This window comes from Ictidomys tridecemlineatus, chromosome 1 (genome assembly GCF_052094955.1).
Source record: "Ictidomys tridecemlineatus isolate mIctTri1 chromosome 1, mIctTri1.hap1, whole genome shotgun sequence".
Lineage (NCBI taxonomy): Eukaryota > Metazoa > Chordata > Mammalia > Rodentia > Sciuridae > Ictidomys > Ictidomys tridecemlineatus.
This window is the reverse complement of record NC_135477.1, coordinates 30,778,400-31,034,949: the sequence shown is the minus strand read 5'-3', so window position 1 is coordinate 31,034,949 and position 256,550 is coordinate 30,778,400. Positions and strand designations below refer to the sequence as shown.

The 256,550-nt window shown below is 43.0% G+C and overlaps 1 protein-coding gene across 50 annotated transcripts; it reads right to left on the bottom strand.

The window, feature by feature from the left end:
• Window positions 1-16,578: 16,578 nt before the first annotated feature.
• Window positions 16,579-247,650, bottom strand: Sorbs1 (sorbin and SH3 domain containing 1). 50 transcript variants are annotated; one of them, XM_078035284.1, is made up of 35 exons: window positions 247,492-247,650; window positions 183,342-183,430; window positions 133,966-134,020; window positions 128,906-128,971; window positions 125,630-125,725; window positions 123,162-123,290; window positions 113,768-113,794; window positions 113,541-113,653; window positions 107,454-107,831; window positions 103,555-103,699; window positions 99,413-99,442; window positions 93,852-94,024; window positions 92,291-92,354; window positions 90,209-90,283; window positions 89,823-89,885; window positions 80,806-80,853; window positions 80,553-80,682; window positions 78,589-78,703; window positions 72,923-73,006; window positions 68,770-68,835; window positions 68,112-68,213; window positions 64,228-64,277; window positions 55,188-55,360; window positions 53,236-54,675; window positions 52,504-52,589; window positions 48,597-48,764; window positions 44,315-44,361; window positions 40,780-40,894; window positions 40,494-40,619; window positions 38,801-38,995; window positions 36,564-37,334; window positions 25,796-25,855; window positions 25,031-25,089; window positions 22,706-22,818; window positions 16,579-19,958 (listed from the first exon to the last, which is right to left on the bottom strand). In XM_078035284.1, the coding sequence occupies exons 3-35, from the start codon at window positions 133,973-133,975 to the stop codon at window positions 19,891-19,893; spliced, it is 5,385 nt and encodes a 1,794-aa protein (XP_077891410.1). In that variant the 5' UTR covers window positions 133,976-134,020; window positions 183,342-183,430; window positions 247,492-247,650; the 3' UTR covers window positions 16,579-19,890. The 50 variants fall into 50 exon arrangements, with proteins under 50 accessions (XP_077891410.1, XP_077891312.1, XP_077891341.1 ...); XM_078035186.1 differs by lacking the exon at window positions 247,492-247,650 and adding an exon at window positions 234,430-234,557 and having other exon boundaries at window positions 25,031-25,221; XM_078035215.1 differs by lacking the exon at window positions 25,796-25,855 and having other exon boundaries at window positions 25,031-25,221.
• Window positions 247,651-256,550: the final 8,900 nt, after the last annotated feature.

Here is a 256,550-nt window from a genome sequence, read left to right as displayed (position 1 = left end):
GGACTCTGGTGCTAAAGAACGCCAGTGTGGAACTTTTCTAATGCTAATGAGACCATCACATGGGCCTTTCACCTGGCTGGAGTTCGGCATAGGCTCCGACCTTCCCAACAGTTCAGACCTAAGTCTGGGACTGCTAAGTGCCCAGAAAGGAGTACCAAGTACCTTGAGTACCAAGGCCTGGGTCGGCCTGCCGGGAGCTTCCTAACCCAGATTCACAATTACCTCCCGCTGGACAAATCAGACTGTGTCTCATGCTGTCCCCCTACCTCTCCACCTCACTCTGAGTAAAACCCAAATACTTAAAATGCCTATAGGGCCGCCTCCAGATTGGCCCCAACTCCCTCTGACCTCATCTCCTACTGTTCTCCCCTGGATGGCTACACTGGCCTGCCTTCCCCTCAGGGCCTTGCCTCAGGGTGTGAGTATGGAACATTCTCCTCCCAGCATCCCCAGGCTTTGTTCAAATGTCATCTGAGGGCATCTCTGATCGCCATTTAAAATGTCTGCTTAGAATGCCCTGTTACATTTCCTTTGTATTGTCCCAGGCTGGTGTGTTTTACTTTTTTATTTGTTCCACCCACACCCCTAAGCCTTACTTCTATGAGGGCAGGGATTTGTGTATATGTTGATCACTGCTGTATCCCAGTGCCTCCAATAGTACCTGGCACATAGTACTTTATAGATGTAATACACTGACCCTCTTTAGGACTACTGACCCCTTCTGGGGCCCATTTTCCTGGCACCCATTCATTCTGTCACCTGCATACATGTGTGATGAGTTTGTTAAGTCTGGTCCCCTTATGGTCCTGGCCTTCCTTCTGAGGAGACTTAACCATAAAGGGTTCTTCTTATCTGGTTGTGTTACAACACAAATGCTTGTGTTTGGGAATGAATTACTCACTTTTAGAAATCAAAACAGATTTACATATCTAAATAGATATATAAATATTCCTCTCAACCCTTTACATTCTGAATGATTGATTGATTGATGATTGATTTGTATTTATTTATTTTGGTGCTGGGGATTGAACCCAGGGCCACACACATACTAGGCAAGCACACTACCACCACTGAGTTACATCTCCAGCCTTTTGATATTCTTTCTTGAATCAGTAAAAAGAACAGTTTTAACCAGTCATCTGTTTTTATGAACACCAAAAATACATCCCCTTAGATTATGATTCTGTTGATGAGAAAACTCACTTGTGTTTTTAATAACCTGGGGATTTAAGAGGAATGACCAAAGTAGTCTTGATTGGTTTGTGTCCTAGTGGGGGGGGACCCTAAGGGCAGGGACTATCTGTTATTCACCCCAGGTGTCCTGCTAGCATGAACCTGATCAATATTGTCTATAGTGTTTATTTCATACAATATTATATGTGGTTATAGAGCACTAGTACGTTAGAAAAATGTCTGTGAGGACTGAATCCTCAATGCCTAGTTGTTAAATGTTCTGTTATAATCTGACTACAAAGCAAGAGCTATAAAATATCCAATCCTTTGACCTAATCATTGCTTGTCTAGGCACTGATTCCAAGGATATAATTTAAAAGAAGGAAAAAAAAACATATGTATGCAGATATTTATAGCTGCATTATTTATAATGACCAAAAAAAAAAAAAAAAAAGGAACAGATTCAACCAGAAACAGAAACATGGCTAAATATGGTATGGCCATATGAGGAAATAGTATGCAGCATGAAAATGTAACCATGAAGTCTTTGAGGAGTCAGGGAAGTGTGTTTTTAAAATATGTTAAGAGAAGTCTGGAGGTATAATTTAAAGCACTTGCCCAGAATACACAAGGCCCTAGGTTCCATACCTTGCACTGCTTCCCCCCAAAAAGTTTAAAATATATACAAAATTATTCATATAGCATGTGTAAAAATAAAAGCTATATATTAATAATTATATATTAATAAAAATTAAGAGAAAGTACAAAAACTTTGTATTAGGAGATGGAATTAGGAAGGAATTTTTAAACTAATTTCCTGTAATTATATGGCCAAGTTTTCAAAACAAAAAATCAATAAAATGGTCTTAGCTCCTTTGATGGAGAATAATTGCTAGTCTTTCTCAAAATAGGGATCTTATCATCCATCTTTTTGATCTCCCTTTTCCTTTCCAGACTCTGAGTTGGGGACACAGAATATGCTCAGAAGACACCCGGTGCAGAATTAATAGCTCTTGCCCTAAAACTCAAGCAGTTTTACCTTAAACATTGCTATTTATTTACTCAAGCTTTCAGTTCCCTCAGACCCAGAGTCCTTAACTGCTCAGTACTAGTTGATGGCCTTAAGCAACCTCCTGAACTTCAGTTTTCCTAATTGTTATTACAATGCACATTCCATAAAGTTTGTTGACCTAAACAGCCTCGTCAAACCTCTGAATATTGGGGAAGAGAGTAGGGAGAATGCAGGAGAAATGGAGGCAAGGGGCAGAAATGGCCAGAGAGGTAGCGCTCCAGGGTGGACATTGGATCTCTTTAGTTTTACTGATTGGGAGGGGGAGCTACTGCTGCTAGGGCTCCCCCAGTCTGGCCTCTGCAGAACTGGCAACTCCCACATCTGGGATGCTATTGCCAGGACTGTCCAGAGCTTTTGTGTGGAGGCTGCTTCCTAGAACAACAACTTCACTTCCTAAAGGCAGTGAGTGCAGGGTTATGCTAGGCTTGACATGGTCATTCACTATCCAGGACAGGATCTGGACTTGCCCAGGTAACTCAGCCAAGACCACGCTGGTTGTGACCTAGCTAGGACGGACTACAAAGCTCCCATTCCTGGAGATTGCTGCCAAGTCCCCACCTGTGGAGGTGAACCCTCCAGGAGGTAAAAGAGGACATGTGACTTGGAACGAGGCATCTATTCTGAGTTCTGAGTCCAGTTGGGCTCTGCCCAGCTAACCAAAGATCTGCTGGTCTCACTACACCTGAGTGCACAGTGCTAGGAGGCTCCCAAGTCCCCAAATCTGCACAACTGCTCACCTGGGTATGCAGTTCAAGTGACACCTGAGCAACTTTCTTCTCTTTTCTGTAAAAAGAACCAAGTCTGAGCCTCCCAGAACATACTTTTGGTCTACCTGGTCCTATCCCATGCATGTCAATTCTATCCCAGGGTCTGCCTGTCTTTTGCTGGGGCCCACGTGCTACTTGTTCCAGCGCTGATCCAGGCTAGCTGGCTCCAGGCCTAGCAGGAAGAGGTACCCACAACCTGCCAGAGACTAAGCAGGAATTGGGCTCCCATTTTGTCTTTTCTCCTGCTTCCTTATCCAGCCTCAAGAAAAATCATGAAGTGGCCACTCAAGATTGGACACCTCTCAGATTTCAGCTGCATAGAGCATGCTCCATGCATTTCTGGCCCTAGGACACCTGGGCATCAGACCTAGTTGGCATTCCCTCAGGGCTGGTGAGGGCATGACTGTCAGGTCAGAGGCTAGACCTGCACCTAGTAGAGAAAGAATTGAGGGACAAGTCCAAGGTCCCCAACGATGTCGCCCATCTGCCCCTTGGCTCCCATCCCACCTGAACAGGTGACACCAGTACTCTCAAGGGCAGAGAAAGGCATGAGCTGTTGCCATTTCTTAAATATTCCTGAATATCAAAAGGAAAAGATGAAATTCCATAATAGTGTCATAGATAAAGTTATTCATATTAAATGTTTATAGGGAAGAAGACCAAAAGACAATGTAATAATAGTGCTGTTCACAGGATGATTAATGAATTGATTTTAAAGATGTATGTTTTCTGTTAATGGGACCTGAATTTAAATTTCTGAATTTATGTGTCTGTGGTTTTTATATACAGCTTCATCTAAATACACTTCAAAAGTCTCAATTTGAGACTTTAACTCACATGGCGTTATCCCCTTTCTCTCCCAAAAAAGGAGAGATGATTTGGAGTCAGGGTTATTCAAAAGGCCCTAACTCAATATGCAGATAATAAATATTGTCCTCATTCACTAAACAGTGTCTGTGAGTTACAAGAGTTTCTACGAGGTAGTTTACACGTCCTTGCACTTTATTGAAATAAGAGTCCAATGAAGTATCACCAAGGAGGCGGCTGAGGTGCCGCTGGGATTTCCCTTGTCCCAACTGCTACGAACAGCCTTCTGTACCTAATCCTTTCTGCATCTATCTCTCTGCTGCCACAGCAGCCGTGCCCCAGGGCACACCTTCCTCCAGTGGCCTGTATAGGGTAACTGATCCAGGTGGGGAGAAACCTGGCCCTTTGGGCCTAACATGGGACAACTCTGATGGGACATTTTAGCTCCAGTGCTCCCTGTGAAATAGGTCAAGGCAGTTGGGACAACACAGCAGCTCTTTATATCCCTCTCTCCAATCCATCCTCCGGCTGCTCCCAGATATAGAGTCCAAGGACCTTCCTTAATAAAACAGCCGGCACAATCAACTGCCCCTGGGACCAGGGAACTCAGCCTGCAACAGGACCAGAGGGGCTAAGAGACTTCCCTAGATTCATTCAGTAACAGAAAACCAGCAAAATCTGTGGAGAGGCAGGGGAAGAGCTGTGAGATCTGGAGGAAGAGAAGAGCAGAAAGTTATTCAGAGATTCCTGGGATCCCAGAAGACCCGTCAGGCCCACAATTCACGGAGGTCCAAAGGGTCAGATCCCTGGTCCACTGGCAGAGACACAGCCCAAGTGTCAGCAACTCAACCAGAGTAGATCCCTTTGCAGATGGCCTTTAGGACTTCCTCCTTGGAGGGGGTGGAATTTGAGATAAACTTTAAAAGTATGACAGAAAGGCCATACCAAGCAGCAGGGGAAGAATGAACAAGGAGTCGGAAAGGCAGGGAATTCTGGTAGACTAATATTATGGAATAATGGTTGGACTGGAAAATTTGGTGGGAGGGCTCTGAATGCCAGTGATCTGGTGTGGAATGCAGTGGGAGCCGACAGAGGCTTCCCCTTTGTCCCATCTCATTCCACCATCCTCCCTCCTCCCTTCCTCCCTCCCTCTGTCTCTTGACTCCATCCTCCCCTGACAAATCCATTTCCTCTCAGTGTTGGCCTGGTCTGGCCATAGCTGATACTGAAGCTCACTATTTATAGCATTTGAGGACAGACAGAGTGGCAGGACTCGTTCCCATGACGCCAGGGCTCCTCAAGGATGGCTTCCTCTCTGCTGGGTCCCCACCCCCATTGGGTCCATCTTCTCTCCTCTCATCTCCCAAACTCTGCCTCATTGTGCTCATCCTTGGGTAGCACCAGGATGCTGCTCAGTGGGAATGGAGTCAGAGGCCTGCTGACTGTGGCAATGCTGACCCAGGCCCATTAGGTCACATGCCAGGCTGGGAGAGGGCTGAGCCATCCTCTCCTACCTCCAGACCTAGCCACCTTGCTCCTGACCTCAACTCCCATCCAGTGGCCACCGGGGGTAATTTAATCTCAGAAGGTAAGAAGAAGGGATACAAACCACAGAGATCTGAAAAGGATAGTAAACATGATGATGGGTAAATGACAGTGAAGGCATCTACCATCCTAGCCAAACTGTGGCTCCTATTTAAGGCCTTGAAAACATGGCTTAAAAAAAAAAAGTTTTGCCATTTGTCAGCTGTGAGAATTTGCAAGTCATTTAGACCACTAGGCTAGGGCTGTTTCCTCCTTGTCTGTTAGTCAGCAACTATTTATTGAATACTTCTCATTTGCTAAGCACCACTCTATGCATTAGAAAATCATCAGCAAAGAAAACAGACAAAAATTCCCTCCTTCATGGAGCTTACATTTTTTAGTGTATTAGACAAATAAATAAGCACACTTTTTGTGTAGGTGTGTTTACATAGGAGCATAGGTATTCAGGAAGGAATGTGCATGTATATGTGTATTCACATGCATATGGTTTTCTGCCTTAAAGGCCTAGAAGAAAAGATACTCTAAAGCATCAAGTATATCCAGGGCCCAGATGTTGGTTTCTAAGTAAAAAGGAACTAGAACTCCTTTGAGAAACCCAAGCCTGCAGCAGGATTGGTACAAGGTACGCCTGGCTATTTAAAATCAAGAAAGTGCTCCAAAAAGGTGAGGAGGGGCTAGGGGTGGAGCACAATGAAAGAAAGGGAGGGAGGAAGATAAGGAAAAAAACGATCAGAAGCATGTTAAAGGAAACAGAAACCTGTTTAAAGAGGCTCCCACTGGCCAGTTGTGGGATAAGTAGAGCACTAAAATCATCCGGAATTATAATCTGTTGGGGAAAATAAAAACAAGAATTCACAAGTACACACAGGTATGTACATGGGTGGGTTGGTGGATGAATGAGAAGAGTTCTTGCTTACAGGAGAATTCTGAATGCTCACTGATAAATGTAGGAGGAATGCAGGAGTTTCAAAAATGTTTTGCAGGCTGGGGGTGTGGCTCAATGGTAGAGCACTTGCCTAACACATGTGAGGCACTGGGTTTAATCCTCAGCACCACATAAAAATAAATAAGATAAAGGTATTATACTCATATACAACTAAAAAAAATTAAAGTGTTTGCAATCATCATGGTAAAGATTCATTCAGGCATGAATCATCATTGGATGCAAAATCTAGGATGAGAATATGATGAGGACAGGATACTTTTATGCTATTAAGGTATCTCTCTACAGATTGCTTATTGAGTGAAAACAAAAAATAACAATTATTTCTTAAGTCTGTTTGAGGGTACTGTAACCAAAATTCACAGACTAGCCAGCTTATAAAATAGAAACTTGTCTCTCATAGTTCATGAGGCCATGAGGTTTGAGGTCCACATCTGGGCACTGACAGATTTAGTGCCTAGTGAAGGCCCACTTTTTCACTGATGACACCTTCTTGCTGCAGCATCCTCTGGTGAAAAGGGCAAACAAATTTCCTTGGGGGCTTTTTTATAAAGGCATTAATCCCATTGTAAGAATGGAGCCCTTGTGATCTAATCACTTTCCAAAGTGGGTAACCACTTCTTGGGAGTTAGGTTTCAGGATATGAATTTGGGGTAGCAGGGGGATACAAACGTTCTGCCTTAGCTATTCCTGCTGCCAGAACAGGATACCTGAGACAGGCTCATGTATGAAGAACATAAATGTATTGCTCACAGTTCTGGAAGCTGGGAAGTTCAGGATAAGGTACCAACAGGTTGTATGACTGGTGAGGGTTGCTCTCTGTGCCTTGTTGCTGTGCCCTCTGGAGGGAAGGAATGTCATGTCCTCACTGGCAGAAGGGCAAGAGAACCAAACTTTGTGTGAAGTCTCTCTTATTTTTAAGATCCTTAATTTCAAGAGGGAAGAGTCCTTTGTGGCTTAATCACCTCTTAAAGATCTCATCTCTTAATATCATCACATTGACAATTAAGTTCCAACACCTGAACTTGGGAGGGGACATACTCAAATCATGGCACAGACCATAATGCATACATGGAAAAATCCAGCACCTTCCTAGGGGATCAAAATTAACATTACCAGTGAGGGGCAAATACATTGTGTGACTCAGATAGGATACCTTGAGAGTGATACAACTTTTTTTTTGAGGGGGGGGGGAGGCGGGGGGGGCGGGCATAACTGGGGATTGAATTCAGTGAGGATTTCCTATGAGCTACATCCCCAGTCCTTTTTATTTTATTTTGAGACAGGGTCTCACTAAGTTGCTATCTCCTATCTCATTGTCCCCAGTCACTGGGATGACAGGCATGCACCACCATGACTGGTATAACTCAACAAAACATATATAACATTCCTGCCAGGAATGCATAATTTGAATCCAGTGATAAGGAAACTTCAAACAAACCTTATTAAATAAATCTGAATGGGCACAGGGAGGACCGTATTCTTCAAAAACTCATTATCATAAGATAAAGAAAAGCTTTGGAAATGTTTCCAACTAAAAAAAAAGAGACAGATAATCCATATATAATACTAATGTTAGACTCAATCCTGTATTAGAAGGGAAATTCTGTAAAGGACATTGTTGGGTCAGTTGAAAGAACTGATACAGAGGGTAGATTTAAGAATCATAATAAACCTTAAATTTACTGGTCAATAACTGGATGGTGGTCATGTGAGAGAATCACTATCCTTGGGATAGTGATATTTAGGGATAAAGTATTTAGAGATAAAGGGCCACAATGTATGTGACTAATTCTCAAATGGTTGAGAAAAAAAATTTTTATGAGTAGAGTGTGTATATAAGGGTCAGGGAGGGGACAAGGAGCAAGTGAGATAAAATGTGAAGGATAAAAATGAGCACGGTGGTACATGCCTGTAATCCCAATGATTCGAGAGGCTGATAAAGGAGGATCACAGCCTAAGCAATTTAAATCCTGTGAATCAGGTAAAGGATACATGGGTATTCCTTATACCATCTTTCTTCTAGCAAATGTTCTGTAATCTTGAATTTATTTCCAAGTAAAATATATATTTTTTTAAATATGGTATCCTAGTGCTCTGTTTTTTGGAGAAAAATAAAGCAGTGTTTCAAATGTCAATCATAAAAGTGGCCAGGGAAGCCTTCCCCAGGAGAGTGAGTTAAGATGTGAGCAAGGTGCCTGAGTGATCTATGAACCCATCTGGGCTGTGGGATTCCAGGCAGGGAAACAGCAAGTTCAGAGATGGACACCAGCTCAGCATGGTCACTGGCAAGGAGACCAGGGGAGCCTCAGTGAGTGGGCTGGAGCTGAGTGAGTGAGGGGAAGAGTAAAAGAAGATGAAGTCAGAGAAGTAACAGGAGCCTGACTGGGCAGCCCGTGGCGGGGGCATTTGAGAACTAGGAGAAGGAGGGCAGGCCAGGAGGGCCTTGTGCAGACGATTAACACCATGTGATGTCTGTCTCCACACTGATACCTCTGTGGAAAACAGAAGGGAGAGGAAGCAAGTGGCAGAAGCAGGGAAGCAGGGAGCAGGCTGCTGCGTAATAATCCAGGTGAGGGATGATCACTAGCTGGGACCCAGGGTGGGGGCAGAGGAGTCTGAGCAGGGCTTGGATTCTGGCTGTATTTTAAAGCATTTGCTAATGGCTAGGAGGAGGGGCACAGGAAGGGTATTGAGATGACTTGGATTTGGGGGCCTGAACAGCAGTTACAAGGCAAAATTGCCTTTAACTGAACAGAGAGAGGCTGTAGAAGAAAATGATCCTGATAATAATATGTTGGGGAGTTTAGTTTTAGAGATATGTAGGTTTCAGGCACCCATTAGCTATTTCAGTGGAGATGGGGAACAAACAGTTATAGACAGGAGCCAGAGACCCAGGCAAGAGAGAGCATCCAGGGAGATTTAAAGACACCAGAGTGGATAAGGGAACCAAGAAGTGGCTAGAGTGGAGTCCAAAGATCATCGAACCTGGGAAATGAGGAATGACAAAGGAGACTGGGAGGTGGGATTAGAACCAAGAGAGGGCGGCATCCAAGAAGATGTGAAGGGGTCTTCGGGTGTGTTGAGTGCTGCTGAAAGTCCAGGCAGTCAAGAATGGAGACTCCACCATGGGATTTAATGCCACGAAGGTCATGGCGGGTCCTGAAGAGAATCCTGATTGGAGTGGGATCATGAGAAAACAGGAGTGGAGGAGGAGCAGGCAGCCAGGGGACGGGAGCTCTTCTAGGAGTTCTGCAGCGAAGGGACCAAGGTCAATGAGTCAGTAGCTGGAGGAGAAGCAGGACCCAGAGAGGTTTATCTTTAACTTAAGAGGGGAGCCAGGCCATCTCCGCAGGGTCATGGCAAGGTGGCTGTCATTGTGCAGGAGTCTGTCATTGTTTCCAGATAAGCGGGTACTATTGTTACTCCTCTCTCTGGCCTGACCCTGCTCTGGGTTGACCCTTTCATGGCCCCTGGATTAAAGCTTAACTTCCCATCTATCATGTGCCTTCATGTAGCTCTTTTTCAAAGCTCTTTTCCCGTCCCAGATTCCTGCCTTGCCTTTGTCTCCTCTGGCCCTTTCTCTCCCATAATTTGCTGATGGTGATGTTCAGCTCTTCACCAACTGCTCTGACTCACCCCTCTTGAGCACGGCTCTCAGTGCCTTATGTTCAAGAATCCCTGGTGAATTCTTTGGAAAGTTTCAAAAATACTCAAATTTACCTACAAATGAACTCCCAAGTGGAAGGTGACCGGGGCACCTCTAAACCCCACATTTTGTGAATAGGAAGCATTTTATGATAGGAGACTTCAGGAGGTTGAGGGAAGGTATAAGGTGATAGATTCTCAGAAACAAAGAGAAAAGGACAAACCCAAGGTGAAGTGCAAGGAAAAGCTGACAGGTCTTGTCAAACCTGGGTGACTAATAAGTGAGTGTCCAAATACTTAAATACAGCATCCCATTTGATCTGGCATTTCTACTCCTGACTTTATCTAGATTTTTTTTTTAAGTGTAGCCATTCATAGTACTAAGAGTACGTAAAAGCTGGTTCACTATGGAATGTTCCATGACAGTGTATTACAAAACATCCCAAGTGTCAATAATCGAGGGCTGCTAAATATACCATGGCACATTTAAACTATGAAATGTCATGTGATCATCAAAATGATGCAGAGATCAGTGCATATTGTCAAAAAATGGTTACGATAGAGTAAGTGAAAAAAGCAGGCTGTCCACATACAGTCCCTCCTCCTCCTCTTTCTCTCTCTCCTATAAAGGATATATCACCATAGTAGTGAATAGGCATGTTTTCTGTTTGTTTTACTTCTTAAAGTTTAGATAATAACTTTATACCTTTAATTAAAAAATGGAAACAGGTAATTGGTTAAGGGGTGACATATAAAAGGAGGGGAATAGATAAGACTGCCCAAGTAACAGATTAGAGAAGTTCCAGAGCATCCATGTTTCAGGGCTGAGAAGATAATCAGAAGCCAGGAAATGGAAAAAGAAAATGTGGTACATATACACAATGGAAATATTACTCCACCTTCAAGAAGAATGAAATTATGGCATTTGCAGGTAAATGGATGGAACTAGAGTATATGATGGTAGGTGAAATAAGCCAATCCCCGCCCCCCCCAAAAAAAAATCCAAATGTTTTCTCTGAGAAGCTGATGCTGATCTATAGTGAGTGGGGCAGGTAGGGAAGACTGAAGGAATTTTGGGTTGTGCAGAAAGGAGTAAGGGGAAGGGTGGGGCTGTGCTGATGGGAAGGACAGCAGAATGAGACAGACAGTATTACCCTATATACATGTGGGATTACACTACTGGTGTGACTCTGCACAGAGGAATGACATGTTGTGCTCCATTTGTATACAGTGTGTCAAAATGCGTTCTACTGTCATGTATACAAATTAGCACACATTTTTAAAAGAAAGAAGCCAGGAAAGAACTCAAAGAAACAGCAAGGAGAAAAGCAGTAAGCTCTCACAGAAGTCAAAGGAAAGGAGAACCCCAGCTTATGAGGCTCATGGCTGGTTGGTTACTCCAAAGTTATCTCTCCAACCATCTCTCCAATCCTTATCCACCTCCACGAAGCAGTTGCTTGGCAGCTAGGGGGTTACCACATGGTCCCCTCTAGCCAATAAGATGCTGAGGTGCTTTGGAAAAGACTTTTGTCCCCTGATGAGGGAAGCATGCAAAGAGGAAACCTCTGTCCCACGTGGCTCCCTGCCTCCTGCCTCCACGTGCAGTTGTAGAAGGATGCCATACTCAGAGCTGCGATGGTAGCCAGAGTGTCATCATGAAAAGCCAACAGAATCAGAAAAACCAAGCAGAGTCCTAACTTCTTTTCTGAGAGATAATGAGACACATTAGTGTCACACAAGCTGTCATGTGTTGAGACATTTGTTAGTGTAGCCAAAATCATTTTTTTTTACCTGATAAAGAAAATAGGAGTGCAAAGTTCTTGGTGATCTTTGCGATTTTGGGACCTATAGCAACACATAGGTAAGCCAAAGTGCAGGTGATCAAGGGTGAGGAAGCAGAGGCCCAGGGCTGAGCAACCCTCACAAGGCTCTTGTGTAGGGTCAAGATGACAAGGAATCAGCATGAAGATTTCTTCTGTTCCAATGCTACTGCCTTGGTTCTGGCATAACAGTGACTAAGAAGGGATATGGACCTTCCACTGAGCTTTCAATGTTGAAGCCTGTGGTAGATGTTCATCAAACGGTTAGCAGTTATCATTATTCCACGAGATCAGGCTTGTATGTCGTCATCTTTTGGTAAACTTTAGATAATCCAGAGGTATATGCTGGTCTATGAATTTTTCCAGCTGTCTGTCCCATGGAGGCAGCAGAGTGTGATCAATGGAGACGACACTGGCTTTGAAGTCAGACTGAATCCACATACTTGTGGGTATATCCTTGGGCTGAATTCCTGAGTCTGATTTGTCACCTGTACATGTAGATAAGAATGGTTACCTCACAGAGTTGCTATGAGAAGTAGATAATGCATGGAAAAGTGTGGGTACACAGTGGGCATTGGAAGGACTACAGAGCTCAGGGGTGGAACTGCAAGTGGCCTTCCAAATGTCCTTCTTCCTCCTTCCTAACTGAACCTCATTTTGATCAGCCATATTCCCCTCTTACTCGAGGAAGCCCAAGTTTAAATGGAATTTCTAATGTCTCACAACATAGTAAGGATCAAAGACCGTATTTGAACTCAGGTCAGACTCTCAGCCCATGGCCCTGTCTAATAATTCCTTTGAGGAGGAATTAGCACACTGACCCAACTCAGCAAGACACCTGGGACGCAGAAGTCCTAAGCTGTGGTCTGCTTCTCGCCAAGTGGTCCAGGAGTAGGACAGCACTCACAAAGGTTTTTTTGTGACCTCACCTCAGAATTCACATAGCATCACTTCTGCCATATTCTATCCACAGACCAGATAAAATGGGGGAAAGGGACCACACAAGGTGTGAATACCAGAAAGTGAGGGTCGCCAGAGACATTCCTGGAAGCTGAAGCATCTTATGATTATTATGAAAATAGTTTGGATATTATGAATCTCTGGACTTGATTGCAAACCGTGCTTTGAGTTCCTTGGTCTATGTAATTTAGGCCACTACTGCAGGTGACTCTCAGATCCACTTCCCCTTTTCATATTTGTCTATCAAAAAAATTTAGAAACAAGCAAGTCAGAAGGAGCCAGACACTCTCAAGTCAACCTGGTTATTTCACATCTGACAATGACAGAGTGGGGCCCCTGGAAGAGCAGCAGACTCATGCACCAGGACAGACTCAAAGTGTCAAGGAGTCATCCAGAACTTTTGCGTCATGGCTTTTTGGGTCCTTGGGTTTATCTTAAATTTTCATGAATAGAGTAGTCATCCTGTTATCTGTGGATTTGCTTTCTGTTGTTTCAGTTGCCGTGGTAAGAAGTGTGAGTACAAGATATCCAGAGAGATGACCTTTATATCTATCACATTTATTACAGTACATTGTTATAATTGTTGTTATATTAGTTATTATTTAATCTCTTATACCTAATTTATCAATTAAGCTTTCTATTTCTATAGGGAAAAAAACAGTAGACATAGAGATCAGAGCTATCTGTGGTTTGGGGCATCCTCTGTCTTAGAATGTGTCCCTCACAGAGTAAGGGATGGCCAATGTATTTTCAATCTGAAACTTTTCTCATCTAATTTATCTATGAATTACCTGAATCAAGAGATGATTTCTTTTATTTGCTCTAAAAGCCCCTGGCTAAGTGTTCCTGAGCCAGGATTCATTTCTACACGCTAAGGTTTGGCAAAGCCACCCATATACAACTCATCCAAACATTTTTATTTCCTCCAGAAGAGTTGTGATATTTTTAGCATGTGATACAGTCCTGCGGTGCCCTCGTGGTCACTGTTGGCCCCCTCCACAGGATGGACGTCATCCTCCAGTTTGTTCTTCTCAAGACCTTGACTGAGGGGCCTTCCGCACACAGCCTGCATTCGGCTACACTGAAGTTCATGTTGGGACAGCACAATGATGTTTCATTTTCTCAAGTTTGCTGTAATAACTCTCCAAGTCCAGTGCTTCCTGCTCCCCTCTTTTTATACTAGTCACCCCTCCCTGGATTTTCATTCTGTGAAGTTTGGGTAGAGCTGCCAATCCCACTTCACCTCCTTTGACCACAGTGATGAGTGCAGGGAAGCAAAAAAACTCAGGTTGGACCTGCCAGGGTCTGGAATTGTGTTCAGGGAATGCCAAATAGGAAAGCCTCTTGCCTCTAGAATCAAGTCAGAGAACTGAAAGAAATGAGGCCAGAGCCGCCTGCAGCCGTGTTTCCCATTGCTGTACTCAGTAGGTGAAAATGTAGCCAAACAAGACCAACAGAGCCAAGAATAAGATAAATACAGATAAAGAAAGTTGGAGTCTCTGGACTCGCTCCTGCCTGAGGCGAGTTCCAACTCCTTTTGGTATGTCTCAACAAATGCCTGAGTGTCAGCCTTCTACCACTTAATCATGGAAAAGGCCCCACTACAATCCACTCTTTGGGCCATAATTATATTAGGAGGAATCTGCTCCCTGAAGGAGCAAGTGTTGAGAGAAAATATCAGAAGGCTGAGAAAGCAGCAGAGGATCTGGAAAGAGGATTGTGAAGGGGCTGACCAGAGCCAGAAAACCAAAGAGAAGCATTTCACAGAAGCTGACAGTGGAGTAGTTTTAATTGGGTGGTGGGAAACACTCCTGTGGACTTGGCAGGAGAATAAATTGGTACTTTTAGGAAGGCGATTTGACAGTTTCTTAGGATTTGAAACGTCCCTGCTCTCTGAGCCAACCATTCTACACAAAGCAGCATTGTTTATTGTGGTAAAAAGCTGGCAATAACCTAACACATTTGCATCATCAATAAGGGACTGGGTTAAATAAATTTTGGAACTATGTCCAAGATCTATTAAGGGGAAAATTTGTATAAGACCATGTAAAGCATTTATTTAGAGTCTTGTGTTTAGTATATGCAAAAAGGCAAGCTCAGAGGATCACACGGCAGACAGTCGGCAGCAATCTATGCAGGAGGAGGAATATAATTACAAAACTCTCACTATCAATTTATTAGCCCAATTCAGTTGGAAGTTAATTTGTTATGTTTCTGCTGCCATAAGAACATGGTTTGTTTCCTTCTTTTGCTGTTTGTAGAACATATCGAGTCCTAGGTCTTCTGGCCTCAGGGATTCATTCACTCATTTATTTGACCAGAAAAGGACCAAGTGTCCTGGTGCAAAACAAAATCACTACCCTCAGATCTTACAGGATTTAAAAAAAAATTATTTTATTCATTTTAGTTGTTGATGGACTTTTGTTTTCTATTTATATGTGGTGCCGAGAATCGATCCCAGTGCCTCTCACATTCAAGGCAAGCGCTCTACCACTGAGCCACAACCCCAGCCCGCAGGGATTTTTCTGTGAAGACAAATATTAGATGGTGGTTAAGTGTTATAAAGGAACATAGAAAAAGAAAAGGAGGATAGAATGCTGGAGGTGCGGACAATAGGCTCCAGTTGTATACAAAGTTGTCAGAGAAAGCCTTATTGACAAGGGAACATAAAGACCTAGAGGAAGGAAGGAAGCCAAGTGGCTGTTAAGTAAGGGATCTCCCAGGCACAGGGAAAAGCAAGCACAAAGCCCTGGAACTGACGCATGCTCGAGGGGCTTGAGACCTTCAGGAGAGCTGAGGGCTGGAACAAACCATGGGAAACTAGCAGATGAGGTCAGGGACAGTGGGGGGAGGGGCAGTATGCCTAGGAGCTTGAGCCCGTTGATCTACTCTGAGAGATCCTCAGAGGGTTTTTGGATCACCTGTAGAATGATCCCACCCTGGTTGCTCTGTCAAGGGTAGAAGCCCGGAGAACAGACAGAAAGTTATGGCAATGCTCTAGTTGAGAGAAAATGACTTGAAGTATAATGGTAGAAATGGCTGAGTTCTAACTGCAGTTTGAAGATACCCTGATGGATTTGCTGAAAGCGATGAGGGCAGGAGGGAAAGGTTAGCAGTGCCTGTGACCAGGGCCCAGGAAGACAACGCCTCTCCCAGGGCTGTCTGAGGCTCAAGTCCAGCACTTAGGACTAGTGCTGTGAGTTGGACAAGGTGGGAAAGGAAGGACAGTGTCGGGGGGAGAGGGTGGAGGTTTGGGTTTTCTCTTAGGGGAGAGCCCTATGTGCAACAGAACCCACCCTGGAACAAGGTGGAGGTGGTCATGGTATGACATGGTAGGGAGACCAGACACTTAGTGCCTTCACACACTTGGTTTTGGGAAAAAACCAAGAAACCCATTATAGTAAGAAATGACTCATGAGCCAGACTTAATTGATTTAGAAAAAGTAAATACTATGTTTTCCCATGTCTTGAGGAGTGAATCAAGATCCATTATGCATATTTTATAATGTTTCACTTTTGCTTTAAAAGATATGTGCATTATTTTTGTTATCAGAACAACATACTTTAGGAAGAAAGGTAAAATAGTCAACAGTTATAAATTTAGAGAAGGCCATGGAGTTACTGAGAAAAAAGTAAGGTAAGAAATGATGTCCTCCAGCAGGGTAGAAGCCAGGTGGCCATTAATTAAAAACAGACAGGATGAGGGTGTGGCTCAGTGGTAGAGCCCTTGCCTAGCACTTGCAGGGGAGTGGGGGAGTGGACATGAGGACAGGAGTGTGAGGGAGAAGCAGGGAATAGAAGCTTGACAGAGGCAGGAACCAACGAATGGCAAGAACAAACATATTCCACACAATTCTGAATAAAGTTTATTAAATAGTATGTACAGCAAAGGTAGTAATTCAGCACATCTATTTATCAAATCAATCCACTGCAATAAAGAAAAATAAATGAACAGAAAAATCTGTGTCTGCATAGTACATGCTCTCAGTGTGTCATTTAAATGGCAATACTTTAAATTAATCAGTTATATATAATGTCAGTTATTTTTCTTTCAGAATATAATTTTTTTGTAGTAACCTGTTCTAGCAATAGGACTTAATACTACTGCAGAAAAATAGGACTGCAAAACAAAAAAACAAAAACTGAGATTATAGTTACCTTCTCTTCCCAAAAGAATGATTTTATTATAAATTTTAACAGTTTGCAATGGCTATTTTTGTGCTAAAAGTCTGCAGGTGAGTTATTTGGAATTCCTTCATTTAAATAAAAATGGGAAAACTTCATGACTTCCTTATTGTCCTCCCCATTCATTCAAATTTTTAAAATTATTTTCTATACAGGTAGGTACATGGCCTATACAAAGTTAAATATACATATTTACAGTCCCACTTTTCACGCACGTGATTTTTTTTTCTTTTACTGATCCCAGAGAGACTGCAAAAGATAAGTAGTTTGGGACTTGCCTTTACCTGGAAGCACTGCTAATATATCAAAATGTGTCGCGAGGCATGCCGCCAGTTAGTCGCACTTGCTATTAATAAACCTGTATAAACATTTCAGCATAAAAATAGGTACTTTATATTACTAAATGTTTGAAGACAAAAGGGTAATGGGAAACTTTCACTCCCTTGTTTTCTCATACATAGGAAACTGAAGTGATACGAATTTGAACATATGATTTTATTAAAGTCGGGCACAGTAGTGAGGCATTTGGGAATTTCTGGAGATATACAAATGCGTGAGGCTGGCATCATATGCAAATGTAGCTTTACAAATTGGTTTTATTTTCTAGCTGTATTTAAAGAGGTGTTCAAAGTTACCTACTTAATCAAGAAGCACCCCTCAAAAACCTCTTAATAAGATTGTGTTGTTAATGGTTTGCATCTAAGGAAGAACAGGAGGCGCATGAGCCAGTACGGGGATTACATTCCAAAGTGGGTGAAATGCAGTGCGCAAGCGCACCGTGCTTTTGTATCCTTATTGTAGCCCCCAGAGAGAGGCAAAAAAAATAGTGCCCTCCCTGGTGAAGCAGACCTTCCACAAACAATAGGTCTTACTCTCACTGGGTCCTAAAGAAAATCCAGAACGCTTTCTACCCAGAAACCCTCCTCCCCTACAGTTCCACAACCTTTTCCCTTGGGGTAAAGGCTTTGCTCTGTCCTAGTTAAAAACAAATGTCTCTGGAAAGAGGTAACACCCTCTTCTCATCAGTCATTTACACTTTAGTGTGAATGAAGCAGTGGTTGTTTCTTTCCTGCAAGCCTCCTTTAGAGGATAGGGAGAAAGTGAGGGTATTGTGTGGCTGACTGGTGGGCCCTAGGAGGCTGGTGGGATTCTAAGAAGGGTATCTGGGAGAGCAACTGGGGAAGAGATACTAAAGACAAATTTTGCCTACTTTTTTTTTTTTTTTAAGACTCCAGAATTGGGGACAATAGTCTTGGTGTATTTCTGAGATAGATGCAGAGAACCAGGCATTCTAGTACACACCCTTGCCACTTAGACTTGCTACTCCTATTTATGACCTTGGAAATGTATTTGTGGGGAGTATGAAAATTTGGAGACTCTGGAAAAAGTTCCACGTATTTCTAGCCATAAGCTACCATCAGACAAAGGTTCTCCCAGCATCCTAGCTATTCAACGGAGAGTTAATGGAGACAGAAATATGACAATGCTTTCTAGGATCTCTCCAGGAGAAATACATCTCTTCCTCTCGCACCCTTCTTAGCACTTATCACAGTCTCTCTTAAGTTCCTTTCTCTGTGTCTATCTCCCCAATTGCTTCTGAGTTCCTGGTGGGCAAGGAATGGGGCACTTCTATCTTTGTGTCACTAAGAGATCTAACACAGAAGCTAAAAAATTCCCATAATACAACATGGACAGAGTTGCGACTAAGTACCCCTAAACAAATGTCCTTGTCAGGACATTTGGAGGGCTTCCTCCTCAGATCCAGTACCCTCAAAGGACAGAGCTCCTGGTTGTCCGAGTAGTGACAGAATCACTGCTTCACACTAAGGCTACTGTACCTACGCCTTTATCAAGAACAGAAGCCTCACTGGGTGCATGAGAATTCCAAACTGTGGGTGACTACGCTAGGAGTGGTCTTTGAACTTGTACCAGGAGATAAAACTGGCCTTCTAGGCCTGGAGCAGTCTTATGTATGTTTCAGCAGTCAGCATATGTCACATGTGTTAAATGAACCATTACATCCCACTTTGGATTAAGCCTACCAGTCCCAAACTGTCCCAGCCAAATACAAGCCAGAAAGGTTAGCAATGGTGCTCTGATAAATACAGCTGCAGCTGCAGATGCCTAGTGATGACTGTTTATAACAGCCACTGATATGGGAAAAGAACACACTGCAAATGACCCCTGGGGCTGCAGGGCTTCTCGACTTAATCACTTAGAAATACAAATGTAATCTATCTGCTTGGCCATCTGCTCCCCAATTCTCAGGACAAACCTCATGAGCTTTTTCATCTGGAAGAAGGGCAGTCCATGACAAAGCTGCACAGCCGGCTGATGGCACAAGGTACCTGTTTTGCCTCTACTTCCTCAACTGTACCTCTGCAGGTCCAGGGAGGATTTGGTTTGGGGCCAATTGGGGGCCACCACCATTGTCAAGAGACAGCTCAGCAGCCCAGACTGACCTCTAGAGCACTGGGGCTCAGTTGGCCCCAGGGCAGCCAGACATGGAAGCTGGGGTAGTCAGTGGATGCTCAGGCTTGGAACCTTTGGAACCTGGCTGGAAACCTATTTGCCTGGGGCCCCTTTAGGCTCAAGAACCCCTTCAAGATGGAATTTAAGATTGGGGCAGCAGGGAGCATCTGTGGCTAACTCTGCTCTTGGACTGTGTTCCAGGTCAGATTATCCAAGAGGCAGAAGGGAGTTTGAAGGCTGGAGCAGCTTCCAGAAGCAGCTAAGTGAATATAGAGTTGCCTCAATTCTTTCTGTTCAGCACACAGTTCAGCCCTGATATATATAATAAGTTTAGACAGGTTTGGGTTTTAAACACAACATTTCTCTGTTCCTGTCTTTTAGTTCTTACTTTATCCACTGCATTGATTTTCATAGTGATTTGACATTTAAATAAAGAGACTGGTTCACGAATTATGCTTCATCCTCCAATAAAAATAATCTCTGTGTTTTTCAGTCTTCTTATAGATATAAAGGTTTTACATAGTTGCCTGGGAAAGTACCAAACTGCCTTGTCCTTCTTGAAGTACCTGCAAAACAAACACATACACAAAATGAGAAGATCCACTCACTGTGTTCAGAGAGAGCACTGTAGAGATTTCTGGTTGAATATCACTTTTAAAATCCGGCAGCTTCTAAAGCACTGTATGATTTCCAAACCAAGTTCCCCCATCTTATCTCATTTTGGCTGCAAAATGATGCTAGCTGTTAAGAAAGGTAGGCATGTCTACTATTCCTGTTTTTCAGACGAAGAAACCCAGACTCAAAGAACTCAAATAACACTTGAGGACCCTTAGCTTAGTAAGTGCCAGAGGCGTAATCTGAATTCAGGTCTCCTGACTCCCAGCCATTTTTCTTCCTGACATTTCTTCTTTTGGAGAAATCAGCATAAGACAAGACACGACAAGAATTTCTGAACGGCAGGATTTCTAACAGCCCACTGACTACGATGATGACTACACATCAAAAGGAAATTCCACTCAAACCCTATGACCTGGCTCCCTGTCACCTTGTTAGGGTCCCACTGAACCAGGAACATTGAGTCCTCTGGGAACAAAGCCCTTCCTGGGTTGCTCCTAATCTGGATTTGCTGGTCCCTCATCAAGCCCCTCCCCTGGGAGTCCCTCTACAGCAGGGGTGGCTGATATAGGTTGTGTCATCATTTTCCTCTCATTAGAAAGCATCACAGTTTAACACTGCACCCTTTTGTCAGCTGGCTTGGATTTGGCTCCAGAATCCTGCTGAACACAGCACCTCAAGCAACCACGATGAATGAATTGGGATCATTGCCAAGTGAAGCTTCTAAACTAAAAGAATGTGTCAAGGCTCATGACCCACGAAACATCTAGTTGCACCCCTAGGGAGGCTGGACAAGAAGGGTAAAAAGAACTGAGATGGTAAGACCAGAGCTGATAACCACTCACTTGTACTTGTACTCGTATACTGGTTAGCACCTTTCCTTATGGATGAGAAAAAAAAATGAGTTCTGACAGGCTACTGCTTGTATTCTGAATACTAAGGCTACTTTTCAAAGTGATTGAAGCATGTGAGAAAGATATCCAAAGTATTTCCTTTGCCCAGTGACTGGGAATGCCTCCATTGGTGAATAGGTGCCTTTACATTAAAATACTCAGCCAGACTCAGTAGTGCATGCCTGTAATCCCAGTGACTTGGGAGGTTGAGGCAGGAGGATTGTAAATTCAAAGACAGCCTCAGCAACTTAGCAAGAGCCTGTCTCAAAAAACAAGAAGGGACAAGGATTTGGCCCAGTGGTTAAGCACCCCTGGGTTCAATTTACAGCATCAAAATTAAAATTTAAAAAAAAAAAGGAAATACTCATGAAGGAGTTTAAGAGCTAATATACACTAGAGCTGCACTCTCTAAGATAACAGCCAGAGTGGCAACTGAGCAGCTGAAATATGGCTAGGTGGAAATCTGCTCAGCTGTGAGTGGAAAACATACACTGGGTTCTTAACTGAACACTTGGTATGAAAACAAGTAAAATATCTCACTAGTCATCTTTATGTTGTTTACATGTTCAAATTATAATATTTTGAATGTATTTGGTTTATAAATTATATTGGGATTAATTTGGTTGGTTTCATTTGACTTTTTTCAATGTGGCTTCTAGAAAATTTGGTATTTCCTGCACAGCTCGCCTGGTGTTTCTGTTGGACTCAGTGCATCGAGCTGGCCACTGCTTCTTGGATCTTACTTTCTCCTGAATAGAATGACTTAAAGTAGTGAGGGCTTTGGCCTTCCTGGGGTCTCAGAAGGATGGGGTCACTTTCTAAGAAGCTGGTAGGGCCAAGGCAAACCTTCCTGACTTCCCACTGATGCTGAAGTCTTACTGTTCTCACCACTCCAGCCTTGACATTGCTAGAGCAAAGCTTTTCCAGAGAGATCAGGGAAAAGTTGGTCTTTAGAGAGAAGAAGAAAATTAAGGCACAGAGTAAGTCAGTGGCTTCTAGCACTAAATTCAGGTAAGCAGCAGTAAGAATGTGGGTCTGAGGAGAGTTTGGGTGGTCTGAGTTCCCATCATTTGCTACCTGGGTGAACTGGGATAGTAACTTAACCTCTTTGGCCCTCACTTTTTGAATCTGTTAAATGAAGAAAATTCTTGTTTACAGGGCCGTTCGTTGATATATCATCAATAAAAGCACATCAAGCACAGCTTCTGGCTTGTAACAGAATCTGAGCAGTGTTGATCTTTTTCTCCCCTTCTCATATAGGCAAATTCTTTGCTGTTGTCAAAACACAGGGGATGAAACCTAGAGTCTCCCACATGCTAGACCAACTAAGTCAATGCTCTAACATGGAGCTACACCTGCTATAACTAAGCAGGTTGCTTTGATCAAAGTTATTAGAAGCCTAGAGTAGATTAAGAAGATCTGTGTAAAACCCACACATAAGCTTGAATTTCTCATGGTAGACAAGTCAAAATTTTCTTATTTTGTTTCATAAAGAGCTTTAAAAATAAAATTTCCAAATGAAAATAGACATGCACAACAGAAATATAAAGGAGACCCAATTAATAACAGCAATGAATTTGACAATTCCCTTCCCATGTGTCAGAATTTGGCATGCTTGGTTTTAGATCCAACATTAGTAACATCCACACAGTCTTAAGAGTAAAGAGACCAGTAGCTCAGCATCCCATTTATGGGGCAGGAGCTGAGCAGGCCCTTCTTTCTGTGCAGAGAAGACAGCTTCCTGCATGGCTCATCCCTCCTAGTTCTTTCTTCAACTAGAAATAAAAACTTAATGAGATTCTTACCAACAAACCACCCATCATCGCATTTCTCCATGACATCAACAATATCTCCATCCCGGAGTTCCAACTCATCATCATTCTGTGGTACATAGCTATATAATGCTTGGTAGCTAAATCTATAAATGAAAGAAAAAAAAATCAATAAAAAGTGACTCAAATATCACTAGGATTAAATGACAAGCTTTTAAACCCCATTTCTATCAAATTAACATTTAAGTAACATTTCCTAATCATCAGTAGGGATTAATTGACTATTTCTCTAATAATGGCATTTGGAGAAATGCATTCAACATAGAAATTAATAACTGAGACTGAGAGGGAGAGGAACTCCTGGTAAGCAAGTCATGATCAGGCCTCTTATTTAGTTTAATTCTATTACTACAGTCAAGCTTTTCTGTCTAGAGCCCCTTCCACCTCCTACCCTGGTCTTTAAAGTAAAACAAGGCTTTTTCTTAAACTGGGATAATATACATAGACTATCATGGAAAATCAGAAGTTACTTAACCCCAGAGACAGTACATTCTGGCTATTGGAGAACATAAGGCCATTGTAAAAACAATGAGGAGTTAAGAGATGCAGATAGATTTCTAGCTGATAAATTAACACATTTTTTCAGGTTTCCGTACTTGTCTGCTATTTCCTACCTAACTTGGATTCTTATGTCTGGTTGTCCAAATCTCTTAATTTCCACCATGGCCACTTTGGGCTATAACTCCTGATGTCTACTTTCTGTTTTCAGATGGTAGAGCCTGGCTGGGGAAAAGTCAGCACCCTTGCTGCTTAGGCTCCCAACTCAACTTAAATTTTTATGGGCCTCACGGAGCTCGGGTCCTTGTCCCTCAAGCCCTCGCTCCATCGCCCCTGCCAATTCTGGTGCCCCACTCTCTACCAAGCACTCCTTACTCCACCTCCACTTCCTCAGATGAAAGCTTGCTGTGAGGATTCCTTGATCTTTCCTCACATTTGAGACTATGTCTCTGTTCACCTTCTGCTCTGTTGGTGTGCAAGGGGCCTTTCTCCCAGCCAGGTTGAATCCCCTTCCTTGGGCTCTTGCTTTACTTAGATCTTCTCACATCTCTCAATTCTGGCAGCTCCTTCTCCTCCAATATAAAGATGCTTCAGTCTCTGCCATGTCCCTGTTTCCTTAATCTATAAGCCCCATCTCCCCCACTGCCACACATGCACTTCTATTCACCATCAAATTCATTCATCAGCGCTTTCTAATGGACCACAGGCTAGCAATTCCCTACTAACCTAGCTATATTAGAGGTCATGAGTAGTTTTTCATTTACCAACGGGAACACCTGTTTGTCATAACCTACTCCTGGCCTTTTGGGGCCAGGTGGCTGGACTGCTGCTGCCAGCTCTGGTCTGTGAAAATGAGTACTCCTAGACCCTCATCTGTATCTCCTGCTGCCCCTTCTCAGTCCCCTTTGCTGGCTACTCCCTTTTACCCTGGTATCTCCATGGGTAATCTTCCACACTTAAGAGGATTACAAAGAGCCCATTCCTTCTCCACTGCATTAGTATCCTCTCATTAGCATCTCTGTCTCTTGACTCTAAAACCTACCCCTCAGAGTGATCTACCCCAAACAAAATATGATCGGTATGTTCCTTAATACAGTAATCTTCTGACACTTTCTAGTGCTAGTAGAATAAAATCCAAACTTATTTACACTACTGAAATCTACTATCTGACGTCACCCCACTTCTTGAGCTTAATCCCCATTTCCCCTGAGTCACACACTGCAGTCACCTTCTTGAAGTCAGACCTTCTTGAAGTTCTCCAAGCCCCACCCACTCAATGCCTTTGCCTATATGGTCCCCTCAGCTGGGAAGACGTTTTCCTCCCTATTCTAGTTTTCACAATCCAATTATCTCTCAATGTTTGGTTCAACTCACCCTTGCTCTGTGAACAGAATTTTCCCCTATGTGCATAAAACAAGAGATACTCAATACAGTTTTTAAACTAATAAATGAATGAGTCAATAAAACCTATTCATTCATTTATGCTCAGAATTAACTGTTCTTTACATTCCCTACAACACTAGAATCGAGACAGGTGAGCCCAACCCTCATTTGCCCTTGTACTGAAAGTCTACCTCTCTCTGTGATCTCTTTTATAATCCTGCAACCTGTTTTTCACAGTGTTTGATAGGAAACATGGCCTTCACTAGAAATTTGCAGAGGACCAGGGAGTGATTTGCTCATACCCAACTCCCCAACCCCACGCCCGCCATGGCTGTTCTCACAGTCAGTCAATGATCCACTCTCTAAGGCCTAAGTCCACCAAGAACGTGAGCACCAAAGGTTCCCAAGTGTACTTACAAATCTGGTGAGGTTTGACTCCTGTCTGGGGTGACTCTTCGCTGCTGGGCTTGAGGTTGCTGAGAAATGATTAAAGATGATTTATTGTCAGAAGGGGATACCTTGTGATGAAAGTCAAGGGGATGAGAGACAGTGCTGCAGTAATGAACAGATTTCTCGGCAATGTTTATGATCTCATTGCAAACTGCTTCCTGTGAGGTGGCCCCGAGATATCCAGAAACCCCCGTAAAACAGTCAATGTGGGGACAAAAAAAAAAAAAAAAAAAAAGAAAGAGAGGAAGAGATGTAACATTCCAGACGTAGTACATAAGTCCAGGGAAAAAACAGAGTTGAAGATCCAGGTTAAAAAAATAGATTTCCAGTAGTGGAGTGCAGGAGGGATCCAGGCGTAAGCATGGAAAAACAGGTAAGATACAGAAGAATTTGGGATTTAGTATGAATATTAAAAAAAAAAAGGCAGAAGCATAAAAGCCTGTAATTAGTGAGCAACTGTTACAAATGGAATAATCTCAGGGAAGAAATACAAGTATGTATCCCCAGTCATGCACTAATTCATTAATTTAATCCCACACGTAGGCAGAGTGGAAAAATATTCTTTAAATTCCTCTGCTTTTTTGAGGGAAAGAGGGTGGCCTAGCTACTGGCAGTATAATAGCCATTGTCTTCTAAATAATGGCTCTGTGAGTTAACCAGGCATTACCTCAGACTCTAGTCAGTAAGGATTCTCTTTAGAAAAGCTACAGTCTAATTCAACAGGCATCTTACCACATAGCTCTTTTCAGATTCTGTGAGATCAGGTCCTGCTCTCAATGAATGATGAGAAGGCTGTGATCACCAAGCAAATCATAAGGGAGACATTTTAGCAGATGTCACATTGGCGAGGAGTCAAAATAAAAGTGTGAGCAAATACACATACCACACCATTACACTCAGATGACACCGGACACTCGCAGCCTATGGCCACTGAGTTTCCATGACAACACGGTGGATGCACAGGAGAAAATGCAAATGTACAGAGTTAGAAGCAAGCATCCAGGCAATGGGATGGGAAATCCGAAACATGGCTGCAGTGTGGTGACAGGGAACAACACAGGGTCCCCAGGTGGGCAGGAGAGAGACGGGAAAGGCTGTCTTCAGAAACAGACTTGTCTCCCATGCATACTGGTCCCTTTGCCCTCAGCTAACAAACATCTTGGGAATGGCTGCTGTACCACCCAGCCAGTTTCAATTTTTTTGTTAAGTAGGATCCTCTGACAGCAGGCCCACAAAACTATCAGGTCTGCCATGCATGGGTACTTAAAAAAACTGAAAAAGAATAATACTTGTCAAACACTCCTGGGTATTATCTGAAGTGTCAAACAAGACCACTCCCCTGGAAAAATCTGCATATGACATACTCCAGTGAGGTATGAAGCAAGTTCAGATATCTCCTAGGCCAGAGTTTACTTCCAGAAATAGGATTGTGTGTCCTGACACAGACGTAGAGATGAAACAGTCACTCATCACTCACCGGTACTAGATGTTGATATGGTAACAGGTGCAATTCAGGCCACACAGACCCACCTTTTAATCAGGGCTCCCATCATGGAGGCCAGGCCTTCTTTGAAAGACTATTTGGAATCACTTCCCTCAAAAAGGATTGAATTGCAAGCTCTAAGAAGTCTTTCTGAACAGATATTGAAAAGCCATCTTTGGAGAAATTCTCCATGTAAGCTGCAATAATTGCAACAAGCCACAGCAACTCCAGTGCCTTGTAGAAGGGCACTTAGACATTTTTTTGTGTAGGATCCACTTGTTTCATAGAGGCCAAGAGAAAGCGGGGACCTCTTCTGAGATCATATAGTGAGTGAGTGTATACTTGTCTCATGGCTCCTCTACTGTCTGCTTGGTCTCTTCCATCCTCAGACCATCTCCACCTTAACAATTATGTCAGAGAGCATAGTTGCTAATGTGTCCCACACAATCCCTGGGGATAGGTAGGTGAGGGCTGATCATCCCCTCTTCTTTAAAAACCCTAAAAACTGATGCTCAGAGAGGTTTCTGTGCATTCCTCAATGTCATTCAGCTGGAGAGAGTTGAGGCTGCTTGTTTGCTCTTTCCACGCACAGAACCACCCCCTCCTGTTCATCTCCACTGCAAATGTTCTCATTCTTTAGCACACCCGGCACCACCAATTTCCATCCCAGGCATCCTTTCCATTCTCTCATCCTTTTGGGAAGCCTCTTCAAGTTTTCTAAACCCCTTCCAAACCTCAATCACTCAAACCAGTGCCCTTAGATTCTGGCAGGAGTGAAGGAAAAGACAGAACTAAGAGGCCATTCCATGCTCTCTACATTGTCTCAGGACCTTCAGGCCTTTGCCAGGTGCCCGAGACTGACCTTGTGCCGTTCTACTTACTTCCCACCTCGATTCTGGATCAAGACTTCCATGTAACAAAGGAGAGAAAGGGACATTTCCAAGTACTTGCTCTGTGGGCTTTCAGAAGAATGAAACTAACTTTGGGGCACCTCAAGTGGGTGACAGTGACAGTCAGGTTTGGACTTGATGAAAGGACAAGTTTCTAAAAGTAAGTGCTGTCCAACAACCGAAGTGGCTGCCTAAGAGGAAGTGAGTTGCCTGCCATAGCAGCTGTTGGAACTGAGACCTCCATTGACTACTACTATGCAGGGCTCAAGCGTGGGCGGGTATCGCCTGGGATGCTGCGTAGTGCAAATTCTTGGTGCTTATGGCATATGTTATGAGACTCAGCATATCTATTGGTGGTGCAGAGGGTGCTGGTTCTCAGCCTAACTTTGGGAGGCAAGGTTGTAGCAGACTTCAACTACCTCACGCTGAGATTATCTAATTGGAGTATGGCAAGACTGGTCTGGGTCAGACCTCATGAGAACTTTTGTTCTCATTAAAAAAAAAAAAATTCCACACTCCAGCTGGTGGCCTGATGACCTCAGGTCAAAGCAATACAAAGACAGGATGTGAACAATCTCGAGGCATGATCTCCACAGCTTACGAAAGCTCCCCAGCATCCTTCAATCAACCTAACGCCAAAGCTGTGCCAGGAACTGATCACCTAGCAAACAATTTGGTGCTTAAAAGAAGATTAGTGAATCGAAAATGGTACAAAAGACCTGATATTTGATAAGCACATATAGATTCATTACCTCATCTAACTCTGGTACTAACCTTTTGACTTGGGGAGAGAAGAAGAGAAAATTTTAAGGCTCAGTGCAGATTGAAACCTTAAAAAGGTGACAAAACTACTGAGCATAAGAGCTGAGCCCCCTGAAATCTCATCCCATTCATCATCTCCCTCTTGGGTCATGATGGGATTGCTGGTGTGACCCTGAGAGCAGCACTTAATTTCTACCTCTTCTGGAAATAGGGTCTATAATTTCTCTTCTTGAATGTTTTTTTTTTTTAACTCTAGGTGCTCAAAGGAACCTTCTGTAAAAAGGAATAGTGTACAATTAAAGATAGCATCCAATCATTAACCTAAGGATCCACAGTACCTGAGGGATATTGATCGCTCAATTAATACCTTCTTTGGTCCCAGGCCACACTCAAAGCAGAAGATAAACATCATCATAGCCTCCACGTCTGTACAGGACAAACTTAACCCCATTAGTGAGAGGTAGGGATGACCAAGTTCCTCACTTAGTGTTTGTTGAGTACATGAAGGAAGAAGGCAAGATAAACATTTACTCTATTAGCTCAGAGACAAGTTCTTCCTATTTAGATTTAAATAAAACATCTCAAGTAGCTGGAATGTAAACCTGAATTTTTTAGGGGGGAGGGAAGTATAGCACGGGGTGGACCCTCAGTGGAGATGGAACCCATTTAACGGGTATCACAGAGAGCAGCTTTTACTTGGAAGGCTGTTTACCCTTGGGGTTTCCCCGCCTCTGGGTATATGTTTTCTCATTTACTGTTCCTATTTTCTTATCACTTGACAGTCTCACTCGAAGCCTGTGCTGTCCAGTGTGGTGACCATTAGCCACACCTGGCTGTTGAGCACTTGGGTTGTGGCAAATAAAGAGTGAAATGTGTTGTAAGTGTAAAAACACAAACTAGACTTCAGAAGCGGAGTACAAAATAAAGAATGCAAAATATGTCATTAAATAGCTTCTTAAACATTTAGGTTAAATAAAATCTATTATTAAAACTAATTTCACCTGTTCCATTTTACTATGGCTACTAGAAATTTTCAATTATGTATGTGGCTCACATTACCCTTCTTTGGATAGTGTGGTTCTGAACCCTCTCAAGGTCCTCAGCATTTGCCTTTATTTGAGCCTAAGAGTAGACACAGTTTCTCACCAGGACCTCATCCAGGGTTAAGAATAAAGGGAGTGTTAGCTCATGCTATGTACATTTTGGACTCTGGAGATACATTCCTATTTTCATGTGTTTGGAAAAACAGCAACTAGTCCAACACACTGCGCTCCCTCTTCCTCCCATCAGTGCTAAGCAGGTGAGGGCTGCTCATACCAAAACCGCTTTCTTCTGTATTTGCATCCAAGTTGCCCCTTCTGCCCCCCAGTATTTGTTTTAGTCTCTCCAAGTGACCTTGCACGTGACCTTGCTCTGTTGCCCTGCTGTCCTATTCTCAGTTCCCAGAAGTCCATCAGATATTTGATCTCGGCCTCCCTGGGGCTGTTAATCCCCTCTGGATCCACAAAGCACCTGGTGCTACTGAGGAGCAGTAATCATCCTCTTCCAGCTTTGAGTGGGTGCCAAGCCTTGAAGCTCAAAATAAATTACACAGAGACTACAGAGCAGCAGGAAGGCCTGAGATGTGGACAGGATAGACACTCACTCTCTCCATGGCCCCAGATCCTTTCCAGAAATACCACGGGTCTCCGCAGCTCTCCTAACATCTTTCAGAGATGCCATTCCTTTTGTCGTCTTGAAAGTCATGCCCCTGCCTTCTCAAACTGCACCCATCTTTCTCATGACCTACACTGGCCTCCCTGTGGGACCATGAGAAAATCTGACTTCCATACTAGTCTCTGACACCAACTAGCTAGCTTTTGAGCAAAATGCTTAATTCTTTAGACTTCCAAGTTCTGAAATAAACAAGAGGGTTGGGCATGATTTACATAGATGTCTTTTTGGCTCTTAACAGCCTCTGAATTAATAACTAGGATGAGTAGGGCTGGCTTGGCTTAAGGGAGGCAGCCCTCCACTCACTGCCTAGAAGACTAGATGGAGGAGGACTTCTGATTTCAGCCTCCTGATAGGGATGGAGAGCTCACTTCTGAGGGGTTGCCCAGGGATAGTGATAGAAATTTTGCAGTTCCTGGAACACCATGGGCATACTCTGCCAGCCAAGTGGGAAGACCTGAATGACTCAGTTCCAAAGTGGCCTCAAAACAGCCTGTGACTCCACCGAATTCTCCTATTGTGTTGACCAAGGAAAAAACTACACCTTAACTACAAGACTGGTTTAAGCTGTTGGTTTAAGCCCTCACCTGCTTAAACATCTACGTTTAACCTCCTTGCAGATCACTCCAGGGACAATACATTAACTTTGTTGTAACTTGAATCTGATTACAACACCAAACTTGAATGCTCAGCCAGTGCTCACTGTTCTCCTGGTAGATGGTAGTCTCTAATTTCTGTTATAAAATAGGGCAGTAATGGCAGCTGTGTGTTAAAGTGGGCAGAAGCCAAGCAGAGCATAGCGGCACATGTGGGAGACTGAGGCAGGATAAGTCTAAGTTCAAGGCCAGCCTGGGCAACTTAGTGAGATTCTATCTCAAAATTAAAAAAAAAGAAAAGTGGGCAGGGGGCAGCGCCTGGAGAAGTGGCTCTGTGGTAAAGTCCCCCTAGGTTCAATTCTAAGTACCTCCCAGCCCCAAAGTATGAAGAACCTAAAAGCTTCCCTTATGCCTTTGTCCTCAACATGGGAGAGAATTAAGAGAAGCACTAATATGTGGAGTGCAAATTCTCAGTTTTCCGAATTCTTAATTTATGTATCCCAGAGTGAAATGATTCTCCCATCTTCCACTTTGTCTCTTTCCCCTCTTCCTCCTCCCTCAAGGGTGGGATAAGGAGGTTAAAGTAAACACCTTGGGTCTCCTTTCCTTACTTCCTTAGCATCACAGTATAGGGGCTGTGCCAGATGCTTTTACCTCCTTTGTGTCTCAGAATTCTCAGAGCAACTTGAGAAATCCGTCAATATTTATGTTTCACAAATGAGAAAACAAATAGCTGACAGATCGGGTTGGAAATTTGAAGAACCAGGCTTCCAACACCCATTTCTGTGACTCGAAATTCCATGTGTTCCTCTAAACCTTGATCTTCCAGGGTGCTCTGCCAGAGGGCAGTTTCAGGACAAATGGAGAGTTGTGCTGATGGACCTTGACTGGTCCAGTACTGGACAGCAGCAACTTGGATTTCTCCTCACAGTTTGAGGGATGGAGCTGCAATTTCAGGTCTTGGTTCCCCACCCTTGAATGCTGGCAGAACACCTGCTGATGTTTTGTAAGAACTGTAGCCTGGGCCTCTCCCCATCCCACCAGCTCTTCACACTCTGGTTTGTTTAGAGATTTCCCTTCTGAGTGAGTCAAAGGAAAATGCCTCCCACTTTTGAGCATCTTAACATTTCTCATTTCCTTTATGTTCTTGTAGGATGCATCACAAGTTTCCCCTCAATTCTCCAAGCAGGCCTTTGTCTTTGTTCCTATCTTTCTGGAAACTAAGCTCGATTCCACATCCTGAAGGATGTTCCTGCTGAAGTCACCAAAGACCTCTTTTGGTCTTCAGCTGAATGGCTTCCCTCCTCTCCTTTCCCTAGGTTGCTGCAATAGTCTGCTCTTGTATGTCTCAAACAGAAGCTTTGAGGACACGAGCATTCCTGAAAATTTTCATTTTATACTTCACGCCCTCAGATTTTATTATTTGATTGGCTTCTTTCCCTTTAGGAATCAATTTTATAACAAAAAGTTTTGTAACTCAGGCCTCTGTTTTCTCATCTCATTGTGAATGTTGAATGGATTGGGAGCTCTTAACCTGGCGGTCCACAGACAAGTTGGGCGTTCCCAGGTGGACTCAGGTGGAAGCCCCTGGGAACTTTCCACAGAACTGTGTGTGCCAGCCTCCTCCCCACTGTACTGGCCTGGAATCCTCAGAGGTTCTAAGATGCAGAAAAAAATGACAAATCACTGAGATAGATGATCTTCAAAGATTTTTTTTTTTTCAACTCAGAATTCCTATGAGGCTTGCTTACGAACTGCAGAAACTCTCAAAAACCAAGGCTAGCTATTTGTCAGCAATGGTGCTTCTGCTGTGGGGAACCTTGGTAAATATTTGATATGCTTGTAATGGAGACTTCCAAGATGATCTTCCCCTTTACTTTCTTGACTGATGGTTCTAAATCCTGTTGGCCAAAATTATTGGCCAACAAAATCCAATAACTTGGTTGATGATTCTGAACTCCTGGGTATTGTATATGTGTTGTTTGATTTTTTGGTTTGTTTGTTTTTATCCAACTAACTAAGTTGCTTGACCTATAATTTCAACCACACAGGAGGCTGAAGATAGGAGGATAGCAAGCCTCAACAATTTAGCAAGTCCCTCAAAAACTTACTGAGACTCTGTTTCTCAAAAAATAAATTAATTAATTAAAAGGGCTGGGATGTAACTCAGTGATAATGTACCCCTAGGTTCAATCCCCAATACCAAACAAAACCACAGTGCTCTCTCTTCCTGAAAGTCTGCAGGTTTATAATAAACCCCTAACTTGGAATTTTGTATGTGTTCTTTTCTTATCTCAATTGAAATTCATATAGGATTTTCACCTCGTCACAAAACAGCAAAGCCAAAAGGAACTTCAGTTCTCTCATCTGAATCTTTTGTTTAGGAACAAGGAAATTGCCAGGAAGAGAAATGACTCATTCAAAGACACTCAGCAGGCTAATGGCAGAGCTGGAGTGACCCTGATTTTCAATCTAGTGCTCTTCCCAACCCATCTTAAAGACCCTTGCACTTCATTTACCAGCTTCTGCTGTCCTGAAAACATGAGCAGCCAGCCCAGTGTGAAAACAGTAAGGAGTGAAGTCGAACCATCTTACTGGAAGAGTTTATGAATCTGCAGCGTTGGGGTGAGCAGCAGAGCAGTAACTGTGTGGCAAAGTTCCCCAGGACCACAAGGAAGATGACTCGAGCATGCACTGTGGGGAGGTGCTGCTGGTGAACATCAGAGGTGCCAGTGCCCTCGAAGCTCTGGTCCCAGGCTTTCTCCCAGATGGCCCTTGTACTTCCCTACACGGGGAACACACACTCTCCACGCACAACTTTTCATTCCTAGGTCTGGGCCTTTGCTCAGGCATTTGCCTTGGATGACACCCTTGTGTTGTACCTATGGGGAAACTGCCTACTCTCTGAGATCAGATCAAATGTTCTTTTTCTCATGAAGTCTTTCCAGACAACCCTCTTGCCCCTCCTGCTGCTTAAAATCTCTCCTCATCTTGATTTTTCAGAGTAGACTATCTGGGACTCTCTTTCTTGTTCGCCTTATAATTATTTGTGCACAGATCTTACTCTTTGAGGCCACATCATAAACTCTTAGTTGTGGTCCGCCAAGTTTTGTCTTTTCTTTCAATCAATGGATATTTACTGAGCACCTTCTAGACATCAGGGGCCACAGTCCCTGACTTTTGGGCTTTAATACTGTATAGGGACACAAACAAACAAAGGGGCAAGTATAAGAGTTGAAGAGTGCTCACATAGGTCAGTGCAGGGGCCGGGGCAGTACAAAGTCAGAGCCCTGGGACCAGTCATGCCGGTGTTGGGGGAGGTCATCAGGGACAGCTTCCAGGAAGAAATCATATCTAAATGAAACATGAAGGACAGGTGGGAAGGATCTAGGCAAACAGGCTGGAGGCTGAGAAGGATGAGGCTTGTCATCTCAATGGCCAGATTACATGGGGCCTTCTGAGGCCAGGAAGGAGGAGGGACTTCTCTGAGAGCAATGGGAAAGCCCCGATGATGTCCATCCCTCTCAATCTCTGGAAGTACTTAGCCCAGTGCCTGGAACACACTAGAAGCTTGAAATAAAGAGCAAATATGATGACATTTCAGACTATCTTTTCCTTTAAGTCTCTCAGGCAAAATTTTCCTGATTTATTAGTCAGGTACTCAACCTAGGTCCCCAATATTTAGAATAGAATGGAACTTGTGGTTTAGCAAGGTGAATGGTGGCTAGCAATTTTCTTGACTTACAACCTGGTCTGGAATGCATTTATCCAAACAAGTGACACGGCCTGAGGTCACATCATCCTCATGGGAACAGTTGTCAGGTAAGCCTTTTCCATCTTTAGCTTGTCTGTCACACAAAGACAGCCCAAGGGGCAGGAGTCCCTGGTGAAGGACCCCATTTCCAGGGTTGCCACAGGACAGAAGGTGAGAGCAGCTGAGAGAGAGAGGTGTGCGTGGGCAACTGCTCTTTCCACAGAGTGCAAGCCCAGGGCCTATACTCAGGCACCCACACAGAGGGCCTGTGCCAGGAGAACAGGAGGAAGATGAGAGGAAGTGGTACTTTTGGGGTCTGAAGGACCACCAGGGAAAGAAAACCAATTTTCAACAAGCCTGGCTCTCCATCAGCATAATCTCCACTCCTGTCCATTAGGAAGCAGGAAGTGAATACCCAGAACCTCACCGGAGCTCCGGCACTGTGCGCACTTCCTGTACACACTGCATCCTGGAATTGGGCCGTCATGATGACTCAGTACTGATGACAGGAGCGTCCAGGCACCTTAGATCAACATGCACGTTGCTCCTGTGTCTAAGACATTTAATTCTCTTCAAATGGCCACCTCACCACCCCTCAACCAGGCACACATTTTTCTTTTTTGCACACACATTCCAGGGACACCTGTTCAGGGATCAGGACAAACCTCTGCTAGGTACTGTTTTTATCCCACATTCCAACGCTGGGGGATGGGGGAAACCATATGTGGCAAAGGCAGTGGGTGCCTTGAGCACCTGCCAAGCATCCAAGTTACATTCACCGCTTCATACTACCTCGGAGGGACTGTTTCCATTCCTGCTTTTGCACATGGGAAAAGTGTAGCTTTGGTGAATGGCAGGTAAGTAAGTGGCTTGACAGAAAGAGGCTAAGCTGATTCTTACAAACTATGTGCTTTCCCTCAGTGATTCCCACTCCCCCCACACCAGGCCTGTGGGCACACACGCATCAGGCCGGGTCTGGCCTAGTATATCTCAGGTATCTGTGCTCCTGCTACTGTCCTGTTAACCTGGCTGTGCCCATGAGTCTCACTGAACACAGGCTTCTCAAGAGCAGGGATGAATGACATCTGGACCCTTCCTAGAAGCTGGCACCAGCAGGCCTTGAATCAATGCTCTGGACAAAACTTCAAAGGGAAACTGAGATGCAGGTCTGAGGGTTGAGCAGTTTACTGTGGGCATCGCATACAACAGATATCTATATAAGCGATTTACATCTTCAGGAAGCCATCCAGTTCTAAAGAGGTTCTAGAATGTTCTCAGTTCTAGATGCAGTTATAGATCCTCCAAGATAGTAACTCTACAGCTTCCCTTGACAAAGGGACAGCCATGTTCCCAGGCTCTGTGTTTAGCACTCACATGCATTATTTTCAAGGAATCTTTTCAACTACTCTATGAGGTAGGTGTTACCTTCCTTTTACAAAGGAGGAAACTTGAGTCTCCGAGAGGGTAAGTGATTCCTATCATTACATGGTAACAGGGAGCTGGTACTCAAACATGGCTACTTTGGAGAAGTTGCTCGAAGTCTTTGACTTCCTGGGTAGGAAATGACATAGCCAAAATTAGAATTGTAATCAGTCTGGTTGCCAAGTTCATTTCCCATCAAGAAATTGTCAGCCCTCAAAACATCCTAAGGCCACTTTGGTGTCTAAACTCTGAAATCCTTATAGTTGACTCAGAGAGATAATGAGAAAGTTACTAAAGAACCTTGTATGTCCCCTCAGTGACCCCAAGCCCAGCAAGGGGGCCCTGCATGCTCCACCCCAGAACCAAAATGCCTTTGTTCATGTGAACAAGGCCGTGTGCTCTCACACAAACACAAGACAGGACGGAGACCCGACAAAACCGAGCACTAGCAGCGCACCATGGGTTATGGAAACAAAGTGCAGCTCACAAAAACCAAACCGCCACATACCACACCAAAGCCTGGTGTTCTCAGCTGTTAGTCAGAGCAAACCAAGGACAAGCTCCAAAGAACAAATGAGACCTGAGGAAGGCCCTCCTTCTTACAGGCTTTCATACCAGGCCAGTGGGTGCCCTATTCGAGGATACTTCTGAATCACCTCAAGAGGCCAGAGTACCACCTGACCTTTCCCTCCAACCGTTCCCAGCCCTGACACCATGACTGGTGTCACCTGTATTCCCTTGGCCATCTCTTTGCTCCTAAGGCAAGCAAATGGGTCTCACAGACATCTACTTGGCCTTAGTCGATGGGCCAAGGGTGAGATGTGCAGCCCACCCTGCCAAGCAAGATGCCAAGGGCACCCCCGTCATGCTGCAGGCCTACCTGGCTCATACCACTCTGAGCAGCTTTCCTCTCAGCCTCGCCACCTCTACGCAGCTCTGTCTGCCCAGCCTCCCTTCCTGGAAAAGGGCTACCCAGAGGCTTGCTGGGCCGGCTCTCCTCAGGGGTGTTGAGATCTGAGAGTCTCTGTTCAGTACTCAGGCACCTGACCACATCTGAAGGTTTCAAGCAGCTCTTCTTAGAGATCTTGGGTCCACCAGGGCATCTCTCACCTGCCTGGCTCTCTGCTCTCCTTTCATATTGTCCGTTCTCTTCTCTCCAGGGCTGCCTCTTGCTCTGGCTGCTAAAGGCACCGCTAAGCTCCGAGATGACCCTATCAGAGCCCCCAAGTAGTGGCTGGGAGAAGCTATCTTGGCAGATGCCCGATGGTGACATGTAGACACCACCATCTCCATTGATGTGAAGGGGGGCCTGGGCACTGGCGACTAGCGAGTAGGCTTTGTTGGGAGGAGGCAGGGCCAGAGGGGGGCCCACTGAGTGTGGAGTGGAGCGATCCAGCCAACTTGACTGGGGGAGGCTGAGAGGCAGGGAGGGACGGGCCCTCACCGACAAGGCGAGGTGGTCTGTGTCATAGATAGAAGCCTCTGGCAGAGGAGGCAAGGGTGGGGTCAGGGCCAGAGACCGCCTGCTCGGGACCCCTACAGTCAACGAGATCCACTCGGAGGTGATGGCGTGCATCTCGGGGGATAGGGCCCGGCGGGGGTGGGGCAGAGATGAGGGGGCTGGCATGATGAGCTTGCTGTGACTGGGATACTTGAAAAGAAAAGGAGAGAGAAGAAAACAAAAGAAAGAAGCAAAAGGTACAAATGTCAGCATAAAGAGAATGGAGGAAAATAATCACTAGGTACATAAAGAGGAATGAAATGGAGAGGATGAGCAGGACACTCTGGTGCCCCCAAAGGAAATCACCTGGTGAGATTTGAGAGAAACTGGGGTGCAGGATGGGAGTGTGCAGGGCTGTGTGTAGGTGGGGTGGAAGGGAGAGGCAAGTAAGTGGTAGAGACGGGAGAGGTTCCCATCAGGCAGTTTCGGGTGGCACCAGCCTGCTCTGCAGAACTGGGTTAAAACACACACACTGGAAGCTACCCCATCCCAGCCGCCCCGTCATCTGCAACCAGAGCTCTGACCCAGAACTGTGGGGAAAAGGTGGCCCACCCCTGTCCTGGCTCTTCCTTCTCCCTAGGGAGCTCAGCAGAGTCTTTCTGAAAGGAGCATGGGTAGTGGGATCATTTTGTTTTATGGTCACTTTTGACTACAGTCAAGTGGAAAAGCCCGGCTGAGTTCTCCACATTCTCATAGAGCAGAACACTCTGCTTCAGTCTCACACTGTCCCATAGGAGATGGCAGGATGCGCATCTCACTGTGCAGGAAGCCCATCTGATGCCTTGTACCATAAGCCCTCGGCTGGGGCCAGTGACAGAGGAGGAAATGTTTGGAGGGCTAGAGGAAAAAGAGGCAACACTGAAGCATCAGGTGGGTCCCCCAGTCCTCCGGCCATCGTCCCTACAACTTACACAGGTATGGTCAGTTTGTTCCACAGGACGTCACTCCACATGCCTCTCTTGAACTCAAAGCTATGATTTTTTTTTCTTGCTTTGGAAAGAGGACATGGGTTTGGAATACTTCATATTGTTAAACAAGTATGTTCATATTTAGTGTTCAGAGCAGCAAACATCTTACTGTGCCCATCTTACTTCCTTCCAGGCTGGTGTAGACCAACAACCTGTAAGTTCCTTTTCCAACCTGGTGCCAGGGAATTCTTGCATTATTGCAGACCTGGTTTACATGTCTGAGGATGAGACAAACTTTGCTTCTCTCAAACTTTGTCTTCTGCAAGCCAATCTTGACTGACAGGATAACTGAGAGAACCACCCCAGGCCACGGGATTAATGATCTACTAGTTATGATTTCCATACCACCAGCTTCAATTCCCAGGATCGACCAACTGATAAAGTCTCTCATTTTCCCTACTCACCTTTTCCCCTCAGAATTATCTTTAGCCCTTCCTTTTCCCCCGAGATAATATTTCTCCTACGACACGCTGGGGAAATGCCACTTATATGCACAAAACCAAACTCCATTCTATAGTCTACATGGCCAGAGACAGTTCGTAAATCACAGTGCCCGAGAGTCCTCCTGCAGGGGCCATGTGCCATAGGCACCATAGAGCATAGAAACACATTTTGAGAAGGAAACCCAGTCACGAGAAGAGTAGATACCTGTGGGCTCGCAGTGGCACTGCGACTTGGGGAGGAGGAGTAAGGCAGGTCGATGTAATCCACGGGGTTTTTCACCAGCGGCCGTTTGATCACATCCACGTAGGTAATGGGAAAGATGCCTTGTCGGGATGTCCCCGGAATCCTCCCTTCATACCAGTTCTCATCCACTTGTCGAAGCAGTGTGATCCTCTCACCCTACAAGACACAGAAAGATGAGGGTCCTAGTCACGCCTCGCCACATCTGAGGCCCCTGCCTGCACTGTCCTGCATCATTTAGCACATCCTTTGCTCAGGAGAAATGGCCCCTGCTGGACCTGATGGAGTTAACGTCACTGGCCAGGGATGCCAACAGCAGTGGAGCTATTTGATTGCTAGGAAGTTAAACTAGATCTTCAAGTCTTTACCAAAATAAAAGGAGATCAGATTCATGCTCCCAAGCTGGAAGGCAAACATGGTGTTTTTGACTCATTTGAAGCAAAATGAACAGGGACTCGATTTTTCTCTCCCTTTTTATAAATTTATTTTCCATGTATTATTGCAGAAAAAATTATCACACAAATAAATACCAAGAAGAAAAGAATCATCACCCATTATACCTGAAGTTGGGGAGTAATTGTTATTAATATTTTGTTTTATATGATTTTCCAGATTTAACTCTATGCATGTGAAGTAGACTTGTCCATATTTTTTCCCATGAAAATCAAATTTTCGCTGTATTCCCCTTTTTCTATTTGCGTTTGTTATACTTAACTATACACAGTGAGCTTCCTTGTTTCTAAAGAAACATAATTCTACATTTTTAATAGTGTTGCACACCCTAATGGACCAATTCAGGGTCTTCTTTTGTATACATAAAACAATTTAATTACTGACCCCCTACTATGGGCAAATAAGTTGCCTCCAGAGATTTTCCTGTATAAGTTTTTAACTGTATAAGACAGTTCATCTGTTTATGAGCCATCTGCTCAGTTCCCTATATCCCCAAGAAAATTTGTAACTTTAATAACTTTAGCAATCAGAGAATTTTGAAATGTAGGAGTATTTCAATTTCTGGGAAAGAGAGTTCTTTGCACGGAATAATTATGTTCATAATAAGCACGTTGAGCTCCTTGAAGGCAACTAACGGCATCTCCTATTTACTGAGCCCTGACCAGATGCTACATGTCTCACTGGTGGTTTCACAAATGTTGTTTCATTTAAGCCTCTTACAACCACTCCCAGAGAGGGCCGTTTATCTTCTTCTTTTTCTTTGTTCCATGAGGCAACAAACTGCACAGCTGATAACCTGTGAATTTTGGCTTCAAAGCTTTTCAAACCCTTCTGGTACCAGTGGACTTCTTTTCCCCACTAGGCCTGTGTACGTATCATAAATCTCATCACCAACACAGTGTGCAACACAGCATTAGGTGCCAACTAGATGTTTTAAACAGTTTATTAAAAAAAGAGTCTAAAGTTCTAGAAATACTGTTAGTGAACTCAATGTGGTTAAATCCCAACTAGAGTATATTTTAAAAATACCTCATCTCAGAAAATTCTCAGTCCTTAGTGCCATTTTTGATCAGCATGCATCTCTTTAGGGTACAAATTGGCACACCACAGCAATGTCACAATGTCACATTCCAATGTCACATTCCTGTCTTAGATGGAACCATCTAAGACAGCCCCAACACGTGGGGCGGGAAGGATGGCTTACCTTCCTGAAGGACATTTCTACTTGTGTATCACCATTGAAGTTAAACTTGGCAATAGCTTCTCCATATTCCAGAACCTGCACAGGCGTCAACTTTTTGGGCTGAGCCTTCTCAGCAGGAGGAAGAAGCTGAGAAAGGAAAAGAGGCAAAAGAGACAGGGGGGAAAAAAGAGAAGGAAGAAGGGAAGCAAGAGTAGGAGAAGGGAACAAAACACAGGGACACTGTAAGCAAATGGTGATTCGCACGACTGGGCTTTTCCTTAGGAAGACTAGAGAGGGGCTGTTGTACCTCAATGTAGGTGCGTGGGAAGATTCCCACCCGGCCGTGGTGTTCACCCTCGTACCAGTTCTGGTCAATCTGCTTATAAATGTAAACAATGTCTCCCTTCTGCAGAGGAAGCTCCCTGCCAACAGAGGTTAGGTCATTTTAGCAGAGTTTCAAACGTGCGAGATTAAGACACTTCAGTTTGTTAGCAAAAAGAGACTTCAAGAAGAGCCAAAGGGGACACATTACAGAAGAGGGGGCTCCATATTTGGAAGTGAGAAATGCTCTATTCAGGAAATTATGTCACACTGGGCGTTTTTCCAGTCTTGTGGGGGATGCGTGTTAACATTCAAACTGACTCGCACTTGAAAGTGCTCGGGGGGCCTTATTAGTTTGCTGTGGTTTTCTTCATACATTTCTTTGTGAGCGCTGTCTAAAAGTTTAGAATACTGACAGCACCACATTGCAATGCAGCCGGAAGTCTTAACTGATGTTTATTCCATTATTCCAAAAATGTCTCCTCCTGAATCTCCTTGCCACCTCCACTGCCTTCTCCATCCTAGCAAGGCATGCCCGTGTGGCTTTAAGTCATCCTCAATTCATTTATCACATACTGATACCCTTCTATCATTTCATCCATTTAGTCGTCTACCCACCCACTTGTTTTACCATCCATCTTTCTATCATACCGTAGAAACGCTCTGAAGTTAGGTAGATCTGGGTTTAAATCCCTGTCTATGATTTACTAGCTTTGGGACTCTAGAAGATCTATTTAATCTTCCTGAGTCACTGTTCCTTTATCTGATGATAATGGCTCACTCAGAGTTGAAGAATGCAGACATAGACTGCAAATGAAACACCATGCACAGCGCCCGCTCTAAAGCTAACATCCATTGAATGTTCATTCCCTGTCTTTTCAACATGAGAAAAGAGATCTTGAAAAGAAAAGTGGATTTACTGTAAGCACTCTTGATGCAATTTTCCACTTTTCCATATCCATCCCTTTGCTTGACTCTATGATAATGATAGTCACATCCAACCAGGGCTTCTTTTTAAATACAATGAGACAAAAAGTAAAATTCTGAACAAAATGAAAACTTAAGAGGATAACAAAAATTGTAATGTGATATTCTTTGAATTAATAAAAAAAATCTAGATCTTTTTTCATGTGCATCAAACCAACAGGAAGAAAGGTCTCTGTAACATGGAAGGGGTGTGACTGTTTTGCAGTGTGCCCAGAAGTCCCATAGTAAGTGAGAGCTAAACAACAGGCACATCGGGAAAACTTTACACAAAGTCGGCTCTGTGCTGAATAAAAGCACAAGGCAGCCTCTGTGGGTCTTACAGTGGGGAGAGAGGATCCCGACCCTGAAGAGGCATGTGAAGGGAGTCTGAGGCATTTGTTTCCTGTGAGGAGGAAGGCCTCTGGCTACATTTTTGCCCCAGCCCTCCTTAGGGTGTCTTGAATTCCCACTCCTTTTAATCCCAAGTGCGGGCACCAAGATGCGACAAGATCCTCAGCATATCCGCCCTGCTGGAGGTGTGCAAGCTCTGAAATCCGCTACCCTGAGTATCTCGTAGCTATGAAGGCAGTGTAAGGGCTGAAATGGCCCTACTGTTAAGCAAAGGAGGAGGTCAACTTGTATGAGAGATGTGGCCAAGGTGAGATCTGTAGCTGTGGCCAGAGAAGATACACCACAGCATCCGGGGGCTGCCATTCTTCCTGAACTACGGATCACTCCTCCAGTTCCAAAAGAACCAGGTGGCCAGGTCTGGTGGTAAGAAGGTTTGGGAAATAGTAACATGATACCAGTCTGGAATGTCATTGCGTACATGAGCACAGCACAGGTGAAATCCAGTGGGGAAAGAAATCTGGTTAATTTTGTTGATCCAGTGTTCCCTCGGCACACTTTTTTGAATAAGCACTATAAGGAAAGATAAAACCAAGGGATTGGAGAGCTTAAAAAATAAGACTTTCCATGGACTTGGCTCATCCATTTTTTTTTTCCTAAGTCCTATCGACATTTTTTAGAGGTGGCATGTGATAAAAACACTGAGTCAGGAAAAGGGAGCCAGCTTTCCAGCATTGGCAATGTTTTAAATGTTGGCAATTTCCATGGATGTCAGCCTTCTCACCTCTTCTATTTCATAGGGTTGCTCAAAGAAAAAAAATGTTTTAAATTATGCTATATGCATTTACGAATATTTCATAATGAATTCCACTTTTATATAAAATCATAATGGAAAGTGTATTCATATTGTGTGTGTGTGTGTGTGTGTGTGTGTTGGGTACAGTGTGAGTATTAACTTCTGCTATACTGTGCAAAATGTTTTACAAGTATCATTGTGACATCTTTTTATCCTCATCTTACAGAGGAGGAAACTAAGGGTGGCAGGGATGGATAAATGTAGAGTCACAGAGATGTAAATGGCATAGTCAGGATTTGAACTCAGGACTTCCTGACCCAGAAACATAATATCTTTATAATACATTACACAGCCGCCTTTCAGCGGATGGGCTAAAGAACTGAAAAATATACCAGGCTCATGCTTAGGCACTAGAGTCTGTGGCCTGGTCATTCGTATTGCATTGGAGGATATCAGAACCACAGCTGAGCAGCCTCCACACAGTGTTTACTATGGTCCACAGAAGAGACCTCTCCCTCTCATCACCAGGGAGAGGCCTCCCATTGGCAGGGCAGGGGTTGCTGCTGGAAATGATATTTTTGGCTGCCAATGAAAAGTCATGGCCTGTTTCAATCTATAATCAAATATAAAGCTGAAAGTTTCCTTTTGGAACCCAGTCTTTGGTAGCATTTCCCAAATGGTTTTCCATGGGAAACAGAAAAGTTTCCTGTTCTCCTAAATTTAGAAAGCACTAGACTAAATAAGTTTAATTAAGTTTCTTCCTTGAAAGATTTCTAGTTATTAATATGCTAATAGAAAAGCATCTTCTCAGGTGGGGAGAGGTCTAAATTCAGCACACAGTGGGGCCTTCACTCATTTCTGTAACAGGTCCTTCTTTTGAGAAACATCTTACGGAGCCAGTACTTTGAGGCGCACACTCAGATGTGTCTCCTGTGGATCCCCATAGGCCTTTATTTTGGGGGGATGTTATTGTAAAACTACTAAAGTTTGACTCCTAGAGGCTGGTTCTGGTTCCTTCCATAGCAGGGCTGGGGTCAGCTCAAGCTACCACTTCATCAAGCAAACAGAGCTCCTATAGAAGAGGAGGCCAGGTGGTACAGTGCAGAGCCCAGCTCGGGTGCCAGGTTGCCTGGGTTGCAATCCTGACTCTATCACTTAACCTTCACCTTACAGGACTTCAGCTTCCTCATTTGTTCAGTGGGGATAATAGTACCCATCCACAGGATTTAATCCCCATTCATATGGGTGAATGAGTTAACATATGCAGTATATTTTAAGTAGAGCCTGGCATGTAAATTACTATTTTAAAAAAATAATTGTTAATCATTTCTCCAACACTATTCTATAGGCAAACTTCTGTGTTTCCAAGAGGCAGCTAAGAAGACAAATAAATAGAATCAGTGGCACTTACTTTAGTGTCTGCGCTTTAAAGTCAAATTTGGCTCTGGCAGGTCTCATCTAAACATAAGAAACAATAGCAAGTTAAAATAATTATTCACGTGCAATAAAAAGGATGCATTTTCATATGTTTCTAGAAAGCAAAGCAGAAAATTTTTGCCTAACCAGTTCATTCTGATATAGAAATGGGAGCCAAATTCCTGTGTCTGACCTTGGCAGAACACTAGATGAACACTGAGTCCACTGTATCCTGCATGAGGGTCAGATTTAGGGAAGAAATGGTTTGAAAAGCCTCCAAAGCTTAAGTACTGGACCCCAAAACATGCTGATTGTGGCTATGGGGGGAAAATATTTCAGGGAGAAATCCCAAGACATTTCTTTTTTTGCATTTTTACTCCAGGGGATATTTCTATTTGCCTAACCTAAATTATAATCTGCAAGGGGATGAAGCTCTGATTCACTTCTTATGGCATCTTCAACTCTCTATATTTCTCATGGTCTGTGAGATCATCCCAAAACCAGCCAGAGCAAGCCCTGAGCTCATCCTCTCTCTGCAGACTTCCCCTTCTGCTGGGGTAGCGCTCTCCTCCCAGAGGACCATGCCTGGAAGTGAGCCCCTGCCCCTTCTCCACTTTCTCATCAAGTTTGTCAGTAAGTCACGCCTGCCCGCCCTTGGTCCACAACCCCCTTGCTCAGATCTGACCTCTGCTTCCCACTGGCACAAAGCTTCCTTTGACTTCACCTTCCCTTCCCTCTAATCTACTGTCACCCAGGAGCACAAATAGCATTCCTCAAATTCTTCCCCATGACTTTCTTGCTTTGATGTTGGCTTTGGCTCTCAAACTGTCCCTCAGATCACATCTCAATTCTTGACATGGGTCACTCCTCCCCACTCTTACCTAACTGCTTTTATCTCTATTACACGCTTCCTGTTTCAGTCTGGCAAATCTATCTGCAACATCTCTACTAAGCTCCCAGATCTGCCTGTAATTTCTTCACCTCCAATTCTAGCAAGAATTTCATCTTTATTATCATTCTTATTTGTATATCTTTCTTCCTCATCTTTAAAAGTAGTTATTTCTTTTTTATTAAGATGATGGGGAATAGAAATCATGTATGTAAACAAGCTATTTCTAGCTTCCAGTGCAATTCTGTGTTCCAGCCATGAGCAGCTCTAACCTCTCTAAACTTGCCAACTGTCATGACCTACTGATCTCGGGGAGCGATGTGATGAAAGTGAAAGTGCATGTCCTCTTCAATATTAGAAGGTGTGAAAAGAGCAGAAGGAAAAAAAGAAAAACGGAACAGTAGGTGGGAAAAGAAATAGTATGTATGTATGTATGTATGCATTTATGCAGCACTAGGGATTGAACACAGGGGTGCTCTAGCACTCCATTATATTCTTGGCTCTTTTTATATTTTTTATTTTGAGACGGGGTCTGGCAAAGTTGTCTATGCTTGTCTGGAACTTGTAATCCTCCAGCTTCTGCCCCTCAAGTAGCTGGGATTATAGATGTGTGCCATCATGCCTTGTCAAGAAAATGGCATTTAAAAGCTTCATCAAGCTTAGTTTTTTTTTTTTTGAGGGGGGCAGTGGTACCGAAGATTGAACTCAGAGCCACATCCCAGCCCTATTTTGTATTTTATTTAGAGACAGGTCTCACTGAGTTGCTTAGAGCCTTGCTTTTGCTGAGGCTGGCTTTGAACTCTCAATTCCCCTGCCTCAGCCTCTGTAGCCGCTGGGATTACAGGCATATGCCAACACATCTAGCTTCAGTTTAGGATTTTAATACTTTACTGATATGCCCATAATTTTATGTACCTTGAGGCAGGGCCTTGCAGAGATCTTCTTAAGGGTGGTGAATTCTCCACAGGAATGTTTTAATTTTGAATTTTCATGTTGATGTTTCTATCTATCTATACACATTCATTATTCGAGGCCAACTGAATAACCACCTTATAATCAAGTTAATGCTACACAATTTTAATGCCTATGTTTGTGCCTATAGCCTATGTTCGTGCCTATAGGTAACCAAAGAGTATAATTTAACAACTGGGCATGAATAAGAAAAGAATGGATGTGGGATTAATGATAAATGACAAGGTCATCAGAAGACCCAATGACCAAATCTGTAAAGATAAAAATTTCAGTGATTCCAGAAGAAAAAAGTGGGGGAAGGGGAGGTCCCCATGTCACCCAGTTGTAGAGCTGTGAGAACATTAAAAAAAATTATACCAAAGCAGTATGTAATCATGTTTGAATGGTAAATAAGTTTTGTCAAAATGATATCACGGAACAATTAAACTAATAAAGTTGTACAGGTGTGTGGTCTATAATTTAATTTATAAATTGGATTAGGTTAATAAAGAGGGCTGGTGACTTTTTTTTTTCATTAAAGGTTATTCATACGTTATTTAAGGTTGAGAAACGCTGATGCCACTGAACTCCTAAGAAGTGTATGGGAGTCACGATGGCTACACAAAGCAGCGGCTTCCTCTTTACTCTCCTGTAGCTCCAGAGACCACACCCATCTTAATCTCTCTGGTTCTCACAGCATTGTGTAACTTACTACAAGGAAAGATAACTGTGTATGAGGGAGGGTCTTTCACTCCCAGCTCCCCAGGAGCACAGACTGAGTCCTGTTCATGCCTCCAGCGGGTTCTCACACAGAATTACTCCCACCCAAGATCTACTGAGTAAGAACAAAGTGCATCCACACAACACGCCACGCCTGGGACTTGTTGGGTTCTACTTTCTCGTGTCTATCAGTCACCTTCCAAGGAGATGATTCTCAAAATGTGGCTCCTAAATGGACGTCATCAATATTTCCTAGGAACTTGCAAGTTCTCGGACCCCACCCGAGAATCAGAAACTCTGCAGGTGAGGCCCAGGAATTTTATCAAGTTTCCAGGGGGTTCTGATGCACAAATTTGAGAACTATTGCTCTCGTAGGGAGGTGGGGCCCCTGAGGGGGAATGCCTGCCTCGGTCCATGGTCGTCTACCTGAGCTGTACTTCATTTACATGGGTCACAGGGGTATCTTTGCATGTTCCCATTTGCATCCTCATCCACAGGCAGGAAGGCCTGCACAGGAGGGTCAACCCATCACCAGAGCCTTCATAACAGGGCTGTTCCAAGGGGGATCCAGAAGACTGAGGGCTAAGGGACTTCCCTTCCCAGGCAATTGAGTAACATTTTCTTTTTCTCCACACTTTAAAGTCTCCTTCCCCTCCCAGCTTTCCTTCTTTAAATCTGATTGCCAGATGCCTTCAATTTCTTAAAAAAAAAAAAAAGACAAACATCTGTCACTCAAAAGACAGAAAAGATAAAAGCATTAATATTAATCTACTATACTGATAGATTATAAAACTACATATTGCGGATCCCATTCCCCCACCCTCCACCCCAAGTCCCAGACACAAATGCTTCCCCCAAACAAGACTATCTTCAGCAGGGCTACTTAAGGGTTAAGTGGCACAGCATAATCTCTTACGCAAGAGGCAGCATTTGGCCAGCACAAGAATTCCAACATATTGACCTTGGTGTAGGAGGCCAAGACCCAGATAAAGTCACTTCAAAGTTTTGTTCTTTGTTCCTATGATAATATTAAGTTTTTGTAATCTTAGAAATGTCAAAATTAAGAGAACAAATGAAACGTCTCTCAGAGAGCTCTCTGACTCTCCATGGGTTTATCCTAACTGCAAAAATCTTCACATTTTAAAAGTCTTCAGTGAGGTGCCACAGCGCCACTGAACAAGCCTTACAATTAATACATCTGCACACAAGCTGCAGTATTGTTCTCTGAGATTTTCATAGCAATGTTACTAAGTTGGGGGGAGGGCTTTTGTAAATGGCACAGTATTGATAACTTTTGTGATATAAGTTGCATTAACCATCTCTTTAAAGAAGATTCTTGCAATTGTTCACACCATAGCTACCAATGCACGTGGCCTCAGGTACAAGGTCTCCAAGCAATATACACAGGCAACACAGAATCATGATACAATGCAGCATGGAGAGGACTGGACTTATGAAGGCAGCCGAGGCTCTAAGCATGCATTAGGGGTGTGCGTCAGCGGATCCCGGTCCCACAGCCAGGCATGCTTGAGCATACAGAGCACAGAATGTAATGGGGCTCATGTCCATTCACCAGCCACAAGAGCCAAAGCAAGGCTAAGGGAAGCCAGGATGACAGATGCTGTTTGGAGAACTAAATTGACCTACATAGGGCAATGCTGAAGGGAGGCAAATATTGCTTTGGGTCAAGCAGCAGTTTGAGGCAACCAAAACAGACCTCTGACCCAGATTTCCTTTTTGCAGTATCGTCTATATTGAGGAGGTCCCCAAAGCGCTCATTAGTGATAAATTGATGGTGCGTCGGGATGACGCCCGTGTGGCGTCGAGCTGCAATATCGGCCTCTTCTTGCTCGCGCTTAAGTCGTCTCTGGTCCGCTAAAAGTTTCTGCCATGAAATTGCATAAAATAGGCAGTGAATCATCTGGTCCAGGGCATTAGAAAACTGCCAACAAAAGCAACTAAGGAAGAAGGTGTTGCGTGAACCATGAGGAGACTTTAAGGGTCAGATGGCTATAACTCTATGTTCCCATAGTAACCACCCTTCACATTCAGCAGGAAGGAGAGCGCACTGCCTAGGAGAAATCTGGGGAGAGCTGGGATCCAGGGAGGATCGATTCTATAAGATCACACTCTCAGCCAAGTCTCCTGCCTTCTGGCAGCAAAGGCCAGGTGACCCAGGGGGGCACATCCAGGGCACTGCAAGGATGCTGGGCAGCCATCGGGAAAAGTCAGGCCCACCATCCTTTGGAGTTAGATGTTCGTGGGTGCACTTCAGGACCCAGTTTATTTCTATTTTTAAAGACCTTTTAAAATAATCAAACAATGTTGCTTTTTTACCACCTCACTTGGGCACATCCCACAGTAGTTCCCAAGGCAGAACCAGGGCTGGCTGATGACTCCTGTGCACGTTAGGCCTATTAAATCTGCCCTAGGATTTCATTACCTTGTAACCAGGTAATTCTGCTGCTTCCTCTTTCGGTTACTCCTATATGTTCTCCACAGAGTGGCACTGCCCACTTCATAAAATAAGGCACCCCTTCTAAGCCAGCCCACTCCTCTCTGGGCACAATTTTTAGGAGCCCTTAGAATATGTATTAAAGGCTATGTGATTGACAGCCCCAGTTTTTCTTTTAAGAAAAGTCTAACTTTTTCTTTTTTGTAGTTGTAGATGGACAGCATGCCTTTATTTTTATGTGATGCTGAGACTTGAACCCAGTGCCTCACACGTGCTAGGCTCTGCCACTGAGCTATAGCCCCAGCCCCCCAGTTACATTCTTATAGAACTATTTCTTCATTAGATTAAAATAAAGCTGAGTTTAAGGGAATGATGTAGACTGTAAATATCAAAAATAAGCTAAGAATAATGGTACCTGGGGTTAAAAGAAACAATTTTTTTTCTATACTAGGAAAATAGTCATCTCGTTCTATTTTTTGTTTGTTTTTCAGTCCTGGAGATTGAACCCAGAAATGTTCCACCACTGAGATACGTCCCTAGCTCTTTTTAATTTTTTTTTTAAATTTAAGAAACAGTATCATAGCCAGGCATAGTCACACATGCCTGTAATCCCAGCAGCTTGGGAGGCTGAGGCAGGAGAATTGAGAGTTCAAAGCCAGCCTCATCAACGGAGAGGTGCTAAATAACTCAGTGAGACCCTGTCTCTAAATAAAATACAAAATAGGACTGGGGATGTAGCTCTGTGGTCGAGTGCCCCTGAGTTCAATCCCCAGTACCCCCCCCCCCCAAAAAAAAAGGAGAATAAAGGGTATCAATCACAAAGTTGCCCAAGCTGGCCTCAAACTGGAAATCTTCCTATCTCAGCCTCCCTAGTTGTTGGGATTACATGGATGGACTCCAGGACCCAGTTTATTTCTAGTTTTAAAGACCTTTTAAAATAATCAAGCAAAGTTGCTTTTTACCAAATGCCCTCATTGTCTATTGAAATGGTCCAACAGAAAAGACTTTTAATTGTGTCTCCTAAAGCACAACAATCTTACATTTCTAGGATTAATGTCCCTTATAGGAAAGCATTAATTAGAATGGATAATTCTCAGCATGCTCAATAAAACATTAGTTTTCTTCCAGCAGGCGATTAAATACCTCATATGACATCTATCTCCAAAGGATGGTGGGCCTGACTTTTCTACCGGGTCTACAAATAACAACTCATCAAACAGCTGTGGCATTTCCAGTATTCAGTAAATGGCTATAAAGATTAAATGAGAAAAGAAAGTGCTTTGCAAAGCGCAGTACCATGAAAAGAGCACTGGCCCAGGAAACTGGAGCTTTGATTCCTAGTTCTGCCTCTGGTATAAGTTAACTTGCCAGGTGGTCCTGGGTAAGCCCCTCCTTGCTGTGGTCCTCTCCAGAACAAAACAAGGGAGTTGGCTACGTGACCATACTGACGATTACAGGATGGACATTTTCTGCACTGCCATTATCATCAATGTTAATAATAAAGCATTTGCATGAAGTGGTGCAGACTGACACCCCCACAGCTGGGAGGTGTCTGTTGTTCCTGCAGTGGGCACAGACTCGTGCTCGAGGCTGCCACACACCCTTGTCGAAACCTCTGGTACTGTACCTCTGGCTCTGTGGATGAGGTTAAATAACATCAGAGGAAGCAAACATCAGATGGAGTGAAGCTCTCACTCAACCCAGAGCTTAAATGTGACCTCAGTAGATCTGTCAGGCCCGTGGTTTAACCACAGAAGCCAAAAAAACATGGGTAAAGACACAAACTATTCCAGGGTCTGTAGGTCAGCATCATTCAGGAAGCAAGCTGCTCACATTCTGTAAGCAACTTATAGTTAAATCAAGTAAGTAAAATATGCCCCCCTGTGTAGCAGGAACAAATTCTACCACAAAACCTTCCGCATTGTATACTAGAGTCCCATTACTAGAATGGAATGTCACCTTTCCTCATCACAGCAGTCCAGACCTACGCTTATCTTGTATCTCAGGGGCAGGAAATACTTAACAAAGAGCCATAGAAATCAATCTGTTGTGCATCCTGATGAACACTCATCGTTAGTGAGTTTTGCATTTCCTGATTATAAACAATTCTTTACATCAAATACTTCCCCTTGTCTCCTCCCAGGGGCTGGTACTGAATGCCTAGAGGATGGGGAGAGGAATGGTAGTTTCTTTTTGTCTTTAGTCTCACCTGTCTGGTAGCCATGATTATGATCGTACCTTTCTCCTCAAAGACAAACTTACCCTAAATCCTTAAGGAACTCCACCTAAACACTAGAGCTGCTCAAGACAGCAACAGAAAAAGGGGAAGGGATAGAGTTGTAAACACACAAACACCCCCGGCCCCCGCCCGCCACTATTTCAAACACATCTTGCATCTTTTAACTCATTACAGAAAGTAGGTATTGACCCCTTTTCCTGAGAATGTAAAGCCCACAAAGTGTGCAACATAATGCTTTATCATGGCAGAGGCTTAGGATTTTGCCCACTGGGCTGATACACAGAACTACCTCCCCCTACATCCCCCTACATCCCGGGAAGAATGGGCTCTTTCCTACTACTGCACAGAGATTTCAGTCACTCCAAGTAAATATCCACACACTGAAGTTCTTGGCTGGGGCTTACTAGAACTTCTTGGGGCATCTTCCCCGCCCCCCCCCCCCCAGTTAAAGGCAACTTCCTCAAAGTTGATTTTCATTATTATTTTTCATGTTCCTCTTTTTCCTACTGCATCCTTTTCAATTTGAACAGTGCTTTGTGACAACAGAGGGATAGGCAGAGGGAGAAACGTGGGTGGACTTCCTCTGAGAACATCAAGGCAGGCATTGGGAGGAGGGCAGAAGAGTGAACTCCGGCTCCCAGCTCAGGAGGCACTGAGAGAAGCTGTGAGCAGAGGCTGCTCTGTGCCTCCCATGCAGCAGTGATAGCTGGACCAGGTACTTTTAACTGAGTGCCCGTGGGGAAACTGATCCCACTTTTTGGAAAAGCAGGTTAAAAAGGACTGATGGAACCTATAAAAAGTCATTTGCAAAAACCCCAATCTTTGCTTCCATCCACTGGACCACATTACCTCTGATAGGTGTCTAGAATGCTACTTCCTTCATGATTTTCACTGCACAAGTGCTAGGAGATTTAAAAAGATGAGATTTACCTCTTTATCATCATGACGCCTTCGAATAAATTCTTCTGTAGATTCCAAGTAATCAGCTGGTATAAAATGTCTCGGTGATTCAGAATCTTCAAAACAACAAAGTCGTGTTAAAAAACAGGCAAATGTTTAGTGTGAAACCAGGTCAAGAAAAGATTTCACCTTTCTTTTATTATAAACAAAAGTCCTCATTGATTCACGATCAGTAACCAAATTCTGAAGGAAACAACCTAAACCCACCTCTCCCTCGTGCTTTTTAGGTTTACTTGCAAGCTAGTTTAATATGAAGAAAACTAACCAGAAGGCAAACGGTGAACAAAAGGAGAAGGCATTCTTTGACTGTCCCTACAAAGAGGCATCGTGCAGGCTCTACGGGGACAAACCGTACACTTACACACACAGGGCCACGGAGAGAGGCTGCCTCTCCAAAAACCACAGGTGGGCTGGGATTGGTGCAAACAGCAAGGGGCTTGAGAGTTCAAATGGGCACATTTCTCAGATGAGCTAATCGGCCAATTTTTCTTTCGAAACACGGTTTGGTGGTTAGTCTAAATGACATGGGAGATCTGTTTTTAAAGAAGTGCAGCCACTACAAGCCATGGTTAATTGCCAAGCAAAACAAACAGAAGCAAAGGACAGAGAAGGAAATGAGCACCAGGGACACACGGGAGGAAGGGGCAGAGCAAGCCATGTGGAGACAAGGAGGTGAGACTGGTCAAACACATAAAATGCCACCTCCACGGGATGGTGCCAGTTCACTTTGTGGGTTGTTGTTCCTGTCCAGGCCGTGGTCTGAGTATGGCACAGAGTTCCCATTATTAATGGCCCTCGGGCCGTCCTCCAGGATCATGGGTCTCTCCTGAGGGGGCTCTGAGCTGCGGCTAAGCCTGGCCATGGCGTGTCGGGAAGACAGGCGGGTGGGAACCAAGGGCTTCCCCCCAGAGGAGGGCTGATCCTGATGGGGCTGACCAGGGAGGTCTGGCTTCTGGCCCACCGGGGAAGGCTGTCTGGGATGGTGCTGAAGGGGCTTTTTCAACCGAAAAGGGAGGGGGCTCATCAGGTAGATGTTTCTGAGCAGGGTGCTCCTGTCCCCTCTGGACTCCGGGCGCCAGTCAGCCTGCCTGGAGGACTGCTGCTGCTCATGCTTCCGGATGGTGGTGAAGCGGGTGTACGAGGCGGGGCAAGTGCCCTTGCACTTGTTGAGACGATGTTTAGGGAAATCTCCATGAACACTGCCCTCTCTGCTGTCACTGGAGACATTTGAACAGCGGTCTATCTCATCTGAGCAGGTGGAGAGGGGCTCAGAAGGCACGAGGCCCCTGAAGCCCAAGGTGTGGTCTGCCATATTGCTACATGTCGGGGAGGCATAGACCCCACTGGAGTTCATTCCGTCCACCTCCTTGGGACGGAGCTTGGTTGATTCCAGGAGGGACTCAGCTGAGCGGGCTGAGATCAGTCCACTCCTGGACAGCACAGGCGTCGGGGACTTGCTCAGCCTGCCAGACAGGTCCAGGGATGGCATGGACCGAGACCGCTGAATGAGCTGCTCAAAAGCAGTGATGCGGGAGGAGACAGTATGCTTGGGGATGTGTTCTGAGCCCTCTTGGCTGGACCCCAGCTCGCCCCTGGATAACTCCAGGCTGCTTTTTTCAAAGTGGGAGGCAAGATCCCGCACACTCGAGGAGGAGATGGATCCCAGGGAGAGGCCAGCTCGGTTGATCTGGTGCATGTCCCGATAGAACATGGTGAAGTGCAGCCCAGCCTTTTTGGAGAGAGGGCAGGGCTTCCTGGCACTGGTGCTGTACTCCTGGAGGCTCATGGTGCTGCTGGACTTGCTGTCATAATCCCGCCGGGAGCGCATGAGCAGGTTCTCGATGCTTCCCCCTACCTGGAGGGGGAGGCCTCTTTTGGAATCATTCAAAGAAACACAAAGGTTCTCACAGCTCTGCGCCTTCTCTGAGGGCAACAGGATACTCTTCTGTTCCTGCAAAAGAGCGCTGGGAGCAGAGAGCCTGGGTTTGAATTTGGAAGGAAGGATCTCTGAAATGCAGGCTTTCGCAGCTGACAGGGGCTTCTTGTGCTTACACCCAGGGCCTAAAGCACTGCTAGTATTAAATGTTCGGCTATGAACTGAAGATGAAGAAATCATGTGAGCATTCCCACCTTTACGATCCACTGGTAAGCATGCAGAATAAAATAAACAGACCCATTAGGTTAAAGCTGAAAGCTGCTACAAAAGAAAAAAAAAAAAAACCAAACAAACCAAAAAAAGGAGGTAACATGCTCGTTTGTCATATGGGCTTTTAAAAAATTTCCAGTCGATGTCCGGAAGCAAAATAATCTGTGCTGCAAAGCAGGTGCAAAGATGCAACGAAAGAAATGGCCACCCTGCCAGTTAGGAAAGGCTGAAGCTCAGCTAATTTCTAAGAAAAGGGGATTAGAACAAAAAGGACAGAAATGCTTCAGAGAGAGCAAGGTCAGGGTTCAGAGGGAGGGAAACCATTAATACCAGAAAGAAAAATGGCCGGCGAGAAAACAGGGGAGGGGATACAAGAGGGCTCCGAGGCCTGGATATGGATCTGTAGAGGGCAGAGTTGGTTCCAGTTACAGGAGATTCGCCTGCTGCCAACACTCAGGGAACAGGTGTGAAGGGGAGACAGAGCTGCGGACATCACCCTGTTAATTACCTTTAGTGGAAGCTGAGCTGGAGGGTCTCTTGAGCCCACTCAGGCCCTGAAGAGGGATGTCGCCACCTTCCAAGACACTTTTATAAATCTGTCTCTCGTTCTCCAAGCTAGTAAGGTCCCCAGGAGCCCCATCTGATTCCCTCTTCACTGCATGGAAGTTGGAAGAATATATACTATGAAAAAGGTAATTGTAAAAGAAAGAAGGTGGGGGGGAGATAAGAACAGGAGTTAGCATTTGTAATATTTTTCTCAAAAGCAAATTACCAGCTCAGGGCAAGAGACACAATTCCTGGCATCCTTATCAAGCACTGTGCTTTCTAAAGAGCATTGGGATTTAGACACAGATGTCTACAGACAAAGACAGGTCTGTGGGGCTTAGACACTCAGGAATCTTGTCCAAATAACAAAGCCCTCCAACCGAGATGACTGTGTTTGTGCTTTAAAAGAATAACTCTGCAAAACACTGCCTGTGGAGGAAAGGTGAGGGGTGGGGGGCCAGGAGAAGGATGGAGGAGGGCTGAGGATGGAAGGCTGGGAGAGGATGGGAGAAAAAGTAGGAGAGAGGGCTGGGGACCCAGTGCTACACACAAGATCATATAGTTAAGGACATTAATGGAGGGGCATGGCCCAACATGTGGCCAGCAAATGTCAGCTACTAAAAGCCCATTACTTGGATTTTTTTTTTTTTTAGGTTATTCTGCATGAGCACATGGGCTGATGGAACATTAAAATCAGCAGTGAAAGGAGGAGAGGCCAGCTATCTGGGTACCTAGGAAAATCAGTGACCATGAAAAATGATATACTGGGATTCTATATGCTAATATTTGCTCTTGTTATCACAGGCAGGTGCTTTCTTCTTCTTCTTCCCCGCAAGACACAGGGCCTCACTATGTTGCACAGGCTAACTCTGAACTCCTGCCTAAGCTTCCCAAAAGCTGGAACTATAAGCACAACACAACCACACCCTGCTTCGTAGCCTAATTTTGTACTTAAAGTTTTTGCCCAGAACCTTACGATATGTGCATACGTCTTTGGCCATTTATGTCCTTCATTTATTTTTATCTTATTAAACTCCAGGTATTTTTCATGATACCACAAATTATTTTTGGAATGAGATGGGCACAAAAATATAAAAATACATACTTGCTGATACCCTCCTTTTTCCTAATCATCTCACTTTTTTTATGGCCTCACTAACTGAAACATTGTCGCTGACACATGTATACACACACACACACACACACACACACACACACACACACACACACACACCACTCACTCTTATTAAGGAAACAAATGGCTTCCACCAGGCTGGGTTTTTTTGTTGGTTTGTTTTTGTTTTATGGTACCAGGGGCACTTAACAATTGAGCCACATCCCCATCCCTTTTTAAATTTTATTTAGAGACAGGGCCTTTCTAAATTGCTTAGGGCCTCACTAAATTGCTGAGGCTGGCTTTGAACTTGTGATCCTCCTGTCTCAGCTTCCAGAGTTGCTGAGATTACAGGCAAGTGCCACTGTTCCCAGCACCACAGGGCTGCTTTTAATCCTACTGAAATTAGATTCCTATTATCTTTATGAATTTGTCAGTTCTGAAGACTCACAGCTTGATGGAATTCTTTTATCCAATATTTTATTATGGAATTTATCAAATATATAGAAAAACTAAAGGTTAAAGAGTTATAAAAGTGAACACGGGTATTCTCCTGTTTAGATTCTCCAGGGAACACAAGCTGAATTCGCTCTGTCACGTATCTATCCATCCATCTTTCCTCTGTCTACCCATCAATGATGAGATTTTCCATATTCCATACAGCTAGCCTTCCTTCTGTGTATGACCCCAGTCTCCAAGTCCCTGTAATCACAGATAACAATGGCAATTAATCTACATGCCACCTGGTGAGATGCCCTATGTGGGAGGCATGGTGCTAAGTGCCTAGTGATCATTTTCTCTCTAATCCTCACACACAAACCTACTTCTGCCATTTTTTTTTTCAGATGAAGAAATGAAGCACTGAGAGATTGGGTAACTGTCAGCGCAGGCAGGTTAGCGGGATGGCAGAGCTGGAACCTGAACCACACTGTTAGGTGTATTATATTTTGAGTTGCTGTTTTAGATGGATGTCTCCCCACCACTGAGGAGGCAGTGGCTTACACACTGCAGGAGCCAGAGGGAGGTCAAGGCAGCTCAAGCGCCACTATGTCACTACCATCCAGTGTCACCGGCCAGGTGTACACCCCCAGGACAAGCAGCATCAGAACACAAGAGTCTGAAATGGAAGCGGCAGAGACTGTCTGGAAGAGTAATGTCCCCACCCTAGAATGGCTCAGGACCCCTGAGCAACACCAGTGCTTCCAGCACTGAAAATGTCCCTCCCAACTGCTGCCCACACTGGTTAAGAGCTGCTCAAACCCAATTTCAAGGGAACACCAAGTGGGGCAGGCATCAGGGTCCCTCCTCATTCTCCTGGCCTGGGTGAAGGATTAAATGCTTTCTCCTTCTCTTCAGCCAAGATAAAACATTACAGGGATTCTAAGAGAAAAGGAACTTGACTCTCAGGGCTGAAAACATGCAAATGTAGTAAGTCTACAGAGCAGCCTCCGGGGTTCACCTCTCACTGGGAGAAACCTTGGAGAGGGACAGGATGGGACCAGGCTCTTTCCCCAACTGTGTCCTTATTGCAGGAGCTGACTGGTCTATAGATTCCATGAGCAGACTCAATAAATATTTATTGAATGAATAAAATTTCACATTTTCTGAAACTAAAACTGGCATATGTGATCTGATGAAGGACATGTCTGATGTATGAAATTACGAATTGAGAAATTCTTTTCCAAGTATAAGAATGATATTAAATTGACTTTAGGGATCTTGTCTCCGGACGTCAGTGACCTGAAACCATCACCATGGAGAAAAGAGTTGTACTGCAGGGAATTAGCACAAGCCAGGCTCAGGCTGGTTGTCCTTAGTGGTGTTTCTCACCCTGCCTACAGGCAGCACTCCTACAGAAAAATGCACATTTTCCCAGGCTCAGGGAGCAGGTCTGGGGCCAAGGAGCTGCCAGCCTTGCAGCCTTGCAGCCTCTGGCCTACCTGATTCTGTCTGCAAGGGAAGCTCACAGATGTCCATCCTCCACCCCAAGGTTCTGAGAAGAACCTCAATTCCTGCTAGATTGCTAAGGAACACTGAAGGTGACCTGCAAGGCAGTGGCACTATATTCTAATTTCTTAAAATGCAAGGCCAGTTAAACTAGACTTAACTTTAAATTTACTTAGTTAAAACTGAACCTGACCCTTTTCTAAATTTTCTTTTTCCAGCCCACCTGCTTCTTTTCCATTGTATTTTCTGATTTTGTCTTTTAGTTTGAACTGTTTCCCCTTTTTTGAATAACCTCAGCTACAAAATGATTCAAGGGTAGCTGTCCTTTACCCCTGCCAACCAATAGATGTGGTATCTGAGATATATTTTGTGAGAGGACACAGCCTAAAGCCCTTTATACATCCTTCACCATTGAAGACTGACTTTGATAGCAGCTTCCGTCCTGCTGCCCCTATGGTCTTTTGAATCACCTCAGCCTTGGTCAGAACTTCCAAACCACCTTCCTGACCTCCTGTTAACTTCATTCTGTCATGACTCAGCCACAACCGACTGTTGAATCTTACACCTCTCCCTACCTTACCAGACAGCAGAACTCACCCCGGCCCAGCCCACTCCCTGGCTGCATTCCACCCCATATCACCATTTCTTCCTGCTTCCCACAGAACCACAAACCAGCACTCAGGAAACCTCTCAGAATGGAGTTGCTTACAGCCAATTGTTTTCTTTCTGATATCAAAGCTGACAAAACAATACTTTTTCCAGATGTGTAACATTTTGCACTAAGGCAGGGTTATTTAGAAAATAGTCTATAAGAGCTCTGGAACAATGTTTTTAAGTGTATCATCCCCATCAGCTCTCCTAATGTTGGAAAGACAGACATCATTTGTTTCACTGTCCAAAAAAGAAAACTGAAGACCAGAGTGGTGAAGGCATTTTCCCAAGTCACAGAGTTGCTGGGTCCTCATTATATCCAGGTAGATCAGAGAAGATGAGAGAAGGAACCTGGGACTCAAAGCTTGATTGGACTCAAAGGTACAATAAGGATTAGCAGTTACTGTTGTTAGTCTAAAAAAACAAAAACAAACAAACAAAAACAGGGTGAGAAGTTCAGCTCTGAGCAGCTCAAGTTGAGCCAGATCTGGGTTCAGTCACTGCAAGCCAATAGGAGACAGGCAGAGAATTCAGCCTCTGGCTAACATTCGGAACTGGCTGCTGGGTTTCAAGAGGATTCAACAAAAACACAGCTACTGCAAGAATAAAGTGATTATCCTAGGCCAACTTTTCCAACTGTGCGAATAGGCAGGCTCTGGAGGCAGTGGCCCAGGTCTTGGAAGGCCAGATTCCAGTCTGACTCCAATAAGGAAGGTGGAGCAGCTAAGCCAAGCTCCTGTTGTCTAGACACTTGAAAGCAGGATGTTTCTCTCGGCTTTGATGTCATTCATCTGCAATACTAACAGGTATGGGGAGATTGCCCAAGACCTCGCCTGTAAATCTGTTATCTACACAGACCTTTCTTTTGGAAACAGACACATATTCAACTGCTTTCTAGACAGGAATCTTAAGACTGACACATCCCAAGCCAAATCCAGCTCTGTTCTGCCACTTCCCATTAACGAAGCCAGAAAACCACATGAATCAATTCCCTTCTCCCTCCCTTTGCCACTCAAATCTAATCAATAACCAGGCCCTGCTTTCCCTGGGTTCTTGACACAGCCAACAGTAATCTCCTCACTCTATCTCCTGGTTAGCATCTCACCATCTCTCACCTATAACCCTGTGACACACATACCATCACCACTCCAGCCTGACTCCCTCCAATCATCTGTGCATATCACTGCTAGTGATATTTCTAGAAAATATTTCCTGCTGTCGCACTACTTATTGATCCATTCAGCAAATATTTACTGAGCACGTCCTCTGTTTCGATCACTCTCCTAGGTAGAAGACATTCAGTAGGAGCTCACATTTGAACACATTTACTGTTCAAAACAATTTGGTGATTTCAGGAAGGAAAAAACAAAAAGTAACTGTGGTTAACTATAGAGGAGAGGGGTATCTAGACAATCCACTCTAAGTTTCAAGTTATAGACTTTTGTAATGCATGACACAATTATTTTTATATTTATAATATAATGTCACATTTTCTTGACCTTTCCTCCTCCACAAAACAAGGGGTGCTCATTTCCTCTTGGGTCGTATCATTGCATCTATCTATCATACTGACTTCACAGTCTGTTTCCCATGTTACACCTGAACCCCTCAGAAGCAATTTATTTTATTAGTCTTTGCATGCCTGATACCTAGTGTGCACTGGTGGAATAAGTGATTCTGAAAGTAAATGCCTACATGCACACGGATTTCTGATAGACTTTCAGGTACCAGGGGAATCTCTAATACATCATATAGTTCTTCAGGTTATGTCTGTTCTTAAGTCAGATTAAGGGGACTCTGGTATCCTGTATATCTAGAAAACAGTGACTTGTTCTTGAGTGCCACCATCTGGTCAAATAGAGTAAAGCTCTCTTGGTTAGGCAAAGAAGACATCAGGGCTAATCAATACTGAAATATCAAGCAATGATGAAAATGAGTAGTTCCCACTAATTGATACATCTGACAATGCTAGAGAAATGAAAGAAAAATCAGACATTACTGTGATGGTAACCATAAGAATATTTTTTTAGGGCTAGGACTGGTCATTATATCAGGATCAGGACTATGGCTAATTTTCTTCCTCTGTTCCTAGTTCCTTTCATATCATGTGATATATAATCAATTCTAATTAACAAAATTCTAAACTGTAGTCTGTCCAAGACACAAAAGTAGGTTTCAAAAGCATCACTTCCCCAGTGGCCACAAAGCTGGGAACCTGAGCCATCTGGAATTGCTTTCTTCATTCCTTGGGTTAGATAAAGTTTGAATACATCATCCCTACCCATCCAGCAAAAGGGAACAGAATCAGTGTGCAGGTTGCCTCCGTGCCAATCAAGCTGGATTTGGGTTGAGATTTGCAGACCCGTCCATCTATCCAGCAAGCATTTATTGCACATTTCTCTTTGTGTCAGGCTGGTTCTCACCAATAACAAATATGGAAAAGTGTGCTGGGTGCTGTGGCACATGCCTGTAATACCTGTGACTCTGGAGCCTCAGGAGGATAGAAAGTTTGAGACCAGCCTCAGTAACTTAGCAAAGCCCTGTTTCAAAATAAAAAATAAATAAATAAAAAGGACAGGATAGAGTGACAAAGTGCTTTGGGGTTCAAGCCCCAAATAAAAGACAGAGGGGAAAAGAAAAAAAGAAAAAAAGCTTATGCATTTAAACAAACCAGGAGAAAAGCAAGCCTCATACTGAAAATTCCTCAAACAGTAGAAGAATGAGGAAGAAACTATCTATTACTGTCAAGTATTTCACAAGAGCTGACCATGACTGGAAAACAGAGGTCTTTAGAAACCTATTTCAATGATTCAAAATAAGTTAATAAATTAACACATCAAATATCTTTATGGATGCTCAGAATGCCTGGAAATGATTTGCTCTGTTAAAAACTGTATTAGTCCCCTTCAGTCCTACACAGGGTTGCTTAAATTATCTGATGGCTCAAAAAACAAAGAACCTTGCTATGTCTTCTGCGAGTTTATTACCAAACTGGAGTCAGTAATGATGCAGGTGAGACTTTACGGCTGACACGGGTTCCCTATCCCAGAACTTCACTGTTCCTGCTATGGACAGTGCGCTCCTTGTTCCAGCTGAGGAACTGTGGGCATTACACTACCTCAACATGCCATTTCCTCACCTATGCAATGAGGATTTTGATCCTGGAATGTTGAGAGGAATAAACAAGATAAGGTACATAAAATGTTAAGCATAAGGCCTGGCAGGTAGTAAATGCTCAGTAAGCAGCTTTCCTCCTCCATGACCCTCCACCATGATGTCCTGCCTCATTGCCTCAGGCCCACGACAAAGGAGTTGATTGACCTTGGACTGAACCTTTAAAACCAAGAACCCAAAATAAACTTTTCCTCCTCTAAGTTATTCTCATTAGGTATTTTGGTCACAGCAACAAAATGCTGACTAACTCAGGACAACATCTTCATTCCTATGAATAGGAATATAGCATAGAGCCTTATCCCAGAAGAGTTAAGGAATCAACTCATCTGATCACTGAGCTCAGAAGCAGCCTTTTCTTCCTTGTGTCCTTGAGTGAGATTGGGGTGAAGAGGCAGAAGGGGAGACCAGGCAGCAGGGTTAACACAGGGCAAGCCTGAACCAGTGAGGGCAGGGAGAGGCCTGGTTGAAGATTCCAATCAGGCACTGTGCAGTCAGCAAGGCCAAAGTGACAAGCTAGTAACAAAAGGACAGACTTGGGGGTCCTAGGAGAATCTGTGGAGAGCTGTGGCCTGGAGGAAGCCCTTTACCCGCAGGTCACCAAAGGTCACCTGGTGGCCTTCACCTCTGGAAGCACATCTCCTGGGATCTAGGAGACCTGTGAATTGTCACCCTTACAGCTGAAGGCAGAGCTTCACTGGAAGCTCTTCAACAAATTAAGCCTCAGAACCGAGAGGAGAGGGAGAAAGGGGAGGAGGTCCCAATGCCATGTCTCAGCCCGGACACTTCTGTGTCATACTGGTGGTTTGGTCACTACCCCACAGTGGGTACAAGAGAGTATACCCTGCCTTCTGAAGCCAAGGTGGGAACTCTCCACGAAGGCACGTAACTTTCCTTCCAGCTGCTGTCTTAATACACTTCTCAATTTTTTCTTATATTCTGGGATATATTAATCGTGAAGTACACATATTTATAGAAGAAAAATTAACATAATGGATCCAAGTTATTCTTGTCAGAGCTTTTGAGCACTATTCTAAAAGGATTAAATTTTTTCCATCTTCCCACTGAAACATCCAAGTCCCAGCCAACTTTCAAATGAAACTCCTCTTGCCTAGTACCTGCATTGGCATGGTAGGCAGGACACACTCGAATGACTATGATACTTATAAAAAAATAGTCTATAAACAGCAATTTTGCTCATTGTGGTTTTACCAACCCAAATGGAACAGGTAACGGTTGTGCTGTGCTGTTCCTTCTTATTATATTCCAAAGAACAGGCTGCAGATATAATGGTGTAAAGACAAGGAAGTGCTCCTACCAGAACCAGCTCCTTTCCCCAATTTATTGGGTGTGTCAGGCACCAATGGAGATGGAGGGCCTTGTCCTTAAGGCCCTTATGCATCATTAACTCTTATATTTATAAAATATAATTCAGGTATATGGCAGCAAAAATAAGGGCCACACAAGGTACTATCATGAGACTGGACATAGGAGGCTCAGTACCTATTAACAATCTAGAATGTTTGCCATTTACCATTTACCACCTATCTAACAGAGTGGGGGTAATAGCTGGACTGATAACTGCATGACTGAGTTCAGAGGAGGACAATCTGGTAGAGGACTCATAATGGTTTGGGGGAGACGGACAGGAGGCTGATGGTTACCCGATGAAGAACTGAGTAGAGGATGCAGAGTTCTAAGAATCTATTGGGGGGGGGGTCCCACATGATGTGAGACTCAAGTTTAAGCTGGCCCCCCTCGTGGCTCCAAGTTCCTCATGGAAGATCTAGACTGAGGACCCAACCTCACGAGCTATCCCACCAGGATCACTCCCTTGCAGCCACCTACCCCTTCCCAAGAATTTATAAAGGAGAACGGATTCTAAACAAAGACAAATAACTTCACATTCTCTACGTTCAGACATCAGCATGAAGAAAAGCTTATTAAAGGCAGTATGAGTCATCACGGAATTAACTAGAAAGAGAAGGAGGGAACAAAAGAATAACTTGAACGCTACAATTAGATCTCTCTACTGGCCACCAAACTGTACGTCATTGAAGCCATTAGATGGACACAAATATAACACACTGGGTCCAAAACATGAGGAGTGACTACTTACTATCCAGGAGGCTCTGGGGAGATGTCCAGAGAGGGGCTGACTGCTGAGCTCTGCAAATGAAAAAAAAAAAAAAGAATAATAATCTGTAGGTGATTTATTTTGACTCAGATTTCAAGCTAAGGGAAAAAGAGAGAAGCCACTTTCCTTTCCTCATTTAGACAAAAATCTCTAGGAGCCAAGGGGCCTGGATGCAAAGGTTTCTGGTGCTGGTGAAGGGTGGTGCTCTTCTTGGAGAGGAAGCTTTCAGGGCACAGGGCTTCTCCATGCTCTGGACTTTTCCTTCCAGTTGATACAGCCACAGCTCTCTGGGTGAGTCAGGAGATGGCCTCCTGACTTAATTGTCTTCAGTTGCAGGTCCACCAGGCAATGGTCCTCCTCTGGGCCAATATGCAACAGCACACCCTTCACCAGCATTTCCCCAGCCCTCAGACTCCCCTGCTGTGCTCACTGCAGATCCCTTCATGCGCCCAAGGTACCACACCCAGAGAGAGGGTAATGCAACACTTTAGATACAGAATGCACACACAAAAAAAATGCATTTTGAAAGACCACACTGTATTCAGATAATTTGTTTATGGCTGCAGATTGAAAAGTGTGGAAATGGGGAGAAATATAATTTCACAAAAAAACTACTAATGACCATTTCAGGGAATGCTTCATGAAACTACAGGCCACCACACAAAAGAAGAAAATCACCAAGAGCTACATGCAGAGAGAAAGCAACGTAAGTGTGTAGGTTAGGGTCTCTTTTGTTGTCTTGGAGAGAAAAATGTGAAGGGCTCAATATATTTATTTTCCAATAAACCAATGTAAAAATTAATACTCCTATTTCTAATAATAACCATTTTAAAGAAAACAAGCTATCTGGAGAAGAGACGTTTAGGGACAGGAGAGAAAGAGAAAGAAAAGGGAGAGACTGTGGAAGAGGGAAAGGAGACGGCACAGAGTAGCAGGCCTTCATGGAGGCTCACTCACCCTGCCCTCTGCCTGCCAAAACACCCACCTTTCATCTTTGAGGGCATATCTGCCCAGGATGAGGACATTACTCTTCAGAGAAAGCAGCAACTCTTACCTCCACATTCACCCTCCAGCCCTCTGGCTACCCTGGTCTCACTGACCTTCCTCTCTCCATCTTGAATCTCCTACCTCTCGCCATCTGTTCCATTCTGTTCTTCCACCTTGGAAGACCTTGCCCTGGTCTCCATCGCTGTGACATCCTCAGGGAACATCCCACTCCCTTCCTTCCTTCTATGATTACATCTTCTCAATCAGTGCTGCACTTCCGCAGGATTCCCTCATTGTTGCCAAATATCTAACTCCCAACAACTACTCAGCCAGCGCCCTTCAAAGTCTTGACTAATTTCTTAGTTATCAATTCCACCGACCTTTCCTGGGAGTCCATGTTTTGGGACTCTCTGAAGCACTTGGGTCATTCTCATACTTCCTTTATGGGTGTCTGTCTCTCTCTCTTCTCCTAGTTCTTTGTCCCTCACACCAATTAGGTAAAATATCCCACTGCAATTTCCTGGGTGATCTCTCTCCCATCTCCCAGCCCTCTATGTTGGTGCCACCACTGTCAGGACTCTCATCGCTGCCTGCCTGGAGTACTGCCACAACTTACTCACCTCTGAGACTCCAGTGTCCTCTCCCTCAATTCATCCTCTCTAGAGCAATGCCATTAGTCTCCCTAAAATACTTCCAGAAGTACATCACTGATTTGAGGGCAAAATTCATCGTCTCCTTAGCCATATTCTCTGCACCTCTGCAATCCAAGGTCAAGACTCTTTCCCAAACCTACCTCCTACTATTTTTACCCTAAAATTCTCATTCCAAAAGACCTTGTCCTATCCCTTAATTATTGTGCTTCTGTGATCTTTCCAATGCATTCCCAGTGCTTCTAATGGACATCCTCTATTTGCCATGTGCTTAAGTTCCACTCACCCTTTCGGATCTTGGCTAACTCCTCTGAGAAGTCTTCCTGATTTCCCATAAGACTTCTCTCTCGGGGCCCTCAGAGCCCATGCCGTTCATTTATCTCTTAGCAGACACCACTGTCTTTTACTTACGAATGTAACTGAACTGTCAAGTTCCTGAAGGCAAAGGCTCTCTTCTTGTGTTGGAGTAGGCCTCCACCAGCAACGTCCCACACATATTCACACCAATAACAGGCATCAGTCAACTGAACCAGTGTAAAGATGATTCACAGAGGCACCAGACACTTCTTTAAGTTCTGAGTGCTGGAAACACGCTCTGCCCTCAGGAAGGTAGCAGTTAGATCAGGGGCTCTCTAACTGCCTCCCATCCTTGCATGGCTTACGGAAGCTCACGTTATTTTGGACTACTTTGAAAAGTGCCTCCTGATTCATTCTTGGCCAACTTATCACAGACCTCCCATCCTGCATCCTAGCCCACATCAGGACTTACCTGACACCACAGTTCTTATTCCAGAACTTGCTATGGTCTGCACCCCACTGGAAGTTTCAATCCAACAGTAACTACACCAGGTTCTTCCTTGCCCAGCTTCCCCCAATCCCAGTCACCCATCTGCCTCAATTGTGTGCATGGTGACTCACTTCTTATATCTCTTTCAAGTTTTAAGGGAGGGCCTGGGCCTAAATACTGGCTATGCTGCTTCCTCATCTTTCTGTGTCTCTAACTGCCCTGCCTATCCTGCAGCTCACTGACTTTGGACACTGGATGCTCTTACCAGGGGTTGAACCCACAGTGGCTGCTACCAAAATCCCCTATTTACTCCACCCTTTTTCTGGTTTGAGTTTCCAACATCCACATCACTGTTCACACCCCTCGTGTTGGTGATCCAACCCTTTGTGTCCTAGTTCTGCTTCCATATGACATGGATCTGTTAGTGCTTTCCACTTTTCCTGCCATAGTCCAGGGACCTTCCTGGCTTCTTTGGCAGTGTCCACATTCCTTTAAACTTTCTCTAAAGTTAGCTTTTCCTCTAAGACTTGCCTTAATTTTGCCAGGGAGTCCTGGGGACAGTTCTGCATAAATTTGGTTTGTCCTCAGAAACCCATTTACCTTGTACTGGCTCTCTTTCCCTTACTTCTTTCTTTTCTTTTATTTCTTTCTTTCTTTCTTTCTTTTCTTTTCTTTTTTTTTTTTTTGAGACAGGTTGTCACTAAGTTGCTAAGGCTGGCTCTGAACTTCTGTTCCTCCTACCTTAGCCTCCCAAGCCATGGGTTTACAGGCATGCACCACCACACCTGGCTCTCTCCCCTACCTTTTAATAAATGACATTTTGACAAAGCTCCCTTTAAAAATATTGATGCAGGTTCGGTCTCCAACACTTGTTTATGGCTAGGCTGTCTGACTTCTGAAGTGCACTTTTTCATTGAGAACTTAATGAGCTTTAAAATAAAAATACTACAGCTTTGACAGGGACTTAAACAGAAAAGGCACTCAAATGACTTCTGCTATGTTTTTGAAAATGACCTCTGAGGTTGGTATCTCCCAGGACAACAAAAAAAGACAAGGAACTTGCCTGAAAAAAAAAAAAACTCCCTGAAAATTCAGAGAAGCTAAACAGAGGCAAAGAAAAGGAACTTAAAAGGGTCACCCTCTAAAAAGCAAAGAAAAAGAACGGTAAGGCTGTGGCGGGGTGCGGGGGCAAGTTTAAATCACCAGCCACTCTGCGCATATTTGAAAAATGCCCTTTAAGGGAGATGCCAAGCTCAAAAGGAATCCAAACAAAAATTGGCAGTGGGGGGGGGGGGTCTCAAACAGGAGTCAGAAAGCCATGCAGCTTAAAATAACCAGCACCACCGTCTGTCACCTCAACTACATCAGAAACCATAGAGCAGAGAGGAAAACAAAGCAGAGTTTGAAAAGGAACCGACAGCATGAGAAAAACCGGGAAATACCTGTGGCGGGTCTGCACTGGGTGTTCTATTTATCGTCTCCATTTTTTCTAAATCTGCCTCTAACTCTGTTTGGCAGAGGTTGAGATCTTTTTCTAGATTAGTCTGGTTCAAGAAAGAAAAGATGGGAAAGAATGTTTTAGTTTAGACAAAAGGGGACAGAATGGAAGGTTAAGTTTGAAAATGAAGTTTTTAGTGTTATACTTTAATAAGGCCCAGATGGCATGAGTTAATCATAAGAGCTCATTAGAAATTAAAGACATGAAAACAGAGAATGCAACATTAGGCATGTACAACAGAAATCCTAAAGTATCAGAGCTTCAAAAGTCTATTCTACTTGCTAACGAGAACTACCAATACCACAAAAAAAAAAAAAACCTACCTTTAAGAAAAAGCCTACTTTCTATATTTTCAGACTAAGTGACTGTGGCACATACCGTATGTCAGAAGAATAAGTAATTGTTTTTAAAAAACCTCTAAACATTAGTATATGTCTTAGAGACTTTGTTAAATAGTTTTATCACCAAGTTAAAAAAAAAGAGTTACCAAGTTAAACCAAAAAAAAAAATGATTTAAGAAAAGAAAACAAACCCACAACACTCACACTAACCAAGGCTAGAGAGCACACACACAGTCCACGGAGGAGGCACAGCGGAATTACCTTTCTATCCTCTCTAGGAAGGATAGAGCAGTCTCCAGGAGTATAATCCCATATCTTTTTGGGAGGCTGACGGGAAGCAGAGGAGGAAATGAAGAAATGAGCATAAAGACATAAAGACAAACATGGAGGCTGGCTCAAACAAAGAGGGGCACACTAGGAAAACTGTACCAACATAGAAAGGCCAACTCAAAGCAAAGGGCTGGGGACTCTGCCTGAGGACTTGAGACTGCCTGCCCCCAGGGAGGACCTGGAACCACTAACTAGGAAGTGTGTTTCTAACGACTGTGTCTCCAGAGCAAATCAGCATTAGCTTCTAAGTATTGAAAACTTACAAAAAGGAAAGGGAAAAACCAAAAAAGCATTAACACAAATTTGAACCAAATCAGAAACTTTCAAATCCCCCCTTGTTCTTTCCAAACTAAGACTAACACTGGATATTATACATTTTTGAAACATTCTTCCCTACTGTAAAAAAAAATTCATTATATGTTAACAAATATGTGAATCTAGATGTTTGACTAATGGAGGGTAAACTGAACTATATGTGCTTCCTGTAGTTTGTAGCAATAAAACCCACATACAAAACAGGCAGAAATGGTACTCAAGACAAATTCATAGTGGTGGTTTTTAATTCTCCTTTTATAGTTTAATTAGACTTTAAAGATACTATTGTCAGTAAAGACACAGCTTCCATCCTCCTTAGAGAACAGAGTTTAAACTTGGTAAGGTTATTTTTGTTTTCTACTTAACCCTTCATGTTAGAATTAAAAGCTGCATCCCTAAGATGGAAATCTTCTGGGTGGTTGTTGTAGATTTAACAATGAAAGGGTTTGGAGCACAGGATGGTCAGAAGTTCCAAAGCAACATCCCCAGCCCATTTTCCTTCCTTCCTTCCTTTCTTTCTTTCTTCTTCTTTTTTTTTTTTTTGTTTGTTTTTGAGACAGGGTCTCACTAAGTTGCTAAGGCTGGCTTTGAACTTCTGTTCCTCCTGCCTCAGCCTCCCTCTAACTCTGGGGCCTCTCTCCTGCCCCATGGACTTTCTTGTGCTGCCTACTTATACTTGAAATCTCTTAGACAAGGATCTCTGAGGAGATGAGAAACATCTCATTACTGAGCTCCCACAATTTTATGCAACTTTCATTATAAACAATCTTTGGAAACATTCCAACTGGTTTGTGTTGAGAAATGTGGCCTTGAGTTGTGGATGAAAATCATGTCAATTTCTGTAGAAGTTAGAGGAGAAAGAAGAAGGAAAAGCTGATATTCAGGTTCTCTGTAATGAATCTGCAAAAGAAAAGTGATCCAAAATACATTCACCACTGATGGCAACAGATCAGTAATGTCATCTCTGTATATGTGTATTCTGCATTTTGTAAAGTTAAATAATATTAACAATAGTGTTTATCTTTAGCACTTAATACATTTGGACTGTTTATCTGGAAAGTAGACTTTTTATAGTTACATGTTATCTCTACTTATTTCTTTATCATAAAAAAAAACAAAACAGTAAACAAAAAACCAAGATAGTATTTACAAATTAAATTGGTTTTAAAATAACCATCCCCAAAATGATCCCTGTAATCTTGAATTATTTGCTGCTGTGTGACAACTTGTTGAGCTAAAAGTTGTTATAGTCCGAATCTTGCTAAATTCATTTTAAGTAGCTTTAAGTGAAGTAGTTGAGGAAGAGTTCAAGGTAAAAGTCTAGTGCCAAATTTCTGGTGGACTTAACTTAGGGGAAGTGAACTCATGCTGGTGCAAACAACAATTTAAAAAAAAAAAGGTAGGAATGGTAATTTATGTGATTTGCTAGGAGTTTCTATTTCATCTGCTTCTGAATGTTTAGAAAAATTTCCAAAGCAACTCCCAAGATTTACACCATTTTATGTCTCTTACTCCTTTGAGGTCCATAGTGGCTGAGGTAGAAAGACAAAGAAAAAATTTCTCCCTGTCATACTGTCTTCCCAAATTTGTTGGTTCAACTTGATAATAAGCCCACTTTTAGGTGCCTCAAGCCACAAGGAACTGTTTCTCTCAATGCTGTTCCTCAGGATATGGGCATTGATTAAGTTATTCTGGCAAGTCTTCAAAAGTGTTATTATCTCTTAGAGTAAGACCTACACAGAAGGGAGCAGTCTCATTAGGATTAGGAGGTTGGTGCAAGGAATGTGTGTGGCTTCAGAGAAGAGGCCATTTTGAAAAGTATCTCTAAGTCTAAATAATTAAGGGTGTGTAAAGCAATAGGATAGGAATTCAAGTTATAGGAAGGTCCCAATAAACAAATGGACTGTGTTCTCAGTATTGGTTTGAGATGGTTGTACAGTTCTCAGATCAGTTTCCCTTAGAGTCCATGTTAACTTACCAAACTATTCCCAGCTTATTGAATGTATGCTGGGAAAGCAATGATGCCTATTGTCAACAAATATTGTGTGTAACGATAGATTGTTTACAATGATTTAGAAACACAAACCAATCACAATTAACTAGGGGACAAAAGTCATGATTTTTCCTAAAAGCTAACATTTCAGTTAAAAACTAGTTCAATTATTTGACAGAGAAGATGGCTAGAAATTTTTGGCTTCTGAAAGGAATTTCAAAAACAGTCGCATGGAATCTTTATTAAACATAATGTAAATAGTTTTTGCTTTCCTGAATCAAAGTAACATATTATTGTTACATATATCAATTGTGGTGTTTTTTGGGGGGAAGAGGAAGAACTATCTGAGTATCAGAAGAAGCTTTTTTGTGCAATCATTGAGCAGGTTTTAAGAAAAAGAAGAAAAGCAAAAGGGTCAGGATACTGTTATACATTTGAATGTGGAAAAGATTTCTTGAGTACACTTGATGTTTAAATGGTGGCAGAGAAAAAAAGGGAGAGAGAGGAGAAGAAATGAGGTGTCCCCTCCTCAAAGCTTTGGGGAGGGGAGAGGAAAGGAGGGTCAGTTTAGGCTGGATGCTTCCCTCTCCACTGCTCCTAGGTGGCCCTCTTCATGGAGGGTGGCTAAGCAGCCACTGGGAGGGACTAGAAGAACAGAACACCTGTCCTACAAGCAGGATGTTGCAAGCCAGGTGCTCCCATCTCATGAATCTGAACTTCCAAAGAAAGCTCAGCATTGCTAAATCAAATTGTCAATCCCAGAGTACCAGTTTAACTTCTTTCTAATAAGAAAGACACAACAGAATGTAATCTTTTACTGAACGATTAAGTTAATTCCTGGCTGCAAATAAAACTATCATCCCAATCCACCTTTATTCAAAAGCTGGATTCCAGGCTTAAATCTCATACAAAACCTAATAAAATGTTTTCTTATGCTATCTCCTCCACCCACAAATTCTTTTTGAATTTGTAATAATTAAGGTTTTATAGTAGAGTTTTAAAGGCAATGTCTAGTCATCTCGAGTGGAAGGATGAGCTCGATTATCCCTTCTGTCTGATATTCCTTTGTGTGCAGGGCTAAGAAAATCCTTCTTTAAGTATCGAGGTCAATTTGTACAAAAGCCAATTCAGAGTTGTCATAGGGGAAGCTGCAAGATATTAGTCTGAACCCTACATTTGCTAGAATTTCTAACCTCCATTCCAAATGTTGGAAAATATTATTCTAACTTATAAAAATTGTTTCTTAAAAGTTGCCTATCATGGGGCTGCATTTATAGCTAAACCCACAGAGGAAAAAAATAACTTTTTTTTTTTGGTGGTCCATTCAGGCACTTGCCTCACCTAGGTGCTTTTAAAAATATTACTTGAGGCAGCAATCATGCTGGCCGTCCTGTGACGTAACACATTTCCCTGTTGGTCTTCAGCATGTCAAACAGACTTTGGGCAAGGCAATGAACCAATGGCAGAAAGAACGCCATCCACAAAGCTTGTGATAGTTGGTGTCAATGGGGAGTCCCAGAAGAAGCAATGGTTTAGTTGTGCTCTTTGGGATATTCTGGTCAGATATTCTTCCAGAGCTCACTGTCCTCTCTTGGTGAAGTAAAGTAAGGAAAACTTACAGGTTGTAATAAGACAAGACAATCCCACTATCGACAACCTACTTGACTGCTCCCCACTTTCTGAATTCCTCACTCATGGATCTGATCCTTTAGCAGCAACAATGCATCAACAGCATTATTTAAAAAGGTGTAGAACCACTGAAGCTATTAAACTTACCGGTTTCCCAAACTCCAACTCCGAAAAGAATTTATACCAAGGCTCATTCTTTAAATCTATCTCTTCTGGGCTTATATCCCGACTCTATAGGGGTTGGTGATAGGGAAATGGAAGAAAGAGAAGGATAACATTATGCAAAGATTACATAGGAACAGGCCAGTAGAGATGCAGTGGTTTCCAGGGATTTCCAGCAGCTGCATTCAACAGCAGCAATGGTCCATTTTTTACTGACATCAGCAAAATCAGGGAGCTAAAACAGGAGGGAGAGGACGTGTTTATGAAAACAGGGAAATTGAGGTAGGAAGCAGCATGTGACTCATTCTCAGTCCTACGGCAGAGGCAAATGGACTAGAGATGGCAAACTCTGCACCACACTGCAGCTCCTCACAAGAAATCTGAATGTGGGCACAGCAGTATTCCTCAATAATTCTTGATACTGTGGGAGAAAAAGAAAGCCCCTATTTCCTCTTGCAAAGAACTATTAGTTATGAACAAATAAATTGGTGAGCACACCAAACATTGAGCATTTATGCCAGTTGAGTAGAGCAAACAGTTTTTACAGGCTAGTACAGTTTTAGTGCTTATTTGCAAGGTTGCCTTGAGGTTTTCAAAATAAACGAAAATACTGACACTTTATAAAAGCCAATTGGTTAATACTGCATCTTTAATGGCACATGAACAGGTGAGAAACCATGTCCTGTACACAGCAAAGTGGAAGATGACATAAGTAAGAACAGAGAACACAAGTGAAAAAACATTTTAAACAAGCATCTGTGGGAGATGAGTACAGACAGAATATATTTTGTGTTCTAACAAATAAATGTTAAAGAACCAGAAAAAAATTAAGTGAGGGAAAAGCCAGACAAGACAGATAACAGAACAGGGGGAAGAAAACTTCTGGGTTATGTTACAAAAAATAAAATTTCTCATTTCATAACATAGACTGGTAACCTGATTTTTTTGGCTTTAATGTTTAATCAAATATGTACAAAGTGCTGGAACCTTACTCAGGGGAGTAACATAAACTTCTGAAAATAATCAGTTGGAAAATGAATATATAGAAAGAATCGGGTTTCCTCCTTCATACACTGGAGATGCATTCACATCAGACAAAAATATTTGAGGTTCATGGCTGAATTAAACTCATATACGTATGTTTTTCAAAAAAACATTCATGATAATAAATAAGAGTACGATGATTTTCTACAATTGAAAATATAAAATGTACGTATTTTCTATAGGGGTTGAAAACACCATACAAGAAACAACAACCTCCGGGCTACGAGCTTAAGAGAGCTATCATGCACCATGGACAGGTCTTCAACTACCATGACAAAGCAGTGCTTCCTGGATGTGCTTTCCTCAACAAATCAGTTATCAGCCCTTTTGCAGCTTGTAGAAAAGGCTGCAAACTGTCTTGGTGATCTTTACCAGCCTCTTCTTCCAAGATCCCTAGGAGAATCTGCACCATTACTACACTTCCGTTTGTAGGTAAAGGAAGATATGAATATATGGCACAATGCCTTTCTTTAAATGAAATTAAACTAAGTTGAAATCACAGGGAAATAAATACTGAAACACAAGGTCTGACCCTTGTATACAGATAAACCTCCTACTGTTGTCTGTAGGGACCTAGGGCTCCAGTCTTGAAGGGGAAGGCCAGCCCTTCCTGTAGTAAATGGATTCTGTATATATTTAGTGAAATGAGGCATAGTGCCTAAAAAGACACAACCATTTAGGAATAACAGTTTAGACATTGAGACATGCTAGATCCTAATATAATGGGTATTCATGAAACCTATTTGGTGTTTATTATTTTTGCAAATCCTACTTTATAAACTGCTCTCTGGGAGGTTAGGATTTTTTTGTTTTTCAATAAAATGTACCAATTCTTTCAGGAAACTGTCTGAAAGTTTTGGTATTCACAGTCCTGAAAGAATTAACCCACTATATTCCTGAATGCTGTCTGCAGATTGCTGTACAGATGAGGTTAATGCTGGGTTGAGAACAGAATCAGAAGGCAGGTCAAACAACTTGGGTCCTAATCCTGCAGTTCCAAACCTCTGTCATGAGAGCTGCCCAGAGGTAGAGGTACAAAGTTGATACCATACAGCATGAACATCTGCATTTTTTCAAGTATAACTCAGCTGTAGATCCAAGTAAGGAACACATTAGTAGAAAACATCCTTCATGGTGCAGAGAAGGAACCTTGTTCCATCAGGCAGAGCACACTCCATAATGCCAGGCTCTGTTCTTTGCTGGCTGTATTTTCCCAGCTTGATAAAATTCTTGGAAAGGATGAGTGGCTTGCCAGGAAAATGCCAACTATTCAAAGATAGATTTGCTGCTTGAACAGGAGCCAGAGACCAGCTTAAAATTTTAATTAAATAAATCATCTGGACATGATATGTTCATTTGCACAGCCCTTGATAATATTCATAGTTCTGTGTCTATATTATGCCATTTGACCATCTTGCTCAGTATTTCACTAAAGCTGACAGGCTACATAATATTTCTATCTACAGATGAAAACACTGAAGAAGGTCAAATGATTTGCCCAAAGACACAGCAGAGCCAGAACTGGAGCCCAGAACTTACATCTTCCAATTTCTGGTCCAGCATTCTGTTTGCTATACTACATTCCACATCTCATACTCTGAATGAGAGGGGGCAGATCCACTGAGTTTGCAGATAAGACCAAGCAGGGCTAGTAACTAACTTGAAATGCCAAAATAAGGGTGAACTGGGAAGAAATCAAGCTGGGGAAATCCCCTTGTTTTATGCTGCAAATATGTCATGTCTGTAACTATTATTTGAAATGTATGTCCTTGTATTTTATACCTGTGACAGCAGGGACCACAACATTTAACCTGAAGTTTAGCATGTAAGAATGGTTCTATGTATCTGTTAAATTGAGCTCGTGCTCTGTAAGGGACTTCAGAGGAAAGTATAAAGGAACAAAGCCTGGAAAAGGTCATTTGTGACAAAACAGGGACCAACAAGTAGATTTCCAATTCCAAGTCCAGAAGGGAAGAAATGGACTTTTATTATATGAGAGAATGGCCAAGTATACTTAGACCTTCATGAGTCTATCAAATAGGTGAAGAGGTCACCAAGGTTGTAAATCCATGGGGCATTTTGAAGGTAGCAGTGTTTCATGGGTCTTGGTGGTGTGGATATTCCAGGGCAAGATGAGCTGTGGCTGATAAAGTCTACCACTCATTACTCTTGCTGTCAATGTATCACTAAGCCTTGAGATCATCATTTAAACTGCTAGTTAAACAAACATGAGAGTTTTAATGGGGTAAAAATGAGAATGCACATCTTAAAACAAGCCTAGATCTTACATCTGTTACTAGTTTGTATACGTACTGGCAATTAACAACAACAAGAACAAAAAAGTGTATGTTGGGGGGCTCAAATTCTGGTAAGCCAAATACTGGATTCCAAAAGGCAAGACTTACACACTGAAACTCACATTCCAGCTTCTCTGTTCATGAGATAAAAATAACAGGAAAAAAAATTTAACCATAAAGGACTAATTCAAATATCATGAAGGGCTGATTATCAAATGAGTAAGATTCAATTGAAATTCCTCTCTAAATGGAAACCTTCTCTTGGGAAGAATACAGCAATACTGGGTGAAAGGTGCTGGAATTAAATGACTGGACAGGCAGTTCCTCCCTGGTCTGTCGGTGGTGCCCACATGCCCTGGTGGACCAGTCTCAGGCCTGGTGCAACAGAGTTCCTACATGCAAACACCCAGATGGTCCTTTGGGTCTCACCAGTCCCCAGAGGGCCTCTAGAGGGCACTGTGTACCACCTTCCAAGACTAGTTAAAAAAAAAAAAAAAATCAACATACTCCCTTCTCAGATGTGGAAGCTGGAGAGGAAAACGAAAAGAAAGGTGAGGAGGGAGGACGGGGAATTCATGAAAATCAAAGGGATATCAGTTGAGGAAAGGGACCAGGGTGTGGAAAGAGGAAAGAGAGTGGGAAGTAAGGGCTGGAGAGTGATACTGGCCAAATCTTATTGTTACATTGTGTCCATGTAGGAATAAGTAACAATAAATTCCATCATTCTATACAACTATGATGCACAAATAAAAAAGGTGGAAAGAGAAAAAAATCAATAATAAAACAAAAAAAAACAATGAGCCCAAGAACCATGGTATGGGAGATACGTGTACCACTGTGATATCAACGAAGGAAACAAAATTATGTTGTTGTTTTCCTGGTTCTGAATAGTGATTAAATTACTAAGTCAGAGGAAGTGGAAACAAAGAAGAAATTAAGAAAAAAGGGCACACCTTCAGTAAGAGCAATAACAGCCTCTAAATGGTCACTTGGCAAATGACCAAAGGCCTGCAAAGTCCCTGAAATCTTTTAAATGTGTGATTATATGACTGTGGTTCACTACGTTATTACATACTACATTAAGATAACATTAAGTGTTAGGAATATACCTGAAGAGCACGCTTTTCTGGGTGGAAGGGAACCTTCTGTGTTTATTATGAACGAGGCACCTTCTAACAGGAAGAGAACCTTCAGTGAAGAGGGGAACCATAGGCAAGAGCCTCTGCTTGTCTCTACATCTCCTGCTTAAAATACCTGCAGTGCATGGTAAATGCTGAAGAATGACAACTCTAAAAGCACTTCTGTGAACTGTTGACCTCTTTTCCTAATTAAAATTACTTAATGCTCTATGCTTTTGAAGATGTCACATTTTTATTGCAGTAAAAGTCAACCTGACTGTTCCTTAAAAACATGTAGAGCAGGAGAGGTAGAGGGAAATCATTTGAACCTGCATTTCAGGGGGCCTGCTTATGGTATGGTAACAGTATTTAATAAAAACCAACCTCCAGCATAATCATTCCATTCTGTTGCCACAGCCAGAGGGCTGCAATGTTTATGGAGCTTTGGAGAATCCCTTTAACCACACAGAATTTCGAACCAGCTTTTTTTAATGAAGGATGAATAAAAGGAAGCATGATTGGCAGATATGAAACCAGTCAGCTTATAAAAATTCTTCCCATTTCACAGAAGAGGCCATTTTTCCAGGGTGGTCTGGAAACAGATCATTTTCTCAATCATAATTGCTTTGCGATGTGAACTTTAGAACCAGATTGCATATGAAATTAGTCCTCACTATTGCAGTTACCAATAAAGGAAGACTTAAAAGATATATTCTAATAGCCTGGGGCTTTTGCCTCTAGTTATAACATCTTATCAATTATTTGGCTTTTAATGATATACTGGTAAATCCTACAAAATTTATCCTTGTTCACATAAAAGTCACTTTTTAAAAAAACCCTGACTTATTCCAGTTAATGATAAGCCTGATACATTAATGGTTAGACATTTTTTTAAAAGACAGCAGCAAAATCAATCTGTATGTTAGTAGAAAAATTTAAATTAGTTAAAACCATGCACAAAATGGAGCAACGGAGCCACAATAAGAGGATTCTTTAAAAGGAGACTCTCAGGACTTATTTTATGAACACCTGCAACAATGGAAAGGGTAAAAATAATTCATTTTTTTTCACTGTCTTCTAAACAAAGAAAGTCTATCTCAAGGGGGAATGAATATAATCCAGCTGAACAATGCATCTGGATTAAAGAACATGGGCAGAGAGAGAGACAAAAGAACTTTAACATGCACATTACCATCTTTTCGTTGGTCAGAACAGAAGACTTGCCCGGCTGATATTCGTAAATGCTTTTGGGCTCTGCACGATATTTCCTCGTATCCACTTTCTTATCTGGGGGCTCCCAGTCGTTTCTGCAGACAGAAAATCCTATTTCAGCTATTGTCATGAAACCTGGCATCAGCTTTCAACACAGACTGACTTTGGTTAGCTACAGTCTAATCAAGGAATTTTTATATCCAAAGCATAAAATTAGAGTAAGGGTGAATAATTCAGTTGTGCTGGTTCATTTCTCAAAACAGCCAGTTAAATCTCTGTGTTGGTTTCACAAAGGGCGTGAGCCATCCTGTGCTGAAAATGAAGCACAATCAATTGGAGAGACGAAGAGAAGGAGAGAGGAGAAAGAAATGGTAAAGGTGACCTGGAAAAACCTTTCACCTCGCTCTGCTCTCATGAGTTTATCATTCCCCAAACATGCCTGCATCTCCCACTCATGCCAGTGCAGAGAGAGAACATAGGTCCTGGAGCTACTTGACTATGGCTCAAATACTTTTGATAAGACCTGGTAACTAGATGATCTTAGCCAAGTACTTTACCTCTTGGAACCTCAGTTTCCTCATCTGAAAAATAGGGGTCGTTGTAAGGGTTCAATGAGACAATACATGTAAATCAGAAAGCACAGTGCCAGACCTACAGGAATTACTAGATAAACATTACCTGTTACTATGACTATGTTCTTCCCTAATCCATACCCCACCCTACTACCTGCCAATCTCAGTCTTTGGTGCATATTCTTAACCTGGTATCCAGTAATGGGTTTCAGAAGATACACAAATTCTTGGAAACTGTGTGCAAGATTTTTATGCAGGTGTATTACTACTTTGCAGTGTGGTTGCATTTTGTTTTTTGTGTAAGGCTGAAAACTTCTTGATGGCAGGACAACATCTATAACATCTGATATAATCTGCATAAAATGTAGCCAGTAAGTGCCTGATGAATGCATCTCTAAAGGATTTATGGACATATCTAGCCTACCTTTCAAACTGATTACCTAACTCCTCAGGTGGATGCCACTTAGGTATGTGTGGGGCTTTGTTTTTGAGGATGGAAAGGTGAGCCGAAGTGAGACTGAATGTGCATTTGAGGGAAAAATCATTTGAATTGACCAGAGCCTTTTTTATGTAGAGACTGGTAGAAGTTTGGGCTGGAAACTGCATTGGACATATGTCCAGATGGCATGAAATGGTTGTTCCACAGGGCACTTTTAGAGATAAGAACTAAATAAAAGAAAACGGCGGCCAGGTGTGGAGACACACTGTAATTCCAGCTACTTGGGAAGCTGAGGCAGGAGGATTGTAAGTTTGAGGACAGCCTCTGCAACTTAGTGAGATCCTTTCTCAAATAATAAAAAGGGCTGGAGATGTGGCTCAGTGATAAAGCATCCTTGGGTTCAATTCCCCACACTGGGGGGAAAAAATCGGATTGTTTAGCACAGGCATTAAGGGATGACTAATGTCACCTCTTAATAACTCCAAACCTTACATCTTGATGATACACCACATATAAATAAATAGACATGAAAAGTGTGGCTTCATTTTATTCTCTGCTATGAATATATAAACAGGGTTAATATGGACATAGAATATGAAAACCTGTGACAAATCTTGCAGTAAGACTTTTCTTATGAAAAGGTGATGATATTTGTAGTTGACATTAATTAAGTCCACACAACAAGCCAGGCACTACTAGGAATATTTATGTGCACTATCTCAGTTTATCCTTGCAACACTGAGCACAAAGCAGTCAAGGTTTTTATCCCCATTTTACAGATAAGGACATTGAGACTCAGAATAAGTCACTGCTGGTAGGTAACAGTAGGGGATTCAAATTAAATCCATCCTAAGAAAGGAGGCGCCTGGGTCTCAGGAAGTGCTGACAAGGCACTTGGCTGGTCAAGGTGAACACTCGAGAGGCACCACTTACCGTTCTGGGCTTGACTTTAGTGAGGAAGAGCGGGTAGGGAGGGGTAGCGTGGCTGACCTCTTAACTACCTTCTCACCATCAATGTAGTTCATCTCACTTTTTGAGCGAGGCACGGAAAGGGGAGATTTTGCTAGAGAAAGCAAGTGCATACAGACGACTTTATAAACCAATGAAAACGGAAACCAGAAGATGTCTTCCCTCATCCACCACCCCCCCTCCTTGTCCCCCGCAACCAGGAAACTCAGTCACTTACTGTCTTCAGAAAAGGAGTATCGGGGAGAGTACAGATCAGAATCATCATCTGGTGAACAAAAAAAGAAATGATCAGGACAAATGGGCTACTAAGGAACTGGACTGCACATTCCCCACTTCCACAGCCTGCACCGAATCCAGACACACCAGGGAACCCAGCAGAGAAAGGAGTCAAGCACAGGGAAGCTACACCACAGCAGACCACACTGAGGAGAGGAAGGTTTGCAGAGGCCACCCAACCCCGGAGGACCTGCAGTCCCGACAGGACGTGAATGACCAATGCTTGGCAGATGACCGCTGCCTATCACTGGGAAATGCATGGGGACAAATAGCCAAAGGTCTTCTTCAAGAGACACCTCCTGCCAAAGCTGGAATACAGATGCCCGAATCTGGCCAAGTGGGAATCAGGGGCTGAGATGCATCCCAGTGCTCCTGCTCAGTCACTGGTTCTGCCTGCCAAGAGCCATGGGGTCCTGACAGGTCTTCTTCAGGGGCCCTGGGGCTGCTATTGCATGGGAAGGGGAGGCCCAGAAGGTGTGGTTGCTGGCTCCCCACCTCAGCTTTGAAAGGTTTCACATTTTAAACTTCCATATGTAACATCACTAACAGAGGTTCTGCAGCAAAGAGTTGACAAAAATCCATATCATAATTTGTTTTGTTTCCACCTCAACCTCATTCCACGAGGAGATTTCTCTCCTTCCTTGGGGCACAACACACCCATGGTTGATGTGGTTACATGGCCTGCTCTGCAAAGGAACTGCCTGAGCTAAGTGTCTAAACAGTGACTCCGGAACAAGTCAAACCCATAAGAGTTTCTGTGGTACGAGATGGCTTTCTAAGGGCGTGGCACGCTTCACTAAATAAGCTTAACACTGGGGCTCTAAAATGTGCTGAATAGAGAGATGAGATCTGAACCCATTAAATGGCTGTATTTTTTTAAACTTAAAAATCAGGCCACAGGGACATTATTTTCTGGAGGGTACTGGGGATTGAACCCAGGGGTGCTTAATCACTGATTCACATCCCCAGCCCTTTTTTGTATTTTATTTAGAGAGAGGATGGCGCTGAATTGCTAAGTGTCTCACTAAGTTGCTGGGGCTGGCTTTGAACTTGTGGTCCTCCTGCCTCAACCTCCCAAGTTGCTGGGATTACAGGTGTGCACCATCATGCCTGGCCCAGACCACAGGCATATTTTTGGGAACAGATTTCTAAATTGGATCTGTCCTGAAAATGCAGGTTATTCAGTCACTACATCCCCATGACGATACTTCCAAAGCATTACTCCTAAGAGTTGCTCTCAAACAGTCATCCTCCTTTTCTAATATCTTGCTAATCTGAATTCAGAATTTATGCATATGGAATGAAGACCCAATTTCTTCCCTCAAAATTCATAACTTTAGTGAAGGGCATGACCTAACCAGCAAAGGCAAGCCAATCTAATGTGCTATGTTAATGACAAAGTGTTAATCAAGTCCTTGTTTCTACAAAAATCATTTTAAGTTTCAGAGCAGAAACTATCAGAATTTTTTATGAAATGTAAATAAAGCTAGCATTGCTATTATTTTGAGTCAAGCAACATTGAAAGACAGCTTCTCTAACCATCTTGTGCCCTCCTTTCTCCCCATTTATATCTGTCCCTGGTCCTCAGTCAAAATAATAGACAACAATCAGGTACCAAGGCATATTTTCATCTCTTTCCACCCTTTTATCTTTAAGGATAAGAATCAACATCAAGGTTGAACAGGGCTTCAGCTTCTTTACCAACACAACCAAGCCATTCACTATTATAAATTGAGTGCACAAGTTTATTTGTTCACTTCTAAAAATAGGGCAGGGGAAGGATAAAATGTATTTTTGGAGAGACCATACTGAAGAATTTTGTGTTCCCAGTTTTTTCATTTTTTTGTTTTTTAATAGGACTTCTGCCATGACATCAAACAAAACGAAAAATCAGCTTGGCTCACAAGGACTTGATTAGGAAAAACAGTGCCTGTCCAAAACAAAAATTAGCTTAGTGAGAAACCAAAACATTACTCTTTCAAGTCTGGCCTAGTGTTTTTAGCTCAAAACCTTGTGCCTCTCTGAATCACAGAAAAATTAGAATCCATCATGAGATGGTGAGGTGAAAGTTAATTTATAATTATTACCTGGTTCATAAGGCTAGAAACAATTCTTGGGGGGAGGGATGTCATTGAAATACTTAAAAATGATTTTTTTAAGCCTGAACTTTTTAAAGAAAAATGTTTCTCTCTAGATTCTTCTAATGTGGAATTCTAGGAGGCTTATTAGAAGACAATGAGAAGAGCCAGGTACAGTGGTGAACACTTGAATTCCCAGCAACTCAGGAGGCTGAGGCAGGAGGCCAGCCTTAGCAACTTAGGGAGACCATATCTCAAAATAAAAGGCCTGGAGATGCAGCTCAGTGGTAGAGCACCCCTAGTTCAATCCCAAATATTGCGGGTGGGGGGACACAGAAGTTGAACTCATTTGAACCACAGATGAAAACTAAGTCAAAATGAGTTATTTATCGAAATGTAATTGCTTAATAAATATAAAACTGTCAGAAGAAGAGTATAATAGAGTAAATCTTTTATAATAGTAAACCTTGTGTGAAGAGAAGCCCTCTAAGAGATAACACCAAAAACACAAACAACAGAAAGAACAAGGTTAGATAAAACAGACATCATCAAAATTAATATTTGATGTTTGTCTTGAAAATCTAAGAGAAAAAAAATTTACCCCAACTTAGGAATAAAAATAATAATAGTAGCTCCCAGTATTGTCCAGTAATAGCTGAAAATTGACTGATATCCTCTCATTTAAACTTTGTAAAAACTCCAGTAGGAAATAAACACATCATATTTCAAACAAGGTCCAAGCAGGGTAGAAAAAATTTGCACAATGAGAAAAATACAAAGGAGGAATGGATTCAAGGTCTCTCTTCCTCATGTCACCTATTAACTTGTTATCAGGATGTTGCTTCGTTCTACGTTTCACACCTTCATGTGCCCCGATCCTGGGAAAGATGAAGACCTCGAGTGTTTCAGTATTGTTTTTGTTGTGGAAGACGCAAAGGAAAGTGCTGTCCTGAAACTCAAGTACACCATTGGCCAGACCCATCTCCAGCCCTCGAAGCCTCTGCTCCACTTTTCCACATTACCCCGTCCTGAGTGATGCTTGAGCAACATTTCTGAGTTACCCCACCACACCCTCAGTCTTTTTGCTGCTGATCTCTGGGGACAATGGTAACACTGAGTCTTTTAGTTGTAGGTGAATACAACACCTTTATTTTGCTTATTTATTTTTATGTGGTGCTGAGGATCAACCCAGTGCTTCATGCATGCAAGGCAAGTGCTCTACCACTAAGCGACAACTCCAGCCCCCGAGTCACTCTTGCTATAGTGTCTTCCATGTGCTGGTTTTTTAAACCTTCTCTGGTGAGTCTGCACTGGGAAAGACAGGTAGACAGTTAGAAACACCAAGGAATGGGAAAGTATAAGAAGTATCTGTCTGTACTCTGTGTTAGAGCTAGCCCAGGGGTGGGAGAGTACTGTGTGTGTGTATGTGTGTGTGTTTGTGTATATAACCATATCTAAAACCCACCAAGTAAAGTGTTTCTCGAGTTGTCGATGAACTAGTGTTAGAAAGCCTGCCTTATTTTCTTCAGGATTCTTGAAAACAAGGCCACAGTGAAGTCCGCTGAGCTGGAATCTTATAATCGCGGCTCATTGTGGAGCCATATTTTATTTGTGCCCCTCTTGCTCTAAGCAGAAGACATCAAACCTTGGCAGCAACACTCACAACTTCCTACACCACTGATTCCAGGAAGCCTGAGCACTATGCAGGATTACAGGGGGTGAACAACTCACTTCAGGGACCTGAAGGCCCCTGCTGGGCTCTGATGTTCATGCACCAATGATTCTCCCCCGGGGATCTGGCAGTCTGTTCTTGGTAGCACAATTTAGGGACAGTTACCCTCCTAAAACTGCCAGGAGCCACATAATTGCCTTTTCAACCACACTGACTTTAAATGAGCTCCTAAATGACTTCCCCCCCCCCCCGGGTTTTTGTTCATTTGTTTTTGTTGAATTTATTAAAGTCTTAAAGACAACAGGAGAAAGTACTGGTTGAAATTGATGTTCTATGAACATAATGTAACTGACCAAAATGGGCTGATGGAAAAAAAAGCAGCATTTGTATAACTACTGCCTATGTCATTACATTTCTATTTTATATACCTATTAGGTCTTTAAACCTAAAATTGCCTTTATAGTATGAATGGCTCATCTTTAACACAGTAATTTTCCCTTAGTCAACATAATTCTTTCTCAGACTTTACCCCACATACTTAGGAAGAGCAAGGATTAAAGGGTAAAGATAGACATGTACAAACATCCCTCAGACAAAAGCAGTTAAGGAAAAGAGGAACGTACACGGATTTGGGTACAGAGTCTGTGATATGAAAGGAAGAATAAGCAAAGGAGGCAAGAAGGTTCAAAGAAGCCAGGACGTCTGGGAGCTTGGGGAGAGACTTGCCAAGTTGTCTATGATTTGATTAAAGGCAATCAAATTTGAAGGGGTAAGAAAAGGGCCAGCACAGGGTGCAGAGTAGCTGCAGAAGACATATTCAGAAAAAAAAAGACATAATTCTATGGAAGATAGGAGGCAAAGCAGGAAAGGTGTTAGAGGGAAAAGTCTGGGAGGCCTATTGGGTTAGAAAAGGACTCACCTCACCGTTCTCACCTCCTATCAGATCCTTGGGTCCTGAAGTTAGAAAGGGAATATAACTCCTTCACTTCTGAACTATTCTGCAGGCCAAAGACTTCTGCACTTGCTAGGCAAAAACCTTCAGAGCAGCTCTTGTAAGGAGATCAAAGGTGACCACTGAGAGCGGCTCCGCCCCTCTTCTGGGCAGTACTAGCCAGAGTTTGGGGCAGGAGGCACAAATCCTGGCCAACCATACTCCCAATAGAACGATTTGCTTGAATACAAGCAAAATAAGGCTATTATTGGAAATCCTGCAAGGCCAGTAGAGGATTATTTTAACTGATGTGCCTAAGAAAACCAGCCTCCTTAAATCCTTGCTTAGTGCAATCTTGTCTAGGAACAAGGAAAAGGCACAACGAGAGAGAACACTAGAACATCACCACTAGGAGTGCCTGTTTTTGAGTCAAAGCACCAGGACATTGCAGTGGCCACCACCAGCCTGAAGTGCTGTGAGAGGTATCCACAAGCCAGGGGGAAGGCTAGTCTCTGGGACTTCACCTCTGGTGACAGATTCCACCCTGTCAGAGTGGGTCAACTGTTCCTCAGAAGCCATGCACCACAAAGTAACCTATCCATTACTTGGTTTTGGTAAAGATTCCTAGGTATCCTTATATCCTCTGTCTTCCTGACATCAAATGTACCAAGTGAGCAAACATCATTTGCCATCTTCAGGGTAGAAAGTCTAACTCTTTTGAATCTGCATTCCTCACTCTAATTAATCCTGCCTGCATCTAAATTTCTACAACTGCATCTAGGCAAGTATCTTCATCCCTTTTGCACTCTGGGGAAGAGTGGTGCTCCTCCATTGCAGTGGTTCTCAATGCTGGCTGATTGGGACTCCCAAACACCTGGACAGCTTTCCTAAATATATCTCCCAGACACCATCCCAGGAGACACTGGCTCAGGATCCTGAGGCAGCTCTGACTTGGGGGAAGCTGGATACCCTCAGTGAGGCATCAGAGAGCCCCTGGAAAGGAGGGGCCATTCAAGGGAGTACAGGAGTGCAGCATAGTCAGTAAAAGCCCATGTTTAGGGGCCTCTTAGACCTACCTGGGTTTGGATCCTGGCTCTGCCACTTACTATGTTATATTGCATATATTAGTTAACCTCTCTGAGTCTCATGGGGTCACTGGGGGGGGTCGAAAATCAGATAACAATAGTGATTCACTCAGCATACAGTCTAATACTGCATAGCATAAGGACTCAGTAAGTGACAGTCCCATGGTCATCGCAGTGGTGGTCATGTTACTACCCTTTACAGGATTAGTGGTGAGATATGGAGGTACTGGCTACCATACTGCTGGCCCTAAGAGAAGGAGGTGGGGAAGGGGAAAGGGCTACATTTGTGAAGCTGCTTCTCTACAGCTCTTTCTTCCCTTACCTGCTTCATGAAGCAAAGTGTAAGCACATGCAACACACAGAAGCCTCAAAGATTGTAAAATGATTGAAGGGACGGTTCCTTGCTGGGATTGACAGTGGTTTGTTTTTTAAAGTATATCTTAAACCTCATTGATCAAGATATAATCATTCTGTTATCTTCTAAAAGTCTGGCCAGACATTCACTTGTTGACTGTTAAATGCGGGGGGGGGTTGCTAAGCTAGCATACAAACTCACACGGCCCCTTGCTATTTAGGAGAGTCAGTCTTGAGCTTTTAGAAGTGTCTTTTTATACTATATCAACAATTAAAATTTAGACAGAGGCAACAACCCTCAGGCTAGGCTCTGGTAGGTTTACTACAGATAATCTTAGTTCCAAATTCTGAATTAAAACAATACCAGCAACAAGTTTTTCCCTAAGAGACCAGTTCTGGACCATCAAGTGCTCACATTCTTCAGTAAAGCTGTTTCTTTCTTAAGGCATGTTAAAATCTCTGGGCAGACCCTCCATTAAGTGCTAACTGTCTTTAATGCCTTTCTTTGAAAGGCATAAATCTTTCCTATGTCAAGAAGGAAGTGCACAGAACCCAGGGCCACCTTTTGGGAGCAGCACCACGGACAGGGCTGGGGTACTCTGATGGAACCCACAGATAACATCTAAGCCACCAGCCATAGATTCAGAAATCCAGAGGATCTTAGTCCAACAGTTTAAAAAAAAAATGATCTAGTTTAAACATTTTCCTCATTTGTAAAACGTCTTTATCTAATGGAACACATCAGTGATCTGTGCCTGGATATGTCATCTAGGCAGAGATGGGGGCGTGAGATAGCATCTATCCTATTTTAGAAAGGTCTCCAGGGAAGATGACTTCTTAGAAACTTGTGTTAAAGTCTAATCATCTTTGTTATTTGGATGTCTTAATGTTCAACCTAATTCTTTTAATTTTCCCTTTTTTGGTCTTTGAAAATAAAAAGTATAATAAGGTTCATGTCTAAATATATGTGGCAAGTTACTTACTATTTATGCCTTGAAGAAAGAAAAAAAAAAAAAACCCCGCTTTCCTCTTGTGCCAGATTTGATGTACACCAAAAGGCAAATGTTAACATAAATCAGGGTTGAAGGGCGCGGTGGCTGATGACATGGGAGCTCTGGGGTGAGGCCATGACATCCCGTCCCAAGGCTGAGGAAGCCATGGGCACTGCCTGTGATAGGCCTAATCAGTCCTCCAGTCCAGCAGGAGACACTGTTCCTCTCCACAGGACTTCTCCAAGGGGCCCTCCTCCATCTGTGCCCATGGGACACTGTGTCCTCAGCATGCTCTGCACTTGTCACCTTACCTACAGGGAGCCCCATCTCATAAGTGGGTTGAGCTCACAAGTATAAATAAAGCACAAATTCGGAACTGTAATTAGTCACATTTATTCTAAACAACGCCTTGCCCAACTCAGTCAATTGTTTCTTCAGCAATGCTTTCAGCTAGAATCAGAACTCCCAAGACAGAAAGACTAACTTATCTATGCCAAATAGTGAGGAGGTTACGGATCAAAATTTTAAGTCATCAGCTTTGAGTTCTGGGGTTTACTCAATAGACTTTTCCTTCAAAATAGGCCCCAGGCATGATACGTACGATATTTCATGTCCCAACATGTCATCTCATATATGATAAGTGATCAGTAAGAGTCCAGTGAATGACCAGATGAATGACTTTACAAATGGTGAGAAGGGCTGGGCTGATCAGAGCAGAGCAGCTTTGAGATGGTAGCACCAGAGTTCTAAAATAAGCACTCTGGTTCCACAGTGCAAAGCTTTCACTCATTATATTCTCCAGGCATTACTGAGGACCTGTTGTGTGCCAACAAGATTTCTGCAGCCTCCAGACACATGCTCTTGCAACTGCCCCTACAATGGGCACAGTGTGCTAAGTCCCCCTTTCCAAATCCCTGCCAGGGCACTTGATGTATTCATGGCATTATCATTGGTTGCCAGTATAGCGCATGGCACAGAGCAAGTGCTCTGAACAACTAGAATGAAGTTCAGAGCATTAAACCTACATCTCCTCCTAGAAGAGTATTTAACAAAGTTTCCTCTTCCAGACTCTGTCCCTCCTTTTTCCGGGTCACTCATCCAAAGATCAGACCATGCCAGCTACTATGATAACTCTTCAGATATTGCCCCTAACTCACCTTTTAGAAGCTTCTTTGACAAGAGGACTTTTTGCCCAAGTAAGTACACTCCGAGACACCAATGTGGCTGTGCTCCCCAGCAAGACAAATTCCTAGCAGCTTTTGTGAATTGTTTTCCAGCTTGCCCAAATCCTTATATTCAAGAGATCTCATCTCTTACCATGACTGAATCTTATATTTCGAAACCACATCAAGAACTCCCTCCCAAAGGGAGGTCAATGGCAAGAGGAGCCCAGTGACAAGTTAGTTGAATGTATAGGATGCTGAAAGAGGTGATGTGTTTGTTTTTGTGAGCCAGCAGGTCCACTTCCTGCCCGTCCACCACAATGACTCAGCTTCACCAAATCACTGCCCAGCCACCAGCACCAGATGACCACCCCCAACACCAGGTCCTGAGACATTGGTATAGGCAGCTTTTCCCAGAGCCCCACATGTTCCAAACATTATAACTGAGCTATGATGGCTACTCATTAATCATGCAAACCCTAAGGGAATAGAATTAAAGTACCATCTGGATATACTCTGGTTATAGAGTCAGCGAGGAATGAGACAATACCACAAAACACAAGGTTAGAGGGAAGCAAATGAATGGGAGACAGCCCTAAGCCACCAGGAAAAACCCCAAGGTGAAAAAAAAAAATAATAACAGCACCAGTACAAAGAGAGGCACACGGTTTTCCTTGAATTACCTTCAGATTTAGGACTAGGAGTAGAAGCAGGAAACTGGTAGGTAGGAGTGTAAGGATTGTCCTCTGTAGCAGAGAAAAGCAGTGGATTTTGAAACTATCCACCATGAAGTGGAGGCACTGACAAATTCCCACTTGAATGACTGATTACCTAGTTTAGTGTTATTAAAGCACACCAGCGTCACACTTAAAAATAGATTAATGAATTAGAAAGGACTTAGTTATTTTAATACAGCATATCATGCAAATGAGTGAAATAAAATTTTCACCAACCAAAAAAAAAATGACTATAAAAACAAAATCTAAAAGCCAAATCTTATGCCTAAAATAGAACTCTAAGAACTAATTAAAGGCTAAAACAACAGATACGCCATCTAAATTTATGGTACCTTCAGAATTTTGCTGGATTTCAGGAAGTTCAGGGAATTTGTACGTAGGGAAATAAGGGTTTTCTTCAGGAGTGTCTAGGCAGAGGAGCAGGTTTGGGAGAGAGAATAGAGGAAGATACAAATGGAGACAATGAACGAGGAGGAATCCACATACAATTTAGGCTCCTTGAATTCTGGAACATGGTAAACGTCACTAGTCACATGAAAGAAATTCAAACTGCTTTAAAAATCCAGTCCTTTTGCCTGAATTATTAAGACACATCAAAAGACACAATATCATTACTTCCCTTGGTCAAAGAATTACATCAAAACAGGCTCCAGTGTGCAGAAAGCACTTAGCGCAAAGCTTCAAGCTCTCACTCTTATGGGCAAGAAATATTAATTTTATGATAATGAGTAGTATGCAATGGAAACACTATCCTAGAATGATTTTTTTTTTAAGCGTGTATGGTAGACATTAGAATCAAGGCAAACAAGTGGAGTCTCAATTTTTCAAATACCCCTGTCTACCATTAGGACAGGTAGTTGTGTTATCACCTGTAATTTAGTTAATAACTACATGAGAACACCAACACTGCCTGTGAGGCAAAACTACTTTGCACATATGCAAGCACTCGTCCCTGCATTTAGCCTTTCATAGCTGGATGTGAATATGTGAGAGAGTCACAGATGGCCAGAGGCAGTGGAGAGTAACTTTAGGAAGTGACCAGTGGAAATGACCCCATCGGATCACAGAGACCCAGCATTTAGCATGGCCACTATGAATAAGCTCATCCACCCAACCACAGCCGATTTAGTCTTGATTCAGAAAAGCTAAGTACTGTTTCTAAATATTTAGAAACACTTTGAAGAGGGGCATACCTGGTTCATTTTGAACCCAGCAAGAACTTACTAACAGTAATGTTAATTGACATCTGCAGCTAATTAGAGAACTTGGATATTTGTAGCTTACACAGGAATACTGACTAGAACACTCTTTCTTTGCCTTCATGTACCATCCATGCCAGGCGGTCAGACTGGATTTGGGAACAGGGAAGGACAGGATGCTCTGCCCACAGGAGGACTGATACCCTGCCCATGGTGCAGCTACATCCCTGCCTATCAGTTGATTGGTGGCACAGGCGGCAATGGGAGCTGGTGGGGTTGTGACCTGCCCGAGCACTGGCCTGGGGTTCTCCCACCATGCTGGGTCACTGGCTGACAGCCCAGTGGGCCTTTAATTGGGAAGCACCTGTTTCAGCTTGAGCAGGCTCTGGTGTGTCAGCTCTTGACTGATTCTCAGGGCTACCTGCCAAGGGCTGGCTGGCAGCTAGGGGTGCTTATTTTTCACATTAACATAACCTTAGAGGTGCGCTATGCATCATTATACCTTCACAAGGCCAAACACTTTCTCATGTGGATCCTGCAACATTTCTCAGAGGAAGGAAGGCAGGATAAACACAGAGAGGCACGTGACTGGCCCAAGGTCACATGAGTGTTTAGGGGAGTGAAACTAGAAGAGTTTTTTTTTTAATTTTTTAAGTTTATTTTTTAGTTGTTGATGGACACAATACCTTTATATAATTTATTTATTTTTATGGGATGCTGAGGATTGAACTCAGTGCCTCACACATACAAGACCAGTGCTCTACCACTGAGCCACAGCTGCAGCCCCGAGAACAGTTTTCTTAACTCAGTTCTTAACTCAGATTTCTCAACTTTCTCTACTCATGAGGCAGTCACGGGCTGACACAGGACATACCTAAAGCTGGAAGCAGGTGAGAGATGGAGTTGCTCGCATCTTAGGCAGATAGGTGCTGGAGCTCAGGCAGAGTGCTAGGCTCAGCCTGCTGCATTCCACACAGTTGGGAGGGAGGACTTGTGAGCTGACCTCAAATTATAAAGCTGAGGTGGGCATACAGGTGCACCCTCCCTCCTGTGCTCTCAAGGAGCATGGCTGGATTCAGGCAGATCAGTACCTAATGGAATCCAACTGCAGGACCCAATCTCCTGGAGTCTAAGCAAACTAACTTTAGGATGATACTCAAGAGTCAATATGGGGGCACACAGCACAGCACAGCTTCTACAAATGAAAACCAGTACCTCTGTTTAGTTTGTGGATCTGCTTAAACATGGTCTTGTACCAGTCTTTTGATCTCTCAGTATTCTGGAGAAAAACAAAGGCAAAGAATAAGATAAAATGGAAATTGCACATTTCAGAACTTTTATGATTACAAAATCAAAATCAGACAGGAAGTGACATCTTAAGTCAAAACTATTGAAAAAGAACTAGGAGATTCAGACAGACATGAATAAGCTCATCCACCCAATCATAGCAGATTTAGTCTTGATTCAGAAAAGAAGTACTAAGCATCTCAATATTTAGAAACATTTTGAAGATATAGAAACATTTTGCAGAGTGATAGTTGGCCAAAAGAATGCAGATTTTGATAAAGGTATACAAAGACTTAAAATATGTCCATTCTTAATTTTTTTAAAAAAATTTTAAAATCCTTACAGAGAATTTATTTCCAAACACAAACTATGGGAACCTGAAGTAAATCCTAGAAATCTGATGCAAAGAACACTTGCTTATTATGCCATGGCATATAATATATATATATATAATCCATTCCAGATTATTCTGCAGAAATGCATATAAAGTCACCTTGCATAGGGCCAGATTCAGAATGAATACACTAACACATAACCCATTATAGCATTCAATGCCAGAGTTTTCACCCTCACCACAAAGCTGGGTTTTGTTTGTTTGTTTATTGTAGCTATAGCTGCTTTTGGTAATAGTTCTCTTTCTAAATTACTTACTACTTAGGACAAGAGCAGCATTCTTTTGAGGCTTAGCCCACGGCTATGTCTACCTACTTTCTCCAAAAGAAAGCAAAAAGAAACTAGTCCCTTTTCCAATTGGAAATCACAGGGAAGCATTGTAGTCAGTGGCCTAGTGAACACATGGAGAGGAATGGAATTCACCTGAATCCAGTTTCAAAAGGCAGGTTTCCCTGAATTCCTTAGGCTGACAGGAGGACTAGCATGCCTGACCAGTGGACAGGGCTGCTACTAGACCCCACCTTCTCCTGGAGGCCTTGGTGGGCTGAATCCTTCCAGTGGCTATATCAGAGTTTCCTCCTCCATTTGTATGTGTGGAGGTAGTTCCTACCCAGGGGGATCTTCTTCCTGAACCCCAAAACTGGGGCTCTGGACCTCACACTCTCCAGGGTGCTCTAACCCTGGAGCAAGAATTTCTGAACAGACTCCATGGAACAATAATAAAGGAAGATTGCCTGTGGCATTCACCCCTGGAACACTCACTCACAAGCCCAAAGCCTCTCTGAGGGTCTGCTGCAGAGAAATTTCTTCAACTTTGTCCCACTCAGACATTCCTCCTTTTCATTTGACCACAAAACCCTTTCTTTTTCCATGAAACTTATAAACATCCCACGCCACTTTGGGAAAAATTGCTGAACACCAAGTTTGGAACACAGCTTATCGTGGGTCTGGCACTTGGGGTCTGGTGCCAGTGTGAGCACCCTCCCCTCCAGGCCTGTGTAACCCATAGACGGGTTCACATGCAATCAGGGCTGTGCTTTTATCACAGTTTAGTTAAGCTGAAACCCATGAAGGACTTTTAGGTCAATACTCATACCCGAAGTGGGATGCCCACTTCATCCGTGGACACATTGCTCAGGTCTTGTGCACTCTTCACCACCCGCCTACTGTCATCCTTTGCTCTTTTTTCAGCAGCCCTGACAGGCGAGGTGGGTTTTTCCTGGGCTGGTGCAGAGTCCTGCTCACCCACACTTCTTTCTGAGACAGGATCTGGAAATAAAAAGCAATCATTAGCTGAAGCTCTTCTGGTAGCTCCAAAGCAAAAACTCACAAACCATCCAGCTAAAACAAAGTGTGTTTGCTAATTCTCAACTGGAACTAGTTCCACTTAGGGCAGGGGTCAGCAAACTATGGCTCATGGGCCAGTCATCTGTTTTTCTAAGTAAAATTTTATTGGAATACAATCAGATGAGTTCATTTACACTTTATTTATGGTATTTTAACACTACCACTGCTGAGTTGAATAGCTATGGCTTCAAAGTCTAAAATAGTTATTATTTGGTGTTTAAAAAAAAAAGTTTGCCAACAGTGTGTTTTGCAGAGGTTTGCATATTATGCTCTGGGCATCCAAGTAGTTCTGACTAGTCCAGAAATTAAGGGAGCAGATAGGACTATAAGGAGGTGGCTAAACATTACGGGAAAGTTCTTATTTCATTGTGGGAAAGTCACTTTTTTGTGCCTTAGTTTTCTTATCCAAAAAATGGTGATAACACTTCCATTGGCAACCTCACAGCCAGGTTGTAAGAGAACTTATCAAGATAACTTAAACCACAGAACTCAGAGAGCTGTAAACTGCTACATGTTCATTATGGTTTATTTAATTTGGTTCAAGACTGGAAATTATGGAGACCTAATAAACATGCCAGGTCCTGTGTACAGATTTATACAATTATTTATGATAGTTGTTATTCCAAGTCCTGTCATTCATTAGAGAGGCACTGACTAAGCACCTGCCAGGTGCTGTGCATAGTGGACTGACAGTGAATATCTCAGAATCTTGGCCCACAGGGAGCTTACATTCTAATGGGCAGAAAAAGCAAGCGCAGCAGTGAAAAGGCAGGATGATGAGGTCTGATACATGAGCCAGCATCCAACATGTCTAAGGAGAAGCCAAGCAGATAAACAGGAAGCGGAAGGTGTTCCTGCCCAATTGAACGACATAAGCAAATGCATGGGTGCCTCTGAACTACTATGAGCTGATTATGTGCCGCGCATTGCACTAAACTCTTTATTTTATCTGCCCAACAACCCTGAAAAGAAATTATTGTCATTCCTCCTTTTTTTAAAATGGTTAAGGGGACCAAAGCACATAGAAGTTAAAGTACCCAACCTGAAGTGACACATCCAGCACGTGGCTAAGCTGGGATTTGACCTAGTATCTGCCTAGCAGTCCTCTCTGAATCATATCTTGTTTTGTATCCCTCCAAAATGGCACCAAGGTTTCCAGTCTGGGAGCCTAGCCTAACCCACACTGAGACATTAGGAAAGGAAACTGGGTTGGAGAAGGGAGGGAAAGATGGCTGCTTCCATTTTCAGAATACATTTGAGAAGACAGTGAGATACTCAGGTAGAACTGCCCTAAAGACCCCTTGGAGAAACACAGAGGAAGCCCAGGTGAGATGCCCTGGTAGGAATGCAATTTTAGAGCAAACTCACAAGGCTAATATCAAGGAGATGGCAGAGTTCAGTGTGGAAGGAAGTGACAGCATAGCCAAAGAGCTGAAGTTTTGCACTGAGGGATGCCAAAGGTACAGGAGGAAAAGCAAAAGAATCCTCAAAAGGATGTTGGAGTCATCAGAAGAACAGGAGATAAACCAGAAAACACAACAAGGTGCCATGAAACCAGAGAAGACAGAATTCCAAGATGTGGGTTAAACACGAAAAAAAAAAAAAAACCATAAATTGAAGCAGAGGAGGAGGAGGCATTAGATTAGGCAAGAGGAAAGTCACAGGAACACTCTGGGGTAGCCATTTCAGGAGGACAGTGTGGGTAGGTGCCACACTGCCGAGAAAGGAACAAGTGTATGAGCAGGCTGTAGGGAGGGAATTCAGCATGGAGGAAGGAATGAGCCAGATGGTAATTGGAGAGGTCAAAAGACTGGAAGCAAAAAGGTGTAAACCAGGGGACCCTGAAGTCCTGTGGATACAGTCCATAAGATGAGAATGAAGGGCATGCAGATCTGCCTGGCAAGCAGTAAGTGCTCAGGAATCTGCTCCTTGATTGACAGAGAGGTGCCAAGTGCTGTCTGGCGGCTACCCCATGGTGAAATGGAAGGACCTAATGGTCCCTGCAAAGTAGTGAAATTCAGAGATGTCTGTGTGGAGGGGAGGCTGGAGAAGTAGGGGAATGGTAAAATCCACATGCTCAGGTTGAGGATTTTCAATCAACTCAACAGGATCAGTCTGCCATGATTTCAAATGGATTTCTGAAACTCTTGCTGCATTTGTAAAGGCAAAATGATTCCTAAATATTCTGTGTGAGAAGAATCAGTTTAGTGAGTGCTTCAGAAAACCTGATCCATGGCACCATCACCGTATTAAGGCCAGACTGGCTTTATGAGAAGAGTTCTCATGCTCCCAGGAAATTCCAACATGGGGACAAGGGGTTAGCAGGAAGCCTGGAAGTGCAGGAGGATTCTGAGTTACCCAAGTCTACCCTTAACATGGCTCTCTGAGAGTTCCCCTCCTACCTGGAAAGGGCTTTCCCTGAGTGAGATCAAGAGGGCGCAGGAGAATTAATTCCAAGCTCTGTTTTACCCAGTGCTTAGGGGCCTTCATCATGCTATGACAATGAGGGCTACAGACATGCTGTTCTCAAGGGTTTCTAGATCCTTTGAAAATTTTTTTTTTAAACTGTAGAGCAGGTGCTCAATAATCACTTAACTGCAAAACAGGCTAGCAGTCCATGGAGTTGTAAGAATCCTTTTAATCTATAAAAATTAGCTCTGAATTATTTTACTTAAGAAACTTGTGGTCACGTGATTCATGATTGAGTGGATTTTGATATATGGAGGGCTAAACTGCAAAAAGTGGTACTTTTTAAAAATAAAATGAAAATCCAAAATGACAAGTGTCCCATGCAGGTGACAGGGCCACTTTGACATCCCCGTTGCAATGAGGGCTTGCTGTTACTTCTCACTAAGCAAACACTAATTCTTCACAAGATATCCTGGGGCATTTCCTTCTCATTTTATACTGTGCTTTAACAAGGAAGGTCTTGGGCCCCTAAATGATGATGACGCTGACAGTCTCAGATGGGGCCTCTATTTATGGGAGGTGGGATAGATTTTCTTCCTACTCAAAGTTTTGTGACTGAAGATGACAACGATGCTCACACTTCCCTAGGGGAAGGAGGGTGGCTTCCATGTCCTGTGTCAACCTCACTATCCCAGTCACAATCATATTTTCCTTTCTCCCCAGGGTGGGCCTGAGCCATGTAGATTCTATTCACATTTGACTCTTCCTGAGCCCACAGGGGCTCAATTAGACTCTGATAAAACAGAAGACTGGTGACCCTGAGTCCCGCCCCCACAGGTGAGGAGCAGAACCTTATTTTCTCTAAGGCACAGGGTCTACAGAGTGTCAGCACTGCTGGCCTCTGTAAAAAGGAATTAACATTTAGTGAGCACTTGCTTTAGGCCCCAGTCTATCAAACATCATTAATGAATCTGTCCCAGAGTTCAAGGAGGGAGACAGCATCAGGTTTGTTTAGCACCCAGGAGCCAGGCTGAGCCGGCCAGCATGGTGGAGAAACCCTTTCTGGTTGTGAGGCATTCTCCCCATTCCTGTCACATCAGCTCCTCTAGGCAGGGACAAAGATTGTCACCCCCACTTCCCACATGAGGACACTTCAGCTCAAAGAGGTGAAGTCCCTTACCCAGATACAAACAGCCCCAAGAAGGGACCAAATTTGAGTCTCATAATATGGCCGGATGCCCTTTTCATCTATTCCTTCAAACTCCCACAGTAGGAAGAAGCTCACAGGAGCCACATTTTTTTCTCCCCCAAAGCCACTATGTTCTCTGCAATCCAGGCTGGAGCCAGGGGAATGAAGTGGCAGCAAAAGGAGGGGAAGTGAAGGGGACCTTGAGCTCAACCACAGCCTGTCCTGGCCCCGTGGCCAAGCCCTGATAAAGCTGAGAGGGTGTGAGAACCCCAGGTCCTCCCCACCCAGCTCTGCATGAGTCACAAGGACAGCAGTGGGATAAAGTCACACAGAAATCATGCAGCAGCTGCTCAGAAAATGGTGGCTTCCATGATCCACCAGATCAAGGGTTCTTAACTCTGGAGTTCATGAGTACTTAAAACTCCATGGAACTCACATGCACATGCTTGCATGTGTGGCTTTTTCTGGAAAATGAATCTGTTGCCTTCGTTAGGTTCTCTCAAGGAGTGGCCATGACCAAAGAAAGGTGAAAAATTATCACATGACACCATTAGCAGCCCATAGGCTGCACAGTTTTCTTGATGCACCTCCAGAGCCTGCCTCCTGCCTCTGCTCTACTCAAAGCAGGCACTCAATAGAATGAATAATGAATCAATGGCAGTGCCCACTGATAACAGTAAGCCCTTTGCAAGTGCCAAAGCTCAATGCTCAGCTGTTTTATAAGTGGAATCTCCTTTGATCTTCACAACAACCTGGGAGATACTTCTTTCTCCATTCACAGAGGAGAGACATCAGATAATGGACCTGTGGTGACACCATGAGTAAGTGGTAGAACCAGGATTCAAAGCAGAACAGCTACAAGGAATCCAGCAGGAAATGGCTAAGCACTCCTATTCCTGGGTTTCCTCCTAACTTCAGCCTACAAGTTTGCTCCTTCCCCACCCAACACTGTCCCATCCTGCACAGTTTCTCAGGAAGTGATCCCTGATTACCTGATTATATCTGCTGTCACTCCCCATTACAGGCTTTAATAATCCACTTGCCACCCAGTGTGGTCACCAGAGGGCAGCATCAGTACCACTGAGGAGCTGGTGAAAAATGCAAATTCTCACGCATACCCATTAAATCTGAACTTTTGCAGGCCAAGTGCAGAAGACTGAGTTTTGACAATCTCTCCAGATATTCCTTAAAATCAGTTTAAGTTCAAAAAGCAGTTTCAGACCCTGTTGGCCCGGTGGTTCTTACTTGGACCCATCACTCTTGGGTCAACTATTGGCATTTGGCTTTGCAACCCAAACAGTACAAGACCTGCCCACATTTCCTAAACCCTGACCTGTCACATCTAAGAGAAAGAGAGAACAACCAAAAGGTGGCCTCTTCAGAGACCTGCCATGAACCCTGTCATCTGAAGCAGAACCCCTTATGCTACCTACCCAGAACATCCTGTTCTTACCATCAAGCTACTCATTGCAGTTCCATGGGACATGTTTACTAGTTTGATTCACTTTTCTGTCTGCCAAGCCTGCAAGCTCCAGGGGGCAGAATCTAAGCCTGTTGTTATCATCCCTGAAACAAAGATTCCAGCAACGAATATAGTCCCCAACTCTTAGGGTCGCTCAGAAGATTGTGCTGATCCAACATTGGGTGGTGACTGAAAGATGGCTTTAACAGGCACAGTGGTTAATATGTAAATAAATATATTTGTCACCTACCTGAAAGGCTACTGAGTCGTTTTTGCTGTTCTGTGATAAAAGAAAAGAATGCACAGTGTGAGATTTATACAGTACATGGTAAGACCAAGAGATCCTGGTATAACTAGTTAGGATCCCAAACTCAGCACCCTCATTGTCCTTTAGATGCTAAAATACACAGGTCAGCTGAAGACAGGGGAGTTGACATGGATTTTATTATACAGGCATGATGTCTCCCAACTCCTCACTCTCCAGATTTGCACCAGAATTCAAGACGGTCCATTTTCTAGCAGTTTACATCTTGTCTCAAGATGATCTCAGCCAGGTGTGTTGGCACATGCCTATAATCCCAGCTACTCAGGAGGCTGAAGCTGATTCCAAGTTCAAGGCCAATCTGGGCAACTTAATGAGATCCTGTCTCAAAATAAAATAAAAGGGACTGGGGGTACAGCTCAGTGATAGAATACTTGCCCAGGATGCATAAGGCCCTGGGTTTGATCCCCAATACTGGGGTGGGGGAAATAATCTTATCATTAAAGGGGACCTTTCACTCCCTCTGGTTTCAAGTGCACAGGACCTTATCTGATCCTAGCCTTGGTACCTTTGAAGGAAAGGTGATTAGAATCATAACCATGGAAGCTGTCATCTCCCAAGAGCTTGCTCAAAGCCAGACCCTGGTTTTAAGTGTTTTCAGGCATAACATTTGCAATCTTGGCAACAACCTTAGCTGTTAGACATAACTATTTTTCTCACTGTACATCTGAGCGACTGTAGCAAGGAGGCTGGTCCAGAGTATGGGAGAAATTCTAAGAAAAATCAGCATTGGCCAAGAGAGTTCAGATAAGGGGCCCAAACTACACCGAAAATCATCTGGATCTAGAAGCTAGACTTTAAACTCCCAATCCAGGTTCTCTGCATCGCTAGTCGCTCTCCTTAATACTGAAGGTCTATTGATTTCTCAGCCTTCGGGGTGACCACGTGGAGGAGAGGCCAACATCTCATTTGGAAAGTTCTGAGTGTACTTGCTATGTGATAAGCACAAAAGTGACCTTTACCTTCCATGGCTGCTAAATATAAAGCAGCCACACAGTTAAAAATAGAACACTTGCCAGCCCATGGGTGCTGTCATCATGCCCTGTGGCCACATTTCCATCTATCCTCCCACTAGAATCAGTTGGGGTAAGAAGCGAAGAAAGCAGAATGCGAGCTCTTGGACAGTACAAGTAGCAGCTGTTCACCTTCAACATGTGGATAGGGTTCACACCAGCTGGACAAGCAGAAGCCCAGTGGCGCTCTAGACCCAGCTCTGCCAGCAACCTGTCAGGTGACAATGGCCAATTACGTCGCCTCTCAGCCTATTTCCTCACTTGTGACATCAAGGTTCTCTGTGTTATCTAAAGGGATGTATGGTTATCCAACTCCATTCCACAAGTCACTGGTAGGGTCCTTCCCAGCCAGTAGAAGCCAATGTATACAATTTAAAATACTGTTGTTCCCATTGCTGAGGAGTGAAATGGCCTTTCTTTTATTTTATGTCACACATACTAGTGGATGTTTTTCAGGGCTGTTATTTAGCAAAATTAGAAGTTAGCAACTCTAGGGGAATCCCTAGACAATTTCCTATGTCCACAGATGTACCTGGGAACCTCTGAATTCCTGATCTCCAGCATGGTCCACATCCAGTACTGCTGGGATGCCCACCAAGCTTTCTGAAAATGTAGACTCTTATCCTCTCACCCCTTCCCAATAGCTCCTGAATCTGAATCATCAAGTTAACAAGATTCATCAGATTAACAAGACTGAGCAGCCCTGAGCAAGGGAACCCATACACCTCTTCAGTCCTAAAAGTATCTGGATTCAAATCTTCCTTCCCGGCCTCGTGGTAAGTGATTTACCCTTAAATACATGAGGTACGCAAACTCAGGCAAAAGGAGAAAAGGGATGCTTGCTCATAACCATCAGTGCCAAGCCAGAGGATCGGTGTCCCTTGTTTGTTCTTAATAGGGAGGTTGGCTTGAAGAAACAAGATTATTATCGTACCATGCCCTGTGACAATCTAGGCAGGGGGGGAATAAAGAGGAAATTTTCAGCATGACTAAAGCAGAAGTCCAGAACTGGAGTAAAGTTATCATTCCCTTGGGACACTCTGCAATAGTTAAGAAATTGTTTTCACGGGTGAGGCAAAGCAGAGCTATTAGGTTGGGTAAATTCCCAAACAGTGCCAAGAACACTTGACCTAAACCCTATTTATGATGAGGGACACGGGGCCAAGCCGGCCAGGCTCTTCCATTCCTCTCAGCTCTTCCTGTCCTACCTACTTAGTGAATGCATGGTTTTGTTCTTTATGAAGGTGCCATTGAATTCCAAAAAACTAACGTCATTACTGCATCTTTTTTTCTGAAGGAGGTATGTCTCAGGCTGCACATTTCTGATGTTTAAACCCAAGGGCAGATCTTGACCAAAAGAGAAAGCAAGAACTAAAAGTATTTGGGTGAACAAGAGGAATTCACTTGTTCAAGGAAGAGACAAAGAGGAACTATAGGCATTTCTGTGCCCAAAGATGTCTCACTGGGTGTCACTGGAGGGACTTGGCAGGAGCAGCTGACATTATACTTGGCACTTCCCAAAAACCATGTTGCCTGGGGAATAAATACCATTTTTAAAGAAACTGCCTTTCCTTCTGGGAATTAACTTGCTTCTACTTGACTAGATTTTTTTAAAAAAATGACTCATAAAGAAGTTCATAGAGAACTAAAATTTCACTTTGTCCTGCATTATGGACACTTTCTGAGCAGAGAGCTACTGCCAGTAAGGGCATGGCACACTAGGGAGAATGGGCTTATACAAAGCTTAGTGTGGGGGCTGGGACCCTTATTTTTTCCTGAAGAACACAGATCCATGGGAGAAAATTGATTTGGGAGCCACACAGTGCAGATAAATAAATAAATAAATAAATAAATAAATAGCCCCACTAAAATGACTATTTAAGATCTGAGTGGGAATATTTGAAGTGAAAGAAAATGTTACATATATCTACTTTTCAAGTTAGAAGCAGGAAACAGAAACCTCTATTTAGTATGGAAAACAATTAAAAATAGACTCCAGTTCCATTTTCATCCAAGTTAGAGGAAGCGGGTGGGAAAGGGAGGAAACTATGAAGTAGGCGAAGAAGGAGTCAAGAAAAGGAAGCTTTGGATCTGAGCTTTGAGCTCTGAACAGAACAAGTAAACCTCCACTGTTCTTTGAAATTCATACTAAAAAGGCTTTTCTGCACTGGGAGACAGCCTGAAAACTTTCCATTTCATGCTGCAAAGAACTTTTGTAAAAGGGAAAGCTTACTCCTCTCTATGGAATTCCCAAAAAAGGAAAACTTGGGATTTAGAATCATCCTCTGGAATTTCAAAGCAGAAGGGTCAATATGTATCATTACTATCTCAAAGCTCTTTGAGTTTTGCCAATCCCAAGCCCCTTCAGAGACATAGCAGAACCAATCAAAGCAGCCAGAGAAACTATAGAAACTGAACCTGAAAACCCTCCGCATTCCTGCCTGGGCCACGTGGAGTAAGGTAAGCAGCCACACAAACCTCAGTCCTTGAGGGTTTCACAACCTTATGCAATAACTGCTGTGAGAAGGGGGCCAGAGAGTCACTAAGAAAACGTGTTGTGTTAGATGCATAAAAACATGTTTCATATTTTAGAAAATTCTACCCAGCATATTTGCTTGTTAAATTTAGTACTCAACATTTTGCTTTCTAGAAATCTATCTTGATAAAGAACTAAATCATTTCTGACACGACTTAAAAAGAGGTTATCATCATACCTACATTTTCTAAGTAAAGCCTCATTAGAAATCACATGATGAAGAATTAAGAGACACAAACGTTCCTATTTGGGGGGGTTACAACTTGGTTTCTGAAGAAAACCAGGAGCACCTGTGGTGCAGAAAAGGTACCTGCACTAGCCTGGCTTACATATGCAAATAGGTGATCTCTGTCAGCCTGCTGGGATGGATCTTATAGGTCATGTGGGTAAAATGAGGCAGAAGCCCAGAATAAAGTTTGTGAAAATCTCTGCGCAGTGATAGAAGTCTTGCCCCAGATACCACGGGACAGCCATGCTGACTGCAGTGAGTTAGTAGGGGTGCACTGTGAGGCTCCCCTTACCTCGATTGTGCTGCAAGAGCACAATGGTGGGGTTGACGATGGTTGTCGAGGGGTAGGCGGATGATGGCTTGCTGGCTGGTGTAGAGGCTTGGGAATCAGCTCCAGTATTGGAAGAAGCAACTTCATTTAGTAGAGGACTGGAACCCTGAAAAGAAAATGAATATTGTCACTAATTGTATGTACAAGAAACCTAGAGTTAATGCTTTTTTAAAAAGGGAGAAATGTAAAATTTTACAAAGACCTTAATTTTATAAAAAGAAATGGAATCAGTGAGACATATCATCATTAAATCCAGTTAGAAGCCTCGTCTGGAATGCATATTCTCTTTGCTGGTATTAGTAAGGGAAGAGAAAGGGAAAGGGAGTGTTGCTGACAGTCTCAGCAGCATCAGTCATTATTTTCACCTGGTAAGAGTTGTGGGTCAATCCAGTTACTGAAAAAGCAAATTCAAATTCAAGGTAGAGTGACATGCAAAACCCATGCAATTCCAAATGCGATCCAAGAATGAGAGCTGGCTCAATCGGGAAGAATCAGGGAGGTTTAGTACACTGTGTAGAGAAATGTGAGACGAGCTGAGGACAAGAAATCACTGACGTAAGAACAGGAAAGAGTTAAGAAACGGTTCTCTGGGAAAGCTGCAGGTGGCATCAGAATCACTGAGCAATTTTACTAAAACTGGCTTCTGAGATCTGAATATTATCCTATCCTGCTGTGACATTTTTCCACTCTAACATTAGAGTGACAGAAATCCCTGAAGTAAAGACTTGAGAGAATCCTGACTTTAAAAATTTTGAGATCTCTACCAGAAATACTAATAAAATTATTAACGCCAACATTATAATCTGTATGAGGGGATAATGCCAGTCTTTAAAAAAAAGTAGGACCCTCAAATGTAGTGACGATATTCAGACAGTTTCCTTCCTTGTATCTATACATTTTGCAAAGTTTCTATTTTAAAATTAACCAACCTTAAAACTAAGATGACATTCTTAAATGTATTAAGAACAAGATTTTGATTGTTACTTTTATACATGGACTTTTGTTGTTGTTGTTGTTGTTGTTTTGCTGTACTGGGGATTGAACTCATGACCTCACATATACTGGGAAAACATTCTACCACTGAGCTTAGCCCCTGGCCCTGATTGTTACTTTTAAAGCAATTACTATGCTCAGAGATCAACTACTGTGTATGTACCTATGGGACAAGGGTCACAGCTCTTCCACCTGCCACCATCCAGAACAATGCCCCGCAAATAACAGGTGCTCAGTGAATGCCAAGTGAATTACAGAAGCCACCATCCACTACCAAGTGTGTGACTGAACTAATGTTTGTGTCGCGAGGACATATGCTTATCAGAAGAGAAAAATGTGTGTATCAGCACCCAGGACAGCTCCTGGCACCCAGTAGGGGCTTTGCACACATTGTCTCAGTCAGTCTCTCCCTCCTGAAAATTTCCTATGTAGCCAATGAGTGGCTGCTCAATTTTCTGTGTGAATAAAATCTTTTTCCAAGACCCAAGGAGCGCACAGTATGATCTTGTACACAAGTGCCTCATCTTGACTCCTCCATTTATAAAGTAGAAAATAACTACACTTATCCAAATTTATCTCCACAGTGATTTAATAAAGATAAATGACTTAGAAATGCTGCCAGAGTGTACCCAAGGAACACAAAATATCAGGCCCAGAGCTCTTTAAAGTATGAAAGCCTAATGTGATGTCTTCATGGGTAGATTGTGCAAACATTTTGTAGATTTTGATCCATGTCTTATTTCTGAAACATCACAAAACAGCTATTGACTAAAATAAACTAAATGAATTAAACTAATTTTTATTTCTCCCTCTAATTTTCCAAATGGCTGCAAATGATCAACTCATGGCTTGGACACCATCCTCAAAGGTCCTTCCTCTACTTGACAACTCCTATTCAGAGGAGGAATCCCAATAATTTCCTTCTTCACCTCTTACTCTGTTACCTGGGGCCAAATCAAAAGTTCTCAGGCCAACTCCTGGGAAGTCTACTCCAGGCTGATTTATCAGGTTTGAGATACTGAGGACACTGTCCCAACTAATCTGCCCTGGCACACCTAAAACAAACGCAATATGAAAACCTAGAGCTACACAAATGATAAATTATAAGGCACAAAACAAAGCTACTTACAATGGTATATGAGTGCACTAAAAATAAGGCTCACTTTACTTGCTACTCTAGAGAAAGATATTCTGCACCAAAGGAAGGTGCCTACATGCTTCCAAACCAGAAGTTTTAAATTCACCCAGAAGTTCAGCCTGAGAGCCAGGGGGAGGGAATAATTCATCACTTTCCTCCCAGAGGGCTGAGCTGCAAAGCCCAAAGCCAGAAATATATTCAAACCCACAGGTCACACCAGGCCTGGGCCTGGCCTAGCTCCACTATGCTGCATCTGGAGAGTCAAGAACAGCCTCCCACCCAGGATGTAACAATTCCCAGCTTTGGTGCTTCTGCTGCCTTATTATAATTTCTCTAATAAGTCAAACAAGAAGTTTCCTTCCTGCTTTCTGCCTGACTGGCTCCAGCTTAACATGCTACCTGGGCCAATTTGATATGCACATCTCTTCAAGGGGATATTTGATGAGTTCCATCAACCAAACATGTGACTCACCAGTTCACTGCATCTCAAAATATGGTGCATGGACTCCCAATATCAAAAACCCTGGGGTGCTTGTGACCAAGTGAGAGTCCTGGGCTCCTCCCTAGCCCCACAAGATCAGAAACTCTACGAGTATAACTAGACCTCCCTGGCCCTCACATGATCCCACCCAAACTAACTTTGAGAACTGATACACTGATATCCCAAAAATCCCATTGGGAGAGAGTAAGCAGTCTGACTTTTTTCACAGGTATACCTATGGTAGTTAGCAGAATGCCTAAAACACGGTAGGAACTCAAAGATTAATTATTCATTAACTGGTTACTGGCGCCTCATTTGCTAGGGCAAGTCCTCAGCAATGTAACTAACACTAATTGGGTACTTCCTCTGTGCCAAGGACCATAATAGGAGAAACTTTTACTGCTTGATCCCACTGAACCCCACAGCACCATAAGTAGACTCATGTATCTTCATATTACAACTCACGCTGAGATTCTTTCAGACCTTCTCTATTCCCAGGCTCCTGAGGAAAAACAAGACCCAAGTACTTTGGTTCAGTTTTTTTTCCCCTAAAACAATTGGGCTTTCCCACCTCCCCCTACTGGAAGGGACCTGAGGTGTCAAGGACATTTAACTTTCTGTGAACACTGGTGCATCCCTAAGGCCTTCCTCATAGAAGTCCCAGGAATTGTCTAATTTTGAAAAAGTTCTAATACTTGTTCAAGTCTTCCATTTCCTCAATTAAATCCAACTCTCTCCTTTTTTTTTTTAATCCCAATCTCTGCCCCTTCTGTTATGAAAGCATATTTGCTTACTCACAAGCCCAACCAGAGTGAATGTCTTCCACCCCCAGAACCTCCTTGCTCCCTGGGACCCTGCCCTGTAGCCCCACACCTGCCCTTGGCTGGTCCCCAGGGTTCTGCAGCTTTCCTGGCTCTCAACACTACATCTGCCTGGCCCAGGAAGAGCCAAGCACAGAAAGGCCACAGATGTTTCCTCGGAGGGAGGACAAAGTTCCTTCAGGAAGATGTGCATTGCCAACAGGACAGAGGAGAGGAGACACTTGAGAGCCCCGTGAAGAGCCCCAGGCGACCCAGGTCACACACAGGAAGCATGCACTCTAGGGACAGCCATCAGGGGGGTCCAGTCATCACGCAGGCGCAGCAGCAGCCAATGCTTTCTTGAGAATTTAGTAGCTGGGTGAGAAAGGGGGCTCACGGCCGGAGCAGACATTAGGAAGGCGACGGGAGGCAAGTGCAGCAAGCTTACGGTACTGGAGGCGGCTCCCGAGAGGTTGGGCTCCGAGGCTCTGCGGAGGTCCTCCAGAGCGGGAGGGACCAGCGGAGGTGGTGGTGACAAGGATGGTGGTGTCTGGCTAACAGGGGGGAGGGGGCCGCGAGCACTGGCTGGCTGGCTGTGCTGGGGCCGCCTCTGCAGATGAGGGGGGATGAAATCATCTAGAGTCGGGAAGGTCAGAGGTAACGCGGCAGGGGCGGTGGCCGGGGCAGCGGTGGCTGGGGCAGCGGAGCCGAGCGGCCCCAGGGACGCTGGCGGTCTGGCAGTGCCTTCTTGCCCTCTGTCAGTATTAACCAGGTAGAGAGGGACAACTATTACCTCGGGCTGGGCTGGGCTGGAGGAAGTGGCATCCTGTAGGAAATAAGGGGGTCGTTACGTCAAGGGGTCCGGCAGGGAGGAAGGAATTCCATATTTAAACAGTCGAGAGTGGACATGCAGTGATGTACCCTGAGAAATATTTAATCGGTGCCCTTTCCTCAGAGTACATGAGACAGTTGGTGCTAGCCAGCTGGCCTCCTGATACTCCATGACACAGAGGGAGCCCCGTCCAAGTTGACTTTCCATCCATCTATTTTTGAATCCTTTTAACACTTTATGAGAGAGAAAGAGCCAGAACAACAGAACAAGCAGCAGGCTGTGTTTAACCCCACAAAACCACTGTCGAGCCTGAAAGCTTGGGAGCAGATATGATTTCACTGGCACCTTGTCATAAAATAGAAACACTCCGTTATCCCACCAGATTATCAGTCTACGGAGTCCACGATCCAGCATACTTACATATTTACAAAAAAGAGAGGGAGACAGAGAGAGATCTGTGCTGAGATGTTTAGAGAGAAGGATTTGGGGTTCAAGCTGCAGCAATATTAATAAGGAAAAGGAGGATGGAGCAGCCCAAAGAACAAATGCACTGCTCACATCAGTTTCAAGAGACAGTGAAGAAGACACACAAACATTCCTAAGTTCTTGCCTTGGCTGGATAACACGGCTGCAAAAGGTAGGGTTCTCTGCTCTTCTGGTTTTCGGGATCAGAGGTAACCTGGGGGCCTAGCACAGATGGTCTCACTGCATCTGGGAACGAAGCCTGAGTCCTCATGGAAGGACTCTCGCCACGATTACCGGCATCTTTATGGATGTCAAAGAACAGCTTGGGAGGGTCAGGAGAAGGAGCAGGGGGTGGTTCTCCTGTGCCGGCTGTGCGGGGCACAAGGCTGGGGGCTGGTGCTCGGGTGCCTGAAGCCTCCAAGGGAGTGTCTTTGGCTGGGTCACGTGCAACAGGAGAGTTTTCCAATGCGGCCCGGCAAATGTTATTGGATAAACTGGGTACATATAAGCTGCTGACCTTTTTATTCCCGACAGCCTCATGATGTGGGTTAGAGCTCACATTCTTACTATAAACTAACCTGGTGGCTGCATAGTGGTGCTGGGGTCGGGATGAAGCACTGGGGGATGTGGAACCCAGAAGCAAAGGACCAGGACACGCCACATATTTGGGAACCAATCTAGCTGTCAGAGGGCCAGAGACAGGCTGGGGAGGTGAGGGGTTCTGCTGGCTGGGGGTGCTGGGTGGGATGTAAGGCTTTGGTGAGCTCATATAGAGGGAATCCTTGTAGGTACTGTGGATGGTGGGGGGCTGCCATGCAAAGCGGTTCTCTTGAGGGAGAGGAGGATGTGAGGGAGAGAGAACCTTTGGTAGTATTTTCAAGGCATGATAAAAACACAGGGAAAAAAAGAAAGAGGAGGGGAGATGGAAAGGATGACCATTAGAAACAACAGCATAACGTGACCTAAAGACAAAAATCCCTGGACATGTTTTTAGACAACTTCAGGTTAGTCTCCTCCTTATGCTCACAGTTCTCCTCTGGACAAAGCCAAGGACTGGCTCATACTCACCTGGAATGCTGGCCTGGCTCACATCCAGAGAGGCCGAGCTCAGCACACAACAGGCTAAACACACTCAACACCAGTCCTTGGTTGGCTGCATCTTTGTCAACCTCCTGACTCAAGGAGGGTTGCCCAAAGAACCAAATGTCAATGGAGGAAGCCATACAGCCCCCTTCTGTCTCTAGCCTTCCTTTCTTTAGACTTTTCTCTTGAAGCCTTTATCTTTAAAAGTTTATGTTTGTTAGACACTTGTGAGTGCCTTTTATTCTTTTCCCTTAGCAAAAGGAGAATTGGAAGAACAGTCCTTATTTGTGTTCCCAGGAGGGAGATGTCTTCATTGAGGCATTGGGAGTTGGTCCTCCATTCCCTAAGGATAACAAATTAAAGCCCACCAAGAAGAGAATGCTGAGGACTGTGAATCCACATGGGCTCTTAGAGGAAACAATCTAATGGAACTAATTATTAGAAGGGACTGGGGGTGTAACTCTGTGGTAGAACACTTGTCTAGTGTGGACAAAGCCCTGGGTTCAATCCCCAGCAACACACACACACATACCAGAAGGAAGACGAGCATGATATTCAAAGCACATAGTCTCCCTTTTGTGATGTGCTCAGAAAAGGACACCAAAGTAATTGGCCTATGGGACTGAATTATGTCTGGTTTGTCAAATTCAAGCCCTAGTCAGCCCACTATAATGCATAATCCTAGAGGTGAGGGATCAACCTCAGAATCATGGCTTAAGCCCAGGTCTCTGGTTATAGTTTCAGAGACACAGAGATTTAGTTCACATCCCATCCCTCTCCACTCAACACCACTCCTCTCTAAGTCTCAGGGAACAGATGGCCAGGAAGCAGGGTGATTCTCCAGACTAACCTTCCAACCTGTGACTCAATGGGGAACGAGGCCATGAGATGAAGAAAGCTCATGTCCCTAGTCTATCTTCAGTGGTCCCCATCTTTACAGATATTCCAGCACTAGAAGAAAACCATCCTCCAAATTGCACAGGTGAGGGATATTAGAGCTTGGCCAATATCTGATAAATGAGTTGTGACTCAAAACTAGGAGAATACAAGGGCATGGGTCTGTTTTGGGTTTGTTTTAAATTTTATTTTTACATCTTATAGAGTACATGGAAGGGGAAGGGATGCTAGAAAGGGTGAATGGGTGAGAAATCTTTTAAAATTTTTGAGTTTAGATTCGAATATAAATTCCAAAAGAGTAAACAACCTATCCCTTAAACTCAATTTTCAAATTAAAAATAATCTGGGCCGAGAAGCACCTATTTGAATATTCGTAGCTAACTTTACAGTGTCTGTTGTGTCCACCGCATGCTCATGCCAGTGGTAGGGGAGTTGGGTATTTATGCCAGCTGAAAATATAAAATGAACAGCTCCTCTCTGGTATACAGCAAGAGCAAAAACTTTTGGATGCATTCACTTAGCTCCGTGAACTTGGATGGTTTGGAGCATGTCTACAGACCAGATGATGCTCTCCAGAAACAAAGTACTTGGACTAGCACGCACCAAAGGGACTGCTGGGTGAGCTGAGGAAGTTTGTCAGGAAGTAAGCAAGAGGCTATTTGGGTTTGGGTTCAGATTTACTTTTACTTTGAGTGTCTCACATGTGATTTCTTCTCTTCCAAAGATAGGAATTACTTTTTCAATGAGTTTTAACTTAATTCAGCTGTGACCATAAATGGTGCCAAAGCTTCATTACATCAGGCACAAGCCCTCCAGGGTTGTGACCCTGTAGAGGATGCTTCCCCAGAGTGTGGACAATGCACTCAGAGCCAAAGGACTTCCTGTCCTGGAGCTTCTTTTAACCCTAAAGAAGGAGGGTAAGAGACACAGTGACTTTACTCAAAGGAACTACTTTTCATTTTACTGTAAACATTGTAGGAATCACACAGGCAGTTTGCATTCCTGCCCAAGTGGCTACTAATGAAATTCCACTTATTTTTTACAAGGCAGGTCAGTAGAAAAAAAAATGAGGCTTCTTGAAGACTTTGGTATGTTTATAGTTTTTATAGTTCCCCAAACTGCTGTTCCCCACCTCCACTGGGGACCACCATGATGAGGATGTCACTGAGGGGGACCCTTGCTTCCCTATTCCTGGATCTGGAGGAGGAGTGCAGCAAATGCAGGTTGGAAGGACACAGGATTCCCATCTGTGGTCTTCTAGGCTCAACTCCACTCTCATGCTGCTGTTGCAGGCCCACAGGGATGTGAGAATTCTCTTCACTAAATCCAAGCCTGGGAAGTGCCCAGCCTAGCTTTCTTGAATCCAGTGCATACTTATATCTCTGGCAATGGCTATGGAGTTAAGAAATTATTCATAAAATAAACCTAAAACGTTATGCATGACCTAAGTGGACAATTTTATACTGAATATGCAGAATAAAGCCTCTATATCAGCCTTTACCATCAGCATTCCCCATGTTCTTTTTAAGAAGTCCTAGTGACCAATAGAAAATACACTAATTGTGGAGCTCTCATAAATGCTCAACCTTATGAACTCCTTGAAGGCAATGTTTAACAGCGTGATCTGAATATAACAGAGATATGTAATAAAGCCATCTTAAATAAATATATTTTAAAGGATTTTCTCTTTATTTCCCATGTTTTTAAAAATGATTGCTTAAGAAGAGGTATTTACAAAGTCAAAATAAATGACTGAGTTACCCTTTGGTCTAAGCACTGATGGAAAATGACGATGTGCTTCCAGATTTGCTCTGAATTATCAGTACTATCTGTATCCATTCTTATTTTTTGGTACCAGGGATTGAACCCAAAAGTGCTTAACCACTGAGCCACATCCCCAGCCCTTTTTTATATATTTTTTCTGAGACAGGCTCTCTCTGAGTTGCTTAGGGCCTCACCAAATTGCTGAGACTGGCTTCAAACCTGTGATCCTCCTGCCTCAGCCTCCCAAACTGCTGGGATTACATGTGTAAGCCACCATGCTCAGCTGATTGATGTATCCATTCTAAAGGGAGCTGAGAATGAAGCATGTCTGCCATAGGCACCATATGTATATACTCAGAAAGTTTTCAGAAATGGGAAAACCAGGGCAAGACATTTACCAAACAACTGACCTCCCAAGTCCCTGTATCTAATGAGGACTTCAGGAGGCCAGGCACACCTGCAGCTCTTGAGTTCTAACCAGGAACCCTGAATGACATGCTGTACTTGAGAGTCACATTATGACAAGTAACAGAAAGCTTCATGGTGCTGCTCAGTACCTAAGGTAGACAAGTGACCAACAGTAGGCCCAGGCTGACAGAGGTCTGCAGACAAGGAGGAGGACATCACCTCTGATTTGGTTTCATTACAGGGGCTAGGGCAATTTTACATCCTCTGGCAGAAGTCAAAGGATCACCAGAGAAAGGAGAGGAAACTAGCAAAGACCTATGGAAGTTCCAGGCTCCTTCTGAGCTCTGGGAGGCATCTTCAGAGGGAAGATGCAGAATCTTTTGAGCAGTGGCACTTCCTTTAAGAGAAAAGACTACTCCATCTATGGAAGTGGCTCCTGTATGTAAAACCATTCTTCACAGATCACCTGAATAATTACAACAAGAGTCATCCTTTTCATCAAAATGGCAAAGTATCAATAGGAAGGGAAAGAGGAAAGACAGGGAAAATCACATAGGTGCAATGACCTAAACAAAATTATCCCAACTCTGAGTTGTACTCTTTGGGGGGTTTCCTGTTGTAGGGTAGAGCTTTTGTGTCTCCACAGCTAGCTGATCTGGATCTATAAGAACACAGCTGGTGGAATTCTTAAGGCCCCAACTCTAGAGAATGAAATAAACACAAGAGGTATTCTTCTCTTGACTATTACACTCGAAAGATAATTTAAAAACAAGCACAGACCTTTTTCCTTCTTATTCAAGGCTAAATGGATTCCATCTTTCAGGACATTTTCACATACATATCAAACTTAGAAAATTTCAGACCCGTTTCCAATACCCTAGTTCAGAACAACCTCATCCCAATACCTCTGCTCCTCTTGGCCCCAATTCTCCTACCTCTGGTCTTTGCAGAGCTTTTCCAGAATTGGCTAAAGACCTTGAACCCTATTCCATGGTCCAGCTGAACAAGCAGAAAGTCACACACACGAGGCTACAAGACTGGAGAACCACTGGCTAGCTCCCGCCCTTCCCGAGGGCATGTGCCTACCTGGGGCTTGTCGGCAGGAAGGCTGGGGTGCACACTTCTGTAGCCCTTGGCAGCAAGTGAAGAGGGCTGGGCGTTCCCATTGGCATCGGCATTGGAAGAGAGCCTCCACTCATCTGCGAGATGGGGGGGAGAAACAAACTGTCACTCAGGGAACACACCCAGTTCCCCTCTAGCTCAGGGGTCCCTGGTGGAAGGCAGAGACAATAGGGGTACAAGAGAAAGCATACCTGCTGAAGAATTCTCTGGCTCCAGACCTGTGTGTGGGGCAGAAAGGATGAAAGCAAGAAGAAAAGGGGAAAAACAGAAATGGTTACATTTGCGGGAAACCAGCATGAGCTACATAGAAGGGCGAACATCCAGCACCCCATTGTCCGACACAAAGTGCCCTCAGTCACGATGGCCTGATTACCATAGGAACCCACTCTAAACCATGATGTGCTCACAGGCGCTGACCTTTGAAAACACAAGGCTCACATTCACAGGAATGAAGAAACAATTGTTCCTTGACATTCTTATTTTACAGACAGAAAGGCAACAGAACTCTCTACTGTCCAGTTACTAATTCTCGCTCCCCTTCCTCAGGCCTGCTGTGGGCACAGAATGACCACTCCTCACTAGAAGATTGGGCTGACTGACAGGCTCTGCCCAGGAAATGGCCAGGCTCATTTTCCAGGGGTGGTATTGCTGGGTAGAACATGATTTACGCCCAGAGGTAGCTGCTGTGAGAGAACCTTTTTTCTGTCCCTGCCTGCTTTTCTTTGGATTAAATAAGCCACATTAACATTTAAAACCCAATCACCTTTCCTGAGTGTTCATCCTGCTATAAGGTTGTGGCCCTTCAGCCTTCCTGGCCACTGCCTGATGCATTTCAGAATCCATAAACCTCTCTCTGGTTGAGCCACCCACTCCACAAGGCAATAGTGTGCAGTAACTACATGTTCAGCTGGGATATGGGCTGAACCCCATATTCTGGCTCTGCCACCTATGGGTTCTGTGACTCTGAGCAAGTTGTGAGACTCAATTTGCCCCTCCAAATAATGGGGATAATGATATGCCCATTATTTTGATTAATCAAAAAAAGCACATGAAATGCTTAGCACAGCACCTGGTGAAACTCAGTAAATGTTTGCTATTTATCATCACCTTCTGCATCACTTCTTGTCTTCAGATACTCTATCTTCCAGCTAGCCCAGGGCTCTATAAACCCTCTCTCTAAAGGGCCAGATAATAAACTTTTTAGGTTTTGTGGGTCATATAGTCTCAGTCACAGCCACAGTTTGAGCATCTCTGATTTAAAAATCTGAAATGCTCCAAAATCTGAAACTTCTTGAGTGCCAATGTGATGCCACAAGTGGAAAATTCATATGATGGGATGCAGTCAAAACAGAGGAGCACTAAAAAATAGTGTATAAAATCCCCCTCAGGCTGTATGTATATGGCATATTGGAAACACACATGAATTTCATGTTTAGACTTGGGTCCTGTATCACCCCTAAGATAGCTCATTATTCATATGCAAATACTCCAGAATGTGACATTCGAAATACTTCTGGTCCCAAGCATTTCATATAAAGGACTCGACCTGTACCTGACTCTGCTATCAAAGCACAGCACAAGGAGAACCACAGACACCCATGAATGAACGAGCATGGCTGTGACCCAATACACCACTGTTTACGGACAATAAAATTTGAATTTCATGCAATCATCAATGTGGCACACAATATTATTCTTCTTTTGAATTTTCTTTCATCCATTTAAAAATGCAAACACCATTCTTAACTCATAGGCTACAAAAACATGTGTGGGCTGGATTTTATTCATGGTCACAGTTTGCCCACCTTTAACTTTCCTCTTCTCCCTGGCTGCATCTTTATGTGTCCCTATGTAGAGATAAAGAGGGGACTAATACTGTAGCTCTCGCAGCCCAAGCTTCCATTTCCACGTGGGTCCCTTAGTGACCAGAGATGGACTTTCCAGATATGAAGTGGAGAGATACAAACATTTACTGAATACCTTTTAAGTGCCAGACACTGTGATACTTTTACACTTATTTACTATTTAATTTAGTGTACATGCCAACTCTGGAAGGTAGATAATCACCTTACTTTGTAGATGAGATAACAAAGACTAGACAAATGATTTGCCCAAAGCTTCACAGTCTCACATAGGAAGGGACAAAGCAGTCAGCACAGGTCTCCAGAATTCAAGTGCAGTATCCTGCTCCCACCCACAGACACCAGCCTCACCATGAGACACAAAGAGGCAGCTACATTCCAGGATCTCTGGATCCTTAGCAACCCTATGAGGAGCACCTGAAGTAAGGATTATGTTTTATATATGAGGAAGTAAGGAGTATGTTTTATATATGGTGTCAGAGCAAGACAAGGCAAGGGTAAAGGTTTTAAGTGATTTGTATCCATTAACAGCAGAGATCTACCTGCATCAGAAGCAGGGGTAAGATTTGTTAAAATACAGATTACTAGGACCCATTTCCAGCCTTTCTGATTTCAATGGGTGAGAGAGGTAAGACCCAAGAATTTGCATTTTTAACAAATTCCCAGGGATGATGATGAGGCTGGTGGTCCACAGCCTACAAAAACCAATGACACAAGGTTCACTCAAAACTATCCTGAAATCTACCTTTTTTCTCTCTGCCTTCAAAATGACTTGGTTTTGTATACTCTTTATATGTACATTTTATTGTTTGTTTGGTACTAGGGATTGAACCCAGGGATATTCTACTTCTGAGCAACATTCGCAGTCCTTTTTATTTTTAGACAGGGCCTTACTAAGTTGCTGAGGCAGGCCTTGAACTTGCAATCCTTCTACCTCAGCCTCCTGAATAGCTGAGATTGTAGGTGTGTGCCACCATGCCGGGCTTAATTATATTTCACAAATTGCCTATTACATTTCTGCCACTCCCTGTGGATTCATAGCTATTTGTCTTCTCTGCCGCAACCACAAAGTCAGGAAATTTACAGGACTTGTGTTTTGCTCACATTACTATAACATACTGGCTTCTGTGACTGGGATAAATTTGTTAACTCCACCAAATTTCACTTTCCTCATGTACAAAACATAATCCTTAATTCAGGTGCTCCTCATAGGGTTGCTAAGGATCCAGAGATCAGATATGTGAATATGAAGGGTTCACATTTAACATTTACTGCTGCCACCAAATAGGTGCTTGGCCCAAAGAAATTCTTCTATTCGGCAGGCCCTCCAACATAGGTGACACACTGTGACAATGGCCCTCTATCCTTCCTCACTTTATCATTTTTACCATCCCAACTTCTTTCTAAATTGTTTTTTCTTTCTTTCTTTCTTTTCCTCTGCTGGGGATGGAACCCAGAGTCCTGAGGATGTTAAACAAGTACTCTGCCACTGAGCTACATCCCCAGGCCTAAATTACTATATCCTTATCTACTTTTGTCAGGTCATTTTTTTAATACATTAAGTTTATGTATACGCTAAGTATCAACAGGTTCTGGTTGAGGGGCTACTCAATGAAGGATGTAAATTTTGTATATGGGTTTGGGAATATAATATTTCACCTACTTTTTGGTTCCCAATTGGGTTGGTTCTCTTCAAGTGACACTCGCAAACAGATTTGTCATGGAAAGTTAAAGTATGATTGTCCATCCAAACCTCTAGGTGTCACAAAAGCCCTGTTTTATTCCTGTACATCCTTGCAGCAGATGATGAGCCTCATCTGTGAAATAGAAACAGACTCTCTTTTGAGTCATGAGGACTAAATGAAAGTATAGGGCATGAAGCATGTGCTTTATAAATAGCTTCATGAACATAATATCTTTGGGGATCCTACCCTTTTTTCCTTCTCATTCCAAATCTTTGAAACTGCTCCTTTTTACCCTGGCCTCAAATAGCAGTTCCCAGGACTTCTTAGGCGATTCTCTCTCCCTTGTTGAAGGAGAGGAGCATTTGTGATGTTTCATTCTCCCTCACCTGTTACCTCGTCTTGCAGAAAGCAGCCCAGGGCCAATTGTGCCTGAGTGCAGCAGGATGAAATTTTCCACACATAATCATCAATTATTAACTCCTCATTAAAGAAAGTGTCAAAATGCTGTTTTCAATAAATGTTACCTCAGAGCTCCCGAGGTAGTACAGAGGCTTCGGAGTTAGGTCCTAGATAAGATTTGAAACATAATTTATTTTGCTTTATCTTTTCTTCCACTGGTCTTTATTTACAGTCTTTTCTGGTCTGTGGCTATGAGCCTCCTGATATTTTCTTTTATCTTATTCTGTGCTAATTTCATTTTGACGAGTGTGTGTGTGTGTGTGTGTGTGTGTGTGTGTGTGTATGCCCACGTGTAATTTTTTTTTTTTGGATTATTAGTTCTTGGAATCCTAGAATAATTTTAATGAGACCGTTTGGATGTGTTCTGGCCAAATACTCAAGAGGTAAATGACAGGTGTTAAATATGGGTCTAAGGATGTTCCTTGCCTTATTTTCTTTTATTCATGATATACAATAGAGAATTTTATTTACCCCAAAAAGAGGTTCGGGCTTTACCCTCTACTTCTGAGAGGTTATCTCACACTAAGCCTCTGGAATCTCACAACTGAGGAACATCTTTGTTTATCTGAGGGCTTTGAGCCACACCAGTAATGTGATTTGGGGCGGGGCCTTAGAGTCAACAGCAGCTCCACCTTCTAATGAGGTGGGGACTGAAATCTACCAGGGGGGCAGTAGAGTACGCCAGTGTGAACTCTGGACACAAAGGCCTGGGTGAACTTTCTGATTGGCAATATCCCACAGCATACTGTCATACATTGATGCTGGGACATAACCTGTAACTGCCCCACACTCTACACTATATATTTCTCTTGACTGATTTTAATCTCTGCCCTATCCCTGTAACAAACTGTAACTGTGAGTATAATAGTTGCAGTGAGTTACCTGAGTCCTTCTAGCATCTTCACTGAACCTGATGGTCATTTGGGGAATCCCTTGAATTTGCAGTTGAGTGTCAGAAGTGAGGGTGCTCTCTCATGGAAACTTTCCCCTCCAATTCTGTTGGCTTAATTCTCACACTTTTACTCATAAAAACCCACTCTGGTTTAATGGGGGTGGGGTTATCTTTAACTACTTCAATGTCCATTTTCTTATGATATTTTTCTGCTACTGCCTATCTGGAGAGCAAATGTGAGCATCAAATCAGTGGAAATGAGTTGATTGTTAGGTCCCAAAATCTTCATGTCCAAAACTAATTTTGTAGTGAAGAATCAGGCAGTAGGATTGGGGCCAACTGACATAGAATTTACAAATGCTAAGAGCTGAACTGGACCTTAGCATTTGATTCAGAACTGACCTATCAAGCCAAAAGATCTTCAAGCTACACTAGACAGGAGCCTGGCATTGCACCTAACACCACCTCAAGCTCCCTACTTCCCTTGAACAAAAACCCTACAACCTGGGACATGGGTGGAGTCACTCTGAACTGATAGGCCCAATGCACAGATCTGTCCAGGCAATGAGTTCAGGAAGCAAGGATAAAGTAATGAAGCTTCTTCCAGGGGCACAGAGTCAGTACTAGAATTATAGCCATTCTTTTTAGATGGTTCTGATCCAAAAACCAATGTCCATGATCAGAGATGAGGAAACTGGCCAGGAAGCCTTGGTCAGGGACCTGGAATCCAACTACCACTCAAAAACAAGAATCTAAAGAGTGGGCTTAAACTGAGCACCTACGAGGGCTCTACCTGTCCTGACTCCACCTCAGAGGATACCTCCATGCTTGGAAGCAAAGGATATCTCCATGCTTGGAAGAAGATGACTCCCAAATTCATACCTTGTACTCCCAAATTTCCATATTCCCATTAGAAATGTTCTCTTAGAAGCCCTTTCCTTGCCAGGAAATTCAACATGTCTAAAAACGAATTTCAACATTCCTTTCAACTCCTTCACAAATCCCCCATGTCCATGAGAGTCACACCTGCCCTAGAAAACCAAGGAAGACACCCCCTAGCTAGCACCAAGTCCTCCTTGAACCCACCTCTCCTTGAACCCTGTTTTTATTATCCTCCTGAGTACATTTTTACCCTGCTCTTCATCCCTGCTGCCAACACCTGGCCCAAGCCCTCATAGCCTCAAAATGAAATTATTTCAATTCCTCAACAGTCTCCTGACCTATGGTAACTCGAATGGTTACCATTAAAGAACAATTTGCCATGGGCTGGGCACTGTGCTGAATGCTTGATATGAAACAGCTCGTTGAATCCCAACAACTCTATTATGATCATCCTCGCTTCAGAGATGAGAAAACCAAAGCCCTCTAAGGTTGACTGATTGGCTCATATCACAAAGACAGTAAGCAGCAGAGTTGAGCTTGACCAAGGGATCCATGTTCCAGGGCTATACCCCCTCTCTCAGGATGAGGGAGTTGGAGCAAGTACTGAAAATAGGCTGTACCTCTAAAATGTGGCTCCTGGGGGGACACGTCAAGACTGGAGCTTGTAGCCCAAGTAAATAATCAGCAACTTAGAGACCTTGGGATGTAAGAAGGTGGTAAATCCAGGGAGCAAAGCAAATAGGAGGCAGACAGAGCAGCTGGGGGACATATACTGGCCTTGGTGATAAGGGAGGGAGCTGGATGCCGTCTGACATCAGGTATCCAAAGGCATTGGGAATAGGAAGCAGGCCCAATCCTTGGCAAGAGCCACTCACTGCCTCACACTTGGTCTCCCAGTCCAGGCTGGACATGGCTGTCTGAAAATACTGATTAAGTGTTTTCATGAGGCCAGTCAAGACCCAGGGGCTCCCAGGCTCCAAGACAGACTGGTGTGAGCTGGCAAGTTGTCACACTGAGGTTCAAAAGGAGGGAGTAGGCAGGAATGAGAGGAGGGCAGGCAGCCATGAGGACACAGCCAAAATCCAGAGCCTGCAGGATGCCAGCCCCTGCACAGTATGGTATGAGGACGAGATCCCCATTCTTAAATGTCCCATCTCTATGGTCATATCCTCTTTTAACCTCACTCCCCAGCGTCTGCACATTCCAGCCTGCTTTGTACTTTTAATAAGGATGTGTGGTTTTTTTGTTTCCTCTACTCAAACCCAGCTTGTTCCTTTCAATACAAACTGCCTAAGAGTACAATCTTAAATTTATACCCAGTCAATAGGATTCTATTTGTGCTGGGTTAATTTCCGAATTCTCCAAGGTCATGGTGTATTTTGGAACTAGAAAGGCTTGGAAAGCATCTTGCCCAAGTTCCTCATACTTTATATGGGCTTCAAAATCACTGTGAATTACCCACAGCCAGAAAGCAGGGTAGCTGGCCACAAGCCCCACCTGACGCTTCTGTTGAAATAAACTGCCTTTTATCCTTGCTAAGCACCCAGAATTACTCTTTCCTTTTTTTTCTCTCTTCTCTCTTCTTTCTATTTCTAATCACAATTCCCATGATGTGCTTAGGATCTGGCACACACATGATGCTGAATGAACATATGCTCATTTGGATTCAGTGATCTCAACTTATCAGGCGAAAAATACTAAGATGAATTTGCTGTAAGGTGCACATGACTTATAGCTCTCTCTCTCAATTCTTCCAAGTAGCATTTTAAAATAATTTGGTAAAGATTTGGTGGAATCTTTTTTCACCAAAATTAGCTGGTATAAATTCATAAGCTTCAGAATGTTCTAGGACAAGAAAGCACTTCCTAAACCCCTACAGTCCACACACAGTTCTGTAGCACAAGCCTGCACTTGGTGGAGAGGAAGGAGTGTGCTTTACATTGGTGCCACACTGTAACCACTAGAGGGAGCTCAAGGCTCCCTCTCCTCCACCACTTCCACTCAAGGGCTGAGGATGGGCCAGGTTAAGGATCATCCTGCAGGACCTGGGGCTGCAGGGATGGCTTTTCTTTTTGGATCCTTTGGTACTCTCTTACCCACATGCCCTCCAGCTTGGAAGCTGCATCTTCCTATTCAGGCCCAGAGAGGATGATTTGAACCTTAAAAGAAATATTTTTACCTCTTCTTCTTGCCCCTATATTTCCTAGAGAAGAGAGTAGCAAACTGCTTTGGGTCAGGAATTAGATATCAGCACAGGACCAAAAAGCCACTATCACTTTTTAGTGCCCTTCCCTGGGCCTATAGAGAAAGAATCCCTCTACAGGTACCAACATTACTATTAAGGTCTTGTGCTCCAACCCTGGCCTGGCCTATCTTCAAGTATCTGCCTCAGCACCTGTTATAGGTGGCTAGAACAGGAAGAAAGTCAGTTTTCAGGACACTGGGCACTAACCATTTCCATCCTGCATAATTCCACCTTATCACAACACGTGCGTCCTGTTGTATCAAAAGGGCTCGCATCTCCTACTTCCTTTCCTCTCTGGTTCCAAAGGAGTGGTGGTCAGTTCCTCATTTCAATTTCTCCTTATGTCATTCAAGAAAAAAGAAAACTTCCATCCCCTAGCAGCAGCTCTCAAATGTAGGTCCCTGGGTCAGCAGCATCAGCTGACCTAAGAACTTGTCACTTCACACGGATAAGCAAGAATCTAAAACTCTGAAGTGGGGCCCAACAACCTGTGCTTTAACCCCAGATAATTCTGATAGAGAGCATGAGAACCACAGCCCTACAGAGTAGAGAGGAGCTGCCCCAACCCAAACTTACTGCCCATGGAACCACAAAGTCAGCATTTGCTGATCCCAGAATACTTGGGCTGTGAGAAGCCCTGATCCGAGGCACCCAGTTAATCCTAATCTAATAATAGCAGCTAACAAACTAACGGTTTATTCCATGCCATCAGGCTGGTGTAAGCACTTCACATCCTTCTCGTCCATCCTTCCTGTGTGGCAGGTATAACAATCCACCACATGCCACAGACAAGATCATTAGGGATGAAAAGAGAAAGAGTAACTTGGCCAAGGTGCACAGACACCAGGTGGCAGAAGTAGGATGTGAACGCAGATCAGCAGGATTACAAAGTCCCAGGTCTAAACCTCAACACCACGAAACAGACACTCAGGTTTCCCATGTTGTAAATCAAGGTGGGCAGGGGACTTCACACAGGCTTCTTTGGTCTCCCTTGGCTCCTAGTCTGCACTAGTCTTTGAATTGCTCTCCTCATCCTGCTCCCTTGGCTGCCCGGGCCCACTCTAGGCCTGAGCCCTGTTGCCTCTGCTTTCCAGGGAGTGAGGTCATTCAGCCACCTGTACTTCCCAGTCTCCCCTGGCTCCTTCTACGGCCCAGCCATTCCCAATCAGGTCACAGCCAACTTTTCAGAAGCGGGGATGAGCTCAGAGAGGCCTAACCTATGGCCTGTCTTAGCATGTGCTCCCCAAGCCCTAAGGCACCTCTGTCCACGTGATTGCAATCTACAGAGCACTGGTCCATGTAATAGGACAATTTATTCAGTCAAAGCTATGATAAAGTGGAGATTACTGTTGTGATTTCACACAAAACACACAACTACCTGTCAGTCCAGGGCTTGGACCAATAGCCATCACAGAAGGGACAAGGAGTTGACTGTCCCAGGAACCACTGAAAAACTCAGGAGGTGGTTGATGAATTCACACTCCCTGAGAAAAACCAGGATGACTCTTGCCCTTCCCACGGGGCTCTGCACATCTGACCCCAGTCTTATAGGGAGCGCACCTGGCTTACTTTCATGTTGTGGGGTTTCCTGAGGGCTCACAGGGCTACTGCTTGGGATTTCCCTGTAGGATGATGAGGCCCGGAGAGTCACTGCTCCCTTCCCAGTGCAGATTTTTGTAGGATCCATGTCTGAAAAGAAAATAGCCAAAAGTGAACATTAAATCCAAGACTCCTGGAGAATTAAAATAACAGTCAGTTAGCAAATTGTTACAACCAGGGAATGAGATGAACCTGGTTAAAACTATGCAAAGTCTCAAACATTTGTGGCTAATGAAATTAATCTGAAGGTGGTAGAGAGGGATAAATCACATTCTCAGGGGGTTATGGCTCATCATGAGATTAGGGGGAAATGGAGGCAGTCAGCTCTGAGTAAGAGTATGAGTTACCATATCAGCTCAAAACATTTTGAAATGAAAGCAGGTTTATTCCTTTTATTAAATGAAGTTTAGGATGGTGAGTGGATTTCTAGCCAATTAGTAAGGCACAATTCAAAAAAGCATTTATGAAAGATCTCTCAAGCTTCCAGAGCACCCTTCTTACAAAAGAGCAAGCTGGCAACATAGAGAAGTTCGAGAGATGTTTTCAGGAGAATCACTGCTCTCTGAAGTTCTCCAACAGGAAAAAAAGGAAGAACAAGTCTCTTCAAATCTCTAAGTCAAGACTCTGAAATGAGTCTGGAGGACACACAGCTCATGGGTGGCGACCTCTATTCCAAACACAAAGAAGAACACTCACAGTAAAGGAGATGACTGGAGACTCAGCCCCCCAGTGGACAGTATCCTCAGAACCTCTGCTGAGTCTTCACAGGGTCTTCAACCTCCCCTTACAGTTTCATGAGGGCCTAATAACAGACCCAGGACACTTTGTTTCTTTGAGAAGGATATCAAAATACAGTAGTCACCCTAACCCAAGGGGGCAAGACCCTCAGTGACCATCTGAAACCACGGATAGCACTGATCCCTAGATATGCTGTTTATATATATATATATATATACACACACACACACACACACACACTCATGGCTATGATAAAGCCCCATAGATTAAACTCAGGAAGAGATTAACAATAACTAATAATGAAATGGAGCAATTGTAAACTTATAATTTAATAAAACTTATTTAAAACTTGTGAATTGTTTATCTCTGGAATTTTCCATTTAATACCTTTAGACCATGGTTGATCACAGGTGACTGAAACCACAGAAAGTGAAACTGCAGTTCAGGGGGACCACTGTAAGCTTCAAAAGATCTGGATGCCTATCCTCCAGGAAAATCAGTAATGAGGAGACAGGAAACGGGTGCAGACCATGCAATTCTAGAAGGCACATGTGCTAAATGTTTCTTTTTGTGCAGCTGAGCTAAGCTAAACTCCATGCTTATTTTTTTTTTCCTCCAAATTGCTCACAGCCTCTATCACTGACCTAAAATCGCCGCGCTTAGGATTATAGGCTAAAGCTCAGGGTGTGCATTTGCACAGGAAGTGGGCTCACTGTCCAACTCATCCTCATTCCTATGCAAGGATAGAGAAGCAATTCTTCTTTTCTCCTTGCTTTCCATTCCAACAGCCCTTTCCCAACAACTCAGAATGGTCATCGGTGCTATAGAAGAGGACAGATCTGCCCTCTGTGTCCACTAAAAGCAAAGCACAGAAGCCACAATGCACGGCGGAGCAGGAGGTGGCCTTGGAGAGGCTCTGACCTTTCTACCTGTCAAGAGGGTAAGTGACTGATGTCACAAAACTATTAGGAAAAATGTTTATGGTCATTTCAAAAAACCGAGGGGCAAACTGGCAAATCCAGCCAGAACTGCCCAACTTCTGGAAGTGCTACTGGATAAGATGCAGCCTTGGCCTTACTTGTCCCACTTGGTACAGAAGGAAGCTGTGAGTCAGAGCTGACATCTGAACTGACATTTTAACTGTGCCTTGCCTCCTCCCCACCCAACAGGCAGGAAATAACTGCAGGTAAAGATAGGGAGGGGCAGGGTGCTCTGGAAAACAGCCCAGAGCATCACCAAAGCAAGTTAAGGTTTGGCATCTACAGCAGCTGCTTCCAAGTCAGCCCAAGTCAGAGGCTCCCCTGTGTGAGGCCAGGTTAATTCTCCAGGAAAGTAGATTTTTTACTGAAGCACAGGAAGTTGTAAACCTCTAGGGAGAGCTAACAAGTCCACGCAAACCAAATGCCCTGCCCCCAACTGACCCTTCTCCTAATGGAGGGAGGGCAAGGCCATTGTTTGCAATTTTCCTTCTTGCTTCTTGTTGTCTCCCAGACACACACACACACACACACACACACACACACACACACACACACACACACACACACACGAAGAAAGGAAACAAACAGGAAGAGAGGCAGAATGCCTCATGAACATGCAAGGATTAAGCCTCAAAGTATGTGTTAGAAGAAGAAAGGAGCCATGCGTGATCTAACAATTAGAAAGAAAGGAACCAACCCAAGATGAGATACCTGGAGGGAGCACTAGGCCTGAAGCATTTTTCACTGTCTTCACAGGAATTATTTTAACAGCAGAAATAGAGCGTGTGCGTAAAGGGTCGGCAGTTGCTGAAAACACAAAAGGGTAAATGGTGCATCCAGAAGGAACATTTGGGAAACACTCAGGCAGTTGAGGAACTAAGCAGGGACAATAGGAGGAAGTCGCCTACACAAGAAGAACAATACAAAGAGCAGTAGATGCAGTAATCAAAAATAACCTGCTTTCTCTCTCTAGAGTTCTGGGCCAAGTCACAGAAGCCTGCCTCCAACCATCACCCAAATACAGTTGGTCAGTGTTTACCAGTGCCTCCTGCCACACCGGGAGCTTGCCAAGGCTCTGGACAAAGAGTTGTACAGAGACACAGATGGCCTGGCAAATGGAGGAAGGGGAGTGCAATCAGGGTCCAGGGGCCCCTTGAGAGACTGCCGGGTGATCTGCTCTGTAGCAAGGGCTCTGGGGAGAGGGCTGTGGACCAAAGGCTCCAGATAAGTCGAGCAAAGAAAGGAATAAGTTTGTGAGTTGCCTGGTCACTTCAATCACCATAACTGCTTCCCCAAATCATAACTTGTGGGGTCCTGGGCTCACTCTAACAATCATTACCCTCTGGCCCCAAGCAAATCGGAACCCCCATCTGTTTGGAAACAGATGGTCTTGCTTAAACCTACCCTTCACTGGGAAAGAGTTGCCAAATATCCAAGTGCATGCTGAAGACTAGGCAGACTCAGGCACAACCCAAGGTCCCAATGCCCAGCTGAGCTAAAGCAGAGTAGGATCACAGTCTGGGATGCAAGGAGGACTGTGGTCCTCGAGGCCAGTGTACTTTCACTTATCTATCTGCAGTGTCTCTGGGCTCCCTGCCTGCCCAGGCTCTGATCTCAATGGTGAGTACATCCCCAAGCCTCTGGCGAGGCTTTATTTATGGCAGCAAATAAAGAAAGGTCAGAGCTCTTGTGCTCTGATGCCAAAGTTGCTCCAACAAATGATGCCCAGAGGTCTCAGGGCCCCAGAGTCACAGGATAACAAAGGGGTAGTACTGCTTGGGTATAAGACAGTCACTGCTGAATCAAACATCATGCTGGTGAAACCAAGAACAGGAGGGAGGGGGGGAGGCACCTTGGCAGTGGACAGTGTACCTCCCAACCCATCACCTGACACTTCATATGCCATATGGCCACCAATAACTAAGTAAATAATGACAATTCTGCACACAGTAAGATACAAATGAACTTTCACAGTCATCCTATTGACTATGCCTCATGATCACCTGGGAGACTGGCTGGGTGGGAGATCTGTTACTATTTTCAGAGGAAGAAGCCAACCACTCAGTTCTCAAGTGCAGAGGCTGAGACTGGAGCTCAGCTGTCCTGGTTCCTGGTTCTGTGACCTCCAGAGGCTCCCCTGACAAAACACCTGCCTCTTTGTTTCCAGTTAAAGATGAGTCTTACTAGGAAGAGAGTAGAACCCACCTCCACCTTCCACCCTCCTCCCACCTCCTTAAGTCACTTGTTTAAATGAATTCACAGGGACAGAGTGGAGGGACCCACAGACTTTAAAAAATAATGAGATCCCCACCCCCACCACGCTCCTCACTGGATGCTTAACACTCCCTTGCAGCCACTCCACATGTATTGCCCCCAATGTCCCCTAAGTGCAGCTGCACCAAGATTGTTCAAGACCCCAAGAACACAGTAGATACAGTCCCACACCAAGAGTGGCCAGGCAGGGAGGCAGGGAGAACAGGACAACAGCAGGACACCTCCTGCCCCTAAGGAGCCTACCTCCAAACCACCTGGGCCCAGAGTCCCCAACTCCTCCTGCTCTCTCTGCCTTCTCTCCCTCGTGGCTTCCCTCTGGGTTCATACCTGGCCTTGTCTCAGAAGGAAATCTTGGCTGCACCAGATGGGAATTACAAAGGCCAAACATGACACACTCTCTGGCATTATTCTTTGGGAGATCTTGCCTTTTGGCTTAAATGGCCCACACCAGGGTTTTTTCCCCCGCTTCCCCTTTGATTCCATAAAATGTAGCTGAATGAGCAGTCAGAGAATCACTGGAGCCCCGGAAGGGAAGCAGGAATAAATACTACAGGCCATCAAAATCCCTCATTTAGAGAGAAGAGAAATCATACTCTTAAAGATAAAAGACCGCCCAAGACATCTCTGTTTGTGAAGGGAGAACTAGTCCTTGAACCGTTTCTCATTACTCCAACTTAAGCTTCCTGTCACCCCATACTGCAAAAATGGTGTCAGGAACCAGATGCAGTAGCACATGCCTGTAATCCCAGAGATTTGGGAGGCTGAGGCAGGAGAATCAGAAGTTTAAGCATAGCCTCAGCAACTTAGTGAGACCCTGTCTCAAAATAAAAAATAAAAAGGGCTGGGGATGGAGCTCACTGGTTAAGTGCCTCTGGGTTCATTCCCTGATACCAAAGGGGGAGGGGGCGTGCCAGGAATCCACTGCTAGGCTGTTTAGACAGACACATTAAAGAATTCAAGGTAAAAGTCTCTGAGCAAATAGGACCTCAAAGGTCATCTTATCTATTATTCACTTCACAATTAAATCTCTTTTCTAAAAAGAGGTTTTAATGTTTTACTAGTGTGTTATATACAATAGTGGGGTTCATTTAGACATATTGATATGTGCTTATTAAATAATTTGTTCTGATTCAATCCCCAGTACTTCTCCTTTCCCTCCCCTTGCCCATGATTCTCAACTTCAGTATTTAAAAACTAAAAATATGAAGTCTCAGGATATAGCTCAGTGGTAGAGGGCTTGCCTAGCACACAAGGGGCCCTTGGTTCTATCTTAAGCAGAACAAAAAAAAAAAAAATCTGAAAATATGACAGAATGTGCAGGAAACTAATTGCACTGAAATAATTTCTTTTAATGATCTAGGCTCTTGCCTCCCAGGCTGTGAAAGTGTCCCTATTTACCAGCAAAGGTGAAATGTAAGATTTCAGGGTGATGAATGCCAGATGCATAAGGCATGGCAGATGCCTTGGTCTATATATTTGACCCATTCTTCATAGCATCCTTGTGAACTAGGGACAGTTTTCAATATACCATCTCAGAGCCTTCGACCAGTGAGAATCAAGAACCCATGTCATTATAGGGAACTGGTCCCTAGTTCACCGCCTGATTGGCCAGTGAAGTTACTCCCAGGGAAGTGGAGTGGCCCAACCCACATACCACACACCTTCTAGAAATGCTTTTCAGTACCACCCCAGGCTTCTCTTCAGGAGCCTTACCTTTGTCTTGCCCATTGCTGCCAGGTGCCAAGCCGTTCACAACAGCTTTAGAAGTACCATCACATTCTGAAAGAAAGAAAAAGAACATGAGATTTGTGACCATATCACCCAGCATTTACTGAGTCCCATGTGGTACAAGGTGCTGGAGAAAGAGTCAAGAGACAGCAGAGGGGTCCTGTCCCTAAGTCCCTGATACAGCTCTATCTACCATCACACATCCCATCAGTTTTCTCAGGGTTGAGATAGACCCCCTAGGGCATCCTGGGAGACTTCCAAGAATGTTGTGTGGCCTGAACCAGGCAGGATACAAAATCTATGTAGAGATGGGAAGTATGTTGTGGGTGATATGTGTAAATTCTCTTGCTTCCTTTTCTTTTTCTTTTTGTTTTTTTTGCCATGTTGTTTTGTTTTAATTTTTGTTTTTGGTATATTTGGTCCTAAGGATTGAACCCAGGGGTGCTTCAACACTAAGTTACAGCCTTAGCCCTTTTTATTTTGAGGCAGGGTCTCACTAAGTTACCCAGGTTGGGGGGCTGGGGTTGTGGCTCAAGTGGTAGAGTGCTCGCCTAGCAAGTGTGAGGCACTGGGTTCAATCCTCAGCACTTCATAAAAATAAAATAAAGATATTATGTCCAGGTTGACCTCAAACTTATGATCTTCTGCCTCAGCCTTCCCTTCAGGCATATGCCACCATGTCCAACTATGGCTTCTTTTCTGACATTTAAAAAAATCTTTTGGGGCTGGGGTTGTGGCTCAGTGGTAGAGCACTTGTCTAGCATGTGTGAGGCACTGGGTTCGATTCTCAGCACCACCTATAAACAAATAAATAAAGTTCCACCAATAACTAATAAAAAATATTAAAAAATTAAATTAAATTAAAATAAGAAATTAAAAAATCCATCTAACTCCTCTAAAATGGAACCTCCTATCTGACAAGGCCTGTCTACCTGCTCAAAGGCCAGCTCAAAGGCACCCTTGTGCATCCACAGTGCACCATGTCAGACAATCAGATGGAATCCTCGGGCTCCCTGACATCTTCCCTCACCCGTCCCGTGTCGAGCTTGTCAAAGTCATGCCATCCTTTCCATAGTTTGCCTTTAGACACTTCCCCTCCTCATCACCCCAGTTCAGGTCCTGTGCTACTGTCCCAGAGATGCCATGACCTCCTGACATCCTGCCTGCCTTCTTTCTGTCCCCTCTCTACTCCAACCCTTATCTGCATCCGGAGAGCACTTTCTAGACTCTGACCTAACCACCACCTTGCATTAAGGAGCCCGGGGGTGCAGGACAGATGGAAACAAAATGGGACTCTGCAACATGATTCTCTTGGCTGTTTTCCTTTAAATGTACTATATTTGACCTCAGATTTGAAAATTAAAATTGGAGAGTTTAGCCTGGGAATTCACTCATGTAGAATATTATTTCCACTGGGAAATATATGTATTCCAAGTTCCCAAAAGTACAGAAATGATTGTTTGGGATATATAAAGTTTTAGTAAATAGGGTGACCTGCATCTAGGCAATACAAGGTTATATTCAAATTAACAAACCAACATTCTTGATTAAAAACCAACCACCCAGCCCACAAGCCTCAGGGGCCACCAGGCCAAGGACAGAGCATATCCAAAGGACAGAGCATAAGCAAATTGTCCTGAATTGAAGTCCCTCGGGACCACCTGTCCAAGCCCTTCCCAGCTGTATTTCACTCCTCTCCCTGCCTACTCTGCTGAACTAAACTGAGTGTATTGGAGACTTTCAGACTTCTAATCCTTGGTTCCTTTGAGGTACTGGCTAGGAATGTGGTTTCCTTACCTTGGGGAAAGCCTATGCATCCTAAAGTCTCACCTTGAATATCACACCTCCTCTGTGTCAGCTGTGACTTTCATTAGTTCTGCTCAGCTGCAGACAACACTGAGACCTTCCCTGCCCACCAGAAGCCTGGGTCTCGCCCAGTTCTTTATCCCAAAGATAGATAGTGGCAGGGCAGGGAAAATAGGCAGGAGTGCTTGGAGGAGTGCACCCCAAACATCAAAGAGCTAACCAAGCTACAAACATAATCATAACTATAATTCTTTAAGCATCTATCTGCCTGGGTTTGAGGATCTAGGTTCAGCATTCCATAATCAGCATTTCACTTTATCCTTTTGACCCAGCCCTTTGCAGTTAAGAGTTGGGAACTTCTATAGATAAGAATACTGATGCACCGAGAGAATGTCAGGCCTACCCAAGATCATTAAGCTGGGAGTTGAACAGCCCCAGATCATAGCTCATCTTCTTCCTCCCTAACTAAAATAATTTGGTTTCCTGATTTATTTTATACCATATTTCCCCAAATGCTGGGCTTGAAGCCCACTCCCAAACTCCAGTAACAATGTCTGGCTAAGATTTCCACCCTACCAAGGTTCTTAACAATCAGCCTCCTGAAAGGTTGGACACCCGATAAACTACACAAACAGGCTAGCCTGGCTACAGCCTGCACCACACATGAGCAGGGACCCTGGCCCTCTCTACCAGTGCCCTGGACTTCGTCCATGCCAGCCCCAAGGCTGCATCTTGTTCCTCACCCACATATGCCTGCAGATAAAGGGTCATTCCTTTGGATGCCAAATCTCCCTTGAGCCCTCATTTCTGAATAGGTAGAAAAATAGCTTTGGTGAGAAGGCAGAAACCTAAGTACAGAAAACATCACAAGTTCCATCATTCAACCATCTTTATCCCTTTCTATGTACCTGCCCTGGTTCCCCTTGATCACAGCTGTTTGGGATTGTTGGCTTTGCCTTGGGCCTCCCCAGGCTTGCAGAGAGTGGCCATGAGCTACCACCAAACCCAGGCACACGTTCTTCCTTTCCCTTTTTCTCCCTTGATTAAACATAATAATCAACCTAGAAAAAACTTTGAAAAAGGGTTTAAGAAGCAATAAAGCCAAACTGGGTGCCAAAGTAAAACCTGTCAGCCTACTTACTCAGGAAGCTGAGGCAGGTAGAACATAAGTTCAATATTAGCCTCTGCAACTTAGGGAGACCCTGTCTCAAAATAAAAGAAAATAAAAAGGGCTAGAAATGTAGCTCACTGGTAGAGTGACTCTGGGTATCCCTAGTTTCTGACACCCCCCAACCCCTACAACCTACCCCCAAAGCAACAAACTCAAGCCTCTGCAGCAGCATGTCCAACAGGCTGCATTTGCCTCCACATCACTCCATACTAGTTAAGTGATCCCAGTTATTAGCCCCTGGGGGCTCTATTTCCCCATCTACTTAAAAGAGGCAGTAAGCCAGGCCCACATTTGGTTTCCAGGAAGATGAGGCAAGATCATGCAGGTAAAGGATTTCTGTCAGATCCTGGCAGCTCAGTCCAAAGGTCAACTGAAAAGAACACATCTTTCATGCTGCTCTTTCTCTCAAAGATGCAAACAAATGTTTTCCTGGCAGTTAGGGTCTTCCCCCTGATCACTGTTAACAGTAGCCCACTATCCCATCAGACAATACATGGTGCATTTTCTCATTCCTTTCCTTTATGAGGGTGATGTTTTGTTTCTTTCAAATTAAGATAGAAAGTCCTAAGACTGAGATTATAGGGTCACAGGACACAGGGCTTCCTAGGAAATGCCTCCTTTTAGCCCCTCTGTCAGTGAGACTCTGGGGAAGTCCCTTGGGCACTGCCACATCTCACCCTCCCTCCAGGCCCTCCCTTCCTCCTCCTTTGCCTCCCCTAATAGATATCTGTAGCAGGATGCCAGTTGAGGCGAATCCTGAGATTGGAAGAGTAAGAAACTTTAGACTGTAGAGCAAAACTTTCGCAGGAGGGGAAGCTTATTTTAAATGACAATAAATGCAAATGAAGAACAAAAAATGAGTTACATACAGCACCTTAGTCCAATTGGAGGGGGGAAAGGTACACAGTGTCTTCCTACACAGCAAACACACTCAGGAATGGGGGACAAGTCAAGTTCTTCTCTTTGCAGGGAAAAACTCTGGGCTGCTAATAGCATGAACTCCAAGGATAGAGCACTAGCCATGTCTGGGCATGGTGCTCAGTATTTGAAGAGCATTGCTTCACTAAATCCTCTCAAAATCCCAACAGGTTGGTGTTTTACCGTGGCCATTTTATAGAATGCAAAAAAGCATCTACCACAGGCCCACAGTCACCTCGAAAATACATGATGAATGAGGTGGGGGTGTGGCCCTGAGCTTTTCCCCCAGACCACACCTCACACTGTCCTGCACAGTTCAGGACTTGGCTAAAAGAGCACGGATGCCAAAGAACAAAAAGAGGCTAGTTTTTAATCTACAGAGTTAAAATCCTTGAAATAAAGCAAGATTAGGGGACCCCTTGAATGAGATATTCACCCAGTTACCCTGCCATCCCCACCTGCAGGTCCTGGGAGGCTCCAGAATATGCTCCAGAGCCATAGTAGGACCAAATTTCTGATGGAACTTTCTCTGCCTCCAATTCTAGGCTGGAACCCTGGCAATTCTTGGCTGCACAATCAACAGGAATCTCTTTCCTTCTCTGTCTTCCTTAACCCTGTACTTTCCATACTAGCCCAGGACTAAAAATACTCAAAATTATTCATCTGTTTAGTTCTTGATTTTTTACTATCAACAGCACCCGCAAAAGGGTGCACATTGTTCTGCCAGCGGAAATAAAGGAAGTTTCAGATTAGCTCTCACTCTGGGGTAATTATGGTCAATCTGGGTACTTTTGCTGCGATCTCTCAGATTAAGAAATGCCACTGAGGTGTACAAGTCTGTCAACATTTATCAGATTATATACTTAAAATACTGCACTGTGTTGTCTACCGATTATGTCTCACTAAAAAGAAAGGGGGCTGTTGTAAAGATCAGAACATAGTACATGCAAAGTGCACAGTACAGTTCTGACACCAGAGATACTCAGAAAAATATTAACCATGTATGTGGTGATTTATGACAGAGTGTGGGTGCTTACTCACGTTTTGAAAAATAAAATGCTGTGGGGCCCTCAGAGTATATGGGAAATCTGGGTAAACTGCCCGGTTTTGTAGACTTCACAAAAGAAAGGCAGAGTTTTAAATGACTTACCAGAGCTCATGGTGGTGGCAGGACAAGGCTTCTGCAACTGGGGCTCTGAAATGCTCTGCAGAAAAACAAACACCACACAATGGGCTGGATGAATGGCAGGTTCAAGACAAATCCTATGGCTAGCATTAAAAATGCAAGCACTGTAGCCCTTGATAAAACAGAGCTGAACCAGGAGTCGCCTGGCCAAGCGTCGTCAGGCTCACAACTGGCCACATACTTTGTGGCCTTGGGCACATCATTCAACCCGTAATGAAATGTATCCGTTTTAATTGTACCATTAAAGTTTTGACAAATACACGTCTTAAAATCACCACTCAAATATACAGATAGCATTTCCATCATCTCAAAAAAGTTCCCTGTGCTTCTCTACAATGGGTATATCATCCCAACACCCTAGGAACCACGGCTCTGCTTTCTGTCCTCATTAACTTCTCTCAATGGTGTTTTATAGTTTTTGAAACACAGGTATGGTGTGTATTATGAATAGTGAGTTCTAACTGAACACACGTGTAGGTCACACAGTCAGGAAAGTGAGTCCTCAGGGTATGCAGAACCTTGACACTGAAAGTGTTGTCCCAAGACCATCAGTACTGGTATTAGCTGGGAGCTAAAAACGCAGAAACCCATGAGGCTGGGGATGTGGCTCAAGCGGTAGCGCGCTCGCCTGGCATGCGTGCGGCCCGGGTTCGATCCTCAGCACCACATACCAACAAAGATGTTGTGTCCGCCGAGAACTAAAAAATAAATATTAAAAATTCTCTCTCTCTCTCTCTCTCTCTCTCTCTCTCTCTCTCTCTCTCTCTCCCTCTCTCCCCCTCTCTCATTCTCTCTTAAAAAAAAAAATTTAAAAAATAAATAAATAAATAAAAAACCGCAGAAACCCAGACTCCACTTTTTCTACGTAACTGAATCAGAATCTGCATTCTAACCAGAATACAAGCTAGTCCCTTTGCACTAGAAAATATACCAGAAAAGGCAGAGAGAAAAATCCTTGGTTCACAAATTATGTAATAGGAATGTCAAAATAGGGTAAAGGGTCCACATGAGGAGACATGCTTAGTTCCCCTTTTTAACAAGCTGGATTTGGGCACTGGTTTCCCTTCTCAGTTGCTTTGCTTACTATCCTTACACTGACAGAGTAGAACTGTGGAGGTGAAAAGAAAAATCATTCTAAGTCCTTCTCTGTAGCCCAGACCAGCACTAACTTTGCCTGTCACTGTCGAATACACGTGAGACTATCCATGACCTTCAACATCCCCTTAAATTGTTCTCTAAGCTGTGGAAACATTTGTTTTCAGTCAAAGAGCACAAACTTGCTGTGTTCAGTACATACTCCCATTTTCTAATCCTACCTTAACAATATCTCAGATTGCCTCCCAGGACCCAAAGGGCTATTTGTGATTATCAGCAAATGTTTTTTAATTTTCACAATCATTTCATTATGTTAAGGCTTTACTCAATTTTAAAGCATATTGAATGTTTGATTCAACTGTGAAACTATCTTAACAGAAACTATTTCTATTCCTTTGCAGTTCTATCTTTAAATGCATAAATAACATTTACACAGTTATAAACATATTTGAACAGCTTTGTGTTTTATTTATCTTTATTTATTTATGTCTTCTAGTACTGGGGATGGAACAAGGGTCTCAAACATGTTAGAAAAGCACTCTACCATTGAGCTACATCCCCAGCTCCTTCATTTTTTTTTTCAGAGAGAGAGAGAGAATTTTTTTAATATTTATTTTTTTAGTTTTTGGTGGACACAACATCTTTATTTTATTTTTATGTGGTGCTGAGGATCGAAACCAGCGCCCCGCGCATGCCAGGTGAGCGCGCTACTGCTTGAGCCACATCCCCAGCCCCTCCTTCATTTTTAAAAACAGCTATTTCATGAACATTTTTCTGGGTTTCTACACAGTCAGTATATTCATCACTTTTATGGCTGTATACTATTTCACTTTAATAGTATTCCACAGTCCATTTACCAATTTCCTCTGCACAGTCTCATTTAATTCATCTTAATTTTAAAAGTGAGTACAAAGCACACAGCCACTTAGGCTGGGGAAGAAATGAATAGAGATAATGGAGCTATCACACGAACCAAGCAAAAAAAGAGGCCTCAACTTGCACTGAAAAGTAGTCACTGTCACTTGGCGGTATCCTTTTGTACATTTTATGCTTCTCAGTACAGAAACTATTAACTTCTAAGTGTCAGCCCCACTCTTACTTATAAACTGATCTAAAGTAGACACGGTCAGGAATATTATTCAAACATTTAACCATCACTTAGCCACAGCTGTCCACCAACCGGAGTAGACTTTAGTTGTTGAGAGCCACAGCCGAAGGGGCCCCAGCAAACTTCCAGCTGCCAGCTGATTGGCTCCTCTGCGGTGATGCTCATTGGGCTGTTTCCCCGCCCTTTCAGACCACGGAGCTGCTCATTGGGGGACTCTTTTGGCTCCGCCCATGCGACCCAGCCAATTGGCCTCAAGAGCAGTAGGAGTGGGGGGTTGAGAGGCTTGTGGGAAGCTGGTGGTGGCAGTTGGGCTCTGAGGGAATTCCTAAAGAGCTCGGTGGTGCTGTGTGTGTGTGTGTGTGTGTGTGTGTGTGTGTGTGTGTGTGTGTGTGTGTGTTCTAAAAATAAAGTTCTTTCCTGCTTGATAAGTGGCTCGCGAATTGTGCCCAGCCAGACTGCAGCATTCAGTTGCAGCCCTCTCTGGGAGGACTCTCCTCGAGGCTGGTGTTAACCATTCAGTGGCTGGATGGAGAGAGGTAGAAGGATAGAAGCAGAGTGGACCCAGGATAGTATGAAATAAACCATTTCAATATTTCAAGACCTCGTGTGACTCTAGCAGGCATGAATGACATATGGGTGAGTACCAGGTCTTCACTTTTAAGGTAGTGGGTTCTGATGCATGCTCTCACTTGGTGACAGTTTGAAACTACACAGGTAACATAAAGAAGTAGGGGGGCAATTTAAAACACAATCAAAACTGCAGCAAAGGTGGCAGTGGTAGCATGCCAAGGATGATGCCCAGGGTCCAAGCCTCACTAATGGTGACAATGGCAGCTACATCCTACTCAGATTCCTCCAGGGCCTGACTGTGGCTCTGACCCAGCCTCCTTGAATTGCTGCACAGTTCTGATTACAGTTTTCCAGGCTTCAATAACCCCATGAATCTGTAACCAGAATGTTGCCAATAAAACCCTTTTTAGCTGTAGCCCACAAGAATTGAGTTCTGGCTATTTGCAATCTAAGAACCTTGACCAGTACCAGACAGAAAGGAGGAGTCCCAAAGGATTCACCTAATAGGAAACTATTCCTTTCTTCCAAAGTGAGGAGAGCCAGATCTGAATGCCGGGACCCAGCGATGGCTTTGTCTCTACAACCCGAAGAGCTCACAGTCCTGGCATTGAGGTGCATCAGGAGGCTGCACAAACTGAACCTGACCAGAACCCTGGAACCTCTGAGGGTCCCATCTAGCCCTGCTGTTTCTTTAGAGGCAGTGCCACCTATTACAATCAGATGTGGACTCCAGAGCTTATTTTACATAAAAAACTTTCACACCTAACATTTCTTTAAAAACCAAGCTGTAAAGAGCTTATTTGGTTGAGTATGTGGTGCAAATCTTTGGAATGTCTCCCACGAGTCCCCTCCAAAGGAATCAGGCACCTTGGGGTAAAAGCCAAAGGGAAGAAAAGGGTCATCTAGTGACAAAAACCAGACACTGGCAGGTAGACAGTTTTTCCCAGTGGGAAACCTAAGCAATGTCACAGGGTGAGTGGGCCAGTAAGAGCTGAGCAGCCATCCCGTGCGCTGGGCTGTGGGCCCTACCTGACTTTGTCAAAGCATCATAGCATCAACACAACATTCCACCGAAAGAACAAGATGTGAAATATCTACAATTGTTAAGAAAGCATCCAGATAATTAATGGTCCTGCAAAGTCCCTCTCTAAGATGTTTTGATAACAAAGAATGAATAATTGCTAAAAAGCAAAAACTATACTCATGCTTCCAGCTGAAAAAGGATCAAATTACTGAACACAGATTGTTTAATAGGGACTGAAAGGAGGTCCTTATAAGGCTAGTTTGGGGAATGTGACTAAGGAGAGACTGAATTTGTACAGCAGAGTTTCTTGGAGGAGAAGGAGTCCCCAGTTAACCTGTCACATGGTCCTTCCAGCTTCTCCTATACACTAGGGTGTTTGGCCTCCATAGCTCCTTCCTGTCCCCAATACTAGTTTGTAAATTTCCAGAAGGGAATGACTGTGTCTGTCCTCAGCACTGAGTATGCAGTAGGTGCTCAACCACTGACTTTGTCCTTGCTTCTATTTAGCCTTGAGAACCTAACTTTGGAGTCTTACTTGCAGAAGAGTCAAGACCCTCCTTACTGCGTAAGAGGGAGGCAGGTCCTCGCTCAGACAAAACCTCAGTTAGACTCTGTCTTTGAAATCCAATCTGGGACTTGATTTTATATATTTTCAGCTATTTCCAATGGCTTGTGAAGAATAGAGACAGCTCACAAAGCCCCAGAATAACGCTCCGCTCGGCCTTATTTCTTTGTACTTTGCTGATCTACCAGCTCAAGAGCCACATTTCTCCAATTTTTCGACAGCTCCTTCTCTTCTCAAGCTCTATTAATGTCACTTCTCTTCAAATGTACTCTCTACAGTATTAGAATGGGTGCAGAAGTCTCTTCAGAAAGCCAGAAAGGATAAACACTGAGTCGCTGACACTTCCTTTCAAGAGGAAGAAACTAGGATAAACTTGACCCTGACATTAACTTTGGTCTGGAATCCCAGGAATGGCTGGGGGCTCAGAACACCCCAACCTGAAGGTTTCTGTGAAAAGACCAATGTTTCTGGAGAGGGAGCAATAGGAAAACACATCAGAAAGGCCATCCCTGTCACATCCTCCCATTTCCTCTGGGAGTCTCTCCAACTTGGTTTCCGTTCTAACCAATTATCTGAAATGGCCTTCACAAAGGTTTCCAGTGCACACACATGGCCAAGTCCAACCGTTTCTGAACTAGTCAGACCTCACTGAAATACCCACTGCAATTAACTCCTTCCTCCTCCCCCAAGACACTTTCTAGTACTGATTCCAGTGTCACCGTGAGCTAATTTACATTGGGGCATGAGGAGCCTCCTTTTAGAGCAAGGATCTCTGTATTTCTTCTAGGAGTTTAAGAGTCTGAGAGGGTCACAAGCTGGTCCTAGTTCCTTTCAAAGTACATGCTCACTTCCTTGAGGGTTTCATCTGGACTACTAAACCAAGAAGGATCCATGCAGTTTCCTTTACCCTGTCCTAGAGTTTTCCAACTACACTGGAAGGAGTCCATGAGGTCTGTCCCATAGACCATGAAGTGGGCACCTACCCACCCACTCCCCACCCTCTATATCAACTCCAGGCAATTGTGATTTTATCAATTTCATTCATTTACACCTCCTGAGTTTTCCCTGGGTAAACACATTCTGTGGCAACTAGTTTTAAAAAGGAAAAAATGATCATAAACCAAACATTTAATCTACCTTCTTATTATCTGGGTTCAGAAACTGAGATTCAGAAAAACAGTCTCCCTTCTTTAATAGGTCCTGCTTTTGGGTCCTTCTATTAAGTTCTCTACACTTCCCTCCTACCCCTCTTCTATTTCCTCGACCAGCCTCAACCCTATAACCAGTAATGAATGCCAGATGACAATCAGCCCTCCATACTTAATAGACCAAATGTGTCACTGCCTCCTTTAGAATCTTTCAATGGTGGGCTGTGGTTGTGGCTCAGCGGTAGAGCACTCACCTAGCATGTGGGAGGCCCTGGGTTCGATCTTCAGCACCACATAAAAATAAATAAACAAAGGTATTGTGTCCATCTACAACTAAAAAATAATTTTTTTTAAAAAAAGTCTTTCAATGGTACCCACAAGACAATGTAAAATCCAGATAACCAGCTATAAAGCCCAGCTGAGTCCATTGTTCATCTTTTCCCATCCTCTCTGCCCTGCCTCTGCTGCCACATCCCCAGTGCCCACCAGACAGTGAACACCTGGTAGGCAGGGATGGTTTTTATTCACCTCTGCACCCTAATATCTGGTATGGTGTCTCATTTAGAGCAAGCTCCCCTTGATGCTAGTGAAGATCTGTCCCTCAAGAGTATCTGTGTGAGGAGGAGATCAAGATGGCTTAATAGATAAGGTCACTTTCTTGGATGCTCCATGGCAGGAAACCAAAAAATCGGATGGGCAGCTTCTCGACAGGGTGGGTTAAAAAAGAAAAAAGTGGGGTGGGGGACTTTACTGGGAATTAACACTGGACATTTGAAGCAGATCAGGGACTCAGGGGGTTGAATATAATAAAATAAGGAAGAAATCCCCAGCTCCACCATTACAGCTGCCACTGGAGGCACCAGCCAAAACAGTCCCTCCATAAGCAAGTTGAAGGGACAGGGAATTAAAGGAATCTGCATTTTTTTTTAGGAGGACTGAGGTGTGTCTGGTACAAAGAGAAAAGAGATCAAAAACACTGCCCAACTAAACTGAAAGGTGTGCTGCTCAATATCCTTGTGTGGGGAAGAAGCACACCTCTCCCGACTGCCCACATAGGACAGAGGAAGGATCCATTTTGCAGCTGGGGTGTGGGGTCTGGCAGATGGGTGAGCCAATTCCTGGTAAACCCAAGTTTGGCCCAAAATATAGGCCTGGAAAACTGACAATGCTCAACAGAGAGTGTGCAGAAGTGACCAGGAGAAAAATCAAACATGGAGAGGGGTTTACACAGGGTAATACAGGTCATGGAACCCCCCCCCCAACACACACACACACACACACACACACCAATCTAGCCACTTGCAGGACTGACAGCCTGGCTGGGAATTTGTAGGAATTCAAAGAACTGGGGCAGGAGAGATTGAATTTGGAGACTGAACCCAAGAGACCAGGAAATAGGCAGGTAACAGAGGGGACTAAGAATTGGCTCCTCCATTGTGAAATCCAGGGGAAATCCCGGGGTTCAGTCTTTCAGTATGGACCAGCAACTGCTAGGCCCTGGATGTGCACTGATTTAAAATCTTTAGACCAATTACCATTCAATGACAAGAACATGGAGCCTACCTAAGCCTAAAACCCACCTCCAAGAGCTCCTCCAATGGGATTTACTCTTAACACTCCAGCAACCCCACCCAGAGGGTAGAAGAGTCATCACATTCCAGCCCACCCCACCTAATATTGCTGAAAAGGGAAGCTGAGAATCTTTTGAACTCCAACAGAAACAATTCTTCAACTTTTCAATGAGATTTTTTTAAAATTTTTTTTCTTTTTTCTTTCCTCTAATTGTGACCTAAATACTTCATGGACATTTAAACATATTCATATTTGGGATTTTTTCCTCATTTCTAGCACTTTTGAAGCTGGTTATTTTTCATGGATCAATTTTTTGAGGACTAAAATGTTTTATTAGTATATTTTGTTTTGTGTTTTTTAAAATTTTTTTAATTTTCATTTTATATATTTTTTCTCCTACTTATCTGTTTCCATTGATTCTCTATCTTTTCTATTAATAGCCAAATCTCTATTGTTCTCTCTTTCACTCTTCCTTTTTTACTTCTATTTCCTCTCCTCCTCCCCCATCATAATTATTACAACTCCAGTTCTCTCCCTGTTCACCATTCTCATTGTAAACCCTTTTGCAAACTTACTGTTTTTACTGCAGGCAATAACTGATCACATAATTTCCGCTTAATGTGACAATTAACAATGCTGATGCCATAGCAGGAACTATTTGGTTTAATGCTGTATATTGTTTGCATCAGTTGTTGTTATTATTGTCTCCCCCTAAATGGTGAGGTACTAGAAACCATCAAGGATACTATAAGTCCACAGGGTAGAAAATCTACTGCCTCTGATCCATACTGTTAGATGGGTAGACATGAAAAGTCAATAACATGAAAAGTCAATGGAACAAATTGCCTTAAACAAACCAAGATACTTCAACAACAGAATCCATCAATACCACTGTGGAAGAAATATCAGAGAAAGAGTTTAGAATGTTCATAGTTAAACTGAACTGCAAGGTAAAGATGTAAGGAGTGAAATCTGAGAGAAAATACAGGAAGTGAAAGATCACTTCAACAAAGAGATAGAAATTCTGAAAAAAATCAAGCAAAAAACCTCAAAATTAAAGGATTAATAAACCAAATTAAAAAGTCAATGGAAAGCATCACTAGCAGACTAGACCATTTGAAACATAGTTTCAGGCAATGAAGACAAAATATATAATCTTGAAAACAAAGGTGATCATGGAAAAAAGATGTTAAAAGACCATGAACAGAACTTCCAAGAAATACAGGATAATGTGAAAATACCAAATATAAGATTTATCAGGATAGATGAAGGCTTGGAGATACAAACCAAAGGAATGCATAATCTTCTCAATGAAATAATATCAGAAAATTTCCAAAACTTGAAGAATGAAATGGAAAATCAAATATAGGAGGCTTACAGGACCCTGAATATACAAAATTACAACAGACCCACACAAAGCATATTATTATAAAAATGTCTTACATACAGAATAAGGACAGAATTTTAAAGGCTGCCAGAGAAAAATGACAGGTCATTAGAGGGAAATCAATCTGGATCTCAGTTGATCTCTCAACCTAGACCCTCAAAGCTAGGAGTTCTTGGAATAACACAATCTCTGAAAGAAAATGGATGCCAGTCAAGAATACTATACCCAGCAAAGTTAAGCTTCAAAATTGATGATGAAATATAAGCCTTCCATGATAAACAAAAGTTGAAAGAATTCACAACTAGAAAGCCTGCACTACAAAACATACTCAATAAAATATTTCATGAAGAAGAAATGAAAAATAAACGTGAAAACCAGAAAATGGAGGAACTATACTAGAAGAATAGTTAAAGGAGAAACTAACTCAAATTAAAAACCAGAAATAAACCAAAATTATGGGGAATAAAAATCATTTGTCAACAATAACATTGAATGTAAATGGCCTAAACTCATCAATCAAAAGATATAGACTGGCAGACTGGATTAAAAAACAAGACCCAACAATATTCTGTCTCTAAGAGACTTACTTCATAGGCAAAGACATCCACAGACTGAAGGTAAAAGGATGTGAAAAAAACATATCATTCACATGGATCTTGTAACAAGCAGGGGTTTCTATCCTCACAGCAGATGAAGTGGATTTCAAGCCAAAGCTAATGAGAAGGAACAAAGAAGGTCATTTCAAGCTGCTTAAGGGAATTATACATCAACAAGATATAACAATTGTAAATATTTATGCCCCAAACAATGGAGCATCTACATACATCAAACAAATCCTTCTCAATTTCAAGAACCAAATAGACCACAACACAATAATATTGGGTGACTTCAACATGCCTCTTTCATCACTACATATATTTCAAACAAAAACTAAATAAAGAAGCTATAGAACTAAAAAAAAACAATTCATAATTTCAACTTAACAGACATATATAAAATATTTAATCCACCAATGACTGAATACACTTTTTTCTCAGCAGCACATGGATCCTTCTCTAAAATAGACCATATCTTAAGTCACAATCGACTCTTAGCAAATACAAAACAAAAAAATAGAGATAACACCTTGCATTCTATCTGATCATAAGGGAATGAAATTAGAAATCAATGATAAAATAAAAAATAGAAGCTACTCTAACATCTGAGGACTAACTAATATACTATTGAATGACAAATGGATAGCAGAACAAATGAAGAGTATCTGAGCACACTTCTCCTCTTCCCTTGCCAACACCCTCCATTCCACACCTAACAAAGCATCCTACTCTTGCCAATTATTCCATTCTCCTGGCCCCTTGCACCCACTATTTTGTTCCATCATCTCATCCATGGACCACCAGCACGGCCTAATAAGCCTCAAATTGCCCTATATCCCACGTACTGCCATGTTCTGACTTCAGCAACAAAGAGTTCCTGGGTTAAATTTCAATGAGAAAAAAAATCCATGGGCCCTGGAAGCTCAGAGGGGTTGGCTAGGCAATGAAACTCTTAGGAAAAAATAATGTATCTACAAACAAAGGCTTGATGATACAATTCAAATAGCATTTCTTTGTTGGTAGGGGATGGGGTAATAGGGATTGAACCCAGGGGTGTTTTTATCATTGAGCTATGCCCCAAAACCTTTTTAAAATTTTTTATCAGACCTCACTGATTTGCTGAGATTGGCTTTGAACTTGCAATTCTCTTGCCTCAGCCTCCTAAATTACTGGAATTATGGTGTACACCACTGCACCCAGTCTAAAATAGCATTTCTTTGGCTTACTTATTTAGGGCAGTGCTTAGCAGACCAATATGATCAGATTCAACTGCTATCTTTGAAGCCATCACAAGGCTATAGAATAAGAGGAGTCCCGTTTAAATGTAATATAATCAGATGACCCTTCTGCTAGCAATTTGGAATAAGTGTGATCAGAATACAGAAAAAAAAACAGGGAATAAATTTTGCATAAGAGAGAATCAAGGGATGAATAAGTAAGAAAATTCCCAAATGTTCAAGAAAATACTTCCTAAAATCTCCTCAACTATCACACTTAGGGAAATAATGATCTAAAATTCAAGTCAAAATTCCTTAACATGACATAAAGCCCTGTAAAGGAAATTGTATAGATCCTTCTGGATTTAGTAGTCTAGATGAAACCCTCAAGGAAATCAGCATGTAGTTGGGAAGGAATGAGGACCAGCTCATGGCCCTCTCTGGCCCCTAAACTCCTAGAAGAAATACAGAGGCCCCTGTTCTAAAAGGAAGCTCCTCATGCTCCAAGATCTCATTCCAATTCCTTTTCCATTCTTATCTCCCTTACTCCATAAGCCCTAAACTCCATGTGTCTCGGACTTGCCATTCCTCACCCCCCTGAACTTCAAGGCCAGTCCTGAAAGCCAGATACACTAGACCAACAAAAACTAAAGTTTTTTTTTTTTCTTATTTTGTTTGGCCCTATTAAAAGCCATGGAGATGAGGAACTCATTTTAATAAGACCCATTTATGATCACAGAATTCAGAAATCCCATGCCCAAGCTTCCACTAAAACCATCACACTCTCATTCCAGGCCCACATCAGAGAAGGGTCAGATGCAAAACTAGAACTAGTAAATCTGCAACTACGTTTTACCTATAATACTTAAGTGAAACCTTTAAATAAACATACACTATTGATTTCTGCCAACGAAACTGCCAATAAGCAAAATAGAGCCAAAGAATAGTTGCAAGTCTTATAAAAATGCAATGTCGTATATGCCTCAAAGATTACAGTTCAGGAGATAATTCATAACCATATATTACATTGTCTATTAAAATGCATGCTTGCAGCAAACCTAAAAGAAACGGTTAATATCCTTATTAACTTATTACACTAAGTTCACAGAAAAAAAAATTAAAGGGATTAAGAAATAACTCCCAGAAGAGAAAAATGTGAACAACAAACAAATCTATGAGAAAATGTTCACTTAACCTCACTAGTTTTTAAAAAGTATTAAAATAATGATTAATCATTTATTATACTTCTTAACATTAGTCCAAAAATTTTTAAAAAATAAACACTCATGGTTGGCAAATGCAGACACTGTTTTGTTTTCATACACAGCCAATGATACTGTAACTTGCTACCACTATTTTCAGCAATACGCAGCAAAGAACTGAACACCTCATTCCCTTGTGCTTTAAGGGAATCTAGCCTAAAGAAAGAACTTCATGTAACACTAAAATTATGCCTGAGATGTTTTCCACACCTTTATTTAAAATAGTGAAAAAGTGAAAACATTCTAGTGTTTAGTAACAGGGGGACCAATTACCTGTCCACATAGCCCCTGGGTGAACTATTGAACAGTTATGAGAATAATGCTTCTGTGTACCATACAACATGAGGAAAGGCTCTTATCAAAATATTAGATGAATACAGCAGGGTATAGATCTGTATAGCATTTGTTATTATAATTAGGTTAAAGCAAATACATGCGAATATTTGAAAGAAAATATGTCCAAATTGTAATAGTAACCATAGTATCAGGAGTTATAGGTAACTTTTTTCTTTATAACTATATAACATGTGTGTGTGTGTGTGTGTGTGTGTGTGTGTGTATAGTTATATATAGCTATAGCTATATAGTTATATGGTTAAGTATCATCTATCTGAAATGCTTGAGAACAGAAGTTATTTTGGATTTCAGACTTTTTTCAGATTTTAGAATATTTGCATGTAAATAATGCAAGCTCTTGGGGATGGGACACAAGATGAACATGAAATTCATTTATGTTTTACATATGCCTTATATGCATAGCATAAAGATAACTTTATGGGTTATTTTTAGTGTGCCTGCATCTTGAGTGCAATCTGTCACAGGAAGTCAGGTGTGGAATTTTCTACTGTGGTATCCAACTCAAAAAGTTTGGGAATTTAGAGCACTTCAAATTTTGGACTTTCAAATTAGGGATGTTCAACCAGTAGTGCATTTATTTTTTTTTTTAATGAAAAGTTGTTGTTTCTAGTCCCTATTTGGTATCAGATACATGATTGTTTAATCTTTAGAAATTTCAAGAGAATATTCTAAGAGACCAGCTAAAACAAATACCACTAACAATCTTGTCGTTTAGAATGGCAGCTCTACATGATGCATTCTTCCCCAGGACTAATAGCAACTACCCCAAATGTAAATTTGAAACTTCACTGAAAGTATACTAAACCTGCCCAAAAGTCAACATGAAACACTGAAAACATTAACTTTTCCAACATTAATCAAGTGATTGCTTATGTTTAATGAAGACAGTTCCTTATGAGGACAAGGAGGGAAATGACGAAAATGTTCAGCCAATTTTCCAAAAGAGGCAACTGCACCAAAACATTTTATTTTAGAAGAGTTAGGAGGGGCTGCCAGGTGACAACACACATAGTACCTTCGTTGCTCCTAAACCTGCACCCTGTCAATTCCCTGTTTCTCACCCAACTCCATGGCATTCCAGAGCCCCGAGCTCTGGCTCAAGTTCTTACTATGTACAACTCTGGGCACACAAAGTTTCTTAAACATGTACTCTTACCCAAGACCATCCTCTAAATGTGAAAACTGGCCCATTTGTGTTTCCCAAATATGGTCATGTCTACAGAACCAAAACAAGACTGTCTAATTGTGGTATCCACTTAAACAATCCAGATCATTCCCAAATTTATGAGATAAAAGCAAAACATTTTAACAGTTTAAATTGTGAATACATAACCTCAAAATAAAAGCAAGCCTGGATAGAGATGCCATGTTTCTTCTGAAGTGATGATATACAATGTCTACCTTTCAAGAAAGTATGAACGAGAAAACATTTTGAATTCTCAGGAGAGTCAAGGTTGGGCCTTAGGCCACACTGTAGATAAATGAGACTAAGAGGGTACTGTGTGTGAGTGGGAAAAAAAAATCTAAATGGGCTTTGAAAAGGGGCCCGTTAGAACTTGAGAAAGGGGGAAAAAAAAGGTTGGGTTTGGCATGGCAGGAGAGGTGTCCTTCTCACCCAACCCACACATGGTTCCCACTCCACTTTTCTTTTAAGCCATAAAATTCTGAAGGCTACACATTCACCACATCCTATATTATACAGACATCTGCAATCCAGGCCTGTTCCAGCTCAGGAATGAGGGCACAGAGGCTCCATTCAGTAAAATGACTGAGTCTTTTGCATACATAACTTAAATACTTCAATTCATAATACTGGCTTATTCAAAAATTGCTTGTTTTCCCTAAGTTTTGTCACTTTACTGAAAGTATACCAAACCTTCCCAAAAGTCAACATGAAACACTGAAAACATTAACTTTTCCAAGAAAACCTCTTTTCTCCGTGATATTTGTTTAACAGCTAAGGTGAAATGTATAATACCCAGAAACCCAGAATCAGTTAATTCCTGACCTCAGGCTGTGGAGGTCGAGGATCCTGAGTGCCTAACTGTAATGAACCTGACGCTCAGCTCCTACTACTCACACAGCATTACGGTAACTACTTTTTTCTAATCTCTTCATTTTTTTGCACTAATTTTAGGCAATATTTTTGACATATCAGGTATAAAATATGCATCCAAGAATTTGAAAATACAATGCAAATTTCCGAAATGGGTTTTCTTCAAACTAAGATGAAACCACTAATATATTCCAATATAGTACCTAGCTCACAGCAAATAATTAATGAAAGATTTTTTTTTCTAAATCTGTTGTCTCTCAAGTAAGACTGCCTGAATATAGGTTGGCATCTAAAATATACTTACATACTAATATATAAAAATTAATGTATTTGTAATCCCAGTAACTCAGGAGTCTGAGACAGAAGGATCACAAGTTCAACACCAGCCTCAGCAAAACAGCAAGGCCCTAAGGAACTTAGTGAGACCCTGTCTCAAAATAAAAACTAAAAAGGGTTGGGGGATGTAGTTCAGTGGTAAAGCACCCATGAGTTAAATTCCAAGTTCAAAAATCATATATAATATATGAATATAAACATATATATTAATATATGTTTATACACACACACACACGTGTCTACACTGCAGGCACAGAAGAACCCTGACTCAGCTGGCATCTAGTCTACACTTCTGACTGTTGTTGCTACATGTGCCTTGTGACAGCTGGAAAACAAATCAGGGTCAGAAGAATAAGATTTGCATCCAAACTTGGACAGAGCCGTGCAAATTAGAAGTGCCTTGCTTGTCAGCTTTAGTTGACTCACTTATAAAATGGTATTAATAATGCCTAATTTAATAAATTGTTCTTAAGATTAAATTTAAAATTTTATGTGAAACATTATAGATTGTGTTGTAAAGGGAATATATTCTAACAAACAAGGAATTAGTATAATCTTTTTTAGTCTTTTGTATTATATTAACAAATTATATAATCATTCTTTATCTGCTTATAAAGCTGATGTTACCAGTACTTACTGGTGCCAAAAAATCTGATTTTTCAAACTACAGTAGGATTCAAGCACCAAGAAATTGGTCTCCAGTTCCTTCCTATGCAAAGTTGGGGGATGAAAGCAACTCTTGGTAAACACATCATGTATTTTAAAACATCAGAGTTGTTCTCTCTTAAGGTCTCAAGAAGCCAAACCATCATATAAACTACTGCTTTTTCAAGCAAAGTCTCTGTGCTCATGCTACAGAACAGACAGGTGAACCATCTCTTCATTTCCTAAAAGATGACTGAGAATAAACCCCTTTACATTATGTCATTTCTGATCCTCAGAATATCTACTAAGGTTTCTACACCTGTTGTGCAAATGGAGAAATAGTGCCTCTGTAAAAATTACAAGACTCAGTGAAGAGTATTGTAGGAGCAAGAGGGAAAACTAGAATACAGATCCTGGTTCTGGCTCCACCATGTCCAAAAAAAAAAAAATGGTCCTTGCATGAGATATCATGTTCCTGCACAAAGACTCTTTGGAGAATACAACAACCTACAACTCCTATCATCTTAGGAGTTTTTATCCAATTGTGGTAATAAGATAATCACATTTATCAATGAATATAAGAGACAGTGCCTACCTTGGAAGACCTTATATCCTAGTTGGGGAGAGACACTGATACCCTGGAAACCATACAAATAGCGTAGAAGAGTGTCTGGGCTGCCCTTCACTGTAGGGAGATGCTGAATGTGAGAATGCAAGGCTTCAGAATTTCCTGGAGAATGGAATGACCTGGACACATGCCGACCAAAGCACTCTTTTCTGCATGCTTAATATAACCCTGTAGTTCTTGTGATCTCAACTCCTTTATATAGCGTGTTCCTTAGGAGAAGTTAATACTGAATAAGATCTCACACAGTATTTTCCAGCAGACTCTAGGACGAAGGACATCCACCAACACCCCCACCACAAATACCTTTAAATAAAAGTAGAGAAACTTGAAAATATACATAATTTGGTAAGTGTTTTGGTTTTTGCAATGCTGGGTCCTGAGCACAGGGCCTCATGCATGGCAGGCCAGCGTTCCACAACTGAGCTATACCCCCAGCCCTAGAATAAATATAACTTGGATTTGAGTTGCTACTCTGCCACTTACTAGGTGTATGATCTGCAGTCAACCTTGCTAAGCCTCAGTTTCTCATCTATAAAATAGGAATGACGGTAACCATCAATTACATAGTGACACCACAAGAATTAAAGGAGATCAGGCACACCCTCCTGTGCCTACAACAGTGTTAGTGTTTTCATAGCAACTGTCAGCATGTTTATCAGCAATAGTATCCAAGGAGGTTCAAACTACTTTCTCCATGGCTGATTTCTCTAAAGAGGTTCTTTATTATTGCAGGAAAACTAATCTTTTCAGGCAATTAAAAGAGCTGTCTCCGGGGCTGGGGTGCAGCTCAGTGGTATAGTGTGTGCTTAGCATGCACAAGGCCCTGAGTTCAATCTCTATCAATCCTACTACTACCAGTACTACTACTACTACTACTACTACTACTACTAATACTACTAATAATAATAATAATAATAATAATAATAATAAAAGAACAGCCTCAGTCAGCTCTCCTTTCAAGAAATGTCAACATCTGCTTCCTTTATGAGGTCATATGGCCTGCCTTTTCCCAACGGCACAATCCCCTGCTGTTAAGTTAACTTCCTGTAAGAAGCAAAGTAACTATTCTTTCTCCCAAGAGTTCATTCTCATGAATGTTACAGACTAGGTATCACTTGATTTACAGACAAACTTATTGTCTTCCATGTCTTCTGGCACTAACAAGCTGCTCTCACAAGCACCTAAGCTAGAGCTCTCACACAACAGTGTCTAGCGCATAGCACAGAACAGAACAGCCTTGTGGATGGAAAGGTGCACTGCAGAGTATATAGAAACAATGCTGGGTAGATGGTATACCCAAACCGACCCTGAACACGAGGCAAAGACATTCTATCAAGCCAGAGCTCCAGGTAAGTTTGGCAGTGGAGAAGTGTCCTAAGTCGAGATTTTAACTTGGCTGAAGCATACAGAGTACCCTAAAAAGCTGGGGGATCCGGGACAGGCAGGGCATGTGGGTGGCTGTGCCCTGAAGCCAGGCCATAGGAAAGGCCACCAATACCCAGAACTTTTTTTTATCAGACACACACACACACACACACACACACACACACACACACACAAAAATCCTTCAACCACATATACTCTCTGCCCAGGAGAGATGCTCCCAGCAACTTGGATGTGAAAAGCTCCAAATAAGCCTTGATTACAGCAACCACAGGTGACAATTTCTACATTTGTCTTTTCTTGCTTATTTGGAGCAAAAACTGCTGCTCAGAGAGACTTTGATCCTCTGTGCGCACTCCCTAAATCTCATGCTGCCACTTCTGCCTACAGTGCAGCTTTTTTTTTTTTTCTGCTCAATTGCCTTCGTGGCTGACAAGATAAAATTACCAGAAAATAAAAGGTGTCAAAAATCCTTTAGAACCCAGAGGCTCACAAACTAAATAGAAAAACTACACTACCAACCGCTAAAATACAATAAAATGTGACAGAGTTAGAGATATTTAAAAGATCATTTCTAAACTAATAAATGTTAAGGAGAATGGTTTTCAGCCCAAATGACCCTGTCTTCACATTCACAACCCATGGAAAATCAACAGTAGGTGCTGGGAGAGAAGCACTGCGTCTGTTCCAGTCAGCGTATCATCAGGGGCGCAGGTTGAAGGCTTCGTTAAGAGAATAATTAAATACTTCATACCAATTCTAATCAGTCAAGAGTTCTAGTGACTCTGCCACTGATGGAAACCTCAGGGTCCCCATGTGCAAAACAGGGACAAAACAACACTAACTTCTTTGACACGAGGATTGACAGGGCCATTTGCCCATGCAACACAGTGCTTGGCACACAGGAAGAACACCCTCAACAGGCCATAGATTAATATTATTTCCCATTTGTCCCATTCTAACCCTGAAATTGGAGTAGAGTCAGAGGTGGGTGGAAATCTTGGTTAATAACAGACTCTGGTTAGTCACTCTTTTACTATAATAACACTTTACTGGGTTCTGCATGAAGGAGACAAGGACACTGCCAGCAATGAAGGCTTTTTGCTTTAGACAGAGAACATTCAACACAAACCTTGCAGTGACCCTCCCAGGACCCCAAACTGTATAGAAGTTTACAGGTTACAAGATAGCAGTGCTCTTGGCCATCAGTGACACAGGCTGACCATTGAGTTTATTAGGAAAGGAAAAGAAGAAAAGAAAGCCAAGCAATATGGTCTGTCTTTAAGAAGGTTTCATGTGGCCAAAGGACTCACAGCATCACAGAATTTGTTTCCAAATGATATGAGCCCTAAAGTCTTTATCAATCCACTGAGATGAGAAAAAGCAACGTCCAGGCACACATCTTCCCTAAAACATAAAGAATGCCCACCCTGCCGAGCAAGCCCTCCCCACAGAGTGGGGCAGCCAAATCAGCAGCAGATGTTCTTCCTACTTTTTAGACGCTAAACTCCCTGAAGATGTGTTCAACTATAGGATGTTTCTTAAGTCACAAGAGCATTAAAATGCCATTCTAAGTTGTTTCTAAAATTTCATCATGACATCTCCTTCTCCTCTAAAAAAGCAAAAAAAAAAAAAAAAAGTCAAGATGAAGATTTGCAAACTCAAGCTTCATTACATTTATATATAAGTCCAAATGCCTCTGAAAATAAAATGCTTTAGCAAGTATTAACTTAGGGAATGAAAGGCTTTTTCCTTTCTGTAGATAATAAATAAACCATTCACTTAAAGCAAGTCCACAAAAATGCTTCTGAACTCATTAATTCATTCAATCAAAGTTTGCTAAAAGTGTGGCATTGCAAAATGGATCTCACCGTTTAAATGCACCGTGTATCTTGCAATCTGGAAATCAAACTACCAGAAAGTCTAACAGAGGGGCATTTTTAAAAGACTGTAGATGTGGGAAAGGATAAAGATCCCATACAAGAATCCCCATTCCCCCTTTTTAAAAGTCTGCAACAAAAATCCTTCAGAAAAAAAAATGTAACTTTAGAACCCTTGGGTTGGTTCCCAATCTGCTTAAAGGGAGCTTTAGTATTTGTGGAGTTTGGTGAATATATCACACTTCTGGAGGAAATCCAGCTTAAAAAGCATATAATTGTAGACTTTTTCCAGATCTGTTTAATAATAAAAGTATAAAAATAAATTTTTCTTCTGTAAAAATGTAAAGTCTAAGTAAACACATTAGATCACAAGGGGAAAAAAGCTAAAATATATTATTAAAACTTACTAAATACAGAAATGAAAAATACTTGAACTCTCAGAATGGTAATGAAGCATTTCAAATTCCCATCTGCTAATATCACAGCTCTAAGAACTAACCAGCAAGCTCAAATGCAGAGCATCAGGTGCAGCCAGGCCTTGGGTAGCATGAAATCCAGGATGACAATGAAAGTTTGCCAAGGGTTGCTAAACTGTCCCCCCAGTGAAGAAGAACAGAAAATCCCAGTGACTCCAAAAGTTGCATGTATGTGTGACTTGAAATATATTCCTAGTTCACGGATAAAGTCCAAAGTTGTGCCAAAGTCCAAAAAGACAGAAAAAGAGAAGCAGGTGGGCACAGGAACATGCCCTAGATGCTGACCACCTGAAAACTGACTGGAAAGGCCCTTTCCTGGAGTCCCCCAGCCGTCAGCATTTACTTATTTAACAAGAATAAGTGCTGAATCCTTCTAACTCCTTCGAACGGGGGAAACCCTTCCTTGGTCACTCAGTTCAGCAACCTCATTAAATTCAGAGTGAAGCCAGCTGCCAGGAAGGCAAAGGGCAACCCAGCAGTGGCTCTGGAAATTCCTCGCTAAAAAAAAATAAACTGAGTGCCTGGGTCATGGGAACTCATACATCACAGTGTTGGAAGGAGAGCTGTAGGCGACTGTCAGAAAGATAAGAAAATCATCCTAGAGTGGTGCTCTTCCCATCTGAAGACACTTTGCAGGGCTGGGACTGCCCAGAAGCTGAATAACCCAGTGCTGCCTGACCAAGAAATAAAGTGGTTTCTCTGCAGGACATGTCAGATTCACATTCCAGTCCCCCTCAACCCTTGCCTTCAGGGAGGGTTACCAGATGGAGGGAGATAAGGCAGAGGGACAAGGAGTCCCCAGGACTAGCTAAACAGTAGACAGTTTCCCAGTCCAAACACTACTTCAATGGGAGGGGAAAAGGTCACAAGAATCATTCAAATTATATAGATTCAACTACATATAAAATTATTCACTAAGTACAGGTATAAATGTTTTATTGAAATCATTTCATTCTGTTATCACTGAAATCTATACAAATGACAATAAGGAACTGTATTTAAACAGATATGTGAAATCATTTTTAAATTCAAAGAAATTTTAAGATAAGCAAAGTGATTGTTTTTCCCATACCCTGATTTTTTTTTGTTGTTCCTTAAAGATAATCATGACTTTCATATCTTTAGAGAGAGTACCGCCAGACTCAAATTATCTTTGGCTTTGATTTCATTCCTTGAAAAGCCAAAAATGCTATTCCATGTAAGTATGTGACTAGAAGCCCCTAAGAAAACCATCATTGTCTTTTCCAGAGAATTGGATATTGATGTTACTTTTACTCCAAAATAAGTTATATCCATTTATTGAATTAAATATTAGTTATGGTTCTTGATGTAAATGGGATTCTTTTATTCCTTCTCCTCCAAATTTGTTATTTTTTTCCAAATGTATTATTTTATAAATTCCCAAATGGTTTAAGCAATGATTTTTCTCAAATATAAGTTTTCTTCTTATGGATACTGAAAAAATATTTCAAATTGCTACTTGCTTTGCTGATCTTAGACAATTATGATGAATTACAGAATTCAGAAAAAAAGAGCAGGAACAATTTTTAATTATTTTCACTTGTATCTTCCACTAAATTTTTAACTTGTACTTCAAAAATAGATTATATTGTACAAATTAAAAACACTGTTCACGGGGCTGGGGATGTGGCTCAAGCGGTAGCGCGCTCGCCTGGCATGCGTGCGGCCCGGGTTCGATCCTCAGCACCACATACCAACAAAGATGTTGTGTCCGCCGAGAACTAAAAAATAAATATTAAAAATTCTCTCTCTCTCTCTCTCTCTCTCTCTCTTAAAAAAAAAAAAAACACTGTTCACAGTGCCTTGAAGTCTCAAATCTCCCTCTCATATTTTGGTAAAAAAAATAATAATAATAAACCCCCAAATAAATCAGCTTCATTCCGAAATTTTCATTGTAAAATTGAATTCTCTGGATTTAAAAAGATTTTCAAATCAGATAACAATTTAATCTTTTCAAAATGTTCCTATTTTACCAGAGGCTGTACATTGATTTCCTTAAGGAAGCACTTAATTAAAACACATACTATAGGTTCTGCTCCCAGATTTGTTGGTTCAGAAGGTCCAAGGTGCCCTGGAATATTCTTTTCTTGCAGACAAAGTTTTTTTTTGTTTTTTTGCAGCACTAGGGTTTGAACCCAAGACCCTGAACATGATAGGCAATAGGCAAGTGCTCTACCACTGAAATACAACTCCAGCCCCACATAGACTAGAAATACCAGTCAATATGACCAACTTTTTTAAAAAAAAAATATTAGTTTTAGATGGACACAATACCTTTATTTTGTTGTGGCTCACACGTGTCAGGCAAATACTCTACCACTGAGCCCCAGCCCTAGCCCATTACAACCAACTTCTTATAGCACCAAGCATTAAATGCATGGGCTCAACCCCAACCTATCACACAAAGCTGGAAATGTTTATGAATTTGTTCCGTCAATTTAAATATAATTTATAATCCGTACTGATTGTGTCAGAATTTCATTTAAGCAGGGAGACAGTTTTTCCCTTTCTTCCTGCAAAATGTTCACAGTGAATAAAACAATGTGTGAATGCAATTCCACTCGCAGCGCCTGCCAGTCACGACTGCTGTCCCATCTGCACATAGTCTGGCATGTGGTTTCCAAATGAAAAAATTTACTAGACGCATACTCCTCTATTAACTTAAATATGCTGAAGCTGAATGTTTGGAAAAGCAAAGAATTCAAATGGAATAGACCCTAAACTTAACACCATTTCATATCATAATCCATAAGATAAATAAAATCTTAAAAATGTTGATGCCATCTAATGAGCAAATGTTTACTTTTTAATTAGACAGGTTTGATTTCTAGTACTCCATTCTTACTTTATCCTATCATATTATTATAAGGGGAAAGTTGTATTTTTATCAAATATAGTCCTATTAACGATTTGGCAAAAGAAAATAATTCCTTATAAAAATACAACTAGAAAAGCCATTAAAATTTAAAAATTCAGCCAGGCACGGTGGCGCATGCCTGTAAACCCAGTAGCTCAGGAGTCTAAAGCAGGAGGATAGCAAGTTCAAAGCCAGCCTCAGCAAAAATGAGGTGCTAAGCAACTCACTGAGACCCTGTCTCTATATAAAATACAAAATAGGCCTGGGGATGTATCTCAGTGGTCAAGTGCCCCTAAATTCAACCCCGGGTGCCTCCAAAAAATTAAAAAATTCAAAGTGGTTGTTCAAATATTTAACATTTTTTTATCTCAAGAGTAAAGCCTAAAAAAGAAGTTGTTTTTAAAAGCATTTTTGAAACTACTAAAGAAACACAAGCACACAGCTAAACACTTGAAAATTTGAAAAAAAAAAAACACTAATGGCACTACCCTAACATAACCTCATATGTTTTTGCTGAATTTCCTTGTAATCTTTCTTTGTATTATCTGGTTATGATCATAGTGTTATGTATAGTATTACTTCATAAGTATTTTCCCCAGGGCTATACAAGTTTGAAATAAGGTTCTAATTCCGCAGCTTTTCTATTAAAAAAAAAAAAAAAAAAAAGTGTTCCAGGCTTTAGAAATCTCTAAGACAAAGTTTCCACAAATACCACTCGTGGTCTGATGAACCTGCTCCTGACAGAGATAACCAATTTCAAGGTAACATGGACTACAACACCACTCTGCAACATGTCAACTTCTTTTCTTTGGGGTGGAGATGGTACCCTCTCAAGTTGTGCTTCCCATTTCTTTTCAAGTATTCAAATCAGATGGATTTTCTGTCTTGCTAGAGGGGAATCCGATTATCGTATCTCCTTTAATCCCAATAACCTTTTTAGATAGGTACTGTGACCAAAAATTTAGAAAAGAAGTAGTGATTGAGTGTCACACTCCCAGTGAGTGATAAAATTGTGAGGTAAAACTCAACCTATGTGACCTTCAACCAAAACTCTTAAGTCCTTCCTCATACTACAGAGCTGTGCCTTGCATTACATTTCCCTTTCTTCCACTCCCCTCTTATTTTAAAATATCTTTCCATTGCATTCACTTTTATGTTGATTCAGAGAATGTACTTAACAGATCATTCAATGAATTCACCCAGTGCTAATGGAGGGGCTGCCTGGTGCACACACTGGGCTCCACAGTATCACTGCCCTGAAAGGCTTAAAATCCAAGGCACAGAGGCTGCTTAACAGCTAGATAGTGATTTTTGTTTTTAAAGCCAAGTGATGCCTGGACATTGTCCATTCCCAAATGCTGAAAGAGTGACAGTAAACAGAAGCTTGTACTGATGCCTCTGAGCAGCTATAAATGACCCCTGCCATCCAAGAAATAAACTAATCCTAGTTAGGGATTCTTCACATCGGTCACTTTGAGCCTTTCCCGGCATAAATTCCAAAGCTGGAATTTGGGGACTAAAACAAATGGAGGCATTGTAAGTAAGGCTTCAGTTTAAAATGAAATGAAGTTTGGGAAATTTTGGAAAGAAATTTTTAAAACCTTTCCTTAGTTTCACCAGCACCCCCACACACACACACACACCCCACGGTAGTCCCAAGCAGCTGTTTGAGTCCAGCTGTTTACTCCCCTGACTTGGCGTTTGTCAACTCAAGGGGCAGAGATTTCCCAAGTTCCAGTAAACACTCGGCTCTTTTTAGCCCTGACAGAAGTGCTGAAGGAGGCTGGCAAGGTGCTTCTAGCTGAGCTTGTGCCACAGTCTTAATGGAGAGGTGATATTCTGCAGAGCCTAGCAAAGCAGTGACGGGCAATCGAGGTAGAAGAACCAGAAGGAAATGGGCCCACCTAGGTGACCCTTGGTCATAAATGGCCCCTTCTCCTTCCATTGCTAACCATTGGCAATTCTGCATGTCTTTTAATGATAGAGGTCTTTTGCATCTCTCTATTCACATCTTCATCTTCCCTCAGAAACATAGTGTTTAAAAATGTAGGCTCAAATCCAAATATCAGTTCTACCATTTATTAGCTCTGCAGCCTTGGGCAAATTACCTCAGTTCTTTTCTTCTATAAAATGGGATAAACACAGCCTCCATCTCCTGTAGCAGTTACAAGGCATGGTTGGGAGGATATAGGTAAAGCACAAACATAGAAGCACCTGGCACAGAGCTGATCGTGGGCAATCGACTGAGAAATGATAACTGTTAAGGCACTTGCTTTAGCCCATTCTTTGTCCTATGTATGTGACACTTTCTATGCACTTATTTGGCCCCAAACCAAGCATCACTCTGTAGGTGGGTCCCAGTACTCTGTGCATTCTGTATTCAGGCCCTTTCTCTGCTTCATCATACTCTATATACACATAATGAGGAGTGGGCAGTTATCTAGCCATGAGGGCCTTTGAAATGCCCAGGAATAAGAAACTCACACTTACTTGGAGTTGTCTTATACCTTACATAGTGGAAAGTATTCAAGATAAAACATTGCTGAGTGGGTTTTATTATAAAGGACCTTAGAAATGGTCTACTTTGACATCTTCACTACAGTCCAAGTGGGAAAGGAAAAGCTTGCCCACAAGGTCAGAGTGAATGTGGGACCTGGTCAGTACCAAAACAAGGGCTTCCACCTGCCAATCCAGGGCTATTTCTACTAAAGGACACAGCCCTGAGTCAAGACACAGCAAACTGGCTTCACCTTTCCATGGAGCAGACGGTAGGGAGAATGTCATGTTTAAGAGGAGCAAAATTCTTTATTCAATGCAAATATTTTTTCTGAATTTTAACATGGTGTCTTAGTGTAATAAAGGGACAATAAATATGTTGCTTATTTGATTTTATATAAAAAGGCAAGTGATCCTAGAAAATAGAACATCACTTTGGGAATTTCTTCTAGATACATCCTCAAAGAATTAACAGAATGTTATAGATAATGAAATATACTGTTTAATCAGGAAGTTCAACTTTTAGAGAATGAGAAATATCATGAAACGAAATGAAATATGCTAGAATTCTTTACAATGCTTCTCTTCCAAAAGGCTAAAGGTATCTGGAAAATACCACCGTGGTCATTCATGACAATTCCAGGTTGTACCACATATCCCAAACTTGCAAGACAGCCCCGGGTTCAAATTTTCCATCTCTTTGTAGCATTAACAAAATCCTCCCTAAACTCAAAATTTTCATAAATTTGTAACTAATTGAATCAAGTCAGTAAGCATAAAAATAAAAATAACTTAAGACATATAACATTTTGAAAAACCACAAAAGGCAGACTCACAGGCTTATCACAGAAGCCTGTGCACATGACACAGAACTGATTATGTCTACAGCCACACATGTGACGTGTACTTGCAAGAGCCTCCACCGTGAAGCCAATGCGACAGCAGAGGCAGCTTGAACAACAATGTCAATTCTGTAGCCAGAATCTTGAATTCCCCATATTCATGAGAAAGAAGCAAATGGTGAGAAAGGTGCATATCACAGATTTCTCCTTTAAAAAAAAAACCTTTCTCAGTCTATTCTGAGGTCAGAAAATACTGAATTCAAACTCCTACACTCTCTATATTATCATCAGCGCAAACCATCTCAAACTGCCTTTTTAAAGTCAAAAATAGTCAAATATCACATGGAAATATCACATCATTCAAACTAAGGTACAGCATGATGAAGGAACTTGGGCCCTTGGTCTTGGAAGACAGCCTCAAATATGGTTTCAAGTAAATCATCTTCCTTATAAGGATAGTCTTCAATCAGTCGTAGGGTAGAAAAAGGGGTTGGGGATGTGCAGTAATATAACTCTGCTGAGTAGAACTTCTCGTTTTCTAAACATTCCTATTAAAATTTTACCATAGAATAATTTATGAGTTGTCTGAGGCAGGTTGTGGAGGGGAAAAAAAATATCTGACATTTAAGACCATTTAAAAACATCTCTCTTATAAAAAGAGCCGGAGGTGTGGCAAGTTTGGGCCTTGCTCAAGCCTGGGGAGAGCTGGAGTCTTCAGCAGTTTAGGGCAGGAAGCTGGCCCAGCCTCAAAGCTGCAAGGCCCAGGCTGGCTCTCCACGCACCCTGAGGCGCCACTGGGCAGAGGCCACATCGCTGTTCCTATCTGGGGCCTCAGCCCTCTGTTTGCCCTTCAAGGTTCCCTGCTGCCTGAGGAAACATGCGAAATTTTTCCATGAAGGACCTGCTGGGAGGAAGCAACAGGAAATAAAGGCTTACTACAGGGACACCCCGCTAACCAAGAGGTGGGGGTCCATCTGAGAATCAGTTTTCCAAGCAACTTGTTATTTTTACCAGATGTTCTCAAAGGCAGGTCTTGTGCGCAGTATTTGAGAGGTGTCTTTATTTTTGGCATAGAAAGTACTTAATCCTAAGAAGTATCATAACCACGCATTAAAGGCCAATCCAAATTCAAATTGACACAGGGGAAAGAAATCCTTACAGGAACATGATTTTTAAATTTTATTAGGACTTAAAAGAGAAATTAAGAATTCACATGCATACTCTGAAATTTCCTGGAGGAAGTAAGAAATCATTCCTGAGGAAATTCAGCCTTGACCATCTTCAAACAAAGGTCTTAGGCTAAAGAGACTTTGCTGGACCCTCATGGCCCAGACATAAAATCTGATGCCAGAGGCACCCTCAGATCTCATCAGGATGGCTTCTGCCAACTTCTTGTCCACCCACCAGCCCATCTCCATTTGGCTAAGGCACTCATGAATAGAGCACCCTTTCATTCTACTCCCACTGCCAAGCCCTCTCAGGCTCCGCCACATGTCTGAAAAATTTTCCCTCTCTTCCAGTCCCTATAAGCTATGGCTTCCGTCTCCTCAAAAAAGATATTCTAGGATGGGCAGACCCCAGAAATGGATGGATAACAGATTTCCACATCACCAATCCACCAAGCCATGGAACTGCACGTGTACAATCTTTATCTCTTCCCTGTGTATGTAATCTGCATACTTTTGTTGTTAATTAACACATTTACCTACAGTGCTATTCTCCTGTCTGCTGATTGCCCGGTGTAACATATCTAGCTCAGAACAGGAGATTCTAGAAAGCAGTGTTTTCAGCCTCATCACCGAGAAAGACTGAGGAAGAGAGGGCTCTCAGCCTCAGAAAAGTGCTACCGGACGGGTAGCAGTGTCTAGTCTCCTTGTGTCTCAGCTTTGATGCAAAGGTAATCAGCTTTCCCTCTTAGAGCTTTCTTTCCTCTTCTGCAAAGTGTGCAATAACAACATCCACCCCTTGGGGTTATGATGATGACTGAATGTGGTCTACGTAAAACTCAACATACAGAGAGGAACTGAGTCCTGCGTCACTAGGGATGCTTTTCCCAAGCCCCACCCACACCCCCTAAAAATAGTTCCTTTATTAAAACCTCCTTAAATTACCTGACTTGAATGTGCCATATGTTTCCTGTCAGGCATCCAAAATGCTCAGTAAGTGACATTTTCCTTCTTTCCTACTTTACCCCTAATGTACCATTTTCTACTCCTCCCCCCAAATTTTTATTTTTTTCTGTTTTTTAAAGAATATAACTCTTTACTCTTCAATGTTTGGTTACTTCCATAGTGTCTCAATAAGTTTGGCTTACTTATAACTTGACTTGTACTTAAAGTTTCTGAATTTCTCACTGATTTACAAGGTCATAAAATCTCCAAGCTCAAAGCTCTCTTAGATGCCCTTAGATTAGCTGGGCCAGCATTTCCCAAGTATGTTCCACAAAACCCTATTCCCAGAAAAATCTGCAGGTGGGAGGCAGAAAATGTATTCCAGAGTCTAGCAAGTTTGCAACTTCCACAGAAATTCAAAGACCCTCAATAACATGCTTAGGTATCTGAAAAGTCTTGCCATAAAGAATTCTGTTTACACTGGGCTCACTGGTGCATGCCTGTAGTCCCAACTGCTGGGGAGGCTAACAGGATCACCTGAGCTCAAGAGTTCAAGGCCAGCCTGGGCAATGTAGAGAGGCCTTGTCTCAGGCACACACAATCCTGTTTAAATTACTAACGCAGCATTTCCTGGACTTATTTGGCCATAGAAGTTCTCACTCATCCATACCCACAGGGTATCCACGAAGAACCTGCAGAAAAGATTTCTACAAAAATACCCTTGGAAAGAGAGAGAAAGAAGGAAAAACTCACTTTCCCAAGGTCAGTCCGATTATAAATTTTGAATCTGGTTTGAACCCCCAGGTTGCTGGGGACCCCCAGACCCCTTCTCTTGTCAGAAGTTCTCAAACTTCAGCACACAGTAGAATCACCTGCAGCACTAGTTAAAAAGCCTAAAGCTGAGCCCACCCCAAGTCTTTCTAATTCAATGAGTTTGATGTGCATTTCTAGTAGTTCAGGAAGTGCCACAGTCAGGAAGCACACTCCGAGAAGCACTGAACTAGACCCATCTTCAGCAGGACAGAGGATGGATCACACTTTGCCCTAAGAAGTGAAGACCTGGTGGGGAAGCCAAGGCACAACTGTGAAACTGCCGAAATGACAACAGGCTCAATCAACAACAGTTCTACATACAACACTGTATCTAACACCAGTCAAATGGTCCAGAGTCCAATGAAGCACAGAGCTGACCAGTGGGAACTCAGCTAGAACTTAAAGGATAGGGAGGCCTGAGGTAGAAAATGAGGAATGGGAAGAGCTTTCCAAGTGGAAACAATGGCTCCTATTATCCAGGTTTCTGTTTACAGAATCCCAGCCTTTGGAGTTAGAAGGGACCCGGCTGCACTTTGGAGAACTCTCTGGTTCTCATATTTGTATATGGGTGTGCTGGCTATTTCAAAAATCCATTGCAAAATCCTTAGTGCTAAATAGAATAGCTACTCCCCAAATAAATGATTTAGAGCTGGCAAAGGTCTTCTGCTCCCTTTCTACCTGTAGTTTTCCTTTTCCTGCTGATTTCCTTGGCCTGGTGACCCAGAGACCATCTCTAACATGAACTAAAGAACCAGGCTAGCTGGCCACTGCAAGCCAACTGGCCCATGATTTTCTTGGGAAGAGGGGGGTAAAAAGAGTCAACGGTCTCCTGTTAAGCGCCATTTTATGGAACTTTGATGAAATGAAGTCATTTCTAGATGTTCTCTCAGTGCCCCCACCCTACTCCTTCATAACAACCACCACCAAGAGTTTATGTGGGAAAAGGATTTCATGAGTGGGCTGTGGCAAAATTCCTGAAAGGAATTACCAAGTCTTCGGTCACCAAAGATCACCACTTTTGGGATTCAGACTAACTCAAGCCAAAATCCCCTGTGTTGGTGTTGGCTAGCTGTTTGACCTGAGGCAAGTCACTTAAGTTTCTGGGACTTTGGTTCTCCATATACTTCAGATGGACTCACCTCAGAGGGCCTTCTGAGGATGACAGAATAGAATGGAAGTTCTCTGTGGTTATTCAGGGGCTACCACAAATCATGCCCCCAATTCCAATTTTGTAATGTTGTTACTAGCGACTGCTTTCAAAGAAATATAGTGAAGACTTCAGAGGAGTAGGAGATGGTAAACCTCCCTCGACTTCCCTCACTTGCAGGCAACCATTAAACATTCAGTTAACTCAAATAAAGTGGGACCCGAGCGACAACAATTGAGATGTAAACTGCCCTCACAGTTAAAGAAGAGAAAGCAAATGGTAAATCACAGGGCATGAGTCAGAAGAGTGGACATGAACTTCTGATTGACTAAATCAGAGTATGTATACTTTCCAAGCTAAGGTTCAATTTATACCTGAAGGCCTAGTGACATCATTCAATAAATAAGGAATCATACACATGAGCTGTATAGTTGCGTACATGTAAACATTTAAATATTGCAAAGTTCTAAATTATTATGTATGAGGAAAAATTGGATAATTTGTCAAAAATGACCACCATTAACAATACATTTTATGCACTAAAAGGAGTTTGAACCCTTGAGAATAATGACCTAAAACACCATCTTCTCTTTTCTCCTCTTTTCTCCTCCATGCTGGGAAATGGAAGCCAGGCAGATAACATGGGATCTGAGTAAAACAAGGAGATAGATAAAACCCACACACTCAAAAACTGTGTTATGGCTTCTAAAAGCCACTGACAGTGGTTCAAAAACATGTAGAGTTAATTTCATGTTAGGATGCATGTTTTCACATCATATCAAACAGTTACACTGGTAAGTACAAACCTGTCAACTGGTCCAGCACTGCATGTTTTACATAGACCAGTCATTTTATCTTGGTGTTTTTTGGTATTAGAGATTGAACCCAGAGTCGATTTACCATTGATTTCCATTCCCAGTCCATTTTATTTTTTTATTTAAAAAAATAAATAAAAATCTCACTAAATTGCCAAAGGTCTCACTAAGTTGCTAAGGCTGGCTTTGAACTTATAATCTTCCTGCCTCAGCTGCCAAATAACTCAGATTATGGGTATGTGCCCCTGTACCCAACTAAAATAGTTTTTTTAATCATAACATACATAATAAATATAACCTTACAAATGAGGAAACTGAGGCACAGAGAAATTAAATAACTAGCCAAGACCATATAATTAAACAGTAAAAGGAGAAACCAGGATTTAAATCCAGGACCCTGGGCTCTAGAGTTCTGCTATGAGATACATTATCATTCCTGAAGCAGATGCACAAGATTATTCATTTCTTACCATAATTTTATGGGCAAAAGATAAAAACAGCCTAAAGGCCATTAATAGGCAATTACATGTTATGACACATATACTCAATGGAAAACTAGCTAGCTGTAAGAGAGAATGTAGAAGCTCAATATGTAATGTGGAATGATCTCCAGGATTACAAATAATCAAAAAAAGCAAAGTTCAAAATACTGTGGATAGTATGACATCATTTGTGTGCAGAAGATAAACACATATTCCTAAATGCTAGGAGAAGTCTCCAGGATAGTATACAAGAAAATAGTACCCAGGATTGTTTCTGAAATCAGATCCAGATATGGAAGATTTACTTTTCACTGCAAATGTTTTCCTAATTTTTAAATTTTGCTCATGATAATGTATCATCAATCTACTTGAAGCAAATTTAAAAACAAATTTAAAATGTTTTCTAATCTAATTCACAGTGGAATGGGTAGGTAGAATAAAAATGATCAGGAAGAATCTCTCTATGAAAAAAAATCCTCTATTCTTCCCACAGAAAGAAGTTAAAAAAATTCCCTGCAATTTTTCATCATAGAGATTCTGAACATTTGGATCAAAAAAATTAATTACAAAAATTTAAAAAATATGCTACCCACTTTCTTCAAATAAGACAGTTGTTTATTTTAAATGAAGTGAACAGACAGCAGGAAAGACTTCCCTGTGTAGATTTCAGGAAGAGGCGCATCAATATTTGTGCATGGGGTGTGTATGAGAAAATGCCAGAAATCTAAAAAATAAAGACGGCAGGTAATAAAGAAACACAACCACCATGTGGCTAAAATAGAAATGGGTATGTCACCTCCATGCTACTAAAGAGAGGCTCTCATGTCCTACAAAACATGCACGGCATCTTGCCTTGCCAAATTTAAACAGGGATATTATTTTTAAGCTACTATAATTAGTTCCCATTTGTCTATGAATCAGCCGTTATGAGGCAATAGTATCTAAGCCCCATCAGATGAAACATGAAGCCACATCATGTCTGTTTATTATTCTGAAAAGAAATAGAGGGTGCCAAGTTTCCTGCAACACCCAATTCAAACACTGAAATTTGGAGGACAGAATGTCCTGTTGTCCACGTTTGAAGATAGGAATATATTTTCATCTAATACACCAGCCCCAGGTTTAGCTGGCAACAGGAAGGAATTGAATTCCAGAGCTCAAAAATAGGACTTAAGTACCAAAGCACCTTTCATTGCTCATATATGATAATATTTATATTTTAACCCCTCACACTGCTGTATTTTTAAAAAGTACATGTTTGTGAACGCAAAATCCTCTAAAGATATCTGCCTACATGATAAGAGATCGGCAAGTATTCTAAAACCATTTTTATATTTCCCTAATTCAGTTTCTCACAAGCAATGATGGGTTTCAACCCTAAATATAAAAGTCGGGGAGAAGGAAGCTTCCTGTTTAGCCTGGGCTTCCCCAAAAGGAAACAGTTCTTCTAAAGGACTCTGAAATCAGGTATCGACGTGCAATAGACTCTTTTGGTTTCTAAAGGAAGTCCAGCCAGAGAGCAGACTGTCAGAATCTGGAAGAGATTTAGACTGGCTATCTTAAGAAGTCTCTGAGACCCCACTGAGGGCACAAACTCAAAGCCATAATTGGCAGAGAATGTCAACAGCGGTAGGACAGGGGTGGCAGCACAGGTAAACGAGGGCAGCAGGGGAGGTAGTCCAGAAGAGATGGACACACTCCTAACCTGCCTCCAGATGCATGGGATTAAAGGGTGAATATTTTCATGCATGCCCACCTACGCCCACAAATGCACCTGTAGCTACTTTTACAGCAAGTACCGGCGCTCTGGTCCCAGTTCCCACATTCACTAGCTACATTCCCTTCAGCAAACCACTTTAACCCATCAGAATGTCATTTTCCACCCTCAAATGTAAAAACAACAACAACAAATAGGGGATGGGGAGTTGGGGAGTGATGCCTGCCTGGTGTCAAACCTCTCAGGAATTCTAAAAAGAACCAAAATAAAATACATGTTTTCTCAGTTTTGAAGTCTTAGCAAACACTGATAGAACATCCTCATGCCAGGTATGAAGTGCTTTATAATTTATCCTTTTAGCCATCCTCTGACAAAGGTACTATTATCATCCCTATTTCACGGATAAGAAAACTAAGGCCCAGAGAGGTTCACTAACTTGCCAGGCTTATAGAACTAGTAGGTGGCATCTGAACCTCAGCAGTTCAACTCCAGAGTATAGGCCACCATGCATTATGTTATGCAGCCTCTCATCATCATCATTATATTAATATTGTGCTATGACTACTCATTTTAATTCCAATTTCATAAATGAGGGAAATGAGGCTCACAGGCAGTAAGTAGCAGACAGTCAGGATTTGAAACTGAGTCTACGTAACTCTCAACCTGCACTCAAAACTCTAAGTTCATAAACTTCAGTCTACAAATATTTACTCTGCACCTCTGCATCTACTGTGCTCCAGGCTCTGTGTTCTAAAATACTTTTTTCGGGGGTGGGGGTAGATAAGGTGGCAGTTGTTCCCCCAGGAGCTGAAGGGGTTTTGCATCAACCCCAGGGCACAGTTCCAGGCTCAAACAGCAGGTGCCCAGCGATAGCTAATGCCAATAAGGGTGATGATGACAGAAATACTTTACGTGCTGGGCTATAGCTTCCAAAGGGAATTAGAGTACTCAATCTGAAGGGGAATAAGCCCTACTGGACAGAATGCTAACCTTCTAAAGCAATGTGAGCACTGCTTTAGAAGGTTAACATTCCAACAGGACATTTCTGGTACTCTGTTCATTCCTACCAACCTTTCAACTCCCGAGGTAATTAAGGTGACCAACTCAACCTGGCTCTTCCTGGACTGTCCCAGCAGATGCCCCTTAGATAGTTACCCCCAAAGGGCAAGCATTAGGTTTGCTGCTCTGACCTCCCTCCACAGTGGTTCCAGCCAGTGCCTTGCAAATAAAAGGCATGCAATCTGTCTTAGTTGATTAGGTGTATGGAGCCAAATTTTATTATTTTCCAAGTACACTCACTTGCACTATGTAAGTGTTGCCAAGCAGCAGTCTCTGCACTGCTGAAAGGACTATGTGAGAATCATTTTAATTAGCACTTTCATTGTTTGTATGCAAATGTACATTCCTAAAGTGGGTTCTTTAAAAAGCTTCCCTTAAATCAAACATCCCTCACTGTTTTTCTCCTTAAATCCTTTTCCATAGAGAATAAAGAGATAAATTTCAATCCAGCCCGGGTCTTAATGATCCTGAATCTGTAATGATGGAATTGAGGTGCTTTTCTCCACAGGAAAGGCAAGTCTCAAATGAGGAAATGGGAGGCACTTACAGGCACCAGAGCAGTGCTCCTCTTTGGATTTAGTCATCCCAAAATAGAATGAGTGACTCTCAGAGAGCCCCACACAGAGCTGCAGAACCACAGACTACAGACCTGAGGGTCTTCAGAGTCATCAAGGACTTTCTATTCCACACACCCCTCTTCCCCAAATGTTCTATTTCCCAGCAGGTGGCTGTTCTCTCTGCCAGCCCATCCCTGACCTGTTCTTTCCTTTGGTCTCTGACCTAGGGGCTGGGTGGCCTTGGCCTTGTGCCTCAGTTCAGGGAGGGGCCCCAATGCTCCAGACATTCAACCCTAGCAGAAATACGGGTGATTCCAGCTGAGCCCTGCCCTGGGTGGGAGTCCTGCAGAGATGGTCTCCTGGGGAATAAGGATGGTGGGGGTGGGGGGAGCTCTGGGTGATAAGCAAGGCTCAGTCCAGTCATGCACCAGTACCTTGGTCCTGCATGGTTATGCCAGGCAACCCAGAAAGCCAGTCATAAAAGTAGACAGAACCGGATGGCATAAAGCACAGTTCTTGGAAGGGCAAGAGGTTATCTGGACTTGAAGAAAAACTCTGTGGTCCAATGAGGGTGGGGAAGTCAGAGCCTGGAAAGTTCTTTAAAAGGCTGCAAAGCATTCCGAGCATTGGAATGTTCTGTTTGCATGTCTGGGCCACAAGAAGGAAAACAGAGTCAAAGATGAACAAAGGACAATAACATTTATTGGCCAGAAGACTGTTCAAAAGGCTAAGATCTGGGATGCGTTGAAACATGTGAGAAATATGAAAACCCTTTGCGGGGACAGGGTTTTGGGGTTTTATTCTGTTGCTATTGTCTTAAGGGTATGATCAGAGCAAGAGGAAAAGCAGGTAGCAGGCCTGGGGGGGGGGATGATACTATAAGAGAAACCAGTACTCACTGTTCCCACCTCCTCCATCTAAGAGAATGATTTCTCTGGAAAGGGCAACTCTGATAAAAGGGGACTGAAACAGAAGACAGGTGCAGAGTTAGAAGGAACGCCACTGCAGCTTTGAGTCCTGTCGAGTTTTCAGGCTCAAATGAAGCACATGGATGAACAGCTAAAGGAACATGTGACTGTCACTGATGGGTGGCTGTCGGTAATCCTCCAAAACCTGCTGAGAAGAGGAATGGTGGGGAAAGATGAGGAGTTAATTAACAAAAGAAAAGGCTCCAGAGAAGCATCCACCAGTTTGCTTGGCATCAGGATTCTAAAAAGAATCTTGAAGAATTAAATAGATGAATGTCTTAAAAAAAAAAAAAAAAAAACAGTGATTGGCACAAAATAACAGGTTCACCACAAACAAGAACCAACTCAATCAGTTCCCTTGTTTAAGTTTTATTTATTAAACCAATAGTTCAGATGAGTGTACCTTCACTTGAGCCAGACATTAACAGAGTCGCCTTGAGATCCCTGTGAATATGATGAAAGCATACAGGCAACTAGGCTCACGTATACACAGGTCATTAAACCACCATCCCCAAAGCATCACCATCTAGCTGCACGCAATGGACGTCTCCCTGTGTGTACATTTTGGTCAACAACTTGTGCCTAGAGGAGACAAAATGAGGGAGGGATCACCACTTTGTTAGATGCCAAGAGCTGGATTTTAAAAATTCTTCCTAGGCCATAAAATCTAATAAGATGATTTTTTTTCTAAAACAGTAATATTATAAGAAAAATTATTTTTTAAAAATATTCTTAGGCCTAATATTATTTTAACAATATGAAATCTAAGATGAATACATAGAAAACCTACAGGCTATCGGGGAAAACTGGAGGGGAGGGGGTAGTACTTTGGTTGACCACAGGCTTTGCATAAACCAATAACCTGAATAGCCTCCTGAAGAAGCTACTGGAAATAGTGGTACCGTCCTGGCTGTGTTAGGGTCCTTATAGTGATCCTTAGAAATCTTCAGGATGGGATCCCAATAGAGCTCTGGGACCCTGCCTTCCATAAAGCCCTCCTGACTCTGCCATTCCTAACCAGTTCCCAGGCGTACATGCCTCTAGAGGAGAGTGAGGGGCTGAGGCCTGAGGCCACTAGAAGCCACCCTTCAAGTCACAGCTCAGCAGTGTGATGGCTGACAACAAAGAAATGCCTACATGTCAAGACCCTGAACACTCAAAGCTGCTTCTGTGTCAGGATTGTCACAGTCATAATGGGACAGCATAAGGCCCACTGCTGTCAGGAGGGGAAGAAGACCTCAGGAGCACTTTAAGCTTGGCAGTACCCTTCCCACCCACTGACCTGTGCCTGACAAGCCAGGACCGCGGCATGGAAACACCTGGTTGGAGCCCTTCTTAGCTCATCAGTCAGACAAGCATCTTAGGAGTTTTTTTTTTTTTCCAAGGAAGGGGGTGTCCCTGAAGGAAATAAGTAGATGCCAAGCAGAGAATACAACAAATCAAAATACTTCCTGACACAGTTCAAATCCTTGGCTGATATACTTCCAGCTCCATGCTGGAACTAGAGACCAGCCCAGGGAGGATCAGAGGCTCCCCTGGGGCTGGAAGCCAAGGAGATCCAAAGTGGCTTCAGAAATCCCTAAAACCAGACACTGGACTTGTTCCAAGCAGCAGGATTTCTGAGCTAAAGGGGACATTGTACGTCATGTAGTTCCTTCCTACTTTGGGAGGAGAAAAAAAAAAAAGTGAGAGGAACACAGATTTGTTCAGGGGAAACAGTGTTGTGGAGCTCCTTAACACAGGAAAGCACTTGAACACTGCTCTCCAGAGTATTTTTTCCACAATGGGCAGTTTTAGCCATGGACTACTTGATCAGTTAACAGAAGAACCCAAAAGTTCACACCAGTCACCACCACCCCGAGTGCTCAGTCCCAGACTGACCCTGAGCACTCAGGATCCAGGGTGATGGGGAAAGGGTTCAGATGATCCGCTGTGACCTGGAACCAACCGCACAAAACTGCGTCACCTGTGGACAGGCGGTAAAGGGAAGAGCCACACCCCACCCTCGGTCACGCTGAGACTTTAACTCTAAACAACACATTCTAAAGGCAAGTGTTACCCAAAAGTTCAGAAATAAGTTTCGGGGATGGAAAATATACAAACCAGCATTTCGACACACCCCCAACTAGTATGCCTCTCTAAGGATAGGGTGTGGAAACCAACAGATTCAGATTTTTTTTTTTCCCCCACTGACAAAATGGTTCAGACGGGGGCTTCCCTTTTCAATGCTCTAACAATTCTGCCTTCCCTGAGAAGGAAATTTCCATTGTGCACTACTAGTCTTTAACACTTGCTAATTTGAGGCAATTTGGAGACAGGAGTAGCAGTGACAGTGCCAGAAAGGGACAGGCTAAAGCAAGGCACTGACTATTTGAAACCACAAACACTGAATGTACAATTCCTCTATTTACTTAGAAACGGTTGCTGATGCTCACCCTATCCAAAGATAAACTAGGACAAACCCGGAAAGGGAAGGGGAAACAGTGAGGTAAGGCTGCTGGAACCCTGGCACCACGCAGAGAAAAGCTCCTCGCAGCGTCTGGACAAGGTTTTCCTCCCTGTGAGAAAAATTTGATAGCATAACACTAAGAACAGTGACATCAGGCTGTCACTGGGCACTAAGCCAAGGCAGAGGGCTGCCACCTCACATACTTAGAAGACACTTGGAGGCCACTGTGGTGTAGTGGAAAGAACATGGCATTGGGAGTCAGAGGAGGTGAATTTGAGTCCTTTCTCTGCCTGGAACAAACTGTGACATCAGATTAGACACAGCAGTCTGTGAACTATAAAATGAATGAGTGAGACTAGCTGATCTGGTAATTCTTTTCAGATCCTGACATTCTGTTATGCTGGCAATACTGCGGCAGAGCAGTTATCCTTCCATTGAGCAAGTACTGGCTCAACCTTCTGTGTGCCAGGTGCTCTGCCAGGTACCAGGGAGTACTTGTGCACTCAAGGAACCTTCTAGACCACAAATGCCAGAGACTGATAAACAAGCCTCTACAGCACAGGAGATGTGTGTGGACACGGTGAAGGGTCCAAGAGCAAACAATAGGAAACAACTTCCCAGAGAGATGTCCGGGCCAGCATTTGAAGGAAGAGGCAATTAGGCCAAAGAAAGGGAGAAAGAAATAGCATGTATGAAAACACTCAAAAATGGCCCAATAGGGTACGCATGGTGGGCAGCATGCCAAGAGATAAAGGGCCTCTGAGCCATGCTGAGCCACTGCCTAGCATCCCTGAGGCCCCTCACTTCTGATGGTCACTTCAACAAGTCCCTACATGGCCACACTCTCAGGGTCAGAAAGGGTTCCTACATGAAGGCTGCTTATGTCAAGACCCAGCAAACATCCCACCCCTGTCTCCAGCCCTCTCCTTTTGTCTCATCTGTCTCCACCTGTTGCCTTGCACAGCCAGGCTGCACTTGCTGACCTGGAGGGTTTCTCTCAGGCACCCAGAAGACCTCGCCTTCAGCTCTTGTTCAGCTCCTGGGCCCAACCCTTGTCAGCTGTTTCGAATAGTTTCCATCTTCCCCAAAGCCACAACCACATCCCACCCACCCCACTCTCCTATTCAGTAGATGCTTCCCACCCCCGCTGTTCATGAGAATGACCGTCCAGCATAAGTCCCATAGCAACCCTGCTGCCCACCTGTCCCAAGTTCCTTCCTAAATGGCCCTAAGCCACGGCTATCTGTTCACAAGTAAAAAAGAAAATAAAAGGAAAGGCTTTACTAAGAAAAAGAAATTATAGTCATGCATCAATGTGAGCTGTTGCCCACATATGTGCTGGGCTCTAAGATCAGCACCCTTGGGGGATGATAAGATATTTGGATGTATTCCACATGCCAAAAGGCATTATGCAAATACTACTAGCTACTCCATAAATATTGGCTGAATCAACAAGTAAATGAATCAATGAATTAGATGTTGAAGAGGCAATGTAGACAGATGTAAATACACAGTACCTTCAGGTACGTGAACCAGGAATTCAGTCTACAATTCTGCATGCAGATCCCTTCTAAAACACAATGGCAAGGCATTTGCAAGCCTGCTCTTTGGCCCCTCCTTTGCTCCTACACACACAACCCATTTAATGCCAACCAAGCAGTACTGAGTCATTTTAGTGCATTTATTTTGGAAACGATTTCCTAAAACAAACACAATATACTTGGTATAAAATATATACACAACAGCTTGACTACAAGCATGTGAAATACTATATTATATGTATGCATATAAATACATTCTTCCACGTTTTAAGTGTCATCATAAGCTCTCAGCCCATGACTGTTGACATAGGCCCACTGTAAATCACTCTCAGTAGCCCCCATTTGCCAACCTCTGTTCAGCATGTTCTACATCATGTTATGTTACCCTCTCTGCCATTTTTCTTTTTTTGTCCTGATTAATGGTTTGACTTATCATGGCCAAGAGATAGTATGCACCTGGCTCTGAACGAACCATGAAGTAATAAAGAAAAAGTATCACCCAGGATTGCAAAAATTCAAGTATTAGGGTGACTGAAGTCTCATAAGCCCCAGTGAATGTAGGTCAGCATATAGCCCTGTAAAGGTCTATTCAGAGTGTCACAAAGATATATAACCTTCTGCCCAGTTCACCTTTGCACCATTTACCATAGAATTTTCTCCCAATACAGCTAGTTTAGCGTTATGCCATGATCTGGTTGGCACATAACCCACTATATTCAGTATTTCTCAGTGTTTACTAAAGTCAGCATGAGGAATAAATGATGGTGTTCATTGGGACTCTGCTTCTCTACCCCACAGAAGCTGTTGCATAGCCAGAGCGCCAAATTTCCCATAACTCATTCCCGGCACTGAGTGGGGGCTGCATGTGAATCAACAATGGAATTCTAGACTGTGAAGAGTCTCATTTAATATCAGAAACAACAAAAACCCAGGGAGCGTTGGTTGTTCTAGGGTAGGTGGAAGTCAGGGCCTGGCGGGTGACCAAGGTGAGAATTCCAGCCTTCTCATGCTCTCTCCAGGACACACCAAAAAATTAAAAATGAAAAGACATATGCTATCTCTATCCTGGCTAGTATTTCATTTTCAGAGATTTATAAGAATGATTCTGCCCCAATGGCATTCCTTATAGAAATAGAAAAGGCAATCATGAAATTCATCTAGAAAAATAAGAGACCCAAAACAGCCAAAGCAGTCCTTAGCAAGAAGAATGAAGTTGGTGGTATTACTAATCCAGACCTAAAACTATAATTCAAAGCAACAGTAACTAAAAATAGCATGGTATTGCCACCAAAATAGACCTGAAGACCAATGGTACAGAGTGAAGGATACAGAGTCTAACCCACATAACTTCAGTTGTCTTATATTAGACAAAGGTGCCAAAAACGTACATTGGAAAAAAGATAGCCTCTTTAACAAATGGTGCTGAGAAAACTGAAAATCCACATGTAATGAAATGAAATGAAACCTCTTTATCTCTCATCATGTACAAAATTCAACTCAAAGTGGATCAAGGACCTAGGAATTAAACCAGAGACCTTGCACCTAATGGAAGAAAAAATAGGCCCAAATCTCCATCATGTCAGATTAGGCCCCAACTTTCTTAATCAATAAATGGGATGGATTCAAACCAAAAAGCTTCTTCTCAGCAAAAGAAACAATCTGTGAGGTGAATAGAGAGCCTACAGAATGGGAGCAAATCTTTACCACAAGCACATCAGACAGAGCACGAATCTCTAGGATATATAAAGCACTAAAAAACCTTAACACCAAAAAAAAAAAAAAAAAAAACACAAATAACCCAATCAATAAATGGGCCAAGGAACTGAACAGACACTTCTCGGAAGAGGATATATAATCCATCAACAAACATATGAAAAAATGTTCAATACCTCTAGCAATTAGAGAAATGCAAATCAAAACTACTCTAAGATTTTAGCTCACTCCGGTAAGAATGGCAGCTACTAAGAATATAAACAACAATAAGTGTTGGCAAGGATGTGGGGGAAAAGGCACACTCATACATTGCTGGTGGGACTGCAAATTGGTGCAGCCAATCTGGAAAGCAGTATGGAGATTCCTTGGAAAACTGGGAATGGAACTACCATTTGACCCAGATATTCCACTCCTCAGTTCATACCCAAAGGACCTAAAATCAGCATACTACAGGGACACAGCCAATGTTTATAGCAGCACAATTCATAATAGCTAAATTATGGAACCAACCTACATGCCCTTTAGTAGATGAATGGATAGGGAAACTTTGGTATATACACACAACGGAACATTACTCAGCATTAAAAGAGAATAAAATCATGGCATTTGCAGGTAAATGGATAAAGTTGGAGAATACAACGCTAAGTGAAGCAAGCCAATCCCCGAAAAACCAAAGGCTGAATGTTTTCTTTGATATGAGGATGCAGATGCATAATGGCGATTGGGGTGGTAGCATGGGAGGAATGGAGAAACTTTAGATAGGGCAAAGGGGAGGGAGGGGAAGGGAGGGGGCAGGGGGGTAGAAATGAAGGTGGAATGATTTAGACATCATTTCTCTAAGTACATGTATAAGACATGAATGGTGTGAAAACACTTTGTATACAATCAGTGTCTTGAAAAATTATGCTCTATATGTGTAATATGAAATGAATTGCATTCTTCCATCATGTATAACAAATCAGAATTTTTTAAAAAATGATTCTGGGAGAGAAAGTGCAGTATCAGAAGAAATAGAAATGCGTCTCATGACAACTCATAAAATAGGAATGATTTGGATTAAGTTTCCATGGTTATTCGAGTTTCAGGTTGAGTTGTTGGCTTTTACTTGTTAAGTTTCTTTTCTATAATCTACTGGACACTTTGGAAGACATAGGTCCCCCAAAAAACAGACAACTCTTTGTCTCATTAAAACATTGGTAGCAGCAATGGGTACAAGGTACAGTTGGATGGTCAAGAGCACAGTAGGATAACTATATAACTATGGTTGATAACAATTAGCTGATTATTTCAAAATACCTGGTAGAAAAGATTTCAATGTTCCCCAAACAAAAGATAAATATCTGAAGGGGTAAATATGCCAACTACCTGGACTGATGACTATTAGATTATTATTTTACTAATCATTAGATTATGTATACATCCATTAAAAGGTCACACTGCACCCCATAAATGTGTACAATTATAATGTACCAATTAAAATAAAAATATATTTTTAAAAGTGGGTAACTTCTGTTCTCTGGTTTTATATTTTTGCCTACTAATTATAAAAAGTGGGGGAGTGGGATAAACAATGTTCAACTTTTTCAAGTTCAATAGTTCATTTCTATTGGAAAGGGAAAAACTGATATTAAAAAGAGCAAATAGAATTAGCAAATTTGTACAAATGCTTCCAACATGGTAATTTTATGAGTAAATCACATTATACAAAGTATATTATATGTTTCAAAACTAATATGACTTGATATTTGTAAAGAATACTAGAAACAACTACAAAAAAATAACTATTGCTTTCTTTTCTTCCCCTGGGATAGAAATGCACAAATATCTTTAAGGAACAAACATATTTGTTTCACCCTACTGCCCCTACTATTTTGCTCCCTAATATTTTAAATTTAGTTTCACTATTTTTAAGTAGAGGACACCAAATGTTTTGTTGAACCTCAAACCCCTTCATTTTTCAAGATAAGATTTTAAACAGAAGTAGTAAGTCAGGGGTTAGGTCCAAATAGGTAGCAAGTGGGTGGCACTGTAGTGAACTGGGACATGCATACTGGTCCACTGCTGCCAACCACATGGGAATATGGCCCAAATAATGCCAGAGATTCTAGTTTTTCAAGAGTAGCTAGAAATAAAATTATGTGAAATTTCCTGACTTTTACAATTCTGGCACCTACTTCAAAAACTTATGAATACTAGTGTCTTTGGGCAGTCAGTTTGCAACTGGCATGGAAGACCACATGTTGTATATATGACAAACTCAGGGAACAAATACAACATCTAGAGACATGAACTCTGTTAGAAAATAAACACTAGTCTCTCAATCTGTATGTTTCTACACACACACACACACACACACACACACACACACACACAAAACCAGCTTTTCTTTTAACCAGAGAAGGGGGTTGAAGAGGGAATAAAGGAACCTGAGGAAAAAAAATGAAATCAAAAACTGTTAGAAAACAAAAATGGTAAAGGTGCCTCTGATTCCTTTTTAAATGAAAGCAATCACCAACTTATATAAAATCATATTTCCAGCTTCTGAGTCCATATTGGGACAATTCTGGAAGCTATAAATTCATGGAAGTCAGAATTCCTTAAGCATAGTTATATGCTCTAATCTTTCTCTGTGTAATCAGAAGAGTCATCTTAGAGTGGGTGCCTGCCACAGAGAGCTCTCCAGAAGAGCTACATTTAGAATGGTATGTGTGACTAAGCATGATAGCTGAGTAAGGGAGTGTCACCTCCTAAAAATGCAAAAGGGTTACATATGCAAATCTTGTATGTGCACATATACCTTAAAGGGGTTCCTGACCCCTCCCCCCATTTAAGAACTAAACTAGCTGATTACAATCAGGAAGTTCCAAATATGCTAAGTCAACATGCAGAAATAATCGTTGTCTTTTTTTTTCAAGCATGCCTCTGAAGAAACCAGTTTTTATTTAATCATGTTGTAATCAGCAGACCAGAGACATTCTCTCTGAGTGGAGAAAACACTGAGTCATCTCTGTTGATAAGGAGACTGCAGGATGGGTCTGTAGAACAATCAGGATGATTTTGTCCTATGACATGCGGTAATCATTGGAGATGACGTCAATCTCCTTGTTTCAGTGACAACTCCAAGCACCATATAATGTTTACTTCCCCAAACATGTAGGGACAAAAAATATATTGCACTCTGTTTATTCACAATAGCCACTAGATGGAAAAGGAGAAAACATCTCGTTTTTACACATGACCAGCAAATGTGACCCAACTTCCTGCTTGATAAAACAGTGCAAAATCACTTGTGAACATTTCGTAGAAATATCACCACCTAGGAATGTCACTGTTGCACAAGATGGATTTCACCTCTCTGTAGTTCACAACAACACCTTATAAACCTCTGGTTTATAACATAAGTCCAGAAAGACATTTCAAGACAATGACCACTGCAGAAGCTACCCCCAAACAGCACCCACTCTCAACAGCAGGGTGGTGCTCAGCATCATGGTTTCTAAACAGTGAATTGTACTGTTCACTTTCAGATAAGTGACAACTTGTGCTAACTCCATTTTGAGCACAAGGAAAGACAAGGAAAATGAGCCTGGGCTGCTTTTGAATTTGCCTGAACTCTGGGGTCAGAAACTATCAACCACGATGGATACCAAATCTCATATTCTATTCCACAATGTCATAAGACTTTGCTCTAATAGGCCACAGCAAGATGCTCAGTTGAAATAGCTTAATTTGTAGGTCAGCTCATGGCAACTAAACCTCATTTAAAATTCTTATTTTCCTAGAGCAGCTAAAGAAAATATTGACCAGAAACAGCCTTAAATCCTTTTAGAAATACGAGGGAAAAAAGAAAGAAAGAATTTGGTCTAATGGACATATTCCCATACATAAAAAAATTTTGAAATTCAACTTAAAGAACCCTAGTCCTAAAATGCTAAAGAACATGAAACTGCAGATCCAATAAAGACAAGGGGACATTGTGAACAGGCCATGGCCTTAATCAAAAGACACATCAAACAAGAGCAGAAACAGACCAAGGGGTAAAGGAACTTATATTTGTTTCTAAATTGTCAATTAAGAGTAAAAGGGATACTATTCTTATCCTTTTTATAAGATGATATGTAAGCAATGCAAAAAATTCTAAAGTCCAAAGAGGTACACAGTGAGAGGTCAGTCTCCTTCTTATACCACTCCCCTCCCGACTGGCTGCTCATCTTGGGTATCTCCTTTAGTGCTGGACCAAAGCCCTGGCCTTTGTTTTGTCTGCCTATTTGTTTTAACTTATAGAGGAAACCACCATTTTTTAAATGCCCCATTCAAAAGCACGGAAAGATCCTATCCTTTTATTCCTGAAATTACTGAGGAAAGAAGCAGGGAACAGAAATATTCCCCCTAGTAAGCTTCATTTTTAAAAATTGAATTTAGGTTCTACTCTAGGAGAAAAAAAGACAAATGTAAACCAGAGTTGATGCCACTCATCAAGAATACCGTTCCCCTGAAACCTTCATGTGCCATAAACCACTGGTTACAGAGAACCCTACAAAATGGATGCTCATGTTCCTGAAATTAGATGCTCCAGAAGTTCCATTCAGAGTATTTTCACTGAAATCCAGGGGTCTTAAAACACATGTAAAAGCAAGTTAGGGACTGCCCATTGTACAAGGGATTTAAAACAGCCCACAAATGCTACTTATCACCCTGCCCTTAAAGCCTGTACTGTTTTCCCCTTCTGTTGTCATCATTTCCACAAAAGGCCTGAGTAGACCAACCAGGTGGGGTGGGTGGAGCCAAATACTTACCAAGAAGGAACTCTTGAAGATGCCCTGGGAGTGGGAAGCTAAACTGAAGGGCACCCAGAGGCAGGGGAGCAGGAGGTAGGCAGGCAGGCTTTGGTGCGGGTGATGGTAGGAATGTCTATGGGGGCTGGGAAGCAAGGATAAAGAAACTCACCAGAAAGCTTGAAATGGGGAAACTGAGGAGCCCAAAGAGAACAGGGAGGAAGCTCAGAGGGAGGGCTTGTCTAGAAATGAGCAAAACCAACATGGAGCAGCTGAAACCAAAGCCAGAATCTCAGAAATAGATGAAAATGTGTATAAATATCAGACAGAGGTGGTTGGGGTTATGGGAGGTACCTGAAACCTTACATCTACTACAACCATCATGGCACATGTTGGCTGCTTTTTATCCTACAACATTGATCCTTGATATTTTGAAGATATTTTAAAGATCTTCTAAATTGTAGTCCTGCAAAGCATGATAACCGGTTTGGCCTCCACAGAAGTTTATCACATCTAACCTTTGGTGCACACGTTTTTCATTTGAGTAAACCTTCAGTTAATGAACTTTTAGATGATATAATTATAGGATTTTAAAAAATCTAAATGTCTGAACAATGAATTAAACTTAGTCATCAAAACAGCTTGTTGAAGTTCCAGCCCATATAAAGAACAATGCCGTTTACAGGTTATTGGCAAAGGATGCTAGTCTTTCTGCTTGCCAGCCAAAGGCACAGCCATGTGCCAACTGCACAAATGCAGTTTATAATTCAGTCATGTGACCAGATTCAGAACTATGAAATTGTAAAACCAGTTTTCTTGATTTGGAGGCTGTCACAGTATTTCAAATTTTTATGTAAGGTGAGGTTTTAATTACTGCATTTACATCACATTATCTCATTTGTATAATTCATATTTGCATAAAATGGAATCCTATCATATTTATTAATTAGTATGGGACTTCATTTATTTCTTTATAGGGATTTTAGCTGAAAATCCACCCTTTGCCTTCCTTCTTTGTCAAAAACCTACACATCTCCTTTCTCTCCCTAAATGATCTCACCCAAACTCATAGTTTTCATTACCATCTATATGCTGACGACTCTCAAAGGAACATTTTCCAGGCCCAGCCAACTCTACATCTCTATAAGAACACAAAATGGACTTCTTAACATTAACAAGGCTCACTGGGTGTGGTGGTGCACGCCTGTAATCCCAGTGACTTGAGAGGCTGAGGCAGGAGGATTACAAGTTCAAAGCCAGCTTCAGTAATTTAGTGGGACCCTAGGCAACTCAGAAAGACTTCGTCTCAAAATAAAAAATAAAAAGGGCTGGGGATGCGGCTAAATGACACCAGTTCAAACCCCAGTACAAAATAATAAGTTAAAAATAATAAATATGGCTTAAATAGAACTCTTGAGTCCCTCTTTGTTCCCCATCTCAGCAAATGGCAACATCATCTACCCAGTCAAATGCTGTGCTCATCCTTGACCCTTCTTTTTGCTCATATCCCACTGAGGAGGCTCTTGTCTTCAAGATATACCCTGAGCCTGACCACTTCACATCATTCTGTCATCACTACACCCTTATCCCCTGCCTGGACCACTGCAAGGGTCTCCTAGAGGTTACACTGATTCTCCTTTTGTCCTCAAAGTCTATTCTCTGCTCAGAATCCAGAGGAATGATTTTGAAACACAAAAGACCATACAGGCTCTTGCACTTAAACTTCTCCAATGGAATCCAATCACTCTCTGGGTAAAATCCTCACTCCTTATCATGGCCTGTGCAATATGGGCCCCATTTACAAGTGATTTCATCTCTTTATTCCTCCCTATAACCACCTCTAGCCCAAGTCCAGCCAAACTGGCTGCCTTCCTGTTCCTCTAGCATGACAAATGCATCCTACCTTAAAGTGCTTTCTTTTCTCTTGCTGTTTCCTTTGTCTAAACACTGTCCCCAGATTCCTTTACCCCTGCTGGTCTCTGCACAAGATGGCTCAGTCAATCACGCCCTTTCTCTCTCTCATGCCTGTACACACACACACACACACACACACACACACAGAAGCCTTTTTGGACTATTCTTTCAAAAAGAATCCCTTCAGTCCCTCACCTTGTTTTATTTTTTCTTAGTATTTATTACTACCTGAAAATACATTTTCTATTTAGTTATTTGTTTACTTCATTCATAAACCGTAGTGAGTACCCATCAGGTACAACTTAAAGAGCTGGAGATACAGCAGTGACTGAGACGAGCAAACTCCTCAGGCCTCACGGAGCTCACGTTCTTGTTTGTCAGCCCCACTGTTCCTCATGCGATGAACAAATCCCCAGTGCTCAGAGCAGTGCTTTGGCACAGAGTAGGCACTGACACATGTCTGCTGAACGAGAGGTCCTGCCACCTGCAGCCATCTGCTTCCCTGGGACTCCAACTACAGAGCTCTTCCTGCCTATCAGATGGGGTTCAGGTAGGACCTAGAATGTCCACCTTGCTCACCTTATACACCTAGACAGAGCAGTATGGACAGTTAGCCTCTGTGGCTGAGTTGGGCTCCTAACTCTGGGCCTGTCTGTCCTAACTGCCTTTACCTTTCTATTCCAACCGCAGGACCCTGCAAGCTCCCCAGGTGACCGTGCCACTGGGATTTGTCTCACTGGATCACAACAGCACCCAATCCACATGGTGGAAGCTGATTAAACGTCGACTGGCCCACTCCCCTTTCCAAAAAGGGGCTGGAGTCAAGATGCAGGGGTCACTGCTCACAGGACCTTCAGCATCAACCAGCTATCACGCCCCCAAGTATCCTCATGTCAGCACCGAACACAATGCTAAGGACATATTTTTGTCTCTTTCAACTACCTCGGAAATAAGATATTTACCAGGTGTGATGAGTAATTAAGTTTCTTCCAAAGGACATTTATTAACTGTGAAATGATCTGATCTCAAATAAAAATGAAGATCATTGTGTAAATATAGTTAATTCATCTTTCAAGACAACAGCAGCTACAGTGGTAGAAACAAAAAAAGGAAAAGATAGAAAACATGAATCTCTTGAACCACTCTGGAGATCTAAGAAAACAGGTGTGTAAAATTCACATTACCAGCATATACATCTATGAGAATAATGTTCCCATTTTAATGCACTGGTTAACTAAGAGGTGCCTGGCTTTCCCCTCTCTCACAGGATTAGTGGATGAAGACGTCTATGAACATTATAAAAGCAAAGGGAAGAAGCCCCTGGCTGGGAGTTGGCTAAAATGGGATTCCAGCTTGAAAAAGTGTGTTAATAAAATTAATAAAGTGTGGAAGGAAAAAAAGAATTGTCCTTCTCTACATCTCAGAGCCAAATAGTATGGCCTTATACTTGCCCAGCACTTCATTCCCTTGGAAGCATTTCCAAATTCATTATCTCTTTCAATCTTCAAAACAAACCACCCTGCAATGTAAACAGGGCAGGATACATTTCTCTAATTCACCTAAGTAATTCACCACAGTAAAAATGGTAAAATCCAGAAATATATAGACCCAGACTAGTGTCCTTTCTCCTCTAAGAGGAAGGTTAGCAGAGTTCTCTTCAAATCACATTCTGCAGTTGACTAAAAATATTTTCCTTTACTGCAGCAGAAGGAACACACACACACACACACACACACACACACACACACACATATTCACCAGTGGCTTAAGGTGGTGGGAAGATGCATTGGTCCTGGAGCTCTGGGCAGAAAAGGGGTTTCACAAACTCTTCCAATGGATGCCAACTCCTGTAACGACAAATATATAGAATACCTGGTGTGAATCACAAAGACACTGTGGCCTTACCCCAAGGGGACCCATCTAAACACCAATTGCCAGGAACCCCATGTAGGTTCAAAGTCCCCATCCTCCTCTTCCAGGCCAACTCCCTTCCCCACCCTGACTTTCCACAGTAGAACAAGAATCTTCAGTGCATCCACAGAAATAGTCTCCTGAAGAATGATAGGAACTTTGGCAAAAAAAGGAGCTTAAGAGATCATCTTCAACAGGAATCATAAACTAGTGGATCAACGTCTAGCCTACAGAGGTGTTAAATGTCATCTGCAGGGTATGTTCAAAGAGTATGTCACATAAAATCCCTCTAGACTTCCAGCAAAGAGAGCAAGGAAGAAGAGGAGAAGGAGGGAAAGGAGGAGAAAGAGGAAGAAGAAGATGATGATGATCTGTCAATATGACCCATATTTGTGTCTGTCAACAATCAGCTGGTGCTAAATAGCAGGTGCTCTTCACAGGCAGGCTTGGCTGCTCCTTACTGTCTTCTCAACATATACAGAGGAACTGTGGCCAACACTTATAACTGATTTTGCATTATTGTTTAGGTAATGCTGAAATATTTTTATCTACTCATGATTCTAAGGCTACCAGAAAAAAATATATATATATATAAATAAAATAAACAAATCTATGCACATACTTGTGTGTCTCAAAATTAATACTTAGCTGTAAGAGAAGTATTAACGTCAAGGAAACAGTTGAAGCTTCTACTAATAAGTCTCTACTAAAAACAGATATACCTACTAAAATGTTTTGCATTCCTTTACATGTCACCAAAGAATATAAGAGTAAATTGTAGCCGGTTCCCTAAGAATTTATTTTTTAATACGACATTTTTCAATAATTTCACTGCTTTAAATACAAATTGGGGGGAACTGTCCATAAATGCCATTATTTCAAAAGTGCTTAGTTAATGTCTCAAACTATCTAGAACACTATGCTAGAAAAATCTCCCTTAATATGCACCTTAAATATAAGACTATAAGTAAGCTCAGGTATAAGGTACTGGCACTGTAATAAGTGAGCCACTTACTCAACTTCAAATTGGTGGGAATTAATTATATCACTCTGTCAAAGAATTCACTAATTCATTAACTCAACAAATATTTACTGAACCCTGTAATTACCAGACAGCGTGTGAGGTAACGGAAACTCACAAGTGAGGAAGACCCCTACATTGCTCTGCCTGAATTAAAGACACATCCAGACACTCCAAACAAATTACAAAACAATCAGAGAATATAATGATCTGGGCATGCATGTGTGTCATGGGAGCCCTGAGCAGAGGCACCTAATGCAGAGATGAAGAGATACGCCGTAGCATAGAGGATATCCTAAAATTGGATGGGATGGCCAGGTATGAAGGAGATGGTAGAGGGAAGGTGGGGATCCCAGACCATGAGATGATATAGGCAAAAGCAAGGAGGTGTGAGCAGCCCCTCCAATTTGATCTTGTCCAGATCTTTTATTACCTTGTGGGGCTTATGCCCCTTGCCTTATGCCACATCACCCAACATCTACTGGGCTTTGATACACAGCTCTGATACACACTCAGAACATGTCTTGTATGTTCATATCAAGAATTCAACCAAGTCAGCCCTGCTCCCTGGCAAGGCTTACTTATAATTTACTTGGGACAACCACTATTGTCCAAGAATTTGTAGGGTCCAAGCAACATGGTGGTAGAAACCCTGAACCTTTTATGAGATCTCTGAGAAGACAGTAAATAAAGATTATTTTTTTTCTTGTACCAGTCATCGGTCCTGCCTATCTCCACCTCAGGACCTGGATTTCCATGGCCAGAAGTTACTATGCATTCAAGCCCCAGAATGAATGTTCCTGAGAAAATGTCTCAGAATATCCACCCATCAAAATCCTGTGTGTGTGGCTGGGGATGTAGCTTGGTGGTAGAGCATCGGCACAGCATTCACAAGGCCCTGAGTTCAAACCCTAGCAACACACACTCATGTACACAGAAAAATCCCCAAGTGGAGTTCTCTTCATGTATAAGAAAGAGATGAGCCACCAGCCCTGATCTCCACTGAGATGGAGTCAAGAGAAAGCAATTTGGATAAAGCAGCTTGGAAAGGGGCTTAAAGAGGAGTAAAAGCCCCTTATGGTTGGGGTTCAGGTTCACAGTTTGAAGGCAGTATAAAGACACAAGGAGGTAGTGAGAAGAGCTTCCCTGGAAGCGTAACTGGTGGGCCAGTTCCCAAAGCTGGCTAAAAATTAAAACCACCTGGAAAACTTAAAAAAAAAAAAAAAAAACCCTCCTAAGACCCAAAGGCATTAAAACAGACTCTGGTTTAGAGGCCCCAGAATGGGTCAAAAGTCTCCCACAGGTGATTTTGATGCCCACTTGGAAAAGAGTATATTTCACCCAGAGGCCTCAGAAACTCCAGAACAATGTCTCTGAGGTCATTAATTAACCATCCTCCAGGAAAGATCCAACAATTCAGGCTGAGGGCAGCTGCATATTCTTAGTATGTTTACCCACTCTGTATTGCATTATGACAACCATTGCTTCTTCTTATTTCAAATAAATTAAAAACAGAATGGCAACTGGGTAAGTGGAGGGGACCTTTGTGTGCACACCAGTGCCTCCTATACTCAGCCTCAGTGCCTCCAGTCAAGGGGGCTGTCCAGTCTCAGCAGTAGATCGGTGCCTTCACATACCTGTGCAGGCTCCTCCGGCAGAACAAAGGTCCTGAGGATGTCTGGTCATCACAGGGCCTTCGAGGAACAGTTCTAAGGTGCAAGCACTCTGACCAGATCCTTCCTGCCATCAAAGGGCAGGACACTGAAAATCAATGCAATGTGTGGAAACCTGCCAGGTCAGCTGAACACTCTCTTTCCAGATTTCCACTTTGTGGTCATGTAACAGCCTGAGCAGTCCCATGCCAAGAATGGCAAAGTAAATGCCACGTACCACAAAGATGACAGACAGGAGTAAGTTGGTTCTCTGAATGGACCAGCCTAGAGAGATCTCTTCCCAGATATCACCAGGTACTACCAGGTGACCTTCAGTCAGCCAGCCCCACAGAAACCCAAAGCTGGTCAAGGTCAACCTTCCCCATCACAAGGCCCACAGTATCCATGCTATCCTTCAACAGAAGACAGACACATTCGGATGTCCCCTTCAGCCCAAGGAACCTCCAGCTGAGCCATAATGCAAATTGGAAGAGTTTGGGAAGGGAAGGAAATCTAGGGGAAGCTCAAGACAGTAATTTGCCTCCTTCTCTGGCCCTCATTTTTAAAGTGGACTGTTCATTTTTTTCTGTTGTTCCATTACCCTGGCCTAAAATAAGACATTTCCCTGGCCCAATGTGCCAAAAGTCATCACAAGTGTTGTTTCAGACCCTGCCAAAGACCTTGAACCCTCACCTCTCTCATCTTCATCCTCTTCTCTATCCCACCCCAAGGATGTAGAGCAATGATGGCTGTTGTGAAAGTCACCTTTTGCCACCCTCATTCCTACCAAACATCAATCCTGACCATGCAACCTGCTCTGGACCAACAGGAACTCCAGTGTTCAAAGTGCACCCAGCAACCACGCATCTCTTTTACACGACACAGGCAACTTCTATTTTTTTTTCCATTACTTTTCCACCAGCCTAAAGATGGAGAAGGATCCAGCTCATATTTGTTTTGCCTTTTTGTTGTTGTTGTTTTGAAATTAGGGAGTCTTTGTTTGACTATAGATCACTGTATCCCAAAATTGTACCTTGAAACTCTTTAGTTTCCTTTAAAACATACCCCAAACTTCATGCCACCCAACACAGACTTGGCTCCTCTCATTTTTTTTTTTTTTCGAATTCAGGACCCAAGTTGCTTCCTGAGCTCACAACAGACTCTCTCCTTCTCCTTCCACAAGTTCTAACTCTTCTACCAACAAACCCAGAGAGTCTAGAAGAGAAAAATCCCCAACTGTCCTTGAGGCTCACCAACTGGGAAGGAAACAGATCTGAGTAACTACTTCATTTTTAAAATCATACCACACTAGTTATCTGAGATGACTCCCTAATATGTGAAATGAATCCCAGCACGCACAGGCATTCTTTTGAATTTGGAAGGAATGTCCTTATTTGCAGGACAAATCCCACTGGGGCTGAAACCAGTGACAACATCCTCAGGCTCTGAACCCCACTGAAGCTCTGTGTTGCTCTCTGCTGAGGTGGCTCCACTTCCCAAACACCTCTTGCCTCTGGTCCCTGGGCCCAGCTGTCCTCCCACCACAACCACTGGCAAAGGAAAGTGAGTCTTCAGGAGCTTTTTAAAGCTCTCCCACCTACTCCACAGATAAAGCAGGAGGAGGGAGAATAAATGTTTCCAAGTTCCCTGAATGACACAAAGCTCACAAAGTACAACAAAATTAGTTGAAAAATAGCAAAATGATTTTAGCTTCCCTTTAAAAAAAATAATAAAGCACGCCTACTTTAAATGATTCACAGTGACTTGATACTTTCTCTTCCACTAAGATATACATTCTTCCTCCCCAAGCTGACGGCTCTGTGCAGCACCTCCATCCTAAGACAGTGTAGGGCCAGATCTCCCAGGGCCTTGTACTGTACGATTCGGTTCCCCAGAGAACATTTTGACAAAGTCAGAGTATGCTCTGTAGAAACTACCTCTTTCTATTTGCTGGTCTCTCTGCCTGACAATAAAAAAATAAAAAACTCTTCCTGACTCTTGCCATGGCTAGAGCATTCTCACCATTGAGAGCTCAGATCCAATATCACCTCTCAACTGAGTCCAGCACTAACAACCTAACCTGCTTACCAGCAAGAGTCACTTTCTTAGGAGAACCTATCACCATCCATTACTATCTTATTAAACCATATTATGGGTACAGGGTGGAGGGCAGGAATCTTGCCTGATTTGTTTATTGCTGAAACCCCAGCACTACAAAAGTTCCTGGTGCATAGCCAGGTGTGCTGGTATATGCCTATTATCCCAGTGATCAGGAGGCTGCAGCAGAAGGATCACAAGTTCAAAGCCAGCCTCAGCAACTCGGTGAGGCATTTAGCAACTCAGTGAAACCCTGTCTTTAAACAAAATATAAAAAAGGGTTAGGGATATGGCTCAGCGGTTAAGTACCTGTAGGTTCAATTCCTGGTACCAAACAAAAAGTTCCTAGCACATGACTCAATATAATTGCCAATGAGTGGTGGGACGGGGTGGAGGATAAGCAAATGGAGGTGTGAACAAAATCAAGAGCCCTCCAAAGATGCCCCAAAGCATGACTTCATCATGGTCTCTGGAATGGGTCTCCTGGTATCTCTTGTTTAATTCCTCTCAACCCTGCTGTTCCTCAGATTTTTAGCTCACCCACTCTGTACCTCTAGCTCACCCCAGTGCTCACCCATAGATAGTCAATTCCCAAGTTGGAATTCTTCTTCCTATTTTGTATACATTCAAGCATTTTCAGTTTGAAAACTTTAGATATTCACAGGGGTATATGACCTTCTATGACCTCAAGACTCAAGGATCTGACCCAAGCGCACCCCTCAAGCCACATCACTAATATGTCAGTTCATCCTCCTCCATCATCACCAGTGAGCTCAGGGCTTGGCTCTGTGGACCACACAGGTCTACATCTTCGCTCAGCCCTCTCCTGCCTAAAGCCTCCTTCTGCCACCTCACTACCTGTTAGCTCCCTTTCAACCCCAAAATCCCCTCCCCACCAGGTTGGGCCTGGTGCCCTTCCTCTCTGCTCCGTAATCATGACTCTTACCCCAACATTATGAAATTATCTTTCATCTGTCTGTTTCCCTCAACTGACTATCCCTTGATAGCCAACATGCAATCTAACTCATCCCTGCTGGCCAAAGTCTGTGCTCAATTAACACAATGAACTCAACTGAATTCCATACCTTGTCTTCTACTCACAATTTCCATTTTCTACCATGGCTCCATGAAGAACCCTAACATTCAGCACTTGTGAAAGAAAATATTCTGTTGGTAAGCTTTGTTTATCAAAGCACACTCATAAGAAGCAACTGGAGTGGCAGCTTTAATATCATCATCATCATCATCATCATCATTATCGTCATGACATCATCATACTGAAGACCTGACTTGTGAGAGGCACAACTATGGTACAAAGACTATTAGTCTTATTAGCCTCTCTTTAGCTGTAGAATCACAGGCATGTCACCATCCCTCTCTGGTCCCAAGTCTCTTTCTCTGAATGATGAAAGGGCCAACAGACAAAAAAGGGGATATACTGTATGACTGCATGTACATGAAATGTACAGCATAGACAATTCCATACACACATAAAGTAAATTAGTAACTGCCAGAAGGCAGGGAAAAGAGGGAATGGGGAGTGAATGCTAACTGATATGGGGCTTCTTTCTGTGGTGATGAAAATGTTCTGGAATTGAATAGTGGTGATGGCTGCACAACTTTGTGAATATACTAGAAAATGCTGATTGTCTAGTTGAAAATAGTTAAAATGGTGAATTTTGTGTTATGTAAACTTTATCTGAATGAAAGAAAGAGCTAGACTAGAGTGGAACTTGAAAACTGGAGGCTAATCAGACCACACCAGGCCTAGGTTGTGTTCTTTAGAACTCAATAGTTTTCAGTGTATTTGCATAAATGATTTAAAAGCCAAAGATTTTCTTGATTGTGGCAATGATTGCACAAATGTGTATAATCCTGTGCAGGATAAAACTGCATAGGACTACAAATGTGCACACACGAATGAGTAAATATAAAATCTAGTGAAATGTGAATAAGGACTACAGATTTTAGCAATGTCAACTTCCTGGTTTTGATGCTGTGGTGTAGTTATATCAAACGTTACCACTGGGGGAAGCAGGGTGAAGGGCACTCAAGACCCCTTTGTACCCTTACTTTGTAACTTCCCTTAAATATATAATTTTTTCTAACTTTTTAAAAATTTATCTAGACAAATATTTTTTAAGGTGGATTCTCCTTAAGATTAGCAAGATCTGCCAGGCATGGTGGCTCACATCTGTAATCCCAGCAGCTAAGGAGGATGAGGCAGTAGGATTGCAAGTTCAAAGCCAGTCTCAGGAACTTAGTGAAGCCCTGAGCAACTTAGTGAGGCCCTGAATCAAAATAAAATATATATTAAAAAAAAAAAAAGGTTGGGGATGTGGTTTGGTGGTTAAGTGCCCCTGGGTTCAACCCCAAGTACCAAAAAAAAAAAAAATTTAGCAAGAACTGGTAACACTGGGCCTCAAGGATAGCACTTGAGATGGGTGGTAGCTACTCCCTGTAGATTGTCACGGTGTCACAGCACTTAGTTTTCTAACATGGAGGCCTAATGTCAATTGCCATTTGTTATGGTAGCATGCACGGATTTTTCCCTTAGTGAAGAGAAATATTTCTCTATCAACAACGGGGGAAAGAAAGATCAAGATTATCTTATGTTTCCAAAAAAAATAAATAAATTGATTTTAAAAGGCAGCCCACAACATTTTTGTGAAAAAGAACATTCCTCTCAGTTTCTTCTGTGATCTCTCACCCTCCCTCCCATGCTACCTGCCTGACCTCTGGGGCATTTAAGGTTTGGGCCCCTGAGCTATAACCCTTTAGGACCAAATTTCTTATTTTAAGTCAGTAAATAAATTTTAAAATCAAACCACTGGAAAAGAACACAGCTTAAGTACACAGTATCCTATTCTCCCCTAAATATTTTGGTTCCTTCATCTCACCTTTCCTGAGACAGGATCCTTCCCTCAGCCACTAAAAGGGCACGCTCCACCCCTTACACATGATCCCTTTCAAACAAACAGGATTCCTTTTCTCCACTGAAACTGCAGCTCTATTTAGTAGGGTAGGAAAAGGGCCCCTAGGGTACGCATTCCCCATCTTTCCTACCAGTCCACCAGCACCACACCATCCCTGCCCCCAAAGAACATGCTTGGAATGCAGCCATCCCTAAAGGGGGAGGGGGGCAGGACATAATCACAAAGAACCCAAGTCAATTCCCAGTGAATGTTTCTGGTTCAGCCATTTCTAATCAGGGAGCACAGAAGGATCACCTAGGACTCCAGCCAGAGCAATATTAATATCCTCTTCCTCGGGTGACACCCATGCAGACTACCTGGCACTGATCCATCCTGAGGTGTTTTAATCAATGAACTGGAAAACTGTGACCCCTTGATACCTGGACAGCCAGGTAGACACACCTCTCTAGTCAAGAAAGGCTAGAACTGTAATTTCCTGTAGGATGGCCACTAGCTGATGTGACCATGAAGCCCCTGAAACGTGGCTAGTGTGATTGAGATGTACTGATAGATAAGAGACCCATTGGATTTTGAAGTCATGGCACTAAAAAAAAAAAAGAGGGGGGGAGATATTTCATTGATATTTTTATATCGATCACATATTGTAATAACTCTATTTTTGATATATTGGATCAATGAAAACACGTTACAATTAATTTTGCCTGTTTCTTTCTACTTTTTAATGTGGCTTCTAGAAGATCTTAAATTATACATGTAATTTGTATCATTTTTCTATTGCATAGCCAGGCTCAAGAGACATCATTCATCATTCTTGTGTAGGCATTACTGCCATTGTGGAAAAGGTGACGATACAGGCCAAGCTGGTCTCCACCTACCCACTGTGTGATGCTGAACAAGTTTTCGGTCCTTCTGATGCTCAGTTTCCTCCCTTCTATATGGGCATGATAATATCCAGCCTACGGGGCTGCCAGTGAGAGCAAATAAAAGAAATGTAGGTAGAAACACCTACCATGCATCCTCTCACAGGTGCTACTCAACACCTGCATGCTGCCACTCTTCTTCCTTTCTGACTTTTTTAAGGATGCAAAATTTGAACCCATAATTTCTTGGTATCAAATTTACTAACAATAATACCTAGATCTGTACAGTGTTCATAGGTAGCCGAGTGGTTTTCCATCTTCAAGGTAATAGAAATCACCAGGGACGCTCATCCCACTCCAAGATGCTGACTGTCCCTTTGGTGTGGGTTCCTGCATTTGCCTTACTCTCAAGCACTTCACAGCATCTCATGACTGTGGTCTGGGAGTCACCGTGAGAAACACTAACACCGCTAAGGAACCATGAATAACATCATCAGGATCACCTCAGGCATCCCCAAACCACAAAAAGACAAGCCAGCCGGAACAAGGAGATGTGGCCCATGCAGAGCCCAGGAATGGATCACAGGCCTTCCCCTAGCAGAAGGCTGACTTCCTGGGATCTTTTAAACCTACATAGACTAGGAAAGACCTTCTGTCCTGGACATTGTTTCAAACACCAGAAGGCAGCCAACCCTTCCTGCCCTCACACAAGTCCCCTTAACATGGCCAAAAAATATGGATATGGGGTCCGGGATGTGGCTCAGTGGCACAGCACTTGCTTAGCACGTCTGAGGCTCTAGGTTCAATCCTAGTGCTGAAGAAAGAAGAAATGGGCAATTTCAAGGCAACCAATATGTTGGCAGTTGGCCTAAAGAGGCTGGGCTGCTTGGCACTCTCACCAGCAACACATGAGAAGGTCCAGGGCAAGTCTTCTTCCTACCCTTGCCATGAGCCAATGGCACCAAGTCTCCATGGAACTTTCTGGATGCCGCTCTTCTGCAGAAACACTACTCCTGCTCTCCAGGAGCCAACAGAAAGGGCTCTGTGCAGAGACCCAGCAGCTTGGGCCTTCAGCCTCTCAAAGGAATCACCCCATGGATGAAGGTTGGATAGGCAGTGTGCCCTGGTCAGGTGGACAGCAGGAGGCAGGTGGACAGAAGAAAGCACTCTTTTTATCTATGCTGAACAATCACTGCTCCTTCCCATGATTCAAAAATGCTCTGTAGGCTAAAGCACCCCCATCTCAAGCCAGTACAAAAGAGCAATTTCTTAGAGAACAAAAATTAAAGTGCCCTTCCCCAAGAACATTTCTGTCAGAAAAAAAAAAATGTGGTCTAGAAACTCAAGCTTTTCTTCCTTTTAGAGCAAATTCTTTTCTAAGTATGGAGGGGGGGGGAAGAATATGAGTGAATTCCCCCTACTAAATCCAAACTGCCTGAAATTATTTTTGAAAATAGGAAATAAAGCAAATAAGTACTAACTCTGAGAGTTCTGACATTTCTGTATTTTTAATGTAGGGGACTGATCTGGGGTTTGTTCAGAAGGCAGCGATACCAACTACATGCTGATTCCAGCACATCGGCTCTGGGCCCCCACACCGAACACTGCCCCCCATCACCAGCCTTCTGGTGTCAGCTTCTTATATTCTACTGTCCCACCATCAGCCTCTGAGTCCCAGAGAGAGCCTCTGTGGGAACCAGGACCTAACCAGGTCTTTAAATATCCCAGTCTCCATGTGGTAGCCACACAAGCAAGCAGTTCAGCGCAAACTGAAAGTCATTCTAAAATGTTATTACATGTCCTGTGCACGTCAGGGGAGGGAGCTAAATTCTTAATGCACAGGAAAGCATCTTTAAAGTCCCTCCTCCTTCTCTACCTCTTGGTGCCCCACACATGGCAGCTGCTCCTCCCAAGACTCTCCTCTGCTCTCTCTTCTCCCCTTCCCACCACTAGCTCATCCACTCTCCCTCCCTCCCCCTTTCCTTTAGCCTGCATTTGTTTTTCTCCCCCACAGATGCTAGGTCTTTGCAGATACAGAAGCACAGCCCCTCCTTATACACATTCACACTGACACAAACCTGACCGTCCCCAGGCTCTAGTCCTTCCTTCTCCACCTCCAGGCTCTGCCTCTACATGAACAAGGCCAGAAACAGAGTCAACCAAGACAAAATTCTCCTTAGCAGGTCGAGTAGCTGGGAAACCTGAGTAATAGACAGTAGAATTTTCTTCAGCAGAGAGAAGAGGAGGAAGTCCAGGAGCACTCACAGTGGCACACACAAGGAGTGGGGGGCGAGCACTGAAAGTTAATGGCACCACTCAGACCCGCTGGGCCCAGCATTAGAAAGCTGCTCTGCATAACCAGGTTAGAGCTCTGCTGGACATTAATAAACCAGACCACCTTGGCTTCCAAAGCCCCCCATAACACACTGCCTGGCTGTATACACTTCTACCTTAACTTAAGTACACAGCATAAGAGAGGGGTGTGTACCAGATCTTGGTCTACATCAGAGAGCTCCTGGCACTTGAAGAAGTTAGCAATGATCCCAGTGCAAGAAACTGTAGGCCTCACACCACTAAAAACTTTGGAGGCAGCTCCAATGAATGGGTTCACTCCTTCATTTACCATGAACTGAGAGATGTTAGTAGCAATAAAGAAGAAGAGGGAGAAACTGATAAAGATGACCCAGCCTGTACTTTCAGGAAGCAAGCTGGCAGGATGAGAGCCATATAAGGTAAAAAGAACAGCATCTGGTAGTAAAGAGAGCTAAGAGAGAAAGGATAGCCACATGGCACAGTAGAAAGAATGCTATCACCCCCAGAAAAAGAAAGAATGCTACCCCAAATCCTGGCCCTGCTATGGATTTGCTGTGGGGCCTTGGGAAAGTTCTTGCTCCTCTCTGAACCTATTTCCATTTCTGCAAAATTAGAACACTGACATTTCACAGCTCCATGATTTTACAGGTACTTACTGTTGGGATCATAGACGGGTGAGAAAAAGGGGCAGACAGAGTAGGAATACAAACTATTCCAAAATGTAAATCATTACTGACACTGATTATAGGTCCAAGAAAATATTTACCGCAGCTGCAAAGCGCAGTTGTCACTCTTGGGCAGGGATCATAAGCCAGCTTCTGGACTCCTTTATCTTGATGGCATTACGTTCACACTATTTCACGCAGGCCATTTGCTTATGGGTCATACTAAGACACATTAAAAGCAGTGAGTTCTGCCCACGGTATGAGAACCTCAGAAGGTTGCAGTTCATTCTCCCTGGTTTGCAGACAAGCAGGCAGGCTGAGTCTGACGGACGCCCAAAGTCACAAGGCTTGGCAATGGCAGAGCCAAGAGAGAAGCCCAGATTGTCTGACTCCCCACCTAACACTAAATGCCAATTAGGTCACTGTATTGGGATTCTTGCAAGGCGTGAACACATAGAAACTGCCACATAAACTTGCCTAACTCATCCAAGTAGATGGGGGAGGATTCCGAAAAGGGAAGCCCAAAGCAGCTTTTCCTTTCTCTGCCACCTTAACAAGCAAGTTGATCACCAGCCAGGGAGTTGATATCACCTGCTTTCCTGTCACATGTACAAATTCCTGTCTCTAAGCCACACAGGGGGTGGCTCCTACTCTAGAACTGAAGTTCTTAACCTGAGACCCAGCTGGAGTCCTATGCAAAGACTTCAGCGTGTGTATGTATCCACAGGCAAGCCTATTAGCATCTCAATGCCTAGGTTTTTTCATCTGTAGAAAAGGAATAACAATATAGTACCTATCTCTCACAGGGTTATGAAAGGAATAAAAGAGGTGGAGTACATAGCATAATTCCTGTAACACAAATATTACTTATCACTATCGTTTTTCTGGGGAAAGAGTCAAAGCTTTTATCAGATTCTCAGAGTAGTTCATGATCCAATTAAAATTACAAATCCCTACTCTGCACCCTATCCCTGGCATGGATCTGAGGCAGTCCTATGGGCCTGGAAGCAACTCCTCTAGATTTTTTAGCTCTTCAAAAGACAGACCCTTGAGGTTCTCCATACCCGCGACTCCTACAGGGAAGAAGAAAAAGAACTCTAATGAACTGCACGGAGGCAGGACAGGGTTGTACCTGTGGCTGAGCAATACTTCCCTGAGCCACTGAAGATTCAGTCTATCAGTGGGAAATTAGAGAGACCCAAATCTCAAGTTCAGTTCCCACACACTCAGGAGCCACCCACTCCCACCTGGACAGGCAAGGGTGTGGGAGGGGAAGCCATTGGCACCCTGGCCAGCCCCTCCATTCCAGAAGTCACACTACTACCTTTCCTGATGAAGAACTGTAAAGAGTTGACTAAACACAGAGGTATAAAGAGAGGATAGGTTGGGATAAAGATGATCCAAACAGAGATCCTGGTCTGGAAAGAGCTGATTAAGGAGGGAAAGGATTAAAAGGGAAAGGGACACAAGGTGTGAAAGGAAGCACTTCAAATCTTGGCTTTTTAATCCTGGCTGCTTTCCGACTTCAATATCTTTGAAACATTACTCAATATCTCTGAGCCTCAGTTTCCCGGTGAATAAATGAGGAGGAGATCATTAACAGCTGTGTCACAGAAGTGTTGTGAGGATGAAATAAGAAAATCGGCATAGCCATTTAACACAGTATCTATCTAGCACATGGTAAGTGCTCACTTGATTAATGCCAACTATTATTACCACGGTGGCGATCATGCAGATGCTGAAGGATGAAGCAGACAAAGGCTTGCAAAGTCACAAAGACAATATATTATTGGATTCTAGGTTGTTTAGACACTGGTACATTAAAAACAAAATCAAGGCAGGTTTGCAGGGAGAAACACTAGCATCAGAAGGAATATGGGACTTTGGGTCCAAAATACAGGTCTAACCACAGAACTTTAAACTTGGGTCCTGGGTCTGGGAAGCTCCACACAGGCAGCAGTGGAGGTGGAAGACACAGATGAATGCCTATCAGAAGGGCCAACTCAAACATCATGACTTTACTCCCAGTGGGAGCATCAACTCCATAAAGTAACCCAGATAACTCTAATAGGCACTTAAGGCTAGCTGTGGCCAGGTGCAGTGGTGCCCACCTGTAATCCCAGCAACTTTGGAGTCTAAGACAGGAGGATGGTGAGGTCAAGGCCAGTCTAGAGAAACCTACCAAGACCCTGTCTTAAAATAAAGTAAAACAGGCTGGAAATGGAGCTCAGTGGCTAAGCATCCCTGAGTTCAATCCCCAGTACTGCCCAAAGAAAAAAAGACTGTTTTTGATGAACCAACAATAAAGGAATATATTATTACTTGATAAACACAATGTTGAGGTACATGAAATCTTTCAAAGCAAGGGATATTTAGAAGAAAAATAAATAAGTATAAAAATAGCAACACAAAAAGGACATCTTTGATGGCAAAAAAAAGGTTAGAGACATAGTTCCCATGACAGCCCTGGCTCCCAATGTCCCTAAGCTCCCATCTGTTAGCCCTCCTGTATTCTCCACCTCATTATCCCTTTGACAGACTGAGAATGAATCTAAAAGCAACCATGCTCTTTTCCAAATAATTTTCTCTAATATAAAATACGTGTTCATCATAGAAATCTGGGAACACAAAGGAAGTGTCAGAAGAATCTCACAAATACATTCATCAGGGTTAACATGATGGTTTACTGTTGCCAGTTCTCCACCCCCCGACTTTCCTCCCTAATTCATTTTTACAGAATTAATATCTAAAGACAGCAACGATTTCTGATGATTGAGTAAAAGCCACAAGAGTCAAGAAAAGATCAGAACTGGCCGGCAAAAAAGGAGACAATGCAAATACATGTGCACACATGCACACACACACCCACACACGCACACACATACATGTTGAGGGTCTTTCCTCTCAGAGGCCTCGTAAACTTTCAATACAGGATGGTCACTGTGGCTGCTCCTGAACTAAGTTTAACTTAGAGGATCAAAAAAGAACCCCACCCACTAAAACAATGCTCTTTGAGTATCAAAAAGTCTAGCATTTCAAACAAGTACTTTTAAAAACATTTTTAAAAACCCCAAAACTATGATGTGTTTCTTGGCACGAATCTGGGTCAATTCCTGGTAGCGTTTCAGGATAGAATTTCAAAAGATACTTTAATTATTCCTCATGTCACCGATACCATCCTATCAGACTCGAATAAATCAAAATCATAATGAAAAATAAAAATAACACTGTACCTCTCTGGAAACACATTCAGGGCAAAAAAAAAACAACAAAAACACAAGTTTATACCAGCTCCTTTTACCATTGCCCCATCATTTCTAATACCGCTTATGCCAGAGAAATGGGAAGAAAAAATTTGCTGACCAGTTTCAACAAACTGTTCCTCAGGGATTTTTCCAAAGGAAGTCACAGGATGTTAGGGCAAGCAGAAGAGAAATACTAGGGCAGGTGGGAGAACATCTTACCAAGACTCAAATACACACTTAGAAGATACTTGTTGCTGATATTCACAAAACTGGTCCCCTCCCCAGCTATGTCTACACAGAAGGTGGGAACTTGGGACAGGCTGCAAGCACTTAGTAGTGAGGGATGGGTAGGCTTTGGGATCACAAGTGAGCCACCACCCTGAGCCACCACTCTAAGCCTACTCTTAAGTATTATGCCATCCCTTCATCCAAAAGAGCCAGAACCTTCCTGACATGAAATATGAACTTCTCTTGGGAGATTTCAATTACTCAAATGCATAGGTAATTTAGCATTTGATTTCAGAATTTTATTTTAAAGTTACCGTAGGTATTCTTGAGTTGATTTTCTTCTAAAAAATTTGAAACTCAACACCCACATATGTGGAGATGTAAAAACAAAATGGGACACAAAGAAGTAAAAGGGCACCTACACCAAAACAGCTGGTGGCCCAGACTATTCTCATGATCATTGGACACTTCTGTAGAATAAAGGCTAACGACGGTACTTTTCAATGTTGCCTAAAGCTCCAGGACACTGTTTCCTAAAACTGGTTCCTGCAGTGTCCCTAACTAATGAGTACACAATCCTAAAAGTTCATTCAGACTAACCAGGGACACACTGCTGAAAATTCAAATCAGACTTAACCTAGGCCAGAGAAGCCCACTGGGAACCTTTCCTGCGTGTGCACAGCAGAGTGCAGGCTACTACTTTATCACTCGTGCCAGAACAACGGGAAGGATGATTTGTTAACTCGTTGGTCAAAATGCACCTTCAAGGATGCTCTCATTTTTCTTAAGTGGATGCAATCCCACACAAATTATCAGGGAAGCAGGAAAGAACTTTCCAAGAAGAGCCATCTGACATTGGATGGCGTGGCCTCACAGAAAAAGCTCCTCACTGCCAGAGGCAAGGACACAGCAGAGCCGCACAAACCCTGTGGCTGCCAAGTGCCCTTCCAGCTTCAAGATTCAGGGTCTTCAAGTTTCTCCCATCGCTTTCCCTCATTCCTCATGAATGAGGAAGACAGTGAGAGCCTGAAATCCCACTGAAGTGCTTCTTCTCCAGAACGCAGAAGGGCCATAAATAGACAGGCAAGAGGCAGGAGGTGGAAGTCACAAGCCTAGAGGAAACAGGATAAGCCTGGAGGAATGGCCTATGGAAATGAACAAAGAACTCAGGGTGGGGGTGGGGGCAGAGAGCGGGAAACTCCACACTCCATCAGGGTCCTCAAGCCTTAAGAGATTGGACTGCAGTAGCCCTTCTGGAAAGGTGGCACTTTTAAGACTACGTACAAATGCAAGCTGGGTCCCCAGGAGCCCACAAATCCTGGATGCCATCAGTTAAATATAAACGTAAGCCTTTTATTGTTTGTTTGGTTGGTTGGTTGGGTTCCCCCCCCCTCCAATACTGGGGTTTGAACCAAGAGTATTCTACCAGAGCTTCATCCCCAGCTGCCGCCATCGTCGTCGTCGTCATCGTCATCATCATCATTATTTTATTTTAAGACAAGATCTCACTAAATTGCAAGGCTGGCCTCAAACTTGTGATCCTCCTGCCTCAACCTCCCAAGATGCTGGGATTACAGAAGTGAACCACCATGCCCAGAGAGAAGACAGAGGTTGTCTTTTTGAGTGTCCTGGCGCTGAGAGCTCAATGAAGATGCCTTCTAGGGTCCCCAAGGTAACCAGAGTTCAGAAAACACTTAACTAGGGTGCAGCGTTTTCTCTACACTCTACTTTTATGATAAAAACCAAGGCTTATAAAAATAAGTTCACATATGTAATTTGGTCCAAAAAAACAATCTTTAGGAGATGCCCAAAACTAATACAGATTAGACAGGCCCTTGGTTCTATTTGGTCTGTGGAGCTGGTAACAACACACAGCCCAACTCAAACCTACAACTAAAGAGTTTTGGACCAGACTTTGAAAGTCGTACTGGCAAGATTCTAAAAGGCCAAAGCTGTGCATGTTGCTCCACATAAGGAAACTTTGTTTGCCTGGGACAAGATGCAACACCCATGCCTTTATAGAACCCATGCCTTTGTAGAAGTCAGACAGGATTTTTCTTCCTCCAAAAACAAAGGGCTGGGGTACATGGGGAAGAAGAAGAGGAGGAAGAGAACTGAATCCTCATCCTACATCCTACATGGTCAGAGGTCTATAAACAATGACCAAAAAGTAGCCAAACATGCAAGTTATTTTAAAATATGGAATTAAATACCAAAAGAATCGGTTACAATTTTAAAGTAGATGCAACTGGAAAAGCAGAATTTAAAGCTGAAGGGATGGGAGATGGGAGTCCTGTAGATGGATTTGGTTCCTGAAACTAAATGCTTGTATAATTTTGGGATTAAAAACTTTTAAAAACAGTAAGAAAGGAAGGGAAAAGGCCAACATATCCCAAAGGCACATATTTCCAAACTTCAGCCATAAAAAATAAGAAACATTTAAGTAAATGAAATTTTAAACTGTTTTTCCATATTTTCTAACCAGAGCATTATTATTTAGAAACTATTTTCCCAATTAAAGTAACATTTTCCATTGTTAAAAAAATTAGAAAATTATACCCCTTCCACAAAAAGAATAAAAGAGGAAAACAATCATAAAATCATCACCCAGAGTAAAACCACTGGATGACTTGGAGGTATTTCCTCTTCTACATTCATGTACATGTGTATTCATATATCAATACAGATGATTTTCTTAAATGCTTTGAACTTTATCCAATGACAATAAAATTTTGCTTTGTTATGGTGGGAAATACTTTGAAGAGTATTAAATAGGCCTTGTCTTCTTACATCAGTAGTCAATGTCAATTACTCATTCTATAAAGGTAGGTATGTCAAGTCATTGTATTTTGACTATATGGTATGTTTACCAAGAAAAAAAACAAAACATTTTCAGCAAAGTGATGGTGTGATGGTGTGACTTTCTCAGAATTCCTAGACACAAATTACAACAATGAGAGGAGGCCCTTACTGCAAATTGGTTTCCCTCCCAACTGTGCCATTTTTCGACTCTCTGCTCTGAGCCCTCTCCCGTGCACTTTGTCTCTCCCTGGGCAAGTCTCCATTTGCTTTCTCATCCCCCACACCCTTCTGCTCCTCCACACGCATCCTGAGAGCTTTCCTTTCAATTATACCCCAGTTTCCTGTTTTAGGCTCCTCTCTCCCTGGGTACCTTTGTCCCACCATTCTAACCCGATGCCATATGGTACTGATATCATATTCTTATTGCTTTTGACATTTGCAGAATAAATTGGATGTTCCTTGTCTTTAAGTTTAAAATTAGAATACAAAGCTTTTCGTGTGTTCTCTCTAAAGCCCATGTTGCTGCTTTGTTTTTTACTTGGCTTTGTTGTTGCTGTTGTTGTTATTTAATATCAAAGGCAGCCGTATCCCCCAGGTCTAGGGCCTGAGTGAGAAACTCTCAGAAAAAAAGAAGAGCCCTAACACCTGCGGGGGGAAGCCAGTGTAGACCTGGAAGATGCTCTGCATGGGGAGGCAAGGAAGATGAAGAGGCCAGGGTCAGGGCCACTTGAGCCAACTCTCTCCCCTCCTGAGGGCCAGCCCAGCATCATCCCATGTGGAGCAGTCAATAGCTCCAGAAGGCAACCCCAAACCATCAGGGCACCCAACCAAAGAACCACCTATTCCTCATCCTTCTGAGAAGGGTCTGCCTCTTTTTTCTGATCATCTCAAATGCCCGGGTCTCTTTTCACAAGAATTTCTTTTTAAATTAGGTCACCCCATCCTATACATATAGGATTTTTTCATAACCCAGCTGCTGGACACATCTTACAAGAGCTTTTTTGGTCCTGATGATTCTTTGAAGCATTTGCGCTCTTTCCCAGCTCTGAGAGATCTGTGCACTTCACATGGCTACCTTCCCAAACTCCAAAGTGCCTCATCAAAAATATTGACTAGGACAGGCCTAGGCACAATCCTAGGACAGCCACAGAAGGCCTCCCACCCAGAGGATATAAATCTGACCTGGAAACTCAGCCAGCAGTGAAGCTACCTGCAGCTTTATCATTCAGCCACAGGCTGACATCCCAGAGAAATCAGCACACATGGTACTATGTCTACAGTACAACCCTGCATCCACGTCACTAAAGGATTACAATTCTTTTGGCATGGCTCGACTCCAGGAACTTACACTGGAGGACCCTGCCATCCCCTTGTGAAGACACATGAAAAGAAAAGAAGAAATGAAAGAGGTCATTCAACTGTCTGCAAGTATTTCCTCAAGAAAGTCAGTTCAGAGAAACAAACCAATGAATTTCCAAATAGTAAGTTTTCTACAAATGATGGCGACAACTGGGGTAGGGGGCGGAGGGTAGTTCCTCAAGAACACAAGAGGAGATGAGTTTTTTTTACACAGTGGCAAATGTTCCTTTTGGACTTACTTCAAGCCTGTGTGTGGGCTGATTCTCTGAAATAAACAAATTTTCTTATATAACCAAGGTTATAGGGTGATGATTGAGGGTGAGGATTTTAGTGGAAAGAAATCACCCACGGGTCACCTTTGCCTTAATGGGGGGGGGGTCAGTTCCTCTGCCTCCACAGGGTGTTGGCTTGAGTGAAACCTGACCAGGGATGTGGGGCCAGGGCAAAGGGCACATGTGGCCCCACATGGATGGGCCTTCGCCACAGTTAAGTTCAACTGCACCCTGAACTGGTACCGCTTTTAAGAACACTGCAATGCCCTGCTCTATCCAGCTAAAGGCAGGAATGCCAATCCTGGCTTCAGTCAGTACCCATATAAGCCGCAGAGGGAGGCACAGTGTCCCGAACAGCAGTTGGCCAAACATGCTGGAGGGAGGTGCAGCTGCTGAGCCTCTCATGTTTACCAGGAAGAAAGAGTGTTGATTTTACAGATTTCTGATCATGTTTTCACAGCCAGTGTGATGCCCAACCCATTTTAAAGTGCAATCTGAACAACACCACTTTCCTTATCACTCTCCTTGGACTTACATTGTTCCATCCACCTTGGCCCCTAGAAGCCCTTTCCTCTCTGCTGGTCACACCTCGGCACAGCCCAGCACAAGAGCAGAGGGAAGCCAGGATCTTTGCCGTGGCAGTGCAGGGCCAGGAGAAGAAAATTAAATTCAGATGCGGGACACCTGGACTAGGAACCTGATACCAATGAGCTTCACGTGCTCCGTGGGCCAGAAAGGAGCATTAAGAAAAGGGCTCTTGCAACTCCAGCCATCTTTGGTCCCATGTTCTCACTTTAAAATGAGCTGCCCAAATGTGGAAGGCTACAAAAATTCAAAAGGACTAGAATGATTAAGAAGTTCCTTTGGACTGAGGCAAAGAATAGGCAAAGTAAGTGGCATTCTTACTGGACAGACCTGGCAAGTCACCACAGAGCGAACCAGGCTAGAAAGAGCCATTTACAAAATATGCTGAGAGTCTGCCCAGGCCCTTTTGAATATTGAGCTCTTGGATTATTTCCTAATTTTTTTCAACACAATCTTGAACATTGACTATTATGTAGGAAAAGAAACATTTAAGGGGAGAGGACCACATCCTTGGAAGAACACTGTCTGAAGGAAGAATCTTTCTCTCACCCAATAGCCATGGCTGATGCCCCCTCACTCTCTCAAAGCCAGCAGCCTCTGCCACCCACTGATGAAGTGCAGTAGTTGTTTGACCAGCTCCCTTCCTGGTGCTGGCCTATTTCTGGTTAAAAGTCAGTTTCAGTAAGGACCTGGACTTGCCTAGGGTACCTGTGAAAGAATCATGATGGCACTGATACAAAGGCTAGTACCTAAAATGTCTTTCCACCTAAGAGAGATAGTGGAGATCAAGCAGGTTACAAATCCTTGGTTTTAAGACCTGTGCAGGAGTCAAAATGGAGGTCAATCCATTCTAGAAATATCACGGTGAACCAAGGGATCCATCATCATTGGTAAAATATGTGTATGCCTAGCACCAGGTAGAACTCACTCTATCAGAACCAGCAGCCTCCGCCACCCACTCAGCAGTGGGGTAGTTGTTTGGCCAGGTCCCTTCCTGGTGCTGTTCTACTTTTGGTTAAAGCTTCCATAACTTCCATGATGCTTACAGCACAATTTCAGAGATAAAAATCAGCCTAATGGAAGCTAAATAGTCAGTCATACAAAGCAAAGTAATGAAAGCACATTATCGTTCACCAAGAACTGTGAGAATGAGCCGAAAAGTGTGAGCTACAAAGGTCACTTTGACTTCAGAATCATACTGGGCCTGGAGGCAGAAGTAGAGTTTGTACAAGGAAACTATTGATGGGAGACACTTCGGGTTTTAAAAGACCACTTTAGATGCCAAAATGGACACCCTGAGGCTGGCTGACCAAGAAAGCAACCATTAAGCAAACCCCTTCCCCTTCTAGACCAAGACTTTGTATCTCTTAGGTGTGGGATACAGAATCTCAAGTGCAAACTCTAAGGAAGACAGATGTCCAAGCAGGAGCTGTCTGTGCCTGGAGCAAAAGTGACAGCTACCACCCATTGGCAGATAGAAGAGCAAGTGAAATTCTCTTGGTGACCTTCCTAAGTGTTGTTTTTCAGACCCCTGCATCAGAATCCCCGAGATCTCTCCCAGATCTGAGAAATCAAAATCCTTTAGAGTATGGCGATGTAAATCACAACCTTTAGTAAGCCACTCAATATGATTCCATAAGTGTTAAGAATCGCTGCTAGCCTGTTCTAGCCAGTCTTCTGAAATGAAGATGATTAAGGAAAAGACTGGGTATCTCAATTAGGAAAGAGATTCAAGCAGAAACCACACATGGCTGGGGAGGCGGAGGAGAGAGGCTGAAGCAATTAGGAAGAAATCTCTCAGGATAAGACAAAAATATGATGATCAGCCGCCCTTCCACACAGGGAAACTCTCCCTCACTACAGCTAAGGAAAATCACAGAAAAGGTGATTACTTTACGGAAGCCGGAGAGGACTGGAGTTTGGATGAATCTGGATCAGCTATAAGAACGAAGGAGTTCACAGGTGAGGGTGGGTCTGTCCAAGTTCAGCCTGAAGCACCTAGTAAGAGGAGCCTTCTGCCCCTCAGACCACAGCCAAGGAAAGTGGTGACTGCCAAGGGCCATTCCAAGTCCTCAGGGATCCACGAGAGCAGCACAACTGCCACCATTCCACTCTAACCTGGGATCACCAATGCCCACTTAGCTCTGTAACTGATATCTGACATCTACACTCCCCCGACTCTAAGGGTCAATGGGTTTCACCTGTCCCTCTCAAGGTTGTGGCTAGACCTGGAGGCTCCACCTCCAGGTGATGTATGCCAGTGCTTCTTCTTCACCAGCTCAGCAACATCAGCAGCACCTGGGGACATAGAAATACAAATCCTCTGGCCCCACCTAGACCTATTAACCAGAAATTCTGAAGGAGGGGACTAGAACTTGTGTCTTCACAAGACTTCCAGGTGCTTGTGATGCAGCTAAAATTTGAAAACCAGTGTCTTGTGGTATTAATAATATGACCCACAGTGATAAAGGAGCCAAAGCAACACCCTTTGCCCAGGACTACAGAAATGCTTTCAAATATTATTTTAGAGATTCCTCTCCTAGTCCTAAAGCTCTATGATTCATTTGAATCTCAGAGTATTGCTGAGATGGATCAACCAACATTTTTACCCCATTTTGCAAATAAGGAGATTGGGGCTCTGAGAGATGAAATGATTGGAATAGATTACCCCCACCCAGAGCCCACTTACTGACAAGCCACACCACCATTGGAGACTTAATTACTTCAAGTAATTAAAAGTTACCAACCTACGCCTATTTCTTTTCTCCACAGCCCACAGGGATGCAGCTGGAAGCAGGAATGAAATTCACTTTTTTTTTTTTTTTAAATCTGGTCCATTGTTGCTCACCTCAAGTGACTATTTTTAAGACCACCTTCCATTAATCATGGAGTTGAACTGAAAAGGCGATTTAAAACCACCAAGAGACAGATCTACTCAGCCTTGATACTGACCTGACACAGAATTAAGACAATGAGCCTCAAATGATAAACGGGCCAAGTGCCAAAAGTTCATTTATAATTGGAGGACTGGAACTCACATTGCATTTTTCCATGGACATGACCTGGAGCCAGTGGCTGGATCCCCAAGACAAGCCACAAACACCTACCCATGAGAAGGAGAGACAGAAGGACGTGTTTGGGTTCAAATCCCAGCTTCCTACTCATTAATCAGCGCCAGACCAATCCAAGGCACTTAGCCTGTCTGAGCCTCGATTTCTTCACTCAGAAATCATGATACCTTGCAGGATTGTTGAGAAGATTAAATGACAATGTACATAGTGTCCGGCACACAGCAGACACCCAACAAGTGGTCACAGTTTACACAGCTTAACTCCTGAAGTAGCAGTCACACTTTATTTTTGCTCTGGAAAGTATGATTTTTTAATAGCATACATTTGAAATTATTGACTGTACAACTAACTGCCTCCAAAAAGACCAAGGAAAGGAGGCAGGGTGGTGGGCTCAGCCATAGTACAAGAGGTCAGGTCCTGCCATCAAGCTCTCCCTCCCCTTTGGCTTTCCTTCAGTTCTGAGCTCAACTGCCACTTCTTTGGGAACCTTCGTTGGACTCCCAGAGTGAATTAAATCTCTCTAGTATATGCTTAAGTAGCTCCAAGTATCTCCTTTTCATAGCCTGACACTTATTCTAAAGGTACCCTTATTTGCTTAATGTTTATTTTCCTTACACCCCACGAGCTCCATGAAGTTGAGTCCCAGCTCTGTTTTAGTTCAATGTGTTTTTCTCTGGCACTCTGCCCTGTGCCTGGGACACAGTAGGCACTCAAATACTTGTAGAATGAATCATATCAAAGCAGCTGGGTAGGGATGGGTAAGGGGAAGAGGAGTTCACATGCAGCTGGTTCCACATGACATACAAGTTAGAGATCTGTGAGGGCTACCTGACGAAACACACAACTCTCTTTTCCTTCAGTAAAACCAATCTGCCTCTGCTGTATCACCAAACCCAAATGGCTGATGATTATTATTAATTATCATTAAGCCCACAGGCATTCTCTTCCAATGGGTGCAGATCCCCCTAGGCCTTGGTCTGCTCACAGGACATGTGCTGAATGATGTGAAGATGGTACAGGAATCCAGACAGGCTTGGATTTGTTGCAGCTTTCCCTGTGCAATATCAAAGAGGAGGGACAACTCCAGGCATAAAATAGCAGGAACTCTGCAGCAAGCATGGAAATGAATGCTTCTGGCTGCAAGTTACTGAGTGTCTACATGTACTAGGAACAGTCCTGGGTGACCCTTAAAACCTAATGAGATGGGTACGGTCACTATATTACAGATGAGGAAAGTGAGTCAGGAAGGTAAGGAACATGCTCATGATCACATAGCTAATAGGTAGCAGAGCTAGAACTATAGCCCAATTCTCAGGTTGCAAAGTATATGTACTTAGCCATATTCAGCTATTTATGCCCAAATTGGGTAAAAGTATCTCCAGACTCCATGAAGGAGCCAGAAGACTCTGAAAAGCAAATGCAACAAAGTATAAAACACACTGCACAAAATAAACAGAATTCTACCTCTGCTTCTTCCACTAACATGTGACCCAGCATAAGTCAATTCACTGCCTCAGACTCCAGAGAAGCTCCCTCCCCAGTAAGGTACGAATGGACCATGGTCATTAGAGAGGAAACTCAGTGCTGTTGGGCCCAGAAACAAATCTGCCAGTCACATCAAGAAACCACATATGCCTGACCCAGGACCCAGCTATGTTTCTGCTTAGCTCTTTCTCACCCAAAGTAGAGGTTAGAGGTCCTTAGCTTTCTCAAAAGAACAGAGGCCACCAACTTGTCTAGTAGCCACCCTGAAACTGAGTTGGGATGAGAAAAAGATAAACAACAAGAGACAGGAGACTGTATACATCTATTTAGATAAACCCAAATCTTCCTTTGTGCAGCAAAAAAAAAAATAATAATAACTTATGTTGGGGAAAAAGCAGGTATCTGTCCCTAAGTCCCCCTTGGGTCCATCAGCAATCTTCTATGCAACACAAGCCCCTCTGGGATGTGTTCAAACATATGTCCAAGACCAACATCAGGGGCAGCCTAAGGCTAAGGCTATCCATCCAAGTAACAGAGTCTCCCTAGCTTCAGCCTCTGCACTGCTGAACAGAGAGATCTGGAATTTACAGTCTCTTCTACAAAGCCTTACAAGGTCAAAAATGTTCAAGTTGTATAATTCCTATGATGAAAAGGCTGTGGAATAGCACAGGCTAAATGGCCAATACAAATGACACTTCAGAAGCCAAAACTCAATAGCCAAAATGCGGAGTCAGCAATGGGCAGAGCCACAGTCAAGGAGACTGGTGCTGGCTGGGCTTCAGCAGCACACAGGCCAAGGCCGTCACCAGCTCCTATGAATATCCCTTCTGCTAGACCCCACCAAGGGTGGGCTCAATCATCCCCAGCACCCTTACCCTGTTGAAGCAGCACCAAAATAGGAGTCACAAAAGAGCTTACATCTGTATCTGGATGACCCCAAGCCTTCATATTCTGCAAAACCCACACTAATTTGACTCGTGTGGCAAGACATAGAGAAAAAATGGCCAAAACATTGTGTAAAAATGTTCCTCAAAAAAAAAAAAAAACATGGACTATAATGAAGAGCAGAAGGGGAGAACTGGAAGAAGGATCTTTCTTCATCATAAGCCTAGATGCACTAAATCTAGCAATACGTATAAAATCTATTTCAGGGGCAGGAGAATAGGAATAAAGAAGAAAAACAAATAAAGGGAGTAGGAAAAAATAAAGACAATAGAATGGTATAAAGAGAAAACCCGATGTCAAGTTACCCCAACCTGAAGTTTCATGGCCTTGGTCATACTCTCCAAGGGCTCCCCGCCTCTTAAAACGGGAGTTCTGCAATTCTTCCCTAAACATTAAGGATCAAAGACAAAACAAAACCTACCAAACCCATCAGACTAAATCATCACCAATCTCCTGGTAAAGAAAAAAATTGGTAAATGTGAAGCGGACCCACAGCAACATAAAATATCAAACACAGAATTTAAAGACATTTCCAGCTTCTGTTAAAAAACAAAACAAAACAAAACAAAACCTAGGTGCCTGAATATACCACCTCGGCAAATAATCCCTTTCAGATTAAATATGATAGATGGATATTTATGAAATAAAAATTTCAGTGATTTAAAAACAAAGGCAGTGTTACGCTTGCACACTGAAAAGGCATGAAAAAACTACTAAGACTTGGCAATAAATAGAGGAGTTTAAAAGAATGCAGTGAGGCCAAGAATAAATCTAATCTATTAGATAAAAAGCTAGGGATCTCCAAATTAGGGAAAAGGCAGCTAAACTAAAACAAACAGACTTTCACTCTGAAAAATGTGTCAAAATGAACATTTCTACAAAAAGATCTTTAAAGTGCTTTTTATACAATAACTTGAGTATTCTGGATGCCATCTACCCTACTGTTGAAATATATCTAAAAACAAAGCACAGTCAAAATGGTTCCCATTCGATCCATACCCTGAAATTGAAGTAATATAACTGGGGGGGGGGTATCCTGCACCAGACAATGAGACAGACAGTATTTCTTAAACACTGACTCTTTGCCAGACCTCTAAGCTCTCAAGATGCCCGCTTTGCCTGACCCTTTGTCTCCCCAGTCCCCAAACAGCAGTGATGGGTCAAGAATGGAGAAAAGGGAGGGAAGGTCCCACCATGCCTTCAGACACAGGTGACATTGAGCAGCAGGCAGAGGTGATCCGTATAGAGCGCTAATGCTCGGCGTCATGGAGAAACACATCAACCCCAATTTGGAAACGACTTTCTCCTCTTAAGATGCGGATGAACATAGTCTGGCTATGTCTCCCATCATCCTTTGTCAGGCAGCTTCTGAACCAGTCTCCCCACCCTCCAAACCTTCCTGCTTGAGGACAGAACTTTCTTCCCTAATTTTATCCTGTTTCTATCACCAGTAAGACTGCATCTGAGGGTCATAGAAAAATCAAAATGGGGATGTCCCAGACAAAGAATGAAGTCATCTCACTAACTCAAGGAGGCAAGTTTTGTGGGCATCCTAAAGCTCAGAGCCAGGCCCCCATGTGCTTCTAGGCTAGAGAGGGAAGTCGGGTGAGTAAAGCTTGGACATGGTCCTAAGACCCAACCCAGAGATGCCCCCTTTCCTTCTTTTTCTTCTCCCTCTTATTGATTATTCCTCTTTTATCTTTCTACTCAAACAACACATATTTCTTAAGACCTTACTTAACATATGCGTGTTTCCCAGCTCAACACCACCTTCCTCAACATAATGCCATCCAGTCGTACACAGCACCTGACATTTCATGAATTCCACCCTTCAGGAATCTTGCAGAAAGCCTTTGGTGAAAAAATGATCTCTGAAGAGAAAAATTTCTTTAAATGTTATTTTGTTGTCGGATCACAAAACTCACCAGTGCCTCACACTTCACCAACTTCATATCATTATTCAGAATCATTTATACCTGTGCAAAGTACTGATAATGAATGCAGGACCAGAGTTCTTTCCGCATGACCACCTGCAGGACATATAGGAGCCGATTTACAAGGCTGGCACTAACAGTACAAAAATAACAGCAGCCAGGAGAAAGTAGGCACCTGTTTATAGGTCAAGCATTGGGCGGCTGCTTACCTTCGATTAACCCTTACAACACCTGTGAGGCAAATGTTATCATCCCAATTTAATAAGAAAGAAAGCCAAACTCAAAGACTTTGCCCACAAACATATGGTGAGTTAAGAGGCAGTGTCAAAAGCAGGACCCACAACTGTCCAACAACTACACTTCTTCCCCGTGGTGGAGTGGGGAGCAGTGAGGCAGAATTTTGGAAGGTCTGGAAGCCATCCCAGTTCTGGGTGCCCTCTGTTTTGCATGCAGATATCACAGGGGGAAATGAATGAATGCTGGGGTGGGAAACCTGCATGCCAGAAATAAACATGTGAACATTTTCTCTACAGCTCCTATACGATCACTTACTTCCCAAAACACTACCTCACAATTTTGCCCTTGAATTTTTAAAATATTATTTCTTTATTTTACTCTATTTATTTATTTATTGGGGTCATACAGGAATCAGGGCCTTCTGCATGCTAGGCAAGTGTTCTACCACTGTGCTATATCCTTAGCCCTTTTTATTTACATTTTGAGATAAGGTCTTACTATTTAACACAGACTGGGCTTAAACTTGTCATCCTCCTGCATCAGCCTCCCAAATAGCTGGAATTATAGGCATGAGCCACTGAACTCAGAGTACTTGAACATTTTTAAAGGATTCATCTTTGCTATATGAAAGGTTTCTGCACAGGGAAGCAAGATCTGATCCAATCGGGCTGGGTTGCAAAGGAATAACACACACCATTTATTAAGGTTGCATTCTAAGATTTGTTTCCAACTTTCAGGTTGAAAACTGAATCCCAGACTCTTCCCAGAGCTAGGCTATCAGAGAATTATTAGCTTCTCTACTGCATCCTCAGCTATCACTTATGCCTAGCCTCAGGGGTGAGACTGGGCCTGGTGGCACACACCTGTTATTCCAGCAGCTCCAGAGGGTGAGGCAGGAGTTCAAAGCCAACCTCAGCAATTTAGCAAGGCACTAAGCATCTCAGTGAGACCTTGTCTCTAATAAAATACAAAATAGGTCTAGGGGTGTGGCTTAGCAGTCGAGTGCCCCTGAGTTCAATCCCTGGTACCTTCCCGCAAAAATGCCAGGAGTGCATGAGACATAGCTCCAAACTCCCAGACCCTGCAGGGATACAGCCAAGCTCTGCAACCCTGAGTTCCTGAGGACTGGGGCGCACATGTGCGGTGTTTGGAAAAATAATTACAACAGGCAATAGACTCTCCTTGGGAAAACCAGAGAAAATACAACCACATCTATCAACAGAACTACCACCATATTATTTTGGGACATTTCAATGCAGGTTTTTGTTTGTTTTGTTCTCATAAATGTTTATCACGTGGTTATGATCACATGTTATATAAAACTAGATTTTTTTCTTCCTCCAACTCTTATTTCTGCTTGATTACAAAGGGTCACCTGTTCTATGGCACCATTTGGACATCCCCTTGCCCAGGTGAAATAGACCCCTCAGCTTCAATGCCACCACAACCCTCAGAACATATTGGAGTCGAGCCTCTCTAAAACTTTGCTAATTAGCTTACACATCAGGCTCTCATTATAAAACACAGCCCTTCTAGAGCAGTCTGATGGTAAACTTTGGTTATTTTTCACATTCTTGGCAGAAGCCAACACAAAAATAATCACCAGGGGTGGTACTAGAGGGGCAGCACCAAGAGTGACTTGTTTTCAGCCATCTTTCCACTTCTTGATGTGGTTCCAATTTTTCTGGTAGACAACATATAATTTCTCTCATACATATTTTAGCTGATTATAAAAGTTTCTTATGACTATTATTGATCAACTGCAAAAATCACACAAAGAAAAAAGGGGTCTAAGGGCATGGGATGTGGGCCAACACACCAATTTTACAGTAGAAAAGCAAGTGCTCCTGATCTCCACCAATAAATGGGCTCTGACAACTATAAAGCAATAATGATTCCTGGTACAATTACACAACAAATGGTTTGGGGATATTTAAAAAATAATATGAATGTTGGGAAAAGGCAGTCTGGGTACCCAAGGACCACTGGAAATACACTCAATTTTCTCATGCGGTGGTTACCAAGTTGGCAGATCAGATGAGATGCAGGAGATATCATGCATCTGGACTTCAACAAATCATCAAAATCATCCTACCATGGCTTACTTACAGATAAGGTAGAAAAATCGAGTGAAGCAATTTGAACTACCATCTACCTAAACTAGCTGACCACTACCCTAACTGAATGTCCGTCACTCCTCACTTTGGGCCACCACTGTACTTATACACACCCCCTTGTGCACTTATTAAACCTCACTGAGCCATCTGTCTGCCTTCCTACTAAACCAGGGATCTGAAAACTATGGCCTTACCTGACCAGTTTTTGTCAAGTTTTATTAGAACATCCATTTACCTGCAGTCTATGACTATCTTGACACTACAGTGGCAGAGCTGCTACATGAGTATGTATGGTCTGTAAAGCTGAAAATATTTACCCATTGAGCCACTTACAGAAAAAGTCTGCCACCCTCTGTATGAACTGATCTTTTCTTTTTAAGCCAGAAGGCTGTCTTATGTCCTCTGCATGTCCTCAGCACCAGCACAGTGCCTGGCACACAATGAACACACATCTGGGAAGTAAATGAATACCATGGTATCATCAGTGTCTTGATGACAAGCTAGAGAAAGATTACTGACAGCAGGACATAGGACTGAATTCTTAGCCATACCCTGTCCAATATCTTTTTTTTAATGACATAGTTTTTATTTGTAAAAGTTGAAAAGATAGTCTATTCCATTAGGTAGTTGGAGCTATAAATTGAGATAGATCACAAAATAGTGACAAGACATGGAAATAATTAAACTTTCAGTTTTGTGTGGGTTGATTCCATCAACACAATTACTTGGATGTTTCTGTGATACTACATTTGGTGTCCAATGTCTTTTTAAGAATGATGTGAACAGGAGGAAGGTTTATCAAATCCTCAGGTGGCACGAAATGGAAAGATTTAATGCTATAGATGACAGAATCAAGACTGAAATTATCCTGAAGGCTTAGCATTCTGGGACAATAACAAAGTTAACTGTGGGAGTACAGACTGGGGGCTGTTCTCAACTTCCTCAAGTCTAGGAGACCTGCCCACAACCATTCATGTGAAACACAGTAGGGCACTGTCACTGTCCACAAGGTTCATCAGAGCCCACAGTGCCAGGAGTAATGCAATCTTCAATAGCATCAAAAGTAGGACAGGCCAAGCCCAGTGGCACACACCTGTAATCCCAGCTACTTGGGAAGCTGAGATAGGAGGATCGCAAGTTCAAGGAAAGCCTGGGAAACTTCATATGAACCTATCTCAAATATAAATATATTTTTAGAGGAATGTGCCATCATACCCAGTTTAAATGTATTTTTAATGAACTCTCATCACATGATATAAAACACACCCAATGACTTATAGTGAAAAGTCTGTTCCACTTACTGCTGCAGTAACCCCGGAACAAACTCAAGACAACCAACACAACCCATTTCTTATATATCCTTCCAGTGAGGAGATATACAAATATAATATAGGTTATATATATATATATATATATATATATATATATATGTATATATAAAACATCTGTTATAATAATAAATATATATGTATAATATAATAAATATATAGAAAAATATCCAATGAGGTCATATATACATATATATGTAGGTAAGTGTGCATATTATACACACACACACATACATATATACATAAAGCATCTGCTTTTCTCTCCCTTTTTTGCTCAAACTGTAGCACACTATATGTACAGTTTCATACTCTGCTTTTTCACTAAAAAATACATCCCACAGAGTCCCATGCCAGTACTCAAAGAACTGCCTCACTCTTTCTGTGGCTGCACAGTTCTCAACTGCATGGAGGTTCTGTATTGATGGACATTTAAGTTATTCCAGCCTTCTATCACACATGATGCCGTAAGAAATACACATACACTGAGCACGCTGGTGCACACCTATAAGCCCAGCGACCAGAAGACTAAGGCAGGAGGATCTCTAAGTTCAAGGCCAGTCTCAGCAACTGAGCAAAAACCTTGTCTCAAAATGAAAAAAAATTAAAAGGCAAGGAATGCTATAGCTCAGTGGTAGAGTGTCCCTGGATTAAATCCCCAGTTCCTGCCCCCACCATACACACAGAAATACACACAAACCTTTTCTCACATATACAAATATACCTATAGGAAAATTTCTAAGGAGTAGAATACAGTGATATAAAGTGGATGCATATAATTTGATGGATATTATCAAAGTGGACACCTCCTTTTAAAAAAGAATACTGGACAAAAGAAGAGGCTGGAAATTATGTTCCAGAAGGAAGAGCTAATGAGGCTTAGTGTGGAGAAAGTGGCTGGGAAGAAAAGTGAGCACCATCATCTTCAAACACCACCGGCTAGGACAAGTGAGTTCAGGCCTCTGTCACTCACCACGTGCGTGGCACAGCCTTGGGGGCTTCCATACACCATCCACTGACTGTCACAACAGCCCAGGGATGGGCATTCTTATCCTCACTATGTAGCTAAAGATTCTGAGGCCAGAATCCTCTTGCCAAAGGCCACAGACCCAGGAGGGAGGAGAGCCTGACTCAAACCAAGTCACGTAAGACGTGAACCTAAACCACCACCTGTGCTCCTTCCTCTCCCACTGTCCTTGTCCTTCCCTCCCAGGCTGAGTCCGGTGGCCAGAACCACACTCTCAGACCTGGTGGCCTCTGCAATCACCTGGGTAGTTTCCACTGCAGGGGCCCCACTCCCAGATTCTCATCTAACTTTTTGGGAGACAGCAGGCAGTTTGGGCAGCCCTACTCTCAGGTGAATCCAGTTGAGATAAGCCACAGTCACAGTTCTTGAACTAGTGCAGGCAGGCATCACATATACCTGGGAGTACTTGGGAAACTGATTTTAGGGCCCCAACCCCTGAGTTTCAGAGTCATCAGGTCTAGGGTGGGACTGAATAATTTGTATTTCTAACAAGTTCCCAGGTGATGCTGATGCTACTGGCCCAAGGACCAGGCGTTGAGAAAGAACTACTCTTCAGAAGAAAGAGCTACTATGCTTAATAATTAGCAATTATCATTTTACAGGGCATGTTATCCCAGTGAACTTGTACTGCTGTGGCAGGTTCACTGGGATAACATGCTCTATAAAACAAAAACAAGTGTCTCTTCTAAGTTGTTACAGGTTATACATACTACCAAAACCTTCATTTTTCTTTCTTTATTATAAATTTCTTTGGTTTGTGCTCCAGTCTTCTAACATAAAGTTCAATCTTTTTTCCACCATACTGACACCAAAATCTAAATTACAAGAGAACAAGAACCTTGCCTATCTTGTTTACCCTTTTCCCTCCATAACCTAAAACATTGTTGGTGCTCAATGAATAGGGTTGAATAAAGAAATTAATTGTGGGGTGCAAAAATAGTGAGACACAGATCCTAAAGGAGAAAATGGTAATAAGATAGGCTGATTTTAGCTCATATTAAAGAATTCCAACAATGAGATATCTTCAAAAATAAAATGAACAGCCTCAGTGAATACAGAGCTCCCTTTCCTTGGAGAGAAAGAAGCAGAGACCAAATAACCAAGTGACAGAAGTGCCACAAAGCAATCTCAGCTAGTCAGAAGGCTGAAACTTGAGGATCTCAAGTTCAAGGTTAGCCTCAGCAACTTAGCAGGCCCTCTTTCAAAATTTTTTAAAAAGCAAGGGGATGGGGATGTAGCTCAGCATTAAATTGTCTCTGAGGGCTGGGGATATATAGCTTAGTTGGTAGAGTGCTTGCATCACATGGACATGGTCCTGGGTTCAATCCCCAGCACCACAAAACAAAGAAGAAGAAAAAAGAGAGAGAGATAAATTGCTCCTAAGTTAAATTACCAGTACCTCTACCCCCCCACACACACACCAAAAAAAAAAAAAAAGAGTGTACAGTTGTCCTGTATCACTTCTAACATCTTTTTAGAAGCTAAATAGAATTCATGTGTACTCCAGCCAAGAGGTGTTCTATAAATCCTTCTTGACTCAATAGTTTCACTATATAAATTTATAACAATTTCTACACTTCTATGCCTCAGTTTTCCTAAACAACAACAACAAAAAAGGAAGATATCTGTCAATCAGTGTCTTGGGATTATCTAACCAAGTGCCTAGCAAATAACAAATAACTAACAGATGTACCAAAGTACTTAACATGCATACAACGTCTGCCTTTCCCCCATCTCTGCCATTCTGCACTGCAACCAATCCTGCATCTAATTGATATTTCCATGAAAATTAAACTTCAGAAAGAATCAAGGGCAAATTCAAAACCACACTGATCCACCCTTTGAATTCCATGCCTTCACGGTTTAATTATTGGCCTATCATTTTGGGGAAAAAAAAAAAAAAAGCCACATACTCGACACCCACTGAAGCAAAAAACTGTGTGAGACCTGTGGGGAACAGGATTCACTCTGCCTTCCTGGTGCCCACCTGCAGCCACCACTTTCTTCATTTAAAGAGAGCTTTGAATTTCCCCACCTGCATCATGTCGAGGAGTTCATCAAAATTTGATAGTGCAGAATTCTGTGTTTCTTACAGATTGATTTCAACAAGGAAAGTCATATCACAGATGTAGAGAAAGGTTTTTTGTTTATTTGTTGTTGTTGTTGTTTTTTTTTAATTTTGGTTCCAAGGATTGAACCCAGGGCACTGTACCACTGAGCACATCCCGAAATTGCTGAGGCTGGCTTTGAACTTGTGATCCTCCCAAGCTGCTGGGATTACAGGCATGTACCACCATGCCAAGCTGGAAAGTCCTTGATTTTTTTTAAGCTTAGTATATACTAGGTGTCAAAGTTTTTATCTTCATTATGGGTCAGAACACACAGCCATGCCTGGTCCAACCCTTGCCCAAGAACTATTTCATTCATACTTGAATTATCTGAAAGATACCAGCCTGAATAACTGTGGGGCAAAAGCTTCTAAACCTAACAACACTGTTAAATTTTAGAGACTACAAGGGGATTTTAAGGAAAGAATAAAAAAATGGGAAATCTTACTAGAAGCTGTATGAAGTTTTGTTTTTTGTTTTTTTTTTTTTTACTTTATACACTAAAACCTGTGATTTTGGCCACAATACCAAAAAATGAAAACATACATATCAGCTAATGAAACACTGGAACCACTCTTGAGTACCCTACAAAGATGGCAGGGTGGGAACCAAAGTAGGAATTCTGATTCTTGTCAAAGAGAAACTGAAACTTTTGGCCCTGATGTGAGACAATGCAAATGACCTCATTAGAATGCAGGAGGCCAACAGAGAATGACTCAGAAAAGGGAAACCAGGCAAACACTCCAAAACCAGAGATGAAAAGTTGAGATGGATGTTTGTTGAAATGATTCAGCTCATAAACAGACTTTGATATTCACATTCGGGTGCATGTTAACAAGGTTTTTCTTCCTTAAGGCATATCAGGACCAGCCTGCAGAATAGCTCATAAGCATACACTGTCAAAATTCAGACACTAAACTTAGAGCAGCTTGCTGAAGGCATCATTGCAAGGATATCAACAAGAAAGCGAACACTTCTCCAGTTCCTGTGGACATGTGGCTGTGGAGATGAAAGAATGAAAGACCGGAGGTTGAAATCATGTAGCTCAGGGGTCCCAAAACTAGAGACTCGCCTAGAGTGCCTGTTAAATGCAGAATCCCAGACCCCAACCCTGAAGAGGTTGACTGAGTGAATGGGGAGGAAGTGCCACCCTCTAGGACTAGATTTCAACCATCGGCTCTTGCCATTCTAAGGTAATTTGTTCCTTTTGAGAGAAACTGAACAGCTCCAATAGGCTACTTATATTAGAGAGAAAAATAAAGCCCAAGGTGGTGAAATGACTTGCCCAAGTCCAACTCCTTATCAATTGCTAGGGCTTAGACATGGTTTGAGGATGTCTCCCAAAGGCTCGTCGTGTGTTGAAGCTTGTTTCCAGTGTGGTATGATAAGGTTGTGGAGCCTTTAAGGGGTGGAACCTGGTGGAAAGTAATTGAGTCATGGGGACTCCACCCTCACACCTGGATGACAAGTCCCAAAGGAGTGAGTGAGTTCCGCTGAGAGATCCAGCGGTTATAAGGAGCTAGAGGGCCTCTCCCCAGCTCTTCCTGTCCCTTCCTCACTTGCTGTCACCAATGTGATGCCATCTACCATAAGGCCCTCCCCAGAGCTGAGTAGATACCAGCACCATGCTCTTGAACCTCCAGAACTGTGAGCTAAATAAACCTCTTTTCTTTATATAGCACCCAGCCTCAATTTCTCTGTCAAAACAAAAAGAATTCCTAGTCTGGCTCCCACCATCTTTGGAAACCTCAAGAGAGGTTTCCCATGTTTCATTAGCTGCTATGTGGGTTCCCATTTGGGGGGTACTATATCTGTAAACACAGATTTGATGTACAAAGTAAGTAAGAGCATTATATAGCCACCTGGGAGACATCCCCAGTTTTTTATCCTTTCCCCCTTAGTTATTTTGTTATAGCTACAAAAAAAAAAAAAATAACTAAGATACCAAGGTTTGGTCTATAAGGAAGAAACCTGGAAGTAAGATGCCTGAGAGTGAAATCCACATTGCTGAAGGAAATGGTTAACCCCCAGGGTAACAGGCAGCAAGCAATGACCTCAAATAGCTCACCAAAGAAAGAACCTGCAAGTGGGCCCCAGGAGAAAGACTGATAGGCAAATATCAATAACTGAGGAGCCCTGTGTTACCACAGAACTCTGTCCACACCCCAGCCACACTGTCATATGCATTATTTCCTCCTCACCTCCACTGTGAACGCTGCAGGGAATGGACTAGATGCCATACATCTCTGCGTCACTGCTATCACATGGCATGTCTTCAAGAGCTTTGTGACTGCAGGAATGGATCTGTTGCCATCCTCTTCCTAGGATGCCTTCCCAGACACTGCTCCACCCAACACACCTCCCACCCATCCCAGCTCCAGGTCAGGTGTCACCTCCACCCACCAGCACAACCAGGTGTTCCCTCCTGGGGGAACCCTGCACATACTATTGGCACTTACCACACAGCTTTGCAATCATCTTGTTTATCTACAAGACTGCTCCTGGAGAGCAACGATTTCTGACTTTGAAACCTCAGCACCAAGCTCAGCTTGCCATGTATATGCTGTTCAATTAATGTTTAGAATAATCAATAAATGGGAAATGGACAGGAAGAATGGAAGGGAGAAACTAATTTTTACCACCTTACTAGAGACTCAAAACTCTATAAAGTTATAGATGTACTTCCCTGAGGGTGGAGGCTGGGGTATCATTTCCTTTGTTTGTATTTGAAAAGTCAAGTCACCATTTCTCCAGAGGGACTCTGATCAGAGCCATGTTAGCCGAACTGGGACAGGGCCTCACCTGCTGATGCTCCTACACACCCACCTGTAGTCCACTCTCAAAAACGCATGTTTGACTCTCAGCCCTCAGCTCCTCCAGAGCTTCCCAAGCCCCAGGGCCCTCCCACAGTCGTCATGGTCTGTACCTTCTGTTCTGAGCACAGGGTGCTAACCTCTTCCCACCTTGTACTCATTAGGTCACTATAAGCCTCCATAGAAGTCTCCCTTACAATACTCCCCAAGGCCTAAGCAAAGGGAGGGACTCCAATCAACCAGAGCCAGAGAGTTGCATTTTGGGCAAAGATGATTCACCTGGAGGTGAGGTCAAAGCCAGACTTTTGCCCTCAGCTGTCTCTGCAGCACCAATGCACACTGAGCAAAGAACAGCTCAGAGCCAGGGAGAGCTCGCTCCACTAAGGTTACAACATGGAGGTGCCAAGTCTGTGGTTCATACCCGGACATGCCTCACCTTTACAAAGTTTATAGAGCTGGCATGGCTGGCTCCACCACTCACCTCTCTGATCTCCCTGCCCACCAAGCTGCCAATCAGGACCTTGTTTCACATGCTCAGAAACTACCCTGAAAGGTTGAGCCATTTGCCAAGGTCACACAGCTTGAAAGCGGCAGAACTGGGGCTCACAGAGAGGAATTCAGATGCTTCGTCTAGCACCCCTTATTGCTGCCACACTGCCCACACTAATCACTCATTTCCAGAACCACACGTGGTTTTCTTACCCTTTATCAGAACCTTCCATTTTTAAGGTCAACAACTCTTTAAGCTTTTGAGTTTGTCCTACTTGCATTTTAGCTGCTATATAACAAACCAGATTTCCTGATTCTTCCTTGTGTTTATTATGCTCAGGATATTTTTCCTAATGCCCTGAGGATTATTCCCATAGGAAACATTTGGCTCCTTTGGAACTCATGTGACCCTGAAACCCCTTTCCCTGAGAGTCTTCCTTCAGGCCCAGAACAAGGATGGCAGCCACTGATAAGCCATGGCGTGGGGTGGAGAAGCAGCACCACCAGAGTCAGGCAGGCTGCCTGCTGGCTCCAGCCCGTCAAGCTGGGCAGACCACCTCAGTCCACCCCCTTCCTAGCCTCAGTTTCCCTATCCATAAAGTATGGGTAATAAATCCAACTTTAAAGGTTGTTGCCGGGATTTAAGGTACTGTATGCACAATAACCAACACATCGGCTGATGGGGGACCCCCCAAAACAGGAGCTGATGCTACTATTTCAACTGCCTTCAGGCCCAGCCAACTTGGAGGTGGGGAAAGCACAATATATTTTTCTCTGAGGATTATTCCCCTAGAAATTACTCGGGAAGGCCTCCTGCCACGAATTATTGCCGCTCTGAAAGAGAAGTATGAACTAAAATGGGCTGCTTTGACCCCTTAGGAAGGCCAAAGATGATTGCTTTCTTAGGGCTAAAATGGCCTCTGGAACACCTCACTTCCCTCTGTCCCGACCCCCACACCCCAAGGATGTGTTATCTAAGACAAGTCACTAAACCCCACTGAGCCTCATTTCCTCAGCTGCACAACAGAGATAACCTCACCAACAACCCTGACCGTTCAGGATGACACAGGGCTGTGAGCTCTGGGTGGGTTGTGTAAACCGCCCGTGCACTGGGCCCTGGTGGTAGCCTTCCCCACCTCTGGTTCTCGCTCCTTCCTTCCTCACAGAACCTCCCCTTTGTTCAGGTACTTTCTGCCCCCCCCCCTTCCACCTGGCTCCAGAAGGGCAATGCCCTTCCAGTCAACCGTGACTGGATCAGGGAAGACACATGACTTAAATCCAGCCAATAAGGCATGATGGGAAAAGTGCTGGGGTGCTTCCAGAAGCTTCCTGACTCCTGAGAGTGCACGCCAGAATCAATCTATATCCTTCTTCCCCTGGATGTTATGTCTGGCTGAGATGTTTGGAAATGCTGCAGCCATCTTATTCCCAGCCTGCAAAGGAAATTAACACCAATGGTGGCAGAGATGGAAAGAATCTGGGGACTTGCTGCCATCCCTGAGTCACTTGAAACAACTCTAAAGCTCACCCTCGTCTGGATTCAGACTCGCAGCATCACACACAACCCCAGGGAGCACAATTCACACTGCAGTCACATGACAACACTCTTGTCCGAGAAGCAATGAATCTCCCAACGGTTAGCCCATCTGACTTGGGGTCAGTTACTTACAGCTGAAAATATCCATATATAACCTGCGTAACTTAGGGAAAATGTTAAAAATACAAATTCTTGCATCCCACTAGAGAGAAGCGTACATGTTTAAAGAGCACTGACTGTAAAGGATTTCTGTGCTCCCCAAAGTTTAAGAACATGTGATTTATGCCATGTAGAGACACCCAGTGCAGTGCTAGGCACACAGTCGGTACCCACAGCATCAGTCCAAAAGGACTGGTATTATCAGAGCAATACTGTCTCACTCCCTGCTTCCTGAGAAAAGCTACTGCAGGAAGGTTAGATGAGGGCAACAGAGGGAGGAGTGTGAATTGCTAAGCAAATCTCACCTTGTCCCCAGAAGGCTGCTTCTGCACAGTTTTAGGAAATAACTAACGTTCGGCCAAAAGTTCTACCCATGACAACCAAACAGCCCTGCCGCTGGAACCATCACCAGGACCCTCTCGCAGTGCTGACCCCAACTTGTAGCTCAGAGGCTACACATCTGGTCATCCCCATTCTCCCTGTGGCCCTTTTAAAAGGTCATTTTCCTGGCCTGGCTAGTTCTTATCCTGGACTGATCATCCCTGCGGCACCAGGAAACTGCAAGGGAAGCTGGAGCTATTAGAAGATGAAAGAAGGATCTGCTAAGCCACCAGGCGGATTCTCAAAAGCATTGTTTCTGGAATGTCAGAAGTGCAAGGGTCCTCAGGGGTCATAGCCATCCCCTTGTTCCAAAGGGGAAACTAAGACCAGAGAAGGGGGTGGGGCCCAGGGGTCCTATTCATGTAGCTCTTTCCTTTTGGAAGTAGCAGAATCAAGGGGAGGATTCCCTACTATGGCAATGCTAATGGGTAGAAGCCAGGACAGAGATCGCTTGGTTGGATAAAAGGAAACTGAAAGGAGGAACAGGCATGAATTTAGAGTCCTTGCAGGACACAGTCACATAGACAAACTGTGAAGGCCAAGAACAGCAAAGAACTTGTTCTGTTTGGTGTTAATATACTTGAGTCTAGGTTCATTTAATTAATTTGGGCTTTTCTCCTCCATTCAATAAATATTGCATGGCTGATTAAATGCAGAGCACTACTCCAGAGGTTGCAGTGAGACGGGAGGGGGGCTAGATGTGAAGATAATGCGAAGGATCCCAGTCTAACCATAAAGAGTAAAGCAAATACTTACAACAGAAAATCAAAACAAGGTTCCATCCTCAAAAGACCTTCTCAACCCTCCCCACTCCACAGTGGTCAGGCACCCTTTGCTTTGTGCTTCCTCAAGCAGCCCAGGCATAAAGGTTATCACGCAGCTGCCACGTTGCAGCGCACTTACTGTTCACCCCTTGGTTTCTCTCTGATCCCAAGAGTGCAGCTTGTCAACAATCTGGTTCCTTTTTAAATATCTAGCACGGATCCTGGCACACGGTCCACTCAATGAACGCTGGCTGATGACATGGTCAGAGAGATGGATGGACACATGAATGATAGATAAGTGGATGGCTGGAGATGCCAAGTAATTGTCACCACCGAATCAGGAAAGCCCTCCTGAAAGGCATGCGGCATCTGAGATAGACCTTAAAAGATTTAAGCAACTGGAGAGGCAGGGAGGGCCCACTTCATCCAAAGTGCCTAGTACCATGTTAGGCACATATCTGGTGTCAAATAAATGCTTCCTGGATGAGTCTACTACTGAGCTTACTTTTCCTAAGAAGGAAGCTGCCTTCACTTGTCACAGCCTTTTACTTCTCTTTAGGTAAACAGAAGCAATCTCTACATAGCAATTAAATTGGTGAGGTAAGGAGAAGGCGACGGCCCAAGTTCAAGGCCAGCCTCGGCAAATTGGAAGGTGGGGATTCGGGGAAGACAGTGCTCACAAAGACATTACAGAAGAATGAAGACACTCCTCCCTGATATGGAGAGTTTCCAGGACAGATTGTTTAGTGACAAAAGCACTAAATGTCACATTTACCCCTTCTGTATTTTATCTGCATATGGAAATCTCAGAGGAATGAATATACAGGAAACTAACCAAAGTGCTCACCTATCTATTGGATAATATATAATTTATCACCTAAACTGGGGCACTTTTGAGAGGGAAAGAGGGTGTTATTGATCATCCACCAGGACAAAAAACAAATCAGTGAACTGACCTGAGCCAACTGAGTGAATGTTCCGCCACCTAATAGGAGGGACTGCAGAGGGTCAGGGGAAATGGGAAGGAAAATGTTCAGTGTATACGCTTACAGTGTTCTGATTTCCAAACCATGTGTGTAATCAACTATTTTCAAATGCAATGATCTTTTAATGGGAAGGGAAAAGCAAAAGCCTTCCAACTGACCTAGATAAGGAGGTTCACTTGAAAGAGACCACTGAATGGTCACCGTGAAGAGCATGTCTAGATATAAGATGAAATCACCACTCATCACACAACCCTTTTGCAAGAGCAAGAAAACATCCCTGAGAGAAGGGAGCTGTACATGGCCTAAAAAGGCTGGGAGTCTGTGCAGGGCTGGCTGAGATGGGGAACATCGGGAATATAAACAGCGTGAGACAGACATAAAGCAGTTCAGGTTTTTACACAATCACGGCAACAAAGTGAGATTGATTCAGGACTGAATTAAGCTCTTTATATTGTTTCTACTTAAAAAGGGAATGTATTGACTACAGTCCTCCTCACCGATTTATCTTTCCTGACATCAAGCACATTCATAACCTATTTTAAATTCCAAGGAACAATGCCGGGTTTAGGCAAGTGAACAGCGGCGGGTTTCACCAGGCCTTTTGGGAGGAGGGGCAGAAGCTTCTCTGGCTTTTAATTGTTCAGGAAACAGACACAATGTCGTTTTTTTTTCTAAATCAGTCATAACTTCCACTTAGAAATTGCTTGTCCAGGATGCCTGCACTTTAGATGGGTCTATGTTTGGAGGAGCCAATGTGGAGCCATTTCAGAGACCATGTGTGGTATCACTTTGGTCTTTAGTCTGTTTCATAACCACCTCCTTCTTTTGGATGCCATGACAGATCCTTAGGCTCTGGCCTGAACTACTGAACTAGAGGGTGCCTCATCACCTGCCTCCAGGCTCCTCCACCAAGCACTGTGGGTGCTGAGCTCCCTAAGGCCAGCCTGACCACATCCCACTGGGAGAGCTTCATGGACTCCGTACCTCTCCTGAACTGCAGGATCATACAAATTATTGTCTAAACAGAGATACTGGAAAGTGACAGGGATACTATTAATGATCACACTGGGAGAACTGGTAAAACCATCCCAGGAAACAGGAACATGAGGTCATCCTACTATGGGATAAATCCAATCCTCTTAACAAAGGCTGAATTAGAGACTGCACCAACTGGCCCCAAACTACTTTTCCCGTCTTTGCATCCTGCCCCTATCACACAGTCCAATCACAATGGGCTGCAGCTGTCTAGCGTGGCTTGAGCTACTGCTATCTCTACGGGCTATGCCTCCATCTAAGTTTGCTCTGCCATTCTTCCCCTGCCTCCACCCAGTCTATAATGCTTACCTCACCCACCCACAAAGGTCTAAAGCCTAACCCCCTTCCTTCCAAACACAAATCATTCATTACTTCATTCATCCACTGGTGAATCTGACTGCTGATTAACATGTAAGGCATGTGATGAACAAGGCTCAAGGTTCCTTTCGTGGAACTTGAGTGTGTATGTGTGCACACAGGCACCACTGTGATAAACTAGCCCCAAGGCGGGACATAGAGTGTTGACCTAGAGTGTCTACACAGTTACGGTTTGGCATAGACATGCCCACCACCCTACAAGGCTACAAGCTCCTTGAGGGCAAAGTCCAAGAGACCCCTTTGCACCCCTGTGGAACTTAACCACACTCCCTTAGATAGAGCAGCCGCTCAACAAACAATCGCTGAGCAAAGAATTAATATTAAAGTTTATTTATTTAGTCTGAAGAGAGTTTTCCAACAATCCGTCCTGGGTTCTCACAATCTGTATGGGACCAAAAGGGAACTAGAATTTCCACTGACCTTAGAGAAATACCCCAGGTCCTACAACTGTGACTCTCCTTTGACTCTGACTCGGTGCCATGATCCTTCTCCTAAGGTTAAGTGACTCACCTAAGGTCACAGGGCTGGTTAGTGACTGAGCCACTGGAGAGGTCAAAAAGTGGCATAGAAGGCGTCGGAATTTAATGACTGGATAGACAAGCACAGGAGTCCCTAAAGAAAAGGGTGTTGGAAGAGGGAGGTGACACTGTTGGCTGGAGTGGCCAGAGAGCTTTGTGAGGCCTGGGGATGGGTCCCAGGTGATGGAAAGGAAGTGGCCAGCAGGGTACAGGTAAAGCCTTAGGCCTGAGCAGAAGCTCAGCAAAAGAGGGCAAGCTGAACACCAGGGGTTCAAAGGGAACACGTTCTGAGATGAGGACACATGACACACCTTCTCGTGTCTGATCTGGAAGAGGGAGACAAGTAAAGCAGTGTGCACCTGGCTCAGGATGACCTGCTCAGGAACAGGGCTGTTCTCACTGACTGACTCAACCACAGACAAGGCTCAGAGAAAACAGCTTGGAGAAGCTCAAGGAAAAGCTAAGGGTCCCGGGGACGCCCCAGACTTGTTTACAGTTCTGTTAGTGGATGGGGCCATTAGAGTTAAACAGTAACTAGTAACAGATGAATTTGGCAAATAGTCTACTTGTAGCTGAGTGTCTGCAACACATGTATCCCTTTCTCAGACATTTCTGAGGATGAGTAGTCATAGTATTAATTCAATAAAGGAAAAAGACACAATTAGCCTAATCTGATCTTATTTAGTTACACACATTGAAGTAGCCCAAACAATTCCCAGGAGGCAGGATTGCACCCCACCCGTCACCTGTTATCCCTCCTATAGTCCTGGGATACTATAGCCCTCATACTTTGCTGGAATTTTTCTCCCAGCCTCAACCCACCACCCCAGGCTTTCTTGGCTCAGTCAGTGAGGAACCCAAACTGCAAATAACCATTAAGGTATAACAGAAGTCTCTGAAGCTAAAGAAACAACTCAAGTTCTTCAAATGAGCTCTTCCATTTGCCCTGTGTTCTACAGAGTAAAAATACAACCAGGTCCCCAAAGAGCCTGATTTCTTAACCTCAGCACACAACATATTATGTGGGGTAATGCTTTGTTGTGTGGTGTTGCTTTGTGCAAAAGATGTTTAGAAGCATTCTTGGCCTCTATACACTAGATGCCAATAGCACCTCCTAAACTGTAAAAACCAAAAATGTCTCCAGACATTGCTAAGTGTTCCCTGGGGGTAAAATTGCCCTGTGTCAGGAAACATTGCCAAATGGTAATCTCCCTAAATGTACTATTCCATGTATCCTCAAATGCTCAAATACCTGGTGCTCTTAGTCCAACAAAATCATTTGAGGACTAAAGGTAGAGCTTTGGATTGGCAGACCTGGTGCTGTACTTTGGATTTTGAATATTCGCCAAAGGCTCATATATGAAGACTTGTTCCCCAGCCTGTGACACTAATGGAAGGTATGGAGCCTTTAGCAGGTAGGTCCTAATGAAAGGAAGTCAGGCCATTGAGGGCATGCCCATGAAGGGGACGTTAGGACTCGGTCCCCCCCTTTCTCTCCTGCTTCCTGGTAGCCATGAGGTGGGCAGCTTCCTCTATCATGTACGTCCACCATGACATGTTGCCTCACTACGGGCCCAAAGGCAACAAGGATGAGCAACCTCGGACTTCTGAAACTGTGTGCTAAAATAAACATTTCCTCCTTGTAAGTTGATTATTTCATGTATTTTTGTCACAGTGACAGAATGGTGACTAACACACCCAGGTTGGAGTCTTGGCTCTGTACCTTACTAATTTTGTGACTGTTGGTAGGTCACAGTCTTTAATTAGTTCCTTCATCTGCAAAATGGGGGCAATAAAACAGACTCACCTTGTGGGGAGGCCCTGGAAGTGACATAAAATGACACATAAATATTTCCCAGTAAGTGAATGTTCTATAAATGATAGTAATTGTTTATAGACTAGGAAAGTTCCTTTTAGCCAAGCATTTAGTCTTCTATTTCTGTGGCTTCTGATCTTCTTCCTCCTTCCTAGGCCCTTTCCACCTGTTGAATGCCTTTGGTCTTAACCTTTGGTCTTAAGGAATCCTTCCTGCTGGTTCAAAGGCATGAGATTACAGGGGAGGAAGCACACACGTGCAAGTGCACACATCCACAGAGAACCTTTCAGATCCAATCCTGCCCAGACCAACTCTCCAGACAAAGGTTCCCATTGTTGTCTAAAAACAAACTTTCCACAGGGAGCCTTAAAACAGCCACAAGGGCCCAAGTGTCCAGAGTCTTCTAGTTCTCATCCACATTCTACCCTTGACCTTAGCACATCCTTCTCCTTTCTGGGCCTCGGTTTCCTAATCTGTAAGTGACACTTTAGACCTGGTGAGCTCTGAGTGCCAGCATCATCAGTTTCTAAAGTGTCATACCCTATGAGGAGGCTGCAGCACAGGTGGCAGTTAGATCAAAGTTTTAGGAAGTGCTTAACTTGGAAGCAAGGGTCACAAAGACAAATCATTCTCTTTTTCTTCCCTACATTTCCCAGACAACCAGCAATGGTGACAGAGGTGGGTATTGCCATTGGAGTAGGAGATCTGAATAAAAGGAGATCCCACCCCGTCATTAAGACCTTGGGCAGATAGGCTCAGCCCTCCAATCCCTAACATGCTGTATCCCTAACAGGATAATAAAGGCAGGAATGGTGAAAATGTTATGAAACAAAGATCAGGAAAGTACCTGGTACGGAGCTGGTATACACACTGAGTATTCAAAAAGCCTGCTTTTCTTCCTGGAACCCCTACTGTAAATGTTGTGCTATAAATTGAAGTCATCCTCTCCTCTGGAAACTCCTTCCTTCCATCCTTCAAGGCCCTGTCCAAATCTTCTTCTACCAGGAACCCTTGTCTGTATAAACTTTTGAAAGGTCTGAGACCTTAAATTTCCCAAATACTGACTCTGAGAGAGGGGCAGGGTAGGGGATTCATTAACCACCATGGTTCCCTATCCTAAGGATTTCCTTTCAGTGAATTCAAGATTTAACCCTTTCCCTGCTCTGCCCCAGAAAGGAGCATTTATCTCAATATCAGAATAAGCTTAGGTTTTTATATTACTCATGTGTCAAAGAGTCTCAAAAGCACTCTGACATGCAAGATGAGTCATGTCCACTCCCTTGGCTCCCCCTTCCACCAACTCCACCTCCAACCTGGTCACTAGAGCACCACCCCACCCCCAGGTTCCTGCCCACTCCATAACCTTGGTGGGGCAGCCCCACAAACCTCCAGCCCAGACCCTTCCCCTTGCCTGAGCCCTAGAACTGTAATGATTCTACAAGTCTGAGATGAGCCTGCACCATAAACCCAGCAACTCCCACTAACAAGGAAATGGAGATCACAAGAGGAAGAAATTGGCCCCAGGCCTCTCCATTTGTTCTCTGAAAAAGAACAGGGTTGAAATCAGAACAGGGTTTTCTGGGATCTTGACACACCGCTCTGCCCACATCCTCTTTCCTCACCAGTTGATCCACACACACACACACACACACCCAACACACACATAGCAGGTATTTCCATTCTCTGTATCTCTTCCCTTGCCTGATCTCCCTCATCCTTCCATCAGCAAGACTAGTAACCCTCCAATAATAAAGGTCTCCAGAGGGTTCCATCCTCCCAAGCCCACTGCCTGGTCTCCATCACCTCATGCTCAATTGCTGGGGCTGAACTCCCTGGAAGCCAATCATACCAACCAAGGCCCACTTACTCTTCCTTCAACGTGCTTTTTTCATGCCATTCTACTATCCAGCAATCTGTCATGGCTCCTGTGGATCCCATGGATCAAACCTCTCCTGCCCAACACACCTGACCCCCAGAAATCAGCCAAGTTGTGGCTAAGCTGAGTTCCCCCTGTTCCCCTATGTCTGATGATCTTCTCTTTGCTCCTTCTCCAGGCTTTTGCCTACATCATTCCCTCCTTTGGGAAGTCTTCCCTTCTTTTCCCCTTTCCCCTCTCCAATTGGTCCTTCAAGACTCTGTCTAAGACTCTTCCACAAGGAAACTTCTCCTGACCCCTGCAGTGCACAGTGATCTCTGAGTCCTCTGCACACAGTCACTATGGCACACTCAAGGACCTAAGCCTATAACTGATACTGCACCACCTGAGCTGTATGAGCCTAACTAAACCACGAAATGATCACACACCAACACGGCCATGTTCCTTATACCACCCCTCTCAGACTGGCGTTCATCTTACAAATATTATCTGAGTATTCCATTGTGCCAGAAAGTTCTTGTCCTTGCTTTTGAAACTCTCCTTACTTTTTAAGACACAACTCAAATACCAACTGCCCTATGAATTCTTTCCCAACGCGGCCCCCCAGGAGTCATCTCTCTGCCTTAGAACCTCCTACTTGTTCTCAAGAACACATCCTACACATCCATGCTCCCTGAGATCCAGATCTTCTGCTCCCTGCCCAGGGGTGGGTCTCCCACAATATCTGGTACCAAGAGGATACTCAGTGAATGGCTTTCACAATTAACTGAAACAAAATCTGTCCAGTTCTCAGGCCAGTCTGGGTTCCTGGGTGGCCTCAAGCTCCCTTCATCCAAATGACCTTTTACTGTTCTTCCACAACTGGATCCGGGCCCAGACTGAGTCAAATGACCTCTTATCATTCTTCCAAAATTAGGCTTTCCTCTTTAATTACACCTTATCTAGCCACACTCTATGTGGATCCTAATTACATAATTACTTCAATTCCAGGACTTAAAAACACACACAAAGAAGGGTGTGTGCATGACTACACAGATAAGTAAAAACCCCAAAATGCGTATTTACACATGCCATATGCTATTTCCCTGTTCATATACAACACTGTAACCCAGAAAATACAGGCCAAGGTGAAGTCTAAATCACATTAAGATAAAACTCCCAGTGGACAGGAGTAGAGCAAGGAGAACTTCATGAAGAAGTCTCAAGTTGGTCTTAGAAAGAGCAACACCCCCCAACCCCAATACCCACTTCTATGATGAAGAGAGGGATATGCATGATCTTGGGCATGTTCAATTTTTAAAGCATGATGAGGCCTGATCCCTTCTAACCAAAGTCTCCACCCTCTTCTAAATTCCAGGTATTCTCTGTGCTGTGCCTCTCCTAGGGCGTGTTTGCACAATTCTCTCTCCCATTAGACCAACCATCTGGGATTCCCAACTCTCAATCCCTCCTAATCCCCGGTAGAGGGCACCTAGCAGATCTTCCTCCTGTTTTATACTCCAGCCTTATAAAGTATTTGCCCAATGCTCAAAGCCTTCCATGCCACCCTGCCTTTTCCTAAGCCGATCCCTCTGTCCGCTATCAGAGAGTCCTTCTCTGGCCCATTTCCACCCCGCCCCATATGTTCCACGCCACCCTTGCCCCACACAGTGCTCACCACATTTTTTCCTATGCCTCCCTCTCCTCAGAGCCGCAGTTACCAAATTTCTTAATCACGCTTTCCTGCTCATGAAATAGCTTTGAGCATATTTACCAATGAGTTAATTATAAAATCTGTACTACTATAAATAGAAAGCTATGCTTTTCTTTTAAAGAATAAACAGAACTTCAATTGATCATTTTTTCCCTACACATTATTGGATGTTTGAGAACTCTGGGAGGAAGGACAGCAGGGGGTTTTATTCTGTTTGTAGTTCTAGAATCTAGTACAGAACCAAAAATTTAACAAGTGAATAAATGAATTATTAGTGGAGCCAGGCACCTGCTAGGATATAATGGTGATGAGAAATAGGCCTGGCCACTCTCAGGAAAGAGCCTACAGACTGTGGGCTAGGCAGACAGACAAGCATAAAAGCAGTTCAGACAAGCACTGTGAAGAATGTTCTGTCCAGTACCACGGGAAAAGCCCTCACACAGGAGGGTTCAACTTGGTCTAGAAGTCAGAGGAGGTTACTCTAAGCACATGATGCTCCAGGTGAGATCTGACAACGAGCAGAGTTAAAGTGAAAGAAGGAAAGAGCACTCCGGGCTAAGGAACCTCCACACTAAAGTCCTGAGGCTCAAGGAGAACAGTAAACACTCACAGAGGCCAATAAAACCAGATGAATGTTTGGCAGGATGTATAAACGTGGCTGTATAACCACGTGATTCTGCAATCTGTACACGAGGGAATAATAAGAATTCATACCCCATTTGAAACAAATGTATGACACATGATATGTCAAGATCAATGCAATGTTTTGAGCAACCAATAAATTTCTGATGCTAAAAAAAAAACAGATGAATGCGCAAACAAGGCAAAGAAGGATGATAGGCTCTCCTTCTCTCTTTTATTCCTCTCTACTTATCAAAAGAGACGACCTCCAACTATGAACTTCTGAAGGGGATAAGCAGAGTGGCGAGTTCTTGGGCGCCCAGCCAGCCCTAGGACTGAACCCCAACCCATCCCTTCAGAGGAGTCTAAGAGACCCAAGAAGACACTCCTGAAAACCACGCAGGTTGCCATAGGCACCACCACCAATTAAAGGCTGCTGGGCAGTTCAGTTTTTTGAACAGCATGTTAAATATTTTACATCTTCTACAGCATTCTGTCTTCCTGGCCTACAGTTAATATATATATAAAATCTCCTTTACTCCTCAAATTAAGGACTCAAAATAAATGCCAATCTACAAGACAGCCCATGAAGGTCTGTACCCTGCCATCAAGAGCATCTTCAGGATTTCCTCTTGCCTGGGTGTGTGTTCCTCAAAGGAGCCACCTGGGGAATTCAGAACCACAGGCCACAAAAAAACCTTCTCTGCTGGAGCCCCTTTGATCCCAGGAAGGGAAAATTACTCCAATGATGCATCTTCAGGTGAGTATTTAAATAGCCTATGACTTTAATAATTAAAGATAACACCAAGAATGTGGACGTTGGGCAGGCTGGCGGCAGTGGGGCCTCCTGCAGCAGCTGTCTTGGTGAGGAGCCGTATCTTCTATCAGTGCACAGGCATGACTAATATTTCCCAGTTCCTAGGGGACCTTGTCCCTCGCACCTGCCAGTGCTGGCTCACTCACATACCATGTGCAACACAGAGGCCCCAGGAGGCAAACACAAAATAGTTCTAAAAAGCCTAAAAGTGAGTAGGCCCAGGTTCATGAGCCTGGCAACCTGATTTTTAGCAAACTCCATCAAACCCTGATGAAGTCCTAAGCTCTCCCAATTTCCTCTAGCTATTCTCATTTCTGTCCCTGTTGGGAATTTGTTTTCTCCGGAGCCTCTATTCATTCTGTCTCCTTAAAAGCAGTTCTTATGCTGGCCTTGGTGTCTCTACCCAGATTCCCGCTGGCCAGGCTACTGGGGCAGCGACTCAGATCTCCCAGCTCTGGTTCCAGCCTTTCTTACCTCATCCCTGGCTGCAAGATCCTGCCAGTCTCCTGTCACAGCCTGCTGTACGACTGTCTAGAAAGCAAGGCCAAGCACAGGGGAGTCCATAACACCTGTGCTGCAGCCACCTTGGAAAAACTCCCTAATATCCACACACCAGGAAACTGTCCCCATTTTCCAAGTCCATTTATTATAAGTAACTACAACCCCTGATCAACATTCTGTGCTCACAGGATGTGAGCACACACTGGATCTGCCCTGACTGAAAACAAACTCCAAGAAGAGCAACCTGCAAATGAATCATCTACTTACATATCAGTCAAGGAAACTGCTCTGGTGCACAGCCACCAGGATCCACACAGACTCCAAGCAATAAAAGAAACTGTTTGGATTTCATAAGGTATGTCCTAGTGACCTTTCATACTGGGAAACCAAGCTCAAAGGTTAGTCTACAGGCTGATGTCAATAATCAATGCATAAATGAGTAATGAGCTTTCACACTGACCTGAAAGCAGAAGGGCAATTCCAGGATCTACTTAGCACCCATTCCTGTTACAGCTACTATGTACAACCTACAACACCCCAGTGACGAAGGAAAGCCGGGGCTCAGGTGGAAATGGATTGGCAGAGCCAGTTACAGGTTAAGCTTTAAGAACCTAGTACTTCTGATCCTTGGTACTCAGACAGAACCTGCACTCCTGTGTCATGTGGAAAATGCTGATTGCCGGAAGCAATCTCCTCACAGGTCAGTCCTGGGTCAGTCATTTCTAGACACCTGACCTCATATATGTCATCGGCCTCTACTACTTGACCTGTGTGCCCACTTGGACAAGGCAAGATGCCACATCCATTATGCACGCCTAAAGTACCCGCACTGCCTGCACTTCCCCACACACACCTTGTCACTCTAAATAAAACCTTCCTGCTTCGTCACCTTAAGTGCACTGTTGAATGCCTGTTCAGGAAAATGAGAGTCCTGCTCTCTCGGTGTTAATGAGGAAACAAACTTCAGGAGGGCAGGCCCCCTGTCTAACTCCCTTACCAACACCTGTTTCATGGATGAGATGAGACTGTGGCTGCTAAGGCACTTCTTGAGGTAAAGCTCCACACGCAAGCAGGGCTCTCTGCCAATCAAAGATGCCCCTCCCACACCTGGAGCTAACACCAGAGCTTCTCTATCTCCTCATCTAGCAAAACACAGTAGTACCCCTAGAATACTGTGCTCTTTTGGATGAGCCTGCTGGCAAGATGTAGCAATGGTGGGAAGGACATCACCAAGGAAAGACATCTCAAAGAAAAGACCAGGCCCCTAACTGCTTAACGGCTCAAATGCCTGGCTGCTGTCCCTACTCACTCGGCACTGCTTTGATGCCCGTCTCTGCTCCACGTGGCAAATATCTGTAACACCAACTGTCCAAGATGGAGACAGTGAAAGGCATGCTGGGGGACAGGAGAAAGGGCCAGCCTAGGTAGAGGCAAACCAGGAAGAAAGAGGCAGCAAAAGGATCTTTGTTCAGAGTACCAGTGACCAGTGAAGGGACTCAGAGGGCCTTTTGAATGCTGGCATTTTTACATCAGCTCACATGACCAAAGCAGCCCCTAGCTTAGAAACATTCAGCTTTGTCCCTCTCCAGGTGGCCAGCAAGCTTGACAAACACAGCCCCGCCTGCCAACATTCTTTTTCCACTCCAGAGTCTCCCGTTTGAAACACTCCTTGGCTCTACTAGTAACTTCTGTCCCCATCTTATTCTCAATAATGGTGACCAGCACTTACTAAGTGACTACCTATATGGTGGGCACAGTTCTCAGACTTGCATCACTGGATCATCTAATCCTCACTAACTACTGTGAGGTAGGGACTGTGATTTTCTCCATTTTTTTAGGTGAGGTACAGAGCAGAGACCTCTAGGACTCATGTGGGACCAAGGCAGTAGCAGGCAGCCTGAGGACAGAGACCACACTCCTAGGCACTCTACGCCCCTAAATCACCTCACCAAGAGAAGAGCCACCCTCAAAGAGAAGAGATCTGTCTCCAGCTCAGTCCCATCCAGCCTCATGACCTTGAGCAAATGGCTTTTCTGTTCCCTCGCTGACTCCACTGTGTAGATGAAAGAAACATGAAGATGACTACAACTTAGTTCTCATCAGGAGCACACAGCCTAGAGAGTAAGAGGTGAAACGTTCAGAGGACTTACTCCGTACAAACCAAACAATCAACTTAGCATGACACATGCCATAACAGACATTTGAGAATGAGATGAAACCATGAAACACAGCACTGGCTGCCTGAGAAGAGACACCTGCAAGGACCCTAGCACTGTGCATGCACACAGCAGTGCTCTGTGCAGAGAACTGAAGGGCCCTGACCAGCACCTCATTTGAAGGCTGAGGACACAAAAGACCCAGCCAGGCAGTTAATTGTGCTACAGGTAGCACCTGGAGCCCACCACTCATAAGACCAACAGTCCAGGATGCTGTCTCATGGTGCTTCTCCTCCAATACTCATGGAGACAATAGGCAGGATTCACTGCCTGTGATTATGTCTATCTCAGAATAAACGATGAATTTAGTTTTATAAGAATATATGTTTAGGAATCTCTTGAAATCTAATGACTGCACATATCTTCTTAGAAACATGCATCCAGTCATTAACAAATATCTCTTTGGGGATATAACCTATATCAGGCACAGGTTTAAGGACTTGGATAAAGAGATGAAGTAAGTTTCTGATAAAATCAAAGGGTTGAACACCATGAACACCTCTTCTGTCTCCAACAATCCCACTAAAAGGAAAGTAGAGGAATTTATTTCTTAATGGAAAAGAGACACCAGCACACTCTGGGAGACAGAGAGGTGACCAACACAGCAGTAGCTGTGTTAGGTTCCTACTTTGTCCATTCTCTACGTGAAGCCAGAAGGAAACCACTGAACAAGTGGCCAACTCATGGCACAGAGCATGAAGAAGGCTCAGGAACTGGAGGCACCAAGGACTCTTAGGGGAGAAGCAGAAAGGGGCCAGACAGGGGAGAGCTGGCTGAAAGTTAGTGCAAGAAGCAATCAGACCCAGATTCCTCCTGCAGTCTACTCAGTCCAGGGACTTCACTCCTCCAAAGTCCACTGTTCGGGCAAGTAACACCAGAGGCTCAGGATTCAGACAGAGTGAAGAGAGTCAGGAGAGAGGGTAGTAACTTTCAACAGACAGAAGGATAGAGTGAAAAGCTGCAGAGCAAACAGGATAACATGCATCTCCATCCCCATCAAGGCTCCCAGAATACACACAAGTCATGCTCCTACCCTCCCACCCCAACCCCAGGCAAGATTCTCTCCAGGAAAACTCTGTCCTTGAAAGCCCCAGGGAAAAGATCTACAGGCACTGACACCTAGGTTTCACCAGCAGAAGAAACAGGGGCTCTCTTATCCTACAAGGAAATCCTATGTCACAAGGATGCCCAATGACCATTTTAGTGTCCATCTTTAAGATATAAACAGACAGTGTAGGATCAGCATGCATGGAAGCATGGCTTCAGTGGGAAATACAGTAATCAAAGCAAGCACAAAGAGGCTTGGAGGAAACAGACAACACAGGGAAGAGCAGAATACAACCAACACAACAACAATAACAAGGAAATTGGTTGTAACCATAAAACAAGAATAGAATGCTATTTAAAAAGGAAAGGGGGGTTGGGGACATGGCTCAGTGGTAGAGCATTTGCCCAGCATGTCCAATATTGTTCCACCCAGAGTTCAATCCCCTGAACCACCACAAAAAATAAAAATAGAAAATAAAAAATAACAGTGGGAGGCAGGGGAGGGGAGACATTTAGAGAATTAAGTAGCACTTAGAAAGTAAAACAGAGACTGATGCTTCACTTCATGTAGAAACATGAAAGCAAAAGTAAGAAATTGAAAAAGGGCTTAAGATAAAGCTGAAGATACCCTCCAAAAAGAAAAACCAAGATATAATAAAATGGAAAACAGGAAGTAAAATATTTTAGAGTTATACACTCAATCCAGAAAGTAGAATATTTAGCTAATAAGAATTCTAAAGACAAAACACAGAAAATAAAGAAAAGGAAATTACTAAATACAAATATTTAAGAATATTTCCCCAAACTGAAGAATGTCTTCAGATCAAAAGGACATAAAAACACCAGCTCAATAATTTTTAAATCAAGGAAAATTGAACACAGAGAAAGCAAGAAGATCCTAAAAATTACCCATTAATGATGAAAAATCTGAATGGCATCCAAAATTTTTGCATCAATATGGAACTTAGAAGACAATAGAACAGTGCCTTCAAAATTCTAAGAGAAAATGTATTTCAACTCAAAATTCTAGACGAGTCAAACCAACAATCAAGTACAAATGTAGAATAAGAACATTTCAAATGTGGCAATCTGGAATGAAGGACTTCCACAGACCCTTTCTCAGAAACTCCTGGGAAAATAAATCAACAAAGAGGAAACTGAGAATCCCATCCAGAGCTAGGCAAGGGAATTCCCAGCAAGAGTCATGCCACATGGGCTTGGGTTGTGGCTCAATGGTACAGCACTTGCCTAGCATGTGTGAGGCACTGGGTTCAATCCTCAGCACCACATATAAATTAAAAAAAAAAAAAAAGTTGTCCATCTACAACTAAATTTAAAAAAAAAAATCCTTAAAAAAAAAAAAAAAAAGTCATGCCACAGGCCTAGAGGCCAATGGACAGGAACAGGAGAGGGCTGGAGCCTCTAGGAGGGAAGTCTAAGGAGCGGGCAGGGGGCAGGAAATTAATAAAATGAAAATAAATATATGTTATAAATCAGAGATGTTTTAAAGTACTGTCAGAGACTTAGGGTATTAATAATCAGTATTAATAAAACTAATTTGGAAAAATACACAGATCTATAATCTCAGTAACTGTGGAGTCTGAGGAGGATCACAAGTTTGAGGCCAGCCTCAGCAATTTAGCAAGGCCCTAAGTAACTTAGTGAAACCCTAATTCAAAATAACTTTTTAAATGAAAGGGCTGGGGATGTAGCTCAGTGGTAAAGAACCCCTGGATTAAATTTCCAGTACCAAAAATATATATATATATATATATCATTATAGTATACTATATGGCTCAGCCATTGACACTATTTGCACGGTCAAAATAATGTACATATGGAATATCAATGTAAACGAAAACTGTGATGTGACATACTGAAAGGATGAAGAGGAAGGAAGGGAAGTAATGTGGTGGGGGTGGGGGTGTGTGAGTGTGGGAGTGTGGGAGTGCGGGGGGGGGTGTATGTGTGAGTACGTGTGTTTGCATGGGGAGGGGGTCTTATAAATATGATAGTAAAACAGGAGAAATAGCTAAAAGGGTTGATAGACTAATGGCCCCTCAAAGATGTCCATATCCCAAGCCCCAAACCTAGGAACATGGTTACTTATGTGGCAAAGGAGAATTAAGTTTGCAGATAGAGTTAAAGTTGCTAATCACTGATCTTAAAATAGGAATGCAGGGCTGCAGATGTAGCTCAGGGCAGATCTCTTGCATAGCATATGAAAGGCCCTGGTTCAACCCCCAGTCTCACCGACACACACACAGAGTCTTTATTAAAATAGAGAGATCATCCTAGATTATTCAAAGTCTTTAAAAGTGGAAGAGGCAACAAATCTTACTATTATATACAATTAATAAAATAAAAGTGGGAGGGGGGAGGGAGTCAGATGAAGATATGACTATGGAAGAAGCTCAGAGTGGTGCAATTAGAGGACTCCACCAGCCTTCCCTGGAGTTGAAGATAGAAGAAGATGGCCCTGACCTAAGAATGCAGGCAGCCTCTAAGACATGGCACACATCAGGAAACAGAGTTCCCAAAAGGAAACGCAGCCCTGCTCCTACCTTGAGTTTAGCCCAATGAGACCCTTTCCAGACTCCTAATCTACAGAGCTATAATATAAATCTAGGTTGCTTCAAGTTACTAAATTGGTGGTGCTTTTTTCCCTACAACAATAGAAAATCACATTCAGTGACTGGGGAACAGGTCTCCAAGAAAAGGCTGCAGTACCCAGCCTGCCTTCTTTGCAAGCCTTTACATTTTTCTTGTAGTGGTATTTGACTTTTAAAATAATGGAGGTAGGTAGATTGATCAATCTTTGAGACAAATTAAAATTCAAAAAGGAATGGAAATATTCTCTCTTCTCCAAGATCTCAAAATATGAAGGAAGAAACACACAAGAGAAACAGGCAGAAAGGTGAACTAAGTAGGAAATGCACATCTTCCAGATGTGCAGGAAGCCTTATAGGAGTAGTAGGAATCAGCCCTGAAAGGGAGAGAAAAGCATCTAGTGAGGGATAGATCCTAGCAAGAGGCCTGGCCTCTAGGGACATGGAAGGGCCAGCAGGTAAGGCTGGGAGGTGGTTTTCAACCACAGCAGGTCTGAAGCATTCCTGACTACCTGGCATTTGCACCTGAGGCTTGGGGTCTGTACGTACTTGAAGAGGGCCCAGGATAAACACATTCTCCTCAACCATCAATTGTGTTCAACAGTAAAGCAGCTTAAGTATTTTTATACTAAAAGTAACTAGATAGACTACGACTAGCACAAATAAAGTTGGATATAAAACTCACATGGATTTTTAATATAAAAACTGGAGACTTCTAGGTGTCTCCTTCTTACAAGGCCCACTTTAGATCCTAAACTGCTTGCTGATTGCTGAACATTAAGACTCAATCTTCTCGGTAATTAATCAGAGTCAGAAGAAATTTATGAGGCTGTACAACATATATCAAAACATTTGGAATTTCATGCCAGCAACCTGTTGGTGGCTGCCCACCCTCCCAAGGTAGGCACAAGATATCCCTTGGATCCTACCCAAATAATCTTTAAGATGACAAACATCTCATTCATTTCCAAAGAAGTGAGTGTCCTGATATAGCCCGGGGAAATGAAGAAAATCCATCATGGTAAATTCTTCCTTGCTCTCTTGGCTATGCCTGTCAGTCTCACGGACAGCACCAGCAGTACCCACACCCCTTATAGGACAGGCCTTGTTAAAGAAGATATTAAAGACACTCCTTCCATGGAAGAAAGTCAAGAAACAGAGCACATCTCTTGGGAGAGGGTGTCCCTTGTGGTTTACAATACAAGGGTGGAAACTCTTTCTATTGTTATAGCTGTCTTTGTTTTAAAAACAAGAACCACATGACAGAGACCTGGGATTTTTTTTTTCCACAAAGAGCCACTACTGACCACAGAAGAGGAGGGGGGAAAAAAATCAATGGAAGGCCACACAGGAATAAAAAGCAATTTAATTGGGTTTGGTTTGTTTGTTTTGTGTGTAAAACACTTCCACATTCAAGAAGTCTGAACTGGTTTTAAATTAAGAACAGAGAACATGAAATTTTAATGACACAATAAATATATTAAAGCACAGTACAAAGCTATCCTATTGATAGTAAAGGGAGGATAAGGGAGGAGGGCAAGGAGAAAGATACAACAGGAGAGAAAAATAAATGGATAAAGGAGGGAAACACAGAAAAGAAGGATAGGGCAGCCAAATCCAGTGCCACGCATCATGCTGTCCACACACCAACGCAGGAGCAGCTAAAGGATCCACAGAGACACTTCCGAAGGCCCGAGGAGCTGGCCAAAGGAAGTTACACTGCTCCTGGCCAGCTGCTAGCTTGGAACGTAGACTTCAAAGTATCATCACCTTTGATTCCTGCCTTTGAACAGTTAATGCTCTGGTTAGCCACTGTTCCCAGCTCTTTAATTGCTCACTGAAACATTCTGAGGCTTAGCTCAGGTCACAGGACAGAACTCCCCCAGATGAGCTACCATTCAGCAAACCAGTCTCTCTACTGAAAAGGGGATACATGAAATGCTCTCTCATAAAACATGACAATTGTATAAACATACAATGAAATTCACAGGAGAAAACCATGGAAAATATTTTAGTTTTGTATTAATTAAAAAAACAAAAAAACAAAAAAAAAACTGGGACCTCAGCAGAACATTTGCCAGCATCACCACCAGCTCACCTGATTCCCCACATGTTCAAGTTCCATGGGCCCCAGGGAAGCTAAAGCCTTGACACTAAGCAGGCTCCACCATTCTACAGTCCCATCTCAACAGGAGAGCTCTCAAGGGGACTCTCCAAGTCAGGCTCAATCAAGGCTGGCCTCTCTGTCCCCCTCACTCCACACCCTCCCTTGTCTAAGCCAAGGGCACAGAAATGCTCTGCTCTTTCAAGGCTGGCAGTGCCTTTCCTTTCAAGCTCCATTCCTTTCTCCTCCTCCCAGCTTGGCTCCTGTGTCTTTTCCTTGCCAATGAACTTGTCCACAACCTCCTACCTTCTCTTATCTGTTTCTCCTCTGGCCTCCCCCTTCTTCCTGGGTTCCTACTTCCTCCTCACTTTTCCCCCTCCCCTTCCTAGACTCCTCTCTCTCAGAGGAAGAGAGGGATTAACAGATATATCTAGAATAGGGGACCAAGAACCTACTCCCCTGGGTTCCTGCTCCAGATCGGCATCTGGCCAGCTGAGTGACTTTAGACCAATAGCCAAGCCTCCCAATTTCTCAAAGTCCTTAGAGGGGGGGCTAAATGGGTCAATCACAGAGGTCTCTTCCAACTCCCATATCCTTAATATCTGAATGTTCGTTCACCTGTGCAATCAGAAATAAAATAGTGAATTGAACATACATGGGCATGTTTTGTGTACTGACTTCATTTCCTTTGGATATATACCCAGAAGTGGTACAGCTGATCGTATGGGAGAGAATGAATTAAACAAATTCCCTTTCCTAACATTCCCATTTACAATAGCCTCCAAAAGTAAATAAATAAATACCCAACAATAAACCCAACTAAGGAGATGAAAAACCTCTACAATAAAAATAACAACACAGGGGCTGGAGTTGTGGCTCAGTGGCAGAGCACTTGCCTAGCATGTGTGCAGCACTGGGTTTGATCCTCGGCACTACATATAAATAAATGAATAAAATAAAGGTTCAGCAATATCTAAAAATAAAAATAAGAAAAAAAGAAAAGAACAACACAAAAGAAAGAAATTGAAGACAGGTCCAGAAGGAGGAAAGACTTCCCAAATTCATGGATGGGAAAGTTAATATAGTTGAGATGGCTATTCTACCTAAAGTGATCTGTAGATTAAATGCAACCCCCACTAAAATACCAATGACTTTCCTCACAGAACTAGAAGAACAATCCTAAAATTATATGGAAATACAAAAGACCCTGAACAGCCAAAGCTATCCTGAGCATAAAGAGAAGTGCTAGAGGCAAAATACCTGATTTCAAGGCATACTACAGAGCCATAGTAACAAGAACCTGGTATTGGCATAAAAACACACTTGTAGACCAATAGAAAAGAACAGAGGACCCAGAAATAAATCCACATATCTATAGTTGGTTCTCAACAAAGATAACAATAACATACATTGAAGGAAAGCCTCTTAAACAAAGGGTGCTGAGAAAACTGAATACCCACATGCAAAAGATTGAAACTAAACCCCTATCTCCCTTGTATAAAAGTCAACTCAAAATGGATCAAAGACCTTAATGTAAGACCTGAAACTTTGAAACTACTAGAAGATATAGGAGAAACATGCCAAGATATTGTCAGAAGCAATGATTTCCCGAATAGGACCCTAACAGCTTAGGTAATAAAAGCAAGAATTGACAAACAGGATTACATTAAATTAAAAAGCTTCTGCACTGTAAAGGAAACAATCAACAGTGAAAAAGACAACCCACAGAATGGGAGAAAATCTTTGCTAGTTACTCATCTGACAGAGAATAATATCCAGAATATATGATAAACTCAAAGAACAAAAAACAAATAATCCAATAAAAAAAACGATTTAAATAGACATTTCCTAAAAGGAGTACAAATGGCCAATAAATATATGGAAAAATGCTCAAATCGGGAAAATGCAAATCAAAAATTTCTTCAGGATTTTATCTTACCTCAATTAGAATGGCTATTACCAAAAAAAAAAGAAAAAAGAAAAAACAGCAAATGCTGGTGAGGATCTGGAAGAAAAACAACCCTTGCACACTATTGGTGAGAATGTAAATTAGTACGGACACGATGGAAAAATGGCATAGGGATTCCTCAAAAAATTAAAAATATAACTACCATTCAATCAGCTGTACCATTTCTGGGTATATATCCAAAGGAAATGAAGTCAGCACACAAAACATGCCCATATTTATTGCAGCATTGCTCCCCATAACTAAGTTATGGAATCAGCTTAGGTCCCACTGACAGATGAATGAATAAAGAAAATATGGTATGCATAACAATGGAGTGTTACTTAGCCATAAAGATGAAGGAAGTCATGTCATCCATTTGAAAACAAATGGATAAAGAACATTATGTTAAGCAAAATAAGTAAGACACAGAATTAAAAGTATCCCATGTTAAAAAAATAAAAAATCCAAAAGCAAAGAGGGACTATTAGGAAAAGGGAAATGGATAGGGGGAAGGGGGAAGGGGATTGGGGGAAGGGGAGAGAGGGAAGGGTAGAAGAGAGGGTGGATATGATTAAAAGACAATATTGTGTGTATGGAAATGTCACGATGAAATCTACTAATTTGTACAATTAATATATGTTAACAAATTTTTAAAAAGGAAAGAAACTCTCTTTCCTTCACAATCTGTTATTCTACCTTCACCTTCCCCAGATAACCTCCCATGCTGAGGGTCTAGCCTCTGACTCTGGGCCCTTCCGGTTCTGAATTTTTTACATACAGTAAACCTCACAACTCACACTAAGCAAGGAAAAGGTGAATCTGAATCCAACAGTGGCCTGTGTCCTAGAATGCTTCTTCCAAGCCATTGCTCAATACTGTGAATTTAGCATCAGATTAGCAAAAAAAGAAGGAATCTAAAAATGCCATCAAAAACTGTACTTGTGAATCTAAGAAGAGTAATGCTATCAGGAACCCTGGAAAATTGTTTGTTCTAAAGTCCTCTGCTTTATCAACAAGGACACTGATCTAGGAAGCAGAAACTACTAGCCCAAAGTCCAAAGAAGATGGGTGGCCAAGACCAAAGCCAACTGTCCTACCTCTGGTCCAGAGCTCCACCAGCTTTTTGAGACCATCCATTCCTTTTTCCCATAGGCAGGTTAAATCCGGAATTACTAATGAGTGCCCTCTACAGCAAATCTACTTCCACATCCAGGGATGGGTCCAGAGCTAAGTTGGGATGACCAAATGATTACCAACCCTACACAATAGAAGCTTTCTTTCCTGTGCCTGCCTTTTCATTCTCTGCAAAGAAAACCCAGACTCTGCTATCTGTATTGAACTCTATTTTGGAGAGGAGAAAGAGGAGAGAGCTGAACAGTTCTTTGTTCTGCAAGAAAGAGTTGTTCATCCTTTCCCAAACTCCAACCCACCCCCAATATTAGCAAGCTCTTTTAAAAGTTTACATACACTCTCCAACTGCCACAAATGAAAGCAGGTAAGAGAAGGATGGGCGTTGTATGGAAGATGACAATGCCCTCCAACATCTTCACCCCACTGGGGAGAGAGCACTTCATTTCAGTCATTCTAATTCCCTGGTGGGAAATCAGCAGATCCGGTTATCACAGGGTCCTTCAGCCGAGCAAAGTGCTCTCGGAAAACTAACCTTTTCCTAAGCATCTACTCCAACAGTGCTGAGGGCAAAGAAGACCACAGACCAGCTATTCCCTCCTTTCCCCTCAGGCCAAGAGGGAGACCTCAGGGCTCAGCTGGCAAGGAGCTATTTAAGGCAGCATCAAGAGGGTGGGGCAGATAAATGCTGTTAGCATCCTCCTACTTCACCCCTCCCCCTCACAGCACACACACTCACAGTCATCTACCTTAGGAGTCTCTATAGTCTGAAGCTATGTAGTCTCCAAACATCTACCTTATGTTTTCTGTTATTAATGCTGCCATCCCCCTCTGCTGTCCACCCCACTTTTAATCTACCACCCCCCTTCAATCACCACCAAGCTTCCTTTCCAGCCACAGAATTGAATCTAAATAGAGCCCCAAACACAAGGAGAGTGGAGACAGACAAGACATTCCTAGTCTTCACCTAAAAAAGGAAAAAAAAAGGCACTCTGGGATGGGGTAGGGACATGGAGTCAGAGGCCAGATATGCTAGAAAGGTTCCATGAGTCTCTAAATGAACCTCCCTCCTACTGACAGTGAAATCAATTCGAGCAATTTCAGCGGGTCGGCCCTGTGACAACAGGAGCATCCCAGCACTCAGTGTTTAACACAAAAATCCAAAGCCTTAGCCAGAACATGCTGGGAAAACCGAGGGACTGGATAAAATGAGCCACGCTCAGTGGGATCCCTTCTGCTTTTATGTAGCCGTGTAATAGCGTAATAAATTCTGTCTGCCCGAAGAAAGCGTGCACTGGTGAATTTCAAAGCCATCTTACGACAGCGGAGGCACGGGGATGCAGAATTCGACAGTACATTCCCCCATGAAAGGAACATAATGACTTTATGCCTCTTTTCCATTCTATCTTGAATGTCACTACCGCTCATCAAGGAAGCCAGGTCTGAAAGAAGCAAGGTGGGAATGCCCAGGGAATTCAGAGAAAGGGATGGCTTTCCGTCCTTCTCAGTGATGAGATGCCTAGCAAGATGCTGTCAGCCACTCCGGGAGATGAAGGAGCATGGGAGGGATGGGCAGGCACGGTGTCCCCGCACGCGCACACTCGCGCGCATACACACACACACACACACACACACACACACACACACACACACCGGCCGCCGGTTCAGGCGGGTTCGGCCCAGACGCCTTGTCCTTGCGCCCCTCAGGCCGCCCTCTGCTCGAGGGGATGCTGATGAATGAACACACCTGAGATGCCTCCATCCTGCCGCTCGCTCCCTCCTCCTTCCTCTGGCTGCTGCAGAGGAGCCCTTCGGTAGTTTCACTTTACAACACAAACCCACCGGGGCTTTCAAGTCTCCTCCACCCACCCATGTTGCAGCCCAGCCCGAGGCGGGAGGACATTCTCTTCTGGCAGTGGCCATGATCGCACTACCCGCTACCCACCAAAAAAAAAAAGAAGAAGAAGAAGAAGAAAGAAACCTGGAATGCCCCAGGTCCCCTGCAGCTAGGGAACTTTCCGTAAAGGACAGGAGATCTACCGAGCAAGCATGACAGACCGTTGGGTCGCAGGGACCACAGCAGTCCCCGTGACCATGGGAGGATGTTCTGGAGGAGGGGGATCCCTCAAGTCCCTCCAACAGCTGGCCCTTTAAAAAGCACCTCCTTGGAGCGCGGAACAAAGGCGCCGCCCGTGGGGGCCGGGCAGGCGCACACCCCCTTCTCCGCCGCCCCGGAGCCGGCGATCGCGGCCCGGCTGGCCGGCGGCGCAGGCTTACCTTGCGGGTCGCCGGCGGGCGGGCTGCTCGCGTCCTGCCCCACTCACACTACACGCTGCAGTTGGCCCGGCTCTGTTTTTCTGGGACTCGGCGCTGACTTCACCGACATTCCGCGGCTGGCCAATGGGCTGCGGCGCCCTGCCCCTCATTAGCATGCCTCTGGAACCGTCCACTCTGGCAGCGCCCAGGGGGCGTGGCCTGGCCCGGCCGTGACAGGAAGGGGCGTGTGCGCCAATGGGAGGCGAGGTAGCGCCCGCCGCCCCGCCCGCGGCATTGTGAGCCCTGCGCGGGCCCGCGGGTCTCCGCTGAGAAGGCGCACGCTCGCTCGCACCCAGTAACCCTTTCAGTCCGGAGCCAACTTTGGGTCCTTCCAGTCTTTCACAGGAGGAAGAACCTTAGTTCTTCAGGGAGCTGGAGGAACCTTAGTCATAAAATAACAGCTAATGTGTTTTGACTACATATAAATTATTTTACCCCTAGACTCCAGTTTGCTCATCTGGAAAATGGTCCAGTAGTTCCGATTTTAAAGAATGAAGATTAATATAGTTTAAGGTTGTAAAGCATTTAGATTAGGTCCTCCACATCGTGCTCCATCAGTGTTTGTTGCTATCATTATTACACTTCGTACCGGCCAAGGTACTTAATTTTTCCTAGATATTTTCTCATTTGATCATCATAACCTTATATGAGAAGTCCCATTACTAATCCCTATTTTCAAAGCAAGGAAAACTGAGGAATGTTTAAATAGCTTGCCCCAGGTCCCATAGCATGCAATATAATCAGGATTTGAACTCGGGCTCTGAGCTTTCCTATATTCACATATAGCCCTGGGGTGACTGGTAAGGTCTCTATCCTTAGGAAGCTTCCATTTTAGTGAGGAAGAGGGACAAAAGAAAGAGATCATCTGCAATGTGAAAGCAGAGTGAATAAAATGAAACACAGTCCTGTGAGGAGGGAAGGTCACTCTGAGTATTAGATTATGTTCAGAACTAATCTCTGTGCTTGCATCCATTGACCTTCTCCATTTCCCTTCAGAAAAGGAAAACAGAGAGGGGAACCAGAGAAGAAAAACTGATTGCTCAAGCCAACAAGTAGCTGGTCTGGAACTTGCTTCCTCCATGCTAAACTTTCCACATCCCTGGAAGTCCCTTTAAGTAGGGCAGACACCCCTCAGGTTGTCTTTGACAAGGCTCTTCGGCTGCAGCATGTTCCCACTAATAGGCTGTGTGTGGTGGGGTGACCTGTTGACTTGGTGACTGCACAAGCTGAAGGGAAACCCATCTGCAAAAATTCTTAGATGTCGGGGAACAGTGGACAAGTCTTTGCTGAGCACTTGCTGTCCTTGGGTATGAAAGCAAAAAATGAAAAAGATGAGATGACTCCTAGCTATGTGGGAACTTACTCTATAAGCAAGGAGACAAGCCAATAGAACCCTGAGCCCCTGCCTCCCCCAACCCATGCATCTTCCTGCTTTGCAAAGAACACTTCCCATCTTCTATTAACTTATAGCACGATTTAAGCACAACAGTTTTTTCTAGGCTATAAAGTAAAAACGGCAAATATTTACTGTGCACATCTAGTCTACTACACACTGTACTGTGCTTGTGCTAAGAGCTTCACTTGTATTAACTCACATGGCAGAACAATCCCCAAAGAAATACTATCATTATTGAGAGGTGGAAAATAAGAATAGAGAGAAAAGTCAGCAAATTCAGGGCAACATTGTTTAGAATAGTAAAAGGAAAAAAAATAGAAAGAAGCAAAAATCTTTTTTAAAAACTCCAAATGTTCAATTAGAATATGTTTGTTAGAGAACTAACAGTATAACTATTTGACAAAATGCCATACAGCCATGAAAAATGAAAAAGTTTATTTGACACTTTTTTTTTTTTTTGAGATGGGGGTCTTACTGTGTTGCCCAGGTCAAACAGGAATTCTTGGGTTCATGTAACCCTCCTGCCTCAGCCTTTTCAGTATCTGGAGTTACAGGCATACACCACCATGCCTGGCTATTGACACTTATCAGCACACAAAGAGGCTCAAAATAAACTATTGAATGAAAAAGTATTTTGAAAACTGGTTTCATTCAACCCCATTAGAACTTTTCACATGGACTTGTGAGTAGTTATTTTTGCTTATCTTTATTGTTCTGATTTTTCCCTTTCATAAACATCTATCAAATTATTTCATGAAAATAAAATGAAATCATTTTAAAATGAAAAATCCAGATTCTATCCGGGGAGATTGAGTGTACAATCAAGGCCATCTCTGTAAGTGGGAAGTTATCTCAAGGAATGTGAAGTCCAAAGTCTTCAAGTCATCTCTCTGGTGGTTCCAGGTTGTGTAACTATGACATTTCTCATAGTAAAGCAAAACATTATCATTAGAGTGTTTGAGAAAAATACTGGAAGGAAGGAAGGGAAAGGAAGAGGGGAAAACAGGAAGAAAGAAAATTCATTCCTACTATCCTTCAAGACTCATCCCAAACGTCTCTCCCAAGAAGTGTTAAAAAATGGCCTAATAACACTGTAATGCTAAACGCCATTCCGGAATCATCAGGTGTGATTATAACAGTTCATTTCTAGCTCCAATCACTCACTGATTCTTCTGGGGAGCAGGCCTCTTGCTATGCACTGGAGATAGGATGGTGAGAACAAGACCAGGTTCCCTACTTTGCACAGGGAAGCATTGAGGAAGCCAAGGCCAGGGCTGTTTGTGTGAGGCAGGGTCTGCTCCCTGGTCAGGCAGCCTGTGCTGAGAAGGGTCCCACACTTGGTTTAACTCCCTGCTCTCCTCATCTTGGAATTCATTTTTTTTTTAAAGGGGTCCTGCATTTTTATTTTCCAGAGGTCCTATAAATTTTGTAGGCCATCGTAGTGTACAAGTGACAGCCTAAACTAAAGTGTGGGGGCACTCCACTCTCCATCTCAATCACTTCTCTCTTACCACGCAGACTCATTCGTGGTTCCCCAGGGAAAAGGGAGGGCTCCTGCTTCCTGGCCCTACAGCGCTCCATTTCCTCCTTTCTCGTGGAACTTACCATATTTGGCATGAACTCGTGTGTATTTCTGTGTAGTCTTATTCCTCATTCCCTCTCCACTCCAGGTTGTAAATTCTATAAGGTTGTAGCTTGTGTCTGCTCATCTCAAGTGTTTAGTACTGTGCTTTCACACACTAGTAAAACTGTGCTTAAGTGTAATTTAATCTCATTAGTAACTCCTCATTTTCTCTTCATGTGCATCAGATTATTCCCAGCAGTCTTTCCACTGTTAGAGAGAAATAAAAATATGAAGCAGGAGAGTTGTGCACACAAACCAGTATCGTAAACATGCATTAAGCAGCATCCCTCAAGCAGGCCATGTGTGTGAGGAATTTGGAGAGGAGCGAGCAGGATTTTGAGGTGGATACCTGAGTCCCCAGCCTTTCCTCCATCTTCAGGGTCATGCAGGTTGGGATGGAGGAAATAAACTACCCATCTAGAAATGACAGCAGTACAGTGGTTGAGGCTGCTGACTCCAGAGGAGCAAGACAGCTGGCAGAATCCTGGCTCCAGTGGCCAGTGGGGAACTCTTGACAAGCTTCATTCAGATGCAACATGGGGGAACACAACCCCTCTAAGGTCCACTTGCAAACGGTAGATGAGACGGTGCAGTGTAAAGTACTTACACACTTTCTGATACATGAGCCCTCAATAAGTGGATACTATTATCATTACAAGGAGGCAACATTGAGAAACATACTTACTTAAAATGCTCCAGTTTTGGTAACTTGTTTCCCCAGTTACCCAACGCTGGACCATAGGTATTTTCAGGGACACCATGCTGCACAACGCCAAGAGAGAAGAAAATTGAATGAGAGAAAGGCTTAGCTGCCGTGTAACTAAAAACCCCAGGAATGATTTATACCTAATTTATTTCATAGCATTTTAAAGAAAGTGAAGCAAGTAGTGGAAATACAAAACTCCCTGAAAGAACTGATTCTCTTGTATCTTACTGATTATGGAAAAAAAGTTAACCTACACACACATGCCTGAGGGCAAAGAGCTGTTTTGAAATTGAAATGATAAATCCAAGATTTCCAGCTGCTTCAGGAAAGCTTGATGAGATGGGTAGAGGGTAGTCAGGAGATGTCTGTGGGACCAGATAGAAAACTAGAGGAGCAGTGGGAATCACCATGCTGGGACAAATATAAATCAGTAACCACAAGACTCTGGTTACCAGGCCTCTGTTTATCTATCTAAAAATATTTGCTCCTGCCGGTAGTGGTGGTGCACGCTTGTAAGCCCAGCGACTGTGGAGGCTGAGGCAGGAGGTTTTGCAAGTTCAAAGCCAGCCTCAGCTACTTAGCAAGGCTCTAAGCAGCTTAGTGAGACCCCATATCAAAATAAAAAAATAAAAAAGGACTGGAGATGTGCCTCAGTGGTAAAGTACTCCTGAGTTTAATCCCCAGTACCAAAAAAAAAACAACAACAACAAAAAAACTTGCTCTGACATGTCTGGTATTTTTCCTTAGATGAAATCATGAGTACATACAGACCCTCCAGGGGCTGGGAATACATCTCAGTTGGTAGAGTGCTTGCTTCACATGCACAAGGCCCTGGGTTCAATCCCCAGCCCCACAAAAAAATAAATAATAATAATAATAATCTACCCTCCAATAATTGTATTTTACCAACTGTGCAAGGTTTGGCTTGGAGTTTATTTTATGCTATCAGATAATCAAAATAAAGACATTTAATATGCTCACCTAAAGGGAATTTCGGGAGAAATTAGAAGTACAGAATGTATCCATGGAAAAATCTGCCCTAGGTTGGGGGTTGGGGAAAGGGACAAGGGGAGGGGGCAGTCTGGAAGCAGCTGCTGAGTTCTGCTTTTTCTGACTAAGTATTATGGTTTGGATATGAAGTGACCCGCCCCCCCCCAAAAAAAGAGCTCATGTGATAGACTATTCAGGGATGTTCAGAAGTGAAATGATTAGATTATGAGAGCTGTAACCTCATCAGTGGGTTAATAATTTGAGCAGATTCCTGGGTGGTAACTGTGGGAAGGTAGAGCATGACTGGAAGTCACTGGGGGCATGTCTTTGGGGATTATATTTTGTCCTTGTTTCTATTGAGCCACATTCTCAGCCCCATTTTGTATTTTATTTAGAGACAGGGTCTCACTGAGTTGCTTAGCGCCTCGCTTTTTGCTGAGGCTGGCTTTGAACTCACGATCGTCCTACCTCAGCCTCCTGAGCTGCTGGGATTACAGGCGTGCTCTACTATGTGGCTTTCTCTCTTTTACCTTCCTGGCTGTCATGAATTAAGGGTGGCTTTCCTCTGCCACGCCCTTCCACCGTGATGTTTTGCCTCACTTTGGGCCCAGAGTAGTGGAGTCTGACCATGGAATGAGACCTCTAGTACCTTGAGTCTTCTAAGTTTTTCTCCTCGGGTATTTTGGTCATAGTGAGGCAAAGCTGATTGGCACATGGGACAGGGGTGTCGTGGGTTAGAAAGTGCCGAGTTTACTTTAGAAGACTTACTACTCTAAAGTAAGTTAGTCAATGAAATGTTTATTTTTAGAGTTGTTGGATGCAGCTGACAGCTTTAAGAGAGGCATTCTGGATAAGGCTTGAGAGGCAAGGGAAGGAACCCAGGAAAGAGGAATAAAAAGCAAGAGAGAAGGGAGGCACAGGGAAGGGGGGAGAGCAGGAGAGAATGTGAGAGAGCAAGAGAAGCCATTCTGAATAGACAGGGAAAAACATGACTTCCGAAATGGGCAACTCGCCTGACTGAACTAACGTAACCTTAACAAGGTTAAAAAATCAACAACAATGATGTTAAAAGAATAACCGACATTCTGGAAGCACTTGGAAGCTTGTCAGAGGGGGCAGGAAGAGTTCACTGATGGAACTCATTTCAGAGGATCAAACTGATTCACGTGGGTGCTCTGGGGTAGTTAATTACACTTCTTCAGCATTTATCAAGGGAAGGGCAGAAGGGGAAATGGCTGGGGCACCCGTGGAGGTTCAATCCCTTTGCATTACCTTAGCAGGTCTGTCCTGTCTCTGAACTTGCTTGCCCTGTCCCAACTCAGCAGTCTAAAGCTTCAGTTACCTCAACCCACCGGCTTGGTCGGCAGTACAGTGACCCTCCCTAGTCACTAGGCCATGTCGCTTAGGGATCTCTCCACCTGCTTCCCCAGCTGTCTGAACTGAGTGATTCATCCAGGCACACATAGGCTGTCTCTAAGAGGAGGCCTGAAACATTCACCAGTTTTCAGGGGTGTGAGGAGCCCGCTTTAAGTTGGCAATTGTAACAATGCTTGCATGACCCACCTGTTTATCCAGCTCTGTCTGTAAGAAGGAAATAATCCTGGCCGGGAGAGCATGTTGTATAGCCAAGGGAATAAGGGCAACTGTATTCTGTACAAGGAACAACTGGACAAAGATAACTATTTCTATCTCCTCCCTTATGCCAAAAGAACCAAGGACTTCATTTGACCTTGAAGTGGAAGTAGAGCATGACTAGAGAGCAAGCTAGAACTAGGTCCCCAGAAACTGTTTCAACCCAGTTGCCATCTCCAGAGAAGGGTTATCCATGATGAATCCTTCATCAGCAGGAGAGAAATGATCCCTGAGGGGTCAGTGGTGGCCCCTTTGCTTGGACTCAGTGTGATCCCTGATCCATACATTAAACAATGTTGCTCCAAACTGGTATTCAAACCCCAGGCTTTGGGTGGCTGCTGGGTGGATGAGGCCCACTCTTTGGTTCCAGAGGACACTATACCTGGATTAGGGTTTCGAACACCCAAAATGTTCATGGAAGGCGGGAAGCAGAGCCAAACAGGTAGTCCTGGGGTTGTAGAAAGAGAACTCTCCAGCCATTCATTAGCCACTCAGCTTCAGATTCTCTACTCTGAGCTGCAGAACCAAAAAAATGAGGAAAGTCCCACCTTCGTGATGCTCAGTGTTGTAGGAAAGATATGAATACATATTCGTCACAAGATAACATGGTAGACACACCCGTCAATAATCCAAGAGTTTCATAAGGTTGTTAAACCCTATCACCTATCATTCCAGAACATTTTCATCACCACAAAAAGAAGCCCTACACCTACCTGTAAGGAGTTGTTTTCCATTTCTCTTCTTCTCCCAGTCCCTAGCAACCCCTAAGATACTTCTTGTCTATAGAATACCTATTCTGAGCTTCTCAAATAAATGCTATCATGTACGGCTTTTGTGTCTGCCTCCTTTCATTTATCATAATTTTTTAAAATTTTTTTTTAGTTGTAGATGGACACCATACCTTTATTTATTTATTTTTATGTGATGCTGAGGATCAAATCCAGTGCCTCACACAGGCCAGGCGAGTGCTCTACCACTGAGCCACAACCCCAGCCCCTAGCATGATGTTTTAATGGGGAATGTACCAATGCATTTCTTCTTTTATGGCTGAATGATAGTCCATCATATGGAGGACTACAATTTGTTTATCCTTTCATCCCTTGGTTATTGCCACTATTGGGTTATTATAAACAATACTGCTAGAAACCTTCACATACCGATTGTTTTTTCAATTTTTTTTAGTTGTAGATGGACAAATACCTTTATTTTGTTTATTTATTTTTATGTAGTGCTGAGGATCAAAACTCAGCACCTCACACGCGTGAAGCAAGCGCTCTACTGCTGAGCCACAACCCCAGCCCTTCACGTATCACTTTTTAATGAACATATGTTTTCAGTTCTCTTGGGTACTTACCTCAGAGTAGAATTGCTGGGTCATATGGTTATTCTATGTTTAACTTTTTAAGGAACTGCCAAATTGTTTTCCAAAGCAGCTGCACCACTTGATATTGATGCCAGGGACATATGAGGGTTGCAGTTTCTCCACATCCTCACAAATACTTGTTACTGTCCATCATTTTTATTATAGCCATCTTAGTGGGATGAAGGGGTATCTCATTATGCTTTTGATTTGTGTTTCCCTAATGACAAATGATGTTGGGCATCTTTTTATGTCCTTATTGGTCATTCATACATCTTCCTTGGAGAAATGTCTATTCACATATTTTGACTTTTTAAATTGGATTATTTGTCTTTTCATTGTTGTGTTGGATGAGTCTCAGTGGAGGGTATTTATCAGGGACTGGGGGTAGAGGGAATGTGTAGAGGGGTGTTGATTAGAGAAACCTTCCTGGAGGAGATAATATCTGACCTAAGGCCAGGATGGCTTGGAAAAGCAGATTAGTTATTCCTTTATGCAACAACTACTTACCTGATTTTCATCCTTTCTGGCCTTGAGATTGGTAAATACTGATCCAGTCCTTGCTCTGGAGGAAAGAATTAATTATATCAGTTTATCCATAGGTAAACTGAGGTGGCTTCACCCTGAGTCTTCTTTATTAGTTTATGCCTTGGGTCTCAGCCTGTGCCCTCAGTTTTCTGGTTACCCTTGGATTTAACCTGATGCTCTGCTGAGTAAATCTATGTGGTTATTTATCCCTCGGAGTTGCCCTGGAGCTAGCTGAATGGCTAGGCCTGCAGGTTCTGCAGGATACTGTATCCAGGATCAGATGCGGTGTTTCCAGATCCCTTCCCCACTTTCCTGAGCTAAACTGTTCATTCCAATCAGGTCTCTGAAGGACTGAGTTGGCTTCCAAACACAGAGGGCATCAGTAGCCCTCCCAGGAAACACCAAGACAGTGGAAAAGACCTTCGTTGATAGTCTACACCAGTATATTACAATTTTTTTTACAAGTAGGTTATGAAACAGCATGTATTTCATGGTTTTATTTTTAAAATAATTCTGCATGGAGAGAAATTTGGCAAGTAGAAATAAAATTTAATAGAGATGTTAAATATTTTCTTTTTACTTATCAATAATTCGTAAATTTTTCATGATTATATCTTGCTAGTATATTGAAGGGAAAATAAACTTAGTACCAAAAAAAAAAAAAAAGAATTTTAAAAACATCACTCGGTCTTTTGTTTTATAAATGCAAATGTATAATATGATGCTTTTGATATTTGTGGTCTTGGAAAGTTCATAGTCATGTTAGTTGCTAATTACATCACCT

Coding starts and splice junctions, on each gene's coding strand:
- Sorbs1 (XM_078035186.1), bottom strand. Junction 123,291..125,629: donor AGGCCTAGTGCTCCCTCCAG/GTATCTCATCTT, acceptor TTTTCTTTTCAG/ACATGGATCCTACAAAAATC. Junction 40,620..40,779: donor TCCCACGCACCTACATTGAG/GTACAACAGCCC, acceptor TTCCTTTCTCAG/CTTCTTCCTCCTGCTGAGAA.